Below are 288,358 nucleotides of genomic sequence, written 5' to 3'. Positions count from 1 at the left end.
GCAAAAAAATAGGTCTGTATCAAATGGACAAGAAGCAATGTCTGTTACTGTTCTTTTTCCTCACAGAGGTGTGCATGAGTAACAACATCATGCCTGCCCAAATAGATGAGCGGCAGGTTTTTGGCAGGGAGATAGTAGCAGACTCTGTCATGGGAGAAAAAACAAGATGCTTTAACTTAATACAGAAGTTGGAGAAAAAGATCCAGGGAAAGGATTCCTGGTGATGGGAACCCAAAGCTTTTTGGAGGGGCAATAGGCATTTATAATGCTATTACTATGATGTATACAGGATGATTTTAGGTACTATACCAGGATTGAGTCTGAAATACTCCTAGGTGTTTGGCAAAAGGTACAGAAAGGCTACCCCATGCTGAGCAGGGACCTTTTGTACTCTGTGACTGTCAGATCTGACGAATGGAAGCCACTGAACCGCTCTGTCGTAGCTGAGGTAATGATTCTTGTTGACTGTTTTCCTGTTGCTGCAAAGATAGGAAGAGTCACACTGTGCCTGACATCTAAGGAGTTTCCACAAGCAATTTACCTGAGTCAGCAGGCCCTTTGCTGCTGCTGCCTACAGATAGAAGACATAAGCCAGAATTCGGCTATCTACAGCACACCTCTTGGGGGGAGGGACGTGATGGAAGAAGCCTGCATCGTGCCTGGAAAAAGGACTAGCTTTCATTATACAGTTTAAATACCTTATAAATATGTGTACTATAGTGTAGTTGTTTTCAGTCCTGATCAGCTTTGAGAATTCCACTCTTTACTAACTGTAGCCTGTCACTTCCTTGACTAATCTTCTCTCTAGCTTGCCTTAACACCTCTTTATTTCAGAAATTGGCTTTTTTAGATTTATACTCCGCTAATTGGCTTTTTCACCCTCTGAACATTTTCTGCTTCCTCCTGCATACAACCCAGCCCCTTTCACCACCTAATCCCCTCTTTTCACACTTCGATTCCACCATTCTCTTTTTCCTTCTTTTTATTTCCTCCCGAAATGAGCTCTTACTCTTTTGCTATGACCCCTGAGGCTCTGGTGTTAAAAATCTCTGACTGACTTTGTGGTGTTAAAAATTTCTGACTTTCCCTGACTTTCATTATCTGACACTTGCAAAATAGGCTCTGATCCTACAAACAGGTATGGACATGCCGATCTTAAATTTGAGTGTGATGAGACTTGTGCCTGTATTGCCAGCTTTTATGGTTTTATCACAAGCTGCATGATAGTTATGTTTCTGTTCCTGAAACCCCAAATATAAGAAGTCCATGTTGGAAAGGTTCTGCTTCATTTAAGAAAAAAAAATGGAAGAGAAGAAATAACTTCTAGTCCTCCTAGTTGTAGAAGCAGATAGCAACTGTAAATCATGTAAATCTGAGAGTCAGAGGGAAAATAAAAATAACTCAGTTGTCAATATGTATATATTATAAATCTCTCAATTGTAACCTCATAGTCTTATTGAACCTGATCCAAATTTTGCATACCTGCAGTTGGCAATGCTGGGCATGCAATTAAACATATTTGCAATTATTTGCACTCACTTATTAAGTTATCACTGGCTTTTTCTAAACAGAAACCAAGTCAGTCAGAAAGGTAGATTGCCTATACAGTAACAGAACAATGCTGTACTCAATGCATACAAAAGATTCAAAGAAAGGAAAACAGAGAACCAAAGCTGTGCTGTTCCAAAGGGATATTTTGGGAACATCTGGTCTCTACTGGAAGAAGCATTTCTCCAAAAATGGAAAAAAATCAAACAAAAAAGTAAAATCTTTACATGTATTCAAAAGCAAAACTTTAATGAACAGGCTTTGATCTGCAAATGTAATTAGCATTAGAATTAGAGATGGAATGGAGATTTGTCTAAAAGCATTAATTCAAATCCCACGCCTGATATTTTCTTATCACTGCTGTAATTCTAACAGTGCCTGTGGCAGATTCAGAAATCAGAAGAAAGGGACAAGGGCAGTAGGTCTCCCAATAGCAAAAAAAAAAGGGGGGGAGGGGAGAGAAGTAAAAAGTGTGAGATGGAATTAATCTATAATATCCCCAACCCAACTCTGTTTTCAATGTATGAATTATTTATCTTCCAATCTCAAAACGCCAATATTTCTGTATGTACCATTACTTTGATCTCATACACCACCCAGCACTACAATGCCTAAAATAAGATTGTTGTGGAAACCTGTAGGCTTCAGGTATATTTAATTTTAATGATAGACCTAAACATCAACTACAGGTTGCTTTTGAAAAGTCTGGAATAACCTATTTTCTTGAAGCTGTCCCTCTTTTTATCCTTCTGTCATTGTGCATGTGTGCATCAGGCTGCAACGTGCCTACAGTTGCACCTGGATAAACGCTACGGAATTACCCCAGATTGCAGCTACAGTAGCAGTGCAGAGTTTGGCCTGTTTGTTCAGTAGAACATGAACTGAGGTAGAAAGGTGGAAATGTTAAAATGGGCATCTTTGTAATGTGTGGTCCTTTGTATTAAGATAGCTAATCAGTGTTCGAAGGGATGTTTGAATTTAGGATTAACCTCTTTCCCAAGTCCTGTGAGCATCAGAGCATACATACATTCAGACAAAGCTTTTTGTTTTGTCAACAGTAATACCTCCTATGCCTTTTTCAGTGGGGAAGAGAAGGCAGTGATGTGTTTGGATTCCTGTATCATAAGGCCTCCCATTTTACTCACATATGTTTCTAAACACACTTGTTTCTCAATACTCGCAGCAAGGCTGCAAAAACTTTCAAACTTGTGACATCCATTAAATATTACAGATTGTATTCAGTCTTAACTAGATGGCCAGGACACTGCTTCTAGACAGAAGTCAGCATTCATATTCAGACACTTCTTCTTTCCAGCCAATTCCTTTTGTAAACTGTGCTCTTTTTAAAAATAGAAGTAAACACACGATGATTATGCACTTACCAGAGGGATTTGACCAAGCATTTATAGTTTTCAAGTCAATATTTTTATTGTTATCACTAGTATTAAAATTGCAATTTCAATTTTGCTTGATCATGTTACAGTTTTTACCTTTTCTTTTTCTTTTAATTTTTTTTCCCTAAGAAAGAAAATATCTTTAGCAGGTACAAAGGCTGAGAAGCTGAGCAAAAGGCAGCCATAAGAGTCTTATCAAAGCCCCAACAGAGTGGGAATAATTATTCACACTCTGTTGGGGGTTCCAGAAAGACCATCTGAGGAGAAGGATCACTCAATCTTTTCAACATGTGAAATTAAAGAAAACCACTAGAAATTCAGTACAGGGTTGGGAGGGGGAGGTAGAACAGAGGCAGCTGAGAAAAAGATGTGGCTTCTCCTCTCACACTTCATTCACACCATTAGCTGACCACTAGCCAAGCAGGCTGTTCTGGACAGTGCTCACACAGTAGTTTCATAACAAATCTGTTAATAACTTTGATGAAAGGATAATAGCAGAGCTGAAAACATGACTGTATTATAAACCACATTTAACTGATGTGTTCTGTTCACTGTCTCCCACTGGTGTGCTTGTTATTTATTCTGCATATGTAGAAAAATATCTAAGCTTTAACTAATGAATCTAATTGTTCAATTTCAAACACCTTTGTGTTATCTCCCACACTGGCATTCATTCATGTACTCTTAAATATTCATGGTACAGCCTTACATTACACCACTGAAAACTTTTGTTTTTAACTATCTGTCTGCTGGTTTTTGAAGATCACAACCTGTCATAATGATTAATATCGTTTCATTATTTTGCTGGACTCTCCCATCTGTCTATATCCACTTCTTATTCCAAATGGCAGCTCTCTGAAACCAAGTCCCTCATTTTCTTATTGTTTGCATAAAAACTCCTTCTGTGGAATCCTGATTACAGTAATGCAAAAAATAATCTAGACAGGCTGAGATTTGTCAGACCATCGTGATCACTATGTCCTTGGGAGTTAAAGAAATAATTTTATCTCTATTACCCAAATGGGGAAACTGAGGCAGGGAGGTGCGAAATGACTTACCCAGGGTTACACAAGAGGTCTGGGCAAAGTAGGAATTTGAATGTAACTTTTACAAGTCCAGGGCTAATATATTGACCACTATGTCAACTTTGTTTTCAACAACAAAATTTAAAGATATATATAATTAAAACTATTAAAAATCTGTAATTAGGCTTGACATTTAAAATGGTAACAAGAATTGAATCAGCTCTAGTCTTTTGTAAAGTAAGCTCTACAAAACTAACTGGAGATTGTCTTTGCCATATCAGAGCCCTACCCACACAGTTTGGAAGCGTTTCTCTTAAATTACCTCTCTGAAGTGCACCTCAGAGTAAAGTAACAAAATGTCACATTGGGCAAAGCCTGTGAATTTTTGTAAGCGTTCCCACTGCATTGTGTGCTGAAGAGCCGCCAGTGCCTGTAGCTAACTTCCATTCTGCCAGTGGCCCTGCAAAGAGAGATGCGGTTGCAACAATATTTCAAAATGATTATTGAAATGATTTGGTTTATGATCTTCTGAAGAAAACTGCTGGTACAGGCTGGGCTGAATGCTCCACACTAGCCATTTAGCCATTCAAACTGCTCACAGTTTGCTAGCTCAGCCTATTAGTTCACTCAGTGTTGTGTTTAGGAATTATTATTGAGGGGCTTGTAAGGCTTGCTTAATTTTAATGTATGATTCAAGTCAACAGTGGCAGGATAAAAATCTCCATTTTGAATTAAAAGTTATTGGTTCTTTCTTGGGAGTAGGTGCTTACAGTAGCTTTGCATTTGGTGTTGCAGTTGGCTTTACATTAGAGATTAGGCCAGTTACTGCCTGGGTGGCACCTCACCTGCAATTAACAACCACGCTGAATGCTATTCTTACTCAAATACCTTTCCTTCTGACTGAAGCACGCTTTGCATAAGGACATACAAAACTAAAGGTGACCTCTCCATCCTTTGGGTCTCCATTATGAAGCTGCTTCTTGAATATGTTAAACAAAAGACACTACACAGTTTTCTGGCCTGTGGTTTTCAGACATTTGTTGGCAAGCAAGTTAGTAAAGTGCAGATTGACTCAATAAAGTACCGACCAGGTCTCTGAGTCACTGCTTCATCTCTGACCAGAGAAAGGATGCTATTTATTCTTAAGAAATAACAGGACTTCATCTCCCCAGCATGCCTTGGGAGCTCTGCCACAGAGCAAAAATGTTTTTCCTAAATGTTGGCATCTTGTTGCCAAGTGAGAAGCTCTTTTTCATCTTCTTTTCAAAATCCTTGGGAATGAGTATAATTTGCATTCACCAGACCATTTCTTACAGCACTACGGCTACTGTCTGTCTGCCCTTGAATAAAATGGCAGGGTATTTCACTGCCACGTCTGGGATCCCTGGCCAGTAACAACCAAGCACTGCTGCCTCCGAGGAGTGAGCAGTCCAGACAGGTTGTTGATCTTAGGCCTGTGACTTCTGTGTGCTGGCAGCCATGGAGGAGGGTTTATTAGGTAAGGTAGAATACTAAACTCCAGGTTTATTTTATACTAGGGGGTGAGGTGGGGTGGGGAAAGTTTCCAGTCTGAATTCATAGAAAAGAAGCCAGACCCAGAGCCTGAAAACGTTCCTACACTGGCAAAAAAACTGAACTAGGTGATGTAATCAAGTTACCTACATGTCTTAATTTTGCAATCCTAAGAACAAACAGAATCTAAACTGTTCACTGATTTGTGCCTCATGTTACATAATGTTTTACTGTTTTTTTAATATGGATTATGCCAGTGTCTAGCTGATGTGCCATACTTGCCAAGGTAGTGACAAATTGCAGGACGCAAAACAAAACCAGACATTTGGGAAGTGACTGCTAAGGGTAGAGGTTGGAGCCAGAACCAGAGCCAGAGCCCAGCATACCTTGCTAGCTAAATGTCAGCTGACACTAGCCTTTTCCACTGCATGGGCTAAATCTTGTTGGGTTTGTGTTAGTGAAATTGCAGATCCCCAGCACAAAATTTTACCTGCAGGGCTAGCTGAGCTGTGTTATAAATGTGCTGTATACCAAGGGAAAAGAATTCTCTGGTGTCAAAAAATTGTTGGTGTTGCTTTGATTATTTTTTAGAAAAAACACTTTCAAAATGAAAAAGAGGATTATATATATATATAAAAGGGGAAAAAAGCAGCAGGGAGTTGCTTTCCTTAGTCTATGTGCCCTTTAAAATCCAGCACAGAATACTCTATTAATTTATTTTCTCTTTCTCAGCATCACATTTTTAAAAATGCCCATCATATTGCAGATCTGTAGCTGACTTATTATTAGACCCAATGCAATGATGGAGAAATTTTGAACAACTTTTTTTCCCATTCTCCCCAGTAGCAGCAACTGGTGACCACATGGCAAAGGCCCTGCTGATTTTTCCTCCGAAGTAAACTAAAGCAGATAAGGTCTGTCTCTCTCCACTGATACACAATGTAGGGATGTGCCGCTGTTACAACCTCCTCACCACAGTTATTGTTAGCAGGTCAAAGCACTGAATATCAATAGACTAATTCCTTCACCCCTCCAACCCGTTCTCTGACTGGAATGTACACTTCTATTGCACAGCTTTCACCTTTGGCCCTCACCATCTTCATGGCTCCACACTTCAAAGAATTCTGCTCATGTAGAAAATGCCTTATTGAAGGAATGGTCATAGCTGCACCATTATTTCAAAAAAACTCGACATTGTATTTCAGCTGAGGACAGGAGAACTGGCGAAAGTCTGACTCACTTTCAAGATTCAGATCTAAATCCTGAGGTTTAGAAATATGAAAGTCAAAACTACAATAGTCCAAATACACAGAGCCTATTCTTTGCACCTTGAAATGTGGGAAATTAAAGAGCTGCTCTCAGTTTGACTACTCACCTTTCCGTTTTCTGAGGCACCCAACAAAGTCCCCTGTGCTAATGAATACAGGTTTTGATTGTTGGATTACACAGATTATTTTCTGTCATCTTCCAGTCCTTTAAACAATTGCTTCCTTTGAAATCCCTTATGCAAGAAGCATATGACCTTACAACACTCCTGTTTCTCTTTTGTATTTAACATCACAGTCCTCTCTGTGGTTATATACAATATGGGAAAAGCTATAGGTCAGGGCTATGAGGTGGTAGCTGAAAACGCAAGGTGCTCAACTATTGAAGTTAACACAAAATACACAGAAGAAAAGAGGGCTACATGGAAAATGGTTTAAAGGTAAACATTATTCTTTAAATAAATTTTTTTTAGAGTTCCAAAAACCAAGGAACAGATGGTTGTACACAGGACAGAATATATAACTAGGGACCATAGAAAATTAAATGGGACATAAACTCAATTGCTGAAACAATCTGAAATTAAAACTTGTTTGAAGTGTGGTCAAGAATATCCATACTGGTTGGAATTTACACTGGAAGACCATTCCTGCCTCCCCACTCTTTCTCTCTCCCTCTCTTTCTCTGTGTTTTCTTTGTTTCCTGACATGTTCTCCTGCTAATGCATCAATACCAATCTCTCATCAATTTTCCATAAACATTTTCCTTTAACCAGCCTTTCTCCCTCAACATCCTTCTCTCCTCCTCACTTGTATCCAGCTGCCCCTCCAACTGTCATAACTTCACTCTAGGTGTTATGCCATACAAGGGGGGGCCAGACCGCCCAAGACAAAACAACAGAAGTACACCTGAGCCTGACAGAAAAATAGCTTCTCCCTGAACCTAGTGCTAAAAATGTTTCACATTTCCACAATATCTACCATTTTAGCACAATATTACACTTCACAAATAGAATTATCTGTTTTCTGATATCTTTAGGGAACAGATAGGGAACATTCAGAGAAACTGTGGCATAACTACTAAACACCAAGAAATGTTAAGTGCCAGTTAAGAGGTGAGGAGTGTTTTCAATTCCCTGTGAAGCCACAGACATGATTAAAAGACAAGGAAACTTGCACATACGTTGGGTCATACCTTCTGAAGGTGAATTTTTTTGTGAATGCTTATTATGAGATTTGTTGTGCAGTACCATTCCTAGATTGGGATTTAAATGCAGGAAAATGCCGTGGGCACAACAGGCTTGGAACAATAAATTGGACCTGACTTTGTCTAACTTAGCATTTCAAATTTTTATTGGCAGAGACTTGCAGAAAGGAACCAGAAATCATAATTCAGCAAATTCCTTCTATCACTGCTCAACTTTCTGTCCTCACAGTAAATTACTCACCTCAGCAATGATTCAGTTAGCAAAAGAGTAACGACTGGATTCTAGCACTCTTGCTGTTATTGGTTAGCATTATGAAGTGTCCCGTTGAATGCTACAAAACCATTATTCAAGGTAGTTAAACTCTATATGAATAAAGAGTTCAAGGCCAGGCTGGACAGGGCTTGGAGCCACCTGGGCTAGTGGAAGGTGTTCCTGCCCGTGGCTGGGGGGTTTGGAGCTAGGTGATCTTTAAGGTCCCTTCCAACTCAAACCATTGCATGACTCTACGATTACCCACTTTACAGTGTGACCCACAGCCAGATTCCAGATTCTGGAAAACCATACCTGGTGCTTGAATTTCTGAACTCAGTGTCTTAGGAGGGGCCTTATAAGGAACAGTTTCAACTACCTCACTCTATTTTATCTTACCATTTTCATTTTCTGGACAGGTAAATATAAATGTCTTTCATTTTACAGTGATGTCTGTGTATTCCACACCATTGCTTTAATGTTTGGCTCTATCTTCTGAGATGGTTTGGGTTGTAATGACTTCAGCAATGCTTGTGTGACCTGTCATGACAGCCGGCTTTCGAATTGTTTCCTGAGGCTCACTGATAAGCACAACCTCTTCAGTAGACTACAGTGTTTTGCCTTGTTACTCACAGGATCAAAGCTGTCTGCAAAATACAAAGATTTGATCCTTCCCATGTCAATACAAAGGCAACAAAAATGAAACTTTGGTAGAATCAGTCATGTGCAAGTCTCCTACTAAATTAAATAAACTTCATTAAATTACAATTATTGAACTAAATGTATCTGACCTCACCAGCCTTTCATGAACCTAATTCCAGTTTAAACTGATTGTTCTCTGCATGGAAAATTTCAGAAATAAATCCTTTTTTCTTTGCAGTTAACAAGTCCTGAGAAAATATGCATGAAACTAATATTCTATCACAGGACCTGAATCTGCAAAATTCAACCGATGAAATTTTTTATTTGGGCTTTTTATTTGCTTTGTGGCTTTTTTCCAGCAGTCCTGTAGAGTTCTGTAAAAGGTACAGAACCCTGTTGAATGGCTCACAAAATCCACATACTGCAGAAGTATTTTATCCTAAGGCTTTTAAGTAAAATATTAGACTAAAGTGGTTGCTCGGTAACCAGCTATGCATTTGGCTACTTGTAGCATCACAGTTGATTCTCCTTTGCTTTGTATCTTGAGCAGTCACTATGGAGCCACCTAGTTATTAGACACTTCCATCCTGATCATTCTAAGCATTTTGTATTAACTGTGTTCTGCTGTGCAGAAAGAAAGAAGCAATGAGGGATCACAAATGTTCAAGATGAGTAATTGGATTCAATAAATGTAAGGACCGGTACCTTTCTTCATAAGTGAAGTGTTGCTTAGTGATAGCACGGCAGAGGTAACTCAAAGGTACGCCCAGAATACTGTCCTGCACACTGTCAGTATTTGGTTGGCAGTAGTCCTCAAGAAACGCAATGTTTCCATTTCTTTGTTGACAGCTGAAATGGTGTATTTCCCACAGAATATTTTGGAATTCAGAACTGTTTGGCAACTTACATAAAACAACCCATATGCTATGTAGGCACTGGGGTTTCATCTCTTACTTCTTTCAGTTATCGTGAACTGAGAGTTACCATTTCAGCTTTCTGGAAAGCACTCGATGCAGTCAGTTCCTTTTAAAACATATTTTGTTGGAAGCTGTTAGAAAATTCAATAAAGAGACTTTGATCATGATCCATTCATTGACTTTCTTGGACTAACTTTTATATGGGATTTAAAATGGATTTGAAGCTTCTGTTTCAAGAGCAAAGCATATTTTCCAAATTCCTGCAGTGCCTCATGGCATCAGCTTTGCTTTTGAAATAGAGAATGAGGATGCAGAGATATTAAAGCTAAGCTCAGAGAAACGTTATTTTTCACCCCCTCTAGAAAAACAAACATCCTCACTCTTCCTCTGAATACATAATTAGGGCTAATTGAAGACCCGTGTCAGAAATTTATACAGTGGGACAGGATGTAGAATACACAGTGTTTTTCCTGTCACTGCCAGAGACAAGTGAATGAAGATCTGCAGTTTTCCTCTTCATGGATTCTCATGTCACATGCAAGACCTACAAGTCGTAAGTGGTTCTCTAGTCATACATAGTCCTCATAAGCAGTTCCCTGATGCAACTGTACTCGTTTGAAATCTTAAGTAGAAGAAGCTCAGCGCTACCATTATGCTGGCAGTGTTTTGTGGAACCATGCACCCTACAGGCAATACTTGGTCCAGGCAGGTAATTCAGACCCCTGCTTAAACTGCCTAAACTCCCTTGGCTAATTGGCCTGAAGCTAAGTAGGGACCTATTTTGTCAGCTCAGTGGAGGGGTCAGTTACCTCTGACAAAGACACAGTGACAAATGGGTGATTATCTTAAGATGATCATCCTTACTGTGCAATACAGCTTCCAAACCAGAGCTACCTATAACAATATGCTAACTAATAGAATGTTCTGGTTAAAAAGTTAACCCTTCAGAAGTTAGAAGGTATCAGAATTAAGGTCATACTTTCTCATTACCTTAGCAATTTTCATCTTTTCTCCCCTGTCCTGTTACATGGAATTCAGGCAGGCCTCTGAGGAAGCACTGAGGTTATAAAAGTATTGCCTCCATGTTGATTCCTAGTGCCTGCCACCACAGTGGTCCTACTAAGTAGGAGAGATCAGTTCAAAAAAATGATTCTCGGGTTTCTTTGACAATATAATGGGGGTATCCATGAGCTCTGTGGAGATCTTGATTTACAGATTAAATATGTGCACATATAAGCTTTTTCAACAGCACTCAGCAAAATTTCCATTGATCTGTCAAATTTGATTTCTTAATGAAAAAGGATGTCCTTCCTTTAAAAACATGTCCCTCTTTCAAATTCTTATCATAATACCTGAAGTACTATGAGCTTCTCACAAAGAAACTGCAACCGGCTTTTTTTTTTTAACACAAAACATCCTTTTTTCCGTAAGTCCATCTTTATTAATCCATCTTTTATAGACTAACATGTTTCATCTCACATAATAGCCATAATCAGATACTCAGCAATGAAGGGTGCAACTCAAACAATTAACAGTTAACAAAAGAGGCAGATAAGGCAGCTTTGTTCAATGTTGATACCTATATTGACAGCAATAAGCAGTTTCTCTAATTCTGTTGATGCCTAATTTAAATCCTTGCTTAAAATTCTTATACTTTTTCATGAGACTTCATCCCAGTACCGAACCTGTTACTGTTCTTTGTAGCATACACATAGGTAGGCTCATAGCACATATCAAGATCTTGAGGGTGCATTCGCCTTTCCATACATACTAATGCAAGGGTGACTTCCCTCAGTGCTGACTAAAGTCACATGTCTAAGTCTCCCATTCATCAAGATGAGAAAATTACATAACACAAAATTCCCATTCAGCCTTTAAAATTTTCTATCTGTTAAGCAATTCCCCGGATCCAAATCAAAGGCTGCCGATGATCTGGGGGCAAAATCTCTACTGAACTAATAACACAGTATGGATGGAATTGCATTATTAAGAACATTCATGATGGCTCCATGGATCTGCCTGGATGTGGATCAGCTGCTCCTAATTCAATCATATGCTACATAGTTACGTCTTTACGTCCTTGGTCTCACTATTTTTGTCTGATATCTTATGTTCTTGCTTGCTTCCTTTGAAATCCTTAGGTCTTTTCTCCCCCCACCCCACCCCTGCAATGTGACAGTAAAAAATAACCCACTGAAAAGGTGTATCTGGACAAATGTGACATTGAAATGGAACCAAATACCGTTGCCAGCTTTGGGAATGTATATCTACATGTTTGGTTAAACTAACAAGCAAAAACCCCACAGCCCACTAGTTCTCTGGGTTTTCCATTTATAGATGTTTGCTATAGATTCAAATGAGTATATCCTTTACTCTGGAACTGGAATAATCATGCACTGCGCTTGTACATTAAGAATGAATGGAAGAGAGGTTTACAATGTAATCTGTCTTTATTCACTAGAGGCCCGATTCAGCAAAGTGCAAAACAAATGCTTAATTTTCAAATAAAATCAAGTGTGTTTTTAAATACATTGCATGTGTTGGGTGAAACTCACCCTAACAGTTTGTAAGTCTGTAAAGACATCATACATCAACACTGGTGGGAATTTCATTCACAGAAAGAGGTAACTACAGGTACTAGCAAAGTTTCTAATTCCAAACAGCCATTGGCTCAGGCTTTGTGGCCATCATTTAACCTCTGCCTCTGTTTGCCCATCTGTAAAATGTGGATATGAATGTTGAAAGGGCATACCAGGCACATTACATTAATGAGGTTTACTGGTCTAAACTAATCACATATTTACACAGGCCACTAATGCCAAAAAACACTACAGAAAGAAATTGCAGTGTTAAATGTGATCTCTGCTAGAAGAAGACCGAAAAATAGTGAGTTCTGACCTGAAGGGGCAGGAGGGCTAGCAGAGATGGCTTCTTTTGCACTGCCCCAGGCCCAGTTTTCAGGAGGCTGTGTCATGGATTAAAGCTGTGGCCAGGATTTCAGCAAGTAAATCTTAAATCTGGTAAATCATTTACATCAGGACTATGCCAACTCAATGTCTGAAAGTGATTTTAAGCTTGAAAATTTGGTATAAGTCTTGCTTACTATTATGATCCTATTTTTACATGTAGGTTTTATAGAATGAACTGTTGAAAACTGAATGCAACCTTAAATTCTGGCCAGCATGGAGAAAGTGTCTTTACAGTACTTGCAGTGGTGTTTGTGAATGCATCCCAAAACAAGATACACTTGCTAGATTTTCAGATGTAGGAAATAAGAATTACTTGTCTGTTCAGAAGGAGCAATCAGCTTCCCTCTATCAGCTTTCCCCGATACTTATTCTGATGTAGTGGAACTACAAAGGCTGACATGTGGGCCATGGTTGCCTGAACAACATTGTTCTTTTCTCAAGCTCTACAGTCCAAATACCATGTTCTGCACAGATTCACATAATACTAAGAAGTACATTAGCTGCTTAGGTTCTGTTGGCTAATCTTAACTAGGAGCAGAGGAATTTTGTTCAGATTATTTGGGGAGAATGGCTATATAGGAGTTACCAATAACAGAATGAAACTTTCTGAAACAAATGCAGTTCTGAAGTGCAGTTGCATACTTAACCTCAACAGCAGTATTTCTTCAGAATCTTTCTTCATAAAGGCTTTGCCTTTGCATTACCAAGAACATAATAAACTGCAAAAATCAATGACAAATGCGTCTCTTGTACCTGTGCTTCCTTCTGATTAAAGTAGCCCTGCTGCTGGTTCATGAAAAGAGTAGGGTTTTTTTAAAGTGCTCATTGTATAAATAGCAATGTGCAAATCCCAAACGGAAGCAACATGACAAAAACTGGAACCAGTGTTAAGTCTCAACTGCAGGAGTTCTTAATAGAAGGGCTTTCTTGAACATCTGGGTCTTCCTAAGGGTTTTCTTTGGAGCCTTTCACTCAAGTCACTCAGAAAACATTGCACACTGAAATGTATGGTAGAAAGATCTAAGCAATTTTCAAAAATTTGCTCAGGTATCGGAAGCTAACTAGCTTCAGCAGTACTGGGCTGCACCTGGGCTAATTTGCCCTGTTGCAAAGCAGACATAATTCAGTCATAATACAGTTTTTTGGTTTTGGGGTTTTTTTCCCCTTTGCTAATTCATGTTGATACTTTGTAAACTTAGAACTGAAATGGAAAATTGTGAATTTTGGTGTAATTAAGTGTGATGAGCTTTACAATGGGTTTTGCTTTATGTTAAGTGTACATGTAAATTCTATAATGATTAAGTAGCTCTTCTACGTCAGACCAACCATTTAAAATGGTTGTTCTGAAATCTAATTATTTTATTTTCCTGGACAAAACGTGTTCAGTATAAAGATTTGTGTTGCAGTGGCAGATAAAGAAAATCCAATAAACGAGCAAAGTAAAACCTTCAATAAATTATATGCTAAGAAAGACTTGAGAGAAACTGCTCAGCTGTTCAAAAGTAATCATGTTACATAGTGACTATGGTTTGGTGCAGAGCAGTTCTGAGAAGCTGAAGAAATAGGGTGTTTTGGATAGAGACTGCAAATGGGAAAAAGGAAATATTTCTGAGGTTAGCAGTTTCACTCTCTGTCAAATTGTTCCTTCTTCAAAGATGAATCATATCCAAGGGTAAAAATGGACCTAAGTAGGACAAGTGTTTTTTTCTGGTAGACTTAAGTGCATATGCATAACTTAAAATATGTTACTTGATTTATTGGGCCTAATGATAATGTAAAAGTATTAGATTTGTATTACACAGTTTGGTGAGGGCAAAATAGAATTTCTTCTACATTGGAAAGAGTCTGAATGAAGGGAAGTAAAACACTTCACTGTACTGCAAGAACAACTATCCCTTGGAACATACATACATGACACAAAAAACTTTGAGGGAGTAAGGGGAATTGAACAAAAATGTCTAATGTTCTGTTAAATTGGTTGAAATAAAAAACTTTAAAAGGGTTTGTTTCATGATACGTGCATGAAGATGGAAATCTTCTATCAGCAGATAATACCAGTTTTGCTCAGCATGTGATTTCTTATAATTTGCTGGGAAACATCTACTGTTGACCTTAGTCAGAAGCAGAAGTCAGCACTGATTGTCTGATAAGGTGAGTCCTATCATCTTCAGTGTGTTCTAAGTAAAATTCTGGAGCTCTTACGGAACCTTGCACATGTGTTCTATCTTCCTTCAAAAGCCCAACAAGAAAGTGTGAAATGTGAATTCAAATATTTATTCTCCTTAATGTATGTTTTACCCCAGCTCTACCTTCCTATGTTTAGTCAGACTAGTTTAGTTATTCTCTCTTGCCATTTAAAAGATACACCTTCATAATAATTATGCCATGGCATCAGAAGAAAAGCTAGGAATAAGGCATGGATGAAAAATCCCAATTGATTTTGCCAGGGTCAGGAATGGTCTCCCTTCGAAGTGATTACACCGTTGTCAGTACCTGCAGAGGTTACACAGCTTCTGAGGCAGAGCCTGGGTCTCTGTAAATTCCTGCAATTCAAATGGATGTGCAGTGTTTATAATGGTTGAAGTTATGTCATATATTGCAATACCCAAGAGTCTTTTGAGTTTTTCAGTGTGATTTATAACTATTTGTGCTATCCAGTTTAAATAAAATAAAAAAGCTGGTGAAAGGGACAACTAAATGTCTTAGGTTGAGATGCTCCATAATTTATTGCAGATCGATGAGAGAACATTTTTAGAACCCATTTAATTCATTTAATAGTAATGCAAACATTGATATAAATTAAAACTCCAGAACTCTCTCTCACATCTTTTCTCTCCCCATGAGAGGTGAATGAAAGTGATTTATTACTCATAGATTATAATTGCTTAAAATAGGTTATGATGTAAGGAAAAAAAAAAAAAAATCTAATCCCTTCTACCAGGCAGGAGCAAAATCCTACAGACAGAGAAATTACATCTAACGCCCCTGTGTTAAGGAAGAAACATCCTTCTTCTCCCTTTGGGGAAACTCTAAGAACATCTTTTTAGAACTGTCAAAATTCAGAAGCTATAATAAATTATTCTTTTTCATTACCCATTTATTAAGTAGGCTGTTTGGTATAATAGCAGAAAAATTCTGTCTAATTTTTACAGTATTACACTACTGTGATTTCTCATTTGAAACAGACAAGTTATCAAGATCAGTGATGTGTTTTATTTTGTACATTGGGACCATCTTTCCTCTGAATTCTGATGAAGGCAACTTTTAAAGCATGTAACACCCTGCCTGTCAGGATGGTTGCATGTCAGGGAGGTAGGCTGGCTCAGTGGAATCGCCAACCTTAGGGCTAGCTCAGATAAAGGATTTGGTTTGCAAGCTTAGCTAGGTTGTGCACATGATACCTACTACTGCATTCCTGCAATTGCTTTGCTAACATAGATCACAATGCTTAGTACTTAGCCCCCTTTGGAACACTGGATCCCATTCTTTTTCTCTGTCAGACACTGAGGGACAATTTATGATATAAGGAGTTCACTCACTGCTTGCGCTGATTGTATTAATGTATTTTTGTAATTACCTGAAGAATTAAACTGGACACCAGATGCAAAATTTAGTACCAAGTGAAACAGGAAATTTGAGGAGAAACAGACCACCAAAGAATTATAACAAAAATTAGCAATGTTGTAAATGTTGGCTGTAAGATGCTGCAGGGATCTTATTAACTGTAATACTAATGTGAAATTCTGAATGAAACTTTTTGCTGGATAAATGGATAAACCCCTGGTTTAGGAGATGAGAAACCTGGAATAAGGTCCTGGCTCCATCACAAATCTCACTATGATTCTGCGAGAGTAATTTATTGAACATAGTAATTTAATATGCTATAAATATATATATATATAATACTATAATTATATTACTGTAATTTATCTTATATACAATATAAAAATATATTATAGTACATGTCTACTCAGGCTAAAGCTGCCTCACCCTTGGTGGTGGAAGTGAAACACTAATGACTTCACTTTCATAAAATGAATGTAAAAATACATATTCTTTTGGTTTTCTTGAGCCGGAGTGAATGTCCACACTCTACCTTAGGGTTACTGTGTGTAAAGAGCTTTTGAATACAGATCCAAAGTTAAAAAAACAAATTGTAAGTAGTGATTATAATGGGTTTATTTAGAGTACTATCAGGTGTCTTGCTCAATTGTCATGGGCCACATCGCATTCATCCTACCCATGCTCAAAATCACATCTGAGATACAATACTAAAAAACTACACAAAACTAAAAACTACACTTCCATATTCAATTGCTGTGCAAGCTCAGGGGAGGTGTCAGGCCAGATCCTCAGCTGGCAAAATGAAACTCTTGTGTGTTGTGCATTATGAGATCATGCTTCTCCTGAAGTTCACTATGTGTTTACATGGGGTTGCGCACATGGTAACCCATGACTACACAATGTAGCCCAGAAAACACGAATGGAGAAGCAGAGGGAATAGATGGATGCAATATTATTTTTAGGAGATATTTCTGAGACTTAGGGTCCTCCTCCACCCCCCAAAAGGGACATGCAATGAAAACAGAAAGACAAAAGCTACCCATCTCCTATGCCCTGAATGGCAATGACAAGCCAGGAATGCTCCCTTGTTGGCTTTGATTGAAAATATTTAAATAAATGGTGGTTATAAAACCCACATTGTATCTTCACAGCCAGCAGCGACATAAAGCTGCTTTCTTCAGCTAGGAAGTGGATTACATTTTTATAACTAACCCACAGCTTTCTGACTGAAAAGATTTGCTAAAACCCCTACCCCTACCCCCCACCCCCCTTTCTCTTTTAGGTCTGTGCACTCTAAAAGCTTCCTTCCACCTTCTTCCACCTACTTCCCAAAAGTATATGCATGGCTATTTTTTTGGACTTAGAGTATGTAACTTTATTTGTGCTTTGCATTGTGAAACAGGATTCACAGATGGGGAAAAAAAAATCAACACCCAAACAACTCAGTGCTTTACTGATCCATAAAATCATAGGCAACATTTCAGTTCCAACAAGTGCCAGCAATTCTCCCTCCTCTCGAATATAAAAAATAAAGCAGAAACAAAAATAACAAGGCTATTAATCTTTCATTAAGTTAAAGGGATGAAAAGGAATCGCTTAAAGTATCATTCTTTACTTGCACCACAAGATTGGATGCCCCCTGCTAACTTCAAAGGCTCTAAAAGAAGCTGGTTAATATTGTTGGCACAGGACCAGACTGTGGTTTACTTTAGTTTTTCTGATTTTTTTTTCCAACAAAAGAAAACATTAAGGGTTGGACACTGATTACTGACTAACAGCCATTGAAAGAGGGTGCCTTTTGTGCTGCTACCAGTAATATATCAATTTTCAGACATGTAATAGCTGTTCAGAAAATTGTGTCAGTCACTGCATGAGGGCAAAAGTCTGTAATGTTGCTCCTGTTTGTTCTGTGGTTTCAGATCAGATACAAATCACTAGTTTTTTCTGTATGATAGAGTGTTTGGACTTGCAATAGCTTCAGTGAAATACGGACTTTATCCATCCCAAAAGAAGTAATAGATCCCCCTTAAGCCACAAAGTCACTCACCTGCTTCTCTGCACAACTGCTATTACATTTTAATACCTCCCCAGCCCCCAAGTGTGTGTATATTGAAAACAAAGCTAATTGCTACTGAGTGACATAATTTTGTGGTTACATTTCTTTGTGCAGGAGTTTCTTTTCAGTGTAGCGCAAGCTGTTAAGCTGCCGATTGTGGTTGCCGCTGTCTGGCAAAGGGTAAATAATAAGAAGCAGGGAAAAGGAAGGCAGGAAGTGTTTGTGATGGTTTGATGATGTGCTGATAGCTTAATGTGCTCGGAGCAGGCTCATGTAAATCCATGTTGCTTGGGGTGTGTGTGTGGCAAAGGGAGAAAACATTCCAAATATCTTGCTCTCTTTTTCAGATGAAGAAATAACTCAGTTTCTGTTGCATGGTCAGCCTTCAGCCTCTTTCCTTAAGTGATTAATGAGGAAATACAGATGTGACCAGGCAAAGTGAGGCTTCATGGGGGCTTGAGCACCTTAATTCCCTGGTTTTCAGTACAATTTGTCTTCGGCAGGGTAGTTGGAAGGCCCAAAGAACCTTCCTACATCCACACAAAATAGCTGCTGTGCCAGACACTGTGTGTGTAAGCAGTGATGTCAGGTTGGTGAGCTGAAAGCAGACAAGGTTACCCTCCTGGTGTGGGGCACAGGGAACTGTAGAAGCTTGGCTCTACCCACCAGTATAGCAGTCAGGGTCACTGGCTGGGCACAACTGGGAAAACAAAAAAACCCACACGTGCTTCTACACAGACCAAATAGAAAGCCAAACCTTGGAGTTAAAATTTGCAAACGGCCAGTCCTGTGGTCGCTGAAAATGTTCTGCTCCTGTAAAGGCAAAGCACTTCAGCGTCAGGTCTTGCTAGTAGTGGCTGTGATGCTAACTTCTAACATAAATGGCACTGGACTCCAGACTTCTGCTTACCTGCTGTTACTGTCTTGGGTATAAAACAGGATGAGAAAGCACCAGCTGAGAATTTCATACAACCATAGGATCATTTCAGTTGGAAAAGACCACTAAGATCATCAAGTGCAACTGTTAACCCACCACCCACTAAACCATGCCCCTAAGTGCCACATCTATGCATTTTTTTAAACACCTCCAGGGATGGTGGTTCCGCTACCTCCCTGGGCGGCCTATTCCAACGCCTCACTACCCTTTCAGTGAAGACATTTTTTCCTACTATCCAGTTTAAACCTCCCCTCATGCACCTTGAGGCTGTTTCCTCTTGCCCTGTTGCTTCTTACCTGGGAGAAGAGACTCACACACACACACACACAGACAGAGACACACACACACACAGAGACACACACACACACACACAGAGACACAGACACACAGACACAGACACACAGAGACACACAGACACACACACACACAGGCACAGACACACAGACACACAGACACAGACACACACACACAGACACAGACACACACACACAGACACAGACACACACAGACACAGACACACACACACAGACACACACACCCACACTCACACACCCACCCACACCCCCCCACACACACCCCCCCACACACACCCCCCCACACCCACCCCTCCACAGACACCCACCCACCCACACACACCCACACACACCCCCACACCCACACCCACCCACCCACACCCCCCCACACACACACCCACACCCCCCACACACACACCCCCACCCCCCCCACACACACCCCCACACCCCCCACACACACACCCCCACACACACCCACACACACACACCCACACACACCCACCCCCCCACACCCCCCCCCCCACACACACCCACACACACCCACACACACCCACACCCCTCCCACACACCCACCCCCACACCCACCCCCCCACACACCCACACACACACCCACACACACCCACCCCCCCCCCCACCCACCCACACACCCACCCACACACCCACACCCCCACCCACACCCCCACCCACACCCCCACCCACACCCCCACACACCCCCACACACACCCCCCCACACACACACCCACACACACCCACCCACACACACACCCACACCCACCCACACACACACCCCCACACACACACACACCCACACACACACACCCCCACACCCACCCCCCACACACACCCCCCCCCGCCCCGCCTACAGCCTCCTGTCAGGCAGCTGGAGAGAGCAATTGGGTCCCCCCTGAGCCCCCTCCTCTCCAGGCCGAACACACCCAGATCTCTCAGTTGTTCCCCATCAAACTTGTGCTCCGGCTCCACTGCCCATCTCTGGACACACTCCAGCACTTCAACATCCCTCTTGAAGTGAGGGGCCCAAAACTGAACCCAGGATTCCAGGTGCAGACCCACCAGTGCTGTTTATGAAAAGTCTGCATATAAAGGGAGTAGGTGTTTTTCAAATACAAATTATATAAACATAGGGTAGTTGGAAGTACCTGGTTTATTTGATCTGTTGTTACTCATTCCCTTAATGCAGCCCTACTGAATCTGCCCTTTCAAATCTGTATTACCAAATAAAGCAGATATATCCCATTTGTCTCTGTGAAGTTCTTTCTCTACTCACACCAGGCTATTAATGCATAACAACTGCAAATAAATTTGGCTACTTTCCCCGAAGTGTATTTCACCTGACATCTCTCTGTCATGCTTGTATGCATTCTCTCTGCTAACTATTCCCTCTGGCCCAGATTTAACATTCATCAAAAACCTTACATTTAATCCAGCACTGTTTGCATAAGGAGTATATACATTCCTGCATATACCAAATATGACATATCTTAAATTCTCTAAAACCCTTTTCAGGGAAAGTCTATTATACTGTTGCTACGATGAATAATGTCTCCCTGACTTCTAATACACTTCGTATTTTATTTGTCTGATTTAGCCCATAAATCCTTTGGGGCAGGAGGAAAGGGCATGGCCATTATCCTTTCCATTTTTTCTCAAGAGGAAGCATACATTTCCTGCACTAAATAGCAAATGGAGCCACCTGCACTGTTTGTGAGGCAAGTTGCCCAGTGCTTCCTATTACAAGACACCTTCCAGTTGCTCATGGTTCTACCGAACTGTATCTGTTTGTCCTGAAACCTGTGATCTCAGCTGACTGCCTCAGTCATTTCTGGGAATAAGATGAGGGATAAATCTGTTGTGGTTTTTTGTTAAAAAAATCTGGCAAACAAAGTGGCAATAATGCTGTGATTTGTCTTCACAGAACCTGAAAGTGTCAGTTATGTTTTTAATATACTGATACTTCAGTGATAAGTGCTACAGAAAGGTCCATTAGGAAATGAATAATTCTGTCTCAAAGCCAGTTAGTGTGCTGTACATAAGGCAGGGAGATACACACCAAACACTGGAGATAAAAGGAAGCATTGAACAGCAACAATCTGTCTCCATGTGCTGAATGAGGCATGGATTCTCTGCAAAAAACCCACAATTATGTAATTAAGAGCTCTGCCATAATGTATAAACAGCAGGAGGCTAATACTACTCCACAAGCATCTCAACTCCTGGCATTTTTAAGTGTTTGAGTTTGACCTGAATAATTTTCATTTAACTGGTTTCTCTGTGTATGTAATAAATAATAGAAAGTAATGCAAACAATCCAAAATGGAATTATTTCATTTGAGCAGCTGTACGAATTGCTTCTATTTCAGGTAGAATGGCTCCTGCATAACAACAGGGATTCCTTCCCTTCTCAGATTCTCTCAGATTTTCTGGTGAGATTCCCAGTTGGACAGGACAGGGAATAAATTCTGCAGATGTGTCTCTGCCAGAACCTCAGGAGAGATGCCTAAACAAGAACATCACTTGGGTGATGGGATGATGATCCCATCCTGGCCATGGGATCTGTGCAATCCCATCAGCAGGGACATTATTCTGATTTTTTGTCAACAGACTTCCCTCTTGCAGATGGACAGCTGGACAGCTGGTGCAGTCAGTTCACTTCAGTGAACTTTGGATCAGGCCTTGGGCATGAGTCACAGACATAAGCATGAGGAAGGGTTGTATTTTAACATCCTATATAGTCTGGCTGCATGCTGCATCTTTATGAGTTTTACTGAATTTATGCTTCACTTTGTGTAACGTTTATCTTGAAAAGAAGAGTTTTAAGCTTGTCTAAGCAAAAAGACTTTTCAAGAGGGGGAATGGCTGGTTCACGCTTGAGACGGCTGTCTGTTAAATGTTATATTAATGATAAGATCTTAAAAGAGCCAGTCGGGGGTGAGCAATCTTTTTCTTTCTTTTTTTACACTATCTTTGCTGAAGTTTCTTTTCCGCTTATAGTGAAGAGGAACAGTTTTCTTTTACTTACTTTATTTTTTTTTTTTTTTATCACCAGCTTCAACCACAGGGTCAGCTTTCATTTGGGCGAGTCAGAAACATATTTATCTCTGAAGTTCTCTTTCTGTGCCTGGGAGAAGTGTTTCTCCTCATCTCAGAAGAAAGAGACATATTTTAAATAATAGCAGTGCCAAAAAGAAAAGAAAAGGTAACAATAGCTGTTTGTTTTACCTGCTATATAGTAGGCCTGATTTATATGTTGCTGGTACATACATGATTTTAAGAGACTTCCTTACTTTCTCCATGGCAATATTTATAGTTTGTTTATAGAAAGAGATCTGTACTCCAGATTTTGTTTTAAGCTGTGCTCAGCTCAGACAGTTGTTACAGTAGATAGACTTGACCTAGTACTCACCCTGTTTAAGATGTGTTTTATATTTGTGGGCATGCCAGAGTCGCAGGAAGCACTCAAGCCTTAATCTGGACCACTTGTTGGGTAGTGAAAGGAAAAAAACAATTTTGGGAGCAATCCTCTTGAAAAACCATACATGGGTTTTATGGAGAGCTCAGCAGACCTGCAAATGCTGCAGGCAGCTCTGAAATCCCCAGTTTAAGATGGGCCAATGAGGCTTTATTGTGGATGCCCCAAGGGAAAAGCCAAATGCAGTGCTTATCACAATGTGAATGCATATCAAGAAGAAACTGAAATTTTGCATGGTTTAATCTGCACATCCTTTTCCTGCCTCCTTCTGCTGTTTCAGTAGAAACAACTGCTTAGAAGCCTGAAAACCCCAGAAGCATGTTGGTTCTCAGACTCTAACAGGTATCTCCACAGTTTTCAAGAGTCCAAATTCTTTTGTCCTCGTAGCTTATGCCCTTGGGCAGGGGTACATGCCACTGGTGCATCTGCCTATCTGTTCAGAGGGCTGTGCGTAGTTTGGAGCAAGCATATGCTGTTCTTGGCTATAGTTCTTTGTGAGTACTAGACACCCTGACAAGGGTCTTGTAATATTATTGGTTTCTGTGGTCTTCTGTTGTTGCACCCATAGTAACTGGACTGAAAGTGTATCTGGTGTTGCCACTGCCAGGCTCTCTTATATAGGATCTTGCATGGTGTATATGGTAGTCTGGGGAGAAACTTGTAACATTCTGAATCTCAGAGCAAGCAGTATTTGCTTCATCTTTCCTTAGTATTTGAACTATGATTTTTTTCTCCAGTCTATAGTCTATCTATAGTCTATCAGTATGGCTAAACTTGAAAGAATGAATTTCAAGTTGTGTGCTGTACAAAACAGTGTTGTGAGCTTTAATTTACTTATTTTAATCAAATACACAATTTGAATGATAAGGGTCTTGGAGCAGATGGGGAATATAAGCAGAGGTCTGTAATGTCCATGTGCAGTTGCTCTTCAAATCTTGTACAATCAAAACAGCAATACAGAATGCTACCTGGGAAGAACTCACCATTCAGAACAGAAATAACATTTTCCTATTCCCTTACTCGGCTACCGATCAAAAGATGCAATCACTATAAGCAGACTACAATATATTTAGCAGTAATGAGATTGTACTTATGCTATGCAATTGGGTGTGTCATTCCAGTAATCATTTTCTCTATAGTTCCTTTTTAAGACCCTGGAGACTTTTGTTACCTTAATTTTGTTCAGACCAAATGATGATGTGATTATTTCCTGCACTTTGGATTTTTTGCCTAATTTATTGAGTGAGAAACCAAATTCCGGGGCTGTAGATCATTCCAATTTCAAATGAAGTCAACTCCAGCTGTGGGTGCTCAACATCACTGAGAGTTAGCCACATGGATTTTACAGTACATTCATGACAAGGGTCTAGTAAGTACCCTGCTAGTTCTGCAAACACAAACAAGAAGATTGTATATGTAGTTTCAGATTACTCCAACCTACCTGACACACAACAAAGCAATTCAGATGTGGCAGATTGGAGAACTCAGTATTATTGTTATATTGTGTTCAGTCTGGAAGTGGAACTTGCTTTTTCTGCTACTTATCCAATTGCATCTAGGTAGATCAGGGAATTAGAAAGTTATCCTAGTAATTCTTGGAGGGAATCTTTTGTTTTCTTTATTGCAAATCCAAGTTGCAGTGTTGCAATTACTACATTTCTGCAAGGTATATTCACTCCAATGCCATTATGATATTTCTTTTCACTGGACAATCCTTTTGGAAAATGAACCTATGGGGAGGAATTAGGTTGCAAAAAAGAAGGGAGCAGTGGGCTTCTCACTCGCATGCAACCACAGGGAAAAGCTATTGTACATGCAGGCCTATTATTTTGTGCAAGCAGAAATGATATATGGGGTCTGCATTACTGGTGTATCTAAAGTGTACAAGTTCTGTACGAGTTTTTTCTTTAAAGAATTCATAATTTTTTACTTGTCAAGTTGGATATAATATATATTCTCTACAGTAATGGAGCACAATTGAACTAGAATTCCTTTCTAGTAGGAAGTTGATACCCAAATGATTCTATGATAGCTTGATTTAAGTAGGTCCACTTCTGAATGACTTGGGGTTGAATTGATTTACTGAGGTGATCAATCATTTATATCACTTGGAAAAAAATCCATATGCCTATAGCTATATATCCTTAAAAAATCATATTAAAATGGTGGTCATAGTGCATTTTGGCTTGTAACAGAAATACTACTGTTTAAATTTTTTTTAAACTATACTAGCACGGACATTAATGGCTAAATACAGAAGGACAGATATTCAGCAGATGCAAACTACTGTAATTTATTTCCATTGAATGGTTGCAATTTACACCAATTCAGAGAATAACTCTAATGGACCACTTCTGCCTTCACACTGAATGTTGCCTGAGTAAACAATTAGTTTTACTAATTTAATGGAAACTCTTTGCATGTTTTCCCATGTACACTAACGTTAGTTTCAAGATAAGAAAAGCACACAATGCTGGCACAAAGAACATTATCCAGGCTGAATTCAAAGGGTGACGGTAGTAGCTGCTACTTGTGGAACTCCTAACTCTCCTTGGATGGAAAATTTGGGCAAAGGGACAGGAAATTCCACAGTACTGACAAAGAAAAAATAAAACCCCCCAAAAGACTATGATGCTAACAAGTACAGCTTCACCTTGCAATAGCACTGTTTTTTACTGTCTGTGCTGAGAGTGGTTCCACCTCTGACTTGTGAGGTGTTGAAAAGGATGTTGACCCAATTGCCACTACCTTGTACTCCAGTGTAAGTAAACTTGTAAACTTGCCAGTGATTTTGTATTTCTGAAAGCTTCATATAAGCCAGCCGCTTTCTCTCAGACCCTGTCACTCCATGACTTCTGCAGAAGATCCATTTCCCTGCTCTCTTGGAGTGCTGGCTTTCAAACTTCATGCATGTGAACAGAGTATGGGAAGAAACAGCGTTCATTTAGAAGTGGAAGGACTAGCGTGATTAAATAATAACCTGTGTATCGTGCAACGTCCAGTGCAACGGATGGGGAGAAAAAGACTAAAGATTTGAGAATTCATTCTTTTATCCTTTTCTCTTGGGATTTTTTTCTATCCTCTCAGATAGGATCTGGACTATTTAGCTGATGTCTCTTTTGTGCTCCCATTTGACCATCCCATGTTGAAATTTGCTTACAGAAGCACATAGCCCTGAACAAAGAACACATGCTTAGAAAGTAATACTTTTCTTCATAGCTGTCTTTGGATAATGTTTAATGGATTAATGGGTTAAAGAAAGGGATGGAAGAAGTAGAAATAGTTTATCTTTCAATATTTTGTTTAAGAAACCCTTAACACATGTACACATCCTATTCTTATCAACCTGGGAAAACAAATAGAAAGTTAATGAAGCAAACCACTCAGACTAATATGGAGATCACTAAAAAATTACATACATGAATATACAGGGTTCCTATTCCTTCTTCTAACAATGCTCCCCTCACCTTGACCTGAGACCAAATCCAGTGTAATGAATCATTAATGCTAATATTGAACATTATGAAAGGTTAAACAGAGACTTGAACAGCAATCTTGTCAGACTATCTTCTTTCCTTAGCTATAGCATACATACCATGATGCATTCCTCAACTGTTGTTAATTTAAAGGGTTTGAGGCTGAAAAAGAGGAGAATCTGGGAATGTCATGCTGGTCCATGTGGGTTAACTTAGTATGAGGTATCTGCGTTTTCAGTTTGAGGAGTCAAAGTGACTTGGTAGAAGACTCTCATTTGCTCTTTTCTGTCTACTATTTGTTTTTAATCCGAAAGTCAAGAGTACCAAGATTTAATATTAGAATTCTTTTTTGATTTGCAGTATTATGAAAAATAATTCATACCTTACATCGTAAAACACATGAGTTTTTAGATGACTGTGGAGACAAAATATTTTCTCTTTTGGAGATTGTATAGTGTAAGAACACTGTAATTTGTATTTCACTAGGAATGTTAAATTGTGCTAAGAAATCATGCAGATTTCAGATTTGCCATGTGCTGGAGGAAAATATCTGTATCCAGACAGTGAAGATTTTAGAAAGATTATATTGACTTTTGCTTTTGTAATAGAAACCTTAGGCCTATATTATTATCTATTCAACTGTCTAGGCTCATTATCTGCAAGCTTTTAACATATGTTCTTAACTATGTTTTCAGGAATCTGTGTAAGTATCTTTTCTTTGGTAATATGTTTTTTCTTATTCCTTTGTCCATTTGGGAGCTACACAATTCTGACTGAACATCATTGTAGAGAAAAAATATCCCACTGCTCAAAAATTTTTTACTTTGCAAAGTTCTGTTTTCATTTAGATGCATAGTCAAAATTCCATGCTTGATCAGGCTAGTGGTATAGTTAGCCCAGTATCCTGTCCTTAAGAAAAGCTAGTAACAGATGCTGCATAGGAGGGGGAAAGGAATGCTTCAGTTAGTAACCCAGGGGTAACCTGCCTGTGGGGAAAGATTTCTTCCCAAGTCGTAACAGTTTGAGACTGAGTTATGTCCTGAAGAATCAAGTTTTATATCCCTTCAAAACCTGCAGTTTTAAAAAATAGCTATCATAATTTCACAAAACTTTTTGTGAAGTATCTATTTCTTCATGGAGTCACAGTTGGTATGGTGACCATGAGTTCAATAAGCCAATTATGCTCAGTTATGAAATACATTTCCTCTCTGTCACTTTTATGTTTGATACATTTCAATTTAATTAAATGATCAAAATTTAAAGTATATTTTTTCCATCTTGAAAAATAAATCCTTCATTGTAACTTTTCAGAAAATAGCCCATCTAGTTCTTTATTTTCCATTTGGAATAATTTTGAGTTTTTAAAACGCTGAGAGATTGTTTAAGCAACCATCTCACTTATCTGCTGAAAAACAGTATTTTAAAGACACAATTTTCTGTGAAAAAAACTAGTTCAACATGTAATTCTATTCTGTCTTTGATGGATCATTTGCTCAGACACAATGAATTCTGCTGAATCTGATAACTTTATTTCTCATGAAGTCATCATAGTAAAATAATGAGTTACTGTATCATCGTTTTTGCTTTGTTTCTCATTGCTTGCCTTTTTCACTTGAAAAAAGTCCTTGAGTTCTTGATTAGTCTTCTTGGCTTAAAGTACTTGTCTTTTGCCAGGTTGAAAGAAAAAAATTATTCAGATGCTTTACTTTTGATTCACCATCACTCTGAAATAATGAATGGTATCCTTTTTTATAATGACCCAAAACATCAAGGGTGACTTCCTACTCACTATGAAAAGACATAGGTCCAGCTTTTTCATTGGGATAAAAAACTTGTTAATAAAATCAGAACAGTGGTTCAGATATGTTAGCCTGTTAGACCTCCGACAGGAAAGTCATAGATCTTAAGAAGAAGAAGAGAGATGGAGAAACAGAGATTCATGGGAGAGAGAAAAAAAAGGGGGGGGGGGGGGAGATATGTGATTTTAGATGGGATCAAACAAAAGAGAATAATTTTACTGTCGGTTCTCTCCCATCAAATTTGCCTCTGCCCAGTTCAATGCTGGTACCAGTGCTCAGGTCAGAGTTTTATTAAAATGCAATAAAGTCACAATATTTCTGAAAACCTGGAACCATCCTGGAACTACTTGAAGAATTCTTAAAGGGACTGATCCAAAACCCCCAAAAGTAATTAGGGTCTTTTCAATTGATTTCAAGAGGCTTTTAATTATTCCATAATCCTGCATTATTGAAACAAATCTGAACTGGTTATTGCCAAGGTATTTGAGGGGAAGCCACTACTACCATTCCTAGCAGAAGTTATCATTAATAGAAACAAAATACCACATTGCATTCACTGACACAGTAACAGTACCTCTCTGTCTGATAACTTTATGCAATGAAAACCATCACAAACTTGAGATTTTTGAAATGTTTGAAGAGTTAAAATTCATCAGAAGTTTTAAACCTGTTGTATTAAAACCCGTTGTATCAGAAAGGGCTTGTATTTACTTCTCAACCAGTATATTTTAAAAGTACTTACACTTTTTCAAATGTTATTTCACGTCCTACTCCCAGTGATGACCTCTACTATCTGTGCTGGACTTAGGTATTATTTTTTACTGAAATGCGATCTCTTTAATCAGCTTTAAAAACATTGTGAACTGAAACTGCTCTTATTTAAAAGTTTAACTTTACTTTCATCAATTTATAATCAGAGTTCCTCTGGTATGTTGGTTCCTGACAAACAAGGATAAAAGTCTTGTGCCCCCATTGCTAATGAGATGATAAAACAGCAGGGATCAAGTTTTTAATTACTACAGGCTATGCACTGGAGAGGTACCAATGATATTTTCTATTGCATGTCTAAGTTGTAACTTCAGGCTTATGACAGTCATGCTGTGTTCCTCTGCCTTTGATGATCACTCATCTTTGTCTCCTGAGAACATACAAAAATTTCTGAGCCTGGATCCTGGGGGGCTTGCAATTACTGCTGTAACCTGGCACAGGTTCCAGTGTAGTACCGTTGCTGCTCAGTGAGGATCTGATATCTGAATGGAGGATAGGACATGCAAAACATCTCTCAACTTTTCTTCTCAGACAATCTGGATTCACAAACTAGTTGTGAATTATGCTTTTAATTAATCTGGAGAGTTATTTAATATTGTTTCATTTTTTCCTATTAGGAGCACAATCGATTGCATATCTACCTTCTCATACATAAAAAATTACAGCCACAGGCACGCAGCAATACACATTTTTGGCACTAGGGGACTCATGTCTTGGAAAATTGACATATTTTGGCATATTTTTGGAAACTCATCGTTCCTACCTACGTGTATAAGCTTGTTGAGAGAGTTTTGTTTCTTTGGATAAAATTAATACCGATGCAAGAGGTTAAAATGCATTTTCTAGTAATAAATAGTTCCATTATTAGAAAGAGAGAGCTGAAAGTGATGATTTTGCAGACATATCCTTCCCTTCCCATTTTACAGCTCTCTACCATACTGATGAATTCGCATATATTTGGCCATTACTCTGGTTATTCAAATGCTTCTTCTTCCCATTGCTCTATACCACTGTCTTAGATCAGAGTATTTCCTTTTGCTGCAAATGCAAGGCAAACAAAAGAAGAGAGCCACCAGTTGTGCTAACACAGACAAAGCACAGAGGAGATGAGAATGAGGATGTTTGTGGGTTACATGGAAAGTCACCTCTCTCAGTTGCCTCAGGACTGGATCACTGCTTAGATCACCGGAAACTTGTGGGGAGGAAAAAATCAGAGGAAAAACACTGGAAGTATCTTCTCACAGAGCTTCTTTAAGTTTTTTCTCTAAATACAAGGTTTATCTTCTCATGAAAGAATTTGTTAAGTCTGAATATGAACCCATGAGATTCTTCCCATCAAGAAGAGGCTGTCTCCATACAGGCCATGTACCCAGCCAAATTTGCTCTGAACCCACAGTTGCTTTTTTCTGCCGCAGCTGCACAGCTCTGCCACTATTCCACATAATCCTACAGACATTATTTCCTTTAAATTTCTTTATGCTGAGAGAGAAGTCTGTGAGAAAATTATTTTATCTGTGTTTTGTGTTGCTTTTTCTGTTTAATCTCCACTTGATGTGATAGGTATATGTCAGACTTTTTTCCAACCAAAATGAAGCTGCTATTCCTTTCCACAGATCTTTTAGTTTATACTGCCTCTCTGCAGCTAAAACTTAACATATGAGGGAGTTCTCCATCTGGGGAAGGAGTTAAGAACACAGAAATAGTGACATCTCCAGCGTGAAGTGGAGTCAGCAAGGGGGAGAAGATGAGTCTGGATTCAGGAGCAGAAGGTCCTCCTTGACTGCTGGAATACAAAAAAATAAGATGGTACTTTTCCTTTGTCTAAACTTGAAGATTTTACAATAGCATCATTTGTGTATGGGAAAAATACCAGAGGATGTGCCTGTGTGCAGAGACATTGAAAAATACTGTATGAAAGCAAATTTTAACTAATAAATTCACTTCAGCAAGAATTGTGAGTTTTGATCTGGCTTGGATTCTCCAGGGACTGCATGTCAGACAAATGCTACAGAAATCAAGATGACCCACTTCTCTCTAGCTTGAGGATAAAACCCCACTGCTTTGGTAGCCCCATCCAAACTGGCTGTAAATAATAATTCTTAAGAAAATCAGGGTGGTAACATTAACTTCAAAAAGTACTTCACAAATTTGGAAATTTCTATTAAATAACTGACCATAATTAATGCACTTGGCTGTAGAATTCAATTACATTTTAAAAGCAAATCATGAAGGAGTCTTCATACTTGTTTTCTTTTACAACTGATATGACAGATCAAAAATGTTAATGCTACAAATACTGTACTGACTAGAAACCAAATGTAGCTTAAATGCACTGATTTATTTTACAAAAGTAGGACATCCAAGTAATAGACTATGTTTCTGTAGAGGCGATCAATGTCACTTAAGAACTACACATCTTATATCAACTCAAACCAATGCACAAACATAATCAAAAGGCATTTAATATGCTACACAATAGAACTTGAAATGAACTTGACCATAAAATGTGTATAATCTAAGCTGCAGAAATCACTCCATTTCAATGATCTGTTCCCTAAAAAGAAAATGCAAAGTGTTTAAAAGACTTAGCAAAATGTTTGCATAGATTTAATAAATCATCATGGGTATCAATTATATCTTGAAAATAGTGTACAGCTCTTATATCATCAAGGACTGGTTTTAATTACAGCTGCGGTGTAACTAACATTTTCTTAATTTTAATGAGTGTTGTTCTATTATAGGATTAACTTGTACTGAAGCTGAAGAAGACAAAAGAATTTTGAATTAGAAGAAGTCCAAAGACATTTGAGAGGTACACAGAACAGCAGATTGTTTTGAAATATGTTGGATTTTGGCCCAAATGCTGTTCTACTTTCTCACTCAGTGAGACATCTCATGGGAGTATGGCAAACAAGATTTGGCCTTTTTTCCAGAATTGTAAAAAGTTAATATTGCAAATACAAGTGCGAAGCTGTAGTAAATTCCTGTCTGTGTAAGAGAATTTTGCATTACTAAAATGAGCATATTACATCATTATAATCCTTAATACATACATCAGTAACACTAACTCTTTTTAAGTTCCTGTGCTTAGTTGTAGATCGTGCTTCATTGACATACTGTATCTATATTATAGAGTATGTACCGTTGTATAGCACCAATACAGCAGCAAAATTTCATCAGCTAGGCAAGGTATTACGTGAATTATTGTATAAAGGTCAAAGAACCACTTGGAAGACTCCTGAATCAGAAAAAAACCCAACAAATCAGTGAGTTTGCGTTTATCATCAGCATTTCAAAGCATTTTAGAATTTTATTATTAAAGAATGATAGAACCTAGTTTACCACGGGCAAGTGTAGAAGCCAGTGGTTTGATAGACGACAACAGTCTGTTTTGTGGGCACTCTAGTTTTTGTTCCTCTCCTTGCCTGGCTTACCTGAAGGGTGGTCATGGTCAACTACTTGCTATTTAAGTTCAGGATTTTCTGATTTTTGGTCCATTCTTAGGCTCCTGGTCATGAATGAGGTCTAGTGTGGGACATAAAGAAGAGTGACTTTATGATCCACAAACAATGTATAGGAAGCAGCTGTTTTTGTGTAAACAATGTGAAGTGTTAGTACAGAGATTAGAAGTTGTCATTCAGCCTTGAAAACAGGCTCTTGAATACAGGAGCAGAAGGAACATTATATTTCTGTTATGTTAAAATTATGCCACAATTAATTTAAAGTAAGAATTGCAAACCAAATATTCACGTTTTCAGAAGAGTAATCATAGTTCTTGAGGCTATTGCCATACCTCAGGCCTATGATTTCTGTATGCTAAGGACAGAAATGTTTGCATCTGGCATCTCATTTTAATTCAGCAAATTTCTTTCCTCTGACTTTTTCATTAGAAGAGCTGTAGTGTGTATCAAGAACATTATTTTCATTATACAAACAGAAAACTAGATAATAGGTGATTTTTATGTCAAAAGGTTGTATTGCTTTTCTCCTACTGCTGGGTGGCCTTAATATTTAAGTCATAAATGGGCAAATGTCAAAGCAGGTCTCCTGCTGTGCCTGACTCCCTCTAATAATTGGGTGCTGTTTTATTCTTCTGTGGCTTCGTAGTGAGTACAGCTGTCAGCTGGCATAACTGGTAATGAAAGGACCACACTTCTTATAGCCAGATAACTCCCTTCAACATTCATGGCGTATTTACAGCCATCAGATTTGCAGTATCAGGTTCCTAACTATAGCTGTGCACAGCAAAATAATATCTGAACCTATGTCACTGCACTGTTAAAAGCATGTATTTAACATAAAAAATTTATATTCATACAAAATAAGGGAGGATCAGACCTTCCGTCCAGCTGTGAGTGTGGTTTCAGAAGAACCAAACAGCCTCACTGCCCAGCTGGGAACTCTCCCTTCCCTGGAATTACCACATGGTGTAACACTGCTGTACTGGCCCCAGTTCCCTTCCCTCTCACCTAAGTCCTGGAGAACACAAGGAGAAAGAAGCTCGGTGGAGACTACTCACCATGGTCTCCAGCCACTACAGTAGATGTCTGGAGCCGTAAACCACTAGCATAATTTAGCAGTCTGCTAAAAAGCAAGTTAAAAAAAGGCAGCTGTAAAGTTGTTGGGAGCATATCCACATGTAGACAGAGGGCTCTGATTCATATTTGCCTAATTAAAGATACAACAGCCATTTATGGTTGCTTGTATTTGCTGTCTTGCTGCTATTTGGAAGATGGTTTACCATCCTACCATCCTTTTTCAGGCTCTCTCTATAGACTCCTGTGATACTTTGAAGGGCAAAAAACATCTGTTGTGTCTAATAACTATTAATGGAGAACCTTCCCATCCTGACATACCTCTTCTTTGAAGGCTGCAAGTAGCAATGCCAGTTCAGAGCCCACTAGAAAAGCTTGCTATGCCAATGTTATTTCCAAGGGACCTTGTGGGAATGAGTGTTTGTGGACAGAGCTGTGCCATTGTGTGGGCTACACTAGCAGCTGACTGGCTCAAGGTGACCCTTCACAAGTTGTATTGCAAGGACACAGGTCTGTTCCCCCGGTGCAAGCAGACATGGGGTGGCACAACGTGATGATTATTCTAGACATCTCTTGTAGCCTGAGCCCATTTGGACAGCAACAAGAAGAAAACATACATGTAGGAGTTGCTGTTCCCTCTGACACTAGTGGGAGATTTCCTCCACACTGTGAAAGCCTTGGGTGAAATGCGGTAAGGGTAGGTTCTCAGAAACAGCCCTCCTCAGGAGGCAGTCCTGAAAAGGAAGAAGTTATAACTTCTTGCTTCTCCAGCCAAAAGGTACGGTTTAATGCTGCAGGATTATTAGCTCTTTGTGTACTTAACAAAACATGTCAGTAATGATCTGTACAAAAACTCTTCTGTGGCGGCCGTCAGACTTGTTAAAAGCTGCAGCTGAGCAACTAGTCAGGACATGTGGTTTTCTTGGGGAGAGGATTGTTATGAGGAATGTTGTGTTACTTTATTCCAGACAAACAAATTAGGTCCTTGCTATTCTATATTCTAGCAATTACTTCCTACTGAAAAGCAACCTCCTTCAGCATGGACTTATGAGAACAAGGCAAAAATAGCTCATTCAAAGCTAGTAGTGTTCAGGAAGAACATTTAGAAAACACTGAATCCTAACATGTCAGTCCCTAACCTTTATTAAAGGAAACTTTCTCTGGTGTAAGTGGCACCTTCTTTTCTGGGCAGAATCTATTAAGGGCAGTCCCATATTGCCAGAAGAAAGGTAAGACCTCAGAATTTGGATAGAGAATTAATTTGCCACAGCATGCTACTGCACACAGAAATTTTAAGAAAAAGTTCACTGAGAAGAAAGACAACCAATAATATATCAGTAAATATCATGGTTTTACTAGCAGTCACATATTGACCCTGATTAAGACATTAATCCACTGTAGCAGTTATTTTAATAGGAAAAATCCAGAGTGAAAAAAAGGGGAAATAGAGCAAAAACCATAAGGTATTATTCTGCTTTCTAAACACTGGCTAGCCATTCACCCAACTTTTTGCTAGACAAGAAAGTTCTAGTGGCGGCTATTTGTGAGATACTTAATGCAGTGAGACTTTTTTTTTTTTTCATTATTTTTGCCCAGGAGACAAATGTGTAACCATATGATTTTTACCCCTGCTATGTTAAAAATGCATTTATATTTTTTTAAGCGCACCCGATTAAAGAGGGCACATCTGTTTTAAGTCTTTCTTTATGAAAATTACTGAGCTTCCTCTGAAAGCTTATCTTTTAATTTCAAAATTCTTTGTAGCAATAACTTAGATAATAACCAACCATATTTCTGTCTTCTTTAGGAAAGAGAGAGAGAGAGAGAAAGAAAGAAAGAACCATTTTGAGCTTTGAACTCCCCCTCCCTCCCCTCTTTGGGTCTCCTTTGAAAAGGCCCCCCTCATTTGCGTTTAAAATGGATGTTTCATACTGGTTGATTAGTGTTAGTATGGGATACCAGCCGCTCTGAGCCCAAGGCTCAGCTTGAGATCTGCGGATTATTCATCAACTTCCCCGGCAGGGGGGACCGCTCCTCACTTTCACTGCACAGCCAGCAAAGTGCTCAGCTTTGCTTTTTAAGATTTTTTTTCCCTTTTCACAAAGTTGGGGTTTTTTTCCCCCTTATTCCCCATGAAGGGGTTACTTGAGTGTACATAACACCAGATCACTTTTAATACCAAACCTCCCCCTCCCCAACCAGTTTTCTTGGTCTCAGTAGCACATAATGGATCGGGACGTATTTACCATATGTCTGTCTGGTTACAACCATTGTTTAAAGCAAAGATAATTTAAATACGTAAATTGAGACTCGGAGAGGCGCTCGATTTTATCACTATATTATGGCCATATTATTGCATGTCTTTTCTTTTTCCTTAGGTCTGAGTGATGCTTTGTTTATCACGTGCTAAGTTAGAAAAGCTTCAGAGGATGTATTAGGATGTGTCTGTATTAACAATATTTCAGTAACATTTATCATCACTGCTGCAGCATTTTGGATACCAAGCCTAATCCAGCTCTGAACAGGCTTTTACAAAATCGTTCTTTGACGTTAACTACCTGTGTATGTTTGCAATATTTGTTATTACTAATCATACATATTGAGATAATGCTTCAGAACCAATGAAAAGGATTTCTTGTGCAGAACAAAAATAAATAGCAATTTCGTGTGCCTGAAATCTAGCCCACTCTTGTGTCATCTGATCTCACAAAAGGTAAGTTCCCTACAAACCTGGGATCTCTTAGTCCTATGAGCCATTATGGATACGGGAATATAATTGCAACATGGAGAGTTTTTTCAGACATTACCGAGCACACATATTTTCCTTTGCTCCTTTGTCTCCAGCTGCCTAAAGGCATTCATCCTTCCTTGAACATAGTGACTACACACAAAATGATAATGTCTACAAAGAGGCAGAATCACTTTCTTTTAACTTTAGCCATCTAAAACAGGCATGAACCTTGATGATTAGTTTAGAAGAATCTATTGCTAATGGAAAGAAACCAGCACCTGCAGAATGTGACCATCCTATCAATACTTATGATGGAAAAGAATATCCTCTAGATATGGCATATACTGTCCCCACTAGTATATGCCACAGATAACTAGTTCAGATCAAACTCCTAACTTTCAAGGAGCAGAGACTGCATGAGATGATTCATACTTACTAAGACACAGGATGATTTGGTACAATGCTCACAGTCATTGATTCTTCTTAAAATTAACAGCTACCATGAGCCAAATTTCCTCTTTTGTTTCCTACTGTCATCCCTGAAAGCCCTGAAAAAAAAGATTTATCTTATTTGGTACTTTTAGTGAATGACATTTCTCCTTCAAGACATCTTTAATCTGCTTACAAGGTTAGTAGGAGTAGGAGACACAGCACAGCACTATGCAGAATTTGAAAACAAGAACTTCTTTACACCCACATGGCACCCACAGTTCCCCCTTCTATGTGTATATAAACTAATGATAAATTTTCTCTCTTCATTATCTTATTTTCTGGTTTTGCCAAGGGAGGTTTAGATTGGATGTTAGGAAAATGTTTTCACAGAAAGGGTTGTCAAGCACTGGCACAGGCTGCCCAGGGAGGTGGTGGAACCACCGTCCCTGGAGGTGTTTTAAAAGTGCATGGATGTGGTGCTCAGGCACATGGTTTAGCGGTGGGCTTGGCAGTGCTGGGTTAATGGTTGGACTTGGTCTCAAAGGTCTTTTCCAGCCTAAATGGTTCCATGATTCTATACCTCCTGACTGAACTCTCTCACCGTGAAACCACTGCCTGTAAAAGATGTGCTGTATGTGATATAAATACAAATGGCCACAAACACTGCGCATTGTGCCAAGCTCAGGGCTATTGATACATATCTGGCACGCCTCTCTGCGGATTGGCACTTTGGTACTCTCTCTAGTCTTGCACTACAGGAGGGCTCAGACAGGAGTTGTACCCAGCTGCTCAACCACCCATGTCCAGAAGACAGAACTGTAAGGATCTGGAAACTAAGTAGTCAAAAAATTATTTTAGGCCTATCCAGGTTTAGACATATGCTAAAGAAATTATGCAGACTGCAGTTAAGGATTTAGGTGCCTGAATCTCTCTAAAAGTTGTTTGGGGCACAGGAATATTTCTTTGGATGGCCCTTAATTGCTTGCTTACTCCTCTCAATTTTGCATCTGCTGTATCCATGACCACAGAAGCATTGGAGTGGCGTTCAGAATTGCCTTATGTGAATTCTGCCTCTTTCTTCTTTTTCCCAGGAGGAAACCATGTAATAACTACAGAAATTTAAATACATACATAGATATATATGCATATATGCATATGTATATGGACCAGTGAAACTAGTAACCAAGATGTTTAACTCCTGCAGCCAGGAGATGGGTGTTTTCATCACAGACATCAAAAGAAATATATGAAGGAGGTGGGCATGACAATGAAGCTGATAAGTCAAAGGATATTGCAAAAGATGTTGCAAGAGATGGAAAGACATATTTTACATACCATGCTGCATTACAAATGATGCAGTCCACATAAAATACACTACAGAGAACTCAGAGAATATACTATGTGGCTAGATTTCGTAGGGCCAGTTCAGCAGGATAGTGTAAATTGGCACAGCTCCACTGACTTGAGTTGATTTGGGCAAATAAATTGAAGCAAAAGAGACACCAAAAGAAAACATAATGAGCCCTCAGTCTTTTTATTCAGTTGCGTCTAGAGGCATGGTGATACTTTAGAAGTAATGCTTACAAAGCAGTAGTGACAGTGGTAAAGCCATTTGTATTAGACTTATTTAACACTTACCTGCCCAACTCAATTCAAGTCATTGAAGCCATGTACATAAGTACAACATCTGCTTGATGGGATAAATATATTCTAATATTAAATGTATTTGATAGTACATCTACATTTGATACATGTGAGAACAATGCAATGGGTAGCAACATGGATCAAAATTCAGTCCAGAACAGATTTTAAATACAACTGAGTTATTACAACTTCAAATTACTATTACTGAGATCAGGATCTTTAGTCCCATACTGATCACCATGCTTTCTCATGGAAGTTCATGTGGAAATCCATTCAGCAAGATCATTTGTAACATGGTCCATCAGGCATTTGAAATTTTAAAAAGTTAAACAAAACAGAATTTTATAAAGTCATTATCTGCAAATATTCCAAGGGAAGTGAGTGGAATAGTGGCAAATGTTTTACATGTAGGTAGATACAAACTTTGTGTAATATAACGTGTGAGAATGATTTAAACTCAATAGGAAAATTAATTATTGGGGGTTTAAAATTGTAAAGCACCATTTGGGCTTTAAAGAATCTTCAAAATAAAGAAAATAATTCAGGTATTTATTGTTTTGCTTCAATTTACATTGGTGCTATAAATAGCTGACAAGAAATGATGACAAATAAGCTATTGTAACCCTTTGGGAGTTTATTAGGTCATTTGTGAGAGTGTTGAATAGAGTCATTTGTTGCCCTCAGGTGTTTGAGAGTCTCTTTACCCTTGGGAAAGGAATTTAACAAAGGAGTGTATTTCAAAGAAGGCACTCTGTGTTTTCCACCCTTTTTCTGAAGTGTTTTCAAACACACTCCAAGCTAAAAATTCTCTGAAGTGAGAAAAGGAGGTATATATCAGATGACCCCTGAAGCAGCTGACAATCCCAGGGAGCAGAAGATAGGGTCAGATTCTAGATGCTTGAATCCCAAATACATTTTCACCATAGGAGGCCCTGATTTATTTTTGCCCCACCCACTGGGTGCAAACTTTGAAATGCACAATACAAAAGCACTGGACTAATGCCCTACTTGCCTTTTTTTTTTTTTCCCTGATATGTGATATGTCTTATTTTTTTGGTCTGCTTCCAAAAACATTGGGCAGGTCCTTTGTTACAAAAAGACATTGCATCTGTCTTAAGCTATGTATCTTTTTTATTAAATAAAGGATTAGCCTTTCTTTAGGCTATAATAAAACAGATCATCAGGCAGTATCAATATAGCAATTGTAATGAATCTGCTAAACAGCTTTAAAGAAAAAAAACAAACAAACTACAGTTTTAATTACCTAGGTAGCATCCAGGTAGTTAGCTGTTCCAAAAGCAATGGTCCATACAATCCCTCCAGTGGATATAAGGGTAAAAAGGAGGCCAAGGGGAAAGGAAAAATGGAAGTGACTCTCTGTATTTATTTTTTTTTTACTTCCTTGAACAGTAGCAATGACATTTAGCTCATAATTCCTGTCTCAAATGCACAGAGTAAGCAGATTTAGCATCACCCATCTTGTTTTTAGTTCAGGAGGTGCTATCAAGTGAATTCACTAGCTCATTATTTCTTCTTAATTAAGATACTTAGAGATGAAAATCTGTGGAAATTAAAAGGTTAATAGTTAAAATGATGAAATAACATAGTCTAACTGAATAGAGCAAATCTGCAGTATGGAAGTACTGAATGCAACAACAGCAGCTAATGGAGACCAGGTAATAAACAAGTCTGTTGTGTTATCTTTGCTTGAAGGCTGTTGCTGATGGGTCCAAGGCAAGATCGATCATCTTTGTTTCAGGAAGAGCATCCTTCCTGTATAGATTTTGCTTAAAATAACTTTTATTTGTAGCATTGTTACCGAAATCTCGGAATGAAGAACTTATCAACACCAATGTGATGTAGATAAACAGACATTCTTTATTAACGGCTGGGTGCGTGAGTGAGTCCTCTCACGACCAACGTGCACCAAGTTTCAAAATCATACACCATATATAGAACTTATTCATGCATATTCATTAAGTATTCCTGCATAATCATAGCGTTTCCCGAAAATCATTAACATACTCTCCTCCCATATCCGATTCTGTGCAGTAAAGGTTAGAAAGGTACAGAAATGGGTCTGGGGTACGATTTGGGTAGGTGGTATATGAGTCGGTGGTCGCGATCTCCCCCTGCCAGAACTACCTTTTACTAAAGGTCACGGTTTCTTGGCAGGTAACTACAAGCTGTTCCAGTTGACTCTCCCCAGTTCCCATTAATTCTATATTCTGACATTTCAATACACTTTCTACATACAGAAGACTAGTCAAATACAAATAAATCTGTAAAATCCCAAATTTGTTACCTAAGTTTTAAACAATGATTCTAGCCCATTCGTCTGGCCTTGGTACAGGGCAGTACAAAGGATTTCGTAGCAGCTTTTGCTGTGCAACTACAAGTTTCATTAAAATATATTTCTTATTACAAATGATTTTATAAAATCTAATAAAGTCAATTAATTCTAACTTATTAGCAGATCTGTAACAGCATGTCTCAGAGAATTGAGTCAGAAATAAGGAAACCAGAGGCTAAAAAAGTCATGCAAAAGATTGGTTTTGATTAGGGAGCTGTCACAAGGACAGCTGTTAAAGATTAGTGTCATGGGTGTCTTTGGCTGAAATAGGGGCACATGCACTCATAAGATTCACTGACTGGGCCAGGGATATGTAAAATGATACAAAGTAGAATTCAGCATTAATTTTTCTTCGTTACTCATAAAGGATAAATCTTAAGAACTAATTTTGTGGTTCAGTCAAATTAACACTGGTCAATTGTCCAGCATCACTGCTCTAACCTTAGCTTTCTGTTTGCCACTAGCACTACAGAAAAACTACAGATAGCTCAGAGATTTTTGTATTTTGGTATTAGGACCTATTTGTATTTCTTGCTCTGTACAACCAGATGTTCTGTTTGTCACGTCAAGACAACATTGTGTCCTTCTAAAAAAATTCTTCTTTAAAAATGTACTTAATGACTTCTAAGAGCTGGAAATTAGTGCTTTTTAGCTTACTGGGAGGCTGGAAGATTTTGCTGTGTTTTTATAGCGTCTGCCAGTCTCCTATCCATACTACAATGTCAGGCAGGACTTAACTGTATGTTTGAGAATGAGAAAAACAGAACAAAGCAATGTGAAAGAGAACCTGTTTTCAAAACATTTTTCTGTGTTCTGGATGGGGGTTTGTTTCCTTTGACAGAAGTCTGAATGTAGTGGGCATTTCTGACCTACATTTTTGTGAGCAGACTATTGCCTGTTTGTGTGTACACAACACATAGCAAAACACTGTTCTCACTGCGTGCTGGCAGGCAGGGATTTGTACATTCCCAACACCGTTCAGACCTGGTTACAGAGGTTCTCAGATCATCTCAGAGATGGTCCTGCAGATCTGGTTGCTGTACATTTCTTCTGTCACTGAAAAGACCACATACTTTATAGCCACAACAAGTAGCTTATGTAACAAAATGTTACAAACTTTACACCCAAGTTTAGCAACTAGGGTCTCAACCTAATAAAGATGTGCGGCTATTGGCCAGAGTTCCCCTGCATAGTAGGTGAGACTGAAGAGTCCCACCTAGCCAGCCTAACATCTGCCTGCTGGACTTGAATCCCCCTGTCCTCTTCTTTGCTTTTAAAAGGATGCAGGCTTGATTCAGCAAGGAAAGTTCTGCAGAGTAATAGTTCCCCCATGCCATTACCTGAAGCGCATGCGCTAGCACATGCCACAGAGGAGGTACAGTCCTGTTTTCCACCACTCAAAATTTATTTCCTGGCCTTATTCAGGGTTTCAAGAGTGTACTGTCATCCACTTAGGCTCCACTTGAACCCCCTCTCAATTGAATGGCCTCCAGCTCTTGTCTTCAAATAGCGGTGCCCATCCTTTTTTGATCATACAAGTCATGTACATTTTTCAAAGGCAGAGCTGGTGCTTATGGCCCCTCTTCTCTCTTGCTTTCTCACTTCTTGACTGGATTCACTGTGCATTCAGTACACAGGTAATTCGTGCAAATAAGCCATTGAATGCTCTGAAGATGTTCAAGATGAAGAAGGGCTGAGATTAGGCTGCCTACTATGGGAGTAAGTCATGTAGCCCACCCATCTTTTGCTTAGGCTGAATTCACGAGCAGACAGAAATTAGCTTGTCAGTAGGTGAATGTTCTGACTGCAACTGCTGCTTGTTCCTGACTGCCACTCATTCCTGGGTACTATCTCTCTTACATGCCTTTCAGGACCTTGCCTGTATTGTCATGGATGTAATCTACAAAGAGGATGCATCTGTCTTGGAGAGAGTTGTTTTCTCCTAAGCTGCCTCTTTGGTGCAAAGAACCTGATTAGTTTTGTCAGGACAGTTTTATGCTGGGATAGTACAAAAGGGTAACTTGGAATGCCTGAGGAAATCTATAATCAAAAAGTTCAGTGCATATGAAATTAAGCACCTTCAAGAACAGGCAGCATCTAAGCAGGAGAGTCCAGTATCAGTTTACTATTCCAGTTCTATATTGTACAGTTTAAGCACACAAAGTCTGTTCCTCCATGTGCCTCAATGGGAAGTTCATTATGTAGAGCAATTTAGGTAATTAAAATCCATATGTTTATTTCTGGAGTGCTTAGAATAAATTAGCAGCTCTGCAGGAACCTGCCACTGTCCCACTAGATGAAGTCCTGCCTGCTATTGGTTACTAAAGTGACACAACTTTTAAGGTAGGGAAATTTGAAATTAGTTGCTCGTACGAACTACAGTAAAAGTAGTTCAGTTGTGGGAGTTGATTCCGATCACAGTCCACATCATAACTCCTGCTAGTTCCCCTGGTACTGCTCTCCTTGACATCTGTGTCAGCAACTCAAGCACATAGATGGAAGACTGAACTACTATGAAAACCGGACTAGTCATCTAGTAAGCAGTAAGTATTCATATCCTGAATTGAAATGCATCTTTGGTGTCTGAGGTTACATCCATACTTTGCAAACACCTAAAAAAAAGCCATTCCAATCTTTTCTCATTCTTCTAATCACCACTACCTTCCCAACACAACCACTACCAAGGAAATCAGATGCCATTCCTCTAGAGGGATCAGCACACCAGGGCGGCCTGTGTTAACGTTTTCATACCTTGTGTTCTCAGGTCCTTAACAGCTCAGGTTTAGCATACTGCCTCACTCATGTGCCCCGAGAGGAAGGTCTAGGCTGAAACATTTCATAATGGAACAATGCACTCATTTTTCTTTCTCATGCAATCTTTGTATCACTTTATTATGTGGTGCTCATCTTTATTTAACTTTACATGTGGAAGAAATATCTTTCCATAGCGACAAATGTGCATCCTTAAAATATGTAGCAGTAGAGATTGATCCCTATTAACTTTAACTTACTAGGAGTAACTTACTAAGTTAACTTACTAAGGAGTAGCCACACCGGCCTCTGCCTCTGTATCAGTGACACCAGTACACAAATTCAGTGCTGTGGTCATGCATAAATGCTGTGCTGCAAGTCCACTCATTCTCATGCACAGCGCTGACAAAGGTTTCAATGAAAGTTATTAACTTTAACTTACTGTATTATATATTAGATCACTGTGATTAATTCTGAACGAGAGCTGCTAAATTAAGATTTAAGGAAACGGTTTTAAATTGAGATTAAGCCTTCATTATTGTGCTGTTCAATAATTTAAAATGACAGCCTTAAATACGGAGCAATGCATTTCATTTCTAAGGTACTTATCTAGACTGCTTCTGGAGTGAAGTTAAGTGCTAGGACACCACTGAAATATTCATGCAGTTGTAGAGAGGGAGCAATACAAGATGACAAAAGTGACTTTGGGTCTTGACATTCAAATATAAGAGGAAAAGATAATAAACTTATTAACGCCTTTGATTTAATCTAGCAAAGTTTCTGAAAACTATGAATCCTTGAAGAAAGTCTACAACTGCTGGCCAGGATCTTAAAGCATCTATGTATGTGGAATCCCACAGAACTCAGGATGGTTAAATAATGGCTTAAATGTCCATTCACGTTTTGATATCATCACAACACTGAATTCACAAGGACCTAACTAAAACCTATTGCCTGTTATAGGCAGCATGTATTAGATTCACTGAAGCTGTGAAAACAGACGTGTCTTTGCTTATGGAAACTGCAGGTAATAATACTTCTGCCCATGCTTCCTGTTTGTGCAAGTGCTACATAAAGTACACTTTCTAAACCTGCTATATGAAGGACTCTAGAGGGCCAGGTTTTCAACAGTGCAGCAGTCAGTCTTAAGAATTGTATTTTTTCTGGATGACTTACATGAATGAAGCAGTAGACTATGAAGAAACACTGCCACTTGTGGAAAGTAGCATATGTTTAAATGCAACACCCTTTGAAAAAGGTCAGGGAGCACAAATGTTCATCTTTTATTTTATTTGTAAATACAATAAAGACAGTTGCCTTCATGCAATAAAATGTTCAGATCAAATACACTGCAATGGAAGCAGAATATAAGGTGTGTGGTTTGGTTGATGCAGCTATCCAGGTGGAGAAGACATGTAGAAACGTGTTTGCTACTTAGTTGTGCTCTTCCACTCCTTTCAGCCCTGCGGATCAGACTTTGTATTTGTAGGGAGCCAGGAGCAAAGTGCTTTTTCTAATACTTAACTACAACGTTGAGGAATTGACTTTGCACTTTTTTAACTGAGGATATCACTTGTAGATTTGTGTTCTTGGTTCTCATGAGAGTATATTTGCTAGATACCAAGAATTTGACCCATTGTTCAGAATAAAATCTTGGAAGAGTGTACTGAAATGGTTAATTCACTTGCTTAGATAGTTCTCTAGACTGTAACTGTGGATTTGATACTGTGCCACACTGGCCTCTGCCTCTGTATCAGTGACAAATTCAGTGCTGTGGTCATCCATAAATGCTGTGCTGCAAGTCCACTCATTCTCATGCACAGCGCTGACAGAGGTTTCCATGAAAACATTTCAAAAATGATCTTGCAACTTAAGAAAACATACTTCAGCAATTACCATTTCCTTTACCATGAAACCAAATTCACTGTACATTACAGCTTTAAAGCTGAGATCTAAGGTTCAGATCAACTCTTTAATCCTGACTGTGGCTTCAGGTACTTCCTGATATTTATGAGAAATGCTCCAGGCCTGCAGCTGGGCTTTGAACAAAAAAATAATGAACTTCGTTGACTGTGAACAAAGTTATACACAATTTTAAAGAAAGCTAAGCTATGACATTTTTTATTCCAACACTAAATCACATAACCCAAATTCTCTGCATAATGCAGGAACATTCAGAGCAATAAAAAGACAATTAGATCAAACCGGGTTGCTAAATGAGCTGAAATCAATCTATCTAGATGTGACAATTCTTGCCAGTCTCTCTCCTGAAATACATTCCAGCACTTTTTGGAATAATGCAATATTTTATTATCTAATACCTGATTCAAAATACTGTTTCAGTTCTTAACATACTCCATACACCAATTCTCCATCTCCTCCTATTAATTAAAAAATGAAGATATTAGAGGATAGGATCACATCCTACAGAATTTCATATTTATTTATACAATACGCTTTACAAATCTAATCATACTGTTAACTTCTGGAGGCCTTGTTCCTCTCTGTTTAATGTGACCCCCTCCATTTAATACAGCTATTTATTGAGAACATACGTCAAATCACTTCTTGCTCACTTTGCTCAGGATTTGGATAAAAATTAGATGTCATCTAGGACTGATATGAATTTGTAATGGGCAGAAATTAATAGAAAGTAAGAGTTAAGTTGATACAGCCCAGGAGGTGTTGGCAGGGGTATGATGGTTTCTAAACAAGAGGCCATTTTCTCTTCAGGGCACAGTCTGACAAAACAGGGCTTGGAATGAGCAGTGATGATAACTGCAGTGATTAGATACCCTGGTAAACAAAGAACACATGAAACAAAAAAATAATTTGCTTCTGTTGAAACAAAACATATTGTTGTCAGGGGGAACAGGAAAGAGTCCTACGCAGGTTTGAAGAATAGAGGGAGTGATGTTTTAAGAGGAGAGTTACAAAGAATAAGGGCTCAGACAAAAGAAGTAAGAATCTGAAGGAAAAAACCAGAAATTTGGGATGAAAAAAATAGACTTATAAACAGCAGAGGAAATACAAAGTTGAAAAATATATTTTCCCTCTTCCTGAGAGAAAATACTTGCACTATACTTGTTGTGCCATGAGTTGGGTATTATGTCTTTAGTAGCAATTTTTTCCCCTAACATGCCTTTCTCCTTCTGTTTTGGTATGTAAATACTAGTTTCCCTGCCGCTCATACTCTACCCAAGGTAGTAAGCTAGGCTCCATTGTGTACGCAGATCAGTTCCTCTATCCCAAGCATAATTACAGTAAATTAAATGTGACATTAAAAACTTGCATTGAGAAGAAACAAGAACTGTAACTCATGAGATACTACAGACAGTAAGTCAGTCTGCAAAAACCTCGCCTCTCTCACTTTAGAAAAAAACTAATTAAGAATGTAAGAACGCTGTGGTCCAGATTCACGAATACTTAATACCTAGCATAGGAACCTGAAATTTAAAGTTTATTTTTGAGCAATTCCCATTTGAAATTTTTTTAACAAATATTTATAAGATTCAGGAGCAACAAGTTGGGCTTGTTAAAATCTAGCTGCACATAGGAGTTACTGAGTTCTGTTGTGAAGTGTTACTTAGTTGTTCTTGCCTGATCACAGCAGACAATAGCTTTTATTCCAGTATCTTGAGATAATGCCTTTTTTGGGGCTGGAACCAAAAGAGCTGTTGATACATGGATTTGGTGTTAAAAGAAAGAAGTGAAGGTAAGAGTTCAACTTGCATTGCTAGGAGTTTGCAATACACTTATACATTACACTAAAGGAACTGAAGTGAGTATTTTCTTCACTGTGTGCGTTAAAATCACTTAACTTACTTACCATTCAGAATTCTGAAGTGCTGCTAACTACACAAGTTAACAGCTGTCTGCTAGTACAGTCCCTGGCTCCTACCTCCTCAGGCATCTTTTTCCTGTTTATACTTGCACATCAAATGGGCCTTTGGAAAAATCCCTGATTCTCTTTTGTTCTGTTTTCTTTGTTTTGTTTCCATGCGGTCTTTTCCCCTTTGGAGATGACATGTATGGGAAATGGCTTATTGTAGCAACAGGAGACAGAAGGCGAAAACAATTGCATCATGGGTAAAACAAACATCAAAGCAAAGTGCAGGCCAAGTAGCTGTGAAAAAATTATGTCATATACGATATTTCAGTGTGTTGAGGTCCTGCACTGGTAGATTTTTTGGCAACACAGAAGAAATATGCAAATAGTTACCATTTTCAGTGTCTTGTTTTTCTCAGCATTTCTGAGAAACCAGCCAGGACTAAGGACACGATACACCTGTTGCAATTGGTGCATTGCAATTTCCACATTCTCTCTGACTGTGAAAATTCATTAAGCCTACTTGTAGTGTCACAGTTTTAACTGGGCTTGAATTGCCAAAAAGAAAAAGCGAGCCTGAAAGACTGTGAAAACCAAACTGGAACCTAACTTTCATTAAGTACTAATTAACTGTCTGACAACCCACGCCTAAAAATGATGGTGCTTGATGTTGATGTTTATTTTTACTTTATAAGAAATTGCTGTATGTAGCCAGCCTGATTAAGTACCTTTAACAATTCCCATCTAAAGATAATTATGTTCTGCAGTGAAGTGTAAGGAATTTGGCATAAAAAAATAAACATTAAGTACAGCAGATACTGTAAATGAATAAACAAACCTATTTCCAACACACATACTGCTTTCTCACGATTTACATAACGTAAATGACTTTGACAACATCTTTATATTCAGTTTATCTTTAAATACTGCTGAGCCAAGAAAATCTGCATATTGTGTTTCTGCAGCTTTAACCCTCTGACCCACTGGAGAGTTCTGCAGGCTACAGAGCAATAAAAGTTGCCACAGTAGGCGAAAAGCCTGTGGCAAGCAGTAATCGGCACTCCGAAAAGCACTGCACATGCCTCGTGTAAGTGTATGTATTGAGTTTGTTAAATATTTATCCAGATTTACATGTGAATAATAAAGCACATGCTAAAACTACTTCAGCTATCTTTTAAGCAGCAATATCCACACTTTCATAGCTCGAAAGCTCTTCTTTTTAACTTGTAAAGAGGAATCCAGCTTCCTAAGTGGGTTGCTATGCTGACATCGGTGAGCACAACACAACCGACTTTGGGGACAAACTGACAATCTAAAGCAAACAAAAAGAGGCGTTTGTGGTATTTGTGTTGAGTATGAACGTCAGCAGTGTCACCTGTTTCTACCAGGAGTAACGGAGGACAAGGAAAAGGAGCCTTGTCCTCTTTGCTGCAGGTACCTGGAAAACAGTGGATGACCTCAGGGGGTCGGACTGTGTTTTGTCGAGGTGAGGTTTCAATTAGGTGACGTTATCTTTTGTCCCTTGAATTCAGTGTCTCCAGACGCGTCACAGGCATCTAATCTTTAAGCAAAGCCACAATTAAAAACAACAGAAACGTGCGCTTGAGCCTTGGTGCTGCCTAGACAACCCGCCTTTCCACAGAAGCGTGGCAGAGCTCGCTAGAGGCAATTCCTGCTCACGGCCAATTCCTTCCAGGTCCTGAGCTGTGCTATTCTGTTGTGAAGCACCTAAAACACAAGGTGCGATCCTCTGTGACAGCCACAGCGATCGAGTCAGCCTTACTTGGCAAAAGGTGCTCTTCCTCTTCCTCCTCTTCCCCCCCCCGCCCGCCTGCCCGCCGCCCCGCGGAGGAACACCCCGCGGAGGGGAACACTCCGCGGCAGCCGTCCTCGCTGCTGCGAGCGCGCCCCGTCGCTGACGCGACTCACAGGGGTTTATTTCTTGTTGCATTGCACCACCTTCTGGGTCACTTAATTTATGTTCCAAGCAGGAAGCGGGGGGAGGACGAAAGAGGTTTTGGCAGGAAAATTCTCTGCCGACGGATCATCACGCACATCACAGACATCACGCAGGAGGCGCCAGCGGCCTCGATACAGGAGGGGGAGGGCGGCGCAGCCCGAGGAGGCGCCCGGCGGGCGGGCACGGGCGCTGTGCTGCGGCGCCCTTCGGCTCTGCGCGCCGCGGCCGGCGCCACCCTTCGGGACTCTCCGGCAGAGCTCGGGGCTCAGGAGCCAATCGGAGGAGGGTGTGCGTTCCCGCCTTGCGCCGCTAGTGCGTGCAGCCGCGGCGGCGTGCAGCTGCCCCCGGCGCCATTACGCCGAGGGGAAGAGCGGCCGCTTTGAGGTGGTTGTGGCGGCTCCTGTGGCGGGGGCCCGGCCTGCGGGCAGTGGTGGGCTGGCTGTTGACCTTCGTGGGAACAGAGTCGTGTGGAGTTGTGACGAGAACGGGCTGTTGCGTATTGCAGCAGTAGGAGCAGTAGTCCCTTTGCGCCCCGGTCACAGGTTGAGGTAACACAGAGGGCCGAGCAGAGTGGGGGTTGGACACGCCTCTGGGCGCGGGTTTTGGCCCCAAAAACTGCTCAAGGCTGGCAGAGAAGTTATGGCTGAGCCCACACTGAAAGGGGGGGTGGGGGGCGGGGTGCATGTGATGACAGACAGGTCTGTGGGGCCGGTTTGCCTCATTAGGTAGCCGAGCAGGTGGTAACGGTTGGCATTTGCTCTGGGTGAAGCATTCCCTGCCCCTAGGGTAATGTAACAAATTAGGTTGAGTTGAGTCTTGAGCATCACTTGAAAGTAGTATCAGTAGGCTCCGACTTATTCTTGGCTGAGGTTGCAGATCCTGCCGTGCTCTACCATTTCGTTGACTTGCTTCACAGCTTCAGAATTTGTGGTGGGTTGTGCTGGTCAGTTCAAACTTGAGTGTAAGAAGCTGTAACGCCCCCACGCTACCTGTTGTGGCTGCATTAGTTCCAAGAGCAGGACATTTTGCAGAGGAGGGTGTATTTTAGTGAACCAGCTGAAATTAAACAAGGGTAAATGCAGTGGTGCTGCTCATAATACTGTTTGGAATAAGGGTGGGGGAAGGAGAAGATTGAACACTAATGCTGTAGGTGGTTTGTCTTAGAAGATGACTGGAAGAGCTAGAGCCAGAGCAAGAGGAAGACCTCCAGCACAGGAGAGTACTATTCCTTCTGTCGGAGCTGCATCTGTAAGTTGGCTCTCCTTTAAATTTAGAGTGCAGCTAGGCTTTGGAATGTCATAGCTCAGCTACTTCCTATTTTAATATCAGGTATATATGTTAGATGTTACGTGTGTGTGTATATATGTGTCATGGTTTAACCCCAGCTGGCAACCAAGTACCATGCAGCCGCTTGCTCAGTTGCCCTCACCCAGAGGGATGGGGAGGAGAATCAGAAAGGAATGTAAAACTTGAGGGTTAATATAAGAATAAAGATTCTTTCATAAAAAAGATTAAAAAAATAACGCAAGGAATTAATTCACTACTTTCCATTGGCAGGCAGGTGTTCGGCCATCCCCGGGGAAGCAGGGTTCCATCATGCATAGCGGTTACTCAGGAAGACAAATGCCATAATGCCAAATGTCCCCACCTTCCTTCTTCCCCCAGTTTATATACTCAGCATGACGCCGTATGGTATGGAATGCCTCTTTGGCTAGTTTGGGTCACCTGTCCTGGCTGTGTCCCCTCCCAATTTCCCGTGCCTCTCCTGCCCTCTCCCTGGCAGGGCCCAAGAAACTGAGAAATCCTTGATGTAGTATAAACATCACCCAGCAACAACTAAAAACATCAGTGTCCTATCAACATTGTTCTCACATCACATCCAAAACACAGCACTGCACCAGCTACTAAGAAGAAAATTAACTATCCCAGCTGAAACCAGGGCAATGTGTCATGCGTGTAGTTACATTAACTCCTTTTTATTAAGGAAATTTTTGTGTGCTTACAACCAAGTGATCTATTGTAGTACAGTTGCTATAATAGAGCTAGTGGAAATAGGTAGACGTTTTCATAGCACGTTTTGTCCACTGTGATAAGCCTGCAGAGAAGCAGAACACATTAGTCTGCTGCTGCTATTAATGTATATTTGGCCAGAATCTGGTCCTTTTACTTTTAATATTAAGGACTTTCTGACTGCATTTGAGTTAGTGTTTAGGGATTATTTTGTGCATATGTGGCCTGGTCAGTCCATGGCTTGAAAATTGTTCATACTTGTGTGTTTGTAGCTATTGCCCCATACCTGGAGATTTTTTTAAAGCAGTTGCTCAAATTTGTCAGTTACTAATAATAAACTTTCATTTGAGAATGTTATTAGGTTGGAGGAGTGTTTCTATTCCATTTCTTGCCAGTGTCAGATGAGTTTAAGTCGTGATAAAAGGTAGTTTACAGGTCTGTTTCTCAAATAGTGAAATGCGTCTTGCATTAGCAGTGGCACTGATGCACCTCTTGAACCCGGAACTGAATTTATAAACCTAAGAGACCTGATTACTTCAGATTTTGTCTCTTTAACATGAATAAAATTGTTAGCAGTAGTCAGGAGGTGATACCAGTGTCCTGCTGTAGGCAAAGAGGAAACCAAAGGAAACAGTAAGGTTTAGGGACTATGCAGTCCGAGTGGATAAAAGTCTGCATTGTTTTTTTTTTTTTTCCTGTTCTACCACGTAGACTACATGTATCTCCCTCCAAGAGGGTTAGTTCCAGAAGTGTTTCCAAAGACATGCTGAAAAGAGATTGTGAACGAGTAGGAGCGTTTATGTTAGACATTTAGAAAATGAGGGCGTGCACTCTGTCTCAGGTTAAGTGAGAACATAATCTGTGCTGATGGCAGGGGAAGATTGGAAGAACTAGCCATGTGTTGTAGAAGGGAACCATCCCATTACTTGACTTTTACACTGCATTGATACAGAGATGTCATAGTACACCAGGTTCTTAATACTGAGGCTTTTATCAAAAGGCATTAGTGAGGTTTAAGGAGGTCAGGGGCCTGCCTTTCCTTACTGATGTCCTGACAACCCTGTGATCTTGCTGCAGGGGTAAGAAAGAGGATAGATTGGTCAGTCCCTGGCAAGTTCTTCCCGACATGGAGACTGCATCCTCCAAGGAGGATGCAGAGAGGGTGGAGCTTGGCTTTTCGTAGTGGTGCATGGTGGGAAGATGAGACACAATGGACACAAACTGAAGCAAGGGTTGTTCAGATTGGACATTAAAAAAAAATGTTTTCATGATGAGGACTGTCAAGCACTGGAACACAGTGCAGAACAGCCAAGCATACTGAGGTTGTGCAGTCTGCATCCCTGGAGATGGGATAAATCCGAGCAACCTGATCAGACCTCATGATTCACTTTGCTTTGAGCAGGCGGTTGGGCTAGAGACCTCTCGAGGTTTCTTCCAGCCTGATTTATCTTGTATTTCTATGAAGAACAAGACTGTTGTTCCCCTTCCCCACACCCATACAGTGGACCCTATCCCAGCATAATCTTGCCCTTCAGTTTGTGACTTGACATGGAGCTCTGTTCTGATCCTTTAATGGATGGGAAAGGAATACAGTGAGCTCAGGATCGCAGGGCTCTGCCTAGCTGTTGGACTAGAGAATCCATGTAGGTGGGATTACCACTTCCTTCAGGAGCAACGATGGAATATAGGTGAGGCAAAGCAGAACTGATCTTTCCTGAACTGCTTTTATGAATACTACAGGGAGCACAAAACTTGTGATAATATGCTGTTACTGTGATAGTACTGCACTCTGATAATTTTCACATAATATTCTTTAGGGTAGTGTGCATTTGATTTTGCAGCAATGCTTATGGGTGTTTAAAGACTTCTTAGAAGGTATACTTTTGGCAGATCTTACAACACGTAAAAATAACATGGAGAGTATAAAACCAGAGGGGCCTGCTTAGTTACTGATCTTGTGTTTAGTGTCAGAACATGCATGTGAGAACTGCAAGATGGGTAGCAAGAGCTCTCAGAGCAAACAAGTAGAGGAACTCCAGGAATGGATTGTGGGCAGTTTGTGACATTCTGCTGTGTTGCAGGGAAAGACGGAGCCAGGCTGGCCCTCTAGCTCAGCTTTCATGATTATCCTTGACACTGGCCTCTTGCTTGCTTACGCTTGGAGAACTTGATTACTCCTGGAGGGACTAATGTGGGGTAGACTGCGATCTGGTAACATGAAACTCTGAATTGCAGGATTGCTTATGGCTGAGGGTTGTGTGTTGCAGTTCTTCTAGGCATGACACTTTTTAATATTATTTATTCACTAGACACTAAACTTACAAAAGCTGTTTTTGTAAAATAAGTAATCAGCTACTTGAAGTATCAGAGGGATTGTTAAAAATGAGAAGTCCAGAAATTTTAGTTAGAGCTTGCAAAGAGAAGATTTGCATATACTACTAGTTAAATGAATATTAACTTGCAAAAAAAATAATTCCTGAACCCTGTTATTTTGGAATTTGAAGTACAGAGTAATAACTCTACTACTTAATATAGGGAAAAAAAAATTAAACTTAGGTAGCTGTTACACTTGGGTGTTTGAGTGTTCTGTACTTGGTTAGTGACTTTGTTTTGCTCTACTCCTGGAAGTACGCTGGTTTTTTCAGTTGCAGTAGGAAAAGCTGTCCCTAACTGTTGTAGGTTCAGGAGACTTTGCCAAGTCAGCCAACCAGCTGTCAGCACCCCCAGCAGCCAGGGATTCCTCCAGCGCTCTCAGAACCACTGGGTGGCCATGGGCAACAGAGGGTCCCTCAGCGTGTTCCAGGAGACCAGGATGGGAGAAGGCCAGAAGGTCAGAAAGAGTGAAAATGTTCGTTGCCTGTAAGAGCACACGCTTTGAAGAGAATGCAATTCAGATATTCTTTAAACTGTATTTCTAGGTTTTCTTTTCAAAATGAGATTTATTACTAAGATTTGGAAAAGTTCCCTGTATGTACCTTGTGATGATAGTATTGCCATTCTAAAGTGCAGTATAACTGAACTAGGAATTTTGAAAACTACTTCAAGTGTGCTCTACTCCATCTATACTATCTCCTCTTACCGAAATAGTTTAAAAATAAATTAAAAAGCAGATGGCACAACTTAACTGCATGACTACCAATAGTAAATTTCACTTTGATATTTCATTTATTTCATTGTTTTCCTTAATTCTTAATAAGGAAATTAAACTTCCTTACCTATTTCACATCACAGTGCGTTTAAACATTTCAATGCCAGCTAGAGATGAAATGGAAGATCCATCATCCCTGTATTTGCAGAAGAATTTACTGATTTGCAGTTTACATCTTTTTTTATTCTGGCTAGCAAGCTGCTACTAGTTAACTGTCTGTAAATCTTAGGAACTTATTATGAATTACCTGAATGTTATTTTTAAAAATAATTTATTGTGTAGCAGAAGCTGAAACTTAACGTGTCAGGATTTCTCTTAATTTTTTATATATATGACTTTCAAAATTGAATTGTATTTAATTCTTCTTTGTATGTAAGACTTGATTTCAATTCTTTCTCTTCATTAAATTTCAAAACAATAGGATTACAGCTTTCTGTGGGATTTCAGAAATTGTCTTTCGGAGATAGGGGTGGCCGTCACAGAGATTTCCATGACCTTGGCATAAATACTCGGCAAGCCATCGAACACGTTCAAGAATCAAAAACTGGTATGTTCAGATTAGACTATGACATATAAACAAATTGGAATGAAAAACAGTTTTGCTTTGCTTATGCTTTTAGTATTCCCTAGAGAACAAAATAAGAAAACCTTCATTGTGTACTAGAAAAAGATAAAAGTTATTCCTGATATCTGAAGAGGAACAGTAAGATGATGTCTGATGGCAGTGCTTCAGACAGAAGTTATGTAGCATTTTAAATTGCCACTATTTAGACGTAAGTCATGATCCTTGTATGTTCCTGTTGTCTACTTCTTCAAGCAGGACTCTTGATTTGCTTCTAGAAGTTTGGTATTTAGTAGAAGGTTGGTTTTTTTTCTAGAAGTTCTGGTTTGTAACACATTGACCTAACCAAATTAGTTAAGATCGTGGAATTTGGGACATCTTCTGAAGAAATTTTTTAGTTTAAATAAAAGGTTATATTCTTCCTTCCTTGAGATGAAATCATGCATATCAAAAAAGTAAAATCAGGCGGTCATGATGGTCCTGCCTTCTTGCTAGAACACAATTATTTTTAGCGTTCAACACTGCAGGTTCTGCACCAGTGTTGTGGTTGTAGTTTAACCCCAGCTGACCACTAAGCCCCACACAGCTGCTTGCTTAGTCCCCCTACAGTGGGATGGGGGAGAGAATTGAAAGAATGGAAGTGAGAAGACTCGTGAGTTGAGATAAAGACAGTTTAATAAGTAAAGCAGAAGCTGTATGCAACCAAAGCAAAACAAGGAGTTCATTCACTGCTTCCCATCAGCAGGCAGGTGTTCACCCACCTCCGAGAGAGCAGGGCTCCAGCACATGCTAATGGTTACTTGGGAGGACAAACGCCACCACTCTGAATCCCACACCCCCCCGCCTTTCCTTTTTCTTCCCTCAGTTTATATACTCAGCATGAGGCTCTGGTATGGAATGTCCCTCTGGCTAGTGCAGGTCAGCTGTCTGACAGCTGTGTCCCCTTCCAGTTTCTCATGCCCCTCCAGCCTTCCTGCTGGCAGGGCCTGAGAAATTGAAAAGTCCTCGATTGAGTATGAATGTTACCTAACAACAACTGAACGCATCAGTCTGTTATCAACATTATTCTCATAGTAAATCCAAAACACAGGATTGTACGAGCTACTGAGAAGAAAATTAACTTTATCCCAGCTGAAATCAGGACAGTTGGTAATAGTTTTGTATTGTAAGTGACTCTGTGAGACATCACAACGATATGACAGTAACTGTAGTCCACTTTTGGTTAATTAGACGATAGCTGGAGCATGCCACAGGTCCAGGAATGTCGGGGCTTAGTTCTGCTCAAGTCACTTCAGGGCAGAAGCAGTATGGTAGTTTTCATTCTCACGTAGATTTTCTTTCTAGAGCTATGCTAATGCTAGATCACGGTTTGCTGTACTTCGTAGGCAGCTGTATTGCTGGCCTCTTTATAGCTTTGTACGATTTTCTAGTGTAACATACATGCTTTGTATGTGGTAGGATTTTTTTGTTTTCATTTGGGGTGTTGTATTTGAGATAGAAAAAAATGGATAATGAAAGCCAGATTAAAATGAGTGATCCATAGTTGTCTGTAGTGTATTTTTTGTATTAGACTTGTGTCTTTAAGCCTAAAAGAAATTGGAATGAGACTTGAAAAAAATGGGAAGAAATATGTTAGATACGTAAGTGATCTGGAGGTAGTTCTTGCTGTTGTGGGTTTTTTGTTTGTAAAATCTTGAAATACCACAAGAAATGTCATCTTGTCACACATGAATGAGAATGTGGTTATGTCTAGTGACTGATACTCAACTGTTACTTTCTGCATTGTGCTTATGAGTCGTACAAAGAAAGATTAATTTGTCCACAAAGGAAGTGTATGTTTTGGTGGAAATTCTCTCTAGTACCTGGTACTAACCCTTTTGGGGGCAGGTTACTGATCTAAATGCTTACCTCGTTTGATGAGAGATTTTTCCTGACAACTGAAGGAACTATAAAAAGCTCTGATAAGCAGGTGGGTGTCTGTAACACTGTGCCTATGTGAGCATTTCCTATAGCTTGCTGAGTCTAGAACAGTTGCAGAACGCAACTGACCTCTGATCTTTTGTCTGAATGCCTTAGTACTTTAAAATTTCTCAGAGCTGTTGAATTACTATAAGCTAGTAAAATTGTGTAACTCCTAAGATGTTTGCCTCTCATTTTAGGTTCTTCAGGTGATAGGATAAAATTAACTGCAAATTACGTCCGTTTGACGTCTCGACCCCAGTGGGCTTTATATCAGTACCATGTTGGCTATAGTCCTGAGATGGAAGCGCGCCGTCTTCGATCAGCTTTGCTGTTTCAGCATGAAGAGCTAATTGGAAAGACACATGCGTTTGATGGATCGGTATTATTCCTGCCAAAAAAACTAGGGAATAAGGTATGATACAAGAATGCTATTTATTTTTTTTATTTTGAGTTGCATTTTGTGATGCATCTTGTTTCTTACTGGTCTGGGCGAAGTTAGAATTGATGTCCCCATGAGTACATTTAAGTGGATCGGATATATTAGTATAAGCTAATTTGCTTATGTAGAGAAATTTGGTAATAAATATCTGGTCCTAATGCTTAGGTTCTGCAGACTAGAGTAATGCCCTGCACAGAAGTGGATAGTATAGAAAGTATTTTTCCTTTAATTTTCTTTCTTCTTATGTCTTTTTGTAACTTCTGTATTTTAACATCCAACATGTACTGTGTGTGTGTGGCAAGGTTTTGGTAGCTGGTGTGTGTGTGGGATGGCCCCCATGGAAAGAGATTAGGGGCTGCCCTGTGCTGTACACAGCCATTTCGAGCCCCGGCCCAGACCAAAGCTGAGCCCATCAGCAAAGTTGATGGCACCTCTGTGTATTTAAAAAAGGTGGGGGGTTGGAATGCCAGAGCAGAAGAAAATGAGGAGAAAGGAGCAGCAGAGGGGAAATGCCATGTGTACGAGTGGTAACCCCTGTCTCCCCCAACTCTGCACCTTGTGCTATTCATTGCCTCGCTGGAGGGGCTGAGTGTAACTGGTGGCGTTAACAGGGCAGGGCAGAGGAGTCTGGAGTAAGTTTGAGCCTGGAAAAGGGAGAGGGGGAAGATGTTATCGCTGTATCTTATTTTTCCCCCTAGTACCTGAATCAGTAATGAAAAATATATTAATTGGCAATATATTAAATTTATTTCCTCAAGTTGAGTCTTTTCCTGCAATGTGAATTGGTAAGCCATGTTCCTGTCTTCATCTTGAATTCAGCTGCTTTGTGGATGGCCTCCATTCTAATCCTGTAGTCATCTTCACCCAAATGAATGAAGTGCTTTAAGTTACGGTTCACAGTTGTAGTAGGAAATCAAATTCCTGTTTCAGCTAAGTCTTGATTTATTAGACTCTTAATGCGCAAGTCCCATTCGATATTAGTGGAGCAAAGTCCAGATATAGCCCTGTTTGCCTCTAGTTTTATTAACAAAACTTTGCTTTCTCAGGTTACTGAAGTGTTCAGTAGGACTCGAAATGGAGAGGGTGTGAAGATAACAATCACATTGACTAATGAGTTGCCACCTACTTCACCTACCTGTCTGCAGTTTTACAACATCATTTTTAGAAGGTTTGCTGTCCAAGTTGTGTCTTCATAAGAAGTAATAATTCTAAAAATATTTGACTTAAGTTTTTCCTTTCCAAAGAGTGGACTACAAATCAATGTAACAAATCTGTATGTTGAAGCCTTTGTAGCTAACATTACTATGCGGCCAACCACATCTGGTGACGTTTTAATGTGCAGTTACATGCATATTCCTGGCACTTGTTCATGTGAATGGCGTTTATACCTTTTCCCTGAGCAGGCAGACTCACACTGGAGTGCTGTTGTAGGCAATTAGTCTTACCCTTGCCCTCTACTTGTTTCTGGATTTGCCTTTTAAAGCAGTTAGCAGTGCAGAACCTTGAGCTGGCAAATCACCTGTTTTTTTCTGCAATCTTTCTACTTAACCTGGGTACCTGGACTGCCTGGTTCATTAGACTGCTACCTTCAGCTGGTTGGTGAAGGGTTGGGTTGTATGCTAACTTATTCTCAACGGATTGTCATTAATTAAATGTCCATGGCCTTTCTGAATTTAGTAATTAAAAGGTCACATTTGTGATTGTTTATCTAGTCAGATGAACAAAAACTGAGGTTGTGCAGAGGTTTGGAACCATGCATGGTTTGATAAACTGAATAATAATGGTAAATGACATCCATATTTCATCTTGCAGGCTTTTGAAGATGCTGAATTTGCAGCAGATTGGACGTAATTATTATAACCCCAGTGACCCAATCAGCATCCCTAATCACAGGTTTGGCAAAAAGGATACTTGGGCGTAGGAGGGGTGCAGGGACAAAGGATGATACTTATACACCACTCTGGTGGTTTATCTTGTAATAAAACTATGGACTTAAAAAACTGGTATTCCTGGGAAGTATGAGACCTCATTCTCTAACTTACTTTCTTCTATGTGTAAGATCTCATTACTTGTTACCAGTGTGTGTTCTGCTATTACATTTCTACTCCACTGTCAAGAAAACTTGCCTAAATGTCTGGAAGCCTGAGATCTCCGAATACTTGAATTCTAAAGCTTAGGAGTTTCCAGCCTTCATTCTGAAGACCATTTAATCTGCCATGTAAATTCGTATCTGGCCATACCCCGCTGGATGGGTAGTTGTGGAACTCACCTATTTCTCACTGTCACATCTTGCCCTCATTCCCTGCCAGGATTGTGTATAATGTTACTGATGCTCCACGCTAGCCCTAAGCCTGTTGCACAAGTTAGCAAGCTTTGAGTTTGACTGGGGCCTCATCATATGGCTGTGGTGTACTCCTTGCCTACATAACCTGGTTGATGGAAGTAACTGGATGGTGTTCAACTAGATAAACTGTTAGTCTTGTTAAAGTGTCTTGGATACCCATAAACTTTGTATATAAGATATTTAAGACTAATGGCACCAAATGGATTTCTTAAGTTTTGGGGCATCCTTTATTTCACTTCAGTTATATTGCTACATCGTTCAGTTAATCTCCTTTTATCTCGACTAAGGATACCTGCATGTAAAACATTTTTCATTTTGTTAACTTTCAGGAGCTTGGTTATATTTGGATAACAGCTTCTTTGTGTCTTAACAGCTTTCCGATGTCTGGGAAAGTGGACGGAAATTGCTCAGGGTGAGAATAGAGATGCTTTAAAGCACGTTAAGATTCTGTATGTTCTCTTTTGGCAGGCTGATGGTTTGGCCGGGCTTCACAAGTTCTGTCCTGCAGTATGAGGAAAGCATTATGTTATGTACAGATGTGAGCCATAAGGTTCTTCGCAGTGAAACAGTGTTGGATTTTATGTACAGTCTGTATTACCAGGTTGAAGAAGAGCAAAGATTTAGAGATGCCTGTACTAAAGAGCTGATAGGTTTAATTGTTCTTACAAAGTAAGTCTCTCTCAACTCTTGTTGTCTTAGAGAGCTGTTTATTTTTTGGGATGTTCCATGTCCTGAGCTATATAAAGAAGCATCAGAAAGCGTGAAAATGACATCATTGTCAAGCTAGCAAGCGTATTGAGATGACAGTGTTTGTAAGAGCAGGGGTAGTACATACTAGTTTAGTTCTGGTTTCATTTGGTTTTCTTACAGTTTAGTTTTTAGTAGAATTGATAGCCTCGTACAGGTGAAAACTTGAAGTTACTGCTGCTGATAGGAGCAAAACTTTCAATTTCCATGGATATTACTATTAACTCATCCTGCAGTTATATTTCTTTTCTATTTAAGATCAAAAATCCCCAAACTGATTACATTGTTTATTTAGGTACAATAACAGAACATACAGAGTTGATGACATTGACTGGGATGCCAGTCCACAGTGTACCTTTAGAAAAGCAGATGGTTCTGAGATCAGCTACGTAGACTACTACAAAAGGGTATGGAAACCTAATGGTCAATGTGTGCATTATGCTTTAACTTGAAATGTTAGAGCGTTGTCAGAGGTTTACTTATGCATGGATTTGTAATTCATGTTTTTATTTAATAGAATTTTATTTTTAATGAATACTGTGTAATCTGAGGGTAGCGAGTAACCTATGCAGCATGATTCAGCATGAGTAGTGCGTCCCAATGAGTAGTCGGTCAGGCAAAAATGCTGGGAGGCCTACATGGATGAACAAAGAGCTCCTGGAAAAACTCAGAAAGGAGACATACAGAAGGTGGAAGCAGGGACAGGTAATCTGGGAGGAATATGGAGACACTGGCCCAGCATGCAGAAACGAGATTGAGAAAGCCAGAGCCCAGCTGGAATTGAATCTGGCCTGGAATGTTAAAGGCAATAGGAAGGGCTTCTATAAGTACGTAAGCAACAAAAGGAAGACTAGGGAAAATTTGACCCCACTGCTGTGCATGAGGCAGGGCCCCTGGTGACATAGGGTGTGGAAAAAGATGAGGTGCTGAATGCTGCCTTTGCCTCAGTCTTTACTAGAGAGATGGCCATTCAGGATTGCCAGGCCCCAGAGACCAGGGAAGAGTCTGGAGCAAGGAAGGCATATCATCGGTGGAAGAGAATTAGGTCAGGGAATACTTGAGCAAGTCCCTGGGCCCTGGTGGATTGCACCTACAAGTAACTGAGGCACCTGGCTCATGTTGTCAGGCCACTGTCAATAATATTTGAATGATGTTGGTGATAGGGGATAAGTGCCCAATGGCTGGAGGAAATAAAAAGTCACTACTGTCTTCAGTCCTACTGGAAGTTCAAGGAGGATGACACAGGGAAATATGGGCCAGTCAGTTTCACATTGATCCCTGGGAAGGCGATGGAGCAGCTAATCCTGGAAACATTTCCAGGCATGTGAAGGACATAGAGAGTCATGAGGAGCAGTCAGCGTGGCTTCACCAGGGGAAACTCATGTTTGACCAACCTGATAAACTTCTGTGATGAAATGACTGGCTTAATAGATGAGGGGAAAGCAGCGGGTATTGTCTACCTGGACTTCAGTAAGGCTTTTGACACTGTTTCCTGTAAGATCCTTGTAGAGAAGCTGGTGAAGCATGGGCTGGATGAGCAGACAATGAAGTGGATTGACAGATGGCTGCATGGACAGGCCTAGAGCATGGTGATGGGTGGCATGATATGTAGCTGGAGTCCAGTAACTAGCGGTGTACCCCAGGGCTCAGTACTTTGTCCGGTCCTGTTTTAACGTCTCTATTGATGACGTGGGTGATGGGCGGAGTGTACCCTCAGCAAGTTTGCTGATAATTTACTGAAGGTAGAATATATGGACAATCATCTTAAGAGAAGTTACTCTTTGATAATTTTGGTTCTTTGCAGCAAAGTTTATGGGCCTACTACTGTAATTGTGAAATCTTTCTGCCCATCAGTTTCAACTGGAAACAGGGTAGGACTTAATAAGCTAGCAGCAAAATTAATATTATCCATTCTAGTTCGGGATGGAGTTTATAAATTACAGATTTTCTCTGCCATCTTGCCTTTGCTGTGATCCTGCTTTTTTTTACAAAAATGTTAGCCTTTGAGTAGTTTCTGAGGTGTGGTTCCCTTTAAGAAAAAGGAAAAGTTGAATTATGAAGTATGTTTGTTGACTGTCAGCTTGTCACCTTTTTGTGTTTTTTTTTCTTCTGAACTAAATTAGTGACTGCTAGACAGACCAACTCTTGCCAGATGCAAGGAAAGGTTGTGGGAGGATTGAATTTCAGAAACTTCACTTGGATTCCTGTGATGCCTTGAAGTAAACTGCTCTGTGGGGTGGGAATGTTCGTTACTGAACTGGAATGAGGATCGCAGTCTTGGGATGAATACTCTGGGTGGTAATTGCCTCAAGCAAGGCAGAAGCATTGCTTCTGTTGTCTTTTGCAAGTCAATAATTTGATGGCACCAACAGAGAGAATAGTGCTTCCCCATTTGGCGGCTTCTGACAAAAGGAGTTCCTTTCAAGTTAGCCATGCTAATTGAAAAAAAGTTGCTGGTTGCATTTCTTTTGGTTTTGTTTGTTTCTAGGAAAAAATACTCATTTTCTAAAGTGAGCATTATGCTTAAGAAAACTGAGTTCGTTATGAATAAACTAACATACAGTATGTATTTCTAATACAGCAATACAATCAAGAAATTACTGACTTGAACCAGCCTGTCTTGATCAGTCAGTCTAGGAGGAAGAGAGGGACTGTGATGCCAGTACCGGTGGTGTTAATTCCCGAGCTGTGCTTCCTGACAGGTACTGTAGCGTTTTTTCATATCAAAGTTTAGTGGGTTTGTATGGCAAGGTTTTGGTGTTGGGGGCGCTATGGATTTGGCTTCTGTAAGAACTTGCTTTCCACCCCCCACCTCTGTTCTGTGAATCACGTATTTAAGAATTTTCCTTAAAATCTGCATTCATCACAGATTTCACTCACATCAAGAAAAAAAAAATTCCCCACACCAAAATCAAAATAACATCATAACAACACCAAATGGAAGTGGACAGTTTACACACAATCCGCCCCTTGTTGCTTCACCACCACAACAGAAATTCCCCACCATTTCACTCTTCACCCTCTAGCTGTGTTCAGTACGAGTTTTGCCTGTTACCTCTCCCTGTTACTATCTTTATCTCAACCCATAAGCTTTTTGTTGTACTTGCTCCCCCCTGTCCGGTTGAGGAAGGGAGTGACAGACGGAGCGGCTTTGGTGGGCACCTGGCCTCCAGTCAGGTTCAGCCCACTAACAAAGCATCTGTCCAACCATAATGCCTGCTGAAACTGGTGTTTTGACAGCAGCCTCTTCTCAAGTTAAGTAGGAATGTTTTGTTTGTATAAATGTGATTTTTAGAAACAAGTTTTGTAGCTAAAAGATTATGTTTACATGATGCTGAAAAGTTCCAGGGATTTTGATGTTGCATACTCTTTGCATACAATGTTTCAGCATTATTTTCTATATAATATATATACAATATATATTATATAATATAAAATATATATATATGTGATATATGAATATATATATGAATGCATATATAATACGTATTCAGAACACAATTATTTCAGCATACAAAAATTCAGCATTATCCTACTGATACCTTGTAGTGTTTCTTGGCAGCAGAACTTCTGTTGAAACAGAAGTTTGCTAAAAATTGACAATTTTGTATGATAGATAAATATATATTTTCCTCTGAGATACTGATTTTGCGCTAGCAGTACCTTTCCATCTCAGAATTGTTTTGCTAGGAATGTAAATACAGAGCTGTATGTCTTGTGTAGTTTCTTCTCAAGTGCAAAAATGCAGATTTTTTAATTTATTTTTTTCTTTTTCCCAGCGCAGATGGGAATATATGTACAGGGAGCAACTGAAAACCTTGATTACTACTGACACCACTTTACGTGTCTGCAGTACATGCATAGCTAATCTGCGTGACTTACAAGTTTACTTTCTTAGTCTTTAGTCTAACTTTTACTCAGAAAAACATTTTGCTGTTAACAGGATTAACTGAGAAGATGCGTAGTGATTTTAATATGATGAAAGACTTGGCTGTTCATACACGACTGCCACCTGAGCAAAGACAATGTGAAATTGGAAAACTTATTGACTGCATCCAAAAGTATGCTACCTTAGTATCTTTTGTACTTCTTTATCTTACAGATTTTTCATGACAAACTTTTTTCTTGCAACAAAACTTTTGAAATCTTACTGTTTATTTTTTTTATTTAAGTCTCAGCAAGAACATATTTCTTGGGTTTAATTTAAATCTTGTTTTTAAACAGAGATGACAGTGTTCAGAAGGAACTCCGAGACTGGGGTTTAAGCTTTGATTCTAATTTACTATCCTTTACGGGAAGAGTTGTTCAAGGAGAAAAGATCCTTCAACCAGGAGCTGTGGTAAATAACTTCTGACATCTTCTGGATCTCTCACTGATGAAGCAAGTTATTAAGGAAGGAAACACTACTTGTTGGTTTGTAAATGAAGGATTATGAGTTAAAACATTATACAAAAGTCTTTGTCCAAACAGAGGACCTGCAAACTTCTGAAATTGTTTACAAGTTCTGTATAGAAACCCCTGAAGATTTTTTCTGACTTGCATTACAATAGTGTCTTCCTTGCAAAACAGTTCCTCTGTGTAAACAAAGTAATTCCAGATGCACAAACTAGGAGACTAGGGATGTTTCTGACTGGTTCCCATTTATTAAAATATGAACGTCTTCAAATGAAAAGCCACTAATTATTTCAGTATCAGTAGACAGACCACATACAATATCTGTTCACTCAAAGGTGGGGTGACTCTTCAGTATGAATAACTTAGATTTCAATTAAGTCATAAAAGATATGCCATAAAATTAAATTATGCCATAAACCAACATATATTTGCTCTGTAATAGAGATCTTTTGTTTGTTTTGAATGGTTGCTAGATGGAAAAGGGCATTTTACAGTATCCTCATCTGTATATCTGTGTATTTGGTAAAGCCTTTTTTATTCTTGTTATTGAAAAGGCCTGATATCTTCTTTATAATAGTACTTTTCTTTTTCTCAAGCAGTTACCTTGTTAAAAATAAAAATATGTGAAAAATAAGTCAATACATAAACAGCTGTGTCTTTGCTGCATAGGTTTTGTGCTACAAATAGTAACAAGTTACCTGGGCTAAAAATTCTATGTATCTTTGCATAATTATGAATGAAACATTTGAAGAGTGTAGGATTTCTTGAAAGGGCTAGATAAAGCTTATTTTAAAGTAGGGACAGTAGCAGTAAAGGAACAGCTAAAAATAAAGTCATTTGTTCTAGGCAGAAGTGTTAAAGTCTGTTCTTGATGTGTATCTGGAAGTAGTTGTGGTATAGCTTCTTTACTAGGATGCTGATTTTTCTTTCTCTGCCATCTCTTATTTGCAGTTTGATTACAATCCTCAGTTTGCGGATTGGTCGAAGGAGACTAGGGGAACTCCTTTAATCTGCGCAAAGCCTCTGGACAACTGGTTATTAGTATACACACGGCGCAACTGTGATGTTGCTAATACACTACTTCAGAATCTGTTTAAAGTCACACCATCTATGGGAATCAAAATGAACAAGGCAACCATGTAAGTCTCTTTAGAAAGCTGATGGAAAAATTATTTTATACATACTAAGGTGTATCTGTTAGCATGCTTGGGCTTGTACATGAGGAGATAGTGTAGTATGTCACACTGCAGATTTCTGTGAGATTTTTAATAAAACAAGTTACTTTCAGTCCCAGGCAAAAACAATTTGCATGCTGACTTCCTTACTTGTGCTTTTATTTGTGAGAGCTTTCCCTGGGGGTCAAAGCATGCCAAACCCAAACAGTATTAGACATACGGTCATTGAGGAAAGCCTTCTCAAGCAGAGCCACATCTATTTAATACAAGGAGTATGTGTTTTCTTGCTGACTTCAGATGTGTTCTGATTAGTTCTCGTTGCATATATCATTCTTTGAGTACCTGTGCTTGCTTTTCACTTTGAATTTAATTGCTTTTGGAAGACTTTAATTTGAGGATGATTCCTCTTAATCCTCAAAATGTGTAAATATTGTATGTTTATTAATAGCTATAAATGTGACAGTTCATACAGCACTGATGCATAATGAGCATTTATGTTTTTGCTGAAGTTTCAGTAGCAGTTAGTTGGGGGTTTTTTTCTGTACATATTTTTTCCTTTCCTTTTCAGGATTGAAGTAGATGATAGAACAGAAGCTTATTTAAGGGCTTTACAGCAAAGTATTACCCCCAACACAAACATAGTATGTATTTGAATCCATAATTTCAAATCTTGTTAATCTCTGTAACTGGTGTTTTTAAGACTGGTGGGATTCATTCTCAGAAATGAAACTCTTGGCTCCAGAGTTATCTACTACATGCCTACTCATACTGCTATTCAAACCCTGGGCTAACTATGGGTATCGTTCTGGAAAAGTCTTTGTACTTGGCTCTGAAGTATGGACACTGACACTTTCCAGCTGTTCTTGCACTGTGAACGCTTGAATTTCTCTTGAGCATAAGAAACTTTTCCTATAGAACTACAACTGTTATGCAAATGTCAGTATGCAGCTGCTTCTTTTTTTCTTTAAAGGCAGTTTGTGTCTTGTCCAGTTCCCGAAAGGATAAATATGATGCTATCAAGAAATACTTATGTACGGATTGTCCCATTCCAAGTCAGTGTGTGATTGCTCGCACTTTAAGCAAGCCTCAGACTGCTATGGCCATAGCAACGAAAATTGCCTTACAAATGAACTGTAAAATGGGTGGAGAACTTTGGAGCGTTGAGATTCCAGTAAGTAGTATCTTTTTAAAATGGTAACTGTGTTCTTTTGAGCCTTATTTAAAAGCAAGCCTTTCCCCCCGCCCCCCAAAAAATTGCTTGTTCTTTGTGTAGTTTGTTTTGTGCTGGTGAGAAGAGGCATGAAGTGAAATACGACATAAGGAGATGTCTAATTAAAGAATTGTCCTGGAACTGTACCACTTATGTCAGGGTCTTATTACACTATAGGATGGAGTTGATAGGTGCTTCGGCATGTCTTTATGTACTGATAATGTGTGTTCTGTATTGATTCCTTTTAAGTTGAAACAGGTGATGGTTGTGGGAATTGATTGTTACCATGACACTTTATCTGGAAAGCCGTCGATTGCAGGATTTGTTGCTAGCCTGAATCAAACAATGACACGGTAAGATTTGAATGCCAAAGAAACATCTTGACTTCGCTGAGAAGTAGCTTGAATGCGGTGGGCCATCATGAGACTGTCCAAACTGATTTACTGAATGTTGTTAATAACTATATATTGTGAGGGGTTTTTTTCCACTGCATCCCTTAAGGAACAGCCTTGTCCTCCTTCCACAGTGCTTGGAAGAGGGGACAGAAGGTGGGGCAAGGTCTGGGATGAATGGAGGGCATCAGGCTTTTCTGCTCTGTGAGTTGACTTGTGTGAGTGTTCTGATGGAGAGGAACTGCACATGGTGCTAAGGCTTTTGTCTTACCACAGGGGCTTCTTCGCAAGGGAAACAGTCTCACAGTATGCTAACTCTTGCTTCACTGCATTGACCCACAGTACCCATAAAGACCTAAGTGGTTGTAGCCATTTAAAAAATAAATTCACTGAAGTAAGCCTGGGAAGTGCTTTGAAGGTCATCTTTCATCATGTTCTTCACAGGTGGTTCTCCCGCTGTGCTGTTCAAGGTCGTGGGCAAGAACTTGTGGATGGGCTCAAAGCCTGCTTGCAAAGTAAGGGAAGGCTTTCTGCTTTTGTTGAGTCAGATCAAAGCAATGACCCTTCAGCTTCCTCAAAATATGCCTCAGCTGTGTTGAGGGGCAGTGTTACCAACCTTGCATTTAGATAAAAACAGATCAAAAATACAGTTGTAAATACTGCTGAAAATCAATGGCTTTTTTGTCTACATTCTCTTATTGGTTCCCATATTTCTTAACAATAATTAAGTAATACTTATCAATGCACCTCAAAGAATGTTTTAAAGGAGACAGATTTAAAGGATGACAGCTCCTTCCTGCGAGAGCGGCCAGCACCAGCGGAGTAGATAATCTTAGGTTCTTTCTTTTTCTGTTGGTGCACTGGTAAACCAGTATACTTTTTGCAGGTAACATTTGTGTATCATGATGCATACCTCTTTCAGGTGACTGACAGACTTGACCTTATGTTTAAAAACTCCTACTGCTGTTTTTCCAGTAATAAAAATCCATTTATGTTTTGGTATAAATTGTCGTTGTAGCCAACAGCTTTTATGCTTTTGATTTTTTTTAAAGCTGCTCTAAGAGACTGGTTCAAGTGGAATAAGTATTTGCCCTCTCGTATTATTGTGTATCGTGATGGAGTAGGAGATGGACAACTAAATACTGTGGTTAATTATGAAGTTCCTCAATTTTTGGATTGCCTGAAGAGTGTTGGTAAAGACTACAAGTAAGTGCTTCCACCAACCCTCTTTTTCATACTGCAAGGGGAGTACAGGCTGAGATACAAAGAGTGGTTACAGATGAAGATGTTGTCGTCTTTTCATCCTTACTTATTTTTACTTGAGCTCAAATAATTGCTTTTATGGCGACTGGTTACATTATTTGAGATACCTAACTTATAATAGGAACAGCTGTTAGTACATGCACCACGTGAGTACTCAATACGCACACGTATACACCTGTATACTTAAGGCATTCTTGATGCATGTGGTGAACTGGTGGAAAAAGCTGGTTACTGTTGCATGTCTCCGGTAGGCCCATCTAGTTCTTTCCACTTTGGAAAGGACTGTCTGCTGTCCAGTCACTTACGTTCTGCAGTTTTCAACATTGCTTTAAAACTTAGCAGCTGCAGTGACTTGGTTTCTTAATCTGCTCTGAAAAACAAGAATATTTCCTGACGCCACAGGCAAGCAGAGCACAAAACAAGTTACAGCAAGTAGAAGTTGAAGTGCTTACTACTTCTGTTTAGCTTCTATAAATGGCTTGCTCTTTACCAAAAATACTGTTAAAACGCCGTGTTATCTGTATGAAAAGAAGAGGTAGAGAGCAGATCTGTGTTTAGAAGATTTCCTTTTGGTCTTCATTGTGTCTCTCTTAATTAAAGTTGGATTGGTGAGAAATAGCATCGAAGTTGCACCTGAAACTAAAAATTTAAAGTTACGATTTTCTGTTTAAATCAATGAGTGAAGACTTACACATGAAATTAATGCCCTGGAGAACTCTAAATTAATTGGTTTTAATTTGAAGCTCTACAGAATCTGTTCCTGAAGAACTCTTAGTGCAGTTTTTCTGGATACATTAATGTTTTTTTCTTTTCTTGGCGTTTTATTTTAGTCCGAGACTTACTGTGATAGTTGTGAAGAAACGAGTGCATACCAGGTTCTTCGCACATTGTGGTGGAGCAACTATAAACCCACCCCCTGGTACTGTTGTTGACGTGGTGGTTACCAGACCGGAGTGGTAAGTTAGTGTAGAAGTAACACTTCTGTTTGCTGGCAACCTGATAATAAAGGAAATATATCTGATATTAAACTGATTGTGGGATCAAGCAGAAGAATACTTTCCACACTGGTGGCCTTTTGAAAAAGAAATTGTTGTGAACGTGTAGGTGAAAGAAATGGACAAGCTTAGCTTTTACAACTTTGCTATGCAGTATTTCGTGGTTTCAATGTGCAGTATTTGTATATGTTTAGAGTATTCCATACCCTTTAAGTAAGCGTGTGTGTGTGTGTTTCACTTTTTGCGGTTCCTTTTTTGATTTTTAAAGGTTTAGTACCAAATGAGTGTCTATGGATAGGATTGCCCAGCTGTCCTTTACCTGAAATTTAAACTCTGGCTGGTTCTACTTCTGGCATTGCATATAAATCTTGTTACTTTGTAAGGGTGCATTTTATGAGCAAGTGGTGGAAGTATTCTTGGGTGGTTGGGAAGTCACTAGAAGAAGGTTCGGAATTGTACAGTTATGGGTGTGGGTAAAACATGTACACAGATCTCATTGATGTCACTTGCTTGCTGTTGGCATTGAGCAGTATTGCATGCTGCGCTCCGTGATGCTCAGGGTCAGGTACGCGGGAAACGAGAAGCTGATTCAGTACATGATGGAAGGTTTGACTTTGGTCAAGGAAGGCTGGAGTGCGTAGGGAGCAGTGCAGTCATCTGTGGCAGCACAGGTCCGATAGTTTCGCCTTTCTCTCTTGTATTTTGCCAACTCGCTGCAGGTGTTCCAGGTGCTGCAATAGGCGACAGACATCCGAACATGGCTTGGGTGCTAGAGTAAACGAGGGGCATCAGTTCAGTATGTGTCCAGCGTGGTTATCGCGCTGTATATGTATATGATGAATGGTTAGGGTCTTTGTCGTTGTAAGACTTTGTCCATATAATAAGACCATTTACATTCTTCCAGATCTTCTGGCCTTTCAGAAAGAAAGAAAACTGATTATGTTGTGACCACAGCACAGGCATCCTTTTGGGTTTTACTCAGTATGCTTAAGTAAGACAAATCCGTGGGTGTCTGCATTTTTCCAAGAAAAGCAGCCCTTTCTGTATCGGAATTCTGAGGGTTTCTTTTTCCTGTTACAGGTATGATTTCTTTATTGTGAGCCAAGCAGTGAAAAACGGTTGTGTTGCACCCACTCATTATAATGTAATTTATGACACTAGCAAGCTGAAACCAGATCACGTACAACGTTTAACGTACAAGCTTTGCCACATGTACTACAACTGGTCGGTAAGTATTTTTTCTGGGAAATTAGAATATTTTTCTAAGATTGCACATCTTCATGCAGTAACAACCCAAACACCACCTTACAACACCCACGCAGATCCAAAAAGCGTGCAAGTACACCTCTTGACCTACGGGGTAGTTTGAGAGCTTGACATTTTATAATCACAGTCCTTCTGAAGTCTGAAGATAAAAGTAATATTTATTCTCACTGGAAAATACTTGTTATTTTAAGTATTAGTCCCAAATTCTGTCTCAGAAGCAAAACTGAAATGATTATTTGTTACCTGCAGAAATGCTCACTTCTTTGTGTGGAGATGGAATGGTGTTCCTCCCATTTCAGCTGAGGCTTCTTCTGTTGCATGCCGAGATCAGCATGCCATCACCTCACAATGAGACGCGCTTTAGATTTGTTAGTTCAGTAATCACAAATATTTCACGTGACTTACCCACGTCCCACCTTCTGTGAGATCCAGCATCAAATGTAAACCTGCATAAGAAGCTTTTTTGGCGCGAGGAGGGGGATGGAGTTGGGAAGCTTTTTGCTTCTATAAAGCATGTTTTTTTTAATGTGTTCAGGGTATGTAATGTTGTTTTGACAAATTGGCATAAACTACAGGGAATAAGAATTTTACATGTATCCAGACTTTTGAATTCCAGGACTGTCTTTGTTACAGTGAATGCATGCTTGTTGCAATGACTTGAAAATAACTTTTTTTTTTTTTTTCCTTCTGCAGGGTGTTATCAGAGTACCTGCTCCGTGCCAGTATGCTCATAAACTGGCTTTCCTTGTTGGTCAGAGTATTCACAGAGAGCCAAACCTGTTGCTTTCAGACAGACTTTACTATCTTTGAAGCTGAGTTACCAGCTACAAAAAATAATGTAGTTCCTTTCTAGGGAATGTGGAACTGTCTGGGGTTTTGGTTTTGTTTTTTCTTAAAGAGACATGCATGGGAGAATGAGTATCTGCAGTTGTGAAACACTGTCATTGTAGCAGGAAAAAGCTAAAGTTGGCAGATCTGCATTTTGAATAGGTCTCTGCTTGCTATAAAACCTACATAATTTCTTACTATTTTATAGTACTGATTTATGAAAGTGTTTCTGGGATTCTTCATGAAAGATTATCAGTTGTTCTTTTACGGGTTTGAGGTTTCACACAGAATTATTTTCAGCATACAAGACACATAGTTACGCGGAGCAAAATCCAAGTTTCTCCAGTAGCACATCACACTTTTAATTTTCAAAATGCAATTGTTGCCTCCTCGGTTTTGTTAGCTGTTAAGATAAGGACAGCATTTTTTATCCTGAAATATTTCATATCGCAAAAAAAGGTTGTTGGACCTTTTTTTATCAGGCGCAGAGACACAGGCAGCGCCTAGCGAACAGTTGGGATTAGTGCTGGTTTCTTTAACTAACTTGTTGCAAACCTTGTTCCTTTTGTTTGTGAGATTTAAATAAAGTGGTTGCTGTAGTCCTTGCTCACTTGATCGTGTTAGGTGTCTTTGCTTATATACTTCAAGACTGGGCTCTGGGCATACCACCTGACATAACACTAGTGTATCTTTACAACCATTTCTTACCTCTGGAAACCCCCCAGACTCGCGTTTAGATACGCCTTTATTCTACAGTAAACTTCAGCAGCTGACAGCTCTGAAGAATGAGGGAGCTCTGTAACTTGTATTCAGTTCAGTTTTTTTCCTCTCCTAGGCTGCGAAAGCATTTCCACATTAAATTTGTAATGAAGAAGGACTTGGGGGGTTATGGCAAATACTTTGTGCTTTCAGCTTTCCCTATTTTGTATTTCTTCCTGGTTACTGTCACTTACATTATACGTGTTCTGGCTATTTGTTCTGATCTGGTTGGTATCGTTTGAGGTCAACTGAAAAGGAGCTTTTGCAGCTGCTTCCTTTCGTCAGCTATGGAAGGGTAGGAAATGGTCACTGTGGGCTGTTCCTTCTCCGCATGGGTGCAGGGTCGGAGCACGCAGCTTTAGGAACGGCTCCCTGGGTGTGTATCTTACCTGTGGTGCCTAATCCTTTAGAAAGGGAGGGAAGGCAAACACAATAATCAAGCAGCTGAGACAGTAGATCCATGAAACATACTGCACTCTACAAAATATCAAATTATTTATTTATATAAAATATAATACACAACAGTTGTACACATGCACACACCCACACAGTACTTTACCACAACTTTAGGCCAGTTACTTAATTAAATGTTACCTAGCACACGGTATCTTACAGTAATTTACATTATTACCTGAAGACACAATGGGGAAGCTTTGATCATTCATCTATAAACCTTCCGTAAATTACAAAAAGAAAGGCAGTCTGAAAAGTATGTATAAACAGTAAAAACAATTTACAAATGGACAAGAATTACAAAATAGTAACACAGCCAATGACTGCCATCAATGTATTCTTTTTCTTGAGATGCCAATATTGCAATTAATATTTCATTATCACCTGTTGCAGCCTTTTTACTGGCTACAGCTTGTGTACGTTACATGTATCTTGATTCTGACATCAGCAATATGAAAATGCCTTTTAACTTAGGACTGTACCTCCACAGGAAAAAAGGAGGGGGAGTAAAAGGTTTTTCATTGTGGGTTTTTTGTGGTGTTTTTCATTTTTTTTTTTCCTGGTAATTTGGAACAGTGAGCCAGGAACTCCAAAACTGGAGGCTGTGTAGTTGAAACTGGGCGAGTCTCTGATAACTTACACTGTGTCTGATTTCAGTTGAGGAAGAATGTTGACAAAAGAAATCGATACAAGGGGTTTGGTTGGGGGAGGGGAGAAGCAAAACAAAAAAACCCAAAAAAAAACCCCACACCAACAAAAATAAAGCATTTTGCACAGCACTTTCAAACTCCCAGGAGTTACATCAGACATTGAATGGAGTTGGTAACATAGTACTTGGTCTTAAATTACCATGTTTTAGGGAAGATGAAGACAGTTGAATACACAGTAACATACGAAGTATACGCTGTATATTTATTAAACAGTACAAATCATTGTGCATTAATAAGGCAAAACATCAAGGCTGATTAAACTAGGAGTTTCAAGACCATTTTTGTTTACGATTTTAGATGTAGGGGGGAGATCTCTCTGAACTAGGAATCAATGAATAGAGTTTTCTTCCCCCCACTGATGGTAAAAGGAGACTAAAGGCTGAGATTTATCCCATGGAGTTGCAGGTGTTGAGTTGACTTCAAATAAAACCATGTTTCTTCTGGTCTTAATCCCACAAATTTTTTTGGTTTTTTTTCTTTTTAAAGAAAAAAATATTTGCAACAACAAATCCACTTCCTTTTTTCTTGCTGTTTTGATTAAGCAATTCACATGATTCTATTGATGTCAGAGTTAAAAATGCAAAGGTTTGGTAAAGTTGTACTGCGTAGTCATGAAAGCCCTAGTTTTGACGTTTTTTTTTTAAAAAAAAATAAAATTACACAGACTGGAAGCGTTACAGGTTGTCCAGGAGTACATGAATCATTTCACTGCACCAAGCTTTTTCAGCAGTTTCTTGCCTTTGGAAAGCAGCCCCTTTTTCTTTTTCGAGGACATATCCCTGCCTCTCCCGGGACTACCAGAACCCATAGGTGACGTAGGTGACCCAGAATGGAGATGAACTGTGGGGGATGGTGCTCTCCGTGATGTACCTGTATTCTCAGGAGGAACCTATTAGGTACATTGTTATAATTTATTGAATGTTTGAAAGCTTAAAAGCTGTTATCATCAAGAAAGTTGGTAACATCACTTGTCACATTACCCACTTAAACAAAAGGGACAGTTCCTTTCTTCCTTGTGGCTTAAAATACGGTATGGGCTTACGGAAAATAGATAAATTTTGAGCAGAAGTCTAGACAACAGCAAACACTCCAATAGAGCCCTGTTTTGGTTATACTTTTTTAAAGGAAGAGTTGGATACACTTGTTTTGCCATAGTTATCGCCACAAAAGCTACAAAACTGGTTTTGGCTTTGCATTTCAGTACTCTGATAGTACAAAAAAGAAGAGGGATGATTTTAGCTATAATTTAAGAAAAATAAATGTTAATTACTACAGATTAGCAATCTGTAGAAGCCAAACTCTTCTCAGAAGAACGTAAAATGCTACATCATCACTTATTTTTTACTGTCCTTTAAATGCCTTTTCTTTAAAATTGGCTGGCAAACTTTATGTACAAATTTTAGAAGATGGCACACTGGCTTTAAAAAAAAAAAAAAAAAGCAAAAGCTAAAATGAACCTTAATTGCAATCAAAGAAAGCTTAAAGACCCTGACTGCTTGATGTGTATGCTGCAGCTATGAGGTTGCTGAATGAAGGTGAATACTTGCACGATAGTTAGATGACTGCATTCCTAAATATTTTAAACAGCTATTTTTTAATTTATTTATTTTTTCAATCCTCAGAAGCACTTGAATGAAAATGCTAAAACTACTTATACTCAGCCTGTCCTAACTACAGTGCCCGGCTGACAAAGTGCGATACTATCAATTAGGATGATATCTTTGTAGTAGAATCCATGCCTTAGGGATCCCTGTTATCTCATAGTTCAAGTTAAAACATCAGCAATTTACTGGCTTGTTGCGCAACAGTGAGTTAAGCAAAGGGGCTTCAAGCCTACTTTGATTTTTAATCAAGGTCTAATTCTAATGAAAAAAACCAACTTGGTAAAGCACCCCAACGTACACCTGAAGATACCATGTATTTAGTCTAATGCATTCATTCAGTGAGCTGCATGTTTCGTACTGAGACTTGTATTGCATTGGTAAACCAAACAGTTGCTAATACTTCAAATGTGCACTTTCTAGGAAAAATCCGAGCAAATTATACCATAGGAAGGGATTTTTTCAGAATTGTTGAATAGTTGGTCTTAGGCAAACTGGGGTATAATCGATTATGGAAAACACATTTTAAGGCAGGCAATTTAAGTAGCTGTATTTCAGTGTAATGAGTTTCAAAACCAACTATACCCTTGTAAACTACCGTACGTATCAGCTTACGTTTTGTTTCGTTTGTACATTCTTTAAGGGTTGGGGGTCTTGTGCTTTTCTCTTGATACAGGAGCTTGGAATTTTTACATCCCAGCTTGGCTAACAATGCAATATGCAGCTTTTGTTTGTAGGGTAGTTAGACATCAAACTCTCCTTTCTATGTAAACGTAAACATTTAGCTTGTGAAGAAATATGTTCCAAACGTTGACCTTCATAAAGCAAGGTCTAATTGACATATTCCTAAGGATTCCTTTTTTAAGGATTTGTCTCCTAAAAAAACTAAATTGACTTGACTAGATAATAGTAAAAGCATACAGCCTGTTCTTCGGTGGCCAAGGACTTTGGAGACATATTTCTTTTCTTTTTTTTCCCCCACAATTACGTTTCAAGACTTGCATTAGAGAGCCAGGTAGCTGTAACTGAAATCTCTATTGGTATCTTCAGTTGCTCACTTACGTGAAGGCTACATTGCCTTATTAAGGTGTGAAATGAACACTCTTCTTCTGTTTCCAAGCAGATGAGCAAAGAAATAAAAATATATATAAAATATATAATATATAAAAGTATTGCAGTGATGAAACAAAACCAAAAATGAGATACTCTAAACATGATTAGTCTTTCATAGAAGAGAAGTCTCTGGCAATTAACTAATGCCAGTTAGAACAGGAAGTCATAGGGATTGAAAGATGAACACTGTCAATCGGCTGCATTTACGGTCTGTATTTAAAGGAATGCTTGTACCAGTCTTTTCGTCCACAAGAACTTTTGCTTTCCTCTAGATATTGCAGGCAGTAAGAGTAGTTCAGAATCATTAGGAAGTTAACTACTTTCACCAGGGAGAAGCTGCTTAAACTCAAATTATAATGGAAGGTACTGTAATGACTGCAATCAAATGGTAAATTTAGTTTCTTCCTTTACAAATGTAACGAGCTAGTCTAAGGCTAAGTCAAGTCATTTTTCCTTACGTTTTATATATTTGGAAGTTAATTTCAAATGGGCAAATGGATTTAAAATGTTAGAAATAATGCCTAAATTATATATGAGACAATGGAATGGAAAATAAAAATTTAAGGTTTTCTTATTCGGTTGCTTACCCTTTTTGCTTTTGTACGCATCGGTGTATCATGAACGTATTTTGAGGGTGCATCAGATAGGTAGACTTCAACATCATCAGGCACTTCTTCAAGGAAGTTGGAAGGAACCAGCCCCTTTTGTCCATTAAGTTCACCCTGCAACACGATGAAAGTTTCAGCCCATGTTTTAATTAAAGCAAACAGGTACCCAAGAAGGCAAGGAAATACTTTTGACTATTTCAGAGCCAGCAAGGAAGAGGAACTAACAATCTAAGGTGACATGGGACCTTAGAAGCTTACACACTTTTGAAGATGACAAGTGCTAGTGTGTGTAACAGAGAGCACATGCATGCCCGTGTTCTTCAGCTATGCACAATGGAGAAGCAGGAACTGAATTCCCATAGTTTCTGGACTTGGGTCCTTGGAACTGCAGTGCCGTAGGTGTGTGTGCTGCTGGGCTGCACAGCCTAAAGGCGCTTCTGAGATGATCAAACTACTCCTTTGGGCCTCAACAGGGGTCACTTCTACAGTGTATCTGAAAGAGACAGCTGGGCCTGTTTTCATGGCCAGTACACCGTGGGCATGGAAAAGGCATGTTCAGGTGCAGACTGGCAGCTACTGTCAACCTGAAGACCATTCAGCTGGGCAAGCAATGCTGGAGTATTGTCTACCACCATCACACTCGTTAAGGAGTGACAAAGTAGCGTGATCTTTTAATGAGTGCTTAGAAGAGTGCTGAACTATTGTATTGATTTATGTTAATCAAGTAACCCTTTACTGTAGAGACAGGCCGTATCTATGTTCTTCTCCCACATGGAAAGCTGTACCTATCAGAAGTCAGTCATGTGTTGGCATGGATACGTGTGATCAAAATACACATTTTCCAGCAGATGACATGAGGCAGTTATTACTTAGGCAATGCCAGAGGCAGCTCCGAGCTGCACCAACAACAGCCCCTGAAAAGGTGCTGAAGTGGCGCGTGCTCAGCGCCATACGTCTCCACTGAAGGGAGCTTCCTGGTTATGCTGCAGCCTGCGAGGCATCCGCCAGGCCCGGTTTCCATCCCAGCTCTAACTGGGCTGGCTGTGACCACAGCCTCCCTGGGACGGACCAGGCATGGTGATGCTAATGCCACAGGGACACTGCTCCCAGGCATGTCCCGCGGGTTGGCATCTCTGTTAGATTAGCTGGCAGCTGTCCCCCCCGGCTGTCATTTAACAATTCAGGCTAGTGTTGCAGTCTGAAGCAACCAAAAAGAAGCCAACTTACATAGTAAAATCCGTCTTCATCAATTTCACCAAAGACAGTAATAATGTCCCCTGTGCAGAATGTCAGCTCAGCCTGCAGAAAAAGGAACGCATGACAGTGCATGTTCTGTTATTCTATATATATTCTATATATATTCTATATATATTCTATATAGTCTCTCTATATATTATATATATGATTTCTTTATTCATAGTAAACCCAGTAATATTTCCCCCTCTCCTTTATGTTAAGACACCATTAAAAACTATATTTGCTTTTTTTTTTTTTTTTTTTTTTTAGCTTGCTATATCCGTCACCTCTCCCACTAGGTTTTTAGACACCCACAGGGCTCACTGTGTGTAACCGGACCCTGGAGATCCTCGAACTCATCTGTGCAAAGCCTTGAACAACCTTTGGGGCTTTGAGCTATGTGGCTTCAAAGGTCCCTTAAAGTCCATTTTTCTGGGAGGAGGGAACAAGACATTGTTGGGGAGGAGGGAATAAGACCATTGGCCGTGGTTCAGGGCTAGGACTAACAGGTACAAGTACAGCTGAGCCTGCTGCTCCTGAAACACAAAGTTTGGGAGCTAATTTGCTGTGTAGCTACATGGGATTCTGTTCAATACAGGCTCCGTAACAGGCACCTCCAGTCTGCCATTGGCAAACACCGTGCTGGGCTCTTTTTAATTGCCTGTGGTTTAAATGTAATTTAATTAGGTGGGGTTTTTTTTTACTTATTTTCAATTTCCTGTGGCCATGGGAAAGAGAGAACAAATAAAATGATTGCAACATATCAGTACAATTTATTTGATTGGTTGCCCAAACTAATCTGAAACACCGTAATTTAGAACCAGATTTGGTTCACTGAGAAATACAAGACAACTCTGGCTGCATTTTAAAGCATTAAGTCCCACATACTTAAATTCACTTTAAAAAATTCCAAATTGTTCTGCAACTCACCAATTAAGAAAACATTGTAAAGGATCACTGGGGAAACTTGTAGGTATGTAGCAATTATTTTCTAGAGCTTTGAGCGTACCCTGACCACCCTGCCACAACGCATGTACAAACAGAAGAAACTGCATTGAATCTTGATCAAGGGACTTGCTATTTCACATCAAAGACAATGTAAAAAGTGATCCTGTTGTTGCTGATAACAAATACGGAGAAATGGGAGATTGTGTGTAGATAAATGGAAGATAAACTCATAACGAAGATCTAGATCATGGTGGGCTGTTGTTTAAGATATCCTTATGTTGATACACAAAAAAATACCCCAAAATTACCACAACAACATGCTTCCACGGAAGCTCAGGTGCATCAATTAAGAGAAAAATACACTATGTTACAAATGCTGTTCTACTGTGCCATACTGTTCTGGGTTGGGCTGCGAAGGAGGGCTGATTTTTGGAGGCGCTGTACGTTACAGAGGTTGGAAAGCATGCATCACTAAGCTCGTTGGCATCAGCTAGGACGCTTCTTGGAAATAACGGTGTTCTTACGTGGAAACATAAGAAGGAAAACTGAAAACAGTAGTTGGAAAGTAACTGTTCCCTACTCTTCAAAACTCCATGCTTTTTTTCCTTACAGACTTTAGTTATATAGATATGTATACACATATCCTGCACAACATATATCCATAGCTGACCATATAATGTATTGAGCCACCTTCAATAAATCCTACAAAGGATATTCTTCGATTGGTTTTGAACAAGAATCAAATCTACTTTTACTGAAGTCAGAAGCTTGCCATGCACATCTGCCTGAAACCAGTTAACTGATGTTTGTAATCCTGTGCTATTTTTTTTTTTTTTTTGCACATCTGCTGTAAGTGTGTAACAGCGCTTATCAAGAGCAGTTACGTCAGTACCTCTACATCAACGTTGGGAGAACTTTCCCTTGGATCGTAATCATACAGTGCCACCATCCTTCTTGTAGACACGGAATGCTGTCTGCCACTCCGTCTGTTTCTTTCTGTTCCGATCACAAGCAGAGGAAGGGAAGGAAAACTATCAAAGTTATTTTGAAAAGCAAAACAAGGTGCAACTTTTTCCCTACATCATTTTCACAACAGTGCAGTAGCAGCGTTGGTATTTCTCTAGCACAGTGATAACAGGTCACAGATTACCAAACCTATTAACATGGATAAAGGTTTCAAAACAGCGCGTACGTTTCATAAATACTTCTTTAACAGTTGGCTTGCCCTCTTTATTCTAAGCCACTGAATCCTCTGAGGAGTACTTCTCTGCAGAAGTAACATTCCAGAATTTTCAGCCGGTCTTGGTTGTAAGAATCGGATGTTACCAGGATATACAAAGCCAAACAGTCAAGATTTGTGTTTGCTGCATTTTATCCAAACTTCCATATTTACCGTCTATTCCCTTCCACCCCCTAATCTCAGGGAATTTTCCACCTGGGATCATTCAGCTTTCTGCTGGGAGACTGGAAGGAGAAACAGACACTCAGCTGTCCCAAGACAAAAGTGACTATTCATTATGCAAGTGGTTTGCAACATTTTCAAGACTGACTACAAAACCACATTCTCAAGTACTGTTTAATTTTACGAGTTTCCTTTGTGGGAACAGAAGGAAGGGAGTAAAATCTGTAGTTTCCAGGAACCACATGAAATGTGTACTGATTGATACTAAACATTTACAGAGAAGACCAAAATGGGCGTAATTTTAAATTTGAATGGTATTGGCATGGTTCTTGCAGATGACTGCTCTAGCAAGACAAACATGCTTGTTAGTGCTACTTACAGACAGGCACTGAGGGCAGGTCTGATGGGCGCTATGCAGTGTGACAGAGGAAGCCGGGGGGGTTAGGAGGCACCCTCGGATTGTTCCGGCAGGAGGGGGAACATTAAAGGTTGGGCTAATGTAGGAGCAACTACCGAGCATGGCGTGCACTCACAGCTGTCACGACACCCACCGGCTGACACTGAAGCGTTTGGTATCACCTACTCTTGCAGTGGGTGGTCTGAGTTACCTTCCCAGCTACCAATGCAAGGGATTTATGCAGAACACAAGGAGGGATCCAAAATGACAGCACAGACTGTAACAGACGCAGGACCTGATCCCCCCGATTCCCCAAAGCTTGGATCAGCCGATACCTGAACGACTGTCTCAGAGTCACACTTCCTACTCCGAAGTACTTCTCTGGGGCAAGACACTGCCCACTGCTCAGGGTTAAGAGCCCCTCTACAACCAAGAAAAGAATCCAAGAAGGACCCTCTATGGAATTGCTATGTGACAGTATTTTCCAACCGCTGCTTTCCAAAAGTTCAAAGGCATAAAAAAATAAATCTAGACAGCTCAAATAATTTCAGCGAATTTACAGCTTGAATCAAATTATTGGTTCTTAGCACAGACCTCTTTTAGACTTTCTGGATCTGCGGTGTACAGAGCGTGTGCTCTCTTTGAAACGGTCACAGTTGACTTCAGGAAAGGCATGCATACAAATAAAAGAAGAAAAGATATGAAGCTGTTCAGAGTTCTGTTTTTAAGGATTTAATGTGGGCAAAGGATTAAGAAAAATATAGTCATATGAACACAGCATGTAAAGTGTCTGATATGACATTAAAAACATGAGTAACAATACGAGACAGACGGGCAATTAGAGCCTGCTTCTGCTAAAAATCCACGTGGGCAGCCTCTGTGACAGCAAGGGTCTGAGCACGTGGATCTCTGCTATTCAGAATTTCTATTTAGTTTAAAATAGAGCCAAACTAGCTTTCCTTTCCAAATCCATTAGTAAGAGCGCTTGTTGTTTTTTAAATGGCTAATTTAAATCCATATTAAAGAGAAAATACATGATCCTTTTAAAGTGCTAAAATATTTAAAGGTGAACTGCTGGGAGTAGGTTGCTTACAGCTTGCCGTGAAACATCCCAGAATAAAAAGAACTGCTTAAAAGTGTAAGGCAGGGCAACATTTCTGTCACAAAATGCCTCTGTCTCTTTCCAAGATAGAGACTTTCTGATTTCTCAGCTATCTGAAGGAGCCACTGCCAGTTAAGCGCAACAAAAAATCCAATTATATTCGCAAAATTTGACCGTTAGACAGCTAAAATACTCAAATTGTGGGGAGCGATGTAGGTTAGCGTTTCTTTTTTCACAAGCATTCCGTATCAACAACGGAGAGCACTAAGCAGGACTTAAAGCAGTGTTTCCACTGTAGCTGCTCAGGAAGGTATTTTCTGCACCCAGGCGTGACCTCGCTGCTGGAAGCGGACGTGTGCTTAGATGCTTCTTAATCCCACCAGGCCCCTGGCCGTGTTTACAGACGTACCTAAAGCAAGCTAGGCGTCTCACTCCAACAGACTTTGCATGATGTGGACCCACACGGAAATGACTCCGCATGCAGGACAGTGCCGCGAGCAGCCGGCCCCGTACAGGCACACCTGCTGGTCCTGCCCTGTGCCTGCCCCAGGTTTTTGTCCTGCCAATGTACGTGGGGGTGTACGTGCGATACTCAGAGGAGCCGACGGGCAGTGGGGTTTACAAGTGCATGTGGGTGGGAATACTGGTTGTATTCATGCAGCGTAAGTAAATAAATACCGAGATTTGCATTAAGAACTCGATGAAGCATTTCAGAACTTAGATGATCCTTCCCCTTAATGGACGATGGAGAATTTTAAAATATCTCAATATCTTAAACAGCAACCCCCACCCCCCACCCCCTGGTCTCACATTTACTAATGCGATTTTGGAAACAACAAGGTTTCATTCAATCTAAGAAAACAACTGTCAAAGACTTCTTTGGTTTTTTTAGCAACCACTTTTACAGTTCACTTTTAAACAGGACTGAACCAATTTCAGCCCTTTATACTCTCTGAATCATGTTGAAAAATTTAAAACATTGAGATAGTTGTATGACATTTATTTTTAGAAAGAATTCTAAGTTAAGATACTTGCACTGTGTGTCTGTGTACAACAGTGAACGAATGACATAATACCAGTGGTTTGTAATACAGAGTTGTTTGGCCGAACTCTGCTTTTTAAAGGGTTTGTTACTGCGATATCCGCAAAATCTCACAATATGTTGTGCTATCCCCAGTGAGATTACACATAACCCTCTGCCACCATCCCTTTAAATTATCGGTAAAGTAGGAAAATGCAGAAGAGTAAAACTAACAATGAAGAAGTGAATCTTCTTACGCTTTGCAGCAGTGAGCATATCACAAAGCACCTCAGCACAGCACACTCCAAAGCACAGGGATCATGTTCTGTGTCTAGAAATCTTTCAGGTGACAAGACCCTTTTTTTATTATTATTAAGAAGTAATGAATGGAGTGGTAAAGAAACAAGTCCACATTTGCAGAAAAAGATGTGACCAAGATTAAGCATGAGTTGAATAAAGTCATCCAGATACCGACACAGAATGTATCCCATGGTGTAGTAAATTGCTGTACAATTTGGATACATCTGCATATAGGAAAAACAAAAGGCAAGGCGGATCCAGCCAAGTTAATAGCACCCAAAAGTTAGGAGAAGTGAAGCGTACGTATTTTCCCTTACCAATTTTCTCAACCGGTGTATTCAAGGGAAGGAAGCCTTGTTTTAGAAGCTGATCCATCATCTCTTCATCATCTGCTTGGATCTCAGAGACCATATTACATGGGATAAGGCCAATTCTTGTACAGGTTTCTCCACGATAGAATCCATCAGCATCTTTGTCGCCATAAACCTATTATTCAAAGAGTGATAATGTTGGTCAATAAAGGGTTTAGCATTTGGGAATTTTAATGCAGGCTAAATGGTTACTAAATCATAGGCTGATGACTACAGTTTGGATGTGGAATTACGTTAGTTTTTGACTACTCTGACTTATGTTACCGAACTGGAATTGTTATATTAATTTGAATTACAACTTCAGATATATAAAAGCAGAATTTGGACTTTGTTAGTAGTGAAATGCACAAAAAGTGAGAGACACCATTACAAGTCATCTGTTTCTCCCTGTGCTAAGCCAAAAGTATACTTAAGGCTGTACACTGATGTTTACAGAATTGCCCATTTCTGGTGCTGTGTGAACGATATTCCAAATGAAGCATTTGCAACATTGTACCAAAGAGTTACTTTGAAGGGAACAACTTGTATATGATCAAAACCACCTATGTAATACTTAATATACTTGGTATATGTACTGAAGCTCTGCCATCGTCTTTGCACAAAACATGAACAAAGGTATAAACATAGCATGAATTTTCATCAATGATAGCAGGTAAATCCAAAATTTCTCTTAAGTTCTCAAAATGCAGCCCATTCATAAAGGCTACTAATGATACAGAGGCCTAGAACAAGAACTGTACTAAACAAAAGTGATGTTCTTAAGGCAAAACTGATGACTGAGTTCAGACTGTCCCTTATTTGGGTTCAAATCAATTGTTTTCTTTCTTTTCTTTAAAAACAAACAAAAAACCCCAAACCAGTCCCTTCACTTTAAATCTGAGCGCATTAAAAATGACTGTAAATTCCCTCACCTTTCTAGTGCAGGAACGCTTTCCAGTTTTAATGGCTATATATCCATGACTCGCCTGGCACCTCTGCTACTTCACACAGTACAGCATATGTGACCGTAACACATGTATGGCACAGACTTCATACAGCTCATGCTGGAACTGACCCTCCACCATCCTGCTTGCTCAGGTAATGTATGAAAAGTATTTTCAAAATGCAAACTAATCCATCTTCACAACAATTTGATGAGAAAGTCAAAGCAGCAGATCACATAGTAATCACCATGGTCTCAAACACAAACCAAACATCACTGACAGTATGTGACAAACTTCACTGAGAATAAGTGGGATGTCTCTAGGCTGTTCCGTGCCAAATGTGTACATATTTGTTAAGAAACAATTAAAATATCTGAGTGAAATGAACATTCTTGCAAAGAATAAGCTCTTACATAAGTTCCATATTTTTGGCATAAAACTTATGTAAGGAGGTAAGCAAAATATCTAACCAAGTATTTAACTTTAAAAATAAAAGCAACTTAGGATATGGACATGTGTATTAGGATCTGATCCAACATACTGGAAAGCAGTCAGTATTTTAATAGCCTAAGTCACAATTTTCTCTTTCAAATGGCCAGTGTTACAACACACTTGAATCTCAATTACCCTTGGACTACCAGCAGCTGTTCCTTCTGCCACTCTCATTTCTGCTTATTTTGCACCAGATCAGTTAGATACAAGGCTGCAGCAGGAGATGCTTACATTTGCCGACTCAACAGAAAAATCTGCTAGCTTTTTAAAATCAGATCAGCAAACCAAAAAAATTTGCTTCGCAGATGCACAAAGCATAAAATGAGGCAAGCTGGGATAGAAGAGGGCTGGCTAGAGACCTTGACAGAGCCCAGTGCTGTCCCTGTCACATGAAACGCCCAATTTCTGCACCCTGTCTAAAGGCAGGGTGTATATTTTACACCAAACAGTGAGAAAAGGGCATGGTCTCCTGTTTCAGAAAAAGATGACTCTAGAAGAGAAATACCTAACTTCTAGACTTCAATATTAAGCATATACTTGCTAGGAGTGTTCAGCATTTAAAAACACCCAGCAGCTCTGGTATGTACGAAGGTACAACACTAAGCACTTGTGTAGTATCTTTGCAGGGAAGACATCCTCTCTGAAGCAGCTTTTCCTGCAGGGTTTGTGGCAATGGCCACAGGGGCTTCAGAGTCACAATTCTGGTCTTGGCACCTACATCTTTCATGGAGTCTGGCCCTAACTATTGAGATTTTTGCCCATTACCTATTTATTTTTAAGCTGTTAGCACTAGGTATTAGGTTCCCGAGCCAGTGAGATTTACAGCCTGAACCTCCAGAGGAAAAAAAGTCTTGGACTCCAGTCACACAGGCAGCCTTCTCCACACAGAACAAAAGAGACCCTGTTTGTAAAACCGGGTCCTTTGTCTCCTTTATTCTTAGAGCCCACCTTAATGATCTGTCCTTCTTTAAATGGCAGCTCTTCTTCTGCAGCATCTGGATTTGGGGACATTGTCAGTGGATCGTAGTCAAAGAGTGCAACAAATATCCGAGTAGAAATATCTTCTGTGCCAGGATCTGTTTCTGATTCTTCATAGATATCTGGAGAAAGATGGTCATGACCACCATAGCCATCTATGAAAGTAAATTCAGAAAAGAACAATTCAGTAATACAAGCTGGCCTCATCTTTCAACTATACCAGTTAATATCTGAAAAATGTTTGGCATTTCAGTGAAAAAAACCCAATTAACTTAATGCATGTCCTATTAAGCTTGGCGTTGGTGTTGGTTTTTTTAATTAACAAGTTGCTGGTTTTTAAAAAGAAGCGTATACAATCTGCATGCACTGAGTGTGGTGCTGATCTGCTACACCACACTGACATTTACACATGTGGATACAGCTCGGACAACGAAGCAAATTCTGTTAGGTTTACTAGGGTTTGCCATCAATTAAGGAAGCATGTTAAAGAGCGACATAATGATGAGTCTGATAGGCTTTATCACTACCGCAAAAATAACCATGCTTTGGATCCACCTGTTTTCCAGCACAGCTGCTTCTGCTCTTCATGGACACATGAAAAGCACATCCCAGCCATGTTGACACACCATGTCTTAATTACCAGGTTTAAAACATGGTCATAACCTCTCCTCTCCGCAAGAAGAAATTTATTTCAGTAGTGTCAGTTATGCCAGGGTCGGAGCTACGCTGCCTATGATTTTGTTTAAGCACAGTCAACAGTTACCATAGCCAGCAGTGCCCCTGACCAACCCAAACACTAACAAGATGTGTTAAAATTGAGAAGAAATGGTTAGCTATGACTGCATTTAACCATAAGCTCACTAGGAAAGATCATCCACGAGTGTCACAACACTTGACACCGCACTGAAGTCTGTCCACTGCAGGGTACCAAATCCATTAGGACACAAAATACAAGAACTGACATTTTGTCTCACACATCTTTCAGACTTTTGAAATTACCTGGAGAATGGGTTTAGTCTATGATTCAACAACGTACTTAAGGATGGACTTCAGTGAATTAGAAAATTAAGCCAAAATTGCTAACAATAAGTGTTTTGATTGATGGGTTTTAAAGGCCTTTAATTTTGTTTTGAAAGAGCATGTGGCAGCGCTTTCCCCAAAACTAAGTTCCTTCAAGGCATACAAAGCTTAAGTCCCAAAAAATTAAGCCCTCAAAATCATAAGCCACTTCTAAAAAACTCAGCTTATTGCGCAAGTCCCGCTAACTTCAGTGGGAGTCACGCACTTTTGTTCTTTGCTGAATCAACACTTAGCATTCACTTTATAAGATCCTTCACAATGAATAAATTGAGAAAGCGATGTTATGAATTATGATGAAAATGTAGTTCAACTATATAAATTTTTTTTCCAACAATTTTCATATTAATACAATGTTTACTGTAATCACCTCTTACAAATTAAATACTCCAATTTTGGGTAATAGTTTCAACATTCAATAAGGAATATTTTAGATAAAATTCCTCTTTTTGCCTCTACATCAGATGCATTTTATTCAACACTTGATATTTTTAAACTCCCAGAAAAAATGTTCAGAGGGTCACAGCTTTAGGGGAACAGCTACTAACTCTTGGGTCCAGAGCGCAAGAAAGAATGTGAATAGAGAAAAAAATGCAGAACAGCAAAAGGGGAGGGAAAAATTCCAGCCAAGAAGCTTTAGGCAGGCACAAAGCACAGGAAGTGCAGGAGAAGGGCACATGTGGGACAGAAAGCAATGGGACACAAAGGATGGGATTCTTCTCTGTTCTGTTCTCTGTTCTCCTCGCACAGTCATGTTGCAGTCATTCTGTGGTTCATACTCAGGCCCACCAGCCAATGTAAAACAGGCGGGTTAAGGGGTGTTTTGTTTTTTAAATTAACAATAGGGATTTTTGCATCCAATTCCAACCGCAGTTTGTGGGGGTTAGGTGCAAGCATGAATTACAGGTAAATGTATCTCTGTTAAAAGCACTGGCCTGCAACTATCTAATTCAGAATAGTCACAATTTGCTTCAATGAACCAGAAATCAAATAATCTCTTGATTAGCTCATTAGCCACTTATCTTACTCTTTCAAGAGGTACAGAGGTATGTCATACATATACACACACATGTAACTGTGTATGTAAAATCTTAAGTCTTTGGATGCAGCCAGCCAGATTCCCAACCGATGTGTAATTGCAACCACAGCTGCACTGGATTGACTAGATATACAGCAATATACACAAGCTGATGAGCTGGCTGTCAGTCAGTCACATACGTTTGCTTTGAAACTCAGCATTAAATTAGGATTTACCTTTCAGGTAAATTAAACTTTCAGGGCTCCTTTTTTTTCACTTCAGGTATGAACAAAACCCTAATGTGTTTCTTAGCTCTATATACGGCCTGGGCTGCTTTCACAGGTTAAGTATTAGACACTTCAATCTACTGTGTTATGAACTATGAAAACTGAGCTGTTGATCATGTAATGATTTCTATATTGATGAAGCAAGAAATACTATCAGTAATGGGTATAACTGCCTTACTCATGTAATACAAGTTTGTAATTACTCCTAAAAATAAGAATAATTTCTGTCTTCACCAGGTGACACAGCCAAAGTCCTGTGTGGTCACTGGGAAGACCCCAAATCTTCATTTGGCCCAAGCTGTAAATCAGGATAACAAATGGTAACTGCTTCCTGTTACAGGGCGCTGGGCTGTGATATACCAGCTACTGTTTGTCCCTGCCCAGTCTACATGAATCGAGTGGAAATGTGGTCATTTAGATGAATGGTTGTTCAGGTGTGAAGTACAGTAAATACTGGCTGGCATTAGTAGCAGGACAGCTTCACACGGGTTCATGCCATGCAGTATGCTTGGACTCAGTTGAGTATGGAAAGGTGGCTGCACAGCAGTTCCAGGACAGAGGACTAAGGGCTGTTGGTACCTTACAGCTGAGCCGGAGGAACTTACCTGAGAGCAGACAGGACTAAAGAGCCAGCTCCCCTGGCATTCTGCATTGCATGCAATGCTGTCATACAGAAACCGCACTTGTTAACACGTAGCTCTAAAATGTGTCTGTCACAAAGGATGAATAATGTTCGGCATACCGTATCTATATTCAGAGGCCATGGTACGCTGCTGAGGCCATTTCTTGTGTCCACCAATGCTGCGATAATAAGCTTCTTCTTTTACAGGTGAAATATTTCCCTCACTACCTGACCGAGACTGACCGCCTTCACTGTTACTGTCCATTGTAATTTCTATGGAGAAAAAGGGAACGATCTATTAAAACATATTGTATAGCTGCCTTTGAGGAGGCTCCTGCGGGCAGGCTCTGCCTACCTCTTTTTCTGACTTGCCCATAGTAGGAAGGCTAAACACTGCACAACTTGAGCCAGATGTCTCAGCCTCTAGAAATCCTTCTTCAGCAGAGAAATCACAGAAACACGTACCTCCTTTTTTTTAAAGGGGCTTTTTTTGAAAGGAGTATTTGTGTGCTTTTTAGAATTCATACAGCGTAAATATTGTTTGTTAGATCTTTGGATAGGAATCATCTTTTATTATGAGGTTTAAACAATCCTACCTGCCAGATCTGCAAGGTCAAGTGCACTGTAAACTGTGTTTCACCTTCTAAAGTATCAACCTAAAAACAAAAATTAATTCATTTACTTAAGTCCTACCTGCAAGAAGATTCTAATCTAAAGTATTTATAGCTTAATGGAGAAAATACCTCAAAGAATTTAAATTCTGGAACATTTTGAGAAAGTTTTTATCACTGGAATCCTAAGAACATTACAATTTTGAAGGTCTTTCCCACTGATTTAACCTCCCAGAGCTGCCTTTAGAACTTTGTATCACTAAAGCGACCCTTTAGCTGAATAACTCACCAAAAACTCCAGGCACACACGTTAAGGACTAAGCTGCTGCCAAGACATTTGGAATCCACATTTTTGAGATATATGCTGAGGCCAACAACAGTTTCATGTATTTAAGCAGTCTATACTTTGGCTCAATCATATTTACCTTCTTTCCTTTTATTTTACTCTGCTTTTCACTTTATAATGACACAGCTAGAATAGTTCCCATCTTCAAAAATGACACTCTTGATACATTTCTGAACTCTTGGTACATTTCATATCTTCTAGATTTTTTTTTTTTCCCAGCAGGCTTACAGGAAGCAACTTTTGTGCAGAGTTTTATTAAGTGTTTATATTTGCTTCACTTACCCTCACAGTGATTTAGTATAGTATGATGCTGAAAGCAAGAAATATTCCATACATATCTTTCAGCAATTTTAATCGCTAGTCTTTTAGTCAGAAATTAGGTCTCTTGAACTCTAAACCTAAGGGCCTTCCAACAGCTTCACAGCATTTTTTTTACAATTTTTTTTAAGGTACTGTACATAACGCTCAGTAGTTTGCTTGTTACCAGTATTAGACAATATTGTAATTTATTCCTAATGGAACTTCCCCAAAGAGCATTTGTGTGGATTGCACATAACACAACACACACTAAATGATTCTTTAAGTAACACTGGAAGAAATAAAACCTGAAGATCTTATTTTCTAGTTAATTATCTGTTTGAGTACAGATTGACTATCAGAAATTAATTTCTTTATCTGATTCCTAAGCTGTTGCTACTGAACTACCAACCAGCGAAGTCATCACTTAGCGGTTACCATGTTCAAACTTCGTTGACAGAAAGCGAGCTCTGATAAATGTAATCACTTTCCTTATTTTTTAATTAAAATTAAAACTAAAAGGAAACCCAAAGGATTAATTCAAACAAACCTGTCTACTCTCTCACTATTAATTAAAAAAAATGTTCTAGCAGACAATATAAAAGAAAGAACTTAGATACAAAACTTGCTTTAACTAGTCCAAACATAAACCGGAAATCTTTACTCCTGAGAAAAAAAAGGCTGCTTTCAGAGAAAAAGGACATGAAAATCTAACAGTCTTCACACCAGCATCCAAAAGTGTATTTTTTTTTCATCTTATTTTTTCCCCATCTTGTGCTGCTGAGGAGGGGAGTTACAGAACAGCGTGGTGGGCACCTGACCTCCAGCCGAGCACAAACCACCACAGAAAGCTATTTGGTTCAGCTAACAATAACCCTTCCAATGGAAGCACAAGAGCCTCCCTGGAGCTGATTCCCCCCACCCCCACCTCCCATTTTCATACCAGTATAATTCCATGGACACCTGTGAAGATTATCCTGGTTCACACCAGGATGTGAGACGAGAATCAGCCTCTGCCCAGTCATGCTATACTGAAGACACTAAGAAAGTTTCATGCATTACAGCTGTGCGTGTTTCCTGATCTATGGTTTCAATAATAATAATTATCTACTAAATAGCAAAATAATTTGTGCCCACTGGGTGGATTATGCTTTTAATTTACAGTCCAGGAATTTTAGTGTGATTCTATGAAAAGGGAAAAATCTTTAATATTTAAAAATAAACGTATTCCTTAATGATCAGTCTCTTTCCTTCTGATAATCCCCATTTGTGACATCTCTCATTCATACAGATGTCAGGTGAGAATTGCCTGACACTACTTCCTTATCCTCCTGACAATGCCTAGAGCGTTCACAAATTAGAAGTCCAAGTGAGGGACAGGAACCGGACTAACTTTACGTCCTTATGGAGTAAAGTTCTGCTAATAGCCCACAGAACCTTTTCTGCATTTGTTTTCCATGTGTTTCCTGTCAGTATAGAGTGTATGTTTTAACAGATAGGTATTTTTCCATAGTGTCTTGATTCCATTATCTTTTCTGCACTACTTTTTGGATTTTCTGGTATACACCAGCATATAGTTTAAGTCGTAAGTAAACCAGAATAGGGATGATTCTGTAAGAAGGATCAAATCTAGTAAATATATGCAAGTTCTACTAACTTGTTACATGTAACAGCTTCCATTTTTCCTGCTAAATTCCAAAAAGTAGTCAAGAAAATGGAAAGTGAATGCAAAGTGATGGCTGATGAATGGAAAGATGGATGGCTGAATGAATGGCTGAATGGGTACGTTTATTTTACTGATTATATAGTAGCCTGCCTGCAATTTTCTTCTCAGGTAAGTTCTAAGAGTATCTAAGCTTAAACAACCTTAGAAAAGCTCCAATATCCACTAAATTCAATGAAAAGATTTCCAGTGATGTCAATGACTACTGATTCTGCCCCCTGTGAGACTCATATTTAGAAGGAGATGTTCTCAGCTCCATTTCACCTCATTTAAACTAAGAGTAACCATGGTTCAAGACAAGTGTCTGTTGTTTCTTTTTTGAGGACCACCTTCCCAACTCTGAGGCTGCAAAGAACAGAAATGCACCAATCTGTCCAACTAACCAATGGAAGGGACCAACATTGGTCGAGACCTTTGTGGCACTGCACTGCCATGAGAAGACCTTCGCCCTGCATGCTCCGCCCTTTCAGGCCGTCCTGCAGATGGATTACCTAAAAGCTAAAAAACAACAACAGAAAAAACAGGTTTGTAAGTTACATGCATGATAACATTATGGTTATATGGTTGCACATTAATCAGGTCAATCACATTTGGAAGCATAAGCTCTAAAGGCAACTAAACTTAGTTTTTAACTGAAAGGTTAGCTGAAAAGTAAATACTGTTGCCTGGCAAACCTGCAAAAGAAAAAATGGTTCCCTGATTTATGGCAGAGTTTTGTAACCAGCAGCCACACATCAGAACAAAAAGAAAAGAAAAGAATAATTTTGGAAATATTCTTTTGCCTTTGTTGTTGCTGTTAAGATGATGCGATAACCTGCTGAAGAGCAGTATAACCAGTCATGAGAGCTGTGGAAATTTGACTGTACCAAAAAGGCGAGCCTTTTTCATATTCAGCTATGCAGCTCTGTCCAGCTTGCAGCATGTGAACAAGTGTACGTCCTCCTCTCTTTGAGCACACTGTTTTTCTATAATGGCCTTTGGTTGTTAAAGCCTTTTAAAAGTCAATGAAATATGTAGAAGGGAATGTAGACACACTTCGGCTCACATCACAGCTGTCTCTTTCTGTTCACTACCCCTGCAGAAAATATTGCGATTCTAGTAACCAAATAGTACTATTTTAATGCTTTCCAGAGTTCACCATGCAGTCATTGAGATTAGTACAGCTTGGGCACCAATTTTAATGGGAAAAATTTTTAAGGATCCTTTCAGCATAAACTGCTAGGCTAGAAGAGCAGGCAGCTCATTACTACTCTTACATGAAACACATTAGATTTGAGGTTTCCACTCTGGACTGTTGCAGACTGAGAGGGTAAAGAACTTGCTTTGGTCTTTAGGGAGCAGGGATGCCTACGGATGCATCTATCAAAGCGTGGAGACTCTGCTACAGATTAATGGACAGAAACGCAAATAGGCGAGATCACGCAGAGGCATCCTCGAAAGATATGGAATGACCCTGGCCTCTCTATTTGGAAGAAGCTCTTTGCCTGCATTCTCATGCAGAGATGCAGTCTGCAACTTCAAAGGCAAGAAGAGATGGTCTAAAAAGGAAGGCAAAGTAGTGACAGTGCAAAGATAAGGTAGAAAATGGAAATATGATGAAACCTGTGACTCCATAAATCTGGGTCACTGTCACACTGAGGGAGAATCTTGATTCTTGTCCGGAGATGTTTCATGATAAAGAGCATATCCTGAAAATTCTGGGAATGAGGTGAATAAAAACAATGTGATGAAATGAATTCTTTGACATTAATAGTAATAATTTAAAAAAATATTGATGAAATAGTTTTCCATTTAAAATGCAGCTTTTTTTAAAATGCAACATTTAGATGGGCGAAATAAATAAAAACAATCTTTTGGAAAAATTATAGTTCAGCTAACCCTTAATTAAAATTTAGATTCAGTTGTCCTTTAATAAAAGCAGCCATTATTGTAATTTATTCTGTGGGAAAAACATTGTAAAGCAAATTAAACTGATTTCAGCATGATACAAAAGAGGACTGTAAAGGAAAATGCAGAATAAGATACAAAAATGAATGGGGAGATTAAAATAAAAAGGGGAAAATGTAGCAGATAAGTCCAAACGATGGACTCTAAAAATTAATTTGGGGGGGGGGGGGGGAAAGAAAGAACAAAAAAGAACGAACTAAAGAAAACAGACTGATTTGGCAAGCAGATGTTAGAAGGAAGATTTATTTCACACACCAGAGAGTCTTCTGCATCTCTGTGGGATGGCTTTGCAAGTAGACCAGCTGCCCTAGAGTCAGCCATTTTTAAGTCGGTCTTCCAGCCTCCCTGAACATCTTCATTAGATAAATGATCTGTTTTACTACATTTCTGAGTCTCATACTTTTTCTCATAACTGGGCTTGACCTGCTCACTCCTGAGGTCTACAAAGGAAGGAGCCAGGTCACCAAAATCTTCTTCGATGCTGGTTTGTCTGGTTAAAGTTTTCCTGCGAGCAAGCAATGGCCTCATGCTTTTCCTACAGGAACAGTTAGCAGTCTCTGCACAACAGCTAGATGCAACGTTGGCAGAAACTGAATCGCAAGTATATCTGAAATTAAAACGAGATTCTTCTTCTTCACTTCCACAGTCTAGTCCACTGTCTGGGCTTCTCGATAAGGATCGGCTATATTTACATCCTTTGTCGTCTGCAGCAAAATCCTCCATGCCTGAAATTCTGTGCTTGGCTGGGTACCAGAAGTTGTGCTGCTGGTCTTGATTGTAGGGCCTAGGTGGTCTAGAGTCTCTAGCTATAGTGGGATTCTTTTTATAGGGCATACCTAAACCCTGCTTGTACAGCAGTTCAGAGTATTCACCATCCTCTTCAGCTACTTCTGGAATACTGAAAAGCTTTTTACTGTGATGTATCTGCTGTGAAAAGTCAGGCTGTTCCAAAAAAGTGGCTTCAGTGGTCTTATTCTTATCGCACTCCTTAAGATTATGTAATGTTAAAAACCAGACAGGGAACAAATAGTGTGTGACAAAAATAAAATGGGAGGGAAAAGGGAGAAGAAAAGAAAAATAAAGACAGAATTAGTTTTAGAGAAATGGCAAACATAAGACATGCAGCTCATTTAGTGAAAAGGATGTCATGCTTTGAATGAGAATCTGTGAAAAATAAGGACATGATTAAGAAGTTGCTGGGTGTCAGATACAACATGAGAGGTCAGTACAAACAACTGAGTGATGCTCTGAACAAGAATAAACCCATGCATTTAAAACAAAGCAATAAAAGCTGCATACAGGTTCCAGCATGGTAAATGAGAATGGCACTAAAACACAGCACTAATGCTTAGTATGTCCCTTGCCCCATGCCAAATTTCTATTTAGTGTTTCTTTGTAACTAGAACCCGTATCTGAAAATGAAATTTCTGTTCTAGCAAGCTTTCTTGCTTTGCATCTGTTAAAGCATCCTATACGTAGCAAATACTCCTTCATCTCCTGCCAGAGGAGAGCTACTCTGCAGACACCATTAAAGGAGTTCCAGCTTCCTTTGTAAAACAGTTAAACTGCACCATTTTTAAAGCTTGGCTTCCATGGAAAGAACCCTGAGAAGCAGGTTGCTCTCTGATGTCATTTGGTCTGCACTGTCATCAAATCTCTCATCATAATCTCATACCTGCTTGATAAAACCAATATTTGAGCATTGGCCTGTTAACAGAAGTAAAAGTCTCTGTTTATACCAAAAGTAGGTAAAAAATATCCCAGCCTGGATAAAACAAATATTCTGAACATGATAGATACATTTTTTAATTTTTCTATTACAATTACACAAAACAATTGTTGGTGTGACAAAAGAATCCTATGCAGTCTTTGTTGGACTCAGAAGATACAAAAGAATAATGATGCAGGAGGTGTTGTTTTTGACTGACATGGTTTATAGATTCTACATCATGGAGATCACCTCTCCTTGTACTTTACTCACTGCCCAGATCAGGCAGGTCTCTGGACACAACAGCACCCATAAATGATGACAGGATCATCTTGGAGACTTCATCAATACCCCTCTCTCTGAGCATGTTCAACTTAACTGGGGTTTGGGTATCTTCCCCTTCTAGGCATTAAGAACTAAGTTACTTTATGACTTTGTTTCACCTATTTTCATTCTTTTTAAAATGTGTATCACACTTACAAAACTTTTGAGACACGCTGCCATAAAAGTAGAAAAAAGTCAATAAATATGAACAAGGATAGTTTTGATTTGAGCTCAAATATCCCACATTTCAGAATGCTCAGAACAGGTAAGTGAGTCGAACCTTCCCTTGATCACCCACATCAGCCTTTGTTTTAGGGAATGACTGGAGGGAATAATAATCTCCCAATAAAGCAAATATGTATCTGCATGCAAAATGTTTTCTTGTTACTTGGGGGCATGTATTAACTCAGGAGAGAATGCTCAATTACAGCTGCAAGGCCATGGTTGGCATACTTTCAGATTACAAGAGGAAAAGGAATCTGATTACATTATGGAAAATTCAGTAAGCATGTTTTTCATTGTTTTGTTAATTACTGATATTGCAAAGTGAAACTGGATCTAGCAAAAGGGGAAAATTAACAAGCATTTCTGGAGTAGAGTCTGATCTGCATTTTATATCAGAAAACTTATCAGCATGGTGGGCCATATTCTCCAAATAGACTCAGACATCCAGGAGTCCCTTCTCCAGGAAGTACTCATATACTGAATGCTACTTCTGCAGAATGAGTCAACCAACTGTACCCTTCATTATACACTACTGCATCAAGAGAAGTATGCCTGCAGACTTTAACAAGTATAAAATGATTTACCACACCAATTAAGGGTCTGGATCTTTCTTTTGAAATATTAACACTGGCAATATTAATTTAAAACCAGTAAGTAAAAATACTTTCTGATGCAGAAAGAACATGAACAGTCTAGCCATAATTGACTTTTTCCTAGAGGAAAGGGACAGAAGCAGCATGCAGAAGGATTTTGGCTTCAACCTTTATGTTAGCAGAATAATAGAAAACCTGATTATCGTTTCTTTTGAAAAAGTACCTGTCTCATTCCAGATAGTATCAGAATAAAAGGATTGAACTTATAGTACATAAAAACAGTTACAAGAATGGTTAAAATTCTTGTATGCATGAGAAAAATAATAATACTGGTTTTTTAAAGAACAGCATATTGGAAGAAAAAAATCAACCTGTGAGTTTCCCTATCATTCAAGTTATTCAGCTTTCTAAGAAAAACACAATTTAGCATAATTGCTAGACACATAAAAAGCAAATACAATTTACATGTACAAATATACTCTCAGAAATACATGTTCTGTAACAGGTAGGTTCAACACTCTACGTATATACTCTCAATTGTTATACTAAAGTTGTCTTTCGCAATTAATATTTCTGTGCAGTGTTAAAGCAATATTTCTGATAGGCATTTCCTGCTGTCTCTGGTGATTCCTTAATAATCAGAGCACAAGGATTTCTGATAACTTATTTATCAAACAAAGCTAACCCAACTCCCTTTTTTACAAGCATGCTTTAAAATCTGTGGAAGAGATGGGACCAGCACTGGAAAAAGGGACAAATTACTCAGACATGGAAAAACTAAGTTGTTTTTCTTCTATATGTATGTATGCTTACATGAATCTCCTTGCTTAGAAGCACATGTAGTATATTGTCGTATCGAGATGGGAAAGGTCCCCAGATATAGAACAGAAATTGCAACTTCAAAAATTACATACGGGAAAAGAGTCAATTAGTGAAAAGATGAGCTACAGAATTACAGAATAATGCAAAAAAAAAAAAAAAAAAAAAGGAATAAATGTATTAAAGTGGCCTTGACATCATAAACAGGGTTCACCCCGGTTCTAGGTCTATACAACAGAGATTTTCAATGGTCTGCAAATCCATTAATTGACAAAAAGAAATGATTTAAAGGAAGAATCAAAACATGGAGGTACTCCTAAGGTTTCTCTGCAGGCAAATTTACCTTAAGTGCATTGTGTGAAGTCACACTGACTCTGCGCCTTCCCCCATCCTCCAGCTGCATTTCGGAGTACAGCTCTTCCTCATCTTCTTCCATAATATCAGACAAGTCAGATCCTCTGCTGCTTTCTGTATGGTACTCTTCACCATGGCAATAGTGAGGCTAATCGACAGAGTGAGAAAGAAAAACCTTTACTGACTGTAAAGCTGAAAAATCCTTGTGTAACACCAATGAGGACTAGATTATTTCCTAGGTTTGAATATCAGACTAATAACCGCATATAAATTACATCATGTGGCTTGCTGCTCTGCTCCAGTGGAGAGATCATACAAGGCTTTTTGCCCATTTGTGCTCCCAATTCAAGAAATCCAATCTTAATCCTATAGGTGATACAAAAACCGATGTTTGCATTCAGGGCACCAAATCTAGTTTCAGTCTTGACTAAATTCCCTTGATTTATAGAGGTCCTTCGTACATCAGTGGACTTGCTAACCAAATTGTAAAAGCTCCAGGATAACACACATATCATCTGTTCTTCACAGCTGTTTGTTACATCACATTGCAATTTAAAAGTGATCAGTATTTAATTCTTGCAGGATGTTACCATCATTGTATGATGTAGCTAGCTGATGGAATTTGAAGCTTTCATTCTCTTAAACACTGTAGGAATAGATTGGATAAAACCTTAATTGTCTTTTTAAACAAGTCCAAATATTTCAAGTTCCTGTAAGTTTCCAACTACTTGGAAGAGGAAAACGTATGTCTATGTTCTACTGTCAGATTGCAGTAAAATATTTGAAGAATCAATATATGGTCTCTTATAAACACTAAACTTTTTACACTGGGCCTTCTTAATAAGATGACTGGTCCTATTAGAAAATCTTGGTCTCCCTGTGTCCAGAATAATTTTATTTGTATACAGAGGCACAGATGCATCTCTCCCACAAGCACATTTTGTAAGCCCAGCATGATTACCTGTACTCTAAAATTGGGAACCACTGTATGTGAATATGGAACCAATTATGAATATTACAACACTGGAAATCTGGAGCAATGTATATACATTTATAAATGCTTGAAATTCTATAACAAACAAAACTAAAATTTTAGAAAGTCTCAGAACTGGTATGAGAAAGAATGCCATGGCTTGGACTCTTCAACATGGGAGGTCAGATATTTGGCTAACAATTTGACCACGCTAAGACAGAAAATACCTCTTTGCCAGAATTTGTTACATTACTTTCAAGAGAGATGTATATTACTTTACATTTGTTTGCAGTGGGATCAGACCAAAAGCTGTGCAGATGTGCAAAATTCTTCTGGCGACATCTTTCTGTTAATTACAGCAGGCCAAGTATATATGGTGTTGGTTTTCTGCTAATTAAGATTACAGGTTATGGCTTTTATGGAACACAAAAATCCTTCCCCCTTCCCCTTTTTTCACAGCATGTTTTCACATGCAGTAGCAAGACATCATATAGAAAAAGCCCAGAGCCCAAACACGACATTCCAATCACATTTTCCATTTCAATTTTTTCATCTTCAGTTTTCTCAGTTTCCAGTGCTTAAGACTGCTGCATGGGATAAATATCGAAGATGTGTATCTACAGCCAAGCATTCGGTTACAATTCGGCAGTGTTACGCTCCAGTAACAGGACATTCACCTACTTCCCCACAATTCAGCTGCTTGTCTGTATAGTTTACCAACATGGCTACAATAATCAGATGGTGACCTTGATAACCTGCTGAGCTTCATAAAACACTTGTTTCATGTTGGACACCTGACACAACAAGACCAGGCTACTCACTTGCTTTCCAAGTTCTGACCCTTTCAGGAAATCATCAACTGAAGCCCCTCTTCTTTTGACATTAGGAGAATCATAGCCGTCTTCTTCATCATCTGAGTTAGCATACTGGGCTGCATTACTCCTTTCGCTAAAAATACTCCTCCTCTCCATCTAGAAAAGCAACAAAAAATGGAAAACTGTGAAGCAGGCTTGTTCCTGCAACCAATGGAAGAAATAGCAAATATAAGACAAGAACAAAACATTAAATATACTCATGGTTTAAAGCAATGTTAGTTTCCCCGACTGTAACCTTTTAACTTATCAAGAATTTTTTGCTCGTCATATTACTCTCGTTCATAAAAAACGATATGCTTTTATGTGACCATCAACTCAGCTCCTATTTTTCTTCCCTAAGTACCACTTAGGTCAAAATTCTCAGTATTCTACAGTCAGAGGCTGCTAACAAAGACACTACTTTCTCCTTGGCAGATGGTTAGTGGATGACCTAGCCACTACAGCATTTTTTAACCTCAGTAGAAAAAAAAAGCTACAGAATGAGATATCATGCTCTTCCTCTGCTCTGAGGTGACTCTTACCCTCAGCTACTGAACCCTGCTGCTTACTCTCACAACAGTAACCATCAGCCATCTAACAGGCTGGACAAAGGGCAGAAAGACGACACATAGCTTCTTCTGCAGCAGCCTACTGCAAGAGAACAATTTCTAGTACTGGGGACTAACCATGACAAATATTAGAACAATCTGATTTAGAGTGAATCCATCTGTAAATTTCTGTCTAGATCTCTGAATTAAACATTTCAAGCATCACAAAAATTAACTTAATTAAACATGGCTCAGTACATGTTAAATCAGCAATTTTCAAAACCTGAGTATTTTGATTCTCTTTCCCTATATGGTTGCTATATCAACTTTCACCACAGATTACCAAAGAAACTAATTGCCTTTTCTCCCTCTACTACATTTATTCCAGTTTGCTTTATTTATAAACAAAGGGAAAAAATGTATAGATGCATATATATATTTTTAGCAGACCTTATCGATCCAGAATTATTCTGGCTCCATTCTGTCCCAAAACAGGGGCAGTCAATAAGTTGGGGCTGTTAAGACAGGTATGAACTACCAAAGTTTATGGAGTTATTTTGGAGATATGATGGGAGACCAAAGACCGGACGTAACAACTCTGCCAGATGAAGGACCAAAAGAATGTACGAAAAAAGTGACACCAGATCTTGAAAACAAGTAATATCCAGTTGTGAGCAGCTTGTGATGAGAAAGTAACTGCCCAGGGCACTGAGAGTATTTAAACATTGTATGCTGGGGTAGGAAAACCAGAGCATGTTGTCAGGATGCATGCACATCAGCTATACTGACCCAAGTGCCTCAAATACAGGATTTAAATTAACTGCAAATATCTGAGTCCCTACAGCAGCCATGGGTCGTAATGGTCTCAAAACAAGGGAGTCTCTTTTGGGCAGTAATGCTTCTAGCAACTACAAAAGGAGCTGCAATGAAAAGCTTTTACATGGCAGCTATGTGGAAGCTGTTGTAAATATCTGTGGAAGATGTAGCACTGGGCACTCTTGAAGGGCAAGTATGTAAAATTGCCTGTATATCCATGACAGCATACAAAATAGTGCTTTACGTGCATCTAAACTGTTATTTGCTATTTTGAAAAAGCAGACGGTTTTAGAACACAAACATGTTTCTTATCTGACTGCTAGTTAGATTCCCTTATCAAAATGAGACTCTGCCCTCATTGTGTAAACTGTCAAAAAAGATTAGCTCTCACAGTAAGTCTGTCCAAGACTTTTTGTCTGTCTGCCTATTTCTGGACCCATTTTTAAACTGTCATTTCTTGTTTTGATCTCTTTCAAAGTACTTGAGGTACTTGGTTGACTCTTCTCACATAGGCACAAGGCTCCCTTTTGACTCCTGCAGGATCCAAGCACAAACTTTGATGATTACTGATATATTTTTTTTTTTTTTTCAGAAGTAAGGCTCTGCATTTTTGGAGACAACATTTCTAGTGATGTTATAGGATTTCTATGCTGATCAAAGGCTGATCAATGCTCTTTATGGTTACAAGCATATTTGTGGAAAATGGCACAGAATTTTACCACACTGCTGCTTCTTAAACTATGGATCTTCAGGTATTTAAGAACGATTAGCTGCTCCTTAAAGCATACGATGAAAAAAAATATCCTTGAAGCAAAGTGCCACAATGAATAAAGCCAGCCCAAAGAAGCCTTAAGAAAAAGTCTGTCTTTACCCTGCTGCTTTCTGCAACTCGTTGTGCAGCTTCTCTTGCCATGGCTTTTGCAACAGTATTTGGGACAGGTGTGCCTTGAGGTTGAGGGAGTATTCGGTTAGGCGATGGAGACCTCCTCCCCTGAAGTGGGCTGTGAAAGTTAGGAGCAGGTGGCTCAAGCGTGTGTACATGAACAGGGGATACTGAACGAGTCTGCTCCCATGACTCATCCATTTTTAAATGCGGACCTAAATGTTCTTCTTTGGTTTCTGGGGCTCCGGCACTTGCTAATGGCTTAGATTTGGGAGCAGTTCTGGGGTGAGGGGTTGGAGGCACCAGTAGGTCACATGGAATGGCAGCAACAGAAGAGTCCACTGATTCCCCTTGTGCAGAGAGCGTTCGAACTGTAACTTCCTTTGCTTCCAGACTCCTTAGACTCATTAGCTCCACCATTGTGTTCTCTGCTGTTGGGAAGACCACCTCCGCCACCTGAGTACACAAACAACTTATAAGCATGAAGACATCTATTTCCCATCCCTCAACCCCACTAAAGTTCAACCTTTGAAATCTGAACATGGAGTGAATTATTGTCAACACAGTGGGCTGCAAGAGCCCACATTAGAGTTCCACACCAATTAGCACCAGTTGTCTTTCATCCTTATCATTCCATTTGTCCAAAAGCTTAAGTGCTTATAGAAAGGTAGCTCAAGAACACCTTATAAACAAACAAAAGAGCAGGTTCTACTGAAAACTGAGAAAACCTTGCACACATTCAAGTGCTGTGAAATGTTTATTGTTGCCTTTACCTGTTTGTTGAAATTCACCTAATTTAGATGGTTACATTAACGCTGGAGGAGAACTCACCCGTTGACCTTTCACATAAACACCATAGCCTGTGACATTGGCGCCATGGGAGGTCCCTGTTGCTGTCAGAGTTGGTGGTTTCCAGGACACCTGTATGGTTGCTGGGGTAGACCCAGCCCGTACAGTAACATCTTGAGGTGGAGCTGGAGGACCTAAGAAAGACAAGACTGGTCACTGTTGAGCCTCAGATCAGAAGTGTGTACATCAACTGATATACCTGCAAGTTGGAAACTACAGATCTCAAAGCACTTTGGTGTGTGTTTTTTCTTTTTTCTTTTCTTTTTAAAGACAAAAAATCCTTATTGCAGTTATTAAGTAAAAACAGAAGCACAGGCTCAGCAGGTCACAGCACCAAGAACTGACCCTCAGCTTACAGCCATTATCTAAGCCATATTTCTTTGCAAGATGGTCTATACTTGCAACTTGCTCTGGACATATTTTTATCCCTCCAGACTGCATAAGTCTACTTACTCTGAATGCAGAAGATGTTAACAGAAAAATGCAGGGAGAAAAAGGCCTAGGAGTGGCACTGTTAGTGTAAAACTGCTGCAGCTGACAGCAAGTGACTTTTTGGTATGTATCTCTGCACCGAATGTACACTACATACTCAGAAATCACTTTCAAATTTTGTCTCTCTGGATGATCAGTGGCTCCAAGTCATGATTTATGGGCCAGAAGCACACTGACACTAAGGTGCAATGTGGACTGCAAGGTGAAACCTTAACCTTTTCAAACAGTAGCACACTGGTTTAAAAGACAACTGGTCTTTTCTTTGCACTAAAGAAAAAAATTTGCCAACTAACCTTTTAAGGCATTTACAGTATGTCAGTGTAATAGCACACCAAATACATGCTTAATTAAATGACATTATTACCCTACTATAAATAGCTCTTCTTTGGACAGAAAGTCAAAGTAAAAATATCATAGACATTATTAGATCATGAGCATTTCAGGCATCCTGTTGTGTTGATTTAAACAGTCAAACCCTCAGAAGTGTTTCATGCTAAAACATCTCAGAAGCAGGATTCAGCTGTAGCCATCTCTGAGTAATGGCCAGGAAAATACAAACCTTGGTGGCTGTGAGTTTGCTTTTGCCAGTGACCTAAGCACAACCTATAGTTCTGTTCATCTACCAAAAAAGGTACAAAAATATTTCAACTCTGTGCACACGTTGCTACAAAATAGATCCTGATACAAGTGTAAATATCACAGAAGCCTCAGCTTCCAGATATGCTGGCAAATTGTCAGTGCATTTCAGTAGTTTGCTGTCACTGAATTTCATCCTCTAGTGAGCATGGAAATAAAATTATGGTCATGTTTAGGACAGTAGAGGCACAACATAAAATTTTTGCCAATACCATCCCTTGCATCTAAAATGTATTTCTAACTTACAAGGCCAAAGTATGCAAACTGACTAATACTATTCTTGGCCAAGATGCAGATTTTGATTTAGGATTAAATTTCAACTTCCCTGACCATCCTATTTTATTGACAGCTAGCACTCCCAATCCAGCAAAGCTCCTCATCTTACAAGAAAGAATGCATCTGACCTAGTCCAGTATCTTGGCAATGACAATATTACTAATCTGCTCCTGCAGTTTGAAGTCACCTTCCTTCCATTCTCCCAGAACCAAACAACCCCCATTGACTCTATCTCAACCCTCACAGGCTGTAGCAGAGAGAGCTTTAATAAACTGTAATGTGCAATGCTTAGTATGGTTTCTATTTCTCCCCATCATTCAATGGGAAATGACTCCTCATAGCTTTTGATGGTCTTGTTATAAACATAAATGTTTGTTTCAGAATTCTGTTACAGTTTGGTCTTCATGAATTTATTACATAAATTAGCTCAAAACCCGTAACAGTCCCATTGGTCCCGACCCTGTCAATACTTCTATTTTTAGACCAGAGCACCCAGAAGAGAATGACTTCTGTTTTAACTTAAGCAATTCTAATGCTTTGATGTACCAAGAAGAGGAGTTCAATGGCTCAGCAACTAAAAAGCTGTCACAGCTTTGGTCTGATAGGAAGCAATGGGTTTTAAAGTATAAATCGTGTAAAACATGATATATCTATGCAAAGAGAAAAATGAAAACACAACCTCTAATTGTCCTGTACCTTTTATGCAGCTGCTCTCTCTAGCTTTGAAATGAGAGCCGTTATCTCATGTTAATTTTTGCTTAATGTATTCCTAACAAACTCCTGAGATTGATCAGTGTGACAATTTTAAATAGTCACTGGTCCCCACTCCCTTTTTGCTGTAAGTGGTCAGAGGTATCCTTTTCCATAAGGATATCACTGAATAAACTAGGAAAGAGCAGAGCTTCTCAGCTTCAAGTAAAGCAAGCCTATGTATTAATTTGTAAAAATTTCTGAAGCCCTTAGAAAAATGTCAGTACAAACTTTAGCAGCTGCCTGTGACCAGTTATGCTGCAGTTCACTGCACTGTCTGCTAAACCTGACATTCACAACTAAAGCTTTATGGGACATCACTCACCTGCATGCATCTTCTAGAGAAACATAATAACAACAGATTCACTTCATACAGAATATCTCCATTGTTCTCTCAGCACACTCTAAAACAACCTTTGAAACATGTTCCTTACAATGTATATCAACTAAAGGCATTTAAGGTGGGAAAATAATCTAGTCTGAGAGAAAAACCACTATTAGTCACATTAAAGACACTTTCTGTATTATTATTCTTTTAACTGTAGTTTGGAAGAAGAGACGTGATTTCTTAAAGCCAGCAATATTTGCAAGACAAAAACATGCCACACTATGACGGTAACTCCCATTCTTGACTCTTGACTTCATGGGCATCCTTTTCCCTCTGTTTCCAATGACTTTTGAAACAGAAGCATCAGCTTCTAATCACTTCAACAGTTGCTATTTTATTTTTCTATATAACACTGGCTTTCGTAAAAATGCTCTCTTTGAAATGTAGTGCCAGGGAAGATTCTGGGATCTCTGGATCTAAAAGCAGAGGCTTTGCTGCATTTTAGCTCCTCAATAGAGAACAGCCCATTTATTACTTTAGCATACTTCAGCAACTAGAGGGAGATACAGCATGTTAAGTGTTCAGCTTGAAAAATCCTCACTTGAAAGAGCTTTCCCAAATAACAAAGAAGTCAACGTATCTGAGTAAGTTCAAGCCACATTCTAGGCAGTCTGACTCCCACAGAACATACACAAAGCTTAAAATGCTCCCCACTCCTAGCAGATGCTATAATAGCACTACTATTTATCTCACTGAAATAATTTAAGACAAACAAGTAAATGCGTGAGCTGAGGGCATTTTTACTGAAACTATAAATCTACAGCATCAAAACCTGTAGACATACAGGTTTAACCCCCTCTCTACTCAAGCAGCATTACTGTCCTGCATGTCTCCTTACATGTATGTCATGCAAACCAAGGAAGAGACCAGAACTATTTCTTGCCCCTTTGCCAGAATCAAATCCCAGCAGGAAGTCAATTAAGCCATAGCACAGTACATGCTATTGAAATTTCACTTGCCAGGAGTCACGTGTACTTGACTGTCCTGGCTTCAGAGGCATTTGGTGCTCTGAAACTCTGAATATAAAAGGAATCTTCTACTTGTCCTTGACTAGATGACCTTGGTTAGATGGATCTATAAGGAGGGATGTTCAAATTTTTCAGGTAGTGCCACTCCCCCTCCCCCAAATTATGAGATTATTCTTTAAATGCACTACATTATTTCTGCTCTAGTTTTCAGCATTTCACTGTTCTTAAATACTGGGAAATGACTGATAACTTACCAATATTCCTAATGTAAAAGCAAGGTGGGAAAAAACCTCAAGACTTGCCAAAACACAACCAATTTGTTATCTTTACAAATGTACATTTTACAATGTGATTACAACTTTGCAACCAAAATGTGTTTACATTCCCTAAATGACTGCATGATCCTCTAAGATGTCTGTGTTGTTTTCCATTACAGAAAAGGGCTGGATCATCCCTGTAAAAAGCTCTTTAAGACACACAAGTAACATACAAATAACATGTCCAAAGTAGTAACTTTTTTCCCCAGTGTTGTTCACAGCAACAAAAATAAATTACTACCAGAAAAACTCTAACTCGACAAATTTAATACAAATGGAGACTAATCTGATAAAACATTTAGTGTGTCATCTGTGATGATGATAAGCATGGATTTCCCTAGTTTATCTCCCCAAAATACTTCAGTCCTTACTGAGGAACAAAGAGGAGAATAATGTAGGACAGGAATTAATTTTAAATACCATAAAGCAATCTAACAACCCTCAGTCTGCTCATGAAAGTGACAGGGATTTCAGCATCAACCTAAAGGTTAGATTAATTTATCTAGTATTTTCAGAGAAACTTAACTGGAGAGTTTTGGGGTAGGGAGAAAAATATCAAACCTGCTGGCAATGTAGAAAATTCCACAAAGGCTTCCTTTTTTTCTCGTTGTTCCAAGGGAAGCTGCCAGGGCATCTGATGGGGCTTGGCCATGACCTTCACCTTGTAGGCCATATTGGGCTTCAAATTAAAAAATTGGTACTTGTAGCTAGCAGCCTTGACAATGTCAAATTCTTCTTCATTAAGAAAGATCACATGACTGTAATTACTATTTGTAGGGAGCCAGGACAGCTCAGCAGAAATCTGGGTTATATTGTCCACTTTAAGATTAGAAGGGGCTACTACGACGTCCTTCCCAACTAACAAAGTGCACTGCAGTTCATCTGAGTTACCCTTGTTTGTAATGCTCTGAATTGATATTCGGTATGTACAAGTAGAAATGTTAAGCTTTTCTATAAGAGCTTTTGTTCTACTTCCCAAGGCTATGTTCATCCGTACTTCTTTGTCAACCAGAACATTGTAGCTGCTAATGGTTCCCCATCCGGGTGGCACTACTGGTGGCTCCCAGCCCACAATGACACTTTTGGCTAGTTGTTTAATAAGGGTGATTTTTCTAGGATAAGGCACAATGTCTTCTCCAATTTCATCAATGTTCACATCCAGAGTCCCTGCACCATTGCTGATTACACTAGAGTCTACATGACTTGGTGGACTTATCTCCAAGAGATCTCCTTCCAAAGTAGGACCTGAATGGTTGATAAAATTCTGATCTTGTTCACTGCTTAATGTGCTTGATAACCGGGTCTCATTGTCTTGAACAAAATCCACAAAATTTGAAGGGACTAGTCCTCTTTGTCCATCTAGAAGTTCCCCTGGCGAGAAAGAACAATGCAATTAAAATTCCTTTTGCATGTCAATGCCTTGCAAGTGGACAAGATAAGGAAGAAGATATAAGTGAAAACTACACAAAAACCATTCACAGTTTGAGAATGTAAAGGCTCAGTAAGGAAAAAATCAGAACTGCCAGTAAGCTTTCTTGTCAACTTAAATCTTGCCAGTGGGAAAAGCTGACAATATAAAATATCTCACAATTAGTTTTGCCTGTAAGGAGCAGCTTTGCTGGTGCAGAAACTCTGTTAATTAACATGATGACAGGGGTAATTTTAGAAAATTATTTGGTGGTAGATGAAGGAAAGAATTGGGAGCATGTTTGACAGATGAACTGATTTGAATCTGCATCAATTAGCATGAATTCACAGGTTAAAAAAAATAAATACCTTCATAAAAGCCATCTTCATCCATATCTCCATACACATAAAGGTACTTCCCTGCCGTGAGGGGTAGCTCTGCCTCTGGATTTTCATTTGGGCCATCAAAAGGGTTGTAACTGCAAGTGGAGTATGGATGGAAAACACGTTTGTTCACTTACAACCCCCACACAACTGAGTACTAATCAGAAAAAGGTGCACAGTTCTAAGGCTGCACAGGAAGGTAATTCCTCAGTTCAATCTTTCCACTTCCCTTCTGAAACATGTATTCTGATTTGAGTCTAGGTCACCTTGTTGTGAACTGTAACTATCACCAAGAGGCTGCCATGAAATGCAACCTATTCACTTAAAACCACATCCTTTTCTGTAGAATTTACTTACACATTTTTCACTTGGGTCTCTTTGAAAATACTGGGCAAAATCTTCCTTATTTTTTAAAGTGAATTAAATCAAACTCAGCTGTGGGGGTCTTTTCTAGTCCCCATATTCTGTTTGTTTTATATGGCAGTTCTTTATGACAAGTTTAGTAACTTCAACAGAGACAAGTTAAAGACAAAAGAAAGGAGTTACAGCTAAAACAAGCTACTCATAGACAAAACCTTCTTATAAAGTATTGAAATCCATATCCATCCTGAAAGAAATTGTTTGTCGCAGAGATTTTTATCGTGACAGTACTCTGTATCTGAAATTTTAGTGTGCAAAGCAAAGATGTGAGGAACTTTTAACTCTTTCTTGCATTGATGAAAAAGGACTTTATAACAACAGGTTGAGACATCCTCTATAAAGTAGGAGTAAAGGACTGCACATTCTCATCTCATTTAGACATTGAAGGCTAGCAGTACAGTGGTTGGTAAAACAGCTTAAACTTTCTTCGACAATTACAGCACATGGAAATGGCACTATTTTGCAGCCAGTGCAAACAGGAAAGAGGTCTGCTTTCTATAACATTGGTTCCAGGCAGTAATTCAGTGCACGAATAAAAGTGAAGCAAAACTAAATGTTGAATATTACAAATACATATTATACACGTAATGAGCTGGGGTTTTACCTATAACGTGCAATGCAAAGATGGACCTTCCCAGAATATCTCTGCTTTGAGGTATTGGAATTCTGATCATTATCCATCTGTAGAGAAAGAAAAAAAAAAAAAAGAAGACAATGTGATTTCAAAAGTATGTATACACTGTTCTCCTGACAGGTGATATAAATCAGACAGTGTACACACAACTTTTTTTTTTTATTATTGAATTTTCACGTGGAACAGAACTGGTTAATTTTACTAAGAAGGGCTTAGGCTAAAAAGGAACTGCAATTCAGAGTCTAACAGGACAAAGAAACTGAGCTAATTCCTTGACAGCTTGCTAGAGATTTAGATCACCTGTCCGAGACTGGATGTTGGTCTTCCTCAAAAGCTTGCAAAATTGACAAAGTACTTGGTCATCTGGGCAGTGGAGATGGCTGAAGGACAGGTGGTATTGACCACACCAATCCCTTTCATGCTGCTGACTAAAGAAATAGTCATGACTTAAGCATACCAGTCTCACTGACCACCTCTCCCTCCTGACTAAGCTTTCATTAAAGTCTTCATTAAAGCATAGTAGTAAACTCAGTTACTCCAAGATGACCTAGTGTAAGTGGTATGCCTAGTGTTTCTGGGCATAGTACAGCTGTATGATCACACAGACAACCTAGAGGAATACCTTGATTTTTTAAATCACAAAACAATAGTATAAACCTGATACCAGCGACTAAGTACTTAAGACAAATGCTGAGTTTTGAGCTGGTGAGAATGTCCACTTCCAAACACTTGGAAACAATGAGTGTCACATAAAACATACTCCCTTGTCAATCCAATCCACAGCAGCAGCACTTCTTGAATTCTATCCTTTCCACTAATTGAAAGAAACAATATATTATTTCCTCTGAGTTTACCATCATATCTAACTCAGTTCTGCAAAGTTACATAATTTATTCCATTACAAATGTGGTCTACAAAACATGGAGTTAAATTGTGATGCTGAATCAACAGAGGCTCCACCGATTGTAGCGATGCACTAGGTATCTCACTGGTAAAATAGTAATTCTTTCTGTTATGCTTCAAGCCCAATAGAGATCTTAAAGTGAGAGACACACTTCTTTCCTCTGCTTATTTTACAGTATGTTGTGAACCCTTTTAGGAAAAATGAAGAACTTTTTAGCTGAGCTTGAGAGAACTTTAATTAAGGTAGAAATACTAGGTTTAACAGTGGAATCAAGTAAGATAAGTTGTCCAAAAATTGACCAAAATTTTACAATCTGGAAAGAGTGAATATTGAGCTGCAACTTTCAGGCCTAAACTGGTCCCTGCTTCGTTCCAAGTATGGAATAAAAGTGGACCAGAAAAATACTGAGTCAAGTCACTTTTCCTCTGAATTGACTCCAAGGAGATGGGTTAGCACAACACACACTACTCCGCTGACACTCCACTTCCAGCGAGGAGGACGGTAATAGTCAGCTAACAGGTATTCTCCCCAGTGTAGTATTTGGAGATGCAGGCAAATTTTCAAGTGTTGTCAACCTGATGCCTTTTTATGGGCATGTCACAAAGCTCATAACTACGCCAATAATGCTTATCCTAGAAGATTCTGTTACTAGTAACAATCAGGGAAGTTGCAGATACATTTTTGCAGCATTTTTTTTTTTAATCTTATTTCAGATTTCACAGCATTATGCTCTGGTTTTAGATTTTATTCATACACTCTCCCCCTGGGTCTGGATACCTCTAATAACCAATGGAACTTAATTCCTGTGAGCTTACATAATGTATGTATCACATAATTACACTCTAGAAGGCACTCAACGAACAATTCTGCAAAAGAGGGCTTGGCATTCTCAGTGAGAGGTAACTAAAAAATAGTAGAAAAAGGGAATTAATTCTGACATGCTCTTCTTCTGTTCCTTGCTGTTAGTTCTGCTTCCCTAAGTCTCGCTGCTAAGCTACTTTTTCTGGTTTGACTACTTTGGGATGCTTTTTCTGTGACCTCTTCAGAAAGCAGTGAATGTTCCCACTTTGCAGTAATGCTGCTACATAAATATGCATTTATATATAAATATAAATGTATATAAAAATATATATTTATTTTTGGATAATAATTAGATATGCCAACGGAATTCCTACTATACAGAAATCTAATATTTTGCTGAATATCCTACATCATACTCAGGCTAGTGATACATTTAAAAACATTTTGATTGTATCAACTTTCACAGGTTCTGTAGCAATGGATGTAAAATTGAAAATATGCACACAATTACAATTTATTTACTTTTCTAAAAATTAAGAATGGGATTCAGGACTGTAAGGTGAGGTGTAAAATCTGAAGATCATTTCCTGATGCATATATAAAACAGGCTTGCAGTATTTAATAATAAATAATACCCTCTATGAAGTTTTCAAAATGTGTCCTATTCCTCCTTATATTTAACATTTGTCCTAAATATCAACAACCAACTTGCTATGTCACTTTTGTAAAGCTCTTCTGAACTTCCCATCTGCTTTCTACTACAATTCTACTGAAAACCAGAAAACCTTTCTAAGAAAGGAGGAACTGAACCTTTCCAAAGTGCAATTAAACACAAGCTGTGAAGCTGAATGGTGGAAGAGTTCAGTGCCAACATCCTGCAGCTTTCACTTCCAGGTTACAGGCTCCGTATCAGTTCAGGAGAGTGTGCAGGAAACTGCCGTTAGCAGGTGGTACAAGCTGAGCTGCAGTGAGAAGTTTCACACACCATGAAAACCAGGCAAAGGCCAAGGCCTACAGCATAAGTTCCTTCCCTGTCAGAGCATAACTGCCTGGACAGGGCACTGCATGGAATTTCTCTTCCATTTTCCCAGGCTGTATCAAATCACACTTTTTGATAGATAAAATAATAATAAAACCACATAACAGACACACACCAAAACAGCCACAGAAATGCTGACTTACACCTTTTATGCACAAAAGCAGTACAACACTCTGAATGCATCACTGAAGGCTAAGGTTTTCATAGAAGCGTGGGGTTCTCGCACACCCATTTTTTTTACTGTGTAACTAGGATATCAGCCCAGACTGCTTTGAAAGTATCAGTTAAATTCCCACTGGTCATGTTCCCAAGTTGTCTCAGAAAATGAAAATGTTCATGTCTGGACTTTCTGAAAGCAGGTGGATCAACCTGCATCAGTCCTCTGGATAAGAGAAGTCTTGGCCCCATAATATATATTTTCAGTAAGAAATTTAAAAAGGCTCACGTCTGAATCAAATCTGCATCTTGGGGTACCAGATCTTGACTTTGACAGGAATGTAGGTTTGACAGACAATTGTTCTGGTTTGTCTCCAGATATTTGAAGGGGTCGTATAAACTCTGAAATCACACAACGACTTCCAGAAGGACTTTCATGACCTGTCAGTGAACAAAACACATATGAGAATAAGTAATTGTTCTCAAGCAGAAACACTGACAACTAATAAGCAGCAGTGAGTTATTTTATCCTCCTTTTAGAAATCATTCTAGAAAAAGACTAAGGTAGGGAGACTGCAGAGCATAAAAGTAGCTAAGCCTACTAGTTCCCAGCCTTTCAGTAAATTACATAAGTCAACAATATGTAACGGAACACAGTGTAGAAAGTGAAGGTATTTTAATTAAAAACAAAAAAAAAAGTTTTCCCTAATGAAAATAAACTCCGCTTTTCTTCTGACCTCCTTGATGTCTTTGGAGAAGTTATCTGACAGGCAGTTTAACACACCCAGTGCTAAAATGCTGCTGATGGAACCCTTCTATTTCTTCCAGGGACTTGGTCATATACTGGAAAGTAGAATCAAGTCATGCATTTATCTTCTAAGAAAGTGACTAAATTGCTAATAATCTAGTTGGCAGGATATTAATTTTTAAATGTAGTGGCTTGGCTTTTGGCAGGGTAGTAAGTTCCAAGAGCAATTGCTTCATATTTCTTAAAAGCTCCTCATTAACCCAGTACTAAAACTTATTATTTGATCACAGTGCCATCTTTCCAGTTTCTGAAAAACAGAAGACATATGCTATGAAAAAGAAGAATCTCCAAAAATGCTTTTTTAATATTTTTATTGTGCTTTTTTGAAGCACTTAAAAATAAAAAGGAAAAGACAGTTTATACTGCACATTTAAAGGACCTAAAGAAGCAGCCTTACAAGAGGCTGAACACTCTTACCTCCTATTGACCCAAGTGAAAACTGGGACTAATGGTGTGGGGACACAAATAAAGAGAACAATTTCATCAAGGTTGCAAGAGAGACTAAAAAAGTGTAATATAAAATACTTTTAGATTTTTTCCCTTTTACTGTTAGTTTAGTCCCCAGACCACATGAAAACAAGCAGGGACTTGTAAACTAAGCCTAATTATACTTGCAGCATCCACAGAAGTTATAGCAAAGCAGAGTCTAGGGTGTTGCTGACAGAATCATACATGCAGAGTGCCTTCTCCTTTCTCCCTCTCTCATTAACATAATAAGCCTACACTCTAATTTTTCAGACTCTGGACATGTGTAGGTTCAGTATTTCCTCTCTAGTTCTGCCAGAAGTCTGGACAGCAATCCTTTGCTACTGGATTACAGCTTCCCAGACACACATCACTAGGAATTATTAGTGGAACTTCTTTATTCATATTGCAGAGGAGAATAAGCTCTACAACATATCATCAGAGGGTTTTTCTGGTGTGCTCCTTAGTCCAATATGATTAATTTTCTTTGCATCACTGTAATTTACAGCAGGACAGCTTAAGCACATTGACAGCAGGGAAATACACAAGACATCATACGAAAGATTAATTAAAACCAGCCCCACTTACAGAAATCCCCAGGCTGAAAAAGGGCACACTTTTTATTCTTGGAACCTTTCTTACATATATATAACAGAAAAGTCATCCCCATTCAGAAACCTTTAATCAATTTAGCTCCTTCTGTTTGTTGTTAATATGCCTGCCATATCAGTCTGTCAGCGCCAAGCCTATAAATAATTGGTCCAGCTGTGATTATTCATTCAAAGGGAAGTGCTGTTTGGTCTTATGCCTCTTGGATTTTTCAGGCTTTGTCACTAAATTAGTTGCACTACATACAAAATGTGGAGAAAGATTCTTGGTCAATATAGCCCTTGCTTTGCATACATACAGGATGATAACCAGGATAGGAACACAACGCTGTCAAGAACTCCAGAATATCAAGATGATGGAAGATACTGAACTCTTATTTTTTCCCACTTGTAAAACAAGGTGCATAAAATTTCCCTTGAGTCCTTAAAACATAGGACAGGAAACTGTGTGGTAGCCGTAATCGCATCATCTAACTGGATACATCTATGGTTCCAGGTGGTGCTAATAACCTATTCAGACACCTCACTTCCCATAAGAGTAAGTTTATACCCATACCATCAATGTATGTGGAAATACAGCTTTTGCCCCCAAAAATATGTAAAATGGATCTGTCTTCCTAAGTGGACTTAGTGCTGCCTTCAGTGTTTACGTTTCTCTATCCATTTAGCTACTTGTGCAATGTAACATTTCCCTGCTCAATACAATCTGCACTGGGTGCCATCAACTCTTGACTATGAAAAAATGTGTGAAGTAATAGAAGCTGATCCTCTAAGGCTCCTTCCCATGCTGTGAGACTGCTTTTATCTGGAACCACAATGTGATCTATTTCTTAAAGCAGCTTAAAAATCACTGCATTTTCAAGGTGTTCTAATATCTCAAATAAATTGGAAAGAACAGATTTTTATGTGAGCCATAACGTTAGCAGTCAGTTTCTGTGTATTCTGGACAGGAGACTTTTTTAAAAGGTCATGAGATGCTTCAATAATATATGTAAATTCATGCTGATTCTATCTACGTAGAACCACAGCTGGATTAAAAAAAAACAATAAACACAGCATCATCAAGCAATGCCTCTGCAAAATGTTAAATTGAGATTCACTGTGCACATAGCACATTCCTCCTGAAACTCCATAATCTCCTGATCATTTCTATAGAGGATATCTATTTTTGCAGATTGTGAACACATGAGTACAGGCAAAAATGGCTGTATTTAAAAACTGGCTTAACCTTACTTCTAAAATAAGAAACAATTTCAAATTATGTTCTCTTGTTCATTCAAGGCAATTTTACTGATATATCCCTGGACTTGAACAACAGATGTGGAAGAATCAGACCTATAAAGACTGTTTTAAAACTTGTTAACTCACTCGAAACTAAGAATAAAAAGTGCACCTTTCCTTTTACATTTGCACTCTGGAAAAACTAAGAGTTAAAAATGAAAAACACAGGAGGTCAGTTCAAAAGAACACCCAGCAGCTTCTGGAAATGTCTCTTTTTTTCCTTTAAATACTAGAGAAGAATCTTATAAAGCCACAGGGGTTTTGTCTGTGAAGTGCTGTAAAATCCATATATGCTCAAAATGGTCTTTTTTGTTCCCCATGACTGTCAAAAGATCTGTTAAGGAAGTCTGAAGCACACCTTTTCAAGGAAAGAGGCAAAGGAAGAGCACGAGACAACTTAAAATGTCTCAGCAGAATTAAAGCTGGCCATAATGTAGTATAATTAGACTACAATACAGAATTGTATTTATTGGAACTGTTGATTCATTATGGACTACCTACATTATCTAGAAAGGCCATTTAAATGAGCCTTTTCTCTAATAAATAATAAATCTTAAAGTTTCTATATCCGATTGTGACATCATTATATGTTTAGTGTTAACTTTTTACATTCTAATCTGTTCTGGCTAAGTTTATTTAATTTTCTGATATGTTCAAACATCACCAATTAAGACAAAGCAGCTGGTCATAAACTGATCTCATTTCCATCATTTGCGTTGCTGTGCTTTGAAAGCTGTTCTTGTATTTCCTCTTGTGTTCTTTCTTCCTCACACATAATACAAATAATTACACTTCTGGTCTGAAAAAACTTGCTGTAGCATTACCAATGTTATTGTGAAATGGTTCATTTCATTAACTGGAAATCCTGCCCACTTGCTCAAACATTACTTTATTTTTACCAGTGTAATCATACTGAGAATTAATATTGTGCAAGAATTTCTGATGTTTATACACTAGTGCTGCAGGACCTGAACTCTAAGTTGCATAAAAATCACTAAGTTACAAGAAAAGGTCTACTGAGCAAGGCTTTTAAATGACTTCAGTACAGACCTAGCTGTGTTTTCTATTTTAGTCAAGGATTTCTTGGAAGATTTTGTTTGTTATGTTTTGAAGGTTTTTATAAAAGCTGTTTCCATTAGTATTTCAAGAATAAATGTAAGTTAGCTGGCAGAGTTCGACTGAGTACCTCAGAAGGTTTAGCTGATTTTTATTTGAGGACTGGGACCTATTTAGATCAATTCCCCAGACACAGACAGACTAGACCTTCACTTGCTGCCTAAAGGACATTTCAATACCTAATTACCTTTCCTTTAAAATTAATTGTTGCTTTGAAGATCCTGCCCCTAGAGACACGAGGAGCTAATCCTGTTGATACCAACAAAATTTGTTTGAAATTGTTACAGCTATCAGGTAATGCCTTCTGAATTCTTCATTTAGTGCACTTTACTATCTACTAAGGTAAGACTTTCAGCTCCAGAAAAGCCTATGAACTAATACACACCACAGTGGGTAAGAATGGAAGCAGTTCTAATTTTCTGTTCAAAAACCCAAGGTATACAAAGTACAAAGTTACTGAAGTGAAATGAAAGGAGGATGCCACCATGGTTCCTTTTGACTTAGTTTCACATTGAGTTTAGCACCCTTCACTTAAGATAACTGCTCATCTGTAATGATAGAGAAATTGTGATTTCTAGGCCCTATGCCTCAGAATTTTTCTAGGAGCCTAGGAAGATGAAATAAAAAAAAAGTCAAGACTACTTCATTTTTCCTGTTCCCCTTCGTATTTATTTTAAAACAACTTTGGGGGAATTTGTAAGCAGTGGAAATTACCTTACAAGCGTTCCTTTGCAGAACAAGTAAAGTCATTCTAGTGTGGGTGATACTGAGTTGGTGAGCACGCTCCTCAGCCTTGATAACAACATAGTTATAATACACAATCGAACATGCAATTTACATGCAAGTTACTTTCAAGTGTCCTCAGGTAACCTCTTGCCTTAATCTTTGCAATTTTCTTATGAATAATGAATCAATAACAAAGTTGTGTAGGTAGGAAGAGCAGTTGCCTCTGGCAACAGGAGATGACCTGGTGAAAGTTCAACATAGATCTTGGAAAAACACATACTGTTGAAGATACTAGGTACCATAAGTGTAGGAACACCAACAAAGAAATAAATTAATTAATTTCTTTTTACTTTACATTCTTCATTTTTAAAGAATTTAAATCAACAATATTTTTGTTATGACTTTTCTGTTTCTAAAACACCTGGCAGTTAGATGTTCAAATACTATTTTAAATACTGTTAAAACACACCTTTGCACAGTTTAGTAAGCAACTGCAGATATTAACCCTGTTCAGTTCTGTTAAAATATATCACATGAAACTCCTTTCCAACCAAAATCACTTTGTGACAGTTTGTGTTTTTGTAGACAGTGTTTGCTTCCACTGATTTTATAATTTTTTTTTTTATTGTTTTACTTTCAAGTTCTTATGGAAAAGTGCATGTTTTCTGTTAACAACTGTAACTAACAAAAACACTTCCATGTTTATCAAAATATTTCATTCAGTTTGCCCATCTTCTGCCCAGCTCTGTTCACAAGTTTCTCTTAGTGTAGAGAAACTAGGGCAGCTCAGTGTGGGGTATCTGTGCTTTCTTTTCCCTTGAACTGCTACTTTGACAAGATAGCAAATCTTATTCCTGTCCCTGAACCAGTGAAGGTTTTACAACAAAGCCTGTACATGCAGTCTTTCTTCTTCCAACAGAAGTAGATGTTTACATAAGGTACACATCACTTGAACGCTCACCTCTACACCCAACAACAATTAAGAGAGAATTCTGCTTACAGCAGTGCCTGAATTAAACTGAAACAACCTCAGTGAAGGCTTAAAAGATACTCTGAAATTTAAACAAGTCACAAAACAGGAACAGGAGAAAATTCTATGCTCCATTTGTACAATTAAACTCTATTTACATCATTGAGTTGCATCTTAAAACCTGCAGGGCAGAACAGATACCTACAAATAAAATGATGGTCCTTACCTATGCCTATGGAAGTGGCTATTCCATTAATTAACTGGGATAGAGATTTACCAGGAGAACCAGGGATATCTGAGGATGCCACCGAGTTACTGCTCAGGAGATCAATCTTCCCTGCTTGCTGTCTAAACTTCTCCAGTTCTCTAGACAAGAGGTTAAATTGTTCACTCTGTGTCCGGCATTTCTCCTCTAGCTCTCGGACTTTGGCCTGAACAAGCAAGACACAACACAGACATTTAAGTGAGATCAGAGCAAGCTGCGACTGCATCACATTTTTCTAAAGCACCAGGAAGCCAGTTGGGATAAACAGGCCCACAATCACATTTTTCTCCCCCTAAATTCTCATCCATATTTAGAATGAACCTTTTAGTAGCCCTGTAATATTGAAATAAGTACTACTTTCATGCCCAATTTCCAAAGGGGAAATTCCTCATTGTATTTTTTAGCAATGCTGTAAAAATCACTGCCAAGAACACTTGCAGCTTTGTGACCTCTACACACATCTGACTGTCACTTTTGTGCATTTTTCAAACTTTTTCTAAAACTCAGGTATATTTCTGAGGTTTGCCCATCCTCTGCTATTAAGTTGAAGCCTCCTGAATTGCTAGATTAACACTTATGTATTAAAAACCAGCAAGAACAAAAAAACCCCAAACCCACAGTGGTTCATGCAGAATGTGGGCCTAGCTACTGGCTGAATTCCCTTTCAAAAATGATGCTCCTCACTATGGATGCCAAACCACACAGACGTAATCCAGACACCAGCCAAGAGGAGATTGTTTGTAAACTTGCCAGAAGTACTGAAGTGTCATTGTTGGCAAACATCTTTGTTTTAATTTTGAGGCAGCAGGCTTTAACAAAACAGAACTTAAAAGATAAGCTTCTGTGCTAACTTGGGAAATCTGCCTACATACAGTTCATGAATTCCTGATGTGAAAAAATGTGAAAGGTGGTGGAAAGGAAATATTCCCTAGCTGAATGGAATGACAAAAGGCATGGGAATCCAGGATTCTTTCTTCTACAGCTTTTACTCAAAACACATGAAGACACTAAAGTACGAAAAAACCCTTTCATCCAAATCTGCACATTCATTGTACCAGCTAAATTAAGCATATAATAATCTTGTTCATATAATGCATTTAAATTTCAATCTGTATTTCTAAACAGCCTGCACATCTGTTTGCATACACTACCAGATATTCCTGAAGAGAAAAATCACAAATCTAGAATGCCCAAAGAGTTAGGAAAGAGCATATAAACACCTGTTGCAAAGACTGGAGAATCAGCATATCACCTGAGAATTTCATTTGTGAGGTCTGATTTTCACATAGGGACAAGCAGTTGGTCTGTACTCTAGAAATGTGCCACAGAGAGTGCCATCTGAGATCTAGGGAGCGCCTGTGTGCTGTGACCCAAATGCTGCATACAGAAGTAGCTCAACAGTGGCAGTAATAGCCTTCTTATATGAAAAGCTAATGCATTATATCCTAATCTAAGGCTTTATGATGAACAAACATCACTTTCCTTCATTAAAAGCCCATTTATACTATATGCCTAGTTAAACAACTGTACAACCAAGGAAGTCTGGATATCAATTAGATTCATTCAACTGTACTGAAGGTTTCTTTTTCTTGAAAAAGTTCTCAGTTCATATAAGAAAAAGTGCACATATTACATATCAAGAAGATGGCATATATTACATACCACCTATACCAAGATCTTGGCACAGCTACAGATAAACAAAACACAGTCCCCAGAAGAACACAAAAATCCTAACTTCCTACTACACAAGGTGCTCCTGTTTGTTCCTTTTTTTGGTAACAAATACATTTTTAAAGCTACAGTGAATTTTGAGGATATAATTTCTTTGTATTCATAAAACACAGATTAATTTAGTTCTGCTAAATTAGTCCCAAGGGTATCTATCTGATTGATTATGGAACAAAATATTAAGACACAGAGACATTGTGAGAGTTTTACACAAACATTAAATATTTTGAATTTTGCTTTTTGTCTGTCATCTTTTTATTGTGGTTTTGAGCAACTGAAATGTGAGCTTTTGCTATTTGTTAATTTGCTGAATGAATAAGGCATCTACATACAATTTTAAAAGAACATTGATAAACAAATAAAGCAATAAACTAGTTTGGGTTTTCAGATCCCCTCTTTCCAAAGGAAAGTTTAAGGATGAGCTATTCAGCTCTCTAAGAATACATACTGACCTTTCCACATGCAGTTATGGAAATTCCAGCACAAAATAACAAATAAAAACATCACTATCCTGACCCCAACAAGATGCTAAGGCTGTCTTTCAAAATTTCGAAAAAATATGAATGCATTATTATTATTTATTAATCTCAAACTTATTTCCATTTCATAATATACTTTCTTTGACTTTTCTTTGGAGCATCTAAAATCTTCAACTTGTCCTCTCTTGCCAGTACGAAGCCTGGAAGAAAAATGACTTTACTACTTTTTTTTCAATGAAGGTTGTGAGTTAGAAGAGAGCACAAAGCTGGTAGTATATGAAGAAAAATTTGCCGTACGATCCACAATAGTACTCGCAGGAGGCATCCCTACACCCATCTTTGGGTTCTTGGTTCATTGTTAGCCAGCCAGACTTGCTTCACTGTAGAAAATGTACATATTCATGTGTATCACTGCAGAGCAAGGCACACTCTTACGCCCTCAGAAATAATGAATTTTTATTCTGTATTATGGTTCTGCCCATATAACCTACCCTAATAACAATGACACAAAAGCACCAAGTCTACCAGATCTCCCTAAGACCATACCTGCCTATAGCAGCGGTTGTATGAAAAGACACTCTACCGCAGGCTATACTGAATGTATCTCGCTTAGGACTTGCCAAGTTTCTGATACAATATATAGCGTTATTTTTAAAACTTAAATGGAAAATGAAGCAGACTTCATCCATTACAAGACAGATACTGCTCGCACAAGACAGATAAGCAACTTTCCACGTGGTCAGACTTGAATTCAGACTACTAATTAGCTCACATATTCTGCTATGCAGATATCATTTCATGGTGTAACTGCTTACATAGCAGCAATGGCTTTCAGTAGGTGGCTCAATAAATCAATTTCAGGAGAAAATACCACAGAAAATTACCTCTGTATTAACAAAGAAACAATCTGAATTCAGACAAAAATCCACAAAGTCAGAAAGCTACTATGTTGAATAAACTACTAAACCATTCTTACTGGGCATGCTTGTAAGAAATTAACTTTGAAAAACACTGAGTTCCGATTAAATCATGCCATATTTGATGATTAATCTCTTATATAAAAAAGTCTCATTGTGGTGATTTGGTATTAGGCCAATAAATGTCAGGCATGCTTGCATAACAATGGTTCTAGCACACATCCCATGCAAGGTTAGGCAGGACTATCGTACTCTTTTTAAAAGGAAAAGTGCAGGATTCAGGACAGGGAAAGGAGAACTTATGCCCTAAAATACCTGCATGCTGTCCAAGGTGTTCTGGATGAAGTGCAAAGCAATAAATTCCAAACAAGACACAGTAAACAAAGATATGTGAAATAAACAAAGAAATAAAAACAGTTTTGAACACTTATTTTACATTTCAAAGCAAAATATACTAGAACAGTTAACACGTGTAAAAACATGCATTAACACAAACCACACTATAGAACATTTCAGAAATCAATACCACTGCTGATCTTATATTGCAAAAGGCAAATTAAATAAAATGCTGAAAATTAATGGGTTTATGGCAATAAAAAGCAAAAGCTTAGGAAACCTTGGTGGAGTTATGCAAATTGGGAGTCACAGTCAAATCAGCTAAATAGGAATTTTGGTTAGCTTGAAGGGGGTAAATAATTGCTTGCCTGCTTTGTTTCTACTTATATTTTCCTGCATCACATACTTTACACTAGACATTAAATAATAATTTAATCTTATATTCTTAAAGGCAAAACAAATTTTATACAGTGATAATGAAAGCCTATGAGTAAAACATGTTCTGTGGGAATATTAACTTTTACAGATAAAAGTAAACAAACCTTTTTATTATTTTTTTAAAAGATGATCAATGCACTAGAAAAACCACCTTCCATCAACGCATGACCGGTAAGCACACAGACATAACAACAGAAACAGATGTCTAAATGAACTATTGACAATATACTTACTATAATCAATCAATGGTATCACACATTCTTTACGGTATGTACATTATGTTAAGACTTAATAATGATTTAATGCCTTTTCTTTTCCTCAGGCAGAAAAACTAGTTTGGTAGTTATCAGCAAAAAAATATTTTGCATTAAAAAAAGTACAAAAAAGAAAAGGAAATTTGGATGCAATTAGTGTGCTATTTACTTGTACATATATATTTTCTGACACTTTTCCTCACCCAAGTACATCAAATGATATGATCACAAGAATCTGTTGAGCCTAGTTTTGAAAAAACTGAGGAGGAATTGTTTGCTTTAGGAACCTTCCTACAGGGGTTCTAATTTCTGCTGCCTGTTGTTGTCATTTGTCCTATCTTTCTCAACACTATGGGTCAGCCTGCATTTCTAAACAGCAGGCAGCAAAGGGAATAAAAGTTTTTGTCAACACCAGGCAGATACTCAAGTGTATTAATTTATTTCATTTCTCCTTTGATTTTTTGTTTTCATATGTAATTTAACCATAACCGCATTTATCCATTATATAGGTTCCATTATTATAAGTCTCCATTTTAAATCTCTAAAAATTTCACTCCAGCTTAAGACAAAGAGGTTTTGCAAACCTTGCCTTATTCCAACTAAAATTCACAGCAAAGCTCATGGTTTTTGAATGCGAGTAAGAATTTGCTCCTATTCTTCATGTCACTCCTAGATAAGACACATGCAATTCTGTATCCTTATGCACAGAAGACTAAATTACTGGATTTTTAAATTTTTTTTTTTATTACTGACTTGAAGGAAAGCTTGAAATGTGATGCAAAGTCCATAAACGCAACTACTAATGAATTTACAGGTAACGCCCTGTGTGCCAAGGTCATAACTGCTATGAGCAATTGCTAACAAAATTACTATCAATTTTTTAATGTATCTTTATGGATGATGTTGCCTTAATGGATGATGTCAGTATGTGCAGCTATTTGGTGCTTTAGAAGTTAGTAAAGCAGATCACTTGAATCATCTCTCAAAACTTAATCTATTTAAGTGTTTACTTACTAAACCAAGTAGTCACTCGCAAATTCTAAAAACATATTGCAGCATAATTGAGAAATGCCACTGCTGGAGATAAACAGCAACAGGATTATAGGCAATGGACATGGGTAGCATCCAGGATACAAGAACAATATTCTTCATAATGAAAGTGCTCAAAGACTAGAAGAGGCTCTCCATGGAGGCTGTCATATCACCATTCTTAGAGATATTTAAAATGGACTGAGCACAGCCTTGAGCAGACTACAGTAATTTTGAAGAGGGCCCTTCTCTGAGCAGGAAGTTGCACCAGATAGCCAGAGTTCACTTCCAAACAGAATTATTCTGTTTCTAAGTTAAAATTTCAATATGCTTCTGGTGCACTTGATTTTCAAATGCCCAGTTCAGACTACCTTGAAAAGATCTAGTTTTCCAATAAAAAGAATGAAGTGTTCTCCCTATCGCACCCTTTGAAGGTTTTTTGAAGTATGCAAATTCTTTCATTAGGTTTAAAAATTTTGGCTCTTTAGTACATTGCTTTGTTTACTAGACAGCACTTAATTAGGAACCTTCACTAATCGATTGCTATTTGCAGTTATATTTCCAGCTTTAATTATAATAATTCATGTAATCACTTCCTTTTTATGTGTCTGATAGTATTTTACAAAAAATGGTATCGAAATTTGCATTCTATACAAAGAGAAACTGAGGTATACACATCACTTCCAACAGACCAGCTTAATGCACTGCTGACTGAATTACAATCTTTAAAGGATGCAATTACATTAGAAGAAGAAAAAAACCCACCTTATTTGCCTACATATTACTTGAAACTTTCAAAAGTAATCATACTGCAAAGTTGTATCACCTTCAGAATGGAACTTCCACAAGAAAAGGTAACACAAAGGGTATGTACTTACCTCTAGCAACTGAACTGCTCCTTCATGTTCCTTCTTAGCTTCAACCTGAGCCTTGTTTTTATAGTAAAAAGAAGAGAGAAGAGAGAGAAAAATCAGTTACTCCTGGCACACATAGTGTGCTTTAACCACCCAATGTATCATACTGTATACTCAAATCCAAAGCCAATTAGTCTTGAAGGGATGGCTCCGCCAATATTATTATAGTGCTTTAGTTCCAAGCCACTGAAATAACTGCTTATTTTTAGGAGACTGAATCGCAGTGAAGCTTAATAGCATTGGTATTTTTTTGGACCAAGACAAGTATGCTCAACATACTGCAAGAACGCATCAGAAGTATCTCTGAAACCCTTAATTTAAAAACTGAAAAATGAGCTTGTTATTCTACACTGCAGAAGGTTCATACTGTAGAAATCTACCATACCAGCTAGGAGGAAGCAACATAAAAATTAAGCTCATTCTTTACATGCAGCAACAGTATGTATCTTCTAGGTAAAGAGCTCATAAAACACTTCAAGGCAGCCACAAGAAAGGTTGTCTGTAAACAAGAGTGCAACATTTTGGGTCCAATCAGCTGAGTCAAAGAAGAAAAGAAGGAATCAATGAGAGCAGAAAAGTGTATTCATGTAGCTCAGAAATTCAGTTATCAAATTTTGATCAGGCAATAGCACTTTGCGTTACCCTCACATTTAATTTCCATTTCAGTTTTCACCATCTTCTTTATTGAAGCTTGCCCAAGATAAGCAAACTTTTTATTAACCATTGTATCAGGCTGATAGCAGCAAGATGCACGAGCTTTGCCTGTTAGCTCCTTATTACTGTAACCAAAAGACCCCATTCTGCACATTCCTCAAAGAAAAGCCCTAAACCCTTCCAGTTTAGCAGAGGGCAACAGCCCACAAACTTTCTAATTTAATGGGCCAGATACTCCCCTGATGCACGCTGACTCAGCTATATTAACTTAATTTTCCTCATCTATGAGGGCTATCCTACCCTGTTACTGGTTTCGATGGAAGCTGGGTCACACCATAAAGTTGCAACCAAAACCATAATATACAAACTGCACTTCACAGTCACACATGGTAATAAAGCCTCCTTTTGTCTTACAAGCACAGTCATATTTCTTCCTGAATTACAGTTACAAGTCTTCTTGCTAGTACCTGATAAAAATACTGGCTCCAGGAGCATCAGCAAGCATATGATGACAGGTTATACAACCATCATTACAAGTTTAATAAAATCTACCCAGAATATGAGTTCTTGATAAAAGATGAGTAAACCTGCATCAATATCTATCTCTCTTTTACATTGAACTGTCTTGTATTAAGGTTTTCTTGAAGAAAAAGACCATGTGATTCCCCATCAATGCAAAACTTTGCTGAACAATATTATATTCTTCCTTTCAGGCTGAAAATCTGATCAGTCTGTACATATATTAATAACACAATGAATTTTTATTTATAATATCAAAATGTGACAGCAAATGCATCAGACTGTACCAGTAACTTGTTTTGAAGTACATGTTTCTGTTGTTCATCAACATCTTTATGACAGTAACAAGATAGGCTGTGAAATGTCATCCTGTTACTGCCTGGAGTTACTCTTTTCATTTCACAGTACTTTTTCAAGTAATTAGATGACTGTAATAAAAAAAGGAAGAAAGACTTCAACATACGTGCTAGGTCAGCTCTAGATGAAATGTGAGCCAACAATTCCTGTTTAATGATGGAAGAAAAGTATTACAGGTAACAGATTTATTTAAATTATTCTTCTGACAATATACACTGCATTATAACGTTGAAAAGGAGGTATGCTGGACACCAGCAATCTAGAAGCTACAACAGAACAACTTAATCTGGCCTCATCTCCTCTACTTTGCCCTTACCCAAGCTATCTGTGGTTCTTTAGGCATCTCTCTACAAGGTAGAACAGTGCACAATACAGACATCCTCCCAAAATGTTTCAGTGTTTTGAATACTTTCCCTCTTCTACCCCATAGTGTACTAATTCAGTCTTCATTTTTATTTTATAGCATTAATAATGGCATTACAAATCTCAATCAAACTGGAATCCCAACATGATACAATGGAAAACAATCTGAGACTGGACAGGATGAAAATCAAAAGTTAAAAAATAAAAAAAGCGCCCTTTTTCTTGTTGAGTGGTTATCTAGAATGAGTATCACATGCAGATTTTGTCAAGAGATGTGATGGGCAGAATGCTCATTTAAGTTGTCAGAGATCCTTATCATGAAAGGCAATAATAATTTCAAAATACACAATAGCAACTTAATCACATAATTAGATGTTCAGGGTGAAAATGAGTCTCTGTGCAAAGTCCCTGGAGAAGTATTTCAGACTAACGAATGAAACCAGTGAGAAGGATTAATTATTTCTAAGTAATGCACAGATTAATTGTTACGGTGGATCTTAGTACAGGAATTATGAGCTAAAATTCTAGCAGAACTCAGTGGTAAGTTATTATTAGATAGTAATTTTTAACATAAATGATGTATTCCATGCTACTTCAGGTCCACTGAATATGTATTTAATCACTGGCTACACAGATGCTGAGCTAGTTGCATTGTGTAAAATACCAAATACAATACAACCTTGTTTGTGCTTGAAGTCTATCACGTTATAGCTTAGCACAAATGACTGGAGAAAACAGTATTACAGAGATGTGTCTCCTGTTCCCAATCTGTAACAAAAAGACCCATGTAATGTGGATTTTTTAGATGACTGTAATAAAAATTATAATCATGAAAAGCTGTACCTTTCTTTGGTTTCTTTGCTTTGCCAAGAAATTTAAGTCCAAAATTTATGTGGACGTTCAAATAATAACAGCTGAATATAAATAGAAATGGCATTTTGAAATATGCCTAAAAAGATTCTGAAAGGCTAAAAGAAAATTAACTGGAAGATCTTATTTGGTCAAGAGTTTTCTATATCAAGCAAACTATATTAGATACATCTTTTTATTCAGCTAAGAATGTCCCTCCACGCCAATTCTCTACCAAATTATCATTAGCATTATTATTTCCATGTTTTGATCTAGTCAAGCAAATGGAAAACATTAGTATTGAGAAAATTGCAGCTTTAAGTAGCTTTGGTAAGATTGAAACTCAATACCATGTTTTTTATATTACAGTGAATACTGAAAAGTTGCAGTCTGAATGAAAGATGTCTTAAAGTGATTTGTGAAGCAGAGAATGAGATTGGTAATGAGGTACTTAAACAACTGTTTATTGTGGTGGGCTGACCCTGGCTGGAGTCCAGGTGCCCACCAAAGCCGCTCTGTCACTCTCCTCCTCAGCTGGACAGGGGAGAGAATACAACAAAAGGCTTGTGGGTTGGTATAAAGACAGTGAGAGATCACTCACCAATTACTGCCACAGGCAGAACAGCCTCTACTAGGGGAAATTAGTTTAATCTATTACCAATCAAATTAGCATAGGATTATGAGAAATAAAATCCAATCTTAAAACACCTCTGCCTCTCCACCCCACCCTTCTTCCCCAGCTCAGCTTCACTCCTGAATCCTCTACCTCCTTCCCAGAGCGGTGCAGGGGGACTGGGAATGGGAACTGTAGTCAGTTCATCACGTTGTCTCTGCCACGCCTTCTTCCTCAGAGGGAGGACTCCTCACACTCCTCCCTGCTGTGGGTCCCTCCCACAGGAGACAGTCCTCCACAGACTGGTCCAGCACAGGTCCTTCCCCCAGGCTGCAGTTCTTCACTAACCACTCCACAGTGGGTCCCTCCCACAGGGTGCAGCCCTTCACGAACTGCTCCAGTGTGGGTCCCCGCAGGGTCCCCAGCCCTGCCTCCTCTCCACGGGGCCACAGGTTCTGCCAGGAGCTGTTCCAGCACAGACTGCCCACAGGTCACAGCCCCCTTCAGGCACCCTCTGCTCTTGTGCGGGGCCCTCCCCAGGCTGTGGGTGGGGGTCTGCTCCCCTGTGGGCTCCATTGGCTCGGGGGACAGCCTGCCTCACCATGGTCTTCATCACGGGCTGCAGGGGAATCTCTGCTCTTGGTGCCTGGAGCCCCTCCTCCAGTCCTCGAGCACTGATCTGGGTGTCTGCAGAGCTGTTCCTCTATTCTCATTCCTCTCTCCAGCTACAGGCTCTCATGCAGTTTTTTTTCCCCCTTCTTAAGTATGTTACCCTAGGGGCTCTACCACTGTTGCTGATGGGCTTGGCCTTGCCCAGCAGTCAGCTGGCATTTGGCTCCATCAGACACAGAGGAATCTTCTAGCAGCTCCTCACAGAAGCCACCCCTATAGCACACACCCCCCCCACCAAAAACCTGGCAACACAAACCCAATGCATTTATGAAAAAGAAGATCAACTGTGCTGTGTAAGTATCTTGACAAGGACTTACTTTTATCTAATTTAGTGGAGAAAAGTAGTAAGAATTGCCAGCATCTAGAAGAGGAAGCCAAATAAATCGTAACAAAACATCAGCACGTCAATGAGAATGATTAAGTTCCAGCAAAGTGACAAGGAAATGGTAGATTCCCCGTATTGTGGATATCATAAAATTAGAGCGGGGTTCCTTCCTGACACTTGAGGAATGCACAAATATTCCTGAGCCCAATATAGAGGGAAGCAATGGAAATACAAAGGAAATACATGTATTAGTATTGCTTTTCTCCCTCTTGGGAAATATAAGGACTTACGTATACTAGTCAGGTTAATCTTCACTAGCATAAACATTTATGAATCATTTAGTACAGTCATGTAAATCCAACAGTAAATATCCACTTGTTACAACTGCATCAGCAATCATGCAGAACAATCCAAAATGGGAACCAGTTTGGCGGCTGTGGTTTAAGTTCCTTCAAACCAGGAGATCTGTTTCATGACCTGTGCTCTGTCACTGCAATTTGCTGTTTCACCTGACTTACCCTTTCTCCACTTACCTTCTGCAGGAGTTCAATTTCTTGCTGTTTGGCGTTGAGAACAGCCAAGGCTTGCTCATGCTCCAACTCCAGCTGTTGCCGCCGTTCAGCAGCCTCTCGCATATGCTGTATCAAAGGAAGCAGAAAAATATCAGGAGACTTTAACATATCCGACCTGCAGCCAAACATGCTGCCATTCCCAGGCATGCAGATGTTCATCTCAACATAAAAGCTATCCGGTATCACTGATAGGCAAGCAGGAAACTGGATAGGATTTTAATTCAGTCGGTACTTAAAGAGGCATATTGCCAATGTTAAACAGGCATTTTGACAGCAAACTCTTTTGGGAGATATAAGTCTTGTCATTGACAGCAATGTGGCCTCTGTGATGCACAAGTGAACAGTACCCATTTTATCCATCAGGCACACATTTATATATGGCATTGTGATGAAAAATGAAAGCTTGGAAAATAATTAGATTGACAATTCCCTAAAAGCCTCTTTATCTAGGATACAGTTTTGTGATTTGTTTTGCAAATAATAACCCAAAAGAAATAGCTTACCTTTGCTAATCTCTGCCTATTTATAGCAAATTATACAAAGCAAAACTCACATAGGTGGATTTGGACAAAAGTGACTATACAGTACTCAGAAACAACTTTTAAAGCACAGTTGCTACTAATGATGCAAAGCATTATGAGAAAGGTTCTTGGGAAGAGCACAAGCTGAACAATGTCAAGATACCATTTGAAGATAGGAATCTTTTTCATTACAGGTTAGTATTCTTCTCCCAGTATCATTATAACTTTCAAACATTCGGTTAATAAATGGGAGTTAAGAAAGATCTCTTTATAGATTCTGATCACTTCTCCGCTGAAAATGTTATTAAAAGATTTTTATTTCCCAAATTACATATTACTCCCATAATATCCTCAGAGCAGAGACACAATGTCTTATCTGCAGCACCATGAGTTATTACACTCAAACCTATCAGGAACTGACACTTGGGAACACAAATGAGTGGCTAAAATTGACGAGAACAGCCCAAAATATCTTATTGTGTACGCGAGAAAATTTTATCAAGTGTATTCCTAACCTTCAGTGAGCTGTTGCTCTCTGCTGAGTGTTACCCATAAGAAAGAGGGACAGCACAGTGAGGCTGACTTCTTTTAATCTGGATACATTTGCAAAGGGAGAAGAAATCTCTCCAATACTGTATTTGGCCTCTGCTAGGCATTTATTTATTTTCACTTGATGTGTTGACTAAAAACAACAAAATCATCAAAGATTTTTCCAGTTCATCAGTTTTGACTCTCAACTATGGCTTGTTTTCTAGGAGTTTTGTGAGGATTCAGTATTTTGACTGTAAACGTTTCTGAACTGTGCATTTTGTACAAATCTTAAATGGATCTGTTAATGGTTAATATCTATTCTCAGTATTTAATAATGACCAAAAATAATGGTCCTGATTCTCATCTCATCTGAGTGAACATAACCTATTTTCTACCTAGCATTACTCATGACTTAAACTAGCATGAACCTACATTTACTGAGCTCAGCAGCTTCCATCAAGTCTTATGTAAAACTTGACACTGATAGAGCATCAGCACATTTCTTATATTCAAGAAATGGTGAGGCAGTCAAGTCATTCTCACACCTTTAATTAAAACCTTTAATTACCAAAAAAAAGAACAAAAGTCTCACCTCACTCTCTCAAGGCTTTGCATCAGATTTGGCACAGCATATTTTGATACTGTTAAGTTCTTACTACTTTTAAAAAATTACTACAGAACATTTCTAGTCCTTTGCAAAAACCTATAAATAACTAATACCGTGACCATACAGTGAATCTATAAAATGTAATTAAGAAACAGACTGTGATACATGATCTGTGATTCTTCCCAGCTTTTAATTTTTCTGTTTCCTAAAACACATATTTAATGACCTACAGTTCACTGATTTTAAGGTCAGAAAAGACCATTTGATCATCTAAGCTAATTTAAAAGTACTCTCAGTCATTTCAGTATTGTCACAATCTACTTAGTATTTAAAACAGCAAGGATCTCTTCACCCCAGCATCTGTTCCTGCCCTGGCAGAGCAATTAAATCTCCCTCAAACCAGAAGCGATTCCTTCCCCTCCCACTCTGCTCACACATTGGTTATGTCTGCAAATCTGTTTTGTGCTTCCTATTGGCACATCAGCTGCTGTAATTTCTTCCTCCAAGCCTTGGAGGAATAGGTTAGGGCAGCGGAGAAGGACTGCATAGATCACTAGAAGAACAACAGGGAGAAAGCCCTGAGCTGCTGAATTCTTTCTGCATCTTCCTTCAGGACTGACTTCCACAATGATGACTTTGCCATGGTTTGCATAGGTGGTGGCAATCCATTTGTCCATGTTATTGCTGTCCTTAATGTGAGGCAGGTTAGAACTTTCTAAACACATACATTTGCATTTCCCTTTTTGCACCCTTTCTAGAGGTCCTAATAATGTTACTGTAACATCAGAAAGCAAATCCACATTTAAAGGACATAGAAAAAATACTGTAAGGGCTTCACATCTCAGAACAATTGGCAAATAATGCTCTGTTCTTCAAAGAACAAGTGAAGAAGGAACTGTTACAGCCTATCTTTCAGATCAAGGCAAGAATCCTGCTACACAGCGGAGAATGAACTGGGGACACCGTGCATACCTCTTGTTTCCTTTCAAACTAGAGCTAGACAGCTGTGTAGTATAAACTGTTCCTGAAAGAGCATTTACAGGACCTGCTCAAACAGTTCCTGTTTTTCCAGCTTCCTATTGGGCAGCAGGGGGATTTGACAATGAATAGTCCATCCTAGATGCAACTGTTTCAGTGGTTGCACTGTATTACCTACAGCTGCGAACAAAACGAAACCTATTCCTTCCTATAGCAGTGACTTTTACAGTTCTAAAACATGCAACTAGCTAATGCTACAACAAACTCCAATGGCTTTCAAGTACTAAAGACTGGTTTATGAGACAGAACTCATAGGTGATGCTGAATAGGGAGCAAATCTAATTCTCACCCAAGTACTCTTATCAAAAGACTCACCATCTGCGCTCGCAGATGGGTGGGCACCATTACAGTGAAATGAATGGGGAAAGCTGGCCGAACACGTCAGAAAATCGGAACTATTCTATGTAAGAGGCACTGTGAAGATTCTCAGAAGTTAGCTAATTCGGCAATGTCATTTTTCCCTTTCTCCTTTGTTGATAAATCCTGATTTTCTCAAAGGAGAAACTGAATTCTCTTTGATAGGGAAATGAGACTAAATATTTCTCAGAACTTTCCAATGGTTGGAAAGCTGCAAACCATTGTTTAAACTACTAGTCTCCGAGTATATGAGGACACGCATGAAATACAGAATTAACTGCATCTGCTTGGGCATAGTTTAGTGCTAAAAAAGAGATTTAGGATTTCAAGTCTGTTCAAGGTACTCTGCCAGCTCAGAAGGGTTCTGCTCAAGGGACAGAACTACTGAACATGAAGATCCAGGATCTCTATATCCAGCAGGCAATTTTTGTTTCAGTGAAGGAAAGTTTTTGAAGGAGTTCTTAAGCAGAACAGTGAGATTTACAGATTGTTTCTCCCACAGCCGTTAAAATATTATTGCAGTAGAAGTTAAGCAAAATCAGTCAATCAGATTCAGCTCCTCTACAGAAGAAATTTGGAGGAATCATTAAGTCAAATGTCAGTAGATAACCTAATTGAGGAGTGGAGAAATGTCCACTGTTTGCTACAGCCACAGAAGAATGTATGTTTTTTTAATTTGTTTTAGGAAAAGAAAACACAGTCTATCATTAGAGAACTTTCAAGTGTTCAAAAAAAATACAAGCCTAGCAAAATTAGTGTCTGTACATGGTACAAGGAATAAGTTTAATTGTTTATGAAAATGGGTTTTCTTAGCAGCATAGGAGTCCAGATAATAGTAATTCGTATTTTGATTTGATTAAATGAGAATTAATACCAATTTACTTAAGTGCAAAGTTTAATCCTCAGATGTTTTATGAGCCATGAATTTACAGTTCATTTATTTTCTAGACTTTTTTTCCTCCTAGCCTTCTACTATGTGCTCCTTGAAGAAGTGAATTTCTGCAGCTGTCATGCTGGAATCCCACACAGGATGGGCACAGGCAAGCCGTAGCTGTTAAAACAGCTTCTAGGTGTTGATCCTGCTTACTGTAGACACTAGCATATGGATTACAGTAAAAGAGCAAATTAGAGATAAATGTCTGTGGAACTGAGAGTTTTGCATTCCCCAGAAGAAAATGAAAGAAATAACAGAAAAAGTAAATTATCTTCCATTGCTAGAGAAAACATCCCTACTTATTCCTGGGGAAAGCTGTATTAGTCTAAAGACAGTTAACAGTGTATCACTCTTTCATTTAATTACACAGTTTAGTTTTCCTTTCCCAGTAGATGTATGTCTTATTTGCACATCATTCTAGCCTTATTCTATCAGTACTACCTATTGACTGGTAAATAGGACACTGATAATTCACTGCGCAACAATACCTCTAACAGTTAACTAACCTTGGCATTGCCTAGTATGTGATTTCAACAGCTCATGTTTCCAGAAGACGCTGGAATAAAGTCAGTTTACAGAGTAGTCAGCTTACTTCTGATAACTTCTTTAGAGGCTTAGCAAGAGGGACGTAACTTAGAACCACCTTTTATTTCCGTCTGTAGCTGGAAAACCTTCCCCTCACCTCTTGAGTGATATCAAACAAAGCTTGAGATAAAGTTTCAGCAACATATTACCAGTGCAACAACCCAAAAATAAAATCCCTCCTTCCCAAAATTCAGACAGATAGGTAGCTATTTTCACTATAATCACCTCCAACAGCCCAGATCTATTATGACGCACCCAAAAGCAAAACTATTTTTCCCCTTTTAGAGTGAGTCTGATGCAAGTCAGAGTCATTAAGAAATCAAATTTTAAAAAAGCAATTTACTTATGACAAGCATTGGCTGAAGCCTCCTAGCATTATTAAAACATTCTATGAAGAAAAGTCTTGCTTGACATTTAAGATCTCAGACCATTTATTTCCATCTTCACCTACTCCCAGAGCATCCATCTTTCCTTTACCAGCCACTTCAGTATTTTGACAAAAGGAAAACTTTGGGCCTGAGAAGATGAAAAAGAAGCAGCTCTTTGGCAGTCTGTCAAAAATGTTTCAGCACTGAATCAATGCTCCATTCTAACCAAACACATCCTGCATTTTTCTGAATGGTGTGAATTACAGACACATGTTTACAAGTGTTTTCTCTCTCAAGAATTCTCACTGTAGTCCTCAGCAGTGCAGTTCCTCCACTGATGTAAACAGCTGTATAACTGCATGAATTCTTTCTTTCTTTCTTTCTCTGTGGCTTTTTTTGTTTGGTTTTGGATTTTTTTTTTGTTTTTTGTTTGCTTTTTAAATAATCTTAGTTGCTTAACCCTCTTCAATGCATGTTTTGGTGGCAGTTTTCCACATTACAACTTCCATATTTTCTGCAACTAAGAAAACCTGGGAACAGTGGCCCATTCAAACCAGTTTGTTTTTCTACCACATCATATGCTTCCTCCCACTGGCTCCCTCTACCTCATCACACTGGATACCAGCTCATTTTCTGTAACTGACTTTTCAGACCCTTCTCCACTACTCCTGATCCAAATGTCAGGTTTGGATTATCAAGTTACTGACATCCATCTTTATTTAATCAATGAGATTCAGGAATCTGGCTGTTTCCTAGCAAAGCACTGTTTCCTTCCCACCACTAGAACATTTTTTGCTCTTTGTTTCAACATACACAAATTATTGCCTCCTTGAATTAACTGGTTAAGCAATAATCTCTTGGTTGATTCCATTTTCCAACTGAATTTTACTCTTACGTGACCCCATCATCTCAGCTAGATCTTCGCTCTGTTAGATCCATCTGGTGAATTCCACTATTCATAGAATTAGTTTGTCTCCTGGCACTACACACAATAACCAGGAATACAGAAGCAGGACAGCATCTTCAACTACACAGTGAAACCTCTACAGAAGAATACATTTATGATTCAAAATGCATAATTTAATTTTTCCAAGTTGAAAAGGAAGCAGCAAATTGGTAACATGAAGCCAATTGTGTATCTACAAAAAAAGCACTGCTAGACACCAACGTACTAAGCTTCTCTAGAAGCATGTTAAAAGAAAGGTAGATACGTACCAGGCACTTAATTCTTTCTAAATAAGACCTCTTTAATGACAACAGCAGGTTTTGCAACCCTGTCCTGACAATGGGATGCATTCTGCACAGGCAATATGAGCTGGTACCAACAGCTTGTTTCACAAAGCCACAATAACATTTTGCATCAAGTTAGCTGGCAGGCATAGGTCTCTTAAAAGTAAACTATCTTGGCAGTTGTTCATATTTCCTTCATCAGCAGAGTCACTTCTCATTCATTTCTTCTCATCTTGACTTACATCCAATAGCTGTGTAGTGAAAACCTACATCCAATTACTTATGAAGTATCAGACAAAGATCTGTAAAAATGTCTCTCCTCTGACAGTTTGAGATCCCTTGCAGGTAGCCTACTGTACTCCATATGTTCTATCACAGATAATAGGGGCATTCAGTCCCCTAGTATGGAATGCACTTATTCTTCCGTGACTCATTGAATCAACATCAGGAATATTAAACAAGGAATAGAAGCACTGGATTGTTGGACTTTATGGCACTACACATACCTTTAGGACCTGCTCTAAGTTCTCCAGCTTGGCTTGGAGCTGGTGTTTTTTCTTTAGAGCCAAATCTCGTTCTTTGGTCACTCTGAGAAGGCTTTCTCTAAGATGGTCATAGTCTGATTTTACCTAGAAAAAAATTAAACATGATTATTGCCCCAACAGCTAATTAATGGAGAACTATATCTGACACAAACATTTCTGCATGTTAACATGGAAAAAGGGAAAAAAGTTCAAAGGAAATAGGAAAGAAGCATAAAAAAATGGAAAGGAATGTTCACTGAGGAAATTGTGTGTCTTGTGTACATAGAATCATAAATTCATAGTATCACCTAAGTGGGAAAGTCCTTTGAGATCAAGTCCAACCGTTAACCCAGCACTGCCAAGCCCACCACTAAACCACGTCCCTGAGTGCCACACCTACACATCTTTTAAGTAACCTCCAGGGATGGTGGTTCCACCACCTCCCTGGGCAGCCTGTTCCAATGCCTGACAACCTTCCTAATATCCAATCTAAACCTCCCTGGTGTAACTTGAGGCTTTTTCCTCTTGTCCTGTCACTTGTTATGTGGGAGAAGAGACCGACCCCCTCCTGTCTGCAGCCTCCTGTCAGGCAGCTGGAGAGAGCAGATAAGGCCTCCCCTGAGCCTCCTCCTCTCCAGCCTAAACACCCCTGGATCCATCAGCTGCTTCTCATCAGACTTGTGCTCCAGACGCTTCCCCAGGTCCATCCCCCTTGTCTGGACTCATCCAGCACCTCAACATCCCTCTTGAAGTGAGGGGCCCAAAACCGAACCCAGGATTTAAGGTGCAGACCCACCAGTGCCAAGCAGAAGGGGACGATCACTGCCCCAGTCCTGTTGGCCACACTATTTTGGACACAAGCCAGGATGCTGTTGGCCTCCTTGGCCACCTGGGCACACCGCTGGCTCACGTTCAGCCGGCCCTCAACCAGCACACCCAGGCTCTTTTCAGCCGGGCAGCTTTCCAGCCACTCCATCCCAAGCCTGTAGTGTTGCATGGGGTTGTTGTGACCCAGGTGCAGGACCCAGCACGGAGCCCTGAACTTCATACAGTTGGCCTTGGCCCATCAGCCCAGCCTGACCACAATCCTCTGCAGAGCCTCCTCCCCTCCAGCAGATCAACACTCCCCACCAGCTTGGTGTCGTCTGCAAACTGACTGAGGGTGCCCTCGAACCCCTTGTCCAGATCATAAACAGAACTGGCCCCAGCACCGAGCCCTGGGGAACACCACGTGTGCCCGGCCACCAGCGGGATGTAACTCCAGTCACCACCGCTCTTTGGGCTCGGCTGTCCAGCCAGCTTTTTAGTCAGCATACAGCACACCCATCACAGCCGCGAGCAGCCAGGTTCGCCGGGAGAATGCTGTGGGAGATGGTGCCAAAGGCTTTGCTAAGGTCCAGGTAGACATCATCCACAGCCTTTCCCTCATCCACTAGGTGGGTCATCTTCTCATAGAAGGAGGAACATGTATGAATGAAACATTTAAATGAAACATTTTTTTTTCCCCACAAGGACCACAATCTGGCAACCAAACTGTAGTTATGCATATTTTATGCAAATTTAAATAAATATACTATATAATGCACAAAATAAATTACAACCAAACAATTCCTAATATTTCTGTATCTCAGAGGCATCAGACATGGGTGTGCTACGTAAAGGGGCAAAGTTCTAATATATATATGGAAATATAACTCACAAGTACATTTTTCAAGACTATTCCTTAGTGTAAACTGATTTCAGAACTTAGGTGATCAACCTATGCCAACATTTGAAATCAGTGTCTCTACAACTCAAAAATAGGTATTCTTCTGCAACGAAACCCTTGCTCTCCCTTAAAACATTTGCATACAGAAGGTTTTTAAAGGCTCAGATACTCACCAAGTAGGATTTGTTTTCCTGTTTAATTTACTTGGTGTGAGCTCAACCACTTCAGTATTGACTAAGTCTTTTTATACAGGATTTTGTGAATCATAAATGATAGCGACTACTTCATAAACACACACAGAGAATAAGAAAACACAATACTAAGCTACTTCATCCTGACACAGAAAAGTTCTGTCTTCAATTCAGATCAGCTGAAATTTTGATTTTTTATCTCTGATCATTTTATGACTTTATGTCCCCTATTGATGTACAACAATCAGATTGTTACAGCTTGTATCATATCAGAAACTGCATTTTTTTTTTACAATAAGAATGAAAACCCACCAGCAATGATCACCCAGGTAAAAAACATACGTAATGTTCACATACTATTTCCACTTCCCTGCAATGTTGATAGAAGGTAAGAAAGCAAAAGAAATAGCCATATTTTAGTGAACAGCATTCCAAGAAGCATCTGTTTTCCTTTGTTAACCACAACACAGCACAGAAGCATAAACAATGCTGACAGGATTACTGACTAAGGAAAGGCAAAGCACTACAAAGTATTGGGATAAGCATAGCCTTTAACCTTGGTGCAGCTCATGTTTCCTTCTAACCAGTTAAGGAAGTGACAAGTTCTTTTTTTCCACTTTAATTACTGTAATTTCTTGGGTTTTTTAAAGAACCAATGGCATTAAGCAGTATCTGACATGGATATCTCCCGGACATTTTCTAAAGTGATCTTTTAGAAACTGATTCAGCCTTTCTATTTGCCTTCTGGCTCCAGTTTGTTAACTTGCAAATTCTGCCATGGACCAAACAATCTAAATGGTCGCAGCCAGCCCTTGTATTCATCTCTGCAAGAGGGCTCTTTAGAGTGCAGTGGACTAGAAAAAAGAAAGAGGGAAATGGAATAAATCATGTTTTCCACAAGAATTGATGCAATTATTGCCAACCTCATGATTTTTTTTTCTGTGCACAGATTTTTCTTCTTCCTCATTTCTTCATAACTAAGGAAACTATTAAACAATGGATTTACAGACTCTATTAACTTCCTGCATCCTTTGTATTGTATTTCATTGCTCAGACCAGTCAGTGTTTATTGCTGAAGAATAATGGAGTGGAAAAAGGAAGCAATGAGGTATCACTATCAACAATGCAATTTTGTTATTGCCTGTGATTCTCTGTTCATTTACTGAGGATAAATGAAGTACCATATTTGGAACAAGTTTCAAGAATAGGTTAATTTTTCTCAGGCTTTAGTTTTCCCTGTCTCTAAAAACAATTGATACCAACTAACTACTTTTGTAAAGAATTTTCTAAAACTTACTAGTCATCATAGTCTGAATAATTTTGCGGACCTGGTGAGTGCAGCACCTTTCTGCCATGTGCTTTTCCCTGCTGGCAGTGAAAGAGCTATCAGAACAAAAGGTACCTATCAAGCTGTTAATGTAATTTTTGAAAGAGGTAAGTTAGAGACAGGTAGAACTGTAAATATTTTATACATGTCAGAACCTTTCATTTAGGATCTCAAAGTCCATATCTAAATTAAAGTTTAGGAATACAGAAATGGTTCTGATAATTTATCTTTTTCTTTTGGCAGATCAGCTTTCAAACAAAGTTCTGTGTACATCTTCATTTTGCAAGCTGGAAAGAACACAAGCAAAACTACCAAGCACCTTCCGATAATTACTCTTACTTCCAGCAACACTGATAACTTAGTCTTTCTACAGGGCATTCTTGCCAAGACTTTCTCCTCTAAAGGTTGTGTATCACACAGAATGCTGTGATACACCCATTTATATAACCCATAAGGCAGTATAAAACTTGACAAGTCTATAATTTGTTTTTTTGTTGTTTGTTTAGAAAATGTTTGTTCTTAAATGTGAATTTAATGCTGTTTGTTATCATAGGCTGTTTAAGAACATACGGGATATACATGAATCTGAATTACACACAGAACACATCAAAACATCAGTGTTCCCAGTGGCAAAACCAGTTGACTTAAATAGAGCGCCATCATAAACAGTTCTAATTTCATGACAGAAAGAGGGAACATTTTGATCTATGATGTTTATCTGTTTGATGCATCAACCAATTTTTCTTCCCATATCTTCAAACTTACTAAATGTGCTGTCATTTGAGTCAGTTATGAAGGCCAGAATATCACTAAGGTGTCTTCCACTACCTGAGCACTTAAAACAGAAACTAGTTATTGAAAAACAGCACGCCAGAACAAACCAGCAGTTTATTTCATTGGTGGGAAGCTCTATCAGCCTTATAACCCACCACCTGCCTTAATTCTAGACATTAAGAGACCTGCCAATTTCTCAAACAACGACATTGTTCAGAAAACATTATGAAGAAACTACCACGAAAATGGTATGATTTCATGTACTGTGGAAATAAATTCTGAGCATATAAAGCCTGTTCTATTTTTACACAAAAACAGTAGCCCATATACATTCAGATGAGCAGGAAAACAAGTTAAAGCCCAGTGTCACAGCACTCCTAAGGGGACAAAATCTTTTCACAAGTACTCCATTCCAGGAATGCAAATTTGTTTCTCTTATGCAGAGTACTAAAACTGTATCAGGTAAATTATGTATAATTTCAGCTTTATTTTGTGGTTTTAAAAGTACTCAGCCTCGTACCTCCTCCCTTCTAGAGTCAAATTTCAGCAACTACATTGTGTAAAAATGAGCAGTAGTTTTATTTGTGCTACATAACAGAATGCACAAATATTCCTCCAGTCCCATTTGCTTAAAGTTGGCCTGTTTTTCAGGCCAGCTCTCAAGGGTGAAAAAGAATAAATTTTAGGCAGGTTTTCCCCTTCAGGGCTGAGCCCTATCTCTGTTAGAATTCTGCTCCAACCTCCACATCCAAAGTTGTATATTTTCACACTTTCTGAATAGTAAAAAAACAAACAGCAAACCCCAAGTAATTCCCTCAGAAAATCTGTTATGCAAGAAGGAAAACATAAGGTTTGTTAACATTCAGGGCATACTGCAAAGATTGCATATTGTTAAAATTGTTGAAAGTGAGAGGGTACACTTAATGCAAGTCTTTGATCTTACTGAGGCTATGATATTAAATTAGTAGTACAGGTATCCAGAACTGCTGCACTGTGCCTTTCACAGTACTTCCAAGTATTTGAAGAAACAAACCCCCATGTAAGTATGACAAATACTGACACTACAATAATAAAAGGTAATTTTATGACTAATTTAGTGACTGTCCTGTTTTTGGCTGGGATGCAGTTAATTTTCTTCTTAGTAGCTAGTACAGCGCTTTTTTTTTATGTAAGGACAATTTTGATAAGGCACTGATGGTTTTAGTTGTTTCTGGGTGATGTTTATACTAAGTCAAGGACTTTTCAGTTTCTTCGGCCCTGCCAGCCAGAGGGCTGGAGGGGCGCAAGAAATTGGGAGGGGACACAGCCAGGACAGGTAATCGGAACCAGCCAAAGAGGCATTCCATACCGTGGGATATCATGCTTGGTACAGAAACTGGGTGGGTTAGCTGGGGCCTGAGGATTGTTGCTCAGGGACTGGCTGGGCATCGGTCAGCAGGTGGTGAGCAGTTGTACTGTGCATCACTTGTTTTCCTTTCTCCCTTTCCCTTTGGATTTTATCCTTTTCCTCATTACATCTGTTATTGTTATTATTACTGTTCTTTCCTTTTTATTCTGTTTGAATTATTACATTGTTCTTACCTCAACCCTTGAGTTTTACATTCCTTTCTGATTCTCCTCCCTATCCCTCTGGGTTGGGGGGAGTGAGCAAGCAGCTACGTGGTGCTTGGTTGCCAGCCAGGGTTAAAACATGACAGTGCCTAATGTGTCAAAGGTTGATATTTTACCTTTATATTATAAATTGCTTTTACTAGGTTTTGCAATGTACCTCAAGCTCTTCACTATAGTAAGAGAAAAACATTACCTGTAATAAAGCATTATTTACTGCATGGTTCTTCACTTTCTGATAGCAAGAAGGCTAACACTTTTAGCGTCACCAGTATACTCAATCTTCACTGCATTAATGTTGCATGCTATTCCTGTGTCAGCTAGAATATAAAACTGCCCAAGCAAGACTTTATGTGCCTCATCAAGTAAAGAGCAAAACAAAAATAAAGAGAAAAGAAAAACATTAGGAAAGGGAGCAATTCTAGACAGATGGATTAATAAAATTAAGTAATGCTATGATACACACGGCTTCCTCCTATCATGAAGTATTCTCACACTGTCTTTTTATATTGCAACAATTTAAATGCTTCAGCAACAGGAAATTTCAGGTCTGCTTCAATACCAGGTGCTACACACAAAGTGTAGAGAACATGCATAGCCATCTATGAATTTTAGTAATTCTTATTGTCTCAAGGACTTAATCAGACCTCCTTTGCTTTGGAAATTCAGCAGTGAACTACTCTGTAAACATGAACCAGTCAGAGATATCAAAGCAAGCGGTTACCACTGCTTTGCAAGCTTTGAGGATGGGCTTTCATCACAGCCTGTGTGAGTTACAGCTCTTCTGATATGAATGAGGTTGCCGAGCAACTCACTTAAAGCCCTGTAGAAATCTCAAATTGGAGTTTTTATTTTTAGCTAAATGTAGCCCTGTAAAGTGGCTGTTCATGATGTTTCTTCCACTGAGTGCGTATGTGGTGAGGTAAAGCACATCAGCCACTCCTCCCATGCTAGTCACGCCATACAGTATTTGCCATAGGTATAATCACACTGTAGTCAGAAAGATATTTTTTATCCCATAACAGGCACAGAAAAGAACTGGAGAAAAATCTTTGCTATAAAATTAGTTTTTATATTAGGATCTGCAATAGCTGCAATTATGCTATGCTACACGGGAAATAACTGCTAAATAGACTTTTGGGCAAGACCTTTTCAACATCTTATTACGAAATTTTAAAATGCAAATGAAAAATGTGGAAGGATAGGAAAAAGACCTCCTAGAAAGAAATCATTCCTATCAGTATTTTTCAGAAAAAGAGAAATTTTCAATCAAGTCTCATCAAAATCACCAAAAGCCTTTTTACCAAAGCATAATACCAATTTACAATACTAAGAAAATATGCATCAGAGGAATGATGTACCTCTCTGAAGTCTATCTGTCTTACATTTTCACTTGAAAATAACATTTGTTCATAAAAATAATGTTTTGTAATTTTTAATGAAAATATTTTCTGTTCTCAAGTAGAAGCAGCAAATCAGAAAAAATGACTACACAATCCACTTCCATCCACTCTGCAGCCTGATTTTTGTAATAAATGAATGTATGAGATCTGTGCTTATGATGTTACCTGGTCATATTGCAGTGCTTTTGCGGACACACTTGCATACTGAAGGCTCAGGCGATTCTTTTCTTGGACAGCATCCTTCAGTTCATTTTCCTAAAACACAAATAAAGACTGCTACAGGCCATTTATCTCCATTACAGTACATCCTATTAAGTGCTTAAGGAAGCTATGTTTTTGCATTTGGTATTAACAAACTATTAAGAGTAATATCAGGCACACAGCCAAAGGCACTGAAGGTGCAGAATCAGCAGATTAGCTTGCAATTACAGTTGGCTCTATTGTAAACCCACATGTTTCCAGTAGATGATCTGATTAAAGACGTGCAAGCAAAAAGAGATGACCTGACTTTACAGGCCTGGTGCCTATAAAAATAACAATTAAAAAATGTAGATGTAACAAAGAGCTCAAACCTGGCTGCCTCACATACAGCTGGGAAAAGAAAGAGACTTGGCTTTCAGAAAAATAGTAATGCTATCGAACTTAAGTCTTGAGAAGGCATTTTGAGGACAAAAGCCAACAAGCGGAACGTATACTTATGTACACATTTTTATATTCACGTATCACACTTTTAATGGACATCTATAGATAATATAGGTATATATACATATCCTAATACAGATGTTGTTAGAATCTGGGTAGAGTATCTATGCACTACAGTGGGAGGCAAATCAGAAATGCAGATGGAAATCAAAAGGCAAGTAACCCATGCCTAAAAGATTAAGGTATTAACTACAGCCTCAGTAATGTATTTTTATTTGATTAGACAGCACTACGAAGAGGAAAATTCTAAGAGTAAATAAAACTCAAATATATAGTCAAAGGTTAAACTAGAGAGGTGGAAATGCTTTGTTAGGTCACACATCAAAGTACATGTAGCTCAGGAAAAAAACAGCATCATCCTCCAATATTTCTGACAGTTTTTTGCACAAGTTCACAAATGTAGTTATCTGGGATTAAACCTTAAATTGAATTCCTTATGACAGCTGCAGTCAGTCATGCTCGGTGATCTGTAATCTTTCCATCCCACAGTGTGCATTATACATTATCTTCTGAAATCATTGGTTATATTTGCCAAAAACTAGTATATACCAAGGAGGGCAAAACTGGGCCAACTTTTGAGTGATTTGAATTAATTTATGGCTTTACACCATTAAAATCCACACAATCAGTAGATTTCTCTGCTAATTCTGATGAGATCTTAAGAAAAACTGTTCAATTAATGCCTTATCACAATTTATCTTTAAATTCTCAATATGAAAAAAATATAAACTGCCAATTTTTTATCTACCAAGGTAAGCCTTAAAAAAGATATTTAAAGATTCTGATATTTAAATGTTTTTCATATACTGGAACCAAAAAACTTGCTATTTTAAGTACACCTTTCTTCAGTCAATTTCAAAACTCTCTGCACACAAGATCATGTTTTGAATGGAAAACTAATATTTTCAATGAAAAGAAGTTGTTAAACTGGTTATCTAAATTGCTTCCTAAGCTTCATTACCTGATCATCAGAACTAGTGAAGCTTACAGATTTTTGCCTGATGGCTACTTGACTAATACCTAAGAAGGTGTGACATCCAAGTCTGATTGAAATTAACCACTGGGTTAAAAATTGGTCAGCTAAATGGATAGTGAATAGTTCTGCTTAGAAAGTGGGATTAAAACGTCAGTTTCATAAAAGATTTCCCACAGAAAAGGTAATTCTGAATAACTGTGATTTTAACATATCAGTTAATTCTGCAGAAGGTACTCCATTTCTGCCCACACCTCGAATGCCAACCTTACTAGTTAAATTTGAACATAAACAAAAGATAGTGAAGATTAGTTCATCTTAAGTAATAACATGTTACAACACCATCATGGTATAGTATCAGAACATCTCATCATCTGTGGGAAGCCGTTCTCTTGACTAAGTGTCAAGGGCTACTGCACTGAACTAAACTAAGATGACAAACTGCAGCATATTCACAGTCTCCTGACTGCAGATATACCTACCAACTCACACATAAAGAGCTCAGCAATTATAATTTTTCATGTCTGTTCAGTCTGTTGTTCAGGGCGCAATTAAAAGCAGCAGTCAGGCTCTGTGAGATGCTAGACAGTTCTGAAGGCCAAAACCAGAAGCATTTCTTAGCTCACAATGCATTTTCAATGGTGTGAATCAATACATATTTTTATAATATCAAACTGCACAGAACACTTCCTTGGATATGCAAATAAATCAGTGTGCTATTAATTGCTGAAAGTCACTTGAAAAGCATTGTGTGTCTATTCTGCACTTCACAATGTAAAAATAAACCACATTACCTGCTCTGAAACCTTACAACTGCAGGTTTTGTCAAGTCAGATTCGACACTGACTTTAACAGATCAATTTGCATTTGTTACAAATCAATACTGCTCACCTGGCTTTAATGGGGAACAAGTGACAATGAGTTATCAGGTTTTAATAATGTTATTAAAAGGAATTCAAGCAGCAAACAGCAGGGAGGAAAGGAGGAGTAATTGACAGCAATCTAGGCCAGCATCTTTGTCACCCTACTTAAATTCTCCAGAACAGAGAATATTTTATGATAGATGGCACAGCAACTGGGATGGCTGTTAGTCCTACCTGAATAAAATATATTTTATAATGTTACTTGCAAGGATGAATAGAAGTAGGGCAGTAACCATCCCAGTTTCATTGGTCCTTAGTTATAAGCCTACTACGTTTGGCTTGTGTCTCTGTTCATCATAGCTGCTCTCAGCATTCTTCCACATTTACCAGGGTAAAGCCCACCTATATTGGCCATCCCAACTAAATCTGTAAAGATCAAGAATCCCCTGGAAACAGTAGCAGGAATTACTGTTACACTTCTAGCCTAAAACATACAGAAAGAGAGACCCAGCAACCAAACCTCAGGTGCAAAATTTCCACTTGCAGTATTTGCAGTAAGGATAGAATGTATTTGTATATATTATCAGTGTGTTTGGAAGTGACATAAATACATGTTCACTTACAATATTTAGACTGCTTGCTGTCACAAAAAGCATTACAGAACAAAGCATAAATGACTTTTCAAAGGTCTTAGAGCAAGTAACATGTGGTAAAAGCCAGAAATTGAACCAATATCTTGCAAATTTTAGCCAAGTCCCTTTACTGAGCTGTCTTCTGGAAATGATCCACGTCATAACTACTGTAAACTCAGAAATTCCCACAATATTAGTTTCAATTTGTTTACCTGAGTCATCTCTCAACAACAATGAACCTTTACAACAGGGGCTTTGACAGAAGAATTCTGGCAGATTCAGTAATTTAGCTGCTGCATAGAATTATCAGTCATGAACCTGAAAGTAACCCATGACATGGTTTAACTGAAGCGGCACATAACTACTGCCCAAAGCGCAACACATGCTAGTTTATGTGTAGTATACATGAACAGTATTTCAGCAAAGTTATGTTCTCTCTCAAAATTCCTCATGACCAGTTTCTCCAGTGCTGAATCTTTCCAGATGCTAACTGTTACTTGGAGAACCACACTTACAGTACTTACTATGTCTCCTCCTCTCTTGTCACTGGATACCACCTGGAATTTTGCAAATGATAGTTATGCATCACTGCAGTTTGTGATTTACTGTCTAATCCATTGACTTTGGTGAAGTAATCCATTCCTTAACAGTATCTGCCTCAATATTTTCCAGATCAGTTGAACATAAATCTTCAACAAAAAAAGACCACAGCTGCCATAGAACTAAACTCCATGCAATAGACAATTCATGTATCAAAAATAAGAATTGAAGTAATGTAGAGGAAAAGCACATTTTTACTGTTCTCTTCCACGTACAAACCAGAAAACTAAAATTTCTGGTATAAATTCTTATTGGCCCACAGTCAACCTCTCAAAGTTGCTGGTTTATGGCTGCTCTTCTCAGAAGTGCTGTCAGACCCCCACTGCCTATACGACCATTTGAACTGGGGCCAGAGTGGCATGCAAAAACGTGGGGTTTGTTTTGGGGGGAATCCAACACATTTGATTATCATTTGACTATGTTGTCAGTTGTCTTCATTAGGATTTTATGACTGGATCCTGAAAGAGCACTGAAACTTCAAACACATTTTAAGATGCCTTATAAAAATCCCAGCTTCTCACACATGAAGGCTGACCTTTCTTAAGCTGCTATACTGAAATAAAAAGAGTATTTTTCCATTCTCTCTCCTTTACTTGGCAGCCAGCACTGAATGCATTAACAACAGGGCAACACTTCTCACTGTAGCTCTTACAAGTGCCAATTCCAAACAGAACCTCCAAGTCAACAAAAAGAAGAGGTCAGCAAATACATAGGGCAGCCATCACAAATGACAGACTTCCTGGCAATAGGCTGGGTACATGCTTCTTGCCTCCAGCTTGCTTGTGAGTGCTAGGAATTCTCCGCCACAGACTTCTACATTCTCAATTTAATAACTCTACCAAATTCTAAAGGGAACATGGGAAGAGGCACCACTATGTTATGACTTGGACCTAAGAGGAGATTTTATAGGATTTTGCAACTCATTTTGGAGCTTGACATGATTTAAATTTTTAAACTTCTTGACAACAAACCAGTACCTGCCCAAAAAACAAACCTTCATAAAGCATTTCCATGCACTCTTTCCTCATATTTTCTTTTTACAATTAGCTTTTGACTTCTTTTTACAAATCTAATGAGTTTTGTCTTTTTTTTCCCCTACTGCCTTCTCCCCTGTTCTTCATTTATTCACTGTATGTAACAATCCGAAGAATTTAATTGTGCCTAAGAAGCAACATTTTACTGGAGTCAAATAAGGACTACCATTTAACCTATACAAATCAATCCAACACAGCTGTTAATAAAGACAAGTAGAGTGAAGATTAAGAACTCATCAAGCCAGTTAATCCAAGACACAGTATAAAGGCAAATGCTGACTAAATGTTACCAGACTAATGCACAAGTGAGAAGGATGTAGTACTTCATACTTCCAAAAAAGCTTCTCGTAAGTCTCCAGAGTCTTGACCATCAGGTTTCAATTATTAGTTGAACAGTCTGTCACCCCCTTCCTAATTGTGTTTCACAGTATCCATTTTAAAAAAATCAAAGGTTTGAAGCAATTTAATCACTAGCCTAGCAGGCATCCAAAAATTTTACAGAGAAATGAATGTGGAAAATTAATGATAAGGAAAAAAACAATAGAAGCTGTATGCAGAACTATTTCACCCTCCCCCAGAAAGTATGGTCATAGATTAGCATCAACTAGCTACAGAAAAAAACAAACCCAAACTTTTCCTGATCTATGTAGGCAGAAGTTGCATAGAGCTTAGATTGCTCCTGCTTAAGTTTTTTTACCAAGTTAAATACAGGAAGTGTAAACCATACTTACATAGATGACATATGTGGTGGTATGTCAATTAAGCTCTATTCATGTCAGGACCATAAGTAGGACAATTTGCAAAAAGAATCTGAAAAGTCTTAAGCATGTCTATCTCACAAGGGTATTTTCTGCAGAACGTAAGGAATGCTTCAGGCATTCTCAGCTCAGACAGGCAATTTGATTTAAGAAAACACCGCTAAGGATGATGTTTTCAGAATCTGCAAAGTAAACCAAATCAGAAAATTGACAGCACTCTCAAATGCATACAAACACAAAGTCCTGCAGTGTGCTATTTTTTAAAGGATGCCCAGAGCACTACACAGATATAAAGGCTCACACAGCAGTACATACTTCACAAAACATGAGATGATTAATAAAGAAATATCCATGAAAAAATAACAATACATTTTGTTACTTTATATATAAATTGCATCTTTTTAAGTGCAGAAATGAAGGCAAAAATGTGTGTTTCTAAGAGAGCAAAAATAAAAATTCTCCTATGGATATGAGGACTGAATATAAAAATTCACAGTAGGAGGATGACTTCTGTAGATACAATACAATCTGACACCACTGTCGGGGTAACAAGGTTCTACATTGCCTGGAGAAAGGCATCTGTTTCACTGTGTGCTAGTTTGCTCATCTGTCAATTATTTTTGTTTAAAAAAATGTTATACGCTATTCATTTATTTGTAGCTCTTTTTCTTTGAGACTTATTTCTGCCAGTAACCTGGAATGACTGTATTGGAACATTGATCATAATCCCCTGTGATAGTTCTCTATTTTGACGATACAATAATAGAATCAATCCAAGAGAAAAGTGAAAACCTCTAGTCTACAGATACTTAAAAAGGAAAAATGAAGAATCTTCTGATCTTTTCTCATGTATTTTTTGTCCTGCAAATGACTAATTTCTAGGGTCAGGTTCATCACTACCAATTAATTTTTTTCTTCTTGTAAGAGCTAGATTTTAAAGGCAAAGCTGACTTACCCTGAGTAGTACACAGTGGAACTATTTAAGAACCTCAACATGGACAAGTAAAGAGCTAGGTTGAGAGGCACTGCCTGTACAACAAACTGCCATTTAAAACCGTTCTGATTTTCTCTTTGCAATTAGCATGTGGATGATGCAAGAAAGATAGATGCTGTCCTGCAGAATTAGAACCAGTTTGTAATATAGCACTGAGCAAAGTGGAACCAGAAGCAAGCAGAGAAAAACAGCTTTCGCAAGAGATGCTGTTGTTCTGCTAATGTTAGTTAATGTTCTGACACCACTTCCATTATAACTAACTGCTTTGGATGCATACCAGTAAGACAAAAGTGGGATCAAAGAATGCACTGAAAGATGCTGAATGTCCCCTCCCTGTGCCATGAAGAGTACCGTTCTATCCTGCACTGGCTTCCACAGTTAGCAACTTTGACAGTTATAAAGTTGCACTTCTAATGAATTATATATTGTAAGTCAGTGGAAAACTATTACATGCAATAAAAGATAAACACTTCTCTTTGGAGGTGTTCTGCTATTTCCACTTGTTTCTTCCTCTCAATTGCCATGATGAAGTACATGTTAGTAAGTAGTACAGGAAAGGAGTCAAGACAATTTATGATGTTAACATTTAAAAACTAAGGATTTTCTACAGAGAATATTAACAGGCAAGCATAAGTTTTTTTCTGCTACCACTTTTAAGATAAAGGAAAACCTACTCAGAAATGCTTGCATTTTCAATAGAATCACTTGACAATTTGATTTTCTTCGATTTAAAAATAGGAACTTTTCCATGCAAATTATACTTTATTCTAACAAAGGAAAACAAATGCAGCTTTACCCCTCTAATCAGGAGGCTGAATTTAGCATAAGAAACACTACATAAAAATAGCACTTCTTAAAAAGCACTGCTGAATAAGGAATGCAAGAACTGTAGCCGTTTATTGGACTTGGAAACCACCAGTGTCTTGGCACTACAGCAACCAGGACCAGATGTTATGGAGGAAGCACAAACAATTAACGCACGCTATTATTTTTCACTTCAATAAGACTCTTAAGATAACAAGCTTTGTGCTACCAACTCATTTCATTAACTCTCTTTTTGTCATGTCCTTTGGAGTATTAGCTTTTCATGCAACTGTTTCTCATAGCTTGTCCACACGATCGTTTTTACCACCTCAAATCAGTCACCCCCATAACAACACTGATTTACATGATAAGGCACGCACTGCCATGTTTTGCATTATCAGAGAGGAAAAGGAAACATCAACACCTGACTCACCCGAACTTCTAGAAGATTCCCCTATTTTAGAATCACATGTAACCATATTTGATTTGCTGCTGCTCAGACTATGGCCATCACTGAAAATTGTTCATCACACGCTCCCATCTTATTTTCCTCATCTATGGCACACACTATAAACATGACAAGACCCTCTCATCTGTTTTAATAATGAAAATGATAAAGTGTAATGAAAAGGGTAAAGTGATAACTCCAGATATACCTAAAATGCAATGGTTTATTATAGTCTCCATATCTGTGAATAAATAAGCGCAGACATTCTAGCTGCAGCTGTTTATAACGAACACCAAATATGCAAGTTCTCTTCAAGATATTTCTTTTGGGCTTTATACCCACCGTGGCTGAAGGAAATAATCATGAACACAGTAAAAAAGCAGATATTATCTATAACACTATTCAATATTTGCTGTTATGTTTGTATTTTATGACGCTTAGCTTCCTCCATTAGACATGCAGAATGCATCAACTAGACTCTATACTCAAAGCAAAAGACCAAACATCTTTGCACACTTCCAGTTCACAACTCAGATGGAATGAGGCCTCTAAGTGGCAGTAAGTAGCATTACTTTTTTTCTTAACTTCTGCAGAAAGTATCAAACACTACCCCAACAAGACAGCAATTGAATAACTCACAATTTCATTATCATCTTTTCATACTATCACAGCAATTACAATGAAATGTTATTATTGGATAGCTGTTTAATTACTTAATAACAAAGTAATACATAATCTTGCTGTGGAAAAATCGTACAAAATATATAGCTGATAACTGAAGTATCAGTTCAAGGTAATTTTAGGCCTATCAACTTCATAGAAAAATAAGGGGTAAGGGAGATGACAATTCTCATTAATAGTGAGTTATTTATGTTTGTTAACACTGTAATACTTTCAGTCTAAGGCTGTTCCAATAACTGAAATTATACAATTATTGATACTGCTTTCACCAGTGACCATATAAAAAAAATTATGTTGATAGGCATAAGTTCCAATATAAGCTTCATACCAAAGTAATTCTACCAATGACAACGCAGCTATTCCTAATTTAGCCACACAGAGCACGTACACAACATATTTTAGCTTTTGTTCAGGCTTCCCTCCTGAAGATATCACCTAACCTCATTACTCAAACTACTACTATTTCCTTTAAAAATCAAGCACATTTGTGTTCCACCTTTCAAATAACATCCAACTGCTGGTAACATAAACATGGCTGAAGATACAGTTAAAAAAAAAAAACATTTCTGCAGCCTCTAGTAGTGAATTAATCTTAATGTTATGGCAGTTTTTTCTCTCACACAATATTAGAAAGCTAATCAATTTGATTTGTGGGCTGAAGCTAAATCAGTATTTATTCAAGGCTTTTTCTTTCAATTATTTTTATACTCACTTCTCAACACAATATATTAATCTGTGTACCTGAAAGACAGAGGGTCTAATTCTCATTTACCATGGCACAGTTCTAGTTCCTTCAAGGACAACTTACAACCAAGGGAAAGAAAAATTATCCACTGCTAAGGGAGAAAGGAGTGAACAAGTTCTCTGGTCCTGTATAAAGGCACAGAGAAAACACATTGTGGCTTAAACATTAACCCCATTTGAATGTTCCTATCAAGCCGGCATGGTCTGAAGGGGACATTCCCTACTGCCTCTTCAACAAATGCTTCCTTTTTATTTTATCATCATGCTACATATTTTTTGTCTCACATCTCCAATTGGTAGTAAATATTCTTTTGCCTTCAGGCCAGTGGGTGTGCCAAAAAGCTAACTTATTCTTGTAGATCAAACCAAATGCTACCAAATATTTTCAAATAATTAAAATGCATTGCGTCATCTTAGTGGTTTCTGCACATGTGTGAATTTCCACTCACACTTCGTATTAACTCATAAGAAACTTGCTATCCACACTTTCCACTTACTTCAATTCCACTAGTGGCAGAGCAAACAAAATACATCAGCCAAAAAATATTAACAGCCATTCTGATCACCACTGGAGCTCATTAGGGATAAGGCTGCAACAGAAAGCATCTATTAATTATCTGCTAAGACATAAAGGTTTCCATTTGCTGATCAACAGAACATACAACAATGTGAACTTGGAGATCTCTCAGTAGAACACCTGTTACAATCTTATAAAGACCACTATGTTAGTATTCTGGTAACACATCAGCTGCAGATGCTTTTTTTATCAGAATAGCTCATGGAGGGATCTTGTCAACTTTGATTAAATTGCCAAGTTCATTGTGCTATTTCTTATAATAGAAATTTCTTATTCTTACTGAAACAGATCAAACCATTTCTTGGTTCTTTCACTGATAATTAAAATGCAATTAGATCAGCTTTCACAAAAAATTCTCAAAAAAGCTTTCCTTTTTGTCAGGCACAAAGAGGAGAGAATAGCAAACAAGATCAACTGTTGTCATGGTAACATGCCCCAGCAGGTGAAAAACTCGGTCCTGTGGCACTAAAAAAGGATGAAATGTACTGAACCTAAGCATAACATCAACTAAAGCTCAACAAGCTAAATGTTTTCTTCATAGATTGGCATATTTTAAGCAACACATTTAAAAAAACAAATGTCAAAAAAAACCCCAAAACATCTGAACTCTGGTGACGTAAGTAATTATTAAGTTGTCTCAGAGCAATTTTATTAGGCAGAAATTTATATTGATATGTTGTGTAATTTTGGAAATCTCTACATGAAGTTTAGCACAATTTTTAAAAACTGTAAGTGACTTGAAAACAGAAGATCATTTTTCATTTCAAGACAGGTATGTTTAAAATATGCTGAATGATTTTAAGGGTTAAATGCCAGAAGCATCATTCAAAAACAGCTCTTCAGGCTCCAAAAGTTCTGCTTTCAGAACAGATAATATTGCAGCCTTCAAATAAGACTGTACAATCAATTTTTCATCTTCTGTTAAGCTAAGATGGTATATATAAACACAATAAATTTGTGAGTTAACCCAAACAAAGTATTATAGGCTACTGCTTTCCCTGCATGATTTTTAAAGAAAAACTGAACGAAACTGTACTCTGGTCCTTCTGTGGTCCAACCAAAATCTTTCTTAAGTAAAATTACCTACAAATGCACGACCACCTCAAAACACTTAATTCCCATTTACAGAGATCAGGACAATGCTTTGCATGCATTCCTTAGGGAGAACAAACACGCAGGTAATTCATAAAGCTGCCTTTTCATCTGCAAGGCTCTCTAACAATAGAAAGTCACCATGTATCATATTCTATTAATTAAATCTGGGTTTAAACCATTTTCTTTCAACACAGTTTGAAAACTAGAAAAAAATGGAACTTTATGTGATTAAATGTGAAAGGGCTACATAGCTTGTTCTAAACAATACAGATGTGATTTTCTCCATCTGTGTAGCAAAATGTAACAACCTTAACAAAGCTTAATGGTGTAACTGTATGTGTATTTACAGGTGTGAAAACTTACACATACTATTTTTCTAAGGATTCTCGGGACAAATACATCACAAAACAATGAGTTTGAACAGACTGCCAGTGAGAATTTGAAATTTATTCCTTACTCACAGTCCTTGGGCAAGCAATGAGTGAACTGTGCATTCATCCTTCCTAAGCGCAAAAAAAGAGAAAATGGCTCTATCACCTGACTAAAGCTATTCTGTTTCTTATCCTTCTACTCAGTATCATCCTGTTGCAAGGACATCAAGGAGAAATACAAAAGCCAGCAAATACTAGCAATCAAAAAAAATTATGACTTTTTTTTCAAATAATGTGTCATCATTTTATTACTTAAATTTTAGTTCAACCTTGTATGTCAGTAACGCACCAAGCTTCATTAGGCCATACCCAATTAAAAGAAAGTCCCTGCCTAATTATTTTTTTTAAATATATTGTTTCACTTTTAAAATCATATTTTAAATCAATTTTAATTTTATTATTTTATTTTGTATTTTCATATTATTTATATATCTATATAATATAGATATAATACAATATATCAAATATACTTATGTTAAAATAAATAAAATTTTGTTTATTTATTATTAATTATAAATGAAATTAATAAAAATAAATCATATTTTAAAATAAAAACATGAAAAATATTGGTTTGCTTTTTAAATCATATCACAAAATAGCAGCTATAATAAAGTAATTTATAAATAATTTTGGAGGCAAGAAATCCTCTTCATATGGAAAAAGGAAAGTAGTTTTACAGTTCTTAAACAGTGGCTGCTTGAAGATACTTCACAGCCTGGAGTTACAAAAGTGATATTAGGAAAGGTTATTTGACAGATTACAAATGAAGAGAACGAGCAGTATCTCAGTAATTAAGACAAAAGAACGTTTACTGATTTTGGATTCCTCTGCTGGTTGTAGACATCCCTGAAAAAATGGGGCAGTCACCAGCAATGAACACGTTGGAAATGTGGTCTTACATTACTTCACTGGTACTGAACAGCAATATGAAAGCAGAGTCGGAGGAAGATACCAGCACAAAAATCCTCCTGCGTATCACACTGTACATAAACATCCAAGTCTTTAAGCCTTCAAAAACTACCACAACTTCTTGTTTTGCTGTCATAAATCTGCTCTGCATCACTGCAGTTAGTCCATAAGGATAATTTTCCAGGCATTTTTTAGGAGAGTAGAACACAAACAAAATACTTTGTGTAAACATATAAGAAACAACATAAAATCTAAACAATATATTTGACATATTACTTTTCCTTATCTTCTCTTTCCTAAATCTAATTAATGCTTCCAGGAAGATATTTACATACCCTTCTGCTTAGTATAAAATCAAAAGGAAAAAAGTCATAAAGGCCACAATTCAGGCAAGGTAAGAGCAGTGGGATTTTGAAGGAATTTATCCAATCTCCCTAGTATTTTCCCCTTTGCCAAACTGTGACACAAATCGAAAGAGAGTCCTGACTACTTTCAACAGGGTAGAAAATCATCAGTTAGAAATCTGCATTAAAGTTGCTATCAGGCTTATTTCTTTGCTGTTTCCAAGTCCTAGCAAACATATTATTTGGCATCTCCAAATAATCTTAAATTTGCTTCAACATGACTAAATTGGTGTATATTACCCTCTAGCCTTAAACCATTAATTATTTCATTACTTGGAGTTACATGTGGTAGCAATGGAACGTATTTCACCCCCACTTACTCAGAAAGCAGTCCTGTATATATGCAATTGCATCCATCTTCCCTCTTTAACGACACAGGCAAACAGAAAGAATCAGAGTTTCATCCTGCTCATTCAAGCTGTACTGCATCATACTCTTAAATTAAAATTAATCTTCCTTACTAGCCAAAGCTGAGCCTTTAGCCACTGCCTGGGAAGAGGACATGACTCCCCTGGGGGCTGTTCAAGGCGGGGGGGCTTCTTGCACCTGACACCTCTCAGCCACCAGATGAGGTGAGACAAAAGCACATTATAATGGGTAATTTGGTAAGGTATGATTAATATTATTTATACAAGGAAGGCTGGAAATCCATACTCGGCTTCTTGCTTCCTTGAGTACCTGAGGCAGGGAAGCTTTTTGTGATCTGTAACACCACTAAATATTTACATTTTGGTTTATTCTTTACAAGGTGATAACTAACTGCTTGAGGCTGAAGAGAAAGATCTATAAGCTTTCACTCAATGTTTGTCTCCAGCTTGCTATTAGTACATCTCTGAACCAGACCAGGACATTCTGGGACTTAGGGCATTTGTATTCATTTAAATAACCGAAGTTTATTCGTAGCTGTTTCCAAGATAAAACCTTGACATATTAGGGACACACAGAGTTTATGGTTTTGCTACTTGCTCATTTATGAAATGAGATGTGTAAAATAGTTACAGAGACCGCAAAAGGATTTTGCCTTCTGTCACTCAAAACAATCTAAGCACTAGGAAATTCAATTTTTTTTCCATAAAACCTTTTTAGTATAAGTACACATTACTTGTATCCTGAATATAGCTTTTAAAATATCTTTCTTGCTGTCTCTTCATATATAATTCACATTATTTTATGTCCTCCTTAAAAACATATACAACTTCCATTGTTGTGATTTGTACATTTGCAATTTTTTAACAAAAGATTCGTATTTAAAATATAAACAACCTGAAAACACCTTTTAAGTCTGAAGACCGTATAGGGCAACCAACCTGGAAGAGTCTAATCAGAGCACAGACTTCATCTTTTGTATAAATACTAGCTGACTAGCAAATCTTACTGAAGGAGAGAAATTGAAAGGGGAGGAATAGCGATGCAAAACACTGATTTGTGAACTGACTGAAAATAAATCTGGACTCAAATGATATATAAAGGAGAAATACTATAAAAAAAAGAAACTCTGGACAGTGAAAATAACCCTATTCAAGGAAATCTCTACAAATGGTGGGACAATGTAAAGGACTGCTACTACTATTGGAATATAGTATTCCACTTTACAAAATTAAGTGTTGAAGATGTCTCATGCTGAATTAAAGATCAAAAAGAAAATAATTCCAATGCTAATAATATTTCACTTCAGGACTTGCTGCATTTAATTTTTTCAATTCATAAAAATCAATTGTTCTGGCAGATACAAATCTAAAGCTTTGTGCAAGTTCTAAGGAGAGGCTTTGAGGATAGAAAAAAAAAGAAAAACACTGAAAAACACTAGTCACAAAGAATGTCTTATTTTCTCTACTTCAAACTGCTAACTCACCAAAACAGTGTAAAAAAATTGATCCTATACTTATGCATTTAAAACCTTACTTCTAAATGAATTATTACTTTAATCTCCCAGTACTCTAACTGAAGGATACTGCCAACTAATGTATGCTAACAAATACAGTTCAAATACTTGGTTCTGAGCTTCCTTTTGTGACAGAAACTAGGATGCTTTTAATGGTAACATTCTGCATACCTGCATTTGACTGGCTCTGCATCTGAAAGATACCATCATTCAGCTATCATTCAGCTTTGGTCTAAAAACCTCAAAACAACAAAGTTTTTTCAGGAGATCGTTATCAACATTGAACAACTGACTAAACAGTTTAATTGATCATAACTGCAAGAAAAAATTAAAATTTTAAATACTGATGGAGTATGTATCTTTGATCTGGTCTAAGCCACTGAAGAGCTTTTAAAAGAATTCAAAGACTGTAAAGCCTGGACCAAAAGGCCAGTATCTAAGCTTTTTTCAAGTTTTAAGCAAGAACAAGGCCAGTTTGACAAACAGATTAATGAAATCATAAGTCTTTTTAATAAAGGATATGATTTGGTATAAAATCTAATGTGTTAGGATTGCAATCAATATCAGAAATACTAAGACCAGTTCATTGTAGTCTACTTAATCATTTTTCTTCTCTTTCCATTCACAGACATACAAAGGGACAAACCCATTTTTAGAAACACCTACAGTAACATACACCATCCCAAAACCTGGAAGAGAATGAAATTAGTTTATATTCTGGGAAGATGTAGGTTTGTTCCAATTTCATCGGAATTTATTTTCACTTCACAGCTTCTGATCCTCACAGGCTATGCAATATCAGCAATTGAGGAAAACAATGAACAGAGATAATTTGTCTTTATTTGTTAAAGATAAAATTTGTTGTATGTTTCTTAAAACTATCAAAATTATGTTTCCTCATGAATCTTAAACTGAAAAAGATAAAAAATATTGGATTAAAATAAGCCTCATTTTATCTTTATGTAACAACCTCCTAAGCCATACACAGACAGTATCAGCGTAATTTCTGAATTCTCCCAACACATCAATTAAAAACAAACCTACAGCTGAAAATCTATTCATGAAGTACGAAATAGGTCTCTTGCAAGGTAGCTGTAATTCTCTATGCAAAACAAATCTTTGGAGAACATTGAAAAAATATACAAAAATTTCCAGCACTTCAGACACTGAAGACCAGATACCATCACCTGTTTCTCTACCTGTCTATTATGAATTCCATTAACATGTATTTTTTAATTAATATTGAATTAATTTTCAATTATTTTTTCCAGATGTATTTATTTTTAACAAGGAATGCCAAGAGATCTTCAGTATTCAAGCAAACACCAAGCCTTTTATCTTGAGATCTAGATGAAATTTTGTAATACTGACACTAGGTTTAAACGAAGTTGAGCATCACTGAATTCTCTCTGACACAGCTATCTGCAATGTGAAGAATGAAACTGAAAATTAAAGACAGCCTCAAATGGCTGCACATTTATCAAGTATTCTAAAACATAAATTTCATATCACTATTTTTTTTTCCCAACTATCTAATGAAGAATGACAACTGCCTTCAAAAACATGATTACCAGAGATCACTGAGGTACCAGAGATCAGATGTCTTGACAGATCTCTCTGCTCCAGTGACAATCAAAACATCTGTCATTCTAATAGTCATAACAGCACATAAAAGATTAATATTTCTCCTAAATTTCCTAATGCAGAATATATAGCTCCAGAACCGCCATTTAAAGTATTTCCATTGCCTATAGCACTAAACTAACTTCTATTTTCACAAAAGCATTTTGACAGCATGTACATCTACGAGAAGCATTTATTTGCACCTCATTGCAAATGATATCTAGGTTCATGAGGCGGCTGCCTCTTGGTGAACTATCCTTTTGGCATTAACATACATTGTAAAACAGAGGAATCATGATGTATATATGTGAAAATCATGGGCTTACTCTCATGATCTACTAAAGGAAAAGAAGCTAAGCGTGCTGCTTTTGATTAAATGTTTTACACTCCATATATATTCGGTTTACACTTCATAGGTAAACTACTGATTTCGGGTCCACTCTCTCAAACAGAGGCTCTCACAAACACATTTATTTCCCTGAATGCATGTGCCTTAAGAATATATGAGCCTAAACTACCATAAACACAAGAAAACAGGAAGGTAAAGTCTAATTTGTTCAGTATACATGCATGTAAGAAAACTTATTAGCGTTCTCAGTTGCTAAAAAATGAAGTTCCTCCACAATGTTGATGTGAGTTTTTAATCTAAATACAGAAGAATCCATGACAGAAGGCAATTTCAACATATAAAACCAAAGCCTGCACTGTTTTACTCTTCTGTATAATCCTCACTTACTTCAGATTATTTCATACTGTAATCCAGGGCAGTCTGTCCCACTACAGCACTGTTCATAGTGTGGTAACAGAAAGTACCATTTACAATATGCACAGACTACTTTTTAATGTTCTGACTACCAGTCCCTTGCCCCAGAAAAGCCAATTATGGAGAGAGGAATATGTATGTTTGCATACATGTCCCAAACTATATCCACACACGTGTGCCCCACTAAGAAAAACAAAAATCAACTACAATGAAAGCGTGCCAATTCCAGAGTTTTTACAGATTAGACTTAAAGATCGCTGGTAGGCCAATCAAAAAGAAAAATCTTGACATAAAGCATTGTTAAGTATATTATCTTTTGACTGCCAAAACACAGTCTAGACAGCTCATCAGCTCTGAAATCACCTACCCTTATCCAAAGGAAACCACAATTTTGCTGTTTCTTTAAAAGTTTTTGTTGCTCTGACAGTCAAGACTACCTATCATCTCATTAAAGGACAAATTTGGACACTCCTGCCAATTCCTTCCCTCCTCTATGGACAGTTTGGTATGAAGCCTGTCTGATAGAAATCAGGGATAAAAGCTGCTTTTAGGAATGCAAACTCAATTTTCCTAATCAATTCCTATTTTCCTACTTGCAAAGACTAGTGCTGTTAATGTGAGTGTAAAAATCTTGTGTAAGCATTTTACAAGTTAGTCATACAATTTACTTGCAGTAGTTAGAAATAGATGAATTGCCTTTTTAAGTATGTTCTCCTGAGTTTCCTTAAAAAAATCAAGACAAGGAAAACACAATCAGAGATAGCAGGTCTCTCAGGATAATACCAAAATGAGCTTTTTATCAATCTGAAGATCTACACTTGCATATATGGTCAGAGGACAGCCACAGTCACATATTTTAAATTGAGTGAACCTCAGCAACATAAAACTGGGTTTTTAAAAGGCTGGACATACCCAGTAGCAAAGCGACACTGGAAAAAGGATCTCTTCATGGCAGAGCTAGGGAAATAACAAGTGGTAAACAAAGGGAGGGGAAAAGGTCATGTATCTACCAGCTGAAAGCATACCATGGAATTTGCAGTTAAAGCATTTCTGTGAAAAACTACCAACAATTATGTTGTAAAATACGTCATAGGCAAGATCCAAACAATTGTCTCTGTCTGCAAGATGAAACATACGACTTCTCTCTCCCTGCATGAAAGACTCCATGAAACTATCTGGAGCACAGAATGTGGATATAGGATTTACCTCAACAGCAATGGCAGTGTTTTGACTTTCTCCTCAACTTGCACATCCGCCCATTAGCAATAGTTTCCCACTATTAGCGGTTGTTCTATTTTGTAAGCTTCCAGCAAATTAATACTGAATTGAATTCCACAGAAAAAGATGCTACAGGCTTTCTTCCCCAAGCCTGATTTAATCATATTCTCCTCTTCTTCAATTTACGCTACATTTAATGGTGGAAATTATTTTTAAGATTGATTTCTGATTATATGCTTATTATAGTTCAGAGGATTATTATTCCTGTCTATCTTTAGCTAATTCTCTAAGAAAATATCTGATCTGGAACAACTTGTGAAGGCCAACAGTGACGTCTACATAAAAGACGATTTCTTTTTCCTTCTACTTCCCCTTTACAGCACTACACCCAGCATGTGGCAGAAGGCACTAAGTCCTCATGTTATTCCCTTCTTTCACAAATAATACTAGCAAATAGTGGAGAATGGACAGAAGAACTAGAAATAAATCAGTATCACACATTTCAATTAGCTGTAGAATAAATCCTTCTCACTAAGGAGAAGGAATCTACGTATGGCCAAGCCTATATGTAAAGACATTCCTGTTACAAAATACTCTGAAATTCTTTTAAGAAAAGAAAATTACTATTTACTGGCAGTATAGTGTGAGTATAAACTTCCGCTTTTTTTTTATTATCCATATAAAATTATTGCTTTTTAAACACCTATGCTTCAAATTGTTTGAAGTATGATAGCAGATTATCTGCATAATCCATTACCTTCACTCAGGCCTATTTCAGATTTCATGCAGCTATGCAAAGTTTAGTTCTGCTTAACAGACCTGTGAAGCTCTTCACAAAGCAGAAAATTAGTCAGGACAAAAACCTGTACAGCCTTAGGGTGGCTTAAAAAAACACAGGAAAAAGTTTAGTAAAATTGAACTACAAGGCAGAAATTTTAAGTTAGGTCTCTTATTGACACTGTAACTAGCTAGAGAATCCATGTTACCTTACTCCTTTGCTTTTCTGCTGGAAAGGCAGCAGCTGAAGGGAGCTTGTTAACTCCATTTCTTCAAACTTACGATTCTGTTCAGTCCTTGTCAAAACAGAAACTGCCACTTGATTAGGAGCTTGACCCAATACAAACTACTGTGGCCCTCAAACACTCAGGTGATGCTTTATTTACCCAGAGGAAATGAAACTCACTGCCAGCATGTTTTGTATTTGTTTTCATGCCTCATTCAGAGGATCAGAATCTGAGCCTTCACTGTTTTCAGCACAATTCAGTATGATTCAGTCTTGGTGCTGCCAAGACTATATTACTTAAAATGGGCTTTAACTACATAATTAACCAAATGACTTAACATCACTTCATTCCTTCTTTGAGAATGACTAGAATTAAGTTTTTGCTCTCTCCTTAACTTGGTCTCTTAATTCGACCATTGCTAACTGAACCACATGTAGAAAATGAAAGAGCAGTTTTCCCTGCGGGTCCCAAATTGCCCATGATGAAGTGATATGCTTCTGCAGAGTAAAGATGGTAAACAAAGTTATGGCAATCTACATCTCTGCCATAGAAAACCTGAAAATATCCTGTTTCCTGGACAGGCTGGAAACCAATCAAAACTTTGAACATTTTTTTCTCTGCCAGATTGTCAAATGCCATTATTTCTTCTTCTGTGCAAAATGTATGCTGAAAGTTGCTCTAATGCCAAAATGTGTCTAATCCTGCTATAATGTGGTAGAGAATAATTCCTAAATTTAAGTAGTAATTGCTTTGCCGTCCAGTGAAATGTACACTAAAAATATAATCTCAAGGCAAGTCCTCATTTTAAACACCAGTTCAGACTTCAGTGAACACAACCACTAAATCTTTGGAAAAAATCAAGGTGTACATTTCAATTGTAGTTTATGCTTTCATCAGTGCTTGCTCTGTATCACAACACAATTGAAATAACAATATTCAGTGCTTAGATGTCATCCAATACATAGTTACAAAGTGCTTTGCAAATAAAACTATACAATTTTGTTGGGTAACATTGCTTTTTATGGAGGATTTTGACTTTCCTAGTTGTGGTTTCATTGCAATTCTGAACAAAAAGTGACATTTCAAACTTCTTTGTGCAAATGAAAGGAAGGAACCGTCCTTATTTTAAATACAATTCACCCAACAGTACTGCCCTACAGCAGTTCCTTGCCAGCTTGGATCTTGAGAGCACTGTCTTTGATTTCATGAATTTCAGAGGACTGAATTCTCTAGCATCTAAAATCTGAAAGGGACTAAACTGAAAAACCAAGCAAACAAGCTGGCAACAGATTAGTTTGCCATCTGCCAATTTAAATTACTCTTTCAGTAGCCCTACAGTGTGAGTTTCAAATACATTGTCAAATCCCCAACCAGCTAATTAGTATCATTCATGATTTTAAGAAAGTATCAGCAGCACTAACCAACATGCATTTATCATGTACAGGTTTTAGCTTCACTTATCTTTGATATTCTATGAATTAATACAGAATAAAAGATTCAATGATAGACACATTCCATATTTAAACTATGGTTTTACAATTCATAAGACTGGGCACCAACCCCACCGGGGGGTGGGGGGGAAGGCAAAACAAGTACCCCAGACACCAGATTTCCAATAAATTTTCATAAGCATTCAAAAAGAATCAAGGCAAAATCTGAAAGTGTACAGACCAGTCTGTCAAATGAAATCACTGATAAATTAGAGAAAGAAGGGTGTCCCACCAACCGCTGATTAGCAGAAGCCACTGTGGAATGCACAGCAAACTCCCTAAGTACTTTGCTCCTTTTGACTACTGACTGATTAGGGGAAGAAATTTAGTCCTATTCATAATGGTGTGCACATGCACACTAACTACTGTCTCCTACAATAAACACCCCTCGGCAGATTCAATCACCTTGCTAGCTGCTGGCAAGACATGACCCTGCTTTATACATGGGCAAGTTTTCAAAGGCAAAATGCTTTTTACTGCTTTGGAGGTGTTGATGCATTCTCATTGAACATGGGAAAACTGTTAACAAACATATGGAAGAAAACCTTCAAGTCTCCAGCTCAGTCCTGCAGATTAAGAAATTCGCTGTTTACAAGGATGATTATCTGCCACGGCAGTAAAATGTCACCACAGATTAGAATAGTACTATTTACACTTTTAGTGAGAAGTCTTACTATGCTGGACCAGAGCTTTAAACGTTGCAGTATATCACTTGTAGGTCTGTGTCACTGTATATGTACAAACTGATCTTGTGAGCCTAGGCAACATATTGTCATACATAAGTATCAAGGATATGACAAGCATCTATCAAAAAATATCTCTTCTTCAGTCTTCCCTGTTTATCATGAAACTGCATTCATTTAAACAGTATTACTGTAGAGCTATGAAATCCCACAGATCAAGCATTTTTGGAATTCTGCTCCCGTGCCCCCCCCCCCCCCCCAATTTTGAATTGAAATCATTTCAGTTATGGTCAGCGTAAATATGAATGTTATGAAATCATCCCCAGAACAAAAATAAAACCCACTACACACAGTTTGATTTTGTTAAGGAGTTCAACAGATGTCATAAATAAATACAAGAAAATATATCCACCAAAAGGAGACATGATTACACTTCCACTTAACCATGCTGAGCATGTCTCTCTTCATTAGCACCCCTAGAAGAAGCATGCAGTTAATTTCACCTCATTTGCGGAACTATCCACTTTTTTCATACACGTTGGTAGAGAAGAGAAAATGGAAACAACTCAGTGCACTGCAAACTTCAGGCTACTAACTTGACAGAAACCCCTTTCTTCCTTTGAATCTTTCCCTTTTTCTCAGTTTAAAAAACAGGTAAATACCTACATAACTTAAAGCAAGCACTTTGCTTTAGGCCTCACTGTTTTCAAAGTCTACCAATACTGTTATCTGACTGTAGACTACATGATCAGTACGAAGAAACAAGCCAAGGCCACATAATCATGTTGTGCCCACCATAAGTGTAATAGCTAATGCAAAACTGTTAATCTGTCAAATTCCTGCTCAGTATTGGGATATATAAAGTGTTATTTTTAGATACGAAAATCCTGTGATAAATAAAGGACTTAGAACTATATTGGAACATTTTGGTTTAGGATCTGCTGGCCTTCTGGGGTTTGGCTTTGTTTGTTTGTTTTTGTTTTGAGCTCCTGAGTGTCTTTTAACTATACTAAAAAGTTTTCGTATCTGAATCTACCCAAGGACCATTCAGGTGTTATTCATCTGCATTAACCCCATTCCACTACAAATAGTAAATCCTGAAAAGTTAAGATCTTTAATTGGGTTATTAGTAGGTGCCTAAAACTTCCTACCAGACAAATGCAACCACTTCTTTTAATCCTTCATTTTAGGGGATGGCTCTGATCTTACCTGACTGAAATTCACTCTAAAATGGAGAGAAAGGGAGAAGGAGAAAGAATAAGAGTAACAAATATTGCCTCGCTTAGGATAAACAACCACAAAAGCAGCAGAATTAGAAAGCTCTTACTCCATATAAAGTGCCTGAGGAACAACACATGAAGGATAAAGATGACGAAAGCATTTGCAGACTGAGTAATGCTTGATAGAAGGTGCAGCTAACCAGAGGTCATCACTATCACACAGGGAACCGACTGCACCTTAATGATCCACGAGACACTTTTCTCTAATTCAAAGCAGTTTCCTCCTATAGACTGAATTTCGCATTGAGATGGGATTCTCAGCCTGATTTGATACAACTTCTTGGTTTGCCAGCAAGACAAGATACACCACAAAGCTCCCATTAGGTTTAATCCAGAGCTTGAAGTGTCACTATTGCTCTCAATCTCTGGTTTCCTGGGATCTAATAACTTCTATGACATTAGAACTATGTTTCTCTAATATACCGCAGTATTGTGACACTGTAGAGGAGTTCACAAGTGAAACTACATAGCAATTAATTACTGAAAGAAAGAGTGAAACATTCACCTTTGTTCTAGGAAATTTTTTCACATGACTACCTGGATCCTCAGAAATTATAATCTTTATGATCTTTAAAACTTCCTGTATTCTAAGATGAGGATGGTGATGGATTTTTGAAGACTATGCAAGAGAGAGGTTGCATTTTAAATACAGCCCCAACCTCCAAATTAAGTAAGATACAAAATCTCTTATATTTTGAAAAACATAAACAAAGGAACAAAGTGCTGGTATGCTGCTGTAACACAGAAACAACCATTTATAAAAATGTGAAGAAGGGTAGGTTACTACAACCTTAAATTCACTGCTCTTTAAGCAGTGGCTCTTCAAAAGTCATATACAAATATATTTGCGTATATATACACACAGAGATAGTATAAGAGTAATGGAGGGCTTCTAAAAATAATTTTTGTTCAGCAATAGCTTTCATAATTATTTTTCTTCTTCACTATTCTTGCAGTCTGTGAGGAAGGCTAATTCTTCTTCACAGATCTCTGCATGTGTTCTAACAGCTCAACCCAGGCTCTGATTTTTCAGCCTTCTTTGGAACCAGAAGAGCCATTTGCAGGGTGGAAGACATTAATGTCACTTGAATCAAACCTGCTTGAGAACTTTTATTGCCATATTCTAAAGAAAAGATTCAAAACAGGAATTGTGAGGGAAAAAAATGGGGAAAAATATTACAGCTGTTGTTCAAAACCAGAAATAACCACTGCACTTTTATTCACTAACTTGATATTCGTAACTGAAAAAAAACCACCAAGAACACACTGTTTCTTCTAAGGCACCACTTATAGTGAAATCTAGTTATACACAGTAGTCATTCCCATCAAAAGTCTGTATCTTTCACTCCTTTAATGGGCTGAGACTATGGGCAAGCAAAACATTCCCTCAAGGTGAACCACCATTCTCTTATAGACACCTACTCATTCATTTGCTATTACGTGGACAACCCCAGCCATACCCTCTGGCTTCTTCATTGACAGACACTCTCAGAACTTAGAGGACACAACTGGTGGAAACCAGATGGAGAAATCATCAACATGCCCAGAGGACTTCTAATGATTCACAGATCACAGCTGGCAACTTGGCATTAAAGAATAATAATATACACATGATTACAGGGCTTCTGCATCTTCTTATTTCATCAGTATTTTAGAACTGTGAAGCTTTTTTTCTTTAATATAATTTTTCTACCAAATGTCCGTTAATACAGGGTTTTCAAAACATCATGTGTACTACTTGCAGTATACAAGCAAAATTAAGCCCTTTAAATATATTTTCAGATAACTCAGAACATTTTTATAAGTATTGTTAAAGTTGAAAGTTATTTTGAATTTTCCGAAATGAAATTTGAAAAAAAAATATTCTGCTTTTCTTCAAAGTCATCATCATACTTTTCTTCAGTATTGACCATTATACATCTATTACTTTAAATAAATCAGAAGTATATAAACAGAATCTGTAAATGACATTTAGCACTGAACTCAAACATCACAAGATTTCACTAAACACCATCAACTTGAAATGACTAAACACTTTTTTGGATTTTTTTGTGCTAGTTAGCTCTATCAAACTCCTCCTTCTGACAAAAATTTACAGAAAATTCTGACATTACCAAATTATGCTTTCTGTAAGAGGAACTGCAGTCCAAAAATATCTAGTGTGCTAAAGCACAGATGGCTTTCTTATGCATCACCCAAAATGGCAAGATCAAAATTCTGAGTGGTTTCAAGTGGTTAATATTGACCCTGAAGAAAAAGGGCTTCACTCCCTATAACATAAGATAAAATAACATACCACACCTAGCTAACACCCCATGGTGTTCAGCTACTTAAACCTGGTTTAACAAAATTTTTACAGTGCCTTCCCAACTATTCTTTTTAGCTTACTAAATATGGTGCTACTTTTTCCCAGAGGTAGACATTTCCCAAGCCCAGTTGAGGGGTTGTCTTAGTTTTAAACTTAATAATATTGTAATGTGCTAAAAATTCTGTTCCATGGGAGGACTGCAGTCTTACTCATTTTATAGATAAGGACACAGTCCTATTTCAGGCAAATTATTTCCAGAATCTGAATAGTTGAGATCTTGTAAAGGGTATGTCCCAGCTCATCTGTCAATCTAATTTAGTTCGTGTGTCAAGAAGATGCACTCACAAGGCTAGAATCCAAGAAACAGAACTGAAATTAAATTCCAAACCTGAAGCTGAAAAAGCCCACAAAACAAACAAAAAAATGCCGATGATACAGCAGAAAAGGGGAGTGGGATCTCCATGTCCCTAGCTCGGAGGCTGGCAATGGTTTCATTGCAGACGTAAAAGCAGACAGGATTTACATGGCATGCAGACATTGCAAGGACATGAAGAAATCCAGGCAGATTTCTGATACAATTCCCATCATTTCCCTTTGGTAAGTGAAGAGCCAAGAAACCATTTTTTTCTTTCAAGGTAATGTTTAGCTGCATTGCAAAAATATGAACTATTCTACTAAATGAACAAGATGAGGTTTCAATAGAATAAATATGTGATTGGTTCAGAGGACTGAAATAATTCAGAAAGAATCAACTTTTTCCTTTATATTAACTTGTTTTTTTTCCAAAACACTGCCCTGACCGGCAGAGATCTTTAAGTCCTCTCCCACCATCACAAAGTACACCGAAAGGTATGAGCCCAAAGGCCCTTCCACAGTGTATAACCTCCAGCACCAAGAACTCTGTAGGAACAGTGAAGAGTAAGCCACAGAACTCTTTTAAACAATTCTGTTCACAAAATCAGAGTAAACGCCAACTGTCTTCCACAACTGGTGACTACCAAGTGACTTTTTATTCATTTGGAATAACAGAAGCAATTACAGCCTGGAACAATCCAACTCCAGCGATACTTTGTAAGAGCGGCCGTGTAAACCAAGAACATAGCAAATCACCCATCTGTACGCTTGGTGAAACTACTCTTACTGATTGATTAGTGCTGCTAGTTAACATCACTTCCTGGAAGTTGTTAGTCAGTGCTTTCTCACTGAACTTGTGACATTCCTCCTTACAAACCTAATGTGAATATGACTTTTCCACAGCTATATGAACTCACATACAACAAAAATACGTAAGCCACACATCAGGTCACCTGTTCTTCCTTATCAGAGAAGCCCAATTTACCTCTGTCCTAGAGAAGCTGTCTCATTGTTACGCAAAAACTGCTTGAAGAATCTGAAATTTCTACAGTAGCAAATAGAGTAAAATCCATGATTTTACAAAACTTTGGAGCAAGTCCAGTGGCAGTCTGCATGTTGACTCTGGAACTGATGTCAAGGTGCTTGGAGAATGTTTGTACTATGGGAAATCCAGGATTAAAGTGCTAACCCTAGTATGGGTGGTATTGCAGCCTGCTGTCTTGTTCAGTTCTTTGAACCAAGCAACTGTAGTAAATACGCAGCACTGTGAGGCATAAAGGTTTTAGTGAAGAACCTGTTGCAATAGCTAAGGGTTTCTATTTGGAACATGCCTTAACTCGATGTTTCTGGGGCGCAGTCATTATAAGGGACAGTAATGCCAGACAGTGATGTAACAGACAAGCAGTAAAGCATTTATATTCCATATCGTACTCTTCATACAGTGATTTCAAGGAAATATAAGATTACATACCTAAGGCTCACACAAGGCCAGCCTACAACTAAACTATATTAAGAAATGCTTAGCCATACAAAACACCAGTGTACTCACGAAATACTAATGGTTTTTTAGGGTATTTATATGTGATTGTATTTTATATGTATTTTTTATGCATTTTATATGTATTCCTTTAATCTGACCTGTTGCTTGGAATCTCATACATCTGGATTCATGAAAGGAAAGAGTTCCTTCAGAGTAGTCCACAGCATGGTGTTTATGGGACTCATCAGGGATCATAATTTATATTTTCACTCCAAAACCTCAGCTGAATTCCCAAATTGACAAAATAAGTTGTTTAATTTCTACAGGATTTCTAAGACAGGAGAAAGCTTTGTTTAATAATGCTTTGGTAGTGTACAAAATCTAGGAGGCATCCATTATTCAGTCAGCCAGCCTATAAAACTTACATGACTTTTAACACACTTTTAATTGCTTTTAATTATTAACATTTACACTGCTCTCAAAATGATGAAGTGTCTCAGCTGGAGACATGGTTAAATTTTTAATATCATGGGAAAGCAAAGCAAAAAATCTGAACTGTGGATTTTAAACATACACAATGTTACATGCACATGTTTTTAAAGATCTGTTACCTATATAAATGTGTATAAAATTCTCTCCATATATATAAAAAAATATATAAACATAAAAATATACCTATATGTTTTCATGTTTGTATCCTTAATGAAATCTCATGATCATGCTGTTCAGAAGGTAAAAAAAAAAAAAAAAAAAAGATTAAGTTCAGAAAGCTGTTTGGTACCACAAGCTTGAACAAAAACGACTGCACAGACCCCTAAAAAGCTTATCTTACCATATCTTTAATTTGTGGAATTTTGTTAGTTAGGAGAATGCTGAGGTTACTACAGAGTGGTGTAAGAGGCTTTCTCACTACGTATTTTACAGTTCTAATGGAAAGCACTCATGAAAAGAAGAAAACCAAACCTCACATGAAGTGACTTATTTTATTCATGTATGAAGCCAGCTATCAAGCACCTTGTCTGAAAGCATTTCTCCAAACGGCTAGTTTGCTGCTTTTTTTATTTTTTTAAACTACCCCATCACATGTCAAATACCTTGCAATTCTACAATTGTCACTAGAGATCATTAAATACAACAGTCATTGTCCCAAACAGATAAGCTCCACTTATGTTATCTCCTTGTCTGCCTCTGTCTCTCTCTTAGGACTTTTTCCCAACTTGCATTTTAACAACTTACCCAACTTTATATGCTAAATCTTCAAATTAATTCTACCCTTGTTCTAGGTTTATTAACCTTAGAAAGCAGAGGTAGGTTAAACATAGCAACATTACTTTTTCTTGAGCTACAGTTCTTTCTCTTATGATTTTTGCCAGAAAACTGGAATTTTCCTGGTGGTGTCACTATGGAATATTTTCCATTTTATATGACCTGCTCATTTCAGATAAAGTTTATAAACACGTTTGCTGCCAAGAAAACCTTTTACCTTCTGAGGTTTCCAAACATCTGTTTTCAAAAGCTCAGCTCAGCTCTGTCTGCAATGTTAACCACAAAAGAGTAAACTGAGCCACAACACTACTAAGGCTTGATGTAGTGTGAACTAACTTTAGAATAGAATTAAAGAATAACCATTATAATGTTTATTAACCACTGTAACAATTGTAGATATCATGTACCGCCACATGTTACTCATCGACCTTTGGTGTCTGTTCTGTTATCCTTTGTTAGACATCCGCCTATCTGCTGACCTTCTTTGTTAAAACTTTAGCAGAACACTCCAGCAGGAGAGGACAGATAAGGGTAAAAGAAACAATTAAGCAAGAAAAGCAGATGGCCAGCAAAGGCATAATTTACCTCAGACTGATAAGAACACTGCAAATGTGCAAGACCATCACATAACAAGCAAAAGGTGAAAAGTACACCATGAGGAAGACCTACGGCCTTCCTCCTAGAGACCACTGCCCACATCTCGGAGACCCCTGCCCACAATTCTTGGAAGAATTTGCGCAAGCGCGAAGGACTGATAAGCTAATTAACATACGAAGCGAGGGTAGGCGGGATTAGATAATGAATATGTATAGGTATTAGTTGAATAATCATTATTTCATTGTATAAATATGGAATGATTAGCTACCTTAAACATGCACGTTTGGTGGAAGGATCCCCCCGTGCATCCAGCGCTGCCAATAAAGGATACTTAGTCACTAAGAAATTTTGACTACGTTCTTTAAATCAATCTGGCACCCCAGATGGGACACCTCTCTGCTGGGCTGTAGGACCCGATGGGGATAGGACTCCCTAGGGCACCCCCGGGATTTCCCGGAGGGACTCCTTGACTCAACGGATCACTGCGGCGGCAGACAAGGACCCCATTGCTGTAAGTGACAGTATCCTCTATTTTGGTTTGTTTGTTTGGTAGACCGGTCATTTGGAACTGCCCGTAAGTCAAAAGTTAAACTTCTGCAGGGTGGTGTATACTTTTGTGGCTAGCACCTTAAGTATACGTTTGTTTTTGTTGGCATTCAATTGCCATTTGGAGCCTGACAAATTCGCTGATAGGGCTCGTTTGGTATGGTCTCGTTTATTACGGTTTTCTGACTCATTGAATGTGGACATTTGACTTTGATTATCATTATTGCGATTTTAACTGTATTTTTGGTAATCTTGCTCATTACGGTTTCCTGACGTACTGGATGTGGAATTTGACTCTCATTATTGAGATTTTAGCTGTATTTTTTGTAATAATTGTGGGGTCTTGGTGTTGTTGTAAAAAGATACCTGTGTGTTGTATTGTATAAGCGTTAATCTTGTTAATATAAGGTAGTAAAATGGGAGGAAAGCAAAGTGGTGGAATTTTAAAGAAAAGCCCTTTGGGATGTGTTTTAAGTCACTGGAAGGACATTGGAGGATCTGCTGGTGGGAACGTGAATAAGAAAACATTGATAAAATATTGTAATCAATGGTGGCCGCTTTATAAGCTGGAATGTGGAGACAAGTGGCCTTTTAATTATAATTATAAGGTTATTAATAATTGTTATACTCATTTATGCTGGAAATGTGAGAACATTTCTGTATTAAGTATATTATAAATGTTGGTATGTGGTTATTGTCTTGAGCATCCGAGGGGTGAATGTGAACCTCTATATGTTTTAAAGTGTATATGGTGTAAAGAATTATTATAAGTATAGTGGGGACAAGAAATTGAATGCCCTAACGGTAAGGTTTGGACGCCTTGGGATAAGAGAGAAAGCTGTAAATGAAATTAGAGTGGTCTGCTGTAAGTGAAATTAGAGTGGTCTGTGACTGGGATAGCGACTGAGATAACAAAGCGGTGGAATAGTAAGAAAGAGTCCGTTGGGATGTGTTTTAAGTCACTGGAAGGAAATGGGGGGGCAACCTGGAGAAAGCTGAATAAGAGAACTTCAGTTAAGTACTGTAATCAGTGGTGGCCCCTGTATAAGTTAAAAAAAAAAAAAAAAAAAAAAAAAGAGAGAGAGCTCAGGTTGTGGTTCCTTCTGTGGAGCAACCAGAATGAAACACGTTGTAAGATAAAAACTTGTACTAATGTATGTAAGATCTGAAGCAGGGTGGGGGGTGGGGTGTAGAATCAAAGAGCCTGTGAAAGTGTTAAAGTATTGGGGTGAGTTTGTACAAACCCCCGTACCCCCTTGAAGGTGCGGCAGAGTCATGCTGGATGCATGGCAGGGTGTTTGCTGTTGCCTGCAAAGGCATGACATGTAAGAACACAGACTTAAAGCAACAAGGAGCAGATTGGCATTCAGGGTAAGAAGGAGTTAAAACAGAAGTGCTGTTGCAGAGGCAGGCTTGTGTAACCTGCAGAGCAGGAAGAGCATCTCCTGCCCTGAATCCTTCTGATGGTGAGGAGGAGGGGGTTGCTGTTGCTGACAATTGAGCAGAGGGACCTGACAATGTCACCCCAATTGCTGCAGCATTTGCAGCACAACAGGACAGGTAACGGTCCCTTTAGGGCAGGCTATGGGTCGGAGAATAAAGGTGCATCTTTGATGGGGAAATTTAGATGTTTGAAAGTTGGTTGTGAATGGGACTGGATAAAGGTTTGAGTTGATTTTTACTAGGTAATCGTGACGTAGAAAAGTTGATAGAAGTAACTGGGGACGTGTACAGAAGGTAAGAGAAGAAGAGCTGGGTCGTGCTAAACTGGTAGAGGAAACGAAGCAGAGACAGAGGACGAATATCAGGCAGAAGTGAATGAGCATATTGTAGGGAAAGTGGACACTGGAAGCGAGATTGCCCTGAGCTAAAGAACCAACAAGGGCTTCTGGTGAACTAGGGACTAGGAAAAATGAGGTGGAATTTTTAGTGAATACAAAACCAGCTTACTTGGTGTTAAACTTCAGTGAAAAGAATTTGTTACAGTTGTGGGAGCTGCTGGCCACCAGGAAAACATCCTGAAACCTTTAAAGCACAAACTAAGAAAACAAATAAGAATGCCAAATTCACCAAAATCTTTAAGTGGAAAAGAGGACCTCCCTGAAGTAAAAGAAAATTTTAACCAGGTATACCTGGAAATAAATTCCAGGTAAGGAAAAAATGCTTTACCTGTTACAGTAAAAATGATAAGGGGAAGGCCTGCCTAGTTCAGGTAAAACAATATCCCTTGGTCAGCAGGGCTGTGGGGGATATTGGCATAAAAACTGAGATAAAATACACTCTGTAGTAGTTCTACTAATATAAATCTGTGTTTTACCATGACAGTTACTTGTTATGGGATGCGCAGATGAAACTCTGCATTGACAACAAAGTACAAGGAATAAGGTTGGTCAGGTGCCTCCTACCATAGTCAAGGGCAAGACTGGGTTGGCCTCTGTGTTTGCCACCAAGAAGAATCTTGAGCTCCGCTGTTGGCTGCAACCCAGTAGGCGTTGAGCGGTGGGAACATGTGCCATGCCAGACCTTGATGTGAGGAATGGCCCCGTCCGTTATAAGAGGGTCATCCAGGAAGGAAGAACATAAGATGACCCATTGAGGCACTGATTTGGAAATTGGAAACCGCCTGGCCGACCATGAGGCCAGACGAGTAGCAGAGGAGGCAGGAAAGGAGGAATTATCCTTAATACCAGACGGTAAAATCCAAACTATAAGTACAGATCAGGAGCCAAACTATTCTAAAGAAAACTTAGAGCTAATTCAGGACATGAATGATAAAATAAACAAGTGGGCCTATTTGGCAGATGGTCGTATAGTGGTACCAACCAATTTAATACGGGCTATAGCCTTAACAGAACACAGTAAGACCCACTGGGGAGCTGATGCATTATATAAAAGTTTAAATCAAAGGTTGGTAGGGCAAAATTTGTATACTATAATAAAACAAGTGTCACAACCATGCCAGGTGTGCCAGCGCAATAATCCTAATGTAGCAAATAGAATAAAATTAGGAAACATTAGCAAGGGAAATTATCCAGGACAACAGTGGCAAATCAATTTCTCTGAACTCCCGAGAAAAGGGGGGTATCGATACCTATTAGTTATGACTGACACATTTTCAGGTTGGCCAGAAGCCTTTCCATGTCGAACTAATAAAGCGAAAGAAGTGACAAAAGGATTACTGAATGAGATTATTCCCCGATTTGGGGTGCCAGCAACTATTTCCTCTGATAGGGGCACACATTTTTGTGCCAAAGTAGTACAACAAGTGAGTAAAATATTGGGAATAGATGGGCAATTACATACTCCCTATAGACCTCAGGCAAGTGGACAAGTTGAAAAAATGAACCATTTGATCAAACAACAGATAGCAAAAATAGGACAAGAGGCAAATTTAACTTGGCCACAATCTCTTCCCTTGGCCTTATTGAGGATACGAACTAAGCCAAGGACAAGGAAGAACTTGAGCCCTTTTGAAATACTGTATGGAAGACCGTACCAGTTACAATTTGTTGGAGAGGATTTGCAGAAGTTAGGGGAAGGTTATTTGTGTGAATATGTAAAAGCCCTCCAACGACAATTGAAAGCTGTGCATAAACAAGTGTTAGGAACAAGAGCCAGAGGGTTAGATCAACCAATTCACCCTTCAAACCTGGTGACTATGTATATATAAAGACTTTTGCAGGGAAACCCTTGGAAGAGAAGTGGGAAGGACCCTACCAAGTGCTACTGATAACATTTACTGTGGTCAAAATAAAAGAACAACCAGCTTGGATCCACTATTCCTGGATAAAGAAGGCTCCTGAGAAAACATGGACTGTCGTTCCGACAGGATCCACGAGATTACGGTTCTTCAGGTCATGATTATAATGGGGGGGTTACCAAACCTTTGCTTAACTTTGTGGAATAAAAATGCGCATATATTCCTGGTACAGGGGATTTCTGAGACCCTAAACAAAATTGACTGTTGGATATGTACCCATATGCATGAGTATGGATAGAAAGGTGTACTGTTGATTGGAATTCCATTACCTAGGAAGCAATCTTGGAGAGATCTCTGGGAAAATACTTCCCGGAATGTTGAGAACGATGAAACTTTGAAAATTGAGATAGATAGTCCTAAGGCTCAGGAATCGTACTATACCTGTGTCCGAAGGTGCAATCCGCCTAAGGGACGAGGGAAATTAGATTGTGATCCTGGAACGTATGTAGGGAATTAAAGCTTTTGTAATGTAACTCTGGATATCGGTACTTCTGTCTCGGTCAATTCCACAGCTTGGCCAGTGCCGGAGGGAAAGGGTTGGTACTGGCTGTGTAATGATACAGCCCGAAAAGTTCTGCCAAAGAATTGGAAACGGACATGTACCTTAGGAGCAGTAGTCCCCAACATGACACTACATGACAATTTGTCAAAAGGATATTTGAGGAATCATATTAGAAGAATTGGACAAGAAGTTAGGTATCCTCTAATAGAGAAACCAAGTGCTTTTCATAGTTTTTCTCGATGGTTCATCCCGTGGTTAGGAGTAAGCGAATTGGAAAAAAACATAGTTAATATATCAACAATAATAGAGAACTTGGAAATCAAAATAATCGATGCTATAAAGGCACAGCAAATAGAGGTATCTAGCTTGTCACAGGTAATACTACAGAACAGAATGGCTTTGGATCTATTGTTGGCTGCTCAAGGGGGAGTGTGTACAATCATCAGTACCAGTTGTTGTGTATATATAGATCAGAGTGGAAGAGTTTCCACAGATTTAGAAGAAATTTGGAAACAAACCAGAGTACTACATGAGGTAACAAAAGATCATTTCTCTTGGGGACTTGAGGAAATATGGAACCAGTTAACTTCTTGGTTACCCAATCTCCAATGGCTAAAACATACTTTCGTTGTAATGATTATCTTTATAATCCTTGGGATTTTTGTATGTATATTATTTCAATGTATGCTTCGGTGTTTAGATGCGAGTAAATATATATGACACAAAAACAAGATGCAAAGGAATTTGCATGACCTTATGAAAAGGGGGGAAATGATGTAGTGTGAACTAACTTTAGAATAGAATTAAAGAATAACCATTATAATGTTTGTTAACCACTGTAACAATTGTAGATATCATGTACCGCCACATGTTACTCATCGACCTTTGGTGTCTGTTCTGTTATCCTTTGTTAGACATCCGCCTATCTGCTGACCTTCTTTGTTAAAACTTTAGCAGAACACTCCAGCAGGAGAGGACAGATAAGGGTAAAAGAAACAATTAAGCAAGAAAAGCAGATGGCCAGCAAGGGCATAATTTACCTCAGACTGATAAGAACACTGCAAATGTGCAAGACCATCACATAACAAGCAAGAGGTGAAAAGTACACCATGATGAAGACCTACGGCCTTCCTCCTAGAGACCACTGCCCACAATTCTTGGAAGAATTTGCGCAAGCGCGAAGGACTGATAAGCTAATTAACATACGAAGCGAGGGTAGGCGGGATTAGATAATGAATATGTATAGGTATTAGTTGAATAATCATTATTTCATTGTATAAATATGGAATGATTAGCTACCTTAAACATGCACGTTTGGTGGAAGGATCCCCCCATGCATCCAGCGCTGCCAATAAAGGATACTTAGTCACTAAGAAATTTTGACTACGTTCTTTAAATCAGGCTAATGTCATTAGGTTGCCAAGAGACACCTTGAATATAATTCAGGCTGACCCATAACTAAAGACAGCCAGCCAGAAATGCTGTTAAATATCCCCACAGGCTTCTTGTTCCTTTTTTCTAGAAAATTATTCACACAATTACAAAATAATTGAAATACTTTTAAGAGTACTAGAAAACAATGAAGACAGCTCCCTCGACTATTCAGATATGGACATACCCAGCTGCTCATGCTCAGTCCTTTCTCTAAGAATCTTTCCACCCCTAGTCACTCTCACACCATCCTCTCAAAAGGATGCGGCACGATTCTGGCCTCCTTCTTGCTATATCACTTTCCATTTGGGACCTGGATAAGCCTCAGTCCTCTGATAGGAATCTTAGGAGTATGCAAATGAAAGTCAGACTCCCTGTGAAAAACAAACCAGCTCAGAGAGCCAGAAGTACCCCTGAACTTTCAAGACATTAGAAAGTATTTATCATAGGCAAATAATGCGGAGAAGCTTACTTCTTTCTTCAACAGGAATTAGAAGGCATCTTTCCTTAACAAAGGAGTGAGTCTCATAATTGTCCAGCTTTCAGGATTTTAAGGAAATAGAAAAACTATGCAAGCAAAGTAGGAAAACTGAGTTTGTTTCAGAGGAATGGAAAGAGAATAGCATTAACACAGTGCTAGCAAACAAGGTTGTGGTTTCCTTCTGATACTTCTGAACAAAACCTGCAAACAGTACTTCTTCATTGAAATCCAAACAAGAAAGAAACCCTTGTGTGACAACCAATGCACAACTCTATGTGTGTCAGAGATGATCAACCTGCTAAAATTATCTTCTGAAGTTGTAAAGTTGGGTCATAGGGGACTAATTATATAACAGAAATGCCCAGAATACAGCTTGCCACTATTGTTATTTTTCCTATATTTAGGGGTTTTTTAACTTTTCTACATTGATTTCAGACCAAGGTATTGCCAAATTTGCAAACTAGCTAATATTTTTTATATAGAGAAATAAGAACAGATTCTCTTATGAATAAATTTCTGTCAGCTTTCTTTTATCTTTTGCTTACTCCCCACTTCACAGCCTTAGTTTGTATTTCAGAATCTGACAGGTGTAGGGTTTATTCCACTAAATCAAATTACAGGTATTAATTAATGGTGCTTCTTTTTTGCTAGCTCCTGCAAGCAGAAGGGTAGATAAAAATGTATTTACAGCAGAATTTAATTATCCATTTTCAAGCCACTGGTCTCCTGGCAAAAGTCTCCCAATGTAGTTCAGAATAGGACTGGGATTAAGAATTAATTTACTGTCAGCAATGATCTGCAATTTAATGGCTTAATCAAGTTTGCTATGAAATTGGTAGGAAGCTCTGGAGCCTAATATTGCCCCAGAGTGTGCTGCATCTAAAGACAGGTTTCAGAGATCCATAATGTAATCATCATCCAACAAATCCAAGATTTCTCTCATATAATCAGGAACTGCCTCCAGCAAGCTTACTACTGACATTACAAAGTTATAGCTCATGGGTTTGAAGCTCAGTGCATACATTTGACTGTCCTTTTCCAGCTAAATCTCCCAAATAAACTGTATTTGCATGAATACTAAGATTAGCATGTAAATACAGGCCAGCGTGACTAACACATTCTCTTTCCTTTTCAGATCATAATGCAAATATAGAAAACTTAATAAAAAAAAGACAAAAGGTTTTAACACATAAATGCTTCTTTTAGCTCTATTCGGAATTCTCCCTACAGTGAGCAGTACGATTACAGAGCTCTTCTACAGGAGCACAGCTGAAGATGGAAATAAGAGATTAAGACTTTGAAAATCACAGCTGAGATAAAATTAGCTATGAACTGAGCCTTTTTTTGTTAAAATTCTGAAATTTAAGGGATTTTGGTTAACTTTAAAAATAACCTCAATCCACATTTTTTGATAGAAGCCAACTGATAGAATAATAAAAGTCTAAGTGCTGAAACAGAAAATATTATGCCAGAAATAGGGTGATAAAAACTATTGAGCTTTCAAGGCCAGATAACGACCTCAGAGGCTCCAATCTTTCAAAAAAGCATGAAAAAGCTTCTCACATGGGGTGTTTAGCTGGGCTGAAATATTCCAAACTCTCTGCAAATTATCATTGGTTGTCAAAATATCCTGGGGGAAACTCCTAGAAGTGCTCTGAACATCATACCATTACAGCAGCTTACCTATTTTATTACTTTTTCCCTGCTAAGATTATGAATCATCCTTACGTCTCCCATTCTGTCACCTATCCATATTTACATCACATCTGCCACAATGCTACTAGTACATCCAAATGCTTCTTTTTGCAGCACTGACTGCTTTCCCCTCCCCTCCTTTTAAGAGGAATAAAACCTCAAAGCTTTTCCCCTTCATTTATTCTCAAAACAGAGTAATACAGACTATCTCTAAAGTACCTATGTTATATTACATCTATATATATATACACATATATATAGATATTATACTAATATATATTACATCACTATGTGGAATGATAATTTATGTATTGAATTTAAGAAACATGGATGCAGAAGTTTTGGGTTTTTACCTCCTAAACATGAAAATGAACATTAATAAAGTCAGGATTGTACAGACAGGACCATTATGTAGTCCTACACCTTCACAAAAGGCTGTGCATTTCACTGTGTGCACATGTGGTAGAAGAGTACACCCCTTATTTATGTTTAAATAAACGGGCTAAAATTATGAAACTTATGTGTAAAGAACTAGTAAAGTCTAAAAAATACCAATCTTAAGGTCACTGAATCACTTGTATCAAGAAAAATCTTAGTTACTAGCAAACTCTTGTAGCAGTATTTAGGATAATGAATATGCTAGTGTCAGAAATCAAGCATGCACCAAATGTGAAACAATCAGAATTCTGAAACACCAAGTCAACCCCCCCCAAATAACCAAAATGCACAGACATAATGAACTACATATTAAACGTAATACTGTGCATTGATGTTTGAGTAGTGACCGCTTGTATCATGTAGTTGTTTAAATACAAAAGGTAAGCTAAAGAGATGAAGAACACATCTCCATAAAGAAAAAAAAAGGCAGTCTTAAATTATAACTTGTCATTCCTGTAGTAAGTATTTCTCAATTGAATTTACATACAACACATAAATTGACAGTAAGTCCTTTAATAAGCGTGTTGAGAGTACTGCAACATGGAGTCAGACATCCAGAAACATCTCACTAAGCATTTGACCATTCTAAATTCTAAAGCATTTCTCCATTCTAAAAGGAGAAAGTTATGAGAAAATTACTGTCTGCATCTTAATTAAAAAGGCTGAATAGGTTTTACTTGTAAGACTGGGCTTTAATCCTCTACCCTCCCATCCACTCAACTGAGTTACCAGCTAATAATTCCCTTAACATCTGTATAGATCACTGAACTGCTGATACATCATTGTCTTAACAAATGCATTGTTCCTCTATGGTCTGCAACACTGCTTTGTTTAGTCATCTGCAACAACACATTTCTCATACTTTGAAAACTTCTTCAGAAGCACGAAACCTCTTTTTTACTCTAGTTCTAGAGGGTTCCTGCACATTCTGTTTTAAATTCTGTAGGTCACGTATTACAAGGATATGTCATGAAAAAATATGGCTTTTGTTCTCTGACCTTTAAGCATGGGCTTGCCTCCAAAGATGGCTGAGAACACAGTTGTTAAACTTCAGCATCTTAACAAGGAAGTGATACTTAATGAGAAAATCAGAATGTTCATTCATTAAAAATATGCAAAAATCTCTTTTATAGCGTTGTATCTTTCCTCTGTCAACACAGCGTATGTGCTTGGATGGTTATGCTCATTCAGAAACTGCAAATTACCAGAGCACGTGCCAATCTTGGAGCACGCAGCAATGATGGCAATGACAATTCTGGTGGGTTCCAGTTGTTAAGAGTTGTTCTAATAATCATCTTGCTGCCCACTGCAATACTGTTTATGATTATGGCAGTGAGCTGAAAACAGCTGCTCCTACTTTCTGAACATCCCTGTCTCATCCCAGACAGCATTTAATGGAACTAGTGGGCCTAAAAATTCACGCCATACATCACGACTTCAGTGCATGACCTAATGCTGGTTTCTTCACTTCGTATCAGCAGCCTGGTTTGTTTCTCTTCTCTCCACAACAGTATGCCTAGAATTACATGCATGCTGTATATCCACAGGTGATTTTTTGATCCTACTCCAACAGGAAAATAGATGTTTTCAAACCTTAAGTTTTTCTGGACCTTGATCTAAATTTTTAAACTGTCAACTATTTAAACATAATTTACATTCTCTCAAAGTTACACCATGCTGGATTGCCTTTCAAAATGAGAGAGTGGTAGGCATAACACTTTGCTTTGTTTCTTTCTGTGCAATCATCTCCAAATTTACACACTGAATTCCTTCCTCAACAGCTGCAGAGGGCTAACTGCTAAGAGCAGGTAACAGCAAAGCCTGCCACCATCTCAAGTGGGAAGCTAGACTGCAAACCATCAAAATACCAAAACAGCATACTTGTCCCAACTTCTTCATGTTATTTTGGTATACTTAAAAAAACACCACCACATAACTCATTAATTATAACCTTTCAAAAGTGTTTTCCTTTCCCCCAAATTGTTAAAATTTAGTAGAACTGCAGCCAAAGATCTCATAAAATGATTTTTAGCCTTTGTCATGCAGAGAACATCAAGAAGAGTCTCATCTTTCTATTAATGCAAATGTATTTAAGCAGTCAGTACAGGAAATTTTAAAATATGCTAATCACTATCCCTCTGGACTCCAGTCTCTAATGTCTTTGCTGATGCTGATATCATAGATATAGATGTGATGTCATAAGTAAAGGGAACACCATCATGTAAAGTGTCGATAGGTATCACAACTCCGTAAAGTGACAGCCGTATGTCTATTTTTTGCCACATTTATGTATTTCATAAATTTCCACATTCAACATCCTTTTAATATAGAATATTCTTATTTTCTGGTGTCTGAGCTGAACTGCCACAGTATGTTACAAATGGAAATGCTTTTAATAATCACATGCACTCATTTTTCTTTTTAAAGTGATTCAGTGCTGATGAAAGGCACCAGATTGACGGCCTTGCAGATTGGAGTTCCCTGTTAATCCACAACGAAAACAAGGCACTGCCAGGAGAGTAGCTGGGCCAGCTTCCCTCTAGTACTTCTCCACTTAAATCCGTAAGAGAAAAAACCCACCCAAACATATATATCACATCTCTTAAGTCACAGTATGACTCTGCCTGCTCATATCCTTGGCCTTGAGTCTTATTTTTACTAGCAGAGAAAGTAATCAAAGAAAGCAATGCATTTCTGTGATTGGACTACTGCCCACAAGTTGCTTTAGCGCACATGTAAATCCAGCAGCACACATCACTTTTAGGCCAGCAAATGGATCCTCACCGTATAGTTAAAAAACTATATGAATTTTATCTAATAAAGCATTGAGGTGAAGTTACTGGGTCTTGCCTTCAGCACTCCTTTTCTGAAAGCAAGTGGTTCTTGTCTACTGGGTGTCCCATCAGGAATGACAGATACTTTCTTCAGCAGTTGCTATAAGGGAAAACCTACCTAAGACAGATGTATGTAACCTAATTTTGCCATTATTATTTACGAAAATGAGTATGTATTTTATTAGCAATGTAGCCAAAATACTGAAAGTATTATTTTGGATTTTACTTATCTACCATATGGAGTATAGTAGCAAGAGTCACATCTGAAAGACAAGGCCTAGACCTAGACACTTGTCCAAACCACCTGTTAACTCCTAATCTATAAAACTGAACTAGAAATGTGAAGAATAAAGATCCTTCTTTAATGACACACAAATATGTCAGCAATTAGGGCAGAATATGCTAGCATATAAATAAATAAACAAAAAACCCCACAGGATTTTGAAATACCAAAACCAGCTCAGCCAGAACACTTAAAACAGAGCTACATGGCTTGGTCATATGGCTACATGAACACAACCGAGTGATTTGGCCAGAAACAGCAGCGTTTCATTGTGCAATGATAGCTGTGAATCTGACAGCTTCCTCACACACCCTCCCACCATATTCAACTAAAATTCTGCCTGCCCACAAGTAACTAGGGAACTGTTAGTAAAGAGGTAACGGACCACCCCCTTCTTAATAGATATATAATTATATAGCTGTTTTCTTATTTCAATAAAGTTTCACAGATAATATCAGCCCTGGATTTTTGTAAAGATCAAATCCCATTGAAATGAATTCTCTAGTCTTCTTTGGAAGCATAGGTTATGTCTAGAACTGCATTTTATCTTCTGTTAACTGTAATGATACAGCTGTTAAGAATACATTTCAAATGTTTGCATTCACTTTTTCTCCAGGTGAAGAGAGAATTTTGTTTCTGGAACTTCAACTATTAGAAATTACCTGCAAATCTTCATAGCAACTACACAAAATATGCCACCTACTGCTAAAGAAGGAACCAGGAAGTTTTAAAATATGTTCATGAGTAATCTTAATGTAGTGTGCTTTGCTTTGAATCGTATTCTGTTCCTTTATGGCTACATTTCACATGTTATGAGTTTTAAAAACCCACACAGAGAAAGAGTTAAATTATATTTGCCTTGCTGAAAAGAATAGTCTCAATTACATCTTTGAGACCATGTACTCAAGCCAAGATACTTTTGGCTCTATATGAGCATATTTTTAAAATGTGTTGCTAATTATTTATATAGCTCATTATCTGCTTGCTACTCTGAGCACGACTCATTTCCCTCATCCACCCAATGCCTCTCAGGTAACAAAGAACTAATTGAAAATACTACTTTTTTAAGAAGAGAATAATTATCCAGTGCAACCACTCTGGAGGAACATTCAGTGAAATCCAAAAATGAGATCTCACTGTCATTAGATTTGAGAAGCAAAGCACTTACATTGCAACTTTCCCCCAAATACAGAAAATCACCTATCAAGGTTTCTTCAAGGGCAAAGCAGGTACTTTACAGACAGCTGTGTGCATAAGGAAAGAGTAAGAGAAAACATCCCAACTAATGATTACTTCAAAACTGTTTATTTTAAGCAACATAGTATACTTCTGGTCCTCCAAAATAAAATAAACTATACCAAGGTCCCACATGATGGACCAATAACAGTACATACTCCCCAAGGAGAGAAAAAGTTGCTATTTATATAGAACATGCTGCTAAATGTTACTCAGCCTGCAGTCCAGAATATAGCTGGTGGTTGCCTCTCTCCCAGCATGACAAAAAATGGTAAGACTGATGGGCACACTTCCACACTTTTTAGCCAGTCTTTACACAGCATAGCTACTGTTAGAATGTATTTACACAGGTTAGCTACAACTATACACACCATTTGAGAGCCCTGTTCTACAAAATCTTATGCTTATTGAAGTACATTGTAAGCTGTCTGCATTAACAGTGGAGGAGCTTGTGCCAATTATTTACATCGGTAAATAACTTTCACACATCTCACTATTTAACAGCAACCTTGCATGCTGCCAGTGCGCAATGAATATTTTCAAGTGTCTGAAGACACTCAGAGCTTCATACACACAACCTTAATCAATTAAAAAAAGAACTGGAATGCTTCTTGGGAGGGCAGGATCACAACTGCTGCTTCAAATCAGAGATGCAGTCTCAAAACCGTTTAAACAGACAAGCAGAAGTTTCCATGCCTTTAGTAAACTGGTCTTGTCCAACTCCTAAATTCATTTATTCTCATCATGGTACTTCATGCTGAGAAAGAGAAAGTCACTTGCACTATTTCCTGGTATAAAGCGAATGTTCCAAGTTGCAGGAATATTTGCTGAAGGAACAATGCTGAGGTCTACAGTCCTACCAATTTTAACTTCAGGTCAATTTACTGTAAGAATTAAAAATTCTGGGCCTGTAATTATGTCGTTAGTTTTTATCTAAACACAAACATTCTGCATGACTTACCTTGTCAGTTTTAAACTCCTCATAGGACCTTTTTTTTTAAAAAAAAAATAAATCAACATTTGCCAGTAAAGTGCCTTTTGCATTTGGAATCTGTACTAAGCTCCCCATAGACACAAATACAGAATCTGTGCATATAAAATATGCATGAGTGCTAAGCACAGGTTTAGACATGAATTTGTAAACTTCAGTACACACTAATATGTTCCTGTTCACACATCTCAGGTTTTCTGGTTATGTTTGATGAAAGATGACAGCTCAGAAATACAGTTTTATACATCTTTTTGACATTCAGTATGCTTTTCCCCAATATGTCTTTTATCTCTGATGTACATCACCAAGCCATGGGCTCATCATAGGCTCTAATATCCATATTCAGAAAGGGATTTCATTTAAAATACCTTTCTCCCAGGTGTGCTGCCTTGACAAAGTGCTATACACTTTGTACAGCATTTATATGAACTGGATTTTTGATCCAGCACTTCTGGTGGTTTTTAGGCAGAGAAAAGCAAGTCTGCTAGCTTTGAGCAGCCTTCTTGCTGCAGATCTAATCACTAGTACTTCTCTAGGAAACAGCGTGAAAAGTTTGTTCAAATAATGATCTAGTCTACATATATATGCTGATAGAGAAAAAATTGAGTATTCACACAGACAAGGCTGTATCTTGCTTGCAATACTCGTATTACTAGCCTTGCTGACTTCCATGGTACTACGGGTTATCAGAATTTGGCCTGTATTAAGCGGGAAAAAAATTAACACCAACGTTAGCAAAAAGACTTGCAGATATTTAGAAATGGAATACAGACTCTTTTGGCTTTAGGTCATCAGTTTTAATGGAACAGAGATCCTTTTGCCACCTATTTGTCACTCATTAGAGTAATGATTGCAATCTTCAGCCATACAAAGGCTACTGAAGAGTATCTCAGCAATGCATTAAAGGACTCAGTGTAGTTCAGTTTGAGAACCATACGACAACTAAAAGTTTAAGAACCACTTGTTTCATAACATAAAACACAGCAGCAAAATTAGTACTAAATTGTTAGTTTTTTGGAAGCCTCAGCAGAAAGTCTAAGATAGCTCTAGATCTGAATACGAACCAACCAACCAACCAAGGTATTTCTGCTGTTCCTATGGGAGGAAGCTTTGATATGCACTAGCATTCCATCATCCAGGTTTCATGTAATACCTATTTGAAGTTAAAATAAAAATTCTCCTGCATCCTATAAAGAGAGTCATTCAGTCCCCTAAATTATTTGTAAATTACATCTCAAGCCACATTCAGAGAACCATCATCTAGTTCACCTCTAAATTCAGGAGTAACACCACTGAGCCTAAAGATTTTAGCACAGGGTTTAAGTTTAAGGCTTACATTTTTTAAATCACCAAAATAGTTTGTGTCCAACCTATTTACTGGACAAGAAACCTTCCAAGTGAGTTTACTACAAAAGTCTGCAGTCTTGATTCATTAGCACAAAAGTTAATTAAATCATTCTCTCCTCAGACATACTATTTTGTCTTAAAGATGATTAAACAAGAGGCAAATGCAATTAGGATAGGAAAAAGCATAAGCAAAAAAATTAATCTTATCATGTGTTTCAGAAAAAAAGGAAGTAATAAATTACCTTGCACCATAAGCCTTTTGTTTTGCTGTAACTGATAATGCATTAAGATTCTTTAGCTTTCTTGTTTAATACAAGTATTACATTTGTTGAGGCAATATAGAAAGAAACTGGGACTGTGACAACAGACAGTACATTTAGGAGAAAGATAATATATACAGCTAGGCTTATGCAGATGGCGTCCCTTCAGGACAGCAACGAACAGAACACTGGGTAGTGAGATTTATGAAAATATAGACTACATGCATAAACACAAAATCATTATTTTTTAAAAAAAAATATATATATACACACACAGAGTCTCTTAAACAGAATCCAAACTCATATTCCAGGTTCAAAAAATAATTGTTTTAGAGGAGGTGGAACCTCTGAAGTTCAGTTTGCATCACTGGCTGTTTGTTGGCTGGATGCATTTACATGACAGAGTACAAAATGCAAAAAGAAAAAACGCCCTTTAAGCACCACCTGGGAATAAGAAAATCTGCATTCAGTTCCTGAATTTATCTTTGACTTTCCTTAGATATTAATTAGCTCAGTTATAGACGAATAGAGATAATGTTTCATTGCTCTTGCTTGTTTAGACCGGATTCACTGCTCAGTTATCTCAGTTATACTGAGATCATTTTGGGATGTCTCTTAAATCTGCAGTCACAAAACCCAAAAGCCTAGTTTTTTATTGTAAGACTACAAGGTTTCAGTATACCATATACAATAAGGGTTATCAGAATGCCTTACATTTGAATTTTATAATCCAGCAGGATTAATGGATATATTTTGAGAGAAATCACAACTACAGACATGTAACACTTGAATAATACATAGCATATTTTTTCCAGAATCATAACAAGCCAGCATTACATCCAGCACAGGCAAAATTGCCCTGAGCTGGCTAAAGGCCTGACTCAGCTATGCTCTTTTGAATGTCTGAGCACGCCCCACTTCTCCAGAGCTCCCTTAACAGCCAGCATCACGTGTGTAAACCAGTCAGCTCCAGGTAGCAGCAGCAACCAAGCTTGAGAGTATCTGCTCCTAGCTGGTGCCCCTCCTGACCTATCCTGACCATGGCTCTGATTAGTCCACCGAAAAGAAAAAAAAAGATGGAAACTATGTTACAAAACTGTTTTTATTAAAAGGTCATATTTGAATCAAAAATCTTTGAGGGAGTAAGAAAATTATGTTCTAAGAAAGAAAGAAAGAAAAGAAGCCTGCTTTCATGGCTACTGATTTAATTCAATCTCATACTGGACATGCCTCATTGTTTGGGCCTTTAAGTATCTTTATTATTATTGTTATTACTATTTATTAACATTACTATTATAATTATTACTGCTTTCTCTCTTTCAGGAATGTAACAACCAGCATAAACTCTGATTAGGAAAGAGTGTTTTTAAAAACACATTAAGATTTATTCTTGATAGAAGTTCTCTTCATAGCCTGCAGCTAGAAAAAGCTTTTATTATACTGGCACTGTGTCAACAAAGTCACAACAGAATTCTACATTTGCACAGGAAATAATTAATCTAGAAAGTATCGCTAGAAATGCAAGGTTGTATAAGTCATTCTGTTGATATGGAAAACTGATGATTGAATGTTAAAAGGAAATAAACTATTAAAATAGCTCATTGGCACTCAGTGCTGTATGTTTAAAAACGCTCACGAGACCCAAAATATTAGAAATTCAAATAAACTGTGATTAACTTCAGCATTTATCAAAATCCAGATACTGGTTTTGACCATGGATATTGTTGTTTTCATTGCTAGCAATTTCACACATGTACAGGGCACAGGAAATACAGGTAACCTTAAAAAGTTCCTTTCATAGAGCCAGCTATCTAGGCTAAACACCAACCATATGTCAAGCATTCCTATTTATGATTATTACACTAATATCCAGCCTCTCTGTTCTGCCAGCATTAAGGAACATAAACCATCTTCAAATAGCAAGGAAGACTCAAAATATTTACAAATTAAAAAAAAAATAATTGTTTCCTTCAGTCCAGTTTTTGCCTATTATAAACATATAGTGCTTTGACCTCAGTAAACAATTAACCTAAGTGAATCTTCGGGAAGTATGACAGAATCTTGCTTTGCACAAAGGTATAAAGGCTTAAATGGAGTACAGTGTGCATTTCAGAGAAAACTATGTATCACAAAAGACTAACATAATCACAGTTTTTCCATCACGAACATGAGATGGATGGCTGTATCTCAGCAAACTGCTGTTGTTATAGAAACTGCTGACACGTTGCTACTGTGGTGAAACTGGCATTATACTCACACTAATGTCCTTTTTATCAACCTCAATTCAAAATTCAGAGCACTTTAATTTACAATCAGGTAGCTGTACGTCATTCTCTGCAGCTGCAGGCAGTGTCAAATGCTGCTGTTGCATGGTAACTAACAGGTAACTGGTGCAAGTCTGTTATATTTATGTACACAGAAAGCTAATGACAGAAGGCAAAGAGAACATTTATCTGTAGAATAAAAAATTTGGTCTCTGTTTACTAAAATACAGGATTTTCCTCTGGCAGTGAAACCACTGCTGAAACGTACAGTACCAGCACGAAAAATTGCACTTATATCTTCTGATCCTGAGTGCGAATGATAAAAGTTACTGTTACTGATACAGCTACAGCAATTCATTAAAAATGAAAGAGGAGTGAACAGTTAACTTAAAATTTCGCCCCAAAGTACTGTAACTACATTATGAAAGAAACATTATTTAATATTTTGTTAAGAAAATTTAATCTTGGCCTCAGAGTATGTAGTGCTCTCACTATCCATACTACAATACTATGTAAACAATAGTGTTTTAAATAGAGGCAGTTTGGGTGTACAAAGTTTACCCTTTATCCCGAAGGCTGCTACTGCCCAGCAACCATGTAGATTTCTTGTGTTCCCTTTAAACAGTGACATATTGAGCAGTGAAAATAGATTCTGAATGGACTTAAAGATACAGTCTATGCCGGACTGAAAGAAATTGCTGCAAATAATCATTTATTTTGTTCTGAAGACCCTAATCCAAACCATTGCTTTTTGGTTTACAACATGACTTTAAAAGCATGAATCATTTGTGTGAATGAAATTAACAGCAAAAGTCCCACTAATTTCAGTGGCATCCAGTTTTTGCCTCAAGTTGGACTTCTGTAAGTGTACTGGGTCTGGGTCTACAAACAACTACCTAACTTCTCAAACGCCTTCTGTTAGGGGAACTTCCACACACAACATTAGAAGACTGACTTTTTTTTTTTACCAGAAAAGTCTTTCACCAGACCTTAACATTCAGTTCACGTTACAGCTATGTAATTATTCTTTTCAGAAGCAGAGATGCAAAGAAGGTATGAACAGACAATTCAAAATATCTCATTTATGCACTTTTCTCTTGTAATATTAAATATTATTACTTTTGATGCAATCAAAGTCATATCCTTCAAATGGATAAATCCAGCACCAAGTTTAGAACCTCAAGCTTCAAATATCAGGCTCTTAAAGCAAAGCTATAAGCTTTTACTTTCAGTTCAATAAGGTACAATGTAAGAATAGTGAGAACATCAGATTTTAAAAAGGTGTCCTTTTATTAATTTTCTTTAAATTATTCTGTTAGTTACTCGTTGCAGAGTGCTTTGAAGATGAAGATCAAAGGTGATATATGAACTACTATTTATAACTCAGTCACCAAGAAGTGTGGATCAAGTAATTGAACAACAGATATGCTCCTCAGAACTCATTATCATTGGAAAGTAAATCACAGTATCTTATCTTTCATAACACCTGTCAGTCCTGAAGGGTCTAAAAGGCTTACAGTATGCACATGTTCTTCACACAGATATAGATGTACATGCTTTTAGGCTGGCACAATACTTCATTTTTAAAATGGGAGGGTATACCGTAGTAGCAAATATTCATATATGCAGGCCCAATTATAGGATCAGGTCTTGTTTAAATACAACTATGACTTCAATTGTGGAATAATGAATTGCAATCAACTCTGTGGAGTGCAGAAACTACATTAACAGCTGTAAAGCATGCTTAATAGAATAAACCTTTAGTAGCAACTCCTCTGCCCCTTATACATTAAAAAGAATACAGTTTATTCTCTATAGAATTTAAGAGCATTATGTACAATCATAAAGATAGTCCACAGAAGGATACCATGCTACTCTAAACATGATGTTAGTATTTCCCATTGTATACTTTCAAGAATCTATTGTTTGAACTCACTGTAAATGTACTGGGGCCATTTTGTAAGGACAGGTACATACAATCAATAATCATAAAAAAGGAAAATTTATGCATGGAAGAAAGCATTTGTATTTATATAATCATAGGATAATCTAGGCTGGAAGACTCTGGAGATTCCCTAGTCTAACTTCCTGCTCAAAGCAGGGCCAGCTTCAGAGCTGGATCAGTTTGGTCAGGGCTTTCACCAGTTGAGGTTTTCATCTCTCCAAGGAAGAAGACTCCACAACCCCTCTGCAAAATGACCATTCTCTTTACAAAGATTTCCTCCTCAACACCCATAGATCTAACAAGAATTTCCCTTGCTAGAGCCTGTCTCTTGTGCTTTCACTCTGCATCTCTACGAAGAGTTCGTCTCTATCTTCTCTATAGTTGCCCATTAGGAAACAGGCTTCCTGAAGAGTAATATACTCACTGTATCATCCCTGAACACATGACCATCTGTTTTTGAACAGTACCACCACAATAAACATATTTCCTAAAATAAAGAGTAACTCAAGACCAGTAAAACCACCTGTATCTTTGACAAGGAGAACGCAGAACACTGGCTACCAATGTTGGGACATAAACATTCAGGGAGCACATTTCAGCTTTGAGGTTTTGTTTTGTAAACTGAATTTTAAAAAGTATAATTGTTTTAGCACTGGAGGGTAATGTTATTCTATCTCATTTGAAAATAATATTTCTCTGTAGAACAGCAGTAGGTTGAGAAACAAAGCCCTGAAGTTTATATCTAAATGAAAGCTCTGAAACTTGTAGTTTACTCTGAGTTCAGATTTACCTGAAACAAACAACAGTAATGCTTACTCCATCTTGAACTGGAAGGTCTAAACACAATTTCAGATGCTTTACTCTTGAATAAAGAAAGAATAAAATTTTAACACAATTTGGTTCAGCTGTTAGCAAAAACCCCACTGCTTACAAATGATAGATGTTTCCTTGCCAAGTCACAAAGTTTTGTCATTTCTTTACATTCAGAAGCAATGGTTCTTTCTACTAACACTATATCATAAACAAGTAAAGGCAATGTAGAGCTCCAAACTTATCAATATTATTTGCTTCACTATCATTACTGAATCAAGTCAGTGAGTTGTGTTTTTTTCAGTGTTTCTCAAATGACAGATAAAATATAGACAGTATCTGCAATTCTGGAAGTTCGTACAAGGATTGTCGTGTCCCGGTATGATTATGCACTGTTAAGTGCTAGGATTTGATTCTGCTAGCAGTAGCACGAGACCAGTCAGCTGCCCATTGCTCACTCCCCATAGCCATGCTACACTTTCCAAACATGCCATTACAACTCCTCGAGCAGCTGTAGAAGGAACTACATGAGGAACTGATCTGTACTAAAAAAAAACCACTGGGGTGGGGCAGGGGAAGAAGTAGCTTGATTAAGTGGGCACTTCTATGAAAAGGACAACTGTGAAATTATGGCTTAAGCTATCCTGGGCAACTAAGAAGGTTTTTTAGAGGATAACCCCATACACAGTAGATCTCCTCCTCTACTCACTAACTGTATTAGTATTGAAAATTGACTCCAAAATTCAGCTCAAGCTATTCAATCTAGTTTCTCCAAAAACTCCCAAAAGCTTGTCTTCCTTCTTCATAATATTTGTGGTTTAATTACCAAGTTGTTTTTTTTTTTTTAAAAAATAAAATCACACTTATTATAACTTCATAGTCCAAAAATTAGTAAATTCCTTGCTGTAATAAAAGCAAAAGCAGATAAAACAGCTATTAATTATGGGAAAAAAAATGTAGTGTTCCACCTGGAACTCTGATTTTAAAAAGAAATAGAAATCTGTCCATTTATGCATTCAAATGTCTTTGCACTTAAGTGAAAGTATTTTATCTAAAAGGAAGAATTCAGGACACCTCACTGGCACAAATATTGCTCTCTGGAAGTTGTCTTCAGGTACACAAACATTATCCTATAACTTTTATATTCAACAGACCCTTCTAAAATGTTCTCTGAAAGCAAAAGGTGCCCCAAAATCAGAATGCATGCAAACATATAGAACTCCAACTGGAAAAAAATCTGCTGACATTTAGAATCAAGTGGCAGGACATATACACCAAAACAGATTCGCATGTGTTCATCACAACAGTTAAGCACTGGATCCTACACTTTTGTATTCATGCATGCAGAGCAAAGCATTGGAATTACTATTTATATCACGTTTTTGTTCATTAAATTCTCATTTCATGCTTAAATCATGTCACAAGTACGTATATATATTAAGTACTACTACCATTCTACAAGATTCTAAGAAATCAATACAGAATCTATTGCTATAAAGATCATGGAGCTAAACCCTCCTTCTCACGAACACTCACCATTAGAAAAGCTCGACCCCCTGACGTTAAGTGCACATGCAAACAAAAACACCCAACCAACCAACCAACAGAAGCAGCATGGACTGCAAAGCTAGACTTGTTTTTAAATTCATCAGATGCCATAAAATAGTAAAATCGATGTCAGGACTTACTAAAAACTGCCAATGATGATGTTCTTGATTTAAGGTGGTGACATGAGACTTAGAAATCTGGGTCTCTTCTAAAAACTGGGTCTGATCAAATATTTTCTGTGATGTTGCAGGCTGCAGACATGATGAATCATTTCCAAACTGTGCAGAATAAAACAAAACAAGTTAAATGACTAGTCTGTTAAAACTGCATTTGTACTAGCTGACTAGCACTTGCTCTCCCAGCTACACAGCATGTTCCATTAACGTCTTTCTCATTACATGTGCCTCTAAAAGCTGCTTGAAAGTGATGGTTAGATATACAATACAAACAATGCAAGCCAATCTAAACTAATAAATTCAGCTTTGTTGAATAAACATTTTGCCAGGGCAGGCAACAAGACTGAAGTCCATCATAAACCTACAAAACAAGGCTTAGTGTGGTCATCAGTCCCTTGCAAAAAATTAATTTCAGAGGGTAAATGCAAAAATTTGGTTTCAATAATTTCTCTATAAAATGCAGGGACACAGAACTATGCAGAAAAAACCTGACTAATATTAATCATTAGAGACTGCAAGTTTGTCAGGATTTCTCTTTACATTAAAAACAAAGTTTCAGCAAAGCTTATACAAAGTACCATTAGAAATCCTGTTTCTTTGCTAGCTCACCCACAAAACTCACAGTGCTTCCGAGCTTAAAAGGGATCATTAGGTTTGGTATTTCGAATGTCTTTGGATAGAGTTAGCAACGTCAACATTCTCAAATTCCTGTTTAAAAATGGTTTGGGATCAACCACCTCAAATACACTACATCTTCATGTAAACGTAACTTGAAATGCCCATGTTTCTGAGGAACCTTATTTTCCTGAATTTGGGGTAGTTCAAAACTACTTAATCCTTTGCTTAGCATTTTCGGTTCTGGCCAACAATCAAACACCATTTGCAAAATAACTCAATAGAGACCATAAATTATTGAGACAGGCACAACCCAAAGTCACTGAAACCAGCTGAAAAGCTCCCACTGATCTTTGGGTAAGATCCTAATTGTTTGTGGTTTAGCATCATAACCCAAGAAAAGATACAATAAAGCAGTTCTCCCCTCAGGCAAAATTAGCTTCCCTTCCTTATATCATAAGCCAATCAATTTTAATACTACCTACAGCAAGTAAGAATTAGACATATTTTAAGATGCTTCCTCAGGAAAAAAGAAAAATAATGGAAGTTTTTTAAAAATGGAAAAGAATTTTAAAAACCCAAACACCATAGCATCAGCATTGTGACAATTTTAAATGAATCAATGTAAAGTCTAGCATGAAATGCAATTGACTTGCTCTTCCTATTCCCAGAAGAAACTTAGCAAATCACCAAGATGATACATATAAAGATACCTATGTGACTGTCCACTTCATGGATATTAACCAATAGGTGGCTGGTTTTACTACATCAGGATCAGGTGTAGGTCTGTCAAAAAAACCCTACGATATTTAAGACTTAATTTACAAGGGCATCATGCAATTCAAATTAATTAACTGGAAGGACAGCATGCAGATATGTGAAAGACAGAAACTTCTGCTGCCACAGTTAAATTCCCTCTAAATCTCCAATTCAAAACTTCCAAAAGATGCACATCAAGCATTTGAGCAGTGCACGGGGACAGCAGATCTATTCAGCCTAGTGACACACTAAGGTTATTCTCATCCCCACCAGTGTTGTTCCATGAGTTCCTCCCATCCCCTTTTTCTGTCTTATTAATCATATATCACCTACTAAACTGTGAAATCCTCAGACAAATCACTCTTGTTGCTAACACGTATATAGCACAACACTCTCTGGAGTCTGAATACATGCTAAAAACCATAATGTAACAACAGAGAAGAGCTGATGTATTTATTTGCCTCAGTACGTGATAAGCATGAATAATTTTTTCCAAAGACTTTAAAACTTTTATTTTTCACTAAAATAGAACTCTAAAAATAACTTTGGATAGTGCCCTTCCACACATAAAATGGCCATGGATGCGTAGAATTGCATCCTATATGAACAAGCTAAATGTCAGAGGTTATTATCTAACAGATTGCTCAGAGTTAATGATAGCTACTTCCACTCATACCCCCACATTTCCATCTATTTTTAAATGTCTTTACTTACATAATGTTTGATGTCTTCATCAGCACCAATCTAACTCTGATGGCAACATCAAGGCTGTACTTGTAGGACATGGGAAATCACACTGAAAAGCATGCATCCTTTTAGATTTGGGCCTAGAAGCACAGGATCTTTTATTTATTCATGAGTTTCCCCGAGAAGAACTAGTGGTTGCTTTGTGTCAGCTGAAAAGGATCGTAATTCAATCTTCACTGGAACCTGTTTATCTGAATGACTCATTAAGGTGCAAGCTGACTGCTAAATAACTGTTTCATAATAACAAAGCCTTTTGTTAAGGGAAGATATGTTTTGAGAAGTCAATTCATGCAGTATGAGTTTATCTAAGTTTCATTTTAAGAGAGCATTATTTCTTAACAATAAAAAGAAATATAGTAAAGCGCATTCACACCTGTAACAGCAACATTTTGCTGCAAGGACTGCATGTCAAGCGGGCAGCAGGATGTTTTATAGGCACAGGCCTTGAAAATGCAAGCTCGCAGCTGCAGGAACACTGGAGCAGGGTAGTTTCTAAAGCTCTCAAGGCCTGGTATTCAAGCATGAGATTTGCAAACAGCTGCTCAGAGCTGTTACCATTCCTCTGAAATTTTAGTCTTTCCAAAAGGCTATCTGAGTATAAATGCCAAGCAGTCAACTGGAGTTTCACAAGTCTACAGCTCTAGCATCTACAGTATTAAATACTGGTAAGAACTGACCTCTTAGAGCCACAGGTTTATAATAATACTCATTCTAGAGAATTCACTCAGGGAAAATTTCAAGTAACAGAAACAGCAAGAATAGTTGGCCCTTCACAAACAGGTATTTTCCAGAGATCGCTGCTATAGCATACACGTTATGAAAGTCAGCTCAACTGGTAGACTCATTCTAGAAAAAACGCCTAAGAGGCAGAGAACATGAAGTCAAGTGATAGACTAAAGCAACTGCTGGCTACTGTTAAGCTCTATTTGGAGCCAAAAGACCACAGTAATGGTTTACAAAGGAAGCAGAATACAGAGGAGTTATGCTTGTAACGGCAAGTCTGATTTTACATTCATTTTCACATCACCTCCGTTACAAATAAGGAACAAGTATATAAAACAGGTGCTGAGTTGGAATGTGTGCATTCCCTCAGGATTTTTTGAACCCTGGAGAATGGCTGCTTTTAAGGTTCATCCTCTGGTTTGGAGCTTGGATATTTTGGAATCTTCGTTCTAATCTAAACCCAAGATTTATGCCTGCCATAGGAAGGAGGAGAAAAGACATTCCAGGCATAAAGCCCTGCACTTTATAACATGATCTTCAAGTGGATATGCAGTTATCTAGTTTACTGTTCTGTTTGCACTTGACAGCAGTTTGAAACAGGAATTACTTCACACATAATGATTGCAGTTCCCTCTTGGCCCATGGAGTTACCAATTTTCAAGAACAGGCGTCATTTCAGTTCACGAGAAAAGTGTGCTAGGGACGGTCTTGCACTCCGTTACAGCTAGAGCATCAGGAAACTCCCACTAAATGAACAGGAAGCTTCATTGGAAGACCATTGGAACTGACAACATGAAAACAGGTGATTACAAATGAGGAGTGAGGAAATGGAAATACATTTCCTCTACATAATTCTAAATAGACTCTCACCTTGCGTTCAGCTGACTGGCCATGGATGCTTCCTGACTAACATTTTTTTTAAGGATTTTGCCTTCCAACATGTCCTGTCCTTTCTTATATTAATTTAAAAACATTTCTTGGTGTTGCTTTTATAACTATCTGTCTGTAAGTACTCCAGCAATCTTAAGTAATTTAATCTTCTTCACCCCATACCCCTGCAAAACTTTTTGGTTATACTTATTTATAATATAATCTAAAAGGGATTAAATACATAAATACATACATAAGGTTTATTATTGGCTATTACCCAAAAGCAGACATTATCAAAAGCATATTGCCATAATATTTTAAGGTGACTGACCTCCAGAAAGGAGTAAGAGCCAAAAGCAATGCTGAGTCCCCAAAAGTGCATTGGGATATCTTAAACATTAACACCACTTAGTTATTACACTATTTCATAATGCAGTTGTATTGATACACAGAGGTGCAGCATAATGACACTTGTTATCAGTCTATTGGAGATCTAAGTTTTCATCAGTCTATGTATTTCTTTTCAAGCTGAAACGAGCAAGACACAAATATCAGCAAAATGCAGAGTTCTAAATCTGAATACTGACATTCTAAGCAGCATCTATAAAGTCACACTTTCATTAAAGTCTCCTTAAAATTGTAAGTCACATTGGGGTCTAAAACAGTATTTAATGCAGATTACAACATCCAATGTATTTTATGACAGCTAAACTTTTTTCTGATTGGAAAGGTATAAATACTTTACTAACTCTGAAGTTAGTAACTGTAAAACCAAACTACATTAATATCCCTTACTTGACAAGGCTGCAAAACAGTGTTTTGGAAATGAATTTGAAAGATGCTATCACTGTGTCATATATTTTACAATCTCTATACCTCAAAAATAATTCAGCAGTCAACTTTGATCTTATATAGCAAATGACAAATGCATTGTGACTGAAGAATCAGTACCCAAGTTACATGAAAGACAGTAACATTCAACATGGAAGGAAGAATGTCAACAATTAAAAAGTTATCAGTCTGCTGAAGCGGTTCTTAAATACTGTGTTTGTAATGTAAGACACCTCAATAAATTCTTCACAAAACACATTTCAATCTTTCCTCTTGAATTGAGAGGACTGCCCTGCCCTGCGCCTCTGCTTTTAACACATGACCTTTTTCCTCTGAAATCAAGAGAAATATTCAGTATTAGTAAAATAAGCAGTAGTATTACAATGTATAATAATTATGCAGCTCTACACTGTGTGAGTGCATGCATGTGTATAGAGAAAGATTTATTTAATACACATGCCAAGCAAGACAATATATTGTATCTACTGTCTATAATTAATTTATTGCAGTTTATTACTGTACTATTAAGTCTAAGTAGGTAACAATAAGGCAAACCCTGGGCTAGCAGCACTATGGAAATGCCTCTTAATTTCTTAGATTAAAAATATCACAGCGAACAAAGTAGTTAACTGTACTGTGGTAATGCAATACAATATTGCAGAGTTTCAGTCAAGGGACATAGCACACTGCACTACCCCCAACACAGAAAAACATTGCGTGTCTCAACAAGCTTACAATATCTATTTGTTCATATATGGCATCTTTTTTAAAAAAGAAAAACTATGAAATCTTACATCTGCCTGCGTATTTTCATCAAGAAACACTGAAGCCATTGTGACACTGAAGTAGCACTAAACTGAGTGCAAAAACTGACGTGATCTTTATGACCATTAAAAAAATAATGTTGGGGTACTACATCTTACCTAAAAGACACTGCATCATCACTATTTTGAGACAACCCCCTGCAGCTCCCACTAGACCTGTAACAAAGAACTGACCTAAAAATCAAACCCTGAGGATTATTAACATGCCTTCCCCTCCCCCCAGCCCCCCAGCACAACTGCCTGCAGCTTCCAGGGATGGTTCCTTAGCTTCCTATCCTGTCACTCGCCCGTGCCTGACCTTGTGTAGTTTATAACTTCTGACAAGGTCACAGTGCAGTGATTTGGCTTCAGGCAATCACCTTTGCAAATGATACATACAGACACATATTTTACTCTTCATACAGCCTTGCCAGCATAAAAGCCACTTTATGTGCTTTGCAATCTTACTTCATGTTTTACTTTCTCACTGGAAAAAAAAATAAATTACAATTCTGCATTATCACCAAATCTTATCCAAATCAGCTGATCTACACAGTCACTGACATAGGAATATGACTGAGGTTAACTGTAAATTATATATACAGGAACGGGGAAAGATTGGAGAAGAGGTAACAAGCTTTCTACAACACTTTAAAACTTTTAAAATTGTAGTACCTCCTAAGAAGCAAGCCTTGAGAAATTATAAATCTACTGCTCTAGGAAGAAAAAAAAATGTTAAACAGTTGCAAAATTATTACTGCCCTGCACCTGCTGTTAATCAAAGGCCTCAACAACTACAACAGCATGGCATTGCACGATTCTTAAACTATCATTTTTGAACTTGCTAACCACAACACTGCATAGCTAATTTCTATACTCAATGTATTTTGCTCTTTTGTTGCACTACTCCCCTGATCTTTTAAGACCAGGATCTGACAGCAAAGAAAGGCGGGATATTTTCTGTCATTGGGGGGAAAGCATGACACAGGTGCTCCAACAGTTGTTGCATAGGTAAGAGGTGTCAGTATAAAGTTCACTGAAAACATGTCATGAAAACATGGAGAAATCTGAGAGGGGTGGAAATAAATATGAAGCGTCTTGTCTGAGAAAGCAGTGACTTAAAATCAGAAAAATATTAAAATTAAAATAAAATAAGAGAAGCTGAATCACTGTGAAAGTAGTAACTGATTCTTCTTAGCTTTCTGATCTTTTTTTCTTAGAAAAATTTTTTTATTCCCTCAGTCTTCTCAGAGGTGATACTCAACTAACAGGCAATGGCTCAATTTAATATGAAAATAAAATTTTGGAAGGTGCTACACTAAGGTTCTTAGAAATGGTCCACACACTTGGTATGGTGCCAGTAATGATTAGTATAAAGTCCTCACAAAACATCTCAAATGCCATCTGGAAAATCCATCTCCTGGTATTTTTCCATCCGTAAGGTTAAAGCATGCAATATATGTTGGTCTTAATTTTCTAGTATTAAGTCAAATGTTATCTTCCATCCTTATTACAACTGAGATATGGAAACACTTTGGTGATATTTGTCCTACAGTTTAAGAGCTTTCTGGTGTAATAAACAATCCCCAATTTTGCACTATTACTTCATACTTCAAAGTCACAAAACATTAATTAGCAAGATCGTGCCACCTTGTCCTTAATCTCATTAGAAAAGACTAATGGCTACAGAATCAATTATTTCATAGAGATTACTGTCTTAACACCATTAGCCTTTACATCACACAGGCTCATTTTGAATTCTCAATTCCATTGTAGTTTCCTCCACTAGTTTAATTACAACCCTTAATTAATTCCCTTCTTTAATCAACTTTATAGCTATGTCCATTCATTTATGGTTGCATAAAAAGAAATGAAGAGCCCCTTGCAAAACTATAAGGCCAGCACAAGAGCTTTCACAGTATCTGGGTGGCCTTAACCTCTGCTCCAATAATTGCAAGCATTCCTTCCGTTTCAATATTAATAGTAAACTCATAATAAAGAAACCCAAAATTTTAGCTAGGTTTTACAAAACTATGACAACAAAACCATTTTTGTTGGTTTTGCAGTTGCTGAAAATCCAAATAATTAGGGATTATATCTACGTACTTCATTGTTTATTTTTCTGTCAATTTTAAGAATCTGTAGCTTGGTCACACTTTCCTACTTATTCCAGTAGCCAAATTTAGATAGCAGGGCTTTTATCTATGCACTGTGAGGATACACTGGAATTTTTACATCACACTTTCATCATACACTTAGACATCCTATCCTGACATGGAAAACATTAATCAATATTGAGACAAAAGAATGTCAATTGCAGAGTAGAAAATGTATTATAGGAAGCTTAGCTGCTTAAGGTAAATGGATTGGAGAGGTGCAGTTAGGTTGGCAAAACTATTTTCAGGATGTCTCCAAGTCCAAATTCACTTGTACAAATCTATGACATCTGAATCTGAAACAACCAGTAAGGGCTGTTTGGCAAAGAAAACAGTTGTAAACTGTCCAGTTTCCCTCGGCCTCTATATAAGAAAGATTTACATAAGCCTCTCTTTCTCATTGAAAGAACCGTATCTATATTGACAAATACTTGTATGAATTTTCAACGATTTGTATCTATGGGTGCAGAAAGTCCATTCTCTATTTCTGTACAAATTTTCTGTTCTATAATTGAAACATTAACTTTTCACAGGATGCAGGTGGTACATTTTTCAGAATAGATAATTTCCAAAGCAATAACCGCTATTTTTCCAACTTATTGGAAATTCCAACGCATTACTATTACCATATAGTTTGTGGTTCTTTCCAGAACAAAGTGCTTTGCAATTCATGGTATGTTAACATGAAATTAACATGCTGCTTTCTTTGAAAGCTGCCATTTTTAACTATTCTGTACTGGGAAGATGTAGAAGTAATTCAGATTTATTCACCCCACTTATTAACACATTCTATACAGATACAGGTACGTATTTGTTAATATTATTAAATCATTGAAGTGCTGAGAGATCAATATATGTAAGGGCTTTTCATTAATGAAAAAAATATGTATTTTCCCTGTACATGGTAAAATGCAATTCCCGTTTTTAGGAGGAGTTAATGTTTGAGCCACAGATCCCATAAGGATGAAAAGATCCCAACATATATTTTACATGAATTTCTGTTCAACATGAATCTGAACATTCCTTGAAACTCAGATTGATTTGGTATTGTATATAATTTTGTATCCATCAGGTGTGAAGACTGAAAGTTTCCAAAACATACTGGCTCAAATAATATTTGCCATTCCTAATGTTTTTGGCATTTCAAACCTATTACAGATACACTCTAAAAATTATGCCACTGTATATAAATCCTGACCTCTATCCTTTGACCAGAAAAGCACAAATTTAATCTCATTTTTTGCAGACCCTCATATCTCTGCAACATCTACACAAGATGTATTCTTTTCTAAAAAATTGCTGTTTCAAAAGAAGACAGTATTCAGATTCAAACAAAACCACTGACCACACTTCTCGAATCAGATCTATTTTTAATAACAGCTCTCTGCTAATACTTGCAAATTCACTTCCCTTGAAGTGCAGCCGTCTTTTCAAGAAAACGCACTATTTCTGAATGAGCATCAGTGGCATTGCTAGCTAAATGTTCATTCCGTAAATATGTTAACACATAAGCATTCTCACAGTGAGAAACACTTACATTACCTAAAGAGAAGCATGTCAACACAATATTGCTCAATATCCACATCTATTACCATAATTAGTATTCACAGAATATAATTTCTTAATATTTGGTATTTTTGTAGAAAAGATTAATAATCCCTTTTGCAACAATGCTACTATTTCAAGAAAAAATGAAAATATTCTCCAATAAACTGCAGAATCTTTCTTATTTGGTGGGCATGTGATCAGAGACATGAAAGGGTCTGTCTCCTAAAATGATGAACTTTGAAGTATTTAACACTTTTTAACTGGGTGTAAGGGAAAGGTGCTGGTCTTCCGTGGCCTTCAGTGAAAGAGGAGATTTGAATAACTAGGAATAGCTTCTATCCTGTTATCTTTAATTAGCTCTACACAAATCTGTCTGGTTTTTTATTCCCCCCAAAGAAGTAGCAGCGAGCTGAAAGCTAATTTATGTTCCTTCCTTATTGCGATGTTGCAGACAGCACAGCCATATTCTCCTGATCATTAGATCCAGCAGCTTGGGAGCTATTTTTGCCATTTCGTTCTATTTTATATCACATACATTGAGTAATTTTTTTAACCTGCCTCCTGTCTCTCCAGACCTCTGTGATTACCAAAACTTGTCAGGCTCTCATCAGACTGTTTCTTGATTAAGGCAAAATTCTTGCCACTGCAAACACGAAATGATCCTTTTCCATCTGTGAAGTAAGCAGCTATTGTTACTGTACTCTTTGCTCATAAACTACTTTTGAATTTTCTGATGTGCTAAGCAGGAACTGAACTCTCAGGAACGGCTATGAAACACTAAAGAGCCCTATGCAAAGGGCTATGAAACACCACTTTTGCTTTATTTGCTGATTTTTTTTTTCCATCATGGTATAACAGAAATTTCTTGTAATGTCTTGATAAAGAGCCTAAATATTTTTTACTTCAATTATATCTTTCACATTCTCATGCATAACTGATAAAACTTTCTAGTGACTTTTTTAAGATCTATTAAAATAAATGTACCAAAAATAAATTAGCAACAAAAATGAGAAACACCAACAACCCCTCTGCATTCAAATTTCTTTTCTTAAATACAAAAGTGGAGACCAAGGGAATCCTATTTCACTGAGCAAATTAACAAAAGGTCAGAAAGCTTGATCTTTGTCACTGGTGTACTCTGTCTGAAAGCTGAACTGTCATTTAAATATTTATAAGGGAGAGCTGTAATTGCAGGTTGACATCTGTGAGAGAGCTCTGCACATACAATACAGGAAACTCTGAAAATATTCATGACATGGGAGATATTCCACCAAAGGAAAATTTGGGTGAAGGAAAGGAGCACCAACGTGGCATTTTAATCAGTTCTGAATCAGGATACATAAGAAGATGACATATTACTTTTGGGGTCCTTCACGGGATGCAGACACACAAGAGAAATTCAGAATTCTACTAGCCACTGGGGGGAGAAAAGTTGCAAATGACGACAGTACAACCAGCAATAGATGGAATTACATTTAATTTTTGTCAATATTTTTAAATGAAATAAAGAAAAAAAAAATGGGAGGAGATGCATACACGATAAAGTTGAGAGAGCAAATGAAAATGTTCCTGCTGCATCTATTAACTGGCCCCGCTACTAGCAACAGAGCTATTTCCCAGCAGATTAAGGTTTCTGGCTAGATAATCTCCCTTCCTGCCCAATTTTAGTGCATTTAATTAAACTGAATTTATTGTTGTCCCTCTAGTTTGAAATCCAGTTTATTAAAGACTCTTTCCAAGCAATTTATTCTATTTGGTACCAAAAGAAAAACAAGAAACCTCAAAGAATTCAGTCAATTCTTCTTACACAAACCCCCAGCTAACATGAATCAAGATGACCAGCCTACAACATACCAGCAAGACACACTGCCTATGTTCCACTCTGCCATCCTTTACCTGAGCTCCCTTCCTTTTCACAAGCCCAGATACGCTCTGAACACATGATGGAGAATATTTCAATTTTGGTTATTTAGTAAATTGCCTTCCAGTCACATGATGCGCCAGCCCACCACAGCAACCAAAAGACAGCATATTGAATCCTTACACAGGTGAGACCATATTCTGAAATACAGATGCTTAAAGAACTAGTGGATATTTGAAATGGATGTAATTGCAAGATAAATTATATTTAAACTGTTTCTATCAAAAATATGTCCAGTGAGCTTGATGGGATTACATCTTAAACATATGAAGAGAACGTTTCAGTTTAGTATTTGGCTTAGGTTTAAAAAACAAGTAGCCTCATGAGCACCAGGCTGAGATCAAATGTATTCTGTTGTTAGTCCTGCTCATTTTACCACTTTTTAGAAACGATGACTATGCGCATAGCCTCTACATAATTATCTCTGTGATTCTGGAAGTTTTGAAACCAAGCTTTGAAAATCATATAAGGGATTTCAAAAGAAAGAATCACAACTTTTTCTTCAGTAATGTTTTTTGAGCATATAATAAAATATGTTCATTGCTTAAACAAGCTGACACCTGGTGGAGTTGAACAGTGACTTCTAACAGCTTGCTGAATACACTTCGGACTACAGGCAACCAGGCTATGAATCTTAAGACAACAGGTCATGTGAGGATCCACATTGCACACTGAATTCAATATGAAATCTTTACTTCTATTTCACATTCATGGCCTTTCAAAGGAAAATGTTTGTGTGCCGTAGGGTTCAGACATGCAAATGTCACTTCCAGGTAGAGTGGCAAAAAAAAATTATAGAATATTGTTACGGAGGTGCAATGCATCATTACCAAGCAACATCCTTAATCCAGAGTATGAACAACCTCATCCAAAAGTGTTAAGACCTCACATTTCACTAATATTTAGAGTGACAGCCAGGACAAAATTTGAGGTAAATATTTATAGCAGCACGATTACAGAGTTCACATCTGTTTATATAAGGGTGGTTTTTTGGTTGGGTTGTTTTGTTTTGGTTTTTTTTTTTTGTTAAGAGACTGCTTAAGAAAAACACTGCTGTGCAAAGTTACTTAGCATGTGCTACGTGAAATATCCACTAAGAGCTATTATGGACGCCACCTCTTGTTTAGAAATTCTCAGCGGCACACTGCTGGAGATGGGAAGAACATGCACACAAAATATAACTATGCATTTGCCTTGCTCCTACTTTTGTCCAAGCAGGTTGATCACAGCTGAAGAAAGTATGCTGAACTAAGTGGACTGCTGTGCTGAAGTAATTTTACTTTTTTAGAATTATGCTATATCATGTTCCTTATATTCCTACACCCATCATTACCACTCATACCGTTTGTTAGCTTTAAACCCCATGATTACTTGAACATTCATTATTCTATTCAGTGCTTCTGTTTCCAGTGTGGGGTTTGCAAATTATGAGAGTATTTCAAGATTTCCATTTCAACATTCCTAGCTGGAACACCCATTCAAAGTGTATTCTTATAAAGACACATAAACCCTCCCTTTTATGCCAGCATTTCTTTCAATAAAACATGACCTGTGTCATGAGTCATTCAAAGCAACAAAAAGAAGTTCTGACTATTGTTGAAGAAACTGATTATCTAATTTTTGTGAACAATATTTTTGCAGTGAGAATGGGGTAATAATGTGATTGAAGGAAAAAGGCATTATTTTACTTAGTTTTAATTAGATGGTATCAATAGCGAACTCTTTTTCTGCTTGGGCAGATAATAGTGCCAGAGAAGTTTTAACATTAGGTTCCATAGAGTAGGACCTAGCGCTACATAATCATATGAATTACTGGGCTCCTGATTGGCTCAGATTTTCGTGACAATACACCTACCCCACCTCCTATCAATACACTTTAACTCAGTTATAAGATCCCTCGCAGTACTCGGTATTTTAGACAAGTCTTTCACAAGGTCTACCATCTTGAAGGAAACCCTCATGCACTTTCTTGTAAGATTATATGAAATGACTGGTGTATTGCCGCTGCCCTCTTCTGGGTGAGATAAGAACGGGACACAAGTCTGTAAGTCCCTGCTGCTCTGCGCTACCAGGAAACTGGCAACCACTCTACAGCTCCCGATTTTTATTTTCAAGGTAGTGTTCTTCAATTTTATTTTTATGCTTGCTATGCAATTAAGATGTGCAGAACAATAACAACTACAAAATGGCAGACTGACAACAAACTGGTGGCAATAAGGTAACCTGAATTTTAAGGTGACAACAGGGTCTTTATGTTGATTTCAGGTAAAAAGAACAACACTTCTTGCTTTTTAAAACGATGGTGATATGAAAAAAAATCTAGCTTAAAATATGACCACAGGCTCATTTTCTGGCCTAGCTGTAACAAGGTTGTGACTTCTAATAATAATATCGCTTCCTCTGCTAGTTTGGGCTGCTAATGAAAAATACTTCGGTGATTCTCTTCCACCTCTTTCACAGATCAAGAATAAATGAGTAAGAAATGTTTGTCATCAAAGCATAAGGATGGGATTCAGGGGATGCTGATCTACTAACTGGCTCCAAAGACTCTGCCTCTGACCTTGGATAATTAATTCAGCCCCTTCATAAAGAGGAAAAAAATTGTTCATACCAAGCAGATTGGGAATAAACTATATTATTGACATAGAACCACAGAAATACCATAGTGATGCTGGATTATTCAAGTATCTCAGTAGGTAGAAGAACCGAGGCATGATACATAAACTGGAAAAGTGATTCATAATTGTCCATATCAGTAAAACCACTCACTGATGGTGCTTGATTCCTTATATCTTTGTTTACGTATCTTTCCAATCTTAGCCAGATTAACAATTCCCATTATGACAGGAAACAGGAAACTCTACTGCAAATGCGAAGTTTAGCTTGAGGGTAATTATACAGATCTGGCTGTGGATGAATAGTGATCTTGATTGTGAATGGGAAGATTGTTGTTTAGAGTTTTTAATAAACAAATTTAAAAATTAGAGCTCACTTGCCACTTGCAGCTCAAAGTAAGAAAAAACAATAGGCTGTACTGGAGGCTATCCAGGCATGCAATCACAGCACAGGAACAGAAACATCCCATAGTTTGCATCACCAGAATGATAAAATAAAAACAGAGGAGCTGACACAAGAAAAACACTTCATAAACAATAAACTGTACACCCCAACCAATGGGAAAACTGTAGAAAAATTAGTTATTTTGATTTGATAACTGAACTACCTGGCAAAGTGAACTACTTCCTTCCCAATGAATATAACAAAAATTAGGGCTTTAAAAAAAAAAAAACCACCACCACCACCCCAAAAAAAAAATACCCTAAAGCTACCACAGAACTTTTAACACAGAGATAATATAGTTTAGGACACCAGGCATGGCATTAGAGAAGCCCTAGGATCTATTCCTGCCTTACTTATTCTTCCTGTAACAGGTAAGTGACCTCTCTCTTCTACTGAACTGTTTCAAAAAGTAGAATCCCAGCCTCAAAGCTGTAAATAAACAGTCAATAAACACAGGATCTATAACAATGGGGTTACTCTTATCCCATTTATCTGGTACCTGGTGGTTAAGTAACAGTAATCTATGCAATCACACATTAGTCAAATTTGTGACAAACCTAGCTTGACCCTCCTCTCCTAAATATGACACGTGGCAGCTAAGACAGTATGTATGCCTTCCAGCACATGCAGCTGGTACAAGTCTGTGGGAAATACAATGATACAGAACTGGTCTGCATTTCCACCCAGTTAGTTCACACCCCACTTGGAGCCCTGACAGTGTATTTGGTGTACAATATTATCCGTACTGAAGGGTTCCAGCTTTGTATTATCCTGGGGAAAATACTAGCATCTTACTGTCTCAGCCAATAGGCATTTGACTGGGATGATTATATGTACTTGTAAGGGCTGAAATATTCCCCCTGTGTAACATTCCCCTCCAGAGTGTAACTCCGCAATTATTTGTGACCCTATTTTCTAAAAGCCCAAGACATTGATGTTGTGATACCTGCTCAGTGCTTTTGAAAACAATCTTTTGTTCAGATTCCTGAACAGGAAAGCAATGTGTCATGGTTTAACTAAATCCAAAACACAGCACTGTAACAGCTACTAGGAAGAAAATGCATTCTACCTCAGCCAAAACGCCAAACTAGACATTTAGCCACTTGAAACACATATCCTTGAAGACCTTTGAAGATCTGAGTTTCTGTGTTCCCTGAAAAACTCCTCCTAGAACATGGTGTATCCCAGCTTTCAGAACGAGGACCACTGGATGCAAAAAGTCTCTGCACATTTCCACTTTGACTTTGGTACTATTTCCTGGTCCACTGTACAGCTCAAGCCCAAGAGTTATCCAAGTTACCTTTCCGATAGTTTATATTGCAATGACCATTTTTAAACAAGCCAACTGCTTCCTTAAGAAGTTGACAAATTTTACATGAAGTCACTGCTCCATGAGCAGTGAAGTCTGCAACAACCGTATCAATGCAATTCTCAGACTACTCTTCCACATTTTTTATATCAGTGATCGCCAACATTTTGTGCTCCCTCCTCACTTTTTGAAGCAGATACTCTGTAACCTTCTTAGCACAAAAACACTTCCTCCATCCAACTGGTAAGTCTTCGCAAAAACTAGCACTGGTGGGAGCTCCACTGCACGAACACTTACTTACAAGAGCCTGTTACCACTTCCCATATCATTGCCTTAATTCTACTGTTCTTCATGCATTCAATATTAGACTGGTTTGCCTTTTCAGCTTAAAAAACCTCTCCATCACTCTGATTTTCTTAATGCCTCATGCTTTAGCTAACACCAGCTCTCCAAAGCACTCCAGTCTGGTGGGTTCCCACATTTTTTGCTGCTGTGCCAAATAGCTCTGAATTTAATTAGTTAAGAATTAGCTGAAGAAATCTATCCTAGATCCAATGTGAGAGTCTGCTGTCAAAGTTTTTATGATAAATTCAAAGCCACTTTACTTTGGTACCTTCTGGACATAAGGTCCTGATGCAAAGGACTCGTGTTAGTGTCTTACATGTAAAAAGCACTCCTAACTATATGTGTAAAAACCAGAGTATTACAGAACATGTCAATAAATACTGTGGCAAGAGCAAGAAGTGTGATTTCTTGGAAAAATACCAATCTGGCTATCTAGAATTTTATTTTTTTTTAACACTTCGAGGAAAAAATTTACAAGTATAAACTAAGATAAAGATGCAAGTGACATCTCTACACTACCAAGTATTTCTTCCATGAAGCATATGAATATTAAATAAGAAACCTAATTTACAAATTAGAAAAAGCTTATTTGGCACAAGGCTGGATGGTTTCTCCGTTTTATTCATGCTGTAAAATCACTCTTGTGATAAATTCTGCCCATAACTATTTTTCACAGACTATAAGGAAGCTCTGTATTGGCTATCAATTCAAACTTGCATAAATCTCCCGGGTAACTTAGAAGAAAAAGAGCCTTTATGAAAGCCAGATATCCATCAATGTTAACTCTTCTAAAACATTTGTTTTAATATTAAAATTCACAACATCACATATTACATAATACATATTTCACACATTCAGGTTTTCTAAAAGTACAAAGGATTCCAAGATCCACATGTCAAGAGATGAACAACAGATCTGAGATGTCACAGCTGTATCTCCATTCAGCAAAGCATTTAAACCTCATTTAGCAACATATATGAACAAGCTACTGTATCATTCTGCAGAACATGTACACTAGCAAAAATAGTATCTATTTTTTCCATGGGCTGCTGATTTTTATTTAAATGGGTTATGTATCAGCCAGACCAACCATTCTTTCATTTGCAGACATGTAATTAATATCTTTCTTACTGGCATTATCCCTGACTGATAGTACCAGAAGTCTAAGGAGAATCAGGCCTTTAAGCCCTAAGTATTACCAACATAAAAATTAAATCCTTTAAAAAGGATTTGAGGTGGCTTTTTATAAGAAAACAAGTCAGGAAAATGTCTAACTCCCTCTGACATAAACAACAGGACAAGAACTAAAGATTCATCTCTCTAAAGAAATCTGAAACCCAAACAAAAGCCAGAAGGCATCAGATAACAGCTGGCATCTTTCAATAGACAAACCATCCAAGTTTGACATTCCTATTTTGGCAAAAGTAAACATATCATTTTGGCAAAAACAGCACCTCCCATCATTAAGACAAACAGTGTCTTGAACTTGTATTGTAAAGTCCACGATTTTTCTATCCTCCTTTATGTGTAAACAGCAGTACCACTGTTAATTCTCCCATCACCTGGTATCAGGGCTTTGTTGATAATTATAAATTATTTCATGACCAAGTTTAAATGTATCTGCCAAAACAGAAATTGAACCTGCAGAGAGAAAGCATTTTTTTTCCCATTGCAAGTCTTTGACATAAGCCTCACTGGATCTGTGCCTACATATGCTGCCAAAAACATTAACAAACAGACTAGCCCTACAGCACAGCCACCTGAGCACTGCAGGCTTTCCCCTGCATTCCAAAAACACTGCAGTCCACAGCTTTAGCTCTACAGGTGAATAATCTGTCATTTTAGCCATGCACTAATGGGCTAATCAAAAGAGATTTTTAGCCTGTGGCGTATAAAATGGGACCGCTTCACTCTGAAATCCGAGATGTCTCAACGTCAGACTCAAGCCCTCAGGTCCTAGCCACCACTTAGTATAAAAAACCTGTTTTCTCAGCTAGTAAGAATTTTGTATCATATACAGGAAAATTATGAATGATGCATCCACATTTACCAGAACCAAACATTTTTCAATATTTATTCCAATTATATTTTTAATACTAAAAATTAATCATTTTTAATACAAACTTGAATATGTAAATCTTCATGGTATTATTTTATTTATCATTAGAGGAATATATATAAACACCTACATTTGACCTAGTTGTCTGGGCCCTCTTACAGTCAATGGAAAAATGGGCACTTTAAGATGTAAGACAGATACTAAAACCAGAAAGCTTTCTTCATCCAATTTTCATAACTTACTACTAAAGTACCATACTATCTGAGCACTTGCCATTTGCCATGGTGTCTCTGTGATGGTGCTATAAATGGTCCTTTCTCTGCCTAGACTTAGAGCAAATTTACCCTGACCTCCCACTTCCTTTTCTAATGAGTCATTTAACAGATCACCTGAACCCCATATACATCTGTGCTTACACCTTCACTTCACATGAAACTGTGCCTATAATAGCTGCCAACACTTGCCCTTTTTCAGGGGAGCTCTTTGAATAAAGGCAAGTCAAATAACTAAATTGTCACAGGTCCAGAATTAAGCCCAGGAAGTGAGAATCAATTTGCTTTGACTTCCCTATTCAGTTATATGAAGATTAGTTAAAGGATTTTCTTTTTCTCCAGCCTCCATCTGCATCCTGTATAAGCGAAAGTATATAATTGATGATATGCAGGTCACATCTATCTTCCTCTTTGATCTGGTTAATGAAGTTGAGATTCACTGCAATTTTCTGCTTTCCATCATTTAAGGAATGCAGTTACTTTGAAGACTCCTTGAAACTTACAATATTTTTTGTCATACCCAGATTCTATTCCTCCTGGATATCTTATTTCTTTATCACTGTCAGTATAAGCTGTTAATATAAATCTTCTGTCTAAAAGAATCTAGACTGACTGAGCTCCACAAACTTAATTTCCATCTTGAATTTGTATAGAAACTTTCCTAGAAAAGTTTTTTGCTCTCACTCTCTCTTACCCAAGCATCATGTATTTCTAACTACTGGTGCAAGCACAAGGGCAGCATTTAAACTATGACCTCACACACACTAGAATGGCTGAAAAGGCATCTCCATCAAGTTAATGGTTCAACTGGTAGGTCAGTACTGAAGCAGTTCAGGACACTACCCTTTCACTACCAGAAACAGTGACTGTACACGTGTACATAAGCAGAAAGATGCTGCTTTTCTCCAAGAGTTAGTGACAAGAGCAAGGTAACCAGGGCACATAACAGGAAAGGCTGAAGTTTAAGGCTGTGGCTGGCTCATGTATAATCTGTGCAGTTCCTCAGAAAAAGGCCTTCCTAGCTAGCACATTCCCAGTTGCCTTTGTGCCCATGGATCCTCCTCTGCTCCATGGTCCCATTACTAAGACACTCATGAATGCAGGAAGTAAGAAACTGGTCAGCCTGACAAGATGCATTTAGCATATGACATCAACAAAATGCACCATGTCATGCGCTAAATGACAAAGAAACAGCCATAGGTGAAAGAAAAGAATGAGGTTGATTTAGCTTGTGAAAGTCTCACTTCCATTGTGACAGATTTGAGAGGTCTGAAAATAGGTTCTGAAGCCCCTGTTTGGCCAGAGTTCTGGTACATTAAAGGGAGCACCACACCCCTCCAAGTGATTTGCTGCCCAGACTTGTACTGCCATTTCCTTCCTGGAGTAAGAGAACAATGCAACTAGAGGAATCTGAGTACAATCTTTACCCTGACCCTCCACCTCTTTACCTTCCTCAGAGCAGATTAGTGCACATTCTATTTTAGTTCTGCAAGAAAGCCATTAGTGCAAAAACTGGAATACATGAATAAAAATAAATGAACAAAAAACCCCACACCACATCTGCAAGTTTCTTTACCTTGCATGTTCTGCTGGCAAGCTTAGGTAAGCAACTAAAGGGAAACTAAGAATGCTCCAGACAGTAAAGGTTAATATTGCTGTGGTATGGCTTGTTTTTGCACGGTGATTAGGCTCATTGCCAGACTGATTCCTTCAACATTTTAACTGTCTGCAATGTGAGTGATTACATTAATAAACTTCCAGTGCAGACAGCATGCTAAACTCCAGCCACTGTTCCTGTAGGAAGAGAAGTCTTTAAATACACTTTTTTCTTCTAAACTCTAAATAAAAAAGGCAAATCCTGGCCTGATTTTCTCAGGAAGAACCATTCCTTAGAAACCTTTGGCAATCTATTGATTCTCAGCAACATTTTGAGGGACAGGAAGATTCCCTGTCATCTGAAGAAACTTTTTTTTTCTTTATTTTTAAGGTTATAGCAGCAGGTATAACATTCCTATCCATCACCTATCACAGATCTGAATAATTCAGATGCCAGTCACAGTATCCCTGCAAATTACAGTTTGAAGACTTTAAGGCCAAAAGCATACACCTATACTATTCAAGCTAAGACAGTAAATCAGCAACAATGATTTATAATCAAACACAAATTAGCTCATCAGAAATCTTCAGGAAAACTCCAAAATAAAAAGCCCTAAGTGATCTGAGTTGCACACAACCCCAATTTATCTTACAAGCTTGTACATTATTGAATAAGGCTGGGGAACAATTGAATCCTGTTATGTAACTAACAAAAAAGATCTTCATGTTTGGATAACAGGCAAAATGTTTGCCAGCAGCAGAAAGGGAGAGTTTTAAGCAATGTATTACAAGCCACACTGCTTCACTAATCTCTCTGAACCAACAACGAATACCTCTTTCAGCAACTGTAAAAGCTGCAGCTTACTTTTCTGCAACAGGAACGACTCCCTGCCAGCCCTAAATTTTGTCTTCTATCTCCAGTGTATCCAGAAAGGAGATAAAAGGAGTATTGGCAGAGTGAGTGAGAGGCAGTTACTATCTTGCTGTAGGGAACTACAAGCACCTGTTAAGCAGTCCATAAAAGTAGCTGTGCCTTTTTCACAAATGTTGTTTCATTACTTTACCCTCCATGACTACCAGTTATATACAGCAGTCTATCAGTGCTGTAGTATTTTTCTGGTGGTGGTGGTGGTGATGGATTTTAATGTCTACATCAGAAATGGTTGAAAACTGAAAACGTTTCATATATATTTTACAGAAATCTACACATTTACCAAGTTTACTTAGAGGAGCAGGGATACAGTGTGGGTAGAACATCTAGGTTTCATTCTCAGCTCTGTCACTAAGTCATTGCAGAAACTTGGGGAAATCATGTGTCCTTCTAAACAAAAAGTGGATAATAATCATTCCTACCAAACAGATGTCAGTAAGGCTTTGTTAATTAACGTCTGTAAGTACTTCAAAATCCCAAGATAAAAGACAAAGCGCATCATATGAATCCATAAAGCACACAATAACGTATCTACGGAATAACACATTTAATACTTCTTAACCACTGACCCTGTGCTTGTAAAAGGCAATAAACACACTTGCATATACAGGGCCAGAAGCCAATACAAGCTAGGGACTCTGTACCTCCAAACCTTCTTGCACCTCACTGATGTGGAATCATTTAAACACTACCAGTATCAAACAAAATTGGCTGCAGACAAACATGCAGGTCAGGTACATAAACAACCTTATGACAAAAATAAGCCTGTTTTCTGTATGCTTAATCGTTTGCAACCTGATCTTCAGGTTGGGCTCCAGCTCTTTAATACTTCTGAAAACTGAAGAGATGGAAAGGGCAGCAGTAATCCATCATGACCAGTCCAAGTAACAAACATAAATCTAGAAGAATATAAAACAATGGCAAAAAGACCAACTTTTAACACAGAAAGTTTACCATAAATATTTACTGCCATGACCTTCTCTTGGTATCTTTATGGAGAAAAACTGAGTATCTATTAATAACTCGTCCTACTTGAAGCAGATACATGAGAGGCTGTCACTCTGTCTTTAATTCTGTGCCTGCTCTCCCTCCTCCCTTCACATGACTATGGCATATATGTTTATTTTGCAACATGTCTTATTTTTTCATTATTTTAACTTTAATGAAGTTTTTCTGCTATATTTAGAGATGTAACTTCAATTTGCTCTTCACAGTTGAATCGAAGAAGTTGGCATTATACGCTACTCAGTTTAAACAGTATTTTGTACTGAAAGTTTCTTACAAATCTTTGTTCCAGAATCAGGCCCAGGTGCCTTTTAGAAAGGAGTATTCACTGTATTAACTGACTGAAAGAAGGTCCCTTAAACTCTTGCTTACTTGAAGCAAAGGACCAAAAACACTACCACCAATAACATCCACCTAACAACGTCTCCAGCTGATCACTTTACCGAAAGCATCCCTGGAATATCCTGAAGTTTTTTCAAGGAAGTGGAAATCAAGACATGTTACTATGAGAAGCTGGCAACTACATATGCATGCAGGAGTTTTCTCTTTTGAAATGTGTGCACTGGGTGTCCATGGCCAGTTCTGGGAGCAGGGCTGCAGAGGCCTCTGTGAAGAGAGGCCAGGGCTGCCCCATGCCAGATACAACCCACCACAATGATGATAAAGCACAGGCAAAAAACTTCATGCATCAACTCATCCGGAGTTCTGCTTATGTGGGCCCCCAAGAACTGGCCTGAATTTAAGATGCAGGTAAACCCTACAGGTCCAAGCACAAGCTCTACTACAATTGTTGCTAGCCTTCCAAAGAAACTGTGAAAGCTTAAGGTATGTGGAGAGATGCGCTAACCAGTTATTCACTGTCTGTTCTGCAGAGACTGTTGATGCCTTGCATTTGGTTGGTTTGAAGACATATCACATTTTAAATTACCCTTACATGGCTGTTGGTGAGTTCTATCAACTGTTATGTCCTTTAAATCACTTCCCCATCTCTTCAATGTAATAACAGATGTTCCCCTCTGGGTTTCCTATTAAGGTGTTAAATTTCCCTGGATGCTAAGCACCACCTCCTCCCCCCATTTCATGACTGGCTTACATTTGGCATAAGCCCTAAGCAGGTACTCTTGAACAATACAAATACTAATGCAATGTATTTGGCAGTGAGAGATTAGGAGAAACCTGGGGCTTCCAGCACAGACATATCTTTTAGTTAGGAACTTTGCATTTTAAAATAGTCAGTAATCTACACTGACAAAAATACCACAGGCACCATGTAAAGATTGCAAAAGTAAAAGGGGGTTTCCTACACAAACAGCATTCATATAGCACTTTGAAGAAAGGGTTCATCGAGAATTAACTGAATTCAGACAGCGAACAGGTCCATGAAGCACTTAGATAAGGTAAAACAGAAGCTGCCTTAGACAGACAGATGCTACCAACAAATTACACTGAAAATGAACAGCTTTATAACATTTTTGAAAACTTCTATCATCTTGACAATCTTTTGGTGTTTGAATTGGAGCACTGAGCGCTAAGTATATGCTTAACTTTCAACACTGTAAGAGGCAGAATTAGTTGTGAAATCAGACTATTACCTAGTTATTTTGTCACTGTTAGACTAGAAAGAATAAGCTCTTTTAAGTGTTCTTTCATAACATAAGCTGTCCAAACTCCTGGTTCATTCATAAGGCCCTTTCTTTTTGCTTGTTCCAGTTCATCTTTCTTGAACTTAAACCCTACACTGACACAAAATGGTAGACCTTTAACACGTATGTTCAGTATTTCACAGTATATGTAAATTGTTTAAGTTATGATGGAAATAATATGGCTTTTTTCTTGTATTTCTCTCCTTCCCTTTTAAATGTGTATGGTAATTTTAAGAGACATGCAACACAGAGAAGGATGTTGTGATAATTCCCCTGAAGGATTTACTTGACGCATGCATTATTTATGTAATAGTAGTCTATTATCAATCCAATAATGATGGATAGTGATAGTTAAATGTTCCTGTGGGACTTCACAGGCCTTATTCCATAAAGTAGATTTGATGGCACTATAAAATTCCAAATGTTATTTCTTCTCGTGCACACTTGTACTGGATTACAACAGTGGGATTCATGCACGTGAGAAAAGATTTACCACTTATCTCTAAAAGTTACACTGTACCAACCCATTGTGAAAGAAAACCTTTTCAGCCCTGAAGTTATTCCAATAAATTAAGAAATACTGATAATAGGAACAAAACAGACCTTTAAAAGCACTGCAGCTCACATTCATGCATTTATTCTTCGCAATTAATGCCAGCAATTAATGAATGTTCCAGATAATTAAAAAAAAAGAAATACACAGTGCTACATGCATCAAATCTGTATTTTTCTAAGAGCCATGACTGCTATGAAAATTCTGTCCTCCTGGAAATTATTACATACCATGAACAAAGATCATTTTTATCCTCAAGGCAAATTGGATGTCAAAGACAGTCCCATTTTGCTTACATGTGAATTTTAGTTTTGAAGGGGTAGCAGTCCACAAATTATAAGCTTACAGGAAGTTAAATTGTAGTATATTATTGAGGACAAAAGCAGGACCAATGACAAGGGGAATTGGGGAGGATACTGTCACTCATCAGTATTTAATAAAGAGTAATTTTGAACTCTGTATTAAATCAACCAAGCTATAACATACATAAAATGATTATAACATGCAAGTCTGGACAGGCACCAGGAGAACCCCTTCATACACATGGAAAATAAGTGGATGTTACCTTTTAATTCTGTAGGTTTATCATCAAGATTTCTTATTTACCTCACTCTATTTTCCATTCTGCCTTCTCACTGTGCTTTTTTTTTAAGCCTCTCCACTTCTTCCTTCTTCATTCAGTTACCTGGGAAATCCTACAGCATCTGCTGGAACTTCTACAAAGCACTAGTACACAGAACTACAAAGCAGGCAAACTAGGCTGGTCCAAACCCTAAAAGAACACCAGTGCAAGTGAACACTTTGCTCCAGGTACCTTTCTACATGTACAAAAGACCTCTCTCCTTTGCAGAGTAAAATGTATGTATTATTATTAATTTCTCTAAGGGGTTGCACGACATTATATATTTCAAACAGTAATTTCTTACAGGCGAGGGGACTAAAAACTAACCATGGCATTATAACCTCTCTAGAACCACAAATCCACTACCTCCAGTTCCTGAAAAAAAGTAAATTGAAAAATTAATCTCTGATTTTGGTTTTTCCTTATTGCAGATAAATAGTTTCTCCCTTTTAAAAAAAAAAAATCCACAAACACTATTCAAACACTAATGTACATCAAGATTCTTTTCTAACGGCCATTCTTTGGGATTGTAAGGGAAAGGGATAGAAACAGACACACTAGATCAGATTCCAGACCATGCAGTCCAGGCAAAATTGGCTATCAGATGTTTAAGAACCAGGTACAAGAAAAAACCCATGGTAAATTCCTGTAGTATAATCTCTAGTGTCCTGCAGGGTCTGGAATAAGATATAATAAATAGAAACAAAACACCAAAGCACAAAGGGCTTAACATCCCCTCCAATTCAACTACAGCCCAGTTCCATCCACACATTACAGTATATAACTCAGACATATTGGGGAAAATTTCCTGTTACTTAGTTACAGGAAATCAGAGCTGAGCAAATATCATTTTCAATAGCAGCACAATCTCCTAATGCTGTTAAATAGAATTACATTAAAAATCGACAACATTTTTTGTCTAAATGTGCCAGTAACTTTTTACCTAACAGACTAAATTTTTGTTATACAAGCCAGAATATGGGGAGGGGAAAGATGACACATCAGAAAGTGGCTAAAAATTGGGGGAAGAGGAAGGAGAAGGAGGCTTCTCCTTTGTGCTCCCTCAAATGCTCTACCACTTTGTTGTGTCCATTTGTATACTTGGACTGACAGGCCTCTGAGAAGCATTCAGTGCCTCGCTCAATGAGGCTGATACTCAAGACCTGGCTAGCAGCTCTTCTTGCAGATCAGGAATAGGATATGCTCCAGTTGTTCAGTACCACTTCTAGTGTGACCCACTTGTTGCATCAACGTTGGCAGTTATGTTTAATGAAGCGTGGGTATTTATTTATTTACAATATACAAATATTATGTTTACAGCAATGTTTACTGCTCTCTGCTCAAGGCAGCTTTTCACAAAGAATCAATAAAACCACCTGAGCTCCACAGACACAAGTGTTACACCACTGGTGTCAGCAGTACAATGACCTCATTCACCATTTGATTCTTTTATCTCTTCTCATCATAGACAGCTTTTTAAAATTGTTCTGTCTTACTTGGAGACAATTTCCATAATCCATATATCAAGAAAAAAATATTTATTTACAAAACTTAAATCATTGGATGATAGAAATATCAGCAGCTTGGAGCTCTCTAGACTTCATTTCCTTTTAACAGTATTTACTAAAATTGAATAGAAATTTTTCAAAAGGAAAGCTAGAAAGGTTGCAAGCTAAGCATAAAAAAGGTTTATGGTTTATGGTAAGTAGTACCTATCAATATCAAAGCTACAAAACTCATTTGCACCTAACAGCTGGGATCAATATCTACAAAGAAGTCACTGAACAGGGTTGCTTTACTCTGGCTACATGAGATACTTCACCTTTTGGAACTATGAGAAAAAAAAGTGTGACCTACCACCACTGTGGGAAATAAGCTTAAGTCCATTTGAGCCATGAGAGCTGTGAAGGATGCCTTCCAGATCCTCTCTCCCTTATCAACAGTGTTTATAAACATGTTACTCTTAAGTTTATAAAATCCATGCCCCGGTAGGCATCCTCAAGAAAAGACCATCACAGCTACTGCTCCCTAACACTCAAGGTACCGTGGAGCACAGATGGTTCATATAGACAGACAATGGATTATTGCTGACAGTGCAAGAAAGTTATCATCTTCTATTGTAAATCTTCATGTTTTGTACCTTCATTTGCTTGAGTCAGCCACTTGTTGCATCCTGAAACAATTCAGGACAGAACTTGCCAGACTGACAGTTCTCTTCTCTTATGACTACAGCACATTAACAGAAGAGGTCCAGATCTCGAAGAACTCATCTATGCATTTTATTAACAGAAACAACTGCCTTAATGAAGTTTCTTTTAAAATACAAAAGCATTAACTGTACCCATCTGCCCTACCACACAAACACATAAATGCTTTACAGTTGCTTCTTTGTTCTCATCGTAATTCATCAGGCAGCCAATAACCATAACACAGCAGTGTTAATTGTACCTACTTAATCTTCAAATAAGCCAAAGCTACCAAAATCGTGGGGAGTGTACAGTACATACATTTGTAGAGATGCTTTAAGACTGTTGAGCAATAGAGAGCCCTTCCAGCAATGAAACATTTGTCGCTTCAGTATAAGCAGTAGGTAAGCAGGCAGCCATCAGAGGAATAGACAAACTAACTATAGCCACCATGATTTATGATAGCAGTGATTTTTTAAAAAAATTAATAAATTCACAAACTCTTTACTATGAGTAGCACAAAAGCAGTCAGTTAATTTGAAGTGAAACAAAAGAAAGCCTGGTTTTAGATCAATACTTCCCCCTCCTCCCTTCTTACACAACATTTAATTAAGAGAAGCAATACAATGGATGACAGGTCGGACAGGACTCTGCAAACAATTTCCATAGATTTGCATTGACCCTGCTGAATGATCTGGGGCAAATAAACCTGAAGCACATTGAAAATTTCTCATCTGCAAAATGGACAGGATGATATCAACTATCATCCTTAAGCACTTCGTAAAGAGCTCTGACTGAAAATTGCTATTGCAAACTACGAGCTACACTAGAACAAAATGTACACTCACACAATCACAGATTTCAGTAAGAAATCATAAACTTGAAAATCTGACTTCATTAAAAAAAAGAACAAACCGCACACTCAAAATTTCATCCGGTTGCTCCTAGTTTCTAACTGCAACTTTTGTTGCAAGGCTACAGCAGCTCATTGCCACTGAGCCTTCCTAGCAGATAAAGCGGCAGAAAGATCTCCTGTGAGTTACTTGAGAACACACAGCATCTCAAAATGTCAGCCACAAACAAGACCCAGCCTCCAAGGCCCATATCCTGGCCAGGAAATAAAAATGAGACTTACTTTCTTCAGGACCAGAGATAGTCCATCAACAGTGGAGTGTTTCAGCTGCATTGGATAGTGTATAAATACATTTTAGGCAACAAACATGTATAACTGTATACAAAGTAGAACCAAAAGATGGTGCTAGTTTCAGAAAAAGCAAGAGGAGCTATTACTCTATGAGTGGATACATTGCTGTCATTTATAAAAGTACTCCTTTTGCAAAACAGCACCCTAATTAATTGCATGCATTAAAAATTGATCATCCCTTCAAAGCATTTTTTTAAACCTCAGTATTGATTTATGGTTTCATTTTGCATAATGCACCAGAGCCCGATTAAGATCCATAGGAGTTGAAGAGGTGGGGGGACAGACTGAGAAGTTTTCTATGTTTGTTCTGTACTCTGTTCACTTCAGAACTAAAATGAACAAACTCAGGAAAACAGAAAGGATCCTGGCATACTGCATTTAATATTCATTTGATCATTACCTGGCATGCCAGAGTGTTTAAATCCAACCCCTCCCCTCTTCTACCCTGCAGGAAAGGCAGACAGTGCAGACTGCAAAGCATTTCAGGGAAATAAGACAATTGGCCTGACAACTCAGGGCACAAAGCTTGTGCCAGAACAAACCATCCACAAGATTTCTACAGTCATTGTACATAAAAAAAACTGATCAGACCGTTAGCTTCAGACAGAGCCTTATGTCAGGCCCAGTATGACACAAGCACATTTTCCCAAACTACTTAAAGGTTATGTAATAGAGATCTGCAGAGCATTAGCAGTCACATGACACGTCCCACTAAGATTTCAAACTGCCACCTACAAAATTTAATTAGCAAGTGGTAAACAAGAGAGAAAGGAAGAAATACACTCCTGGAATTGACAGAGAATATTCTTATATTCTAAACGATATGCAGAATTGGAGGCAGGGAAGTAGGGAGAACAGGAAGGAGGATTTAACAAATAGGTGAAACTGTGACTGTCACAGAAGAGGGAAAATGCAGTTAACAGGGCAGATTCAAACAATATTGCTTGTTACAAGTGACAACTGTGAGCTTCATCTATCTGAATTCTAAGCACCATTAACTCTATTCATCTTCAGTAAAAGTTTAGCCCATTAGCACACTCCCTGAGATACTATGCTAAGCTATCCCTCCTGGTGTAAACTGGCACAGATCTTTAAAAGTCCCTGCTGATTTCTATCAGAGAAAATGTTTGAGTTGGACAATGTACTTACTAAAGATGCACTTTCCATGTCAGTGAGAAGGCACTGTGATATTCTATACAGGAGTAACAAGTAGCAATTTTCAACTATGTAAGAAGGAGGTACAGAAATATTCAGCAGGAGCTGAAATGGTGGAGCCCCAGCATAAATTCCTGATTCTGGAGGAATTTAGTCTTGATTTAGGGTTTTTCTAAGCCAACCTGAACTAGTTAACCTGGCACAAAAAGGGCTTATTCTCCTTCCAAAATCAGCACAAGGGAGTATTACTGTCATTTCCCCCCCACGTATCCAGTGTGAAAACTTAATGGAAGCTGACTATAAAAATTATTTATGCTCTCCAGCAAATAATAATAAAAAATAAATAAGTCAGTCTAGTCCCAGGGGAGGTGGAGCATGGAAGGAAAGGGGTGCATACGCTGACGGCCTGTCAGCCCACTGTGCTCAGATCAGGTCTTAAGGAAGGTATCACACTGAACAGTTTGCTAAAGGATGATCTTTAACAAAAAAAAGGAAGAAAAATTCTAATTGTCATTAGGTGAGAACAGAGAAAAGAGACTGTGCCATTCTATTATATTTGCAATACCTTCCCCTTGATTCTACACGGTACTAGCATGCACTGCTGCTTCTTGTTAATCAACATCAAACATTTGGCATAGTCGTACTTAACTGCCTTAGAAACCAAATGTTACACTGTTTGTAACAAAGAAAATAAAACTCTGTGACAATTAAAACAAATTAAAAATCAGACCTACAGTTTCACTTCCTCTGTCTGGACTTTTGCACTATAAATGTTTCTACCATACCACTGCCACTCAGGGAAATCAGGCTCTTCACTCCCAACTGAACATACCCATGACCATAATGGAAAGGTTAGCAAATCAAATGTTATTCCACAAAGCTCACAATCAGTTCATATTCTTCTGACGCTTGGAAATATTTCTTGATAAATCAGTAACATGCAGTGCAGACTGTCAAGTAATTTTTAAGTTGCATATAGAAGCCTCCATTGGGATTTAGCACCTTGATGGAGAAAACAGTCATTGGTCTGAAGATGTCATTTTCTAAGCAGATAAAAGATGTAGGATGTAGTGGAAAGGATTAATTATCATTCGTATTTACAGAAAAGAGAACAGAGCCCAAGACATACTAAGTGCTTTGCCCAAGGCCATTCAGTGAATCTGTGGCAGAGCTGGAAGTCACACTGATTTCCTTGTAAGTGCCACAAAACAAGCACAAGCCAAAGTGTTGAGCACAAACCTGTAAGCCACTAATTTCCCTCACGAAATTACCAATGACAGGTGGCTTTACAATCATACTTTACAGAATGAACATGACTAACGTTATTTAACAAGATGGTTACAGTTAGCAAAGAAACCCTCAGTGACCACATTCAAAATTCAGTGTCAACCAGCTGCTCCAGAAGGTCATTAACTGTTCTCACAAGGTACTGTTATTACTACCATTTCCCAAGAGCCCACTCTGTGCAAATAAGCCTGAAAAAAGCCCTGTTTTTCACTGGTGAACAGAAACTGGTTTCATGACATACTTCTTTGAAGAAGCTGCATTTTTCCAGCACTGTGGCTACATTCCAATTCTATTTTTAATCATGATATCGGTATATATTTTTCAATTCTAATGGCAATAAGCAAATGTTACTGTCAGCAGTGCTTCATGACAATTCCAGTCTGTGGTGGACAGTCAGCTTAGAACATCAACAGTCACAAGAAAGACATTTTCAGGTGTTTTCCAGAAAATCTTAAGTAGATTTCAGTTGCTTAGTACCATGCATGGAAAGATTTTCAAAATGATAGAGGGGAATGTTATCTGTATAGCTTGCCACTCTGTGAGAGAGCTCACTGGACATGACAAGCTAATGATGTGAAAGAAGGAAACAAAGGATTTACAAAAAAATCCACTTTAGCATGAAGCTTTTGTGAAAGACTAAATAAAAAATAAATCCCAGGAAAAAATGTTGTGACTAACATATTTCAGCTAGTCTGACATTTTTTTGTAGTAATGACAAGGGCCTATAACAATTTCAATTAAATGAAAACCAGCCTTGACTCTCAAACCATACTTCATTCAATGTAAGTACTGAAAGGACAGGACAGTGATGCATGACCGACTGGTTTCTTATTTCAGAATAAAGTCAGTGTGATTCTGGGTATCTGATTTTGATATGTGGTGGGGCATTTGACACGGATAAAGGAAACTCCTTTATATCAGAGGTTACTAATTATCCAGTGATCACAGGTGTCTTATTTCTCCTACTCCTGGCAATCCAGAAAGCCTCAGACTTTTGTAATAAGCTATTACCAGAATGAACACTGTTGTGCTTATACATTCATTTCATATTCAGTATCACACAGCTATCTAAACTACAATAAGTATATACATTAACACATATCTAAATAGAATGAGCTGACAGTGAAAAAGATACATATTTTGTATATATGCAAAAGTACATACCTAGCTTGCTGTCAGTATGAGGTTGGGCACATACAAAGATGCTTAAGATTTCTGAGCTTGTAATTGTCAGTTAACTAAAGCAGCATGCATCAGCTATTCAGATCATTTTCATGCAGAAATCTGTGGCACTGCACTGTCCCATATTTTGTTCCATTTCACTTTTCCTATCCCTAAAAACCATGTGTCATTTTAAAGCTGCAATGTGGTTACAATTCTAGAAAATTCAACATACTACATGTCTCTGAAAGGTGCTCCAGGTACACCCAAATATATAAAGTTGTATGCAATAACACTGCACCTCTGTTCACTGCCTCCAGTATACAGTCATGTTGTATGTTAGCAGGCTGGAACCCATTCAGGTATATAGCTATAAAAATCACGGTTGCTCTCTCGCCTGCAGGCAGCATGGCCACTTCACTAGTTTCATTTAGGGTAGGTCTTTTTCCTATAAAAATGGAAGCAGTATGCAACAAAGCCACTGTTCAGGACCACCAGATCTCTTTACAAAAATAATCAAGTCACCTAAAAAACACCCAGCACTGTCCTTTAAGGTCCTCGAAGTAATGCATATGTATCTCAAAGGATATCACTGTAGATACATTGTATCTACAGTGTTGAATCCTGGCTGACATCTGTAAGATTTGATCTGAATCGCCTTCCTCATTTGTCAGTAGGGTAGACTTGAAAGCCCTCCTATAATAAAAAAATTAACACCAAAAAAGCTGGAATGTAAAGTGACTACATTAAGTTTCCTATCAGTTCATGTATACTGTTATTTTTTATTGTATTGAATTTATGAAGATAGTTTAATTTGCTCTACCGCTTGGTCTGTGTTTTAATATTTCATGCTGTTTTCTGAAGGCAGCTCTTCTACCTTGCTAAGCAATAGTTCTTATTTGTATTTTGATGATGGCAATCATAGTATTCTTCCCCTCAGCATACTTGGTGCAATTAATGTTAAGATCAATAGCTTTGATTTTAAGTATTTCTTCAAAATATATCCAATCACTTAAGGAGCAGACTCTGTATTTACTAGATGCAGTGACAAGGTTCATTAATAAGTTATTCTGCTGAGTTATTTTTTATATAAACTCTGCATCACTACCTGTACTGGACAAAAAAGCCCAGTGTTTTACTGCTAAAATAACAGAGAGCAGTAGCTTAAAAAGAAATACCAAAGCCTTCATATGCATGTAGATTTTCCTCAGTTAAAACTGTACTAAGACCATGTACAACTGTAATGTCGACCATCACATTACTCTTGGAAAGACATACCTTCTCTGCCCAATGATATAAGCAATAGCCAGTCTTGAAAAGAGGTTAATAAAAAAACCTGCAGTATCCCCTGTAATACTGAGCACAGCATACTGGTATGTGCTAACTAATTAACTGGTATTTATATGCATATGCTGAAATAAAATATTATTCTTTTCCACATACATAACATACTTCCCACAAATACTGCTATGCATAGTGTGCCAACATATATGTATACAGATGCAGCTGCAGAAGATCTCTCCCTTCTACCAAAAAAGGATCAGATTTACTTGCAATTAGTTTAATTCAGCATTAGATGCCAGACAAATACCAATGTAATTTCATTAAAAATATCTCTATGGAAGACTAGCCACATTGATGACTTTGCCATGACATGACAATATACATCTGCAAAGCAAACAGATACTGTGAATCTGCACCAGGCTGGGGGGGGGGGGGGGGGGGGGGGGCGCGGCAGAGAGCTGCTAGCCAGCACGATTACTAACTTTGCCCACAAACACTAATACAGAAAAGAAACATGGCACCATCGAACCTGTCTATATACTATTTATTTTATTGGACATCTTAAAAGTGACTGGAAAATGACATCAGATTAAACATCAATAGGAGCGAGGATGGAATAATCTAGCAAGAGTTTAATCCCTTTACCTAGTGCTGATGCACAATACTAACACATTTTATTATTCCAAGCAGCACCTAGAAGAAAAGATCCAGTGAAGGGCATCACCAAATTGCAGCAGAATAATAAAGTTTGGCTGCCTCCAATAAGAGTTACTGCTGCATTACTGCTAACTAAAAAGAGGATTCTTCCACACACACACTTAGAAATCTTCAGCCCTCCCACCCTCATTTGGCCCATAAAGCATTTAACAGAAATAGCTATTTTTAGAAAGGGTGAAATCTCAGCATACCTTCAAATCAAGTGCTTCCGATGTTCAGCAAGATCATTGCCGAGAGAGAACTGCAGTCTACTGTGTCAAATTACAACCCTGTAGAGAAAGGCAGCAGCGTCGGCAGCAGCAGCATTGGTGTGTTTGCACTGCTAGTATTCAGGCTAGAAATGATTCATTAGTTGTCTGCAGGGAGGCAGGGTGAAAAAGAGAGAGCAAGCATCATCGGCCATGCAGCAGCTGCCAGAGCCTATGAAACAGCAGTGCTCACACACACATACGCACACAAAGATGGCTTTCCCTATTTGCCAGTTTCTCTTTCACATAGTATTAACCCTGACACAGCAGCAGGGAGCACGGACAGGAGCTGACAAGCAGCAAGTGGGATCGCAGCAAGGATGTGTTTCGGGAAGGGGAGTGGGGTGGGGGTGGGGGGGCGTCAAGGAGGGAGGCGGGTGCTGGGAGATTTTATTTTACCTCCAAGTAATGCTATCACAGGATCTTCTCAGTAGGTCATCTGTGGCCTACTGGCACGAACCAATGAACTGTAAATGTGAGCTGCAATTTTTTTTCACTCTCAAGCCTGCCCAATGGAAGGCTTAGAAACTCGAATACAGAAGGGTATTAAGACAGATTACCTGGAGCATCCTAACCATTCTGTCTTTCCTCTTCTCAAGAAAACTGTATACAATATATTGACACAAAATTTCCAAGTATGCAACGACCACCTCCCCAGCAGCTAGAGGGAGACACTGCAAAGGGATAGAGGGAAAGATTTTAAATAAATATTTTTTTAAAAAAATCTGGCTTTAATCTTTTCCCACCCCCTGTTTTTTCCTCCCAGCAAAGGTGATCTGAATCACAGAATCTGACCACTTTGCAAGTGCATTCACCACAATGTAAGTGAATTCTCAAGGCTGATGAAGGTTAAATTATCAAGAAAACATATAAAGTTATGTTGACTGGAACGTCTAGATTTTCCTTTCAGTATTTAACAGGGGAAGGAAGTACTGCACTCTCAGGGCACTATATATTTTACTGAATTCTGTTAAAAGTGCCTGCAGAAATACATCTTTCCATTTAATAATGTCTCCCTACATTAATTTACAGCTCCTTTTCAAATATCAGTCTTCACAGTTTTACTAACAGGAATAATGAGGAAAAGGAGGAGAATTTTCAGAAAAGTCTGGCATTAACAAAAGGAGCCAGATTTCCCCCAAAGCCTAATAGTTCTTTATGAGGTTGAAGTGCCTGGTCAGTATCCTGATCTTTAGGAACTGTCAGCATCAGATGCTTCACTGGAAGGTATTAGAAGCCATGGAAGAGGGACTCACCAGGTGATCTCTTTCTCAAGTTTTGTCTTATCTAGATTGCCAGTCCACGGTAAATTTGCACCTTGAACCATGATGCTTACTAAACAGCTAAGCAATTCTTCCGAAATGGCATTGCCTATATTTCTGATATTCTAGTTCCCAAGCATCGATCTATTTGAGCACCTTATTAAGATCGTTACCTCTAAAGCTTCCAGCAACACAGAGTACCACCACTCTCACTTGCATGAAAAGCATTTATCTTCAGAGGTCTAGAATTCAAGTATAGTGCAGAGTATCACAGTGTAGTCTTCAAAGTAACTGATTGCTTCTGAAAAATCTTTCCCTCATTATACAAATGAAACAGATAAAAATCTGATCCTTGGTTCTGTAACACTGAAAAAAACCAAAAACTGAGGAAAAGGGTTATAAACAATGTGTGGTTTCTTTCCTGAAGGTCTGTCTTGGCACATTCTAGAAAGATTACAGTTTTCTGAATGGAAAGACCAAAATCTAAAAATAAGGTATCCAAGACAACTCTTTTGTGCAAATCTGAGCCTCAAATGACCTCCCCTGAGATTACTCATCACTGTAGCGGGAACAACAAAACTCTGGTATTTTCAGAGAGAAAAGCTGTTCCTACTCAGGATCATATGTCCCTTCCCAGATTAGATTATGGCTTTAATTGTCAGGCAAGTGCACTCCTACTTCTATAACATGTTTATGGCATAAATTGTTTTCATCTTTTTTTTAAGAAAGTCTAACTTTGGCAAGTTAGATTTTTTTTTTCCCTCTCAGTTGAGCTACATGCAAGCTTCACATCCAAATGTCCCTTCTGACCATGACTATATCAGCACTTACCATACTGTGCTTCAGCAACAAATACAGATCTGTAGCACATGACACAAAGTGATACCAGAAGAATCCAGTTGACACATTTTGGAAATCTATCTTCCCTAGGCTAGAGACTACACAAACGTAACTGTTACTTTATGTGTATTTGTACAAACCAAACAAAAATTTGCTAAGCCAACTTGATACTTGAAAATAAGTCAGATCACTGTAGAATGACATTATTAATGCAGTACACTGAACCAAACCAACCCTTCTCATTCTTTTTCATAGGCAGATTCAAAACGTGGATATCCGTACGTGTGTGTGTGTACGTATTTATGTATAAAATATGTAAATTATAATGAACTTTCTGGAAATCTTGTTTTAAAATATGTAAAGTTATATGAATAAATTAAGTCACTCTGAAAAGAAAACAGCAACAAATACTTTTAATTATTGGCAGAGATTCACTGCTATGAAGATTTTAAAACATATCTTCTATGTCAAGTAAACATTTAGAAACTCGAGTCATCAAAACTTGACATATTCAACTTCTGCCACAGCTGATGAGAACTCACCTTTTACTGGAACTGTTAACAGTCACGACATTGTTAACATAAAAAGTTTATTATTAATGTGGTAGTTTATATGACCAAGTATCAGCATCAAGCATCTAGCTTGACAGCAATTTTTGCCTGTTCAGGGCAGAATGCGGCTATGCTGATGATGGACTGCTGATAACTAGGAATGCATATATAACAGTGCTGCTGAGAGAAGAAAAGGAATTACAGTTGTGTATGCCAGGCCAAGAACCACCCCCTCATAATAACACTCCACGTGTAATGATCCCACCTTCTGATAGTTTTCTTCAGAAAAAGACATAGAACAGATTTCCATATATGATAGGGGTCTATGAAATGCCATTTTAATTATGTAACCTTTCACAGGCCATAATGAATTTAATCTTCTTCCTGGTATTTCAGAATTAGATGAAACAATTATTTAAAATACATCCTAAAAGATCCTCCCAATACCCTTAGTATGGAAAATACATCTTGCAGTGCATTGCTTCAATAAAACAAGCCAAAATGATGATAAACATTTTGTTTCCTAATCCCACTTTGTACAGTGAAATAGACTGAAGAAATAATAAAGGAGTTTACCTTGCTACCTGCCAAAACACACACAGGGCCTCCTGTGGAGATAAAGGACAGTTGTCTCTGAAGCCACAACAGCTCTTTCTGTGACTGTTTCAGTAACTTCTCTGCATCATCTGGCTTCTGCCCCATCAGCCCTTCCTGCATGACAGGAATTTTTCAATTTCCATTTTCTCAAATATATGGTGGTAGTAACATAGGAGTTGCCACAGTTAAAATTCCTAACTAAACAAAAATATCTGCTACAGCAATGTATCTGCATATGACTTTTTGTGCTTAATTTAACAATACTCTGCCACCTAAAAAGCAAGATGTCTCTTCGTAGCATCAGCAGCATAACATCCTACACTTCAAATATTGTAATACTTCACGCTTTGAAAACCTCCTCTGGCTATTCCTCAAGCCAGGCTAATTTGAGGTAGAAAAAACAACATGGTCAATTCCAACCTTTAGGAACTGGAAGAAGTTCCTCTGACATGGTATGTTGATGTGACAAAGGACTCAGATATGCTGCTGGTAGGGCACAAAATTAGTACAGTGCTGAGAAGAGCTTGATGCTAGTATAGTAATTACAAAGTATAGGAATGCCACTCTAATCCAAAGTACAAGTGAAAGTCTTAACTTGAGGCTAAACCAGAAGTACTGTGAATTCAGACCCAAACTCTCTTCTACACATAATTTACAACGTATTTAATAGCAATAAACAGTTTGGATGAAAACTGAGCAGAAAAACATTTTTTTTCTACTTGGTTTTAACACCTCTGTGCATAAACTATTTTCAGTGTAACTGCTTATCAGCACAATTAATATACTAAGAACAGAAATGGATTTTTACCTACCCTCAGGCATCCTAGCTGATTTTTTAGTTCTTTGCACTCCACTTGCAGCAGTTGGATCTCCAGATCTTTTATGCTTTTGGATTGTTTGTTGATATTTTGCAGATGCTGGGCCTTAACATTGACAAAGTGCATTTTCTGCTTTAAAGGAAGTGTTCTGGTAATTGTTTTTGTGATGACAGCACTGTTATTGGATGACAATGTCAATGAAGTTGAAGGGCTGACATCCTGTTAAAGAAAAAATACATTTTTCATGTCATTTTTGCTAAAGCTTTGTCTAAGCGAAAGGGTGTAATTCAAACTCTTTCAAAAGCCATACCATAAGTGCATTATCTGAAAATGTTCTTCTTCAGATCTTTCATTCAGACAGTAAGTGTGCAAGAGACAATCTCACTTTATCAATCACCAGTAAAGAGATAGGGTAACACAAAGAAGTTAAAAGCTCACAGTTTCTCTTTTTTTTTTTTTTTTTTTCTTCATTCAGTTGATGCCAGCCAGTCACGATCACTCTGACTATATAAGTATCAATGTATTTACCACTTGATGGCAACCTACCTCTGGCCTTTCACTCAGCATTGTATCACACAGCTAATTAAGAAGTTATCCTTGCTGCTGAACATACACCTCACTTGGAAGCTGTGGTCCAGCTACATCTGAGATGTATTCCAAAAGGCATGCTTGACCATGCTGTAAACCCTTCACTGGGAATCAGCTGTTAACGTTGGAACTTACTATATGAGAGTGGTGGAGGAAACTGAAGTTCCCTTCCAAGTTCACAGCCTGTTATGTCCCCAGTCTTCTTGCTTTACACCCAGTAATTACCTTACTCCTTGACTTGTCCCAATAGGCTGTTCAGCAACAGTATGAGAACCTAGCCCAGTAAAACGCATTGATTTGGTAAGACAATACTCTGCGTCATGTAATAAATTTAGTTTTGATTAGGAGGGTACATATGTACTGTTAAAACAAACAGATACTAGGTGCTTCAGTGTAAGAGCCTCATGGTCCTCTAGACATTCACAGAAGTTCTGCTGCTGGATATGCAGCAATTTTGCTAAAACAAAAGGCATTCCTAGAAGCCAGCGTGATTATAACAGAATTTTCCCTTCACTGAATCTATTTCTTCTGTCTTTTTTAAAATAATATGGAAAATACAAAAAAGTATTATTCTTTGCAGGTAATTAAGCTGTTCAGGTACCCTCATCAGCTACCCAGATCCCAGTTTTTCTAACATTTAGCCACTTTTCTTAAAATCCATTAATACTGGGTAAAACCTTTCAAAAAGCATAGCATCCTATGTTAATTCTACACACTCAACAATTAATATACAAAGGCAGACTCACTTAAAGCTCCTTCACGTTACAATTAAGGTCAAACTAAGTCAAGAGACAAAAAAGATAACTTCTTACGACATGCTTGCCAGAATACTACTTCCAGCCTGGTATTGTCACGTACAGTCAGTACATCACTAGAACAAGTTAGCAATTTTTCAGCACCATCTACATGTAAGGCTGCCTTGGTGTAGCTCTAATACAGAAATAATTATTTGCCCCAATTTGTGTCATATTCAGCTAAGAATATTAATGTGGCTCAAAACTGACATTATAATTTAAGATCGTGTAGGATTTAATTTTAAAGTAAAACATCCTTTTGGTTATAACTCTGTTCTTGTATTTCATAACTAATTTTAGAGAGGTCAGCCAAATTCTCAGTTCATTATTCTGTGGTGTGCAATCCCCAGCCTGTAATGTATGTTTTCTTACTTTCCTTAAAAAAGTTTTGTCGGGTTTTACCCCAGACCCATTTAGGCTAGAGAAAAAAACACACTCATTGTCTTATTTCTCAAACCCACATTTCGATGAAGGCCCAGACACTTGATTACAGGTGAAAAAAACAAGAGGAAATTTTCAACTGACTTGAACTACAGTTTCACAGTGAGGAGCTCCCTTTCTCTGACTGCTTGCTCAGCCAGCCCACAACATGGCTACTCCTTGGTGTTGAAGCTCATTGAAGCTCACCCAAAAACCCAGCCCTGCCCACTCCTCAAGAGGACCAAGAGAGACCCTCCAAGGGCAGAGCTGCAGCATCATTTCACACTGGGTGATAAAGAGGATTAGAAGCATGAGATATGAAAGTCATTAAAGTACAGTAAATATTACAAGCCATATTTTACATATAAAGTGGCAAACCCTGATATTCAAATAATTTAAAAAAAACACCAGGATTAGATTATCTTAATTTTGAGGTAGTAACCACTGGAAACCTCTAAGATGATATTTGTCTGAGGTAAGTATTACTAAAGACAGCTGTACCTACTAACATTATTGTATCACCTATCTTTCCTGTCTTTTTTTTTTGGTATTGGACAGGTGGAAAAAAAAAGAGGTGCAAAGTCCAGATTTCAGGTCACTTAAAGTGAACCTTGTAAACATAACTTTGCCAGATACACATCACTAATATAAACATACCCTAACTTGGTGAATACTCAAGAAAAGTTTGAATATTAATTTTTAATATTATTTACATTTGTAATATACTGAACAGAAATCCACGAACTCTGAATTCAGCAGGGTTAAAATTTGATGAGAAATACCCCGATTTTCAGGCATTTCCCAACAGTTCTTATACTTCACGAAATGGGAGACTAACATGTACAGAAGCAGTGGGACATCGTATTTAGAAAAGAGAAAGAAAAAAAAAAGATAATTTCTCAAATAGTAAACAACTTGAAGGATATGTTACATATCATAAAAATGTGTAACGTTCCCAAGCGAGTCATAACAGCGGATACTTGTATTTTAACAGCAACCTGAAATACTGCTGTAACTCTCAAACTACATATTCTAAGTTGGATTGTTCAAATATTTATACTCATCCTTTCTACTGCAGTGCGATGTGTTTACCTTGGCTGGCTGCCATAAGCCCACCCGGCCACTCTTCTGCACCCTCTCCTCAGCTGGTTGGGGGGCACAAAATGAGAAAGCCAGTGGCCTGAGGCATGACAGGGAAACCATCCGCTGTTCACCTCACAGGCAAAACAGATTCGACTTGGGGAAAACGGCTACCTGGCTGCAGGGGGCTCTGCAGCGCCCCTCCCGCTGCCCGCCCCCCCCCCCCCCCCCCCCCCCGGGTGCTCGCAGGGCCGTTCCTCACACTGTTTTCCTCACGCTGTGCGGGTTTCGCCCATTCCTGAGCGTGCTTTCCCCGAGGTGCCCGCAGCCTCCCGGCGGGGCTCAGCTCTGCCCTGCGGCGGGAACCAGACGGAACGCGACGGAACTGGCGCGGCGCGGCCAGGCGCTCTCCTTAGAGGAACAGCCCCGCCCACTCCCCAGAGTGGCATCGCGCGCCTCCTGACGGGGGCAGCTCCCGCCACTCACTGGGGCAGCGCGCGCCTCCTCAGAGGGGCAGGCCTGCAGCCCCGCGGCAGCCGCCCGGAGACAGACAGACGGACATCCGGTGCGGGCATTAAAATGTAGTCCAACTACAGTCTAATCGTCTGAAGCGTCAGCATTCTTCATCTCCTGTATCAAAGTAGGTCCCCAGCACGGCAGCCAGCCTGTCGGGGTGAGGCAGGCCGTAGGCAACAAAGCAGACACAACTGTTTGGCTAGGTCCACTTGGAACTGTCTCTTCTTTTTTAAAGCCAAAAAGACTCCCGATTTTGAATGATGAAAGCTTTACTGCCCCAAACTGGAATACTGGCAGGTTCTTGCAAACAGATCCAGACACTGACCTCAAATGAGTAAATCACATGTTACTCTCCAGCAAATGCAATTTCCATGCTCTGAAACAGTTAATTTTGTCATGAATGAAAAGAGATAGAAAAACGGAATCAGACTGTGGTGTGTTATATCTGCTAAATCTGCACGTGAATATCTAGCGGGCAAGTTTCTTCTATTAAGCCTTAAACTGTTCAGTGAGTGATACAGTAAAAAGTCTGAGACTTGCCAAACACTTAAGTGTTTATTGATTTTTTTAAAAGCCATTTTTATCACGTTAGTATCTACTGAAGGGAGAAGCATTGAAAGCTCTGGAGAGCAAATCCATTAGTGAATAGAACAGCTGAATCAAAGTAAACATCAGGTAAAGTTCCCTGTCACTCGTGCCCCAATGCCATTGGAAAAGCAGTTTCTCTGTAGATAAACAAGGTACTCTATCTGGATCACAAGGGCACCCTCAGGTTATCCTCACTGCTTCCTCTTTCTGTGCCAACCTCAGACAGTGGGTTTTGGAAAGGTGTTGATCCTCCCTTTCATAAGCCTCATTGTGATGTACAAACTACTATGCTGGAATCATGGCAAAAGGAATTTTACGTCAGCATGTAGTTTTTTTATTGGGGGTTTACTTCAAATTAACCAATGTTTTAAACTGAGTATCTAACAATGAAATCAGTAAATAACTAATTAGAAGAATTAAAAAAAAAAAAGTGTAGTCTTATAATTGGTTAACATTCATAGCGTAACTTGTACAACTGCAGAGTTAAATTATTTGTGCTGGATCATAAAGCCAAAACATACATACCAGGGAAGCAAAACATAAATCTTCATGTGTCAGGTGCTAGGGAGGGTGCAGGGGGTCATTTCACCTGACATGCAGTCACTTTGACTTGTGCCAATGCTGTGACAGCTGTTTCAGCAGTTGGTAGTAAAGCCACTGGAAGATGTTAGAGCATGTAACACTCACCTTGCTCTTCTTAACATTTATTGAGCTGGTTTTCTCTTTACTTCTGCCCTCAGATGTGCAGTGTGGAGACTTTTCAGATGTTTGTTTTGTTTTCTTGTTGACCTTTTTGGACTGTGGAACAAAAATCATCAATAGCTCATTAAAATGTATTACAATACATCTAAAATGTCTCAGTGATTCTGTTTCTCTTACATCTATTTGTTCTTAGATGGTAAAGCACAAGTTTTGTATTATGGACTTAAGGCTCAAGAGGGTTAACAGAACAAATGAGATGCGGCATACAGTCTACAGCAGAGGACATAACATCTCTGTGGCAAAGTCTAGTTACTAGTCCTGTGTCTGTGCAGCACTTAGCATGGTGTCAGCTGTGCTAATGCTACAGAATGGGAGACTGTACCACTGCAATCCAAATAATAAGTAATATTATTAGAAGCAATTTGTTCCTTGCATGGCATTTTGTCCCTTTGTCAGTCTCAGGAAGAATCTCGTATTTGCTTTATGTGGAAGGTGGATAAAACAGCAGGGATATAAGTAGCATGTAGTTAAATGGTAAATGGCACTGTTTTATCAGATTACTTAGCCAAAATAGGGTGTTTTCTGCTACATCCCTGGAATTACGTCAGATAAAGAGGTGCATGAAGAGGGACCTTTGTTCATTCTGCTGTTACCCAATACAGAATGACAGGGTACAAGATAAATAGGCAGTATTAATTTGTGCTAGAGATTTTAGCATTGATTCCTTTTTTAAATTTCAAGGTATTGCTGAAATCGCATGTCAGTTTTACAGTATGCAACATTCAACCTAAGACAGTCTTGTCTCCTAGAATTTACAAACCTAAACAAACAATGTAAGGCAGCTAGGGAATTGGCCTCATACCGTATTGCTCAGTTCAAGGTAGGTCGGTACTCTTTCTTTTAAGAAGGTTGATCTTTCTTCTGTTTGTGGATGTTAAAGAGAAATTTCATAATGGAGTTTCCCATTGTCCCTCACTGTGTGTGCTGTCTATAAGCACTGGCAAGGCAGCTGGTTTTGCACTTTACATAACATTTAATCTTAGATAACCAAGACCACTCCCAGCAAGTAAACAAAGTGATCGAGATCTCTGTTTTTGCCAACACTGCTACCCTTATTTTCATCCTTTCTCTGCGGATGGTGAGTCAGGCTATTTGGCCACCATGACTTGACATTTTGTACCATTTGAGGTGTGGATTGCATATGTGAGAGAAGTTGAACCTTGCAATACCAAGTAAGAAGCTGTATTCAGAAAAGCAAGTTCAGAGTCTATTCTCTAATCAGCCCTCAAAATTATCTGGTTACCTACCAGCAGAAGATGGTAGGAGGAAAAAGCAACAAACCAAAACAAACAGAAAGAAAAAGTGAATTTATTGTAATAAAGCAGATAGCTGCTTGGAAGTGAAAAGAAACCTTTTATGTAGCTCTTCTGCAGTCACTGCCTGTGAACCAAAAGGTGGTCATTAGAACTGCTCATACCACAAACACCAACCATCTGTCATTCTTTTAGCTGTGATGATTTCTGCTGCAGGCCAGGATGCTTGGGAGGAATCCAGAAGTCTTTTCTGAAAAATTAAAACAATGTCCCCTCCCCCATATTCTCTGAATTTTTCCTGGTTTCATCTGATGTTTCCACTGGTGGGAACCCACCACATTTAAGACTACACTGAAACTGGACAGGTACCAAATATATGCAACAAATGCAAACATACTTGGGAGGGAAGGGAACAGGGGGGCTATATGCAAAGAAACCTAACAACATGTGAAATAATCATCCAAAGTGTTTTGATGTGAATTGGGGGGGGGGGGGGGGGGGAGGGGGGAAGTCATTGCTGGACCCTGAATAAGATCATCTGTGTAAGCCTGGTTGGTACAGCAGACAAGTGTGAATACCTTTCCTTTAGTTCACCACTATAACTGGATAATAAAACCAGATTAAAATAGAAATAAAAGTGAACGAGCTCTTGGCTGGAACCTGAGCTGGCTCCAGGTGTAGATAAAGTCAGCCCTGCTTATTGTGCCTGATGATGGTGAGGGCAGAAGGGAAATACTGCTAATGCTGACAGGAGCAATCTTCACAGCAGCAGCAATTGGCACTGACTCCGTAGACTACCACCCCTAGGAAAAGTAAAAGTGAAGGCTTGCTCAAAGCGACCTTCTATTCCCTGGCCTTGCTCACACCTTCTTTTTCCCCTTCTGTTTCTATAGCCTGTCTTGTCTCCCAAAAGTAGAGGAAGAAATGGGCAAACTATTTTCCATTCCAAGCTCTCATTTCCAAACCAGTGAGGTCTGTGAAACCTCACTGTCTCCTCTTGCAGCTGTCAGATTTCTCTCAAACTGCAATAAAATAATTCATTTTATTAAGAACATTACATCCATATTATTTTTTTCTTGAAATAACCGCTATTTTACAGCAGTTCAGATTTTGTTTTTCTTCTATATGTTACTATATTGTGTTATGGTGCTATGTATATCAGTATGTAAGAACAGAACTTTTAAGGTTATAACATATGGTAATGAAGCAGTTCTCCTTTAATCACAGGAAACATATTTTAATGCCATTAAAGTAATTTCACATTTACTTTCCTAGTACTAAATGATAGGAAATTCAACGAGGGCGCTTATATCTGTGTAGGATAAAAAGAATGCTCAATGGAAAAACCAAGAAAAACATCCTGGCCTACAAGTCTATGAGTCATTCTGCATAGCACATGCTTAGCAATGAACCAACTTAGAGGAGAAAAACATAGCAAGCAAATACATCAGAAAACCAACTCTTGTATACAGATAAACTAATCTAGTTGGATTATAGGGAAACATAGAGACTTTGCCTTTATTTTCTTCAGGCTTACCCGAAGTTTACAGTAACTTATTTCTAGGGATTAAAAAAAAAATACATCAGCTGTAATTAAAAATACATTTCAACACTTGCTGAATTTTATCATCATATGATTTTACCGGTTTTCTTTCTAAGACCGATATGTTCCATGGTTTTATTTCCCTCATATTGGAAGGAAAATCAGACCCAAAAATACACTAGGGGAAACTGTATAAATGGGAACTCTGACAAAAGCCTTATAAATAGCTTCCAAGTCAAGTGAGCACAAGCGTGCCAGCTGTCATGCTTTGGGTCTGAGCAGAACATCAGAGCTTTTCTCCCAGCTTGTCCTGGCAGACAGAGTGGGTGACTCTCTGGGGTGGATCAAGTCTTCAGGCACAGGGCAAGATTACTGTAACGTAAAATTAGCTCCTGAATTCATACATAGGCTCTCAGCTAGCCAACTTCATTTCAGAAATGCCTGTCACACAATATTCTGCTAAGCACTTTTAAAGTCTTTTGTAGAAACTTGCTATAGGTCTTATAGTGGTTCTGAACATAGTTTTAGGTGAACTTTTTTTTAAATCTTGCCATCAGTAACTACTGAGGAATTGTGTAAATATGTAGTGATAAATAGCTTTATATTGTAGGTGTATAAAAGTACTCTGCTACAGATGCAAATTAATTTATTTAAAAATAAATGTACCACTTTTTAGGCAGCTTAGAAAGCAGAGACATTTTTTATGTGGGAAACAGGAAAAGGATCTACAGTTATTTTAACAATGAATGCCTATTATTTTAGGACATTTTAACAATGAATGTCTGTTTATTTAGGACAATAACATCAGTTCACCGCAAATCATGGTATCACATGTGGGTAATATAGTTGAAGACAGACCGGGCAAGCATTTCGTATAAACCATTATTGTGATGCTTTGTGGCAAACCCAGAAGAGATACAGGCACATATTAAACTAGAATTCTTAATGTGAATTATTTGTTGTGGGGATAAATATATTTCTTCAATAGAAGTGCAAGAAATAGGGATAGATTGAAAAAGCAGCCATGGCTGCCTGGGACTACAAGCTTGGTTTTCAAAAAAACAGATTTACAACTCACTTCAGATTTACCAGGGCATCAAAACTTACCTGCTAACAAAAGTTTTACAAGTTCTAGAGCAACTCTTCTTGGATAGAATTGGCATCATGATTACAGCCACAGCATAACCAAAATACCCCATCTCTGTAGCCAAAGGAGGTGTGTGTGTGTAAACCATGTAGCTCACAAAGAAGCTGTATTCTGGTGGTGCTTATTGCCCACAGACTTTCTGCTTAAAAAAAAAATTCCACTGTCTAAGCTCTCTACCAAATAGGATTTTGCATTTTCAACTAATTATTTTGCATACTAGAGGGATATCCTTCAATATAAAACTTTTTATTAATAAGGCTTTACGTAGTTCCTCTAAATGGCAAGGTTTTAAAAAATGCTTATTTTAAACACCTGCTTATAATACCACCCCTCCAACAAAAACCCAGGCAAGTTTTCAGACAGATTTTGGCACCTCCTGGATTGGAAATAGTTACTGGATTGGAAAAGTTACACTTTGTCTTCCTCTTGTTCTTTAGTCAAGGGCTTATCCACTTTTGGAAATGATTGATTTGCCTTGGGGGAATCCAGTACAGAATAGTCATGATCCAGAATGCAACTGCTAGCTGCCTTCTGTAATAGAGGGAAAAGTGGCTTGAGAGCATTTAAACTCTTTAGAGAGAAGCCTAAATTGGCTTACAGGACTTCAGACTTTTAAAAGTCAGCCAGCACCATTTCACTAGTTACAGCTTCAAGGTAACAGTCATACTATTTGGTTGTATCTTCTTTCCTTTCTGTATGCCTTTGTTACTTCCTTCCCTTCCAAAACATTCACAGCCTGTCTTGCTTCTTTAGTTCAAACCTTGGGGATGCTGGGTGGGTATTCTGATATGCCTGTAAAAGAAATTGCCTTTCCCTTTCTCCTTCCAGGGCTTTTCAAAGGACAACCAAGATATTTAGTGACAGAAGAAACAAGCATGGCTCAAAGTTTCCCTTTTCCTCTAAGGAGTTTTATTGCAGATGAGCAGCCAAAGTGCTTTTGAACCTTGGAAGCTAGTGCTTCTAATACGATCGGCTCCCAAATGTTTGGTAGGTATGGTGAGACAATAGGTCAGACTCCTTTCCTTTTGGAAAGCAAGTAGCTTCCTGTCAGCACTCGGAGATTCTCCACACAATGGGAACAGTAAAGTGTCTTATATCTGGTAATAATAGATTGTTCTTAGTTTGGTATTTTTAACAGCTGAGTATAACATACGTAGAACAAGGCAGTGTGTACCAGCTAAAGGCATAGCCATAGATAGGGTGAATCTTGCAGTTTCAGTAGTGTTGTAGACAGGGAGTAATATTCCTCCCATCCAGAATTGTAATTGACAGAGTTCTCTTAAGCCATCAATCAAAGATTTGTATCAGGTGAAACAAAATGCTGTGCATCAACACCTGGCAACATATTCTGTGGTTTTATTTAATTGTATTTAAAAAATAAAGGCAAATTTCTACTGAGAATATACACTTAATATTTCAAAGACTTTCAGAATAGGGTAATCTGACGGCTGCAAGTTTTGCCCTCAAACAGAGATGGTGCTTTCCACCTGCCTTTCTCTTTTGTTCTGAACTGAAGGCACAGCGACCAAATTCGATATGAAAAAGCCGAGGACAGATTTCAGGAGAAATCTCTGTACAGAGGATCCTGTTTCTCCTCAATTAAGAAGGAGCTCAAGAGTGAGGAGAGTACAATATACAGCTTCCAATCAGTTGAGATGAATTTATATGTTGAGAAGCTAGTATCTAGCTCTTACTGCAGTGAATTCATAGACTGCTTAGTTTCAACATCATTTTTCTAAAGGCTTCTTTAAAAAGCCAACAAAAAGTGATTGAAAGGAAAGTATGCCTGCAACCTATATGCAAAACATACAAAACCCATTGAATTTTGAAATTAATTGTTCTTTTATTGTGAAAACATATCCCCAAATAAAATGGGAGGTACAATTGAAAGTTGAAAAAGAAGAAAGAAACTGGGTCTCTTTCCTGGGAAAAAAGTAATGGCTATACATTCCAGCAGTTCAGTACAGAATCAATGATTCAGTTCCAAAGCAAAAATAATTTCCCTTATCTAAAATAATGGGTCAGGCACCAAGCCACTGAACCATGTATGTCCTTTTATGACCCTTACATTCAAATAACAGCTAAAACCCATATTAAGAGAAGTTATTCTTGCAACATTTGTACAGAGGAATTCAATCTATGCTTCCTGCCCCAGCTGAAAGGAGAAAGCAATCAGAAGCATGACTGCTCCTACTGAGCTCCACACAGAGCTTTATATCTAATGTATTCTGGGTTGTCCAGCTGGGACTGAAAAGCTGGCACCTACAGGGAAGTTAAAAGATTCATACTGAAGATGCAGGTTTGCTAATGCCTGCATTGCTTGTTTAATAATGGTGTGAATACCCTTACTGGCATTCATCTGCAGTCCGTACTCATACACACTTCAGAAGGGCAAAAGATGTGCTTTCTATGGTTAGCAGAAGGAAAAGGGGGGGGGGGGGGGGGCGGGGGGCGGCGCGGCAATTAGCAGATTTAGATTAGAATTATGCTTACTGACCCAATAGATTAATGCACAAATTATTAATCTCAGGAATCACAGGTTTAAGTCTACTTTGCATGTAACCTGAGCCAAGTACCTTTGAAGCTAAGAGAAGTATTGCTGTGAATTTCAGTAACAGAGGCTGTAGAAGTCAGCTGACAAAAAGCCCAGCAGAGAAACTAGATTGAAGCAACTCACTTCTACCTGTACAGGTATTTCAGCAGCTCACTTAGCTGTCACCCTTTGCATCATCTTTTTAAGTCAGTGGAGAGATTCCTATAGGAATTGATTTTACTCTAAATAAACAGCTAGCCATCCTGAAACACAAACTCCAAGCCTTCAGACCCTCTCTGAAATAAAGGCTTTTGTTACCGAATTCTAATCATCAAGGACTACAGCCTCAGCTATTGTAACCTGGCGTAGCATCACTGCAGTCAGTGAATCAATGCTTCATTGGTGTACCAAATGAAAATCTAGCCTGTGAAAAGAGATGCAACTCCTCAGGGACTATATACTATTTAGGCATTACTAATGATGTGTTTAAGTAGAACTGTCTACTTTAGCAGCAAATTCACAGATGCATATGAAAATACCAGTGAAATTTTATTAGCTACTAAAATGCTAATGATGCTCTGAATTTCTTACACGCAAATGAGTAAGGGTATTAAAAAAACCCAACTTACATTTGAAACAAAATTGTCATGACTCCCAAAATTAAACTGCAACTGAAGCTTCGCTTCCAATAAGATAAATGCTAACAGAAACATTACCAGACTGATACCATGTTTGTTAATACTATAGTGCTCCTATAAAGCCATAACAGCCTTTAATAGGCTCAGCTTTATTTCACCCATAATTTATCTTGTCCCACATCACATTGAAGAAGCCTGAACCTAAAAGCCTCCTCTCCAACCGAAGAGAGCAGGTGATTCTCATGTGACAAATCATATCCGGAATGAGGACCCGTATTTGTGCATTGCAGGCAGCTGTGACATTTTTCTAAACAAAATTGTGCAAAGTAAATATAGAGGAAATTGTACGGCAATACCCTGAATTATTGAAAGGCTAGCTGTGCAGAACAAACATAATTAAAGGGTCTCATTATCTTCTAAATAATCATTGTAAATAATGCTTTAGATAATTACTTCATTAGTTCTCAAAACACTGGCTTTTATTCTCCTCTGAGATTCCATCCACTAACTCTACTCTGAATAAATTGCCAAAAGGGAAAATCAAAAGCAGAGCAAACATGTGAGCTGGAAATGCAATGTGTACTTCTTGTATAAACTGGTTTAAACCCAGGATGTTTTGAAATGTTTCTTGCAAATTTTCAGAAGCTGGCTTAAAAGCTTTTTTTTTTTTTTAAAAAAAAAAAAAGTATGTTTTTTTTTTTCTTCAGATTGCTTTCTGATGCAGTTAGATTAATTTCCTAGCAGCTATATTTAACCATTTAAAGATGGTTGACAGCAGTGTGGACAGAACCCAGATTAGTCTATATCATGGATGACTGTTCTTAACACACATATTGCCATCTTTTTTGACTACAAATACTACATGGTAGATTCAATAACAGAAGAGACTATGCCTCTAAAAGCAACAATCTAAACAAAAAGAAAACCAAGAGAAGAAATGGGCAGAAATGGGCAGAAAATATAAGACCTGCAGCTGGATGGCTCAATAACTAAGCAAGTCTGTATTTGGAAAAGGATCTTTTGTGAACAGCATTCTGTGAGTACTGCCAGTAATTAAAGCAATGGCATGAAAAAATGGCAAACATTTTCCTGGTCAAGCCCCAAGTCAATTTGTAGCACTGCAGAAAGCTGATGCTTACAAGTCAAAGTACTTTAAAAGGCCTTTGTCAGAAGTCCATTGAAGAAATTAAGTAGCAAGAGGAAAACGGTAAGTCTGCAGAGCAAGTTAGCAGGCATCTAATCCTTTAGATAGAAAAGGCACAGTAGAAATATCAGCAACATTTGAAACTGTGAAAATAAAATTAATTTTCACAAAGATGATTACTGAAATTTTGGAAAGGGAGATCAACAGCAACCACAAAACCTAGAAAGAATGGATGTTTTGCAGTGATGCTTTTTTATTATTACGATTTTTAAAATCAACTCATACTTGAATTCAAATTGTTTTGAGTTTATACTCGCCTGTGTGCAAATTGCTCCTTTCTTTTAAACGTAACTCAATTCACTTCCACGGCAAAAGGAGGCATTAGCCCATTACAAAATGAGGTAAGCAGAATCAACCTTATATATATATATATATTTATGTGTGTGTGTGGAATTAAACCTCACAAATGTTTTCTTGCTCCCACACTCATGTAGACAGCTTAATTTGCTCATTTTTTGAAGAGCTGACCTAGGTAGTTCACATTATAGTGAACCTGGACAAACTAGGAGTTAATCTTCCAATTCTACACGTAAGCAGAACGGTTCTGCAGTAGCTCTGGGGAGTGTTTGATTCTAGAGTGACCTACAAATAGGAGCCAAGTAGAGCCTTGAACAGGCTTTCAAATAGTTGCAGTTCCTTCACTTCTACTTGGCAGTACCTGACCAGACAAAGATGCATTTGAGGTAGTACGAAACTACTCGTATTGAAGAAACCACTGTCTTTGTTTCGAAATATCATAGCCAGTTACCCCTCCCACCCACTCCCCTTGTCTAAAGCTCATATATTTGAGATATGACCTTCAAAGTAACTATTTATATCCTTCAGTTTAAGAGAAATTTATTCCACAAAACAGCCAAATGAAAAAATTATTCTCAAGGCCAGATTCTCTTCTTACTGATCTTTAGACTAGCAAAATGTTAATTTTGTTTGATGGACTTTCTGTAGAAAACCAATTAAATTAATCCATAGAATATTAAGAGATACTGTTCTACTATACAAAACAGTCATGACATTAAAAGTTAGCATTTTTAAAAAAACAAATTAATGCTTATATTTAAAAGATTCAGTTAATCAAAATCAAAGGTATTCAATTTTGTGATGTAGAACAGTATGAGAATCTGGTCTGATCTCACCCATGACACCGCTTTGAGCAGACTGCACCAGATGACCTGCAGACATAGCTTCCAACCCGAGTTAACTCTCCAATTCTATGATATATAGATGTTCACCACAGGCTCATATCACAAGTCAGCAAAGCAGCCAAAGATCTCCTTACAAGCAGCTGTCAGTATTATCATACACTTGTACACCTTCTCATCTACAAGCCTCCACATCTCATTTCAGAAATTTTAAATGCAATTCCCTTAACAGACTTACCCAATGTTAGAAACGTTGACTATGCAACAGCAGACTCAATAAAGTGTAACTAGAGAAAATAACAGTTCTGTGCAATACTACCAAATAACCTTGTCAAATATGTATTGAATTTGCTTCTTCATTTCCTGCAAGATTACACAAAAGGACTATGAAGCAGGCTGTTACGTAAATAGCACCTCTGCTGAGCCCGTATTCATTCTGACATATTCTCTAAATGGAGTTGCACTCTGTGTTAACATTGTCCAGCTCAGTTTACTTTCAAGTGACAGTAACTGGCATGGGCTGACCCAACAGTCTCATGTTCTCTCTAAAGTATGGGCATAGGAAATAAAATTTTGTATGCAAAAGAATGTCCTTCCCAGCCCACAAAGTCTGCTCCACGTTGTTAGCTATCTGTACCATAACAACAATTTTTTAAGAACTGTTTACTGTTGAACATCAAAATCCTTCTTTCTGCCTATTTGCAGTAAAATGGATTCAAATGCAGCAGTAAAAGCAAACCTCCTGTACAATACATCAACACAATTACTTTGTAATTACTTACCATTTCCATGTATTTCCTTTTGTAAAACCCTTTATTCCAGAAGTACTTTTCTTCTTCAGAACCTAGTTACAAGCTTACAAATTGCTTTTAATTCCCAAATGTTCATTTGTAAGTGCTTTAGTACCTGCAGAAGGACTTGGCGCATTTGACAGAGGCAGCTAAGAGGGGCTGCGCAGAACCGGGCAGCTAAGCACTGTCTGTGACAGAGAAGACTGAGCTGATTCACAGGTGCAAAGCCTGACCCACTGACTGCAGTGGGAGGAAGAATGCCATGGTTATTTTCAGAAGTTGCATACAAGTGACATGAATTCATCAAATCGAATTTAACATTGGGCAATCGAAGTCTTTAAACCCCCCTGATCCCCCTCCATCAGCCCCCCCCCCAAACCCAAGAAAACCCCACCCAAACCAAAACGCACACCCGAACTGTTCTCTCAATCTACGTTAAGCACAGGTGTCTGAAAGGGTATGGGCTTTCACAATGTAATTTTTTTACAGGAAGAACCATCCTTCCTCATAGAGAGCAGCTCCCTCCTTTCCCCTTGTCTTCTAAATTTTATTTATCAGGCTTGTATCCATCAAAACTCATGTAGTGCTACGCTAAACAAATCCCCCACTGCCAAGAAACGTCTGTTCTGTGTTTTACACTACAAAGCAGAGAAGCAGAACAGAGAGAGATTAATTTTTGGAATGGCTTTAGTTCATTCTGTTGAGTTCATTTATGTTCAGATTTGGTGCTTTATCCACAGGCGGTATGGCACCACTGCGAGAAGCAGCAGCAACTTGCGCTTATGAATCATCTGAGCACTTTGGTTGCACAGTTCTTTCTAACAACAGCCATTTGACTTTTTCCTTACGCTAAGATTTTGCTTTTAATCCTTTCACTTTTTTATTTTTAAAAATACTTTTACTTTACTAAAGATTTTTACTTTTATTTTTACCTTTCTTTTTTTTTTTTTTTTTTTTAGCTTTGGTTTGCCTTTATGGACAAGCCTGCCTTCTTAACTGCCAAGCTCAACATTCCCACCCGCGTCCAATTTTTCCAGTACCACAAAGAAGTGCCAAACTAAGACTAATTGCTCAGTTACCTTAGCTAGTCATAAGCTGGCCAATTTCCACGTGGTCCACATGGATAGCCCCATTGGTGTTAAGACTTACAAAAGTTGCAATGACAGTTTCTGTATAGATAGCACTGACTCAGATGAAAGCCAATGAAACCTTGGGCATTCGACCCGCCCCCCGCCCCCAGAAGATGAGCACAACCAACACACGCATACCCCCCAGTAGCACACTGACACTTGCATCACATTTGCCAGAGCACTGGCTGTATGAAAGGCTCTGTACCTCGATACACGACATGTAGAGGAGGAAGATGCAAGAGAAGAGGCCCCAGGAGACACCACCAGTCCCCATGCTGCCCGGCACAGGGGGCAGCTGTTCCCCCCCCTCTCACCCTTGTGGCTGCCAGGGCTGTCAGCTCCCAGCAGGCTGCAGTGGGAAGGAGCCAGCTCCCCACAAGAGGACAGGTCCAGCATCACCACTGGTAGACCACCACCCAACGCTGTGCCAGCAGAAAGCCGTCAGTGGCCATCTCAACCAAGTCTAAACAGCAGCACAGGGGCAACGACTGCAGTAAGCACCTGCACAGCAGAACCCTGAATGTGTTCCAGAAACTCCAGTTCTGGAGTAGGCAGGGAAGAGGAAGCTATTTTAATTCTGCAGCGTGGAAGATGCACTTCTATGGGGAATGTTTGAGAATACATGAATGGCTTTATTCAAATAAATAATTCCTATAGTTTTCAAGTTTAATACTAAAGCAGAATTCCATGGGCATAGTTTAAATAAATCAATCCCACTAATGTCTTCAGTATCATCTCTGCACCTTTTTTGGTAAGAAGTTTCAGGAAATACACTACCTTTACTCGAAGACCTAAGCATCAGTTGTTTGACAATACGTCATTGCGAAAACACACCAGCCTCATCCACTTACTGGAAATATTCACAAAGGTCACAATAACATCATGAATATAAAAACAGGCACAAGATATTTGCTTAGATAAATTTATTAGTGCATAGGTTAGAGATTTACTCCCCTCCAATATTAACAGAACAAAGAAATTCATGTGGAAAACAAGTTTTGTATTGTTCTAAAACAAACCCATTCAGGCAGCTATATAACATGTAAAAACCATGGAGTGGCCTATTGAAATATCTGGTCTTGATGGGCGAATTATTGCATTATAAATAAAATTCAACATGATGGGATCATTTTGGGGGTCACTTTAGGCAACCAGCTGTCAAAACAGCAGAATGGATCCCCCCCCCCCCCGTCTAATTTGTGTATCTGTATAAATATTTACTGACAAAAATCTAAAAAAACTATAAAGTAAAAATACATTTTACCTAGAATGAGTACTAAGGCAACCAATCTTAAGTAAACTTCCTCACAAGCATCGATGAGTGTTCTGGACTTAAGAGGTAAAGAAATCTGTTCATTAACGAAGCCAAAATTTTTCAAGCTACTTCTTTATGGCTGACTTGCAAGACGACCAGTAATTATTTTTTTTTTTTTAAATGTGTGACATCTGAATAGCTCTAGCACATTCACAGCATGTTCGGACACCAACACAGGAATATTCATACATACAATATAAATTGTAAACTTTGCTGGATTTCATTAAGTCAGACTGAATTATAGTTTACTGAGTAACTTTGATCTCAGACACTTTCAAAAAACCCTAAGTTTAAGTATTCTAACCTTTTAGGACCAAGTTATTGCAGTTAACATTCTAGTCGAGTACTAGGAAACATTGTCAACTGTAGTTTTAGACTGTGTTTAAGGCCGCACATCATACTTAATTTCTCTTACAGTGTAAATGTATCTACATATCTACAGGGATATCCTTAAACAATGAGAAGTCAAAAACTCAAGCTACAAATATTTTACAGAAAATACAAAAATAACATGTAAAATTAAATGCAGTTACTTGGTTACATTGGAAGTCTTTCAAGCTTTCAAGTCCTGCAAGCTAGCATTACAACAGGTATGTATATACTAAAACACTTCATACTTGTTACATAACATATATTTCATAACATATCAGTGCCTTAGTTTGCATTGTATTTCAGACTTTTCTCAGGGAGTTTATCCCCATGTGCTATATTCACATATCAACATTAGCAAACCTCTGACAAAGAAATCTTGACTTGGTTTTATAGAGAAAAAGCATGGGTTTTGTCACATTTATATGAACAATAAGGCTAAACTGATCTATCGGCTTCCTTTGTACAAGGGTTATTTGCAGAATTATCTGCTCAAGTTCAAATTCAGCGTGCATTCTTTTGTCAGAAACACTGCAACTTAACTTTTTATTACAAAGGTAAGGAAATATTTAAAGCAATTAAACCTTAGTCATATTGACAGAAGTAATCAACCTGGAAAGTGTAAAAAAGCTCTTTTCTTTTTTTTTCTTCTCAAGTGCAATGCAATAGACAGACAGTTAAATAAGTAGTCTTTTCAGAATAAAATATTTTAGCACTTGTTGGAGAAAATAAGTATAAAGCGTAGATACGTTAAGGTGACAAAATAATACACTTGAAGACAAGGCTACATCTCATAAAAATGTTCAAAAGAGTGCTAACAAAAGCAGCACTGGTAAGGTATTAAAATTCATGATTAGGATTGTATTAGCAGTAGGAAAAAAAGCCAAACAGTCAAAACTCAGTATTGTCTCTCAATTCCATATTTAAACTGTTTGTAACACTGAGATATGAAAAAAATCCTAAGTTACATCAGAACAATTAAAAAGCAAGTTTCAGCCTTACAAACATACAGTTTGAAATGAAAATCCATACATATCCTAATACATTCTGATCTTCATTTACGAGTAAACATCAAGTGATTTTTTCTTTTTTAACCATTAGTGATAGGTCATCATCACGGGGCGGCATAAGGCATCATTTATTAAAAAAGGTTTGGTTTTACTCAAGGTGTATTTTGGAGTTTCTGAAGGTTCGTAACTCTTGGAATGTGCTTGCTATGATAGTGTTGTTGCTAGGATAATTCCAAGTATCAGAAGCAATACAGTTACACATATAATTATGAACATCAATTTCTGCAAAGAAAGAGAGAATAGTTGAGATTTAAATACCTTGTCAGATACAGAACGGTTTAAATACATGCAGATCTACAGAAAATTAATACTGACACTCCATCTGAGTGTTTGGATTTTCCTTCTCAAGAATGCTTACTGCCACAATTTCCTTTCATTAGTCTTTCTTTTCTAACACACATGTACCCATAGTTACAAGATGGAGCTATCTGTGTAACATTTTTGTATTTTGTTTCACTGAGTAATTGTTACTGCTGTACCCAATTTCTGTAAATGTAGTTACACATTGAAACAGTTGCAATAGCGAACATATACTTAACAAGTCTAAGTGCAGCAACATTGCTTACTGTACTGCCACCCTCCTTGGATAAATATTTGTAGCCTGCTCAAACCTTCACGATTACACACTTAGAATTCAATAAAAAGTCAGTAAGAATATGGTGTAGGTAATAGCTCAGAAGAGTCGCAAGGAAAAAAACCCAACAAAACCACAGAGAGACAGGTTCTACATAAATGCACCTAAGTCTGACATTAGGTTACGTATTTCTGACTATAAGCAATGATACAGTAAATCCTGTTATCTGCCCATAACCCAGAGAAGAAACTGTAAGATCAAAAAACTTTGATATAAGATTGTTAGTACAGAAAACTGAATTCCTGATTAGCTGCCTAAAATGACATCCCTCTCATAGCGCTTCGTATTTAGTTTTAAGATACCACATCTGTCTATTTTCTCTTGGACTCAGAAGACTTAACTGCTATTTTCTACATAGCCTGGCTAGGTGTTATATTTACAAGAAACGGTAGATTAGTACAGCGAAAATCTCAAGACTGAAAGAATTCTCAAACTTATCTCCTAAAATTCCAGTTGGAATCTGCAGACTGCTTTTACAAATACATTGCTATTTCCCAGTGTTTCACTTAGTCTAGTATTAATAAACAGTTTTAAAGTCAGAAGTTTTAGGATGCTCTGCAAAGCATAATCGCCAACTTTGTGTTTGTATTCTTCTGCTTTTATGAGAACTCAAAACCATAGAAAAGCCCACTTGATAACGTTCCAAGTGTAACCAGTATTCCCTATCTTACTGAAGATTTGTTTCCTGGTGTGAACTTTTAGTGTTAAAAAAATAATAATCATGGGACTGTGAGGCAATAATTGGATTTTTTGGCCTTGTTTCCTTCTTTTGTTGGAGTCTGACATAGTAATTGCATTCTGCAAATTCAGCAGCTTACCACCAGATGTCAGCTTTCAATATTCACATGCAGAGTGCTGTTCTGGAGTATGCAGAGACAGAGAAGATCCACCCGTGCGGCTCAAGCCTACCCCCTACCCCCTGCCTGTACTAACTGTAGATATTAAGGGTTAGTACAACAACATAAGCTACCGCAGCAAAACAAGAGAAAAATTAGTTGATTAGTTACTTACTGCCACAGTGGCAGGAAGTCATGCATGCTGAGGTTATCCAAGCATCACCGAATACCAACAGACAAACCAATAATTAGAGCAATTAAGGCAATTGACACCAATGACACAATGATAATTATCCACATTTTCTGTCAAAAAAACAAGGTATTATTTTAATATTAAGTACACTGAGACTTGCAATTACTTTCATTTTTTAAAACAGTTGTTAGATCCACACTAATTTTTATTGAAGCCTAGAGTATTCTCAAATTAAGACCGATTTATCTGCATACTTTTGTGTACAAAAGGTTAAACACTTTTAAGTGCTTACATATAAATTATTGTGATTAGGACCTATATAGTTATCAAAGATGAGAAAATCATCATTTACAAATACATTTGAAAAATTATTTAAGTGTCAAAAGAACCTACTTAATGTAACAGGCATGTTATCTATATGTAGATTTTTTTTGTTGTGTGTTTGTAAAATCCTTTGGTAAATCTTCCTCTCACATACTAATTTGTAACATTTTAAAATCTGATTTTAAATATCACAGCTACAAAAAAATAAAAGGCATGTATCAATCCTACCCTGAAGGACTAAATACAACAAGAAAAATTCAAGTGAAATTGAAGGTTGCTTCATACTGTGCTAAATTAACATACTAACTGACACAATTACAGAAAGACAGCATACCCTTCGTGCTTTACTTTGATATTTAACTGCTTTTTTTGTCTCTTCTTTTGCATGTTCCACGTAATCTGATGCGTTCATCACATTCTTCTCTATGTTGTTGACCATTTCACCCTTAAAAGGAAATGAATTAAAAAAATATTATTGGAATCACAGATCCCTGTTTAATGAACCTAAGAGAAGGATACTACAGAACACTAACAATTATTTTAAACAAGTGAATAATGTACGTATTAGTGGCTGACATTTTTTCTGCTTTAACGTGTAAAGGAAAAAGAATGAAAAGCAAGGGCTCAAAGTTCTAAGCAAACAAGGAACATACACGGGCAGGGCAGGCATATTTCTCCCTTTTGCAGAAACAAATAGTGAACATCTGAAAACATACCTCTGAATATGAGGCATGTTTTAACCACCAAAACTAAAACTGATATACTAAAGCGATCAGAAATCCCTGACGTGTCTGGAAGTGGAAAAGGGTATTGACAATTTTGACACAAAGTTCAAAAGTTATCTAAGAAAATGCACACATATAATAGCAACTTCAAAACCCTCAGAACTGAAGGTTTCAAATGTAAATACATAACAAATTCAAAGTAACTATGATGAATGAAATTTGGTAACGAAATGGAGGATTGGTGAAAAATTACAGTAAGTTTATTACCTGTGTTTCTGTCCATCAGAATAATAAGCAGCAGTAAACAGCAAAGTGTTAAAGAATGATACACAAGTAATTTTGTTCACTTTAATTCAAAAGAAAACTGCTACCGATTTGCCTTGGTTATATATTTAATATGAAAACTTCACAAGACTTCCAGAAAAAAAACCAATACAAAAATAAAATAGTCCTTTTCTGGCAAGCTTCTCGCCTGAACATTATTCTTTTCGCTTTCCAGCATAAGTCAAAGAACTTTAAGAACAGAAGTTAAAAATATTTTTATTAGATAACTGGTATATAAAGACTACAAATAGAACAAATTTATGTAAATTTCAAGTGAGCTTATGAACCTATAAAAGACAACCTGAGTGACCTGTCAATGCCTTTACAGTCACATTGTAACAGTAGTCACACCTTTGTATACACTTACACACGTTGCATACATCCTTGCTGATGCACATCTTACTCTAGCACGGTAGCCCTTTTCCATGCCTGTGAGACTCCCATATTCCTGAGGTATTGGCCAACATTCTGGGAGAGAGTTGTTCTTAAAACATGCACAAAATCTTAAAGCATATTACAGTGTAAACATGTTGAAGAAACTAGTAAGTGCACCAGCTGGAAAGAAAGTCTATGTTCAGTTTTATTCGTATCAGAGTACATCTAGACTACCTTTGTCTACAATAAAATAAAGAGACCTTTAGTGATTAACCTTCATATATTCTAATCACAGCCAAACCCAAGGTAAGCCTGTATTATCTGAATATAAGCGATTGTTTCTGCATATTTTGAAAAGGAAGAACGGGGGGAAACAAAAATCCCACTTACATAAATGTGTTCGAATTTGTTCACTTACCTGAGTCTCAACAAACATCGCCATGTCTATAAACATTTCATGTAGTTCCCGTATGCTAGATTCCAGTTTCATAATATCCTTGTGACGTGACTCTATTTCATTCAGAGCTTGCCTAGTTATTTGAGAGTCTGATATAATCTTTGTGAGAATGAAAAAAAAATACAGACGTAAGTAAGTATGTGCTGACACACTTCTAAATAGCAGAAGCAGCTGAAGAGAGAAGAGACATAACTGGACCAGAAATACATACATCAGAAGTGAAGATTGAAGGATTACCACTCTCTAACATTTCTTCCAGTTCCTCATCAGTGGTGGTCTTTCCAGCTAGGATAAAAACAAAGTACTTCACATAACATCACTTATTATTGAACATAAAACTTAACCATACCAGAAGGATGACAACTCGAAGAAAAAACTCTTCTACTGAGTGTTTTTCAGGACAAAACAATGTAGCTTTTAGACATTACCAAGTGCCATTTATCATATGAAAACACCAGAAAATATCAACTAATAGTCAGAAAGCAAATGCAGATTCAAAGCTACAACAAGGAAATCCTGGTTAGTGGCGGGGGTTTGTTCATTTTGGTCAAACTGAATAGTTTTATCGGAAACATTTACGATGCACATAGGAGCCTTCTAAAGCAAAGTGTTTTTCAGAAGGAAGAACTTCAAATGCAGAGTATGTATATAACATTCAGTATTTACTTATTCAATCATGTCACACTGGCACCCAATTCAGTTACTCCCCACCACTGTGTGGGCAATAAAATCTTTACAGAAACTTGGTTTTGCCAACACAAGACTGCATTCATATTCCACATAGAGAAGATGATTACCCATCTTCTTGCATCCCTTCACTTCTACTTTTCATAGCACATCTAACAATTGATGTAGCTTATTATTGCACGTTTAAGCAAACAGAATCCTATTGATGACGCTGGTAGGACAAATGCAAGCATTATGAGTTCCACAATACATGCAAGTGATTTGTACTGTACAGTTTTAAAGATTACTTGTAAAATCTCTGTTCTTCACATGTAAAATAAGTTGAGTATTTGTAATAACTTATACAACTCTGTCCTATCAGATGAAAGTTACAGTTTGAATACTACTTTTGATGTTAATACCAAAGAATGCTGCAAAACCTGCTTTAAAGTTTTTAGTGCCGAGGAAAAACTGAAGGCTTTAACTGGGTTATAGCAACACTAATTTCAAATGACCTGACTTACAGGGTCCCTTCCCTCAAACATATAGGTAAAGAAGAACTTAACTGGACTGATAAAACCTCACTGAAATGCTGAACTGAACCATTAGCATGACAGGCTTATGACAAATTTGAAAAGCCCATGAAAAGGAAAGTCATCTTATAATTTGCCAACTTTTCTGTTTGCATTTCTTATTTCAGGAATGTATATACTTGCTTTTACAGAAGACATTTAAAAAGGGTATTTCTAGGTGCAAGGTGTTATGGATGTTTTTAGGCACCTTCCAAGGCAGAAGCTGTGGTTCAGAGTAGTCAGGTACCTTTCTGAATACTCCTTTTAATAATCAATGGTTAAATAAGTCAGATGTGAGTCAGTCAACAAATACTTAAAAAGAGCACATAAAGCAGCAGCACTGACTTTGTCAGATGAATTTAACGTGTTCTTATTGACAAAAATAGCATAGCATAAAAAGAGACGTCCTGTTTAGCATGTTAATTTTGGAATGGCTTTTAATAACACTTGCTGTCTTCACAACACAGCTTTTTTTAATGTTTCATTTAAAGTTGCAACATCAGAAAAAATGAAACAAAGGAAAAAGATATTTTCTTTAATAATTTTCAACATAACATATTTAGCAAGTTGTCTCTATTTTCCTTACAGCTGTTCTGAAGAGTAGTAACAAAGAGTTTATGCCATCCAATAAAACTGATTCTTTTCTCTCACATTTCAAGATGTCCAAGATGTACGATGCTCTGTACCAGGTTTAAGCAGTAAGAAACAAGGTGGTACTAACACAACCTTAATTAAAAAAAAAAAAAGTGTATTCAGGTAACTTACTTATCTCCAATTGTCTCTGTATCCGACATTTGCTGCGTTCTCGAAAAAGAGTTTGGGTCTCGTTGTATTCAGTCATGACCTCCACAAACTTGTGAGCTAATACAGAGTGCTGTTTTTTGAGGATTTAAAAATATGGAACAAAAACATTTATTTTCTTTTTATATAGCAAACACTACTGCACAACTGAAAGCGGTATTTGCATTCCAACAAAACGGAACATGAGGTTCTGACAGTATTTCAGAAAAAGTGAAACTCATTCTCTGTTTTACTAGAATCCTTTCATTTTCTTTAAACTTAAGTGATCATACCTGTGTTTTTCTAATCCTGAGGTCCACTGACGTCCGATTAGCATTCTCACCCTGATCAAAACTTTGTTCAATAGCTAAGAACAAAAAAGAGTATTATGAGTCAAGGTTCAGTATAATTATTAAATACTGTAGCTTAGCCCAGTTACTTTGTAAATACTATCAATTACTACTTTTTTCATGTACTAGCTCCCCAGAGACACATTTAACATTTCAGGGGGAGGAGGGGGTGGCAGTGATACATATATATATATATATATGTATGTACACACACACAAAACACCCCTAAAAATTTCAACAATTCGTGCAGATCTTAAAGATTATTGGAGTAGTTATTGTCTTAAAGATTATTGGAGTAGTTATTGTGTGTTAACAGAGTCACACTATTGCCTATTACTCTGGAAAAATTTCAAAAGGTGTATCAAAACCGGCTGCTCTTACAGTTTAAACAAACACCATACCCCAGTGTTTATGAAAGACGAGAGCATATAGTAATTGACATATAGTCACATTGAAACACTCAATGTATTTCAAAACCTATGCTAAACAATTAAGACATACAACAGAAAGCCACAGCAAAATTAGGTAGTCTGAATTTAAATACAATAGGTGCTCCAGAGCAATTCCCTTTGTAGACACATGCCATGGAGACTGCCTTTTTGCAGTTAATCTTCTTCCAGAACATCATGACCAAAAACCAGCTTTTCAGTTGCAGAATACATTTATACACAAAGGAATTACTTCCCATTGTAATTTTCTAGGTTAATTCTGAAGGCAAGCAAGCTCTTTGTCCTGCTCCACAAATTAGGTTGTGCTGAGACCTGGCATTTATCAATGGTGAAGCTCGCCAAGGAGGAATAAGTAGAAGATGATACCGTTACTGACATGGGCTGTACGTTAGCTGGCAGGGAAGTGGGTGTCTTTTTTTTAGCTGTACAATACAGTTTATACAAACAGAATTCAGCTTTTAAAGTTTAAAAGTTCACCTGCAATGCATTAAGTTTGTAACACTGCTACCATCCTGAATCATTACAGGTGACAGTAGTTTTATTTCTCTTCACAACCTACCCTTTAACCTGGCTCGGATTTTATTAGCAATCTTCTTTATTTCCTCATTTAATTCTTCAAGTTCTTCCTTTGTTCCTAAAAAATATATATATTTTTTTTAGAACAGTTAGTTGTTGGTAATAGTAAGCCTGCAACCATCTACAACTCTACCTTGCAGTCTCATAACTGTATTCAATGCAACCATGCAGAGAAGTTTATTATACTCCCCGTGTACTTTAAATATGACTTTTACAACAGCACACTACCCGATTCCTGCTTTTTGTGTCAGGCCCTCACACCTGGGAAACGTTACTACCAAGTCACCAACTAAAAACCAGCTCATAAAATATTCCACTTTTTTCCTTAACACAACACTTCCAGGCTAATATTCATTTGCTGATCAAAATGAAAGTTCACTGAAGTTTATCAAGTGAAAATACAGATCTGGCTCACTTTTTTTAGTTCTGTCTCTCAGACTCATAGCTTTTACCTTTATTAACCGTACCACGCACCACCTATATTTTTGAATACTATACATAGAACTGTTCATGAAGAACTTGGCTAGATCTATTATAAGGTTTACCGAGGACGCTAGATTAACAAGAGCAGACATTGCTCACTTGTAAGTAACATTGTGTTCCTACACAATTCAGATGCATTACTGTGCACGTTTTTTAGCACAAACACAAGCTGATAAATAAGCTGAGATCACAGATTTTGAACATTCAGATGAACCCATATTATACCTGAGATTCACTGGCTCTATGACTGTTAAGACAAAAAGCGGTCTGCAAAATCATTGTTAAGAATACAAACATTCATAAACAAAGAAAACAGGGGGGAAAAGAAGCACTTCAGTTTTTTAATCAACAAGAAGATAAATGTCAAGCTAGCATTGCAACACCCCACAAAAGTATCTCAGCAACTTTTCTTCCCTTTTCCTTAAACCCTGCCCCCAAATCCAGACATGCTTTGAAACACGAAGTGTTGAGAACAGAGAAGGTTCCATGCTTCTGGCTAAGTTCCCTAAACTTTTGAGTTTGCTGTTCAGAAAGCACATCCTGACTTTCAGCTTTGGGGTTACAGCCTCTAAAAATAGGGCTCCAGTGCGGAACGCTCACTGCCACTGTAGCAGCTGACTGTAGCATTAGTGTTAAGACAGGATCTTGCCCCTGCTGAATAAAAAGATGATGGCTTTACTGTATGAGCTTCAGTTGACAACTTCAACATTTTCACTAATTATAAGAACTGCAAATAGTCTCTTAAGTTTCTGAAGACAAACACTTCCACGATACTGTACTAAACTGAGTTTTGGTCTAGCAAAGGTTTGGACAATGCAACAAATATTCTGAGAATGTTTTTATACAAGCGAGACTTCAAAAAGGTAAAAGTAAGCAAATTAAAATATTAATTCAATACTAAATACGGAAATATTTAAATAAATTGTGTTACATTTTGCATTCTGAACACCTGAAATTCCATTCCTATAGACTGCTAAAACAATTACAAGAATTATTTCGGAATATCCAGCCACACATATCTGAAGTCAAAAAAAGCAGTAACTCACTTCCTTCAGGATTTGGTGCCGACAGGATAATGCTGTGCTGCTTCTTCACTTCTTCCACATTTTGTGCTATTTTTGCAATATTATTTCTAAGTTCCTCAACCTAGAGGAAGAGAAATACGGCCATGTAAACATTAAATTACTCAGGGCTACAATCTAAACAAATAAAAATTCCATTGCAAGATTTGTTAAGTATCTTACAGAAAACTCTGCAGAAATGTTGGCATTTAAACAGCTTGCTTTTTCCTCCTTAAGAAAAACACGGTATTCTTAATAGTAAATCTATTCTGCATGGCCAAAATCTTAAGTGCTACTATTCCTAATAAAAAAGATTTTAAAATTCTCTAAGCAAATTCCTTGTGAACACGGAGTTAAAAACACTTCCATGCAGTAAAGACAGAAAATACCCAGAAATGAACAAACGCAGGCGTTACTGACATTTGATTTGTCATACCACTGCAAAGCATTCAGGCTGGTGGGGTGGGGTGTGTGTAGACGAATCATTAAACCTAACTACAAAAATTGAAAGGCATGAAGAGAAAACTGGAAGTCTTTAATGCACGGTGAAAACTGTAACTTTACCTGTTGGAAAAAGTCATCCATAAAATGGTCTTTTTCAACAATAACTGTCTCCCCATCCTCGGTTCCTTTATACTGTAAAAGTCAACAAAACAAATCTGTGAAATAAAACTCAGGATACTGTTCCAAAACAAAGACTTCTTCTGCATTGCTACTGCCTACACATTTTTGCCAACAGCCTGCAAATACAAAAAAGTGAGGACTACTCTAAAAACAAACAGAGGTCAAAGAAAGTCACCTGACTACCATGAAATTATGAATGTTAAGGCATGTACTCCTCTAAACAACCTCAGGACAGGACAGAACCAGTCTGTAAGCGATGTCACAGTTTTCATTACCTATCATAAGAATTATTAAAATACAATTTGACATGTAAATAATCTCTCACAGCATAAAGATACTTCCACAGCGAATCCCACGTGAACTGAAAGTAACATCAGGTTAACCAAGACATCATCAAACCCTGTCAAAGAAGCAACAAGGGGGTGTCGGAGTCGCCTTAAGACATCTAATGAAAGCTACAACAAAAAGCTATCAACATCGGCTTACTGGTTTCGCCCTTGGGTGTTTTCAAGGCTGCCATTCCAGACCAGTTTAGGCATAATTAGCTGCACTAAACTACACATCCACTACATAATTGCTACACCCTCAGAAAGCAGCCCAGGAGGCAGAAGCTCAAGCTGACAGGGCTCACACACCTCCAGGGCACATGGCCCAATACTTCTGAGTGACACTTCCCTAACCCTTGAGCTAGTCCAGCAGCATCTTCAGATCTTGACAGTAACAGAAATTCAAATTTTATCAAGGGAAAAGAGAATCAGCATGCACCACATAAAGGCAAAGAGTTCCAGCTCCCATGTTCTCTAGTCCCGACTGCAGACTGTCTGAACTGCATTAAATCAAAATTGGAACAAAATACTATTCTACCATCTAGCCAGTGAGTTATCTGTTAGAAAAAACAAACTACAAGACAAGTATTATTAAGGGACTGTCTTGTCCAAGATGCCTTTTTTTTCTTACAAGCCCCTCTGCCTTTGATGTTCTATCACCCACTTTCTGCTCCTAGACCCTAATCCTATTACCCAATAAGCCCTTTGTTTCTGGCTTCATTAAATTAGACGAGATGTATATTATTTGCATGACAATTCTGCAATTTAATTCTATGTCAAACACTGCTATTATCTAATAACAAAGGTCATACTCAATGAAGATCTAGGCACCAAAATCTAAGAATGCCGCAAATTTCAAGGAACATTACTTATACTTTGTGACAGTTCCTTTACTGCAAATTCAGGGAGCGCACAAAGCCCTTTGACAATACGCATGTCAGGACCTACCCGGTGTTTATGCTCAGGGGAAGCCATAATGCCCCAGATGAAACAGGAATTTATATGTCACTGCGCTCCTGGGCCACCCTCCAATCACTCGTAGTGCCGTCTGTCATTAATGACTTTTTGTAGTTACTCATTTTGGGGAGATGATTGCTAGAGCTCAGTATTAAATAATCTCTCCTTAGGGATTTTGATCAATTAACAGTTTTGTTAATACAAGTATGTGACGAAGTCTGTGAGCACATGAAGTCACCCCACTTTTACCCATTCCTCAAACCACAGTGCTACAAAGTTACCAGTTGCAAGTTAACATATAAGAATGAGCTACAGTTTAAAGACATTTAATTTCATCAGAACACCTTCTGCTGGCATGTACCGAGTAGAGAATAGTTTTTCTGATTGTTTATTACCACATCCTACATTTAGTTAATTGAACTAAAAATAAAAAAAAAAAAATAGTACCAGCTAAGAAATTCAGCATGTCAGCTTTTAGTTTGGTCAAATGTTCTAAGTAAAATATTAAACACCTGAGTGAAACTTAATGAAAGATAAAGAAAAAAAAATATCTTGCTCTGAATTCCCCTTTACAGATGCTAGGCTGGAAGGAAACAGTCATGATTGCCTACACTGCAGTCTGTTTCATTTCAATTTCACATTTGGTAGCAATGCCACCCCTGACAGATCAACGCGCTGTCTGCTGATCGTTGCAGGGTTTATGGACAGCCTACTTTGGACATCAGCGCTTGAGGTGCCTGAGACTGGTCAGCCTCTGTTCTCTATGTTCTTGAATCATCACTTACCTAAATAAAATACATCTTATTTGCTAACTGTTCAACCTCAGTAATGCACCTTCATTTGACAAGCACACAATTCAACCAAGAACTGGCTTTTATCATCAAGTTCAGCAGAAACAAATTGTTTCTCCTAGACCTTACCTCCCCAATCTAAGCAGTGCCAACAACCAGAGCCATCTAAGGGTCTGTTTGCAGCTCATACCTTGACCTTGGGACTGAAAGCCTGGGCCATACGACTCCATAGATATTTATACACTATTTATAAAGTTCCCTCAGAAGTTTTTTTTATATGACAGAATCCAGATATTCAGACAATATCAGTTCTCAGCTCCAAGTAGGAGCTACCCCTGATGGTTCATGAAACTTCTGACATTCCCCGTATCTCAGAGAAGTGCAGAAACAAAGTCTAGCTTGAGATATATTACCAAATTAATTACTGACCTTTGAAACTGAAAACAGCTTTTGACTAAAACCATGCCTATTTCTCTCCCTTGAAATTCCACTCAACGTTAGTTACTTCTCAGCACAGATAACCTGTATCCCTCAGCAGGCTGCAACAGTAATAACTGACAGCCATCACCGCAAGGAGCAGGTTGCAGAGTGTCGGTTTCTCCTTACACCATCAGTGTTTCCAGAAATTCTTTTATATTAGAGTAGCCGAGGAGATCTGTCAGGCAGCTGCAGCAGGTCAATCATTAACGTGCATTTAGCAGCATTACTGTACAGCCAGAGAAACGTCATATGGTAACCACCTTCAAGAAATCACTTTACATTGTTACGACGTGGAAAACATACAGCTCATCTTCAGTAAATTCCATGTCTGAACAAAGACTAACTAAGAGGTTAACTTGGGGAGGGGAGGAGGAGAGGAAGAACTCAGTAATGTTTTCCTCCTTCTCAGAAGGTTTGTTTTGCATTTTTTTCCACACCCCCCCAATTCTACCAATTTTAACTTTTTTGACTTTGTGGTTCTTCACTCATTCATAAACCGTTCTGGGGGCACTAAGTGAACGCCCAAGAAACAGTTTATGAAAAAGGTAGTTCTGTAGAAGTTACAGGTCCTTATGTTACAAAAAGAAAAAGCATATAAAAGCGTATTTTCAAATGTTATGCCTATGACATCCTCAGAAACACCCAAGAATAAAGAAATACAAAAAGCACGTATTGAAAATGATTAACCAATCAAACAAGAAAAACTGATTTCACCAGACAGCTCTGCATCCATTTCAGCATAGAACAAGACGGTAATTTTTGAGCCACAGGAACAACGCAGCCCAAACTCGAGATCTAAAACATCGTGCATGTGTAGAAGGTTTACATCTTTACCTGGTTTTTAAATGATTTAACAATAAGAAAGAAGCCTGAATGAGTTTTATTGACAGACCTTTAAAAGGACATCAGTTTCCAATATCTGACACTAGCCAGAAGTGCTGAACTGAGTGTCTGAACACAGATCCTACAGCTCTTCTTAAGCCATTTTAAGACGGACTTGCACCCATGAACAGCAAACCACCGAATGCTAGGAGAATATTTTACAGTCATTGCTATATACTTGCTCTGTTGATTTTTTTTTTCTTCCCTAAATATCTCCTATTCACTGCTGAAAACAACATACTGGATCAGAGAGGACCTTTTATTCTTCTTTTAATCTTACACTCATTTATGCTCAAAATAACTAAAACCAGTCTGGGATTTGACCGATTGCACAGTTAACCATATTAAAGGGTAATTCAAACAGCTGAAAGAAGTTAATTTTGCCCCGATTAGAATAACTTAAGAGTGACATTAAAATAATCCCCTAGAAGTGGACAAGTACAATTGCAGATGCTATCCTCTGAAAAAGCACATGCAAGATGTTTTCTAGCTAGAAAATAAGCAGCAGCAACATCATCTGAAGGCTGTATCATCTGCATGTCTTTGATTTCTTTCTCCAGCAACTGTTTGAGTACTGTTTAACTGCCTAAATACAGTGTATTAACAGAAGTATCTAAAAGTTATGATTTTATGTTAATGAAACACAAAACTTGGTAAGTAACTTTTATCCTTCTCTATAAAGGGAAATGAGAAGTATGAAAAAGCTACAACTTTTAATGACAAAATAGTTCGCTTGCTGTCAAATAAAATCCAGGAATAGACAAATGAGGACATGCTAAATGAACTTTTCCGCTAAAAGGAATACAGTATTTAGTTAAAACAGGTCAGTGTAGTAGCAGCTAAAGTACTAGCATCTCTTAAACTAACTGTATACCACATTGGGTCTTTAGGGGAAATGAGGTGGATGGATTTCACATTTAAGGTAGAACCAAAGAAAGAAGGGAATTCTTACATTAAGGGAAAGAGGCAAGGCATGGTCATTCCTGAGTTTTGCAGGCACAAGCATGTTTAAAAACCACAACGTGTATATATATATATATATATGCTTGGCTCTTCGCTTCATGATACAGGCAAATAAAGTACAATGGAACCACGCTAATCAAACTGAAACAGTTTGGAAAACAGGCAAATAAATATTAATACATTATTTCTCCCAGATTATTTATTCCTTTTCAAAGCAATCTTACCCATGTATGATGAAGGATCACTGTTCAAAGCATTTATGCTAGTAAAGGAAAATGACTTCACAAAAACATGATCTTTTTTGATATTTCAGATGAAGATGGAAGTTGCTGCTTCTACAAGTTCCCTGTGGAAATCAAGTTTTACCGATGCCATCACCCGCAGGTATGCAACTTGTCAAAACGTCACGTCAACTACACACTTTTCAGTGATGAAACATAGGCCGGATCATTAGTAACTCCTACCTTCATTTGATGTTTAAATATTTTCTTCTAGTTAGAAGAAAACTTTGAAGTTTTAAGTCTCTAAGCTATTTGTTAATTGTACAGACAGTGAAAATACTGGTGATGAACATACGAAGCACTTCAGCAATACTGAGTGTCGTGTTTAAAGAAGTCTCTTGCTGCAGGAATGTTTAAGGTAAAGTAGCTTGCTGCAGCATGGTAATCTTTTTGAATACTAAAGCCGCTTTAAAAATCCCTATGTACCGCTACTTTAAAAATTTTTAACAATGTCTAAGGGGGGAGTAGGGTTTGGGTTTTTTGTTTTTAATTCACAACCCCATACAACAGACCAATGCTGCTTCACTTCAGTCACAACGAGGCCTACGGGTTTAGGTTTGTAAAGGAAAAAGCGAATTCAGACCTCCGTTTGCTGCTTCCTGCTTCTGGGAGGCGTGCACCGCCGCGGCACATACCCCCCCAGCCCGGCCACGTCCACGGCCAGGAAGAGGGAAGCGGTACCCCTGGGAGAAGTTCCCTTTCCCCCCGTAACTCCAGAACTTCTTTCCTGGTCAAGACACGGCGGTCTGACGCCGAGCACACGTTCCGGACGCCCACCCATCCATCGGGGAGGCCCGCGCAGGCCGCCGGTCCCCGCACCCCGCGCCGCAGCTCCTGGGCGGGACCGGCACAGCCGCGCGTGAGGGGGCCCGGCGCTGCCGCGCGCTCTCCCTTCCCGCGTCTTTTCGGGGCCGACGCACGAGGCCGAACCCCCCGCGTGACGCTGCGCCGCGCGCGGGGCCGGGCCGGAGCCGCCCCCGCTGCCATCTTGCCCGGGGCCGCGCTCGCGGAAGCTCGCGCACTGCGCCACGCCACGGGCCGCTCGGCAGGGCGCGCGCCGGCCCCGCGGGCCGGTACTGGCGGCGGGGGGGAGCCGCGGCGGGAGCCCCGGGCGCCGCCAGGTCCCGGCCGGGCCGCGCCCGCCGCGGGAGGGAGGAAAGGGGCCGCCCCTCGCCCGCCGGGCAAGCGCCGCGCTCCGGCCCGGGCATGGCGCCGCGCAGCCCCGGCCCCCGCCCGCCGCCGCCCTCGTCACCTCCCGCCCACCCCCCCGGAGCCTCCGCGCTCCCTGCACCCGCCCCGCCGTTCCCACCCGCCCGGGGCCCGAGCCCTCACCTCTGCCAGGTCGGCCAGCCGGTCCTTCATCCCCGCGGCGGCCCGGCGACGCCCCGAGACCTCCCCGACTGCTCCTCGCTCGCTGCCGAGGGCCGCCCGCGCCGGGGCCGCCTACCCCGCGCCGGCTCGCTCCGTCCCCCGCTGGGCCGGGCGCTGCGGGCGGGCCGCGCCGCCACCCCGCTGCCCTGCCGCGCCCGCCCGATGTCACGGCAACCGCGGGCCGCGCCGCGCATGCGGGGAAGGGGCGGGCGGGTGCGGCAGCCGTCCCCTGGGGGCGCGCTCCTCGCGCCGCTGACGTCACGGCGGGGTCGTTCACCCTCCTGAGGTAAACGCCTCAGCGGCGGGCGGCAGCGCTCCCCTTAGCGGAGCGGCGTGACAGAGGGGTCAGGAAGGTACGACTGAGCGGAGTGTGGCCGCGTACAGGTCCGAGGGGGCGCCCCAAAAGAGAAAGGATCGGCTTCGGGGAGCTGAGAGGTCTGAACCGTACCGCAGGCACCTGCAAGGGAATTCCCGCCCTTGGAAGGGCCTGGAAGCAGTGCTGCCAGGCATATTCGAACAAGAAATCATAACGCGCAATTTTGGGAGACTATTATGAGACAAAAAGTTGTAAAAAGTTGCGATACAGTTATTTTTAGTTGCATTTAATTCTTTTTTGGTATGTGATGTGGGCAGGCTGCCTTCTCTTTGCCTTTTCCTAATATTAAGCTATGGCTTGCAGTCCATTTTCCCCCCTCAGAGCAGCTGAGAGTGATGCATACCGTGACTGGAAATTAAAAGAAAGCTGTATCCTCCCACTCCACGAAGCAGAAGGTGACTAACTCTTCAAGGAAAAATCTTTAAGGTTCCAGTAAACCACCCTTCACTGGAGTCCTAAATCCGTACAATAATAGATATGTGTTAAATGCCTGGGAGTTTCTAGGAAATAGAGCATGCACATACTGTGGAAGGCAGAAAATCTGCAGTGGTATTGTGTTCTTAGGTGCTTGCTGAGAACTGCTACTTCAGACGGCAATTACCTGTAATAATTTGTATCTCAGTGCTATCATAAATAGACTTTATCTTCTAGACTACATGTTCAGCAACCACAAATTTTAAAAAAAGTTACTTTTGGGTACTGAGCATAACAATGCAATGCATAATTTTCCTCATGTATTTAAAGAATTTTATTCCAGTGATAGATCAGGAATTTAAAGATCCTGAATTAGCAATGTAAGCCACTTCAAAGGCACTAAATGGCTGAATTGTTGGTTTCTGAAAATACGTGTATCTGTATCAGCCCTTCATCACTGACCTAGTAAATGCTTATCTTCCAAGAGTGTAGTCTGCTAACGAAACCTAGAGTCAGACACATTTTAACTTGGTGAAAAAATGAGTAAATTTTGTCTTTGGAATACATATTTTGATTGCATTTTGCTACTGTACAATCCATTTTACCTACCTATGCTGAACGTGACTAGTTTCCTTTTCAAACCTTTCAGCGTAATTTCCAGTGTCGCCTTGAATGCCAGTGTGCAGATCTGCGTTCCTGCCAGAGCTTGTATTCCAGAGACGTGTCTGCAGCCGCTGCTTTAACTGGGAAGTACAAATATGGTCCTTTTCATTGCTTGCTTGCGAATGTTGTTGCCTCAAAATGATCTTGCTTCCTATTAATATAGCAGTTGTATTCAAATATGTTGTTTAGTTCTCTTTATCTCCGGTACTGCCTTTTACACCATTCCTCATTTGCATCTTCAGAGGCTTACTTAGTAAAGGCTGCCTTTTTCTTTGTGTATTTATCTGCCTCAGTGAGTTGCTAAGGTTGTTCACAGTTGACCTGAGTCAAGATTCAGGAAACTTAAAAGTAATTATTCTGCAAATCATCCAGTGATACCTTATGTACTCTTAGATAGTGATCTAAGGCTGCTGATGAGTGAGTGCTAAGAAGTGTTCTGTTGCCTTTGCTGAATGGGGTGGATGTTTTGTGGATCCTTTGAACTGAACACTTATACATGATGATAAAAACTAGATTCCACCTAATTTAACTTACCTCCGTAACAACAAAATAAGTATTTTCCAGGAGCTCAAATGCTATGACAGGGAACTTTTTAATTAGAAATCTATTTTAATTTTTTCAAAATAAAGTATTATGTAGTGCTACTATTTGGTTTGCACAGAAAAAGAAGTAGTTTACTAGTAGATTTGTAACAATTTGGAGAAGTTTTTAAAGTAGACGAAGTGTGCTGTATACAGTTGCAGATTATGCGCCTTCCCCCCCCCCCCCCCCCCCGAAGTGTTTATAGTGTTAAAAACTGCCAAACTCCACTAATGCGGCTTTATGGGTTCCTATTTATAAATACATGCTTATTTGTCGAGAGGCAAATTCACAAGGGTTTTATAAAGATAGCATTGTGCTGTGAAAAACTAGATGAGTTGCATGTTCTGAAAAATACCCTTCCTGACACCTAGAGGTGATCAGCAAAAGTTCTCAACAAGCCACAAACCCAACTCATCCAAAAAAGTGAAGGCGTATTCAGGAAGCCAGTGATTTTTCCAAAATCTTATGCAACATTTGGATTGGCATTATGCTATCAAATAAGCAAAAATTAAGAGCATAGTGCAGCTATTGTAAAACTTTCCCTGTATGTTGTAGCTAGGTCTGTAGAAAATGAACAAGAGAGATGTTTGTATACAAGACCTGCCATGAAATATTTTGTTAATTCAATCCAGAGATATTTAAAGAAATAATAATCCGTTATTTATTCTCGATTATGGGGTGCACCAAGAAAGATTATATAGACCACACAGAACTTGTTTTCAGTATACTGGAGCAAGAAATACTGGAGACCTTAAAAGTCAGTTTGAACCCATGAACTTGGCATTTATAGACCTAGGCGAAACACTTAGGCTCTTTGACAGTCGGTTTTTCAACAGCTTTGTTCCACTGAAGTTTGGGCTTGAGAGGTTAGAGACCTTCCAGGGCTCAGGAAACGGCTTTATTTTAATGAGCGCACTCCGGGGAGCGCAGTGCGTCTGTGCGAGGGGCTGAAGAGCGGCGATGAGGGGCCGCAAAGGCAGCGCTGGCGAAGGCGCGCGCTCTCCCGGGTGCGGCTGCGGCCCTGCGCGCACTCTGACTAGACGCGAAGGGTCGCGCGGGGCGGCTGCCGCGCGCCCCGGGCCCCTCCCCGGCAGAACCCGGGGCTCTGCGGCACCAGGCGCTGGCCCCGGTCGCCGGGCGGGCTACCCGCGCCGGGCGGTGCCAGCCGCGCTTCGCGACTCCCCCCGGACGGCGGCCGGCGCGGGACGGGCCCTCGGCGCCGCGCGCCCTCCCGCCCGCCCCCGCCACGTGACGGCCGGCCCCTCCTCCTCCCCGCGGCCGCGCGGCGTCGCTCTCCGGGTATTTGAACCGCGCTTCCGCCATCTTCCTAGCGCCCAGTCACGGAGGGGAGCGACGCGGTGAGAAGCCTCGCGAAAGGTAATGGGGCTAGGGCGCCCTCCGCCTCCTTCCAGCAGAGAGCGCGGCCGCTCCGAAGGGCGTGAGCGGTGGGGGTGGCGGCCGCCCTTAGCCGGTGTTCGGCGGCGGGGCCGGGAGGCGGGTCGGGCCGCGGCGAGGCCGGGCCCGAGCGCGCGGTGCTGCCGCGTTACCCGCCCTGGGTGGCGGCCTCTCCCTGCCGCAGCGGGAGGGCGGTAGCCGTGCTTGGCTGCGTCCCGGGCGCCGGGACGGGTGAAGCGGAGCGGGGCCTCCGACGGCCCGGCCCCGCGGGGGGAGGGGAGGTGGTGCGCGCTGCTCAGTCATGGTGGCTCGCGGCGGGGAGCGCGCGCCAGGCCCGTCGGCGGGGGCTGGTGGCGGGCTGAGGCCGGGTTGGCGGGAGGTCGCGCCGGGGAGCTCCGGAGGATCCGCGCCGGCCTCCCCCACACACCGCCCGGCCGGAGGGCGAGGTTCCCGCGGGGGCTGGGGCGCTGGGCGGGCGGAGAGGACTTGGTGCGGAGCGAGGCGGGGGCTGGCTTTCGCTGAGGCGCCTTTGGCGGCCCCGTCCCCGTCTCTGCTTTCCGGGGCCCGAGGGGCGGAGGAGTGCGGCGGCAGCCTGCCGTTACCAGGCTGCAGGGGCGGGCGGGAGGGAGGCGCCGCCGCCATTGCCGCGCGCGCTCCCGCCGCGTGTGGGGAAATGTGGAGGCGCTTCCTGCCCCATGAATGGGCCCGGGACCACGCGCGCTGTACTGCTGGCGGGCGGGGGGCGGTGTGGGCCCAGCCTCCGCGCCGGCGGCGCCGACTGGCGCGCAGGAGGCGATTTGGGAGCCGCGAACGGCGCCCGGCCCCTTCCGGCTGGGACTTGAATCAGTTCGCCTGTTGTGAGCTCACATGCTTCCATTTCCCCTGCAGACCCAGCATGGCCGCCCAAGGAGAGCCCCAAGTGCAGTTTAAGGTAAGGGAGTGGTTTGGTGTTTTGTTTTCTTTTTTTTCTTCTCCACGCACACCATCCACACCTGCCCTTCAGTAGAGAAGCAGCACGACTGACTCGAGTGCTAACGTGGATGGGAGGTTTCGTTTTGAAGTGATGGTCTTTCATTAATGGTGCAGTTAGTTTATTGTAATATGGCTGTAACCTGTAAAAAAAAAATATTCTGTTGCACAGTGTCAATCTGATGTTGTTTGTAGTGTAATAAAACTTAAATTTCACAAGTGAAGTTCACAGCAAAAAGTGCTTAGAGTGCATTAGAATGGTCTGTTTTCTGTTTATTATCTACATGTCAATTGTTTAGTGAAGAAAACTTCCAAACGTCGTGGTGCAGAGTTTTGTGGTGTGTTGTGTGGTGTTCTTTATTTTGCTGGCAGTCCTTAAGACTGCTTCATGAAAGGCTGCTACTTGTATTTCTTACAGCACTTGGCTACAGTATTCTAGCTTTTAGTAGTACAGTTGTTTGGGGGCTTTTTGTGTGGTGGGTTTTTTTTTTATTAAAATGTAAGATTACAGTGGATTTCTCCAATTTAGGTGCTTAAATGAGCTCCCCTCAAAATATGGTCACATTCAAGTTGAAATTCCATATTATTCTTGATACAGTCACTTCTAGTTTAGTAGAACCATATTCAGAGTGCATTGGAGTTTTCAGCTACAGGAACTGGGTAAGTCTGAGTGGAGTTGTAGTACAATAGGCTTAAATTGGGTCCCAGTACAGTGAGTTGCTTTGTCAGGAATTCAGTCTTTTGTTTACAGCATCTTGTAGAGCTGAAGTCTTTGTAGTAGTAATTAGTATTTAACACTAAAATGACTGGTAAATGTCTCTGCAAGTGTATTGCTCTGACTTCTTTTTCCCTTTGTCTGTCAACAGCTTGTTCTGGTTGGTGATGGTGGCACTGGTAAAACAACATTTGTAAAACGTCATTTGACCGGTGAATTTGAAAAGAAGTATGTAGGTAAGTCTGAAGAAACATTAGAGATTTAGTATCAGTTAGCAGGCCATGAATTGCATCTCTAAGTGCACTGTTTTTTCTTATTACTACAGCAACGCTGGGTGTTGAAGTTCATCCCCTGGTGTTCCATACTAACAGAGGCCCTATTAAATTTAACGTATGGGACACAGCTGGCCAAGAGAAATTTGGTGGGCTGCGAGATGGCTATTACATCCAAGGTAAGATAAATGTATATGTGGGAATATTCTGTATCTTTTAGAGTTGAATCCTTCATTCTACTCATGTTGGCCACTTTGAAAGCTGTTAGTGTGGTTTGCAGTGATGAGCTAGTTTCTGGGTCTTCACACTTCTCATGTAGCTATGATAATTTCCTTTGCCGTCCAACTTGTGCTGATGCAGGAACATCTTAAGATGGTATTTCACTATGCTCTTGCAGGCTTTGGTATTAATGAGGAGTAATGGTGCACCTTATTCATACTCATAATACTAACTTACTCAGTTAGTACCAATTCATATCTGTATAAGTGTACTGTGCTGAGGCAAGGACTTGAAACACACAAAACTGTTAAGATTTTAGATATGACAGTGAAGTTGTACATCTCCATGCCAGAGTCTAGTCATCTTTTCTAAAGGAGTCTTGGTAGTGTCCCGTACTCTTCTTGGCTAAGCTCTGTTCTTTGTGTATTTCAGTCACCTTTCAAACTTTGCAAGGGATTACTAGTTTGACATCATGGCTTTTACTTTAGAAATGCCAGGATCGAGTCAAGCCCCCATGTTTGTTGAAGAACTGTTCGGGACAAGGGCATCCTGAAATGTGAACTACAAGCTCTCAACCTACTTGAAAGCCTCAATAGGGTGCCTGAGATTAGTTAAATAGATGTTAACTAATTCCAGGTATTTGTGTAAATCAAAGTTGACTCCTAATCCTTGTGTGTTCTCATACAATGCAACAGGGTTATGCAGTGGGACAGTTGCATTCATAGAACTGGCTGGTCTTTAAGACTGGGCATTAACAAAGTGAAATAGTGTGGTCATGGGCTGAGTTCTGTGGACTTGTGTGTTGAACTTGTTAACAAAACATGGGCTCTCAAACTGTGTAGCTGAGGGGGAAAAGTTAATGAAGACGCTTAACCCTAATGTGGGATTTCTGTTTGTTTCTCTTCTCTCTCCAGTCTTAAATACTGCTTACTCTCCTGATGTAACTCTTGACTATTTTCTTGCAGCTCAGTGTGCCATCATAATGTTTGATGTAACATCAAGAGTTACTTACAAGAATGTACCTAACTGGCACAGAGATCTGGTACGAGTATGTGAAAACATCCCTATAGTGTTGTGTGGCAACAAAGTGGATATTAAGGACAGAAAAGTCAAGGCAAAATCCATTGTCTTCCACAGGAAGAAGAATCTCCAGGTATGTTGGCATGAGTTTGTAGGAATTGAATTTGTTGGATCCGACTGAAGTTGGGTTCTATGCAGTAATAGTGTTCCGCCTTTGTCACTGCGGGCTGTACTATTTCAGCTTTACATCCTGTTGGCTGTTTGAACCTAACTTCAGGGAAGAGGGAAGTGGTGATGTTAAAGATGATCACCTCTGTGCTTGAGCAGAAGCTATGTAAGTTCTTAAAGAGCTTGTGTGCATTTTCCTTTTGCTGCTCAGAATCTCGCCAGATGACAGAAGTGAGACTAAAGTAGATCAAGTCACAGGAAAAAGATAGATGCAGTGTTGCCTCCTAAGAGTTCCATCTTTGATCAGATTGGATACCTTTTCAGTTATTGCTGCTTATTTACCTGAAACTGTATGTTTCTGGGCACGTAGATCATGACTTTCTGAAAGCATAAACAGAAGTCATGTGGTCAAAAGAATACTAAGGTAAAAGTAGAGCTGATTATGTGTGTGTTCATCTTGGTATGCCCTAAATATCAGAGGTGTCTTTTTTTATGTACCTTTTTTGCAGTATTATGACATTTCAGCTAAGAGTAACTACAACTTTGAGAAGCCTTTCCTCTGGCTTGCTAGAAAGCTAATTGGAGATCCAAACTTGGAGTTTGTTGCCATGCCTGCTCTTGCACCACCTGAAGTTGTTATGGACCCAGCACTGGCAGCACAGTATGAGCAAGACTTACAGGTAAGTGAAGAAGGGCACAAAGGTCATATGATTGTTTGGGTTGCTGGGGCAAATAATTGAAGAACAGTTCTTAAGTGTAACTTATTTATTCCAGATTGCTCAAACCACTGCACTGCCAGATGAAGATGATGATCTGTGAGGGATGAAGCTGGAGCCCAGCGTCAGAAGTCTAGTTTTATAGGCAACTGTCCTGTGATGTCAGTGGTGCAGCGTGTTTGCCACTTTATTATCTAGCTGAGCAGAACATGTGCTTAATCTTTGGGATGCTGAAAGAGATGAATGGGCTTCGGAGTGAATGTGGCAGTTTAAAAAACAAAAAAAACCGCAAAAAAAAACCCAAAAAAAACCCCCAAACAAAAAAAAACCCACCAAAACAACCAAACAAAACAAAAAAAACCCACCTTCATATTTTGGATCTGCATATTTAGCTGTTTTTTGGACTGCAATTACTTCCCCTTTTGAGTTTCAAATATAAGACTGCTGCAGTCACATCAAAGTGTTAAGTGTAAATCTTGTTTCTGTCATTCCCATTCTTTTTTGTTTAGATAATAAAGTTGTATTTCAAGTATCTCTAAGCAAGTGAACTTTCATGCATTGTTAGGAAAACTCTTCAAAGTGTCTTCTGCTCTTCAGTTGAGGCTAACACTCAGTTCTTAACTGCATTTCTCATTCTCTATTCCCCTTCCTGCTTCTCATGTTATGCTCCTCTTGCTAAATCAGAGCTAATGGTTAACCTTCCCTTGATTTCCTGAAGCATATAATCTAAGCACCTGAGGAAAGCTGAACTAACTGCCAGGTAAAACTAAAGCAGTGAACACTTGGCTGGTAAGTGTGATTGAATCAATATTCCTATGCAAATGGGAATGTTTGTGATCTGAAGGGTGTCTTGAGAGAAAAAAAAATCTAGTTCAGCTTGCATGTGCTACCATTAGATACAGTCTTGTCTTTTAATAGGTTCTACGACATGCCTTCACAGAGCTGTGTATTTCTAGTAGCCAGAAACAAATGGCATCTAGGCCTGTTAGATGACTTAAAACTTGTATCTTTGCATGGAACTTCATTCAGTAGACTTACAGCTGATGAAACAAACTGAGCATCTTAAAATTCACTAACTAGAAGACAGTTGTTGTTTCAGCTACAAGAGCTCTTGGCTACAGAACAGCATATTAACTAAAACCACATTTATGTAAATAGCTAGACTTAACTGTAGCTGCACCAAGTTCTTAACTTGAAGCTAGCTTATTACAGCACAAATGGTGGAAGATGTCAGCTTTAACACTACCTTGTAGAGATAAATCTTGGTCGATATTAGTACTGCTAGGAAACAAAACTAAGATAACATTTCTCAGTAGTAGTTGGGTACATGAAGCCTTGAACTCTTCAGTTTTGTGTTTTTGGTTTCTTAATAAAGTGGAGCATTTCATTTATTTAACTTGCATGTTTGTGTACATAACTCCTACTTGGAATATTCAACTGTTCAGGTACATGGTAGCCAAAAGTGAGCTGTGAGCATTACTTCTGCTATACTATTGTAAAGGAATTAAGTTGGTGCAGGTTGGAGTTATGTGGTTTTTATTCTTTAGCTAGTCATTGAGAAGCCGAGTTGTGGTATTTAGGACCTGAAACTCATAAATGGAAGTAAGGAATGTTGTAGACCTGGTTTGTAAAAACTCCTATGATAACACTCTGTTGAATCTTCTTGCTGCATCATCTTGCTTTTAAACTTCATATTGTAGGTTCTTGCCTGTAGTGCTTACTAATTTACCTGTGCATATCTTTGTTAATACTGCTAGCTTGGCTGTCTGCTGCTGCTTTACTAGATGTGGTAGCTTTTTTTGTCTTCAAGCTGTCTCACTTCTGAAAATGCACTGCTTAAAAACCCCAACAAATTGATACAGACAAACAGTAGTTCTACAGTATTGATATGCCTTAAAAAGAAAAAAACCAGCAGCACTGAAGCTATATTTGTGTTGTTTCGTAGTGTGTGTATGGTGTCATCTTTACAACTTGCCTGCTACACGCAGGTACTAGCCTTAGTATGAATTCCTACAAAACAGCTGGAAAGATTAATGGAAAGTGTAATAGCTGTTGAAAGACTAGTACAAGCACTGTGAGCTTTGCTTTGTAATCTTTGGTGTTACTTCCAAGTCCACAAAACCTCATCTCTAAAGTAGGCAGTAATACTAGTCCTGTAAAGTAATCTGTTAAACTTCATATGTTTTGAGAGTGGAGTTAAGTCCACCTGTTGCAGTGTACTTGGTTTGTCACATTTAGTTCTGGTTAGTTGATTACAAATGAGGTAGGTAGGCTTACTAGCCATGTGCAGATTCCTCGGTTGAAAGTCTTCACACACTTTAGAAGTTTTTCACTATTTGGGTTTAGGCAAAATTAAATCTTGTGTATTGGATCAAGTAGTGAGGAAAATAAAACGAGTTCTAAGAGCCTTTGTACTAAATAGTCACATCAGTCTCTACTAGAGCTCTACCGTTATCTGCACTGAATTGCTGAGACTGAAATCTGTTGTTGCAGTACCTGTTTCGTTCTACCAACTTGAGTTGCACAGTTAGATCAGATTAATTGTAGTTCTTGTGTTCCCTGTGTGCCGTTTGGTAAGTCTTGCCGCACTAAGATCTCTGGTTTCAGATCGGTTTTTAGTGGCTTGTCATTACGTATTATGCTCAGCTTTAGCTTTCAAAAATGGGATGAGGTGCTGAGCTGTTTACTGTTTGTAGTTCCACAATAAAGCTGTGAGTTTTAAGTGTCCAAGCCCACACAGGGTTCTATTAGAGTAGTTGAGAACTAGAGTGTGTGTGCAAAATAGGTAAGGCAAAAGCATTAGTTAAAGCAACTGGCAGAGGTAATATTTGCTACTTCTCACTGAACCTTTAAATGAAGGAGTGTTAAAGCCTTCCTTAGGAAGGCTGGATTTGCCCATGGATCTCAGGATTTCAACAGAGAATAATTTTTTTTTTTTAGAAACATTGGAGAATGCTGCTCTGCAGCAACTGGAAATGTGTATGCCAAGAAGGTTGAAGTCTGCCTCTTGTGTCTGCGAGCTATGCTAAACCAAAATCTTTTTATTTTTAGAAATGTGTTGTAGACATTTGTTGTTAATACAGTCTTAGTCTAAACTAGTGGAGAAAACACTGCTGAGACTGATTGTTCTGCCTTCACCTTTCTGAAAACAAACACCTGGCTTGATTGAAGCCAGTTTTCCCTGACCTGGACTGGTAGTACTGATGACTTTCTCTCACTTGAGTTTTGGCAACAGTTTGTTGGGCCCTTTCAGACCAGGATTAATAGCAATGTCTTACAAGTAACTGAAAAGCTAAATTTGCTGCTTTGATCAGTTTGTTTTCATATTGGTGTATTAATTTATATGCTGGCTTTGTCTATGTCATATTTGTGCTGAGCTGAGAAGTTTTCCAAGTACAAGCTGCTATGTGAGCATCCCATGAAGGAGTTTTTCCTTGAAGTGTGCCGTAGCACTTTTCACTCATCTCTGCAAGTGGCCAGAATCACTGAACGTTTTCAGCTGGTGATTACCCTGCTGTCCTAGGCCAGTAGCTTTTTCAGGCAACACCCACTTCATAACGCTGGAAGCAGATGTGGTGATGATTCTGAGTCTTCGTTGCCCTTTGCCTTGTTGGTAACTGTTCCGGTGGTACAAGCTATTGGCTCTAGCAAAGACTGCCTTCCTCTTCCTGATTTGGAGCTCACTTGGCTGCCTGGCAAATAATGTGAAGCTAAAGTTGAGGGAATTCTGTGCGTGAAAGGAAGGCTTAACATGATAATGTGTTTAACAGACTTGGTGGGACTTAATGAGCTAAACCTCTTCATATATCTAGTTGATAACTGTAGGAATGCTGAAACATAAGGTCATGTTATTTATACCGAGGCTGTAGCACAGACCCTAAATCTTAGGTTACAGATTTGAGTGTACAAGGTAAACACTTCCATGTGAGTTGTGTGGGTAATTCTGGTAGTTCACAAAGTGACCAGATTGTTTAATGAATAAACAACACTTCCCCAGAATTCTAGTGTTCTGCAAGCTGCATCACTGAAATAGGCCAGTGTTCATATTAGGGCCCTAGTTCAGTATAGGAATAGGCTGTTTGGTTTGTATTTTACTTTTTGTAGTCGGGTACCTGTCTTACTGCGATCCTGCAATTAAAATAACTTAATTTCCATGTTTCTGCTACTTGCTTTGGGGGGGGAAAATTGCAAATATGATGACAAATTTCCCCAAATAACATTATAAACAGAACTTTGTATTTTATGTAACATTAACAGAAGTTTTTAAGTTTTTCCTATTATCTCTGAAGTCATAGTTTTAATATATTTAACGGAAGCATTAAAAATTGAATCTCATCAATATAGTTCCAGGTTAATAGGAGGCAGCGAGCTTGGTTTACTCTGTTGCCTGTTTCTGTGTTGACACTTCATGAGTGAAGGACCAAAAAGGGCAGTTGAAACCAAAACTAGGTGTAAAGTAGGCTGTTATAAACAGGAGGCTCATATGGTTGTGATCAATGACATCCAAGTAGAAAATTTTAACCAGTGTCCTTCCTGTTGTGACAAAATGACTGACTATACTCTGAAGCCTGTCTTTCTTGATACAGCTATTTCAGTCTTCTGTACAAAGTATTAAGCTAAAGATAGCAAATCAAATTACTAATATAAGTGGTTGTTCTTTGCTTTGAACTTCTTTTTCAGGTAGGAGCTTGCATGAGCCAGTATCACAGTCTTATTTCGCAGTTGTAATACTAATTCCTGTTCCTGCTACTTCAGAAGCTTTTCACCACACGCAATCAGTGGTAACATGATGATAACTCTTCTGTGTCTTGGTGATGCTTGAAAGTAGTACTGGAGGGAAGCAATGTGCATTACACTGAGAATAGAAAAGAAAGCTAACTTTCCCAATCACACTTTTTTGATGGATTACATCATAAACTGTTAAATCTTCCAGATCGCAGGTTGGGTTTGCAGGGCAGCTATTTAGGGAAAGATGTCAAGCCAAAGAGCTTTGTTCCATTTATAAATAAAAAGGTGAGTCATAATAAACCAGAAAAGTGTACATTTTTTTGGCATTATTCATTGCCTTTTGATTCTGGATCTAATATTTTTATTTCTAATTTGTCTGGATATTTTGTTTGTGCTTGAATACCTAAACTGATCTCTAGTTACAAAACTTATTTCAAACTATAGCAGGTGAGAGACAATTGAGGTAATTCATCAAAGATGATGTATAAAAGAGCTTCTTGGGACCCATCACCTGGCAGGCAGAAGTGCAGGAGTTGTTGCCAAGTACGTGGTGCTTAAACCAGATGAGAGTAGTTCTTAGGTCATTATTTTTTTTAAAAAAAGCTAAGAAATTAAGGTGATGGAGTGGTTGCAGCATACTTCTTTTCTCTGGCTAGCTAAGCAGACTAGTATCTAGGGTCCACTTTAAGTAGACTCCAGTAATTCTAGGGTTGAGTGAAACTGTTTTTGTGGTACCAGTTTCAGCCACGCGGTGGGGCGCGCCGCCTGTGTAGCTGGCCGGATCGGGGGATACTGTGTTGCATCGAGACAGACCTGTTGGGGTTGCCCAAGTGTCGTGTAGCCAAGGAGGCACTTGGATGCTTTTAGGTTTATTAACAGTAGAGAGTGGCTATAATGCATGTGCAGTGACAGATGCTAGTTGATAAAAAATAAAAACAAGTTTGTTCTGTTCTACGGTATTTATTCCAAAATAATATAAGTGTAACTGGACTTTTAACATGATTATTTTTTTAAGTTAAATCCACTAAAAGTGTGAAATAGACCAAGGCAGTGAGTTATAGGAGGATTTTTGTCATCCTAAAGCTATTAGCATAGCAAAGCTTAGGCACTCCTGTTATGTACTTTCATATTTTCTCCTGCTCTTCAATTTAGGGTTAAAAAAACCTGAAAAATTGGAGCTTACTATATGGAACCAGTCAATGTCTTGATAACTGGCATTGAGCTGAAGTATAACTTCACTGGAAAAAAAATCGGTGCATTAAGTGCTGATCACCTAACTTCGATGCAAAATAAAAATCTGGTGAAGGATCTGCTTTAGCCAAATCTAGCGCAGTGTCACATCATTCATGGTTTGATCTTGTAGTCAAGTTACAGTATGAATAGCAAAAAACCAGAAAGCTTGAGGGATTGGTGTCCTGAGTATTATAGCTCCTGTTTTGCTGTAGAGAGACCATAAGTAAGGAAGAAAGGTGTTCCTCCATTCAGAGCTTCAGATTTGAAATTAGGGTGGCTGGAAGAATTGCTCCATGATAATTCTTTCTAGTTATGCTGGAGAATCCTGCCTTTAAAAAGTTCTTCAGATGCACTCTGCATATTTCATAAGTGATAAACTGCATCTATGCTGTCCAGCTGAGGTCTCCAGCTCAGAGTGCTGAATAAGCAAGTGACTCTCTCTCTCTCTCCACAGGCAGATTCCTAGCTGACCTAATGGCAGCTAGCTGGAGCTAATGACAGCTGTTGCACCAGAGAAGCCTGGGCAGTGTGACACAAAACCAAAGTGTCATCTTCAGAAGCATAGCCTAGACTGTTGATAAGATAAAGCAACAAGCAAAATGTCACACTAGGCAGTGAGTTGATGCTTCTGTTGTAGAGGGCTGAACCTTTGGGAAGGAATATGAAGGAACTCAAAAGCAGCACGAAGAAAGCATGCACAAAGTTGGGCTTCTCGCAAAGGTATGGAGAATAGATGAAGGAAGACAAATTATGACCAGAGCACAAAATGCTTATATGCTAATGTGATAATGATTAATGCAACACTCCAAAGCATAACTAGTAGCAATTATGCTTAATGGAAGCCTGCTACTAGATGTCAAACCAAATAGAAGAAAGCAGTAGGGGGAAAGAGATGCAGACTGGAGAGGGAGAGGAAATGCAAACTGGCAACTGAGAATTTCTCTAAATGGTTCCCCACCATGGGGAATTTAAAATAAGACCAGCTTGGCATCCAACAGATTGGGAGAACTCCCTGTACCCACGTGTGAGAGAGACTGATCATGTACCCATGCTTTGCTGGAAAGCAGTTTAGGCAGTGCTGACAGGGTAGTATATCAAAAAACTTTACAGGGAAGAGATGAACCTAACAGAAAGTAATTGAGTTTGTCCTATCACTAATCTTCATTGTGCACAGGCCAGTTGACTTTGCTAGAACTTCTGTGATTTAAATGGAAACTGCCTGAGAAAATCTACCTTAACACACTGCAACTTGAAGATTACTTGTCAGGTAGAGTGTTTTGTCACTTTCTTGTAGGTGAATAACTTCGGTATTTCCAGATCGGGTGTTAATTTCATTGAACAGTAGGGACTTTTAGTAACTTGTAAAAGATAAATATGATTTAGGCATATAACATTCTGTGTCACAGTCTGAAAGACTTATGCGCTGGGGCAAGTATCTTTCTGTGACCTGTTTTGTTACCCCTTTCTGTTACTTCAGTTGGCTACTTTCACAAGTACTCGTTCAAGTGCTTTGGTTACAGGCTTTTAAATGAGTAGGTGCTCTCTTTTTGGTACGTGTGTATACGGTGCCTTGTACAACTAAAACCATGTTCTGACCCGGAAGCTTCAGTATAACACGTGTGAAACAGTACTTTTAATTTTCATGTAAATATATATCCGCCTTGCAGACTAAATGCAAATGAAAACATACAGGTATAAAACCTTCTCTTCTGCCTTTGTAAAACTGGTAGAAAATAATGCTAACTATTTATTGCGAATTTGTTAGTTACACTTTCAAAATTTATTTGTATTTCAATTGCTGTTGACCTCTACTGAGTGGATACTTGCTACTAGTGGCTTACCACTAGCAGGGGACTAGTGCTTTTATCTCCTCTGAGCAATGGATAAACCCTACTTGCATATAAATGGCACGTATTACTGGCTATTTAAAATTTGACATATTAAGCTTTGTAATGCCTTTTTCACAGGTACTAGCTTGACTACAGACCTGTTTCTTCCTTATTTAATTCTCTAGATGTGAATGTTGGCATGGTAGCCATTCCTTGATGACTCTACCTCCTGCTTTTCACCCCAGATGACTTTGCATGTGCTAAAAAAGGCTTAGAGCCTAAGAGGAAGAAGGGAAATGCTTAATCTCTGAAAAAAATCAGTATTTCTGACTAGTGAAAAAAGATCTGAATGAAGGTCACATCAACAGTCAGTCTTTAGTTGCAAGTGACATCTGAAAATGACAGTTACTTAAGAAGCCTGTGAAAAGCACTGCAAGACTGACAAATCCTCTAGAAAAAGAAAAGAGGGGATTTTTTCATCCCCGTATCCTATCTGTTCTCGTATTCAAAATCACATTTTGAGTAGTTGATTTTATTTTAGTTTGCTTTTCTGTAGCATGCACTAAGAACAGTGGCAGATACAAACAGGATTTTTTTGTGTATTGCTTTGAAAATATGTTTTTAGTCAGTTCCATGATTCCAGGGTGTGTCTTGTGATTTTTAGGATTTTTGGGATGGCTGTTGCAGCCAACAGATGTGATTTCTCTAGTCATGTTAAGCATTACTGCAGAATGAGGAACAAACCAAGAGGAGTCACAGTAATCAAGAGAGTGCATGGAAGAGAATTTATGCTAGGATTTGGTTTATGTATTGACACTCTTCTATCAATGAAGAGCTAAAATTCCAAGACTCAGTACTTGAAAGCATGGGGCTTAGTCTGGATCTTAATTCTGGAATACAGTACTTCTAAACTAATTAATAGGTTGCATTTCAAATTTGATGACTCCTCATTTCTTCATAAGAGTGCAGTTTTGGAAGCTACTGCCAGCGTTTTAGCAAGCACTCTGATTTCTGCCCCCACCCTCTCATTGCTTTTGCCACTTAAATCTGAAGAAAGAAACTATAAAAGACAGGGACTGTGTTATTCCCCGCAGAATGAGAAGTCTTTAATAGGAATATTTAAGACTTTTATATATGTATTGGCTTCTGGGTGTATTCTCCATTTCTACTATAAACTTGTTTTACAAAGCAGTTGAATGAAACTGAATGAAAATGGAGTTGCTTTTACCCAAAAGGGCAAAAGAAAGTTTAGTAAGACTGTAAGAGGAAAAAATGGCACAAATTCCAAAAGCAAAACTTATATCATTGTGAAATATTTCTGAAATAAAGAAAATCAGACTACCTGAATGATACCAAAACCCATGCAATTACAGGCAGTGGCTCTTTGCAAAATAAGATTTAGCTTAATCGTGTTTAAAAAAAATTGCAGGTTTTATTTATACAATTATGCTATTTTATTTAAGCTTGACGTTAAGGCTGAGATAATCAAAGTTTTGATTAAATTAAGTCTTTGGGATTTCACAGAAACCTAAACTGCTTTGCAGAAATCAAAAGTCATCTTCAGTGTATGGAGGACGACTTACCACAATACAGAAAAAGTCTCATGAAAGGATGATTAATTAAATACACAATAAAAAGAGTAATAACTGTTAGTGGGACCTCATAAAGAGAAAACTTAAATGTCTAATGTGTTGTATGTTATTCACCTGTTTACTTAGTCTTTGAATCATCAGGCTCTTAATGTTTTCAGAAAGAATATATAAATTGAATCAGTTTAACATTACATACATAACATGATAAGGCTTAAGTCTTATTGCCAAAAAGCTGTATTTTGTTTTCTGGTATTGGCCAGCAACTTCTCATTTTCTTAATTAAAAAAATATTTTCCATGATAGCATTAGCCTTGTTAAATTAGCTCCAGGATTTTTGTTTGGTTTTTTTTCAGTCTGAATTGTTCAGTTTGTCGTTTTCAGTATAGTCAACTCAATTTCATGCAATATTTTTTTGTGGTCTACTTTCTGACTAATTTTGCCAAAAGATCTTCTAGTACTTGATGTATTCTGGGGACCAGAATCATGCAATGGCCACTGCCACCCTTTGATTGTTTTTTGTTAGATGGCATTATGAAAATTAGAATTTCAGGCATTACAGTTCCTTGTACGAAGCTTTTTTTCATAGCTTTTGTGGTTCTTTGCTGATCTGAGAGGAATGATGCTCATCAGCAGCTGTCTTTGTGCAGGTGATTCCTGACAGAGCTGGGGGCCCAGTGAAGAGCTCATGAAGTAGCTTGTTACATCACATCTGATAGCTGTTCATTCAACATTGCATTTCACAGAATCAGAATGGGCCTCTGGAGATGATCTGGTTCCACCCCCTGCTAAAGCAGGTTCTCCTAGATTAGGTTGCACAGAGTTATGTCCAGGCAGGTTTTGAGTATCTTTAGAGAAGATGACTCCACAATCTCTTTGGGCAGCCTGTTCCAGTGCTCTGTTACCTCCAAAGTAAAGTTCTTCCTCATATTCAGATGGAACTTCTTGTGTTACAGTTTGTGCCTGTTGGCCTTTGTCCTGTCGCTGGGCACCACTGAAAGGAGCTGGTCCCAGTCCTGTTGACACTTGCCCCGAAGAACAGGCCCAGCTCCTTCAGCCTTTCCTCATCAGGGAGATGCTTCAGTCCCCTCATCATCTGTGTAGTCCTCTGCTGGACCATCTCTGGTAGTTCAAGTCTCTCTTCAACAGGGGAGCACAGAACTGCTATTGTGCAATTGAAGGATGCAACTCTGAAGCTGTGCTTTGTCAAGTATCATCCTATTGTTAATCACAGTAATAAAGATGTTAATAAAATATGTATTTATAACTTTCTCACACTAGACACTTCTATGTCCCTCCCATACCATGCATTCTTTCAAAGGCAGTACTAGCTTCTATAGACTGAAAAAAGATAATCATAAGAAGGATAAAAAATCCTTTCCCATAAAGTCAAGAAAGTCTTGATTTTATTCTTTAAAAAAAAATAAAGTCCTTTATAATGCCTTGAAGGTTTTTGTTTGGAGGTGTTTTTTGCTATGTATTGGAAATTCAAATTTACTTCAGAATTTGCACTGGAAAGCTTAGTGTTTATGCTAGACAAAGTTAATATTGTTTTATCATGAAGAAAAAATTGAAAAAGAGAATATACAAATCTGTCAACTAGCTCAGAGGTCACAGAATCATGGAAAAATACAGTTGGAATTGGCCAAAAAAACTAATGTAGCTCGTCCTTGTGCTGCAAGGTAAGGCTGACTTTTCATAATCTCTGACATGTTTTTTCCAGCCTGTCCTTGAAGAAATCTAACAATGGAGATGTGACAGCCCTTTCTCTCCTTCACTCCTGCAATACTCTACACTAAGACCAAGCCTTGGTACCTCTTATTCCTCTGCAGTGAGCATGAAAAAAGATTTGATTCTTTTCACATAACCAAATCCCTCTGTACTTCCTGGCTTGCCACTCTTGACGCCTGTTCTGCTTGTGACCCCCTGTGGAGCATACTGATTTAAAAAGCATTTTTTTCCTGTGTCTTCAGAAATGGCTTTAGTGATCTGTTTCTTACCCTGCATTTATGTAGTGAGTTGTGTGTAAATACAGAACAAATATCCATTCATTTTTATTATTTTGGCAGTTGTTGCACCAATACCCGAGACCCAGAAGAGACTGGTTTTGGTCTAGGTAGCGTATGAACCTTGGAAATTATGGCTCTTTTCAGGGAACTTCAGGCCTATGAATTTCTGATTGAACACCCTGCTCCCCAGCCCCAAACCAATAAAAAGAACCTCCAACCCAGCATCTTTCTAATAGATGACTTAAAGGTAGATAAGAAATGAAATTCTGTATTCATTCTCAATGCGTTTGAGTTTTGTAGCTCAATAATGCTTTAAGTATTGCACAAAGCAATAAGCAAAGCTATAGCAGGCTTTGGCATAGTGTAGCAACTAAAACTGATTTGATGCTTGGATATAATAGATCATGTTTGCTGGCCTGTGCCACCCACAGTATTTTTGGTTTTGCTACTACAAGGGCTACAGCCACGCTTTTTATTGTGAAAACGTATCCTTAATTTCAGCTGTACAGCCCTCTTCTTTTTCTAATATCACACATGATTTATTCATTTCAAAGTTTAAAAGTAAGTAGAAGCAACTAACGTTGTTGGCCAGATTTTGTGGTCCTAGAGAAAACTTATGAACCTAAAAAAATGTTCTGTTAAATTTTCTAGGTGTTTGGTTGGGAAAGTGCTAAAATAAAAGGGACAAAATACTTAAAATGTTTTTTAATATTATGAGAAAATGTGTACAGCATACTTAACTGTTCACTTGTAGGTATACACAGTTCAGTGGATGCTTACCATTTAAAAGAATGTTACAGGGATCATAGGAAATGCTGTCTATAGAGAATTTAGTATGGTAGCATGAGATGATGGTACATCTGCAAGAATAAACACTAACAAACAGTTTTCAAATAACAAAACCCCCCTCAGTTATATATTTTGGTTTTGCTTAGAATTGCAGAGTCCTGAGTTATGAAAGCACAAGAGACTGTGCATGTTTTCAGTTTAAATAAAACTTAAGCATATCATAGACTAGATTTTCACTGGTAAAGTATAGCCCCGATGCATGTTATGTAAGGGATAACAATGAAGAGGGGCGTGTAGTTGTTAAATGCCTGAGAACAGATGCCACATAATTCTTCCAGCACACAAGAAAAATTCCGTAGTATGTTACCATAGCCATAGGTGCACTCCATCCCATGGGGAAAAGAGAGAATTTGTATGCTGGAAACATAAGGAAAGCAAGACTCAGTTTTTTCTGCCTCATCCCCATCTAATATGCATTAATATAATGATGATACCATTTAAAAAGTGCCAGTTGGCAACTTAAGCAACAGTCTTCTGTCTTTGAGTGAAATTTGTATTCTCCTGCTTTTATTTAGAACTGGGGGGCTAAAGTGTTATGTTTGTAAAGTGAATCTTCCATAGATACTTTGCCAATTAGTATTGCCTATTGCCTATCATCATGATTTTGTTGTATTACACCAAGGAAGAACACAGGGAAAGAAACTTATACTCTCCAATTTCTTTGAAGGTGGTGCAGCTGGGAAATTACTCCCCCACTCCCCAATAATTTGTTTTGGGCATCCTGGAACAGTGGCTATCCTTAGATGGTATTAAATCTTTACCTGGAGAAAATTGTCCTTTTGAGGAAGAGGAGGACTTATTTGCTGGGATTGAAACAAGCTGCTTTAAGAGCAGTAGTTTTTTTAAATGAGCAAAACTCGTGAGAAAAAAAACAAGTGTGTTGGAATGACTAACCAAAACAACCAATATGCAGTATTCTAGATAACCAGTTCACCTGCATGAGCAGTTCTCTTCAAATCACATAGCTTTTGCCTCTTGGAAGTTTTAATTTACAATATAGAGATAAATTACGCATGCTATAAAAATGAGAGCTAAACTAAGTGTTAAGTCTTTTGAGATACCAAAAAAAATGGCATTACTTGCATACAAAATACTTACAGTGAATTGACTGAAAATATTTCTCTCAAATGACATTTTTCAGTTCCCTTGCTCAAAGAAGAAATGAGAGGTTGGAAAAGGAAAAAACCCCAACTCTTCATACTACAGTGCTTCTAAGTACTGCTAAATGCAAGATGGACCTGTCTGTCGTGATATGGGCACAGCTTCTTTTAAAAATCAAAGTAGGTGTCAGCGTCTCAGTGAATTGGATAGAGCTGGTGTAGACTGAGCGTGATGGCTCCTTTGAAAGGCTGTAACGAGCCATACAATGGAAGAGACAGATTAGGTCTGCATGGCAGATAGATGCCCACAGTCTTCGAATACATGACGTAGCTAGTAGAAAGGAACAAGAGTTCTGAAATGCCTTTCTTGTTTATAAACTGCACTGTCAATTTATGGCTTGGTCCTGAGTGAGTGTTTGAACTGTGGTA

The 288,358-nt window shown here is 38.4% G+C and overlaps 4 protein-coding genes across 11 annotated transcripts; 2 read left to right on the top strand and 2 right to left on the bottom strand.

Moving 5' to 3' along the window:
* The first annotated feature begins 49,557 nt into the window (after positions 1-49,557).
* PIWIL1 (piwi like RNA-mediated gene silencing 1) lies at positions 49,558-74,640 on the top strand. The gene is made up of 21 exons (XM_037377004.1): positions 49,558-49,889; positions 50,506-50,589; positions 54,031-54,181; positions 54,921-55,046; positions 57,221-57,435; positions 58,509-58,630; positions 59,275-59,355; positions 60,275-60,475; positions 60,849-60,960; positions 63,135-63,255; positions 64,497-64,614; positions 64,778-64,892; positions 65,900-66,087; positions 66,692-66,764; positions 67,094-67,294; positions 67,583-67,686; positions 68,170-68,240; positions 68,778-68,931; positions 69,819-69,944; positions 71,064-71,211; positions 71,943-74,640. Exons 2-21 carry the CDS (start codon positions 50,509-50,511, stop codon positions 72,057-72,059), a joined length of 2,625 nt encoding a protein of 874 aa, XP_037232901.1. The 5' UTR covers positions 49,558-49,889; positions 50,506-50,508; the 3' UTR covers positions 72,060-74,640.
* Positions 74,641-74,645: 5 nt separating this feature from the next.
* On the bottom strand, positions 74,646-235,786 carry RIMBP2 (RIMS binding protein 2). 3 transcript variants are annotated; one of them, XM_037376970.1, is made up of 28 exons: positions 235,618-235,786; positions 232,718-232,942; positions 231,885-232,019; positions 195,010-195,147; positions 144,067-144,156; positions 136,873-136,995; positions 130,157-130,261; positions 125,236-125,286; positions 122,616-122,636; positions 119,138-119,342; positions 113,227-113,378; positions 110,008-110,084; positions 108,969-109,078; positions 107,754-108,563; positions 103,348-103,499; positions 102,505-102,972; positions 100,237-100,386; positions 98,432-98,590; positions 94,675-95,406; positions 92,856-92,970; positions 89,616-89,768; positions 86,462-86,646; positions 84,045-84,213; positions 81,899-81,964; positions 80,398-80,501; positions 78,549-78,620; positions 77,301-77,435; positions 74,646-74,888 (listed from the first exon to the last, which is right to left on the bottom strand). In XM_037376970.1, exons 1-28 carry the CDS (start codon positions 235,726-235,728, stop codon positions 74,700-74,702), a joined length of 5,202 nt encoding a protein of 1,733 aa, XP_037232867.1. In that variant the 5' UTR covers positions 235,729-235,786; the 3' UTR covers positions 74,646-74,699. The 3 variants fall into 3 exon arrangements, with proteins under 3 accessions (XP_037232867.1, XP_037232876.1, XP_037232887.1); XM_037376979.1 differs by lacking the exons at positions 81,899-81,964; positions 89,616-89,768; positions 94,675-95,406; XM_037376990.1 differs by lacking the exons at positions 81,899-81,964; positions 89,616-89,768; positions 94,675-95,406; positions 122,616-122,636.
* A 13,971-nt stretch (positions 235,787-249,757) lies between these two features.
* On the bottom strand, positions 249,758-267,268 carry STX2 (syntaxin 2). 6 transcript variants are annotated; one of them, XM_037376907.1, is made up of 11 exons: positions 267,045-267,074; positions 260,973-261,044; positions 260,394-260,493; positions 258,848-258,922; positions 257,783-257,856; positions 257,475-257,583; positions 255,683-255,756; positions 255,433-255,570; positions 253,925-254,035; positions 253,249-253,376; positions 249,758-251,825 (listed from the first exon to the last, which is right to left on the bottom strand). In XM_037376907.1, exons 1-10 carry the CDS (start codon positions 267,072-267,074, stop codon positions 253,293-253,295), a joined length of 867 nt encoding a protein of 288 aa, XP_037232804.1. In that variant the 3' UTR covers positions 249,758-251,825; positions 253,249-253,292. The 6 variants fall into 6 exon arrangements, 4 of the variants coding, with proteins under 4 accessions (XP_037232804.1, XP_037232814.1, XP_037232829.1 ...); XM_037376932.1 differs by having other exon boundaries at positions 251,544-251,825; positions 260,973-261,067; positions 267,045-267,266; XM_037376917.1 differs by lacking the exon at positions 253,249-253,376.
* Positions 267,269-270,363: 3,095 nt separating this feature from the next.
* RAN (RAN, member RAS oncogene family) lies at positions 270,364-275,124 on the top strand. The gene is made up of 7 exons (XM_037376959.1): positions 270,364-270,495; positions 271,402-271,444; positions 272,349-272,433; positions 272,523-272,648; positions 273,654-273,841; positions 274,386-274,556; positions 274,651-275,124. Exons 2-7 carry the CDS (start codon positions 271,409-271,411, stop codon positions 274,693-274,695), a joined length of 651 nt encoding a protein of 216 aa, XP_037232856.1. The 5' UTR covers positions 270,364-270,495; positions 271,402-271,408; the 3' UTR covers positions 274,696-275,124.
* Positions 275,125-288,358: the final 13,234 nt, after the last annotated feature.

Source organism: Falco rusticolus, chromosome 1, assembly GCF_015220075.1.
Source record: "Falco rusticolus isolate bFalRus1 chromosome 1, bFalRus1.pri, whole genome shotgun sequence".
Taxonomy (NCBI): Eukaryota; Metazoa; Chordata; class Aves; order Falconiformes; family Falconidae; genus Falco; species Falco rusticolus.
The sequence above is the reverse complement of the archived record's forward strand: the minus strand, read 5'-3'. Positions and strand labels throughout refer to the sequence as shown.

Bases quoted from the DNA above. Each gene is read 5' to 3' on its own strand.
- RIMBP2 (XM_037376970.1), bottom strand. From the start codon at position 235,728: ATGGTTTCCCTGTCATGCCTCAGGCCACTGGCTTTCTCATTTTGTGCC. The intron at 130,262-136,872 runs GTATGTGTAGTG...CCTTTGATACAG, and splicing joins ACTTAGAGCAGGTCCTAAAG to CATATGCGAGAGGCTGCTGA. The intron at 77,436-78,548 runs GTAAGTTGGCTT...ATCGTGTTGCAG, and splicing joins ATGAAGACGGATTTTACTAT to GGTGAACTTAATGGACAAAA.
- PIWIL1 (XM_037377004.1), top strand. From the start codon at position 50,509: ATGACTGGAAGAGCTAGAGCCAGAGCAAGAGGAAGACCTCCAGCACAG. The intron at 50,590-54,030 runs GTAAGTTGGCTC...TAACTGTTGTAG, and splicing joins CTTCTGTCGGAGCTGCATCT to GTTCAGGAGACTTTGCCAAG. The intron at 68,241-68,777 runs GTAAGGGAAGGC...TTTTTTTTAAAG, and splicing joins GCTCAAAGCCTGCTTGCAAA to CTGCTCTAAGAGACTGGTTC.
- RAN (XM_037376959.1), top strand. From the start codon at position 271,409: ATGGCCGCCCAAGGAGAGCCCCAAGTGCAGTTTAAG. The intron at 271,445-272,348 runs GTAAGGGAGTGG...GTCTGTCAACAG, and splicing joins AGCCCCAAGTGCAGTTTAAG to CTTGTTCTGGTTGGTGATGG. The intron at 273,842-274,385 runs GTATGTTGGCAT...CCTTTTTTGCAG, and splicing joins ACAGGAAGAAGAATCTCCAG to TATTATGACATTTCAGCTAA.
- STX2 (XM_037376907.1), bottom strand. From the start codon at position 267,074: ATGAAGGACCGGCTGGCCGACCTGGCAGAG. The intron at 257,857-258,847 runs GTAGGTTGTGAA...TTTTGTTCTTAG, and splicing joins AATCCGAGCCAGGTTAAAGG to CTATTGAACAAAGTTTTGAT. The intron at 255,571-255,682 runs GTATGTATTTCT...ATTCTCACAAAG, and splicing joins CTTCAATCTTCACTTCTGAT to ATTATATCAGACTCTCAAAT.